The sequence below is a fragment of the Notechis scutatus genome, chromosome 3, assembly GCF_049901735.1.
Source record: "Notechis scutatus isolate UNSWTSFEM ecotype Mainland chromosome 3, rNotScu1.2, whole genome shotgun sequence".
Classification (NCBI taxonomy): domain Eukaryota; kingdom Metazoa; phylum Chordata; class Lepidosauria; order Squamata; family Elapidae; genus Notechis; species Notechis scutatus.
Genome location: NC_142011.1, coordinates 39,892,732 through 40,181,089, shown reverse-complemented (window position 1 = coordinate 40,181,089; position 288,358 = coordinate 39,892,732). Strand labels below are relative to the sequence as shown.

The window sequence follows — 288,358 nt, the reverse complement described above, 5'->3', positions numbered from 1 at the left end:
ATAACTCTGTATTGATTTGTTGATCTGTTGGTTCACAATTCTAGGTTGACCACAGATTAAAAAACCCAAATGTTATTTAAATATTGAAATGCTATAAAGTCATAACAATATATAGAACCATTTTGATCTAGTGGTTAAGGCACTGGGCTATGAGTTCTAGTTCTGCCTCAGCCACGAAAATCAGTTGGGAAACTTTAACTGTCTCTCACCAACTTACTTCACAGGGTTGTGGTGGGGAATATAGGAAGAGGAAGGTAGGTAAAAATAATAAAGGCGGGAAATAAATAAATATGATGAAATACATTTTATAAAAGATGGAAGAAAATATCTTTTCAGTCAATTTCAGTTTTACTTTTTAATTATAAAAATAACAGTATTAAGGATCTGTGCTGATACTTAAACATAGCTTAATATTGATAATATATTTTTCTAATATAATAAATTTAATTAAGATATCCCAGTCATCTTCACTAAGTAGTTTGCTACAATGGCAAAAATTAGGAAGAGTTTTTCCATTATTGTTATATTTTGCATAATGTGTCATGTTTTAAAATTTCTCACCCTATTTTCTTACCCTCAATTTAATCCTGTCAATGGCATTTCACATTTCTATATATATATTTTTATATTTTCTCATAAACACATGGCATGTCTTGTGTGATATTTTCACCGGTCAATATCTCTCTTTTCAACCTTATTATTTATATGGCATCTTTGCTTTTTCTATACTATTTATATTCTTTGGGGAATAAACGCATTGGGAATTCAAAACATAATCCAACAAGTAGGGATATTATTATCAAGTTATCATAGGCACGTCTGGTCCAATAATGAAAGAAATATGTACAGAATCAATCATTCATGCACACAATCTTATCAATAGACCGCACATTGCATTATAGATCTGAAAATCTATAAACGGTATATTACTAAGGAATAAAATGTGGAAAGTCTGTTATTCTATTTGGAAAAAAATTGTTCTTAATCTCAAATTAAAGTTATCTTCTTGCAGATTGCATTTAATGAGACATCTTTTTTTGTGTGATGTGAACATACCAGTAAAATACAATTCTAAAATTATATTGCCAAAACTATTAGTTCAATTATTTAAGACTTTTTTTTCACAGTGTATTATTAATGCACAAATGTGTTGGGGCTTAAAGTGGAATGACCATCTGCAACAGTTGCAGGTGGCAAGCGGGTGTGACCATTTTAGCTATTTTCAGAGTGATGAGATATACAACCAGATGCTCTCATCAATTCTGTTAGTGAATGCATTTTATTACAGGAACAAAACCATTTGTTTTCTTCCTTCAGAACATTTTAATCCTGTTACCTATCACAAAATAGCACAGGATTCTTTGTGTCTCCTCCACAACTGATATAAAGTTCCCAGCTGCTTTCTCACTTCCAACAACCTCACACTGAGATTGTGTTTAAAATCTGTAAACATGTCTTATAGAATGAAAACAAATGATGAGTTCTAACCAGCAGTCCCACAAAGAGTATTGGCCAGAGATAAGCATTTTCTATTGTAATTACTGACTTTAGAATGTGGCTCCCATATTGATTTCTTTTTTGTTAAATAAAAACTTTTTTTGGAGAAATCCATTTGAACTTTGCATTTTTCGAATGGCCAGGTTTTGCTATAGACTTGGAAGATGTGACAACTGGAAATCTTGCCTTGTGTAAGAGCAGAATGAATATGCATGCACACACATGGAACAACCCTGGAAAATGACCTATCAGCTTTAATGATTGGATCATAGATGTCACTGGGTGAGATAGGTTGCACAAGGGAATTAAGTCTCATAATTATAGGTCCCTGATTTAAAAAAAAAATTAATCTTTTCCCCTGGTATAGCCGACAAAGTGAGGAGAGCCTGTGGCTTACAGGTTAATACACCTATGCAAGTAGCTGAATTTTAGAAGGGTATGGGTATCTAAATAGCTTGAAATAGATCTATACTAGTTGTCCTTTTTTTCTTTGTTGGTAAAACATAAATTTAACACAAGTGAATCAAGTGATAATATTTGTGCCACAACACATGTATTTGCATATGACATCATGGGATAAGTTCAAAAGGACAGAGCTTGCATTCTGACAAACTAGATCTTTATGGTTAGTTACAGTCACTTCTGCATTCATGGCCCTTTCTTGAAGAATATGTACAGCTTAGAACATAGTAAACTTTGAGAAGCTGTATGCTCTTTCTCCAAGACAACTTAGTTTTTCTTCTTTAAAAGGTTCTTCCTTGTCTGCTTATTTTCTGTCCATTTTATCAGTAGGGGATTTATATTTCTGCTGCTGCTAGTATTAAGATTTACAGCAGTATTATGATTTACAGTCAATTAAGGGCAAGGCAATTTGATAATGGTAAAAATTATAAAGTAACAACTCTAATAAATTGCTTCCCATCTGCAGTTTAGGCTGTCTACACGACCTTAATATTCAGGAATTCAGGAATTTATGAATTGCTTGAACAATGCCATAGCTAGGAGAAGAGCAGAGAAATTTGTGGCTTTCATTAAATCCAGATATTTACAACATGAAGAATACAGCATATTTGTTCCTGATTATGTTTTGCTTATATATTATAAGTTAATGGTTAGAAATAGAGGATAGCAATTAGGAATGTTTTTTTCCTGAAGGTACTGCAAAATTAAAATGTACATTCAGTCAGTGCTGGGTGATTCTGCTAAAGTGTTTAATTCTGTTTAAAATAGCTGCAGTCCTAATAAGCTGTTTTTGAGAAGAAATTCATCAACCTTAATCAGGCTCACATATAAATTCAAAGGCAATGAATGACAATTTATCCAAACATCCTACAAGATGAAAAAAATAATAACAGAATTTATACACTATGGCGAAAAAACCTGGTGTTTTATAGGAAGGACATTTGATTCTTTATAAGGAAGTTGTGAAAAAATATTTGTCACCACTAAAGATGATAGAAGATGGGTGTCTGTATAATGTGCATCTCCAAGGGAGATAGGCAGTTAAGAAATATGAAATATAAATAAATAAAATTCCTGAGAATATATTGAACTACAAAAGCAAGAGCCATTAGAAAAGATTCTAATGCTTGGAAAAATCAAAGGCAATACAAAAAGAGGCTGATAGAAGATGCTGTCCTTGGCGACACAAGCAGAATCTTGCAAGATTTAAATAAGCACTGAGTGACTGATGGTATAAATGGTGTAAACATAATTAATTAGAAATGAAGAAATCATTTCCTGGATGTCTGGTTTAGTTGGAGTCACATGAACAGTGTCCTTTTAAGGTTCAAGAAACAGAATACATAAGGGAAGGTGAGTAAAAAAAGAAACAGAAATAACTCTGTGTTTTGCTAGAGTCATATTTAAATAATTCTGTTCCTGAATTTCGATTTTGAAATGGTGGCAGTTACGCTGATAATCATGCTGTTATACTTTTAAAACTTCTTTCATTTGTAATGTGTTGATCTGATTATTTTAATTTATGGCAAACAACTTTGGGAGTATTGTTAATGGCAAAAACTAAAAATATGCTATCTAAAATAAGATGAAATAAAAGTGAGCAAGCACAGGAGCATCATCACAATGGATAATAGCCAGGGGTGGGATTCAAATTTTTAAACAACTAGTTTGTGGGCGTGACTAGGTAGGCGTGGCTAGGTGGGCATGGCAATGTGACTACGTGAGCTTGGCTTTTTTGCAACACACCCCTCCTGTTTTTTGGGCCTTCTGGGCCTCAGGGAATCCTCCTGAGGGGGGGGGGTGTTTTTGCTCCCAGAAGGCTTCCCTGGGTCTCAGGAAGGAAAATAAGGAACCTGGGGGGCATGCAGCACCCCCACACTCCATTTTGGGGACATCTGGGCCTCAGGGAAGCCTCCTGGGGGGCATTTTTGCTCCCAGGAAGCTTCCCTGGGGCCCAGGAAAGCAAAAAAATGGAGCAGGGGTAGCTGCAACCCCCCCCCTCCATTTTTTGTCTTCCTGGGCCTCAGGGAAGCTGACTGGGGGAAGCAGTAAGACAACGAGAGGAATCTCGGCACAGCTGATCATAGGAACAGCTGATCATCAGGAGGGGGAAAAAAGAAATACCTTATGGAGTGACTGGGCAGGGAAGAACGCAGTCTGCGATGTTGAGCATGCACATGATGTTGTGCATGCGCAATAAGGACTGACTGGGAGGGGAGGGGTGGGCAGAGCGGGACGGAGCCAGCCAGGAGCATTATTTGCCAGTTCTCCAAACTGCGCAGAATCATAACAATCATTTATATAGAACTGGTCTGAACCAGTAGAATCCCACTCCTGATAATAGCTTAAAATGAGCATATATGCAATTTCTGGATGAAATGTATTAAGACATCTAGGAGAGATTCTTGTTTTAAATTACATTTAGTAGTAGATCTTTTTATGATAGTAATTGGTCAATGAATTAAGCAGTTGGCTTGTTAAAAAATAGAGTACAGGATGACATGGCATAACAAAAACATATCTCGAGAAATCCTAAAATGCCTAAAATGTAAAATTTATCCAAAGCATCAATAAAAATACATATATTAATTTATTGCAATGGATGGAGCACAGAAACACAGCCTAGGTTCTGGAAACAAAGTGACAAATTAATTAGCAAAAATGGAGCACTAAGTTCTACCTATGAAGTTCTATCTAACCAGTAAGTGGATATATAACAGATAAAACAAAACCTAGATGCAATTTAAAAAAAGTTAAAATAACAGATAATAATTATATGTTAATAAAATCAGAAAAACAGACATTGAAAGAGTAATTTTCCTGTATTGTACAACTGAGAGTCAAAAAAAGAAAGTTACTACTCTTCTCATCATATTGGTGTTCTGATCTAACAGCAAAGAACAACTAAGGTTACCCTTAGGACAAAAGGTATTGGTAAAAGTAAGAGAATGGAGGGCAAATTACTGCAAAAAGTGCATCAAAGGAATATTAACTGAGAAGGCACCTTCCTCCAGAGCACAGGAAGAAACTCATTCCGCAAAAGAAATATTATTATATCTTCTGACCAATACGGCAGAGGGCAAGACACCAAAGTACATTAAAGAACGCATCTACTATGTGACTGGCAGGTGATGTTGAGTAAATAATTTACTGTCATGAACGATCTATTAATATTGGTAATATCTACCAATTTGGGGAGGAAATAATATATCCTATTCTACCTGAAGAGCTTCTTGGATACCTGCTGCAGAATCCTAACATACATGAAAGCCAGGAATTACTGTGAAAGGAAAGCATGAGTCAAAAATATTGCTCACAGAGAAGGTCCTGAAAATCCAAAAGGATCAACTCAATTTCTGAGATGCTGCATTTGAAACAGACATTTACACATGAAATATATTCTTAAGAAGCAGAAATTACTTTATTAATTTAATTTGTTGTCTATGTTTTCCCCTAAAATATTCATTTTTAAGAAACAAGTTGAGGTTTCATATATTTAAAATTTGATAAATTGAATAATATAGGTCTACATTGGTTTCCTTTTCCGTTTCTAATAAATGTTTGTAAAATTTAGATATATTTTTTTTCCTCGGTCCTAATAGAATTTTGTCTAAAGTCTGTAATTTATTGTAGATTCCAAATTCCTTAATATCTTGTTTATATCTACTATGAATTTGAAGGTACACCCACTGATCAATTTTAAATCCTCGCTCTTGTAATTCTTGTCGGGTTTTCAATTTTCCTTGTGGGTCTAATAAATTTTCGTACTTAATCATTTTAGTTATATCCAAATTATTAGGGTGTACTATCGCTTCCATTGGAGATAGCCAAATCGGTATTTTTAGATAAAGTTTTTACGTACTTTTTTCCAATTGGTTAATAGAGAGTCCCTGATAAGATGCCTATGGAAATATGATTGCCTGGGTTTCCCAGTTTCCCACAGAAAGGCATGCCATCCTTTCTGCATATCGTGGCCTTCTAATATTAGTGTTCTTTTGTTAGTTAAATTCACCCATTCCTTTATCCATAGTAGGGTGGCTGCCTTGTAATATACTTCCCAGTTTGGCAGGCCTAACCCTCCTCTGCTTTTCAAATCTTGTAGGGCTTTTACATTAATCCTAGCTTTTTTCCCCTGCCAAATAAATTTCAGTGTTATTTTGTTTAATTCCATAAAATTTTTTTATTTAATTTGATTGGAATTGTCTGGAATAGATATAGAAATTTTGGCAGAATATTCATCTTAATCAGAGCAATCCTGCCCAATAAGGAAAGTTGTAATGTACTCCAGGAATCTAAATCTTTCTTGGATTGTTGGAGAAGTTTGTCATAGTTGTTTTCTTTTAATGATTTGCTTTGTGGAGTAAGCCAAATTCCTAAGTATTTAATTTTTTTGTCACCTGTATTCCCATTATTGTCTCTAGTTCTTTATTCTGGTCTCCTGTTAAATTTTTAGACATTAATTTCGTTTTACCCCTATTAATTTTAAATCCTGCGACTTCTCCAAATCGTTCTAGTTCTTCTAATAAGTTATGTCCTTTTCTATAGGCTCCTCCAGAAAAAAAACCAAATCATCAGCGAAGGCTTGTACTTTGTACTCTTCTGATTTAATCCTCAGTCCTCTAATTCTCGAATTTTGCCTAATATACGTCAAAAGAGATTCTAGGGCGAATATGAAAAGCAGAGGAGAGAGAGGGCAACCCTGTCTAACCCCTTTTTCTATTTTTATCGGGTCAGTTTGTTCCCCATTTATTAGAATATTTGCCTGTTGAGTATGGTAAATTGTAGTGATGACGTTTTCGAATCTAGTGCCAAGGTTCATATTGTATATTTTTGAATTAAAAAATGCCAATTTAAATTGTCGAATGCTTTTTCAGCGTCCAAAAACATAAAAGCAAATTGTTTTTCCGGATGGGCTTCGTAGTATTCTGAAATGTCTATCACTGTTCTTAGATTATTCTTAATTTGTCGAAATGGGAGAAATCCATTTTGATCTTCATGGATATGTGTGTTTAGAACCTGTTTTAGTCTATTAGCTATTATAGAAGAGAATAGTTTGTAATCTGCATTCAGGAGCGAGATTGGTCTATAATTATTAATAAGTCTATGGTCTAGGTCCTCCTTCGGGATCAGCGAAATTAAGGCTCCCCTCCACGAGTCCGGCATCTTGGCTGCTAGGAGTACCTCATTGAATACTTCCAGCATCAGTGGTCCAATTTGTTCTATGATTGTTTTGTAAAGTTCTACAGGTATCCCGTCCGGTCCTGGCGCTTTATTGTTACTTTGCTTCTCTATTGCTGACTTCAGTTCGGACCATGTTATATTTTTGTTTAATAATTCTATCTCTTCCTCTCCAATTGCTTTTTCGTTTGCTTCCTCTAGATATTTCATTATTTTGTCCTCACAAACGTCTTCCTTTTTGTATAATTTCCTGAAGTATTTAAAAGTGATCTCTTTTTTCTTCTCTATCTCCTCTTGCAAATTGCCCCTCTCGTCCATTAATTGGTGTATCAATCTTTTTCTTTCATTTTCTTAAGTTTGTGGGCTAACCATCTCCCTGGCTTGTTTGCGTGCTCAAAATAAATTTGTTTAGTCATTTTCAGACTACTCTCCAATTTTTCTTGTTCCAATAAATTTAGATTGTGTTTAGTTGTTATTAACTGATTCTGTATTCTTTGATTTTTGGGGTTCTTTTGTAGTTGGGTTTCTAAATCCTTAATTTCTTGTTGTAAGTTACTTTGTTGGGCATACTTTCTTTTATTTCTCATAGCATTGTAAGAGATAGTTGTTCCTCTTATAAATGCCTTCATTGTGTCCCATATATTTTGTTTGAGTTAGTTCATTATTATTTTCTTTTAAGAAGAAGTTCAGTTCTTCTTTCAATTTATTAGTGTATTCTTCTTCTTTTATTAAGTGAGTGTTAAGAGTCCATCTTCTTTTTGGTTTTCTTCTACCTCTCCAGGTTATTTGAATTGGGTTGTGATCAGCCCAGTCGTTTGGTAAGATTTTTAGCTATCTTTGATTTCATTAATTAATTCACCATTTATCCAAGCCATATCTATTCTTGTCCAAATTTTGTGTGGGTTAGAGTAAAAGGTAAACTGTTCTTTTTTGGGTTTAGTTTTCTCCAAATATCTACCAGATTCAGTTCGTACATCATATCCTTACATGGCTTGAAAATTCTCTTTTTCCTTTTTTATTCTTACTCATGTTACTATGATCCTTCCGGTAGTCAGCAATAGAGTTAAAATCGCCAATCAGAAAAATATTGCCATTTCCGAAATCTATTATTTTTTGGTGAAGATGTTTGAAAAATTTACCTTGATCATCATTTGGGGCATAGATTACTACCAGTAAAATTGTAATGCCATTAATCAAGTTTGTACCACCAGGGTTCTTCCTTCAGGATCCGCCCAGATTAACTCCGCTTTTAAATCATCTCTCACATATATTGCAATACCTTTCTTTTTGTGCTCATCTGCTGGTGCTGTGAATAATTTTCCCAGTTTCGGACAATCTAGAAATTTCTCCTCACTTTTCCTAATGTGTGTTTCTTGTATGCAAACTATATCAATGTTTTGTTTTATTAGTTTATTTAGAATCCTCTTCCTTTTAGCTCTTGAATTTAGGCCGTTTATGTTGATGGAAAGGATTTTACTTCCTTCCTCCATTTACTTAAGTCTGCCTCGCTTTTTGTCTCGTAATTATACGGCTCTCTTCTTGTAGGAGGTATGGGGATGTTTCTACTCTTTCTTGTTGTAAGTTGTCTTTTCCTTGAGTTTGGACGGGTCTTTCTTCCTTGTTCCTATGGCGGTTCCGATCTTCCTGCATGTTCCTTGGGTTTCCTCCTTAGTGTGTTGATCCTCCGTGGTTGTTAGCTGTTCTAGAAAGTCTTGTGCTTGTTCTATTGAATCTATTTTAATTTTCCTTCCCTTCCACCATATTAGCATCCCTTCTGGAATTTGCCATTTAAATGAAATTTCTTTTTTATTTAAGTGGTTAGCTAAAAATTTATATTCTTGCCTTAAGGCCCTCACTTTTCTTGGAATCTGCTTGAGAACTATGATCTCTTTGCCCATATATAATACTCTCTCATCTCTGGCCATTCTAAGTATTAGGTCTCTCACGCATCTTCTTGAAAAGCGGATATGGATCTCCCTTGGGCACTTGTGACGCCTTGCGTAACTGGTATTCACCCTATAGACTTCGTCGAATTCTTTGAGTAAGTCATCTTTTTCTTTTCCAACTAGATCAGCCAACAAACCTGCCATTAATTGCGCTAGTTCTTCATTTTTGGATTCCTCCACGTTTTGGAACCTTAGGTATGCCGCTGCTCTGTCCATCTCAAGTTGGACCAAGGAATCTTCCATTTCTCTATTAATACTTTTAAAGCCTTCTTCAGTCCTTTCTAGGTTCCTCTCCGCTCGTTCTGTCCTCCTCTCTATTTCTTTTATTTTTATTTCAGTTCTTTCCATAGCCAATTGCATTGTCCCCACCTTATCTTCGACTTTTTGTATATCTGCTCTCATCTCCTCTTTTAATTTCCCCATTTCTTCCTTCAGTTCGCTAATATCGGCTCTGGTCTCATTGTGATTCCTAATCATAATCTCCTGCATTCTAGACATTGACTCTTGCAGGGATAATAGTGTCGCTTGCAGATTGGTATTAGTGACGGTCGGTTGTTTTCTCCTGTCAAGGTCTCTTCTATAGTTTTCTGCGTTGTTGGGAGGCAGTTGCCAAAGTTGTCGTCAAGGTCTGGGTGTTCTTCCTTCCCGTTTTCAGGGCCGTGGTTGTTGTGGAAGTCATCTCTGATAAGATTTGTTTTTGCAATTGGATAATGTTAAGAATATTTTCCCAAATCACCATTCGATGTAATAGCCCTTTAAATGTGATTGCAAGTCTATTTACTAAGCTTACACACCAAGTTATTTTAGATCTCTTTCTTCGACCCAATTTGTCGCTTAGGCAGTTTAAATTCCAATTCAATAAAGTGTTATCACATACTATAAATAGAATATTATCAAATATTATATATTAAGTATTATATATTGTTCTCTATACTAAGTTCATATACCAAAATTCATTAATTATATTTAACCCCTAATAAATCAATATCATATCAAATCAAACTTATTTACAGCTAACAAACAACTCTAAAATTTCTCACTCTATATATACCTTTGTCCTATAATGTAATTAATATTCAAGGTTCCAGTTAATCTAAGTCAACCCAATTTAACAGACCTTCCAATTTTTGTATATTCAAAAGACTCTAATCAGTAAACCCTAATAACAATAATAAGCAGTTTGCCTTTACATCTATATTTATAATTGTTATAGAGAGAAAGGAAAGACTAAGAGAAAAGGGAGAGAGAAAGGGTGCGGGAAGAGAAGGGTCTTTTAGATTTCAGGAATCACTAGACACGTATCTGTGGGATTAGTTCCATAGAAAAACAAGTCTGAGTTGGGGCTGGTGTTATAGTCTTATAGCCTTTCTTCCTGGGCGCACCGAAGGAGCAGAGGGAGGAAGTGCTGACTAATTGCTGTCAGCACTCAGCATTCAGTCTTTACCAGTCTTTACCAGGATTCTGTCTGTCTCTTCCTTCTTTTTTTCCCTCTTCTTCCTTTCTGTCAGCAATTGTCAGTCCACAATCACTTTGAGTGTCCGCCTCAAATCGATCCCTTTTAGAAATCAGTTTTGTAGGCAGTGTAGCTATAAGGAAGAGGACCTTACATATAAAAGTCAGTGCGCCACTATCTTGCCCTCTGCAGCTCGCTCTGCCCTCCTTCGCAGCTATAGTTCTCCCCTAGTCTTCTAGTCTTCTCAGGCGCTGATCCCAGATGGCAATCCACTCCCGAGCTTCTTAAAGATCCCACCGCCTTCCTCTCTCCTCGACAATCTTCTTCCAAACGCTCCAATCCACACTTTCATTTTAAATGTTGAGCCATTCTGTCTGCATTAATCCCCCTTTCACTTTTCGAATCGCTTTTCTAGCCGCTTGTCTCCAGCTTTCCCCACTGTTACTCACAATGAAAGAGGGAGAGTCAGACCAATCTCACTCACGGCTTTTGTAGTCCTTCTGCCCTTTTCAGCTCGGATCTTTCAGGCTGTCACTTTTGCTTCGTCAGTTCAGTGACAGACGGGACTTTGGGCCGCCATTAGCTGGCGGCTGGCTCAATCGCGCTGGTCTTAGAGGCTCTTCCTTCGTTGCTGGGGAGTTGCCTTCCCCAAACAGCAACCCGGGGTCCTCTTTTCTGACACGAAGCTCTACGGGTTTCGTGTATCCACTGGGGATCCCTCCAACGTGAGAAGAGGTGATCGAAAGCCACAGCTGGGCTTCTCCACCTCTGGACGTCCCTGTCCTGCCACCGGAAGTTCTCCTCGCTCCCTTCTACATTGGTTTCCTTTTCCTATGGTCTTCTTTATAATTTAATTGCTTTTAAAGCAAATGAAAATAATTTCTCACCTTAGGATACATTCAAGTCAAAATTCATTCTGACATAAGGTAGTTTGGTTACTTTTGACTGATTTTTGCTTTCTTTAGTTTTATGATTTTTCTGGATTAATCTGAAATTTGCTGTCTGAATGAACATCTATGAATACTACACCAGGAAAACAGAATTCTGGAGGAGATGAGACCAGTAATTAATATTTTAAACCCTTTGGAAGAATAAATTCTGAATTAATTATGCAGTCCTAAAACAAGAAACTTGTGCCAGCCAAAGAAGATGTAGGGCATAACATAGGAGTATCAGAAGTAAAAAGCACAGTGGCATCATATAAAGAAGAAAAAGTTTCAGGTAAACTTAAATCTGAGTTTAAGATTTCCTGTTCTTCTATAAATCTCCATTTGATTTGGACTCCTGAATATTTCATGCATACATTTATTTAACTTTTTCAGCAATATAGTACAGTGTCTGTACTTGTTGAAGTAATATTAATGATTTTATCTACATAATCTCTTTATCTGACTCCCAATTCTATATTCATATAATTCATCTTTGACTATCAAATAAGTTTCATAGTCAAACCTATTCAAAAAAAATGTCTCTTTAATGTTACATAACTTTTAGAAAAAATTCATATACTTAAGGTATCTGAATTTATATATCACTATTGGCACATGCTGGAAGAACAACTGAAAGTTTCTTAATATAGATAAATATCCACCTTTTTATTTCTGTTATTACAAATATATTTTAGAACACCTTTATTTATATTTTTCTTAAGTATTTTATTGACCAGATTTTCTATTACCTCAGCAAAGCTATTTTATTCAAATTACAGCTTAGTTAGTATAAAACATAAGCAAATCTATTTTCCCTATGACCATACCATAATATCTTTCCTATGTATTTGATAATGGGAATTTTTCATGTTTCCAAAGGAGACTTGTCTAGATCTATGGCCAACTATACCCATCTTTACCTAATGTAATTATAACTACTAATGATAAATTTCTTAAAAACATTCATGAAAATAGCAGGGGATATGTACTTAATTTGTAGGAATTGTATAAAGTGAAACTCTGGAGACTTTTCATAAGTAGCATTGCTTGTATTTTGTTGTGGCTTTCTCCCCAGTATCAACTGACGAGAGAGCATTATGTGATGTGTGTGTGTGTGTGTGTGTGTGTGTGTGTGCACGCGCGCATGCATGTATATGCATGTGCCTGTAAGAGAAGACTGCAAAATTAGAACCAACTATTAGTGCCATCCTATTATATTGTCCCCATTCACCTCTTCTGTCTATACAGGTTCATAAAATAATTAGCTTAAAGCTTTCAGAAGATTCTTTGATGAAATCTACTTAACAGCTAGAGAATGCTGAAGTCCTATATTATCTCTTTGTGTTTCACAAGTAAAACCATTAGTAATAGTCAATGTACAATATCTAGTTTTTTACGACCCATCCACCCTTGTAAGGGTAAAGATTTTCAACATCTGATGTTCTTGAATTATCCATCTGCATATCTAAAGCTCCCTCAACACCACTGATTTAACAGCAGCAAAACAGGATTTCAGTTTTCCCACAGTGTAAAGGCGGCAGACTATTGCAGTTGAAAATGTTTATGAATTTGGCCCTGAAGCACTGGTAAAAATAAAGAGAGAACCCACAATATACAGCATCAGTGCATTTTTCAGTAAGAGCCTCTGAAGTGGTCCAGATAAATTGAATGGCAGGAGAGCCTTGGCAAGTGAAGCAAAATCAATCTTGATTTTCCTTCAAGGGTCTGATTCTCTGGGAAGTGGTCCAGCGATGTGCTCTTGAGTACTCATCAGGTGAGCAGTAGCTATTGGTTGCAGAGGCAGCACAGAAATAATAGCCTGCTGAATATTCAGTTGTTGGGTGATGCTGAAACATCAGCTTTTCATTCCCTGAGGAAGACAGCTCTGTTTCCCAAAGGACATCGATGGGGAAAAGCTTCTTTATATTTAAATTAAAATTCCATTTTTAAAGCATATCTATTCTTAGAGTTTTCTTTGTATAATTCAAAGGTTAATGTTTGCCATATAAACATTGTGTTAAAGCTTACATACGTGCAACCTAATGAAAATGAACAATGGAGCTGGAACAAGGGATGGGCACCTCAAAGCACATAAGAAAATTAGTGACATCTTTGCAGACAAAAAATGTTTAAAAAAGGCAACATCTATTTCATATACCATTTGATGGTAATCTACTTTACAGGTTTTAGCATGTCTTATATATTATTCATACAGGTAGTCGTCGACTAACAAAGTGACTTACGATCATTTTTCACACTTATGACCATTGCAGCATCCCCATGGCAAAGTAATTTATATTTGGATGCTTAAGCAAAACCAATGGGGAAACCAGATTCACTAATCACTGTCCTATTAATTTAACAACTGCAGCAATTCACTTAACAAATGTGACAAGAAAAATCATAAAATGGGGCAAAACTCACTTAACAAATTTTTCACTTAGCAACATAATTTTTGGGCTCAATTGTGGTTGTAAGTTGAGGACAACCTGTATTTTAACTATATGTATTGATCATACTGTTAATAATTGCTCTTGAGTTTTTTGGTTCTTTAAAAAAAATAGTTTTGTACTTTGCTTCACAGATTCTATGAAGTGCAGTATAAAGACAGGCTTGAAGAAGATACGGAAAACATGAAGTTTGCCTAGGAAAAAACAGGAAGGGGTGAGAAAGAAACTCAAGAGTGCCCTTTCATGAGTCTCTTTAATATAAAAGGGAGAGAAAGAGAAACAGTATTAGCTCTTCAAGATCCAGGTTAGGAGACTGACATGACCAGTAACAGAACAATAAGCTATAATAATTCTTTCCTCCTCTTCCCATTCAGTGCTTTCCCACACAAGGCACAGCTGTTTCTTTCATTATAACAATAATATTAAATTAATTCCATGCAGTACATTAAGTGGTGACAATCAGGAACATGGGATATCTCCCTCCATCCCGACATTTAAATCAGTGTTTTTCAAACTTGGCAACCTTAAGATATATGCACTTCAGTTCCCAGAATTCCATAATGTGCATGCTGGTTTGGGAATTCTGGAAATTGAAGTCCATGTATCTTAAAGTTGTTAACACTGATTTTAAGATTTAGTCGCCTACAGATTTACCCCCCCCACACACACATTTTTTTTAATTAAGTGGCTATTGAAGAATTGCAGTTTATAACTGCTAGAATGAATGGGAAGGAAGGAAGGAAGGAATTTATTGCCTACAGACACACAAAGGTTTTCCATCATTTGAGAACAAACAAAAACCCCTCTCTATCTGGATGCCAACATTTATTTACATCTTAAAATAATTCATATTTATATTATTATGCTTGGACACACAGTCCACCAGATGTTTAGAATGAATTTGGCATTTTTGTCCACCTATTGAATCCTTTCCAAGGACCTGGGGATAGGCAGATGTTGTTTAATAATATTTAAAATATTTATGTTTGTTTTTAAAAACCAATAAAATTTACAAAAAAAAATTTAAAATATTGTCGCAGGATGTAAACTGTTCCAAGTAAAGATGCCTTTTTCTATCTATCACCTTTCTCAATGGTGTTGCTCCAGATGTTCAAGTGATGCTCCGGATGTTTTGGAATTGCACTCAAAGTGCCTATTACTATTAGTACTACCTTTGATTTCTTTTGCCACAGTTCTATTTCTGTTTTCAGGCCTTTATATTTTGTGATTTTTCAGGAATTAATTATCTTCTATTCTGCTGTTTTCAGGTACTGCAACAACCACTATCTTTTTTTGGTTTCAGGTACTGCAACAACCACTATCTTTTTTTGGTCTTTCTTATCAACAATTGTTAAGTCTAGGGTGTTATGTGGTAGGAGCTTGTCTATTTGAATTCTAAAATCCTAGAGCAATTTAGCTTCTTCATTTTCTATTAATTTGCCTATTTGTGGTTCTACCACTTCTTGCTTTCAGGCAAATTGTATTTCTTGCAAATATTTGTATGCACCATTGCTGCTACTTTGTTATGCTGTTGTTTGTGATTTTCTTGCACCACCTAACCAGGCGGCCCATTGCTGCTGCTTCTTTGTAGAGATAGCATTTGCTGTATGTTCTGTCTTCACAATTCTGGTTTTATATGCATTTGTTCTTAAAGCTTGGTCATAAGGAATGGTGTAATTCCTTGTCATTACTTTCTGGTTTCCTATTCAGGGCTTTTAGTTTTGCACACCATTCCAGCTGTATATAAAGGACAGGGGTGTCAAACTTGATTTCATTGAGGGCTACATTAGGGTTATGTTTGACCTTGGGGTGGCCAGGAGGCATGGTGGGGTGGCCAGCTCTACATCACTTGTGTTGAGGGTGCCTGTGGCAACCTGAGCGATCTGACAGCAAAAACAGGCTCCCAAGCTCTGTTTTAGGCTGCAACAGTTTTCTGCAACCCTCTGCCAGCATAAAAGGAGGTTGGGAGGGCCTCCCAAAATCCTCCCAATCTTTAATTTCACTGGCAGAGGCACCGTGAGCTAGTCCTTCACTGTTTCTAGGGAGGCCCTGTGGGCCAGATATAAGTACCATGGGCCGCATCTGGTCTGCGGGCCTTGAGTTTGAACCCCTGATCTAAGAACTGGAATTGCCCACGTACTAATTGTTTTATGGCATTTTTTCCTCGGTTTGGACTTTAAAATCCTCTTCACTGCTCTGATGTATTCACTAACTTCAGTGGACTCAGGGTGTAGTAGCACAGAGAACAAAAGAATAATCATGCATCCACTCTGTCAAAGCAAAACAACACTTCATTTTACACTTGAAGAATTAACATGACAACACTTCAACTAAGTTAAACCAACAAGTTGAAGAATGATCTTGTAACAAAATGTTTTATGAAGTATAACCATACACAGAGTGAACACACATAGCTTAGCTTAGTAGGCCACCCTACACACTGTCCTTTGCATTTCTTCTTTTGAGGACACAAAGAGAGCTGCCAGCTGCTCTTTTTCTGTTTCTGGTTGAAAATCCATTCAGATACCTCAAATCAGGTGAAGTTTGGGACAACAGCAGAAGTAGGAACTGATTTATTTACATCTTCTAGGATCTGAAGGAATTTCTCAATTTATGAATGTTTGGTTGTTTTAGAGGTTAGTTGTGTGTGGGACTGACTCTGAGGTATGTCTTCAGTTTTCACATCCTACCAGGAAGAGTGCCTTAACGGCCTGTAATTTCTTCTGCTTTTCTGCCTTCCTTTTTGCTGTCTGAGTTCTTTTTTTCCTTTTGCATTTCTAATATATGCTGAAGTCTTCACAAATAAGAAGGCAAAATAGAAAGCACAGAATGCAATGATGAACACATTATGCTGATGTAAAAAAACAAACACACAAACTCCAGAAGAGCTGGCCAAACCAAAGCAATCAATCAGCCTAAAATGTTTGGGGAAAAAATAATAACATTGTTGATGATGGCTTGCTGCATTTAGGAAGGAAATGCATTCTGCCTATGCTTCTTATCTTACTGATAATGGATTCTTCAGAATGCCTTGGAAGATCACTCATTGTATTGGCATCTTGAATCTGGCCTTCTCCAGATCTAGACTATCCCATATAAATTGATGCAGTTTGTGAGCAATGTGACTCATGTTCCTGGTGGTCTGCTTTTTGCATATTGGCCACCTGCAACATATAAAAAACAATCAAAAGTCTAAATAATATGGATTTGGACTGTAGAGATTGTTTCAGAAGCCAGCAACACCTGTCTAGCAGTCCCTTGAAAGTTTTTCTTGTTAACATGCTCTTGAGTTTGTTTATCAGATTGCCATAATCTCAAAGGTATTCAGCAGATAACTACAAAAGCATCCAATAGTATGCAACATTAACATATCTAAAGTGGTAGTAATAGTAATAAGAAATAGAGTAGGAAGAAGAAGAAATCATGTCATCTTTATCATACCTCAATGTGGGTGAAGTTCGTTCTCCAAGCTTGTGGGTGGTTTCCTAACATTTCATTACCAGTCTAGGTAAGATCTTCAAAGGATTTTAGGGGATGCAGTGTAATGTTCTTCTGTTTAGAAGGGCTTCAAGTTAGGGTGTATCAAGTGAAGTCTTGTGATGAGTCAGGTGGGAGTCATCAGTGAGGGTCTTGTGATAGGGAGGTTAGGTCAGAGTCATTGGGAGATGACTAATGGATGAGGGAGTTGCACGGCTTGGTTGAGGGTTAGTGCTGTCTTTGTGATTGGTTTGGATTCTGAGGGGTCCATAGGTTGTTTGTAGGTCAATAAGGCTGTTGATGTAATAGCCTGTGTAAGGCTTCGAGGAACTCATGAGCATTGCTGATGGTAGCGTGGCTGATGATTTTTGTATTGCTCCAATTGAACTGGTGCTGCTTGGCGTTGATAAACACCTACACCTGAAGGTCTTATAAATAGATCACTGACACTAACATCCCCTAAACTCTGCTAAAAATTTTACCTAGCCAGGAATAAAACATTCAAAAACCAACCCACAAGCTTGGAGAACAAAACTTCACCCTCATCCTACACTCGAGCTACAGATATTCGTCACTATTGCATACCTCAATATTCTCTGGAAAGATTCCATTTTCATCATCTTCTGAGAACTAAAATATAATTCAAAAGATAACCTTCCAATTGCAAGAAATAAGATAGTTTCTGTTCATAACAGCTGATCTAAAACACCTCTAGCTGGATTAACTGAACTTTGTACATTCAAAAATATTTGAAACAATCGTTTCTATTTATGTATGGACATTGGAAAAGAGTTACTTCATCCAGACAATTGTTCACACACTAAACCTTTGTCCATCCCTAGTCATGAGTATAAACCAGAATATTAGGGATATGTGAGTGTGTTCTGGTTTACTATCTGACTATAAAACAAATAAATAACAAAACAAAACAATAACAATGCCACAAAAAACAGAACAAAATAAGCCTGAGTAGCAATTGTGCCAACAAATAGATTTCTAATTTATAGGATGTTTTGACTCAGATGTGATGACCAATAACTCAATTTGAAAATATTTTCTTGCTAAAGACTAAATCTGGCAGGAAGCATAGTCTCAGCTGTTTTCAAAGCAGCAATGGGAAATTCTATATTGGTAGGAGGAGAATCCAAACACTTATTCATTTTTTAATAAGACAGCCAAGAAAACTGCATGTATGGAATCACTGGTGTCAAACTCAATTTAAGGGCATCCTTACAGTAAAAAAATTATTAGCGATTTTTTTTAAATCACATTGTGCATTGTTCACATAAGTTTTTGAGGATGATATATACTACCAAATAAGACTTTAGATATTTGACCTTCTACCATTATGACAGGTTTCTTTTAGTAGACTTTTAGTTTACTAAGTAGAGCCAATATTTCTGTTCTGTTGTGGTGATGTTTTCGACATGCTAAGTTTTTATTCTGTATCTCCAGCTCTAATCCTGTGATTTCTCCTGGTAGTTTTCTGCTCATTTGGGTCTTTACTAAGAGTAGCTAATATAACCACAACCAATAAACACATCTCTAATGTAAATTATTAACTCAGTTCTTTAAAATATAAATAAATAAATGCGGATGTCTGCTGAATATACATTATCTTGCCATCAGGATGTCTTGGGAGACATCCAAAACATTAATCATTAGAATACTGAGAGTGCCATTGTTATTTCTTTGTCAGAAGACTTTATAGAGAGTATATAATAAAGTGTGATCATTAGGGCTTCAACATAAGCAAGATCTACAGTAGCTTTATGAGAAATTCAAGGCACATGCATAATAGCTCTAGCATAATTTTAGCAAAACATCCTATTCTCTACTTTTGAGGTTTTCAGAAGAAGGCAATGAGTTGCTAGATGCCATTGCTATGGTTGCTTCTCGGATCCCGTATCAAATGAAGCCAAGCTTCCTTACTGGGAGGTTAATACACTTGATTTGCCACCTACAGAGATATCATCTTTCTTATTAGCGTTCACCATTTTACAGTTTAATTAAGGTCACCCAATGGGCCTATAAATGACATCTTAATTAATTGCCTAAGATATCTGCTGGTGGCAGCCAGTTTTGCAACAGAGTCCCATTGAGAAGGGAGAGATGCATTAGCAGAAAGCACATGTGCACCTGCTGTGATTAATAGAGGCTCCTGACAAGAACAATTGATGAATCTCTCTACCGTGGGTGTGCAGATGAGAGGAGGGCACGTATACTTGACCACCAGTGACACACTAGGGAGTTGAGGAGGTGAAAAGGTTAGACTCATTGTACTCCGTTGCTTGAGAGCAAGGCCCTAAGGCATCATTACTACATGTTTGTAATTCAGCCTGTAAAAACAGAGATAGCTATAGAACAAACTGTGTGTTTTTCCATAAATTATCGTTGTTTGTTATTTTTTTAAAGGTTTTTAAATTTTAGGGTTTTTTTCTCACAATGAATGAGGATAAATTTAAAGAGGAAGTAATGCTAAAACTAGTGTTTTGATTGCTCTATAATCCAAGGATATGCTGCTTGTCAGTGAAAGTTGATCTAGCCTGGAGAAATTGATTTGAATAGTATAGACTTACCTAATTCATATTTCTTGAACTGAGGTCCAAACCACATTTCTAGATTATTCAACGATTTTTTAATTGGATTCTTTTTTAAAGCATCTTGACAAATCAAATCTGGATAGTAGGGAACTGTTGGAAATATTCTTTGGAGCAGAGAAGCCTGATACCCACTTCTCAGAGTTATAAGGAAGTAGGATTTTGCAAATTGATGACGAAGTCTAAGGCTGTAGCTGCAAGTTGGAAGGAACTAGAAAGCAGGATATTTCCTTTTTTAGTGCTGCTCCTATTTACAAATTTGGTCTCTGAACTTTTGTTCTTGAAGCTGCAATATGTACATGAAATAACACATGCAGACTGTGCCCTACTACCCTCCAAGACTTTATGCAAAGACTTAATATTTGAAGCAATCACATTTACATCTGTAAATGAAGATATTTCAGAGTGTTCCACCACCACAGTGGGGAGTTCTTGTTTACATATATAACGTCTTGTAGTCATCAATAATATACCTGTTTTAACCAAACCTGTTTACACCACAACAATTTTGTGTGCTCTTTTGCACTGCATAGTGTGAAATATAGATAAAAGACAAAAAAATAAAAAAATAAACACGGACTACTAGCTAGCTAGCTCCTTTGTCAGCAAAGTACATGTAAATGACATTGTTTCTTTGTTTTATTGGAATTAAAATAAAATAGTTTGAGATTTCTCTGTAATGTTCTGAAAATACCTTCTCAGACACCTCTTCAGAGCAGTCCAAAGGTACTGAATATAGTAATAGTTAATGCTAATGATTTTGGAAAGAAAGAGATCTGAGGCAGAAAAACACTGGCAAAAAAATTGAATTATACAATGAGCTATAATGTCTGTCTATGCAGCTGCATTTCCCTGGAGATTTGTCTGAAGCTTCTGAAGCATTCTACTGTTTTTTCTTTCTTTCATATTTTCTTGTATATTTGAAAATAAATTCAATAAGTGATATTTCATTCTAAAAACAAAACAAAACAAAAAAACAAATAGAACTTGTGCCACTCTTGAAAAACTTTTCCCCAGTCTTGAGAGTGGGAAAATACCTAACGGTACAGTTAAATGAAAGATCAAATAGAATACCAAGTGAATACCAGCTGAGAGCACAAGTTGCATAGGTCAGATACTTTAGAAAGGGTCAGATACAAACCTTCAGCGGAGCCTTTTTCACTTTTCTCAGTATTTCTCAAAGGTCTTAGGCATATATCAACCTCAGTCTAGTATCTGATATCATATGACAAGTTTTCAGAAGCCCTATAACCACCATCTCTCTCTCTAAGGTTTGAGTCACACATCCTCTTTCTGAACTCTCTAAAGATTGCAGAGGCCAGCTGAAAACCTTGAGATGTCACCGTAGGGCAGGGGTTTTGGATCTGTTTAAAAAAACCTGCTTTCCTTCATAAAGCCTCAGCCAAGGGGAGGAATTGTGTCCTTTATTGTTTTTGCATGTTTTAAATGGTGTGAATGGTGTGACTGAAGGCTTCTTCAGTCTCCATTTTGCTATAAAGCCCAACCCCACCCCATCCCTAGGAAAAATTTCAGTTCTACTCACTAGGGGTTTTGGTGGCACAAACAGGGTGCTATGAATGCATGTAATACCTGCCTTAACATATAGATGACATTTGGGAATACTATTAAGCAAAAAAAAAAAGTGTATTTTAAGATTTGAGTATTTAGCCGACCTTCATAATAGGCTTAATATATTTAAAATATCTAAGTGGCTGAATGTTTCTAGATACTATTTAGAGTGCTAAAACTGGCTTATAGATGCTATGCAAGTATTCCTACCCATTATTGGCATATTGACAATAGTCAACCCTGTAGCCAACCCTTTGCAGTTTTGCCTATTAATTCCTCAAGTCTTACTGCATCATATTTAACTCTGTCACTTGAATTCTGATGCCAGTGCTCTGCCATCAGTAGCACAAATTAACCATCACTCCATGATTTCATTTCTATCATGTTTTTCTCTTTTGGATTTATTGGGGACCTGGCCCCTTTCCTAAATTTAAATTCTGTTATCCATGTAAAAAAATTCAACTAACATAACATTTGTGTTTCTTTTACAATTTCCTATTTCCCTTTCCCTTTCTCTTTACCTGATTTCTTTCCAGGGTAATGGGTGACCAAGCTTAACACATTTTCAGAATTCTGAAATTTTCCTTGGATGGTGTCAGTAAAAGGAAAAGAATACTACTTTAGTTTCCTAAGCACAAATCAGGTTGGGACCAGATCATGGCAACATCAAAGAGATATGATTTTTTTTTGTCAGGTTAGAGATATGATTAGATGCAAGACATAAAAAGTAATTGATGCCATATTTTTCATATAATGAAAATATTTGGACTTGGGGGTTGACATGAGACAAAGGTGGATTTTTTAATATCTGTTTTCTTCCTCCATCAATAAATTTTCCAATCCAGTCTCATGTTATCAATGACCAGGGATGTTTTGTAGAATCTCTAAATTACAAAGACCATTAACGCATAATGTGATCTGTGTATAGAAGCATTTGTTCCATTCAGAAGATTGTGGTTAGGGCTGCACCATTAAATAGATGGAAAGAAAATAAGCAATAAGAAAGAAAATAAGAAATTCCTTCCTTCTTTCTCCACCTTCAGAGTTTCCCTGAATATGAAATGCATGTTTGAATAGTATAGAATGTTCAGCTGGTGACAGAAAGATAGTGATTAGAATGATTAAAATAGGGCCAGTGCAGTGCCAGATAAGATATACAGGTAGAAATAAATAAAATTGTAAAAGGAAAATATTAAGTGAGTTTAGGAGATAATATTTTGTCCTCTAAATGCATTATCAGAGCTATCAGACATCAGAGCTAGAGCACTCTGCTTGATTGGACAAAGCAACAGTTTGATTTTTCAGATTCACTTATAATTAACTTCCAGAGTCTGTAAAACTGAGGACAATGCTCAAGTGAAACAACAAATAAGACAGACTGGCCAAACAATATCCAAGTAGGAAGACAAATGGCCTCCCTCTACTATATTTTCTGTGCTAAGCTTTGAACATGTGATAAAACCAGAGAGCTTGCTCAAATAAGTAACTCATTTAGCTAGGCTATTGATTTTATTTGGAATTCTCTGTGTGTGAATATTGTTTATCCTCATTTTTCTATATTTCCCTTTCTCCTAAATAAGTTTTCTATTCAGATATTAGGCTTCATTGGTTTAGTGAGAGAATTTCTCATTAAAACCTTTCCCATGTGTAAAACTGCATAGCATAGCTGCTACTCCTTGTATTTCAATATTTGTTATGTTCTATACTTCTGGAATTTGGGGAGAAAAATGCCTTTTTTTCCTAGTGCTGAGCAAAAAGAAAAGTTATTGGTAGAAAGGCTAAAAAGTCATAGGTAGATGGACAAGCATGCATTAGAAGGTTAAGTTCAACTGATGGCAGTTTATTGTAATCATCATTTATTGTGAAATCTATGAAATAATGTATAGAAGAGTAAATTACATTTTTAAATTACAGTGTGTCCAAAGTTGTAATACCATCTTAAAAATTCCACACATTCATAACTAAAATTGCTTCTCTTAGTGCAGATTCTTTTGATATAGGTCAGGAGTGGCAAACTTGAGTCCTGTGAGCCAGATCCAGCCCACAGGGTGCTTAGATCTGGCCCGTGGGACTGCCCTGGAAACAGCTAAGGACCGGCTTGTGGTGCCTTTGCTAGCAACAATGGAGCTGGGAGGGCACGTGCTCCGGGCTCCATTTTGCTGCAGATGACTAGCAAAACAAACTAAATACAAAACAAAAGGAGAAATGATTCCCTATTTGCATTTGAGCATCCAAGAAGGGACAGGAAAGGAGAAAAGGAAAGAAAAAGAAAAAGAAGGAAAGAGAGAAAGGAAGAAGAAAAAAGAATGAACAGGGAGGGAGGGAAGGAAGAAAAGAAGGAGACTATAATGAGAGTGAGGGAGGGTCTGAGGGAAGTCCTGCCATAGCACTTGGCCACCACAGGTGCCCCCACATGAGTGATGTTGAGCTGTTCGTGCCCCCTCACCCCCCAAAGTCAAGCACAACCCTGATTTAGCCGTTAATGAAATTGAGTGTGACATCCATGTTTTAGGTAATATGCATACCTTCTTTCAAATTCAAAACAATTCAAATTAAACCAGGTCCCTACACTTTGTCACCATCCTTCACTTGATGTTGAGTTTTCAAGGAATACTTTCAGTTAATCCAAGCTAACCATTAGCTGAGCTCTGATAATGCCAGACAATCAACTCCCATTAGCTTTCCAGTCACTGACTACCTTCCCCTAGTCCAATCCTTCTAGTCTTTAAGTAAAAGAGGATTCAGTTCACCATGGTTTTATTATAGCAAGCCATAACCCAACAAATCTGTGTGTATCTAGTCAGTCACCAAACTGGGTTTGGGGGCTCTTTTCTGAGCTGGATTGAGTGAAACACCTGGGAGGCAGATGACACACAACAGTAATTATACAATGTGGAAACAGGAATAAAGTATGCCAACATAACAATATCTTCCCCATTGTTTACCTTCACACATTTCAGCAACGAGTCACAATTTATAGAATTGATTACTTTATTAGGGCAAAAAAAGGTGGAAGATCTGGAAAATGGGCTATTTCTCAAGATAATAGTGGAATGTTTTAATACAAGATATTGACCTTTTGAGAAACTGGTATTTCTATGGCTTAAACTTTTAAAGAAACTTTTTATGGTTTATGTATTCCAACTCCAGTGCTGAAGATATACTGCTCCTCTCCATGCAGTCCCTGATTTGAGCCACCAACAAAGAGGGGTGGGGGAAGCTGTGAAAAGTTCTGTCTTCGGTTTACCATTAGGAATATTGATCTTTTTTAAAAATAGCAATAGCACTTAGACTTATATTACACTTCACAGTGCTTTCTAAGCGATTTAAAGAGTCATACATAGTGCCTTCAACAATCTGAGTCCTCATTTTACCTTCCTCATTGGAAAGATGGAAGGCTGAGTCAACCTTGAGCCTTGTCAGAATCAAACTCCAGACTGTGGGCAGAGTTAGCCTGTAGTACTGTATTCTAACCAATGTACCACCAGGGCTCCTTCAAACTAACAAATATAATTATAAATGGTAAAAAAATAATATGAACTAAAAATAGAATAAAAAGAAAGAATAGTAGTTGTAGAAAGAAAGAAACAATAGAAAAAGAACTAGAAAAGAAAGAAAAAATAACAATATAGTTAAAAAAGGAGGGACTACCTATGTTAATCACAAACATAAATAATTTTAGCAACTTATCACCTTCTCTTAAAATGCAACAAATATCACTCTTTTCATTTGTCACTTGAATATCTTTTTTAATTATTAAGCCATCAACTGGCTTCTTTTGTAACAACTTTTTCAACGTCAGTCTAAATCTTGTCAAGCAGAACTTGTTCCTTTTTCATAGCATAGCATTGAGACACATTCTATCTATAGAGGTTGAAACAATTAAAATTAACTTTTGGGTACATTGTTCAAAAATATTCTTCAAACTGTCCAATTTTAAAGTATTTTTGCTTCATTTTGTAATTGTAAGTAAAATTTAACTAAAATCTTTAGTTCCTTCTAGTTCCCTTTGGAATTAATTTTTTTAATCTTATTTTTTTAAAAAAAATAAAAACAAAAGCAGTTTACCATGAGAAAGACTCTTTTATAACGAATTCCAAAATCATATTTCAAATTTATCTGGACCCTTAGTCCATTTATAGCTAATATAAAAGTTTTAATCATACTTTTGCTGTTTATTCCATCCCCCCACCCATTTTTTTAAAGTAGTTAAATCTTTGCTTACTAAAGATTGAAAGGAGTTCAAAGTGCTATCAAATGTGGCTATCCAAAGTTTCCTCATAGCTGAAAAGCAATCAAGAAGCAATTTCTAAAAATTTTTAGAAAAGGAAGCATGCAAATTTAATGTTCTTTCAAAGGCATCAACTGCAGCTTGAGTAAGATGGCTAGTCTCACATCTCCCAGATCTCTAAACTCACCAACATTTACTTTCTTACAGTTTCCTCATGAGGCGCAATCCCAAGTCCTCTCCTTTTCTGGAAATGATTTATTGAAGAAGGGGTTGCTCTGCTACAGTAATCCACTTTTCAGTTCACCATTTATTCCAATGGTGGGATTCATTTTTTTTTACTACCGGTTCTGTGGGTGTGGCTTGATGGGCATGGCAGGGGAAGGTTACTACAAAATCTCCATTCCCACCTCACTCCAGGAGAAGGATACTGTAAAATCCCCATTCCCTTCCCACTCCACTAACCTGCTTTCCAGCTCTGTTTTCCTGTGCAGGGCAACAAAAGAATACCCAGCCGATCAGCTGGGACTTGGGAGGCAGAGAATAAATGGGGACAGGGCCAGTGAGAGGTGGTATTTGCCAGTTCTCTGAACTACTCAACATTTCTGCTACTGGTTCTCCAGAACTGGTCAGAACCTGCTGAATACCACCTCTGATTTATTTCCTGGAGGCTTGGGAATATTGATCATTATATGATCTTACATGAGGTTGATATTCTTATCTCTGAATAAGCATATCTCACATATTTTCATATTCTTACCTCACCATTAAGCAACATGTGAGAGAAACATATTGGGGAAATGATTATATATCCAGTATGAGTACTGCTTTCAACTTATTCTACAGTTATTGGCATTTCCCCCCAATCCAATATTCTCAAAATATATTTGGAATTCTAGGAGCTACAACCTAATTAGCATTTCCACTTTTTTTAATTGCCTGGAAGTTGTAGTTTAGATGCATATTAAATGCATTAGGGTAAGGAAGGTTGTCATAAGGCACACGTGTGGACTCACCAAGACTTCAGGCAGTAAAGCAGAATCATGGTCCATTTACCCTGGAGTTTTGTAGAATCAAGATACTCAAGACTTAGAATGAAAGCAGTATTGAAATGAAATAATGTCAGAAATAAATTTCTAACATCATGAAACTCCTGATATTTAAAGGACCGTATTGTCTTTGCACTGTCTGCAGGGACTGATTCTAGAAGAACTGGAGAGGCTCCCATTACACTACAGAGATGCTTTGGTGAATGATTAGGGCAGTTTTTGGAGTCAGAGAAAGTGATAAATTCAAATGTGTAAATGAAAGTGTTATTGGTTTCCAGAGCATTCCTCCAGAGAGAAACAGTGCCATGTGGATATTCTCCTGCAATGGCAAAGGATATATTTTCAGATTAGTAAATAATAGTGCTGAACTTGCAGGATAAGTTTGTTTACTAAGCCAAAAGGAATGGTAAATGATCTTAATACCACCTCCAGGTTTTTGGTTCAAAAAAATGTTCTTTTTCAGCTCTGGTAAATTTGATAAACATAAATTAAACACCATGTTATCATAAATGGGCAATTAGCAGGAGCAAATAATTGTTTAAAATTGTTGTCTTCCTTTCAAATCAGCAATTCTCACTTTGTAAAATGTATACTGTGGTTCAAAATTTCAGTGAACACTACTGCTAACAACAACCAATTTGTATGTTAATGTCCTGTTTATATACACAAAATGCATTTTCTATTTGCAGGGCAGGTGCTCTGAGTTTCATCTCGAGATGAGAGGGCTGACTGTGTTTGAGATAATTGTATATCAAGATGATGACATGCCTATGATTTATGCATGTTAAAACCAGGAGTGCAAAGGAATGGCAGGAGGTTATGAAATGCTGCCTCCAGCTGAATGCAAGGAGGGGCACCAAGAACTGGTGTTCCTCCCTGAACGCCACGTTCCCATTCACAGGCTAACACTTTGACTTTGGCCTGTCTTGGTCCGAGCACTATTCTCCTTTCAGTGGCCTTGTCTCTGTCGCTCAGTTCCTGCCCTGCCTGCCCCAGCATCATCACCACTTTCCTGCTTCTTGACAGAGCTGCAAGGAATGCCTTTGACGATTAATATGATTTGGAAATGTTTACAAGCAGCTGTAGATTATACAGTGATCATGGTTTCCTAAAGGATGTGTTGTCTCCTGAACAAGCATGGAATTTGCTGAGTCAGGAACAGAGTTGATGGTGGTTTGCAAAGCAAGGCTATGTCTAAAACATCCAGCCCAGACATTTTAATAGCTAGAGAAGTAAGAAGGTGACTACCCAAGAGATTTTAAGGCATTTTTCGCTGCTGGTCTTGATACATTTGTTTATCAGGATACATGTCTCAGCTGAAGGCAGATCAGGTGGGCTCTTTTAGAATGCCATACTGTTCTTGAAAGTCAGAATATTATTCCAAGGCATGGGATTTTCTACATCTGAGATGGGCAATAATTTGAGTAGATACACTAAAACAAATTATTGCTTTTGAGGTTTACACAGGTCAGAGTGCATCAAAATAGGTGCAGCCAAATTTTTAGCCCATTAAAAAACCTAGTATACCTAGATATTTATTTAGTTAACAAAAAATAAAACAAATTATAAATTATAAAAATTATAAAAAATAAAAATTATAAAAAATTATAAAAAATAAAACAGAAAAAACAAATTACCCAAAACAATAAGGAAGCTTCAATCCAAAAAGAAATAACTTTGGCGGAAAAACAAATCTGGTCACGTTGCCAACTTCAAAAGCTGATACAAAAATTTATGCCACCAGATAAAAACTGAATGCACCAATTATCACATTAAACAAGAAGAAAACCTTCTATGTACCAATTCCACCCGCGCTTTCTACAATTTTATAAACAACAAACTAAAAGACTCAAGGTCCATCTCACCCCTGAAAGGACCTAATGGTAAAGACTGCAACAATGACCCTATTAAAGCCAACCTCTTTAACATATTCTTTGGCTCAGTATTTGTAAACAGCAATGGATCATGCCCAGTATTTCCTAGTCGAACCACAGACAACTACAATGATCTAATACATATCGATTTTACAGAAGAAATTGTTGAAAAAGCACTGCGCAATCTAAAACCATCTCTATCTATTGGACCGGACAGAATATGTGCCTACTTCTTAAAAAAGCTATCCACTGCCATAGCCGAACCTCTAAGCATAATCTTTGAAAAATCTTTCAGGACCAGCTCCTTGCCAAAACTATGGTCACAAGCCACGGTCATCCCCATCTTCAAAAAGGGAGACCCCAGCCTAGTTGAAAATTACAGACCAATCTCCTTATGCTGCGTCACCTGTAAAGTTGTGGAATCAATTATTAACCAATCCATCATCCTCCACTTAGAAACAAACAACCTACTCTCTAATAAACAATTTGGTTTCAGGAAAAAACTATCCTGTAATCTGCAACTCTTACTCTGCAAAAACATATGGACTACACAACTCGATCAGAACAAAGCAATAGACGCAATCTACATAGACTTCTGTAAAGCCTTTAATTCAGTGGTACATGACAAACTACTCCTAAAACTAAAATCTTACGGTATCTCTGGACACCTGCATTACTGGATAGAAGCATTCCTGTCACTCAGACAACAAATGGTCAAAATTGGGAGCGTCCTATCAAATTCTGTACCTGTCAACAGTGGTGTCCCCCAAGGCCTAGGACCAACTCTTTTCATACTCTACATAAATGACCTCTGTAATCATATCAAGAGCAACTGCATTCTCTTCGCTGATGATGTAAAGCTTTTCAACACCACAGACAATACTGCTACCCTTCAAAAAGACCTTGAATGGTCAAACAAATGGCAACTTCAAATTTCAACAAATAAATGCTCTGTCCTACATATTGGCAAAAAAAATCAGAAAATAAAATACAGGCTGAATAGTCAAGACCTTGTTGATGATCCAAACTCTGTCAAAGAGAGAGCACTCACCTCAAATGACCTAAGTGCTAGAGCCCACTGTAACTACATAGCCAAAAAGGCATTAAGAGTTGTTAACCTAATCTTACGTAGCTTTTTCTCTGGTAACATTACACTAATAACTAGAGCATACAAAACATTTGCTAGACCAATACTCGAATACAGCTCATCAGTCTGGAACTCACATTACGTATTTGATATTAACACAGTTGAGAAAGTCCAGAAATATTTCACAAGAAGAGTTCTCCACTCCTCTACTCATTGTAGAATACCGTATGCCACCAGACTTGAAATTCTAGACTTAGAAAACCTAGAACTACGCCACGTTCAGTCCAATCTAAGTATAGTATATAAACTCATACATTGCAATGTTCTACCGGTCAATGAATACTTCAGCTTCAACCATAACAACACTAGAGCAAACAAAAGATACAAACTCAAGGTTAATCGCACCAAACTTGATTGCAGGAAATACGACTTCAGCAACAGAGTGGTCAATGTCTGGAATACTCTACCTGTCTCTGTGGTTTTTTCCCCCAAACCCCAAAAACTTTAACCTTAGACTTTCTACTATTGACCCCACCCCTTTCCTAAGAGGTCTGTAGGGGGCGTGCATAAGCGCATCAATGTGCCTACCGTCCCTGTCCTATTGTTTCTTTTATATTTTTTAAATTTTTCTTATATGTATCCATTATTTCATAACGATGTTTTTACTTATACCTATTATCTTGTAAGCAATTGACAAATAAAAATAAATAAAAATAGCTGCCTTGCCTTCTTTTCTTTTCTTTTTTAAATTGTTACATCCCCCCATTTAAAATCTTTCAAAGCTATATCAGAGTTCTTCACTTTTTAGGGAGGTTACAAGAACAAGTGAGCTTAAAATCAGCACATTATAATCCAGGTTATCCACATTCTGAAAGATATGTATGTATGTATGTATGGATGGATGCATGTATGTATGGATAGATGCATGTATGTATATATGGATGGGTGTAGGGATGTATTTCAGGACTGTGAAAACCAATCAGGAAGTGAGCAAAGCATTATTCTTTTTATCCCACTGCTAAATTTATTTATTTATTTATTTAATAAATTTATATACTCATCCAACTCACATCTAGGTGACTCTGGGTGGCTTACAACATTTACAATATACCACACAATAAAATCCATTAAAATGTCCCCATGACAGCAGCAGCACAACAAATCAGCCACTTGATTGGCTCCATCTCCATTTGTGATCCCCAGGCTCACTGATAAAAACTATCTTTAGGAAAGCAACAAGGTAGAAAGCAACCATACCTCAAGGGATGATTTTCCATAGAGAAAGGGAATCTTCTCCACTGAGAAGATCTTTTTGTGGTTCCATCAGATGTACATGTGTAGCTGATGAAACCAACCTGTTGGGCTAGGTGGATGTAGTGGGGAGAGATATGCTTTAAATAGCCGAAAAATAATATAGTATTAGATTAGATTGATTTGTATCCTGCCTTTATTATTTTTATAACAACACAAGGCAGTGAAGATATCCAACACACTATCCTTCTCCTATTTTCTTCACAACAAAACCTTGTGAGGTGATGTGAACTTGCTTTTATGGCTAAGGAAGGACTTGAACTCATAATTTTCCACTTTATATCCTGATGCCTTAACTACTAAACCAAACTAATGAAAGGCCATTGTGGTCACCTGTAAACCAATTGTATACATACATACCTGCCCAGAAGACACTTCCTTGCCAGGTAATTGCCAAGAAAATGACGAGTCATTACAATGTTGCCACTGTACGTGGTGCTGGAATTAGTCCTTAAAGGTTGGATTCTAGGTCCATCTAGCATCTTCTTCTAATGGTCTACCCCAGGGCTGTTAAAGTTGCAGTCCGTACATCAGATGCATCATGTGCTGGCCATGCTCAGTTTAGCGAAGGGAAAAAAGTCATGATATGTCATGTGATGATGCCGTGATGATGCAAGTTTGACACCCTGGTCAACCCCAACTTATTCTTTTTCATGATGCAGTCCAGCCCTGCCTACTCCATTCTTCCCATTTGCTTGCACAACACTGACTTGATCACATCTTCATCTCCCAAATGAAGTATAGTGCCACAATATCAAGATATTTAAAATCTATTACATTTGGTCAGCCTTTATCTTGAAGGTGAGGTCAAGTGATCTGGTGTGTGCATGCTCAGAGTATTTTGAAAGTATACAAATGTATAGAATCTCTAGTTACTAATTGGCCTTCACAATAGTCCTTTGCTTCCCAGCATTTACACTCCAAATGTTCTTCCTGAATTTCATTCATACCCAACATCTCCTCCATCTTTTTCCAGGCTTCCAACAAGATAAAGGATAACAGAATCAACTTCTAATATTTTATTTCAGGAAGAAGAAAGGGATAATTTGCACAATTCTGTACAATAAAATCTTAGTTTAGTGGTTTAGTGACCCTCTTTTTAACAGATTTGGGATGCATTGGGAAAAATTTATTTAATGGTATGTCCATTATTTTGAAGATCTTTTCCCAGAAAGAAAATTTGTGTACTAAATTGAGGTTTTATGGTAAATGATACCTTTTATGTCAATTATGTAATTTCACAAATGACATAAATTCACATTTATCAGACTAAACATTGATTTTTCATTGTAGTCTTTAATGACTAGGCTACTATTTATTTTGGCAAGTAAAAAGAACATATTCTTGCAGTTCTATATCAACAGTGTTAACATTACACTGAAATGGAATAACTGAGCATTTTACTTCTAAATGTAGCAGATGTGCTTGTTCCTCATTGCAATGTCCAGAAAATAATAAAAACTCTTTTACTGGACTTTATTTCCTAGTTTCTATTTTTTTTGTCAGTTTCAAATATTTTCTCTCCCCTCTTTGAAGTAACAGAAAAGTTGTTTAGAAGACAGCTTCAGTTCTCTGTCTCTACAAACAAGACCTAAGTAGCTATACAGTTGTACAATCATAGCAGTTTAATCTATTTCTCTGCTTTTTTGTGTTATTTCTTATGTAGTATCACACTACATTTTTAAAAATTTATTTCATATTATTTTAATTTAGGAGATGCCCAAATGAGATGCAAAAAGAGGGACAACTAATCAGTCGAGAGAAGCTATTCTTCTTCTTGTTGTTGTTTTAAATGTATTAGTTGCTCAATGCCAATGGACTCTGGACAGGGAATTCTAAAATCAGATCTACCTCATTGCTGTTGCAGTGCCCAAACTGATGAATGTTTTCCCCATGGAGTAGTCATCTGATGAAAAGGATGATTGCTGAGCCAGGGGGGAAAGCCAATAATCTTGTCTCTAGCAGCTGGCATGCTAAAGGAATATGACAACATCATTCATTGTCAAGAGAAAGACAGAATCGGGTGAACAATGGGCAGTGCATATCCTAGGATGCTGTTTACTGTGTTTACTCAACAATAGTACTTTGAGTGACAAAAGGGCCTCCAAACCCTGCAAACAATAACCTGGTCCTATTGGATATCTCCAGAATTTGATTCTCAGATGGAAACTATAGTTTAAAAAATGAGATTTTTCCCCAGGCTGGTTTAAAGATTCTAATTTAGGAAGACACTTTTGGTAAAGCACATTTGCACCTGGCTGCCTACTTTCCTGTATGGGATGTTTATATTAAAGACATTGCTGGACACAGAAGGCAGGACATTCCATAAAACTGTCAAAGCACACTTCATCAAATTGATTCTCTATCTGTTGTTGCATAAGCTGTTCAAGCCTTCGTTATAAATGAAATTATATAGGTGGATTAATGATTTTCCCTGACATCCTTATTTGCAGTTGCAAATTCCAGGAAAGTTCTGTAATTAACTAAAGCTCCAGACTACCAGGTATTCTTAACAAGTATAACTATATGATGGCTAGCCTCCTTTAGGAAGGTATACATACTAGACACCAGGGAATAATGTAGACAAGCCATACCAGCAAGTCATACCAACTAGATTATATGAGGTCAGAAAGATACTGGAAGATGTGGTCAGTGGAACTTGTAGCAAATTGCAGTTATGGCAGAGTGACACATACTTCATGATGACATCATTAAAAAATGACTAATATTTGCATTAGTATTTTTAATGACTTTGAAGACCTGTTTTTTTTTTGCCCAGGCTTTTGGCAAGTGTGACTAAAGCTCACATTTATGTTGTGTGGGTTTGTTTATTGATGCTACCCAATTTGCCACCATTCATTCTTCTGTTCTTGTTTATTATTGCATCGTTTCATTAGTTTTTAGTGTTCTTATTCGTGAATAGTCTGGAGCCATTAGAGTCAGGCAGTACACAAATTAATAACATAAAAAATACATCATCATGCAAAAATATAAGTTGCAGCATTGGTGGGATGACATCACACATCCTTCATTCTCTGTAAATGGCACAGATGTGGTTGGTTGCAACATGGTCAAAGGTAGCGACCATGTATATGTGGCTGCTATGCTGTCTGAATTAAATTATTTCCTCACACACATTCCTTAACACTATACTCATTACTCCTGAAACTTTTTGGCAATAGCTGGCTACATTAGTTAGCAAGAGCAAACATTTCTTGACTTATTTTCTGTAAGGATTTTCAGTCCTGATTTTTAACCTATAGCCGGGTGTACAAAACATGTCATCAATCCATGTTTCTCATGTCATACCTGACAAGAGATTTACGAGACAAGCCTTTCATGTATTCAGGCCCAGCTGCCACGCTGGCAACAAATGTAAACTAGGTACTTTTGTGTTAAGTCAAGAGTGGATTGATCAACATGGCCAGGGTAAACACAGTTTTTAAAATCAGCTTGGATTACCAAGTGGAGTGGTGATTTGTGTGTCTACCTGTTAAATCAATCTGCACGTTTCCAAACAAATGCACAAAATGTACAGTGAAGGTTTGGCCAAACTGCTCAGCATGTATGATACAGTTGCATGACTCACTGTTCAGTGCTGTAATCAAATCCATCCATCTCGTGATTTATTACCCAGCTGCCTGATTTATAGTTCAGCATTAACTTATAAGTCAGTCTCATTGCTTATCCATCAGCACCTTCCAACTTGGAGAACTAAGGAATAACTTTGGAATTAATTGTGTTACCTATAAAGTTACTGACATGACTTATAAATTGCCATATGGTCAATAAATCAACAAGACACCTTAATAATCCATCATATTTTTTTAATCTGAATCTTGATATATCTTATAAATCAGGGTTCTATTTGAACATCTAATCTGTTCTTTGGGAAAATAAAACCAGTATGAGTGTTTGTGTAACATTTTCACTGTGACTGGCCATTCTAACATGCTTACAAAAACTAATTAATCTCTGTTCTACAGTACCACAACTGAATAGTAGTACAGTAGACAACTATGCCCTTGTTATTAACAATCTTAAGGAAACATTTATAGATGTCAATTTCTCATTCACGCATCCATCCATTGATACATTTGGGTATGAAAAAATAAAAATAAAAGAGGCTGCCAACATAAACTTCAGTCAGATGGATACTGTGCTAAATTGTAATGTACTTTATTTGCTTCTGTCATGCTATGACACTATGAACTATGGTTTATTGTAGAGCTGTATAGCCTGAATTTCCAGACCTAAATACAGCCTCTAAATCCTATAGGTAAATTGCCTGCTCTCTGGGGACATCAACAAGTTTTTTATGAAATTATAATTTTTAATTTGGTAGAAGGAAAAAGATATTAAAGACATGCCTGGAGAATCTAAATTAATTATATTTCATTTTAATGACCTTTGAATGGAAATGAAACAAAATTTTGGTTTTTTTTTCTTTACTTCATATATTACAACTCCCCATGCCTTCTGTTAGACATCACTCAGCCAGTTTTCATTTTTAAATAAGTGCTGTATGTGTGCAATCAATAGCTAAAAGTATGTGAGCTCAGCTCTACATTCACTTTTTATTCCCATTATTCATAATTTGTTGTATATAATATGGTCTCACCACTATCTGAGTTTCCTTATCCTTATTCTTGATTTGTGCTCTGGAGCATCTTTCAAAGTCTGACATCTCTATGACTATGTACTTCTGATAATCTTGAATATTTTGATAGCTTGTACATTCTTTGGGAAAATGTGTGGAAATATCCCACTAATAAAGTTTGTTCTTGGAGTACTGAATCAATAATGCCAAAAATTATATTTAATGACAATATGCTAATTTTTAAAAGTAACATTCTAACTTAAACTGGTCTTTACACTACATACAGCAGAATAAGAAAATATTGAAGATTTTTGTAATGGAAAAATACATACATATATTAAACCTTCCTTTTCCCAGTGCATTCCTTAACTTTCGCTATTAGAAGTGCTCACTAGGACAAGTCTTATTTACCATGAATTTTCAGCTTGCCTTGTTTGCATAAATAAAATTAATTTTAGATTACCTTACACTTTCTAACATATTTTTGACTAGGTTTGACCCATTCTATTTTTGTTACTCTCGACATTTATGTTACATTTGTTATTTGAAAAAAAATGTGTAAGAGTGTGAAAAGTGATTAAGACTGTTTTACAGATAAGAAGTGTTAAAAATCAGACAAAGCAGTAAACAGTTTCATAAATGAACTTTCTCATCCTTATTCCATTATGTATTAGGTTGGCCAAAAAGAGTGTCATCAGTACCAGCAGAAATATGAACTTCATTTGATTTCAGTACAATATCTACACTCAGGAGATGTGTAGAGATGCCACATTGTAAATTTAATATATGCTAGTTTGAGCTTTTAGAGGAAAAAAAAGAATGGAATAAAGAGGTAACAAACAACAATGAGGGAGATAAATGAAAGTAATTAATATGCCTGTGTGTTTATATGATAGCACACAAATATCCTGAGAAAACTCCAAGCTTACTTAAAGTCACAACCCACAAACAAGCAAAACTATCCTACAGAACATCTCAAAGGAATAGGGTATTATTAAGTAGACTCCACAAATGTGATTTACAATGAATGTGTGTGTATACATTTGAGTGTGTGTTTTTGTTTATCTGTTGTCTATCTAGACAGGTACTCCTTGTTTTAGTGACTGCTTTGTTTAGTGACTATTCATTGTTAGAATGGTGATGAAAAAGTAACTTTGTGACCTAACCTTACATTTACAACTTTTGCACATCTGTAAAGCAAAGGAAAGCTGAAGTAAGGTTATAAACTTTTTGTTTAACAACCAAGTTGCCAGTCTCAATTATAGTCCCTAAAGTGTTTCTCTGCTTCTAGTCTGCTTATGTAGAAGAGGTGGCAAATTTCTGTGTCTACCTGCTCTTTCCCAACTGCTTAAATGACCAAAAGAATCTGTTGTGAACTTCCAATTCCTATTATTGCAAGACTGTTAGTTCCTTTTCCTAAAGATTTTGCTTCTCTTGGATCCTGGTGAGTATATGTCTCTATTTATATGTCCATCTTGAGAATAACACTTCTGTGAACATGTATTACATATTTTGAGGAAAAGGGTTACTCTGTTTTGGCCATCTGTTCATTCTGCATCTCAGTGTTACTGAAGGACCAGCACTTGCCAGAACCTTGCCAATGAAAAGTGAGTCAGATGTATATCATTTTCCTAGATTAAATCACCAGGTATGCTGCAATCAAGGTAACGATGCAATACAGAAAATTAAACCCTTCAACCTGAACTATTCCATTCCACATTGCTGATGGTACAAAGAGGTTGATTAAGGCATGCATAACAAGTTTTACTCTGGAAAGCTAAGGGCATTGTTCAAGCTGTTGAAATTGCATACTGACTATCTCAATGAGGCTAACAATAATATTCTTTTGTTTCAAAGCAATTCAAGTAAATGCAGAATCACATATTTATGTACTAAGTAGCAAAATAGATGATTTTGTTTCAGTAAATCTTTGGTAATGTATTTTATTTCACTGTTTTATTATTTGCATTCATGTTCTAGACACATTTATGTAACATTTCACTGAATTACCTGGATGGACTATAACATCTTTGTTCGTATGTCTCAGGAGTAGCACCAGAGCATGCTCCCTACAGTTCATAAGGTTCTATGTGCCAATTGTGTGCAGAGTTTGAGCATTGGCAGCTTTTGAATGGAATTAGACAACCTCAGACCTATTGGGTCATTCTTCAAGAGAAAATTAATGCAGTCTTATGTGACCAAAATAAACATTAAACACATTTATTTTACTTCTTTTAAAACGAATGAAGAGGTGAGACATATGCTGCCTTGAAATGCTAAAGAACACAGAACATAGAATAATAGGGCTGGGAGGAACTTGAGGACTTCCAGTTGAACCCGATGTCTATGGCAGGAAACCCTATACCATTTCAGACAAATAGCTGTGCTGTCACTTCTTGAAAACCCCTAGTGATGGAGCACCCACAAATTCTGGAGGTAAACTGTTCCACTGATTAGTTGTTCTTGCTGTCAGAAAATTTCCAAGTTTTAGGTTAGGTCTCTCTTTATTGATCTTTTTACCCTTTACTTCTTGTCTGGTCTTCAGGTGCTTTGGAGAATAGGTCAATCCCCAGTTCTCTATGCCAGACCTTCAAGTAGTGGAAGACTGCTATCAAATCCTTCTGTTTCTTAGACTAGACCTATCTAGTTCCCTCAATCATTTTTCATATGTTTTAGCCTCAGTCCCCTATTCATCTTTGTTAGTCTTCTCTGTACTTTCTTTCTAGGGTCTCAATATCTTTTTTTGTACCATGTGGCCTCATCAGAGTAGGTGTAAAGCAGTACTATCACTTCATGTCATCTTGAAACTATTCCTCATGGTGCAGTCTAAGAAAGGAGGGAGAATTTAATTTGAGCCTTACAAAATATATCACATTATTATTCATATACAAAGGTGTTTAATTTTAAGAATGCGACTGTTTTCTCCTACCTGGTGCCTTCCAAGTTTGTTTGGACTTTAATTCTTAGAGTTTCTAGTCAATCTAGTTAAAATATTAAAGAGCATTAGAATGTGAATAACTGACATAAAATATATTTTCTGGTATAACCAAAATCCCATTTGGCAGTTTTCAAATGCCTATTTGATTACCACAAACTCAACATGGAAGCACCATATTGTTCTATGGTTAATACAGCCATTTTCCATGAATTGATTAACAGGCTACTAGGCTCCAAAATTACCAGCACTTTGTTAGCAGCCTGAAATTCCTATGTTTAACAAACTATGCATAAAAGACCTTTCTTCAGACCGGCTCTGAATCTATGACCAATCAATATTCAGTTTAATATAGCAGGAGATTGAATAAGTATCCTCGAAGGTATACATACTAGACACCAGGGAATAATGTGAGACAAGCCATACCAGCAAGTCATACCAACTAGATTATATGAGGTCAGAAAGATACTGGAAGATGTGGTCAGTGGAACTTGTAGCAAATTGCAGTTATGGCAGAGTGACACATACTTCATGATGACATCATTAAAAATGACTAATATTTGCATTAGTATTTGAGAGTAATGACTTTGAAGACCTGTTTTTTTTTGCCCAGGCTTTTGGCAAGTGTGACTAAAGCTCACATTTATGTTGTGTGGGTTTGTTTATTGATGCTACCCAATTTGCCACCATTCATTCTTCTGTTCTTCTTTATTATTGCATCGTTTCATTAGTTTTTAGTGTTCTTATTCGTGAATAGTCTGGAGCCATTAGAGTCAGGCAGTACACAAATTAATAACATAAAAATACATCATCATGCAAAAATATAAGTTGCAGCATTGGTGGGATGACATCACACATCCTTCATTCTCTGTAAATGGCACAGATGTGGTTGGTTGCAACATGGTCAAAGGTAGCGACCATGTATATGTGGCTGCTATGCTGTCTGAATTAAATTATTTCCTCACACACATTCCTTAACACTATACTCATTACTCCTGAAACTTTTGGCAATAGCTGGCTACATTAGTTAGCAAGAGCAAACATTTCTTGACTTATTTTCTGTAAGGATTTTCAGTCCTGATTTTTAACCTATAGCCGGGTGTACAAAACATGTCATCAATCCATGTTTCTCATGTCATACCTGACAAGAGATTTACGAGACAAGCCTTTCATGTATTCAGGCCCAGCTGCCACGCTGGCAACAAATGTAAACTAGGTACTTTTGTGTTAAGTCAAGAGTGGATTGATCAACATGGCCAGGGTAAACACAGTTTTTAAAATCAGCTTGGATTACCAAGTGGAGTGGTGATTTGTGTGTCTACCTGTTAAATCAATCTGCACGTTTCCAAACAAATGCACAAAATGTACAGTGAAGGTTTGGCCAAACTGCTCAGCATGTATGATACAGTTGCATGACTCACTGTTCAGTGCTGTAATCAAATCCATCCATCTCGTGATTTATTACCCAGCTGCCTGATTTATAGTTCAGCATTAACTTATAAGTCAGTCTCATTGCTTATCCATCAGCACCTTCCAACTTGGAGAACTAAGGAATAACTTTGGAATTAATTGTGTTACCTATAAAGTTACTGACATGACTTATAAATTGCCATATGGTCAATAAATCAACAAGACACCTTAATAATCCATCATATTTTTTAAATCTGAATCTTGATATATCTTATAAATCAGGGTTCTATTTGAACATCTAATCTGTTCTTTGGGAAAATAAAACCAGTATGAGTGTTTGTGTAACATTTTCACTGTGACTGGCCATTCTAACATGCTTACAAAAACTAATTAATCTCTGCTCTACAGTACCACAACTGAATAGTAGTACAGTAGACAACTATGCCCTTGTTATTAACAATCTTAAGGAAACATTTATAGATGTCAGTTTCTCATTCACGCATCCATCCATTGATACATTTGGGTATGAAAAAATAAAAATAAAAGAGGCTGCCAACATAAACTTCAGTCAGATGGATACTGTGCTAAATTGTAATGTAGTTTATTTGCTTCTGTCATGCTATGACAATATGAACTAGGCTGCAAACTATGGTTTATTGTACAGCTGTATAGCCTGAATTTCCAGACCTAAATACAGCCTCTAAATCTTGTAGGTAAATTGCCTGCTCTCTGGGGACATCAACACATTTTTTATGAAATTATAATTTTTAATTTGGTAGAAGGAAAAAGATATTAAAGACATGCCTGGAGAATCTAAATTAATTATATTTCATTTTAATGACCTTTGAATGGAAATGAAACAAAATTTTGGGTTTTTTTTTCTTCACTTCATATATTACAACTCCCCATGCCCCATAGACATCACTCAGCCAGTTTTCATTTTTAAATAAGTGCTGTATGTGTGCAATCAATAGCTAAAAGTATGTGAGCTCAGCTCTACATTCACTTTTTATTCCCATTATTCATAATTTGTTGTATATAATATGGTCTTACCACTATCTGAGTTTTCTTATCCTTATTCTTGATTTGTGCTCTGGAGCATCTTTCAAAGTCTGACATCTCTATGACTATGTACTTCTGATAATCTTGAATATTTTGATAGCTTGTACATTCTTTGGGAAAATGTGTGGAAATATCCCACTAATAAAGTTTGTTCTTGGAGTACTGAATCAATAATGCCAAAAATTATATTTAATGACAATATGCTAATTTTTAAAAGTAACATTCTAACTTAAACTGGTCTTTACACTACATACAGCAGAATAAGAAAATATTGAAGATTTTTGTAATGGAAAAATACATACATATATTAAACCTTCCTTTTCCCAGTGCATTCCTTAACTTTCGCTATTAGAAGTGCTCACTAGGACAAGTCTTATTTACCATGAATTTTCAGCTTGCCTTGTTTGCATAAATAAAATTAATTTTAGATTACCTTACACTTTCTAACATATTTTTGACTAGGCTTGACCCATTCTATTTTTGTTACTCTCGACATTTATGTTACATTTGTTATTTTAAAAAAAATGTGTAAGAGTGTGAAAAGTGATTAAGACTGTTTTACAGATAAGAAGTGTTAAAAATCAGACAAAGCAGTAAACAGTTTCATAAATGAACTTTCTCATCCTTATTCCATTATGTATTAGGTTGGCCAAAAAGAGTGTCATCAGTACCAGCAGAAATATGAACTTCATTTGATTTCAGTACAATATCTACACTCAGGAGATGTGTAGAGATGCCACATTGTAAATTTAATATATGCTAGTTTGAGCTTTTAGAGGAAAAAAAAGAATGGAATAAAGAGGTAACAAACAACAATGAGGGAGATAAATGAAAGTAATTAATATGCCTGTGTGTTTATATGATAGAACACAAATATCCTGAGAAAACTCCAAGCTTACTTAAAGTCACAACCCACAAACAAGCAAAACTATCCTACAGAACATCTCAAAGGAATAGGGTATTATTAAGTAGACTCCACAAATGTGATTTACAATGAATGTGTGTGTATACATTTGAGTGTGTGTTTTTGTTTATCTGTTGTCTATCTAGACAGGTACTCCTTGTTTAGTGACTGCTTTGTTTAGTGACTATTCATTGTTAGAATGGTGATGAAAAAGTAACTTTGTGACCCAACCTTACATTTACAACTTTTGCACATCTGTAAAGCAAAGGAAAGCTGAAGTAAGGTTATAAACTTTTGTTTAACAACCAAGTTGCCAGTCTCAATTATAGTCCCTAAAGTGTTTCTCTGCTTCTAGTCTGCTTATGTAGAAGAGGTGGCAAATGTCTGTGTCTACCTGCTCTTTCCCAACTGCTTAAATGACCAAAAGAATCTGTTGTGAACTTCCAATTCCTATTATTGCAAGACTGTTAGTTCCTTTTCCTAAAGATTTTGCTTTTCTTGGATCCTGGTGAGTATATGTCTCTATTTATATGTCCATCTTGAGAATAACACTTCTGTGAACATGTATTACATATTTTGAGGAAAAGGGTTACTCTGTTTTGGCCATCTGTTCATTCTGCATCTCAGTGTTACTGAAGGACCAGCACTTGCCAGAACCTTGCCAATGAAAAGTGAGTCAGATGTATATCATTTTCCTAGATTAAATCACCAGGTATGCTGCAATCAAGGTAACGATGCAATACAGAAAATTAAACCCCTTCAACCTGAACTATTCCATTCCACATTGCTGATGGTACAAAGAGGTTGATTAAGGCATGCATAACAAGTTTTACTCTGGAAAGCTAAGGGCATTGTTCAAGCTGTTGAAATTGCATACTGACTATCTCAATGAGGCTAACAATAATATTCTTTGTTTCAAAGCAATTCAAGTAAATGCAGAATCACATATTTATGTACTAAGTAGCAAAATAGATGATTTTGTTTCAGTAAATCTTTGGGAATGTATTTTATTTCACTGTTTTATTATTTGCATTCATGTTCTAGACACATTTATGTAACATTTCACTGAATTACCTGGATGGACTATAACATCTTTTGTTCGTATGTCTCAGGAGAAGCACCAGAGCATGCTCCCCTACAGTTCATAAGGTTCTATGTGCCAATTGTGTGCAGAGTTTGAGCATTGGCAGCTTTGAATGGAATTAGACAACCCTGTGACCTATTGGGTCATTCTTCAAGAGAAAATTAATGCAGTCTTATGTGACCAAAATAAACATTAAACACATTTATTTTACTTCTTTTAAAACGAATGAAGAGGTGAGACATATGCTGCCTTGAAATGCTAAAGAACACAGAACATAGAATAATAGGGCTGGGAGGGAACTTGGAGGACTTCCAGTTGAACCCCGTGCCCATGGCAGGAAACCCTATACCATTCCAGACAAATAGCTGTGCTGTCACTTCTTGAAAACCCCTAGTGATGGAGCACCCACAAATTCTGGAGGTAAACTGTTCCACTGATTAGTTGTTCTTGCTGTCAGAAAATTTCCTAGTTTTAGGTTAGGTCTCTCTTTATTGATCTTTTACCCTTTACTTCTTGTCTGGTCTTCAGGTGCTTTGGAGAATAGGTCAATCCCCAGTTCTCTATGCCAGACCTTCAAGTAGTGGAAGACTGCTATCAAATCCTTCTGTTTCTTAGACTAGACCTATCTAGTTCCCTCAATCATTTTTCATATGTTTTAGCCTCCAGTCCCCTATTCATCTTTGTTAGTCTTCTCTGTACTCTTTCTAGGGTCTCAATATCTTTTTTGTACCATGTGGCCTCATCAGAGTAGTGTAAAGCGGTACTATCACTTCATGTCATCTTGAAACTATTCCTCATGGTGCAGTCTAAGAAAGGAGGGAGAATTTAATTTGAGCCTTACAAAATATATCACATTATTATTCATATACAAAGGTGTTTAATTTTAAGAATGCGACTGTTTTCTCCTACCTGGTGCCTTCCAAGTTTGTTTGGACTTTAATTCTTAGAGTTTCTAGTCAATCTAGTTAAAGAGCATTAGAATGTGGATAACTGACATAAAATATATTTTTCTGGTATAACCAAAATCCCATTTGGCAGTTTTTCAAATGCCTATTTGACTACCACAAACTCAACATGGAAGCACCATATTGTTCTATGGTTAATACAGCCATTTTCCATGAATTGATTAACCAGGCTACTAGGCTCCAAAATTACCAGCACTTTGTGTAGCCTGAAATTCCTATGTTTAGCAAACTATGCATAAAAGACCTTTTCTTCAGACCGGCTCTGAATCTATGACCAATCAATATTCAGTTTAATATAGCAGGAGATTGAATAAGTATCCTCTAAGAATAATGACCTGGGCCTTGGTATAGGGTTTCAGACAGGCAACAGCTGTTACTATTGGGAATTATAAAGTAGACTGTTTATCCAGAAAGTAGCTGCTTTCCCCTGGGTGAATTATAATGAGAGGAAAAAAAGAAATTATTTTTCAAAGATTGGATAAAATTATAAATCTTGGTAATATTTGATAGTCTCATTTTCAGCCCCTTTCATCAGTCTTCATTTAAAGCAGGGTTTCTCAAACTTGGCAACTTTAAGTTGCATGGACTTCAACTCCCAGAACTGAAAGTGGCTGAGGAATTCTGAGAGTTGAAATTCACACGTTTTAAAATTGCCAAGTACAAGAAACACTGATTTTGAGTCCACCTTTGTTGCTGCAATTGCACTTCTTGTTAATCACTTCACTTGTTATCAATACCACAAAATGAAAAGCCTTTTCAAAGGAAAGGCTGGCATCTAAACTTTGACTGACACTTGCATGCCAGGGGCACACTCCAAAAAGGAAATTGGGCTAAATCAAAAAGTAGGGCAGAAACAGGAGCATCAGCAAGCAGAGTAAAAAAAAAAAAATCAAGGGAGGTTTGTGATTGCACAACTGAAACCTCAACTTTTTTACATAAACAAATATTAAAAAGGGCTTTGAGCTCCTGGCTACAACCTCTATCTTCACTTTTGGGGTGGGCCTCCCCACCTCTGTGGATATCCCTTGGCAGAGACAAAAAAAGGGGGGGCGGAGATAGAAATTGCTTCAATTTATGTATCTTTTAAAATTAATTAAAATTAAATTAAGAGAATTCGATGCAGTTGATACAATCATTGCTCATATATTTAATAGTTAATATAGTTTCCATTTTCTGTCACATTAAAAATTATAATGAGATACTATCAGCAGTTAAATCTGTATATTTTATAATAGCACAAAATTCATCTATTTCCTACCTTTCATTACAATCTCTCTCTCTCTCTCCTCTCCCTTCTCCCCTCTCTTCTCTCTTCTCTCTCTTGCTGAAAACTTCAGGTCTTCTGAAGAAAAAACAACTATGGGATAAGAAAATGAATCTGTATGGCAGAGAAAAAAAAACAGCCTGGAAGGTAACCCAAGAATTAGCCTGTATACTACTTGGATGCACTGACATTCTTGTGGTATTAAATCTTTGGACACAAGCTGATAGGAAAAATGATGGTAATGAATACCTATTAACAAAAATGCCTGGCTCTTCCTTTTTGCTCTTGTGGAGTGTGGTGGGCTTTTCCCTCAATTTCATTTTCCTTTTTTCTATTCACTCATCATAATCCAACAATATTTTTATTTTGCATTTTTAAAGACCCATTTTCATCTCAACCTGTTTACTGCTGTCAACTCATCTGTTTGTATCCACCAATTCCACCTCTTTCGTTCCCCTGTCACATTTCATCTGCCTTCTCAGCTGTCTTCACCTCCTCCTCAACTAGACACCTGCCTGCCTTCTTAAAATATCACCCTTTTCTCTTCCAAATATGAATTCTTAAGACTCAATGCAGAATCTACAGTGGTCAAGAATATTTTTCTTCATGGCTTTAATCATTAATTCAGAAGCCTCTGACTACATGCAGGAATATATCCAACATTTTTGTAGGACTTCTGGTGACTTACAATTACCTTTCTTCCTTCCCTGCAAGAATTCAGCAGCACATTCAAAAATAATAATAGACTCTATCCATATTAGACAAAGAAACATTATGTTAAATCCTTAAAATTACAGGAGGAACTGAGAAAAGAAAGTATATAAGTAACTTTCCTAGAGGCAGCATGGATACCGCACCTTAAAAATTAAGCAAAATTAAGCTTGTAAAGTTCAGAGTCTTTTAAAGAGACTGCTTTTATTTCGTGCTTTTATTTTCATTTTAATCTGACAGTTATGGAATCAAAAAAACCCAAAAAAAAAAAAAAAAAAAAACCCCCAAAAAAAAAAAAAAATAACCCCCCCCCCCCAACCCCCACCCCCCCCCCAAAACCAACCAAACCCAAAAAAAAAAAAAAAAAACCAAAAAAAAAAAAATAGTATTGGAAAGTATCTCAAACATACCTAGGCCAATCCCTGCTCAGTGGAGGATCTGTTAAAATATGACCATCTTGTTTGAAGATCTCTAATACAGGGAAAGTTACCAATATATAAGGCAGCCTATTCTTTATGTTGATAGCTCTTAGTGATAGTAGGTACCTCCTAATATCTAACTATAGTTGGCTTCTCTTCTAACTTCCAAGACAACAGAGAACAATTCCACTCCTTCCTTTGGGAAACTTTTGGTGCCTGGAAATTGCTATCATATTTTGAAATAATAGAAAATACTTGTAGCTTGAGTTTTAGATTTTGGCAGTGGTTTGCTCTCCAAGTTTGTTTCAATTTCATTTCTGAACATTTCATTACCAGACTAGGTAACTTCATCAGTAGGATTTTCTTATTCTCCTAAATTTATAAATGTCTTGTGTGCCAGTGTGGTCAGTTGGTTGTGTGATTGGTTGTTCATTTGGAGCTATATTTAAATTCTGAGCAGCTGATTGGTTCTCTTGTTGATTGGTCATTCAGATGGTCTGGTTTCTCACATATTCATACGCTGGATCTAGGTCAATATACTTGTTAATTGCTCCCATGGTAGAATACCAGGCTTCAATAAATTCACGTGTGTGGTGGGTGTTTCTCTCCTCAGGTCCTTTAAGATTCTTCAGAAAACTGAGTTCTACTCCCTTTGCTATATGGATAGCTGTCCTCTGATCTTGCTCTGGTTAATCAATGTTCTTTTTAGACTGAGGTGCCCAAAACTGGGCATAGCACTCCCAGGGAGATCTGACCACAACAAAGTACAGTGTGACAATTACTTGCTATCATTTGAACTCTATGTTCCTGTCAATATGTGTCAAAAATAGCATTTGCCTTTTTAGCTAGCATTTGTTCAACTTATATTAGCAACAACATGGGAAATCGCACTGAATGCCTCACATTATGAGTAACATGGGAAGTCAATAAATTTTACAAATAAATAAATAAATACAATTTCTATGAATAATGCAATGTACATTGAGAAGTTAATGACAGAGCTCACCTAAACCTCAATTGTGTGTCATAATGATGGCATATTCTTTGAATTTGCATTCAGTCACGACATATTCTGAAATTATTTTAGATAGGACTGCTAGTGCCATTGCATAGGAATACTGGCACAAGCAGTCTTAGCATTGCTTAATGGAGATGGCCTGAAGGCACAGGATGACTGACAGAAAACCTTCTATTTGCTATATGGACAATGGTGCCAGTGCCAGGGATGTGGTAGTAACAGGAACTTATGTCACCAGCTTTGACTCATAAACATGCTAGCATTTGGTCAGTGGACAGAAGTGGAAATTTATCTGACCAACTTTGCAGAGTATGCAATGTAAAAGGAAACAGCATTGTTCAAAACAGCCTCCTCATCAACTTCAACCAAGAAAAAAAAGAATAGAAAATCTAAATGTTCTTACCCAAGCCCTTTTCCAATAAAACAAACACGAACCAAAGGGAATAGAAACTTTTTAATGGTTCTTACGAATCCCTGGTTAAAAGGCTGCTGCAAACTAATTAACTTTGATAAGCACGAGCCTCACCAAAACTGTGCGAGGCTGCCAAGAATAACAGATAAGTTTATCTTGAAATATATTACAACACAAGAGTCTTCAAATACCAACTAAGATACTGCAATGTCCACTAGGCTTGAGTTTCAAAACATCTTTGCTTCCTGCAAAGAATGTCCGATACATAGCTGGCTTTTATCTTCTTGAAGGAGGGGCCATTACCTTGTAGCCTTACTCCCAAGTTGCCCATGTTGCTGCAGCTGTTCTTTCCTGCAAGCAGCCCTGTGCTCACGTGCACTTGGCACAGGCTTCTTGGGAACCTCCTCATCGCAGCTGCCAGCCCCCACAATCTCTGAAGACAGCAGTCCACTCCCTAATGGTCCTGGCTCCACCTGAGTCCTCACTCTCCTCAGCCACCCGCACCTGCTGCTGGGTAACCATAACAATATATTTACGGATTTGAATATTGTATAAAGCCATAAATAACAATAACACATTTAAAAACATGTTATATGTGTAAGTAGATATGGCAGCATTATGTTATCAGCTTTCCCAGGTAGACAGGAAAGACTACTAGATTTATTTTACTGTAAGCTACAATAACAGAATCTTGCAGGTCTCAAAGTACAAATCTTCCACAGTGTCCTTTGAAATCCAAGAAATGGTGTGTGTGTGTGTGTGTGTATACGTGTGTGTGTGTTTGTTCCACACACTATGTAGATGTGGTCTATTCCCTCTCTTATCTGGCCATTCCATAGGTGGAATCTATTCCTGCTTCTACCAAGGTCTTTCTCATATACCATTCCATATTCTTATATACCTAGAGAGATTGTATCTCAAGGAAAAATACAAATACTGCAAATACCTATTTTAAATATGTCTTTCCATAATGTCATTTATATAGATGAAGATAATCAATTTGGCAAAGGATTGTTAAGTTATTAATAAACAATGACCAAAACTGAATAAAATCTCATTATAGAGATCTCCAGTGTCTCCCAATTTTGTCAAAATTCTCCCCATTTTTAATACCCCTGATGTAATGAAATATATATTTCATTTTTCCATCTGCCCCCTCATCTAACATAGAACAAACTTTTTTGAGGATGGTATTATTTGAGAAGCCAGCCGGGAGACTGAAAGACTGGTTTGTAACCCTCTTTCTTACTGCTCCTCAACCAAATTCATGAGTTTTCCATAACATTGTAGACAGAAAGCAGATGGCAGCCTATTGCCTTAAGTAGATCTTTTTTTCTAACTATGGTGTTGTGCAGTTAGAGCCTACATTTCATTTTCTGCACAGAAGTATTAAACATAAAATGTTCAAGGGAGCATATATAGGTAATTCTTTAAATGTCTCCATGGTATCAATCAATTTGTCATAAATTACATATGGAAATGTAAAAACTAATCAGGCAAGAATGCATGCAAAAGCCAAATGTGAGGCAATAAAAATTGAATATGTACAAATTCAATGAATACATTGAAGAGAGTTTGCATACATCAAGGAGGTTTTTGAAGTTGTTCCTCTAGTAACACAAACAGCATAAAGCTGTGTTGCTAATAGACTGGGAATAGTTGCTAGCAAATATTTACATGCAGAGCATTTGATGGAGAAACACAACTCAAGGCAAAACAGTTTCAGATTTTTCATCGGAATCAGCACTTAGCTTTTCTTTCTTCTATCACTTTCTTCCCCGTGGAGAAGAAGATCGCAGAATTAATGTTATCCACTGAACATTTTGCCTGAAAGGAAACTTCCTGATTCAATTAGTCAGATAACTGTTGTGCTTTTAAAAATGAAAATACTCTGCATACATTACGCCCTTGGAAGAAATTAACAAAGCAATACCAGTTTTAGTCTTGGGCTAGGCAAAGCAAATTGTATCAATACCTTTAATCTAATAATTATGTCACTTTCTTCCTCTCTTTCAACTTTAACCATGCAATATTTGCATGGATAGACTGGAAAGACTCTACTTATTCCCTGCCACAGTATCACCAGCAAGAAACAATTATGCGAGGTCGGCCAATCCTGTCTTTGTACTGCACACTGACTGGGTATCTCAAGACAGATTTAAGTCTGATTTAGACAGGGAGGTAGAACACAGTGATCCTTTAAAAATCTTTTTACTCTTCTATGATAGGTTCTTTACTATTTCTATGTTGAACTGTGGCTAAATGCAGGAACTGAGTAGGCTTCTTGATATAGTTGAATTGCACCTCCCATCATGCTTGTCCAGTACTGATGATGGTGAAAAATGGCAAGAATTGTAATGCTATGACACTGCCTACTCCAGCTATTAGCTAGATGCTGTAAGATGTGTTTTGAGTCTAAGACTAATGGCTGCGATTGGACGAAAGATTTTATCTTTCTTCACAGGTATGACATTGTCCTGAGATGGGAGAAAAGTTTAAATAGTTACATAATTTTTCCCCATTAATGCTTGGCCTTTGTTTTACTCATCCTGATAATCTGTCATAATCAAACCATTTATTTTTACAAGTAGTTGTCTAAGATATAGTACTTATGAAAGTTTTGGTTATGTGTCCTCTTTACTTCAGTTATTAATGCTTATTTTTATTATTAGTCTTATTAGTCTTTGTAGGAAATGTTCTTATCCAGTTATGCTAACCATGTTTCCTTGCAATTGTTGTGATTGTTGTTTGCTATACTATACTAGTATAGCAATACTTTATACTATACTATACTGTACCGTACCATACCGTTCCATACCATACCATACCATACCATACCATACTATTTTTAAATTGTTTTGAAAAAAAATTAAATATGAATTTTAGCCTATCTAAGGCCTGGCTATAGAGCAGGGTGTGGAAACAAATGAAAAAAAATGAAGCTGCTTTACTCTGAAATACTTTGGTGGTACAACATGGGTCAGATATATTGATGATTTTATGTGTGAATGATAATATTTGCTACTCTCTGGGTGCCTTTCTGAAATTTTAGAAAGATCCATTGAGCCTGTAATTGTTTGTATAATGGAATCAGATAGCTTTATGCTGATTTGTGATGCTGTTTGGTGAACAACAGCAAATATCGGTGTTGCCATATTATTGATCAACCTATAGTTATTCTGCTCTTAACTTTCACTTTCCTGAATGAAACAGTAGCATATTTAATGGCCCTGTGTTAAGTTTGTCTTCTTGTCAATTTGATCTGGTAAATGTGGAACCTGGGAAACTGAATGATGGAATTGTTTTATAGAGCCTTAAGCATTGTGATGTGATGTTCAAAATATTGGGTAGACTCAATTTAAATTCACTCTTAGGCAGGTATATTGGATTGGGTTCTGGTACATACATGCATACTGATATGATAGGTTGGATTCACTGGTTCCCTCAAATAGGGATCCCTCCTACAAGCAGGGACTTTTGCATACATCCACATCCACACTACCCACTCCTGAGGACAGCAGGTTTATTTCTTGCCACCAACTATTCTTTTACAGAGAATCTTCCACTCTGTACAATTAGACAGGAATAATGGTCTGGAAAACCCTCAGATTTTTTTGTTTCCTTGCCTTTTTTGTAACTAGTGGAACACATGTGGTATGCATGTAATATGTGGTAGGCAAAATTCCCCATTGGAATGAATCTACTGGAAGATATCAATTTTTTATTATGTTAAGATTAAGATTAGATTAAGCAGGTGATTAACAACTGGACACAAGGGATAATACTATGAATTTGCAGGCTTTAATTCAGACAGGAAAATGGCCTACAATGCAGGTAGAACAAAATTGGACCTAAGTTAAAAGAAGGAAGGAAGGAAGGAAGGAAGGAAGGAAGGAAGGAAGGAAGGAAGGAAGGAAGGTCTTATAAACCCATAATATAAATCAAGAAAAACCTTCTAGTCAACAATTAGTTCCACAATGATATGTGAGAATGAGCTTGGAAGAAAGGAGGGAGAGCTACAGTGGTGGGTAAAAAATACAATGGTGGGTAAAAAATATCTCAGAAAGAAAGAAGACATAGGAAACATTTCAAAAGGAACCTTATTTTTCTGGAGACGGGGAGTGTAGAAATGCTTGATTCTACCAATGTAACCAAACAATAAAAATAGAACTAGCATTTCTACTTGTGCTTCTTGTCTGGATTATCTCTCACAGCTAACATTTCCCTGTATTACTATTTTCTTCAAACCTCCTTTGGTTTGGAGTGTTTTTCTAAACGAGGGAGGCAGTATGAATACTTTTTCCTACTAATGGAGGACAAAGGGACAAAGACAAATTGAGTTCTGCTCTCCTTTTTTTTAAAACCTAGCCAGAACTTTCTGTCCTGATGAGTTGTTCAGAATTTATCTGTTCTAGGTTGTGCTGGGGTCTGCTGTTATTTGGATTAACAGGCTTAGGTGTAATTACACCAGTTCATAGAGGAACTGGTGAATTAGCATAATGTTTTAAAGATATACCCTGCTTCTGCTCCAGTCATTCCCCCCCTCCCCAAATACATGAAGTTCTAGATTTTATTGAATCCTTCAGATAAAAATTATTATAGAAATACAGCATGTTCTGTCACTGCTATCAGCAAAGTGTCTGGTACTTTCTGAAGATCTCTTCTATAGCAAAATATCTATACTGTAGATAAATTACTAAGTGATCTGTCTTGCACTGGAGAAAGAGTCCCTCAACTAGAACTTTGTTTACATGTTTTTTGACTGATTGTACTGACAATAAACCTTACCTTTATCTACAGTGCTCTCTCAACCACACACACAAAAAACCCTCTCTCAGTCTTGCTGGGAAATATTGTATTATTACAGCCATATCTGAATCTTGTTAAGGATGTGAGTCTGCATTTTTCAAGGCATCAGTAGCCTCAATCAACAGCAGAGCCATTCAGTAGGTTAGGTCACATTTTTCCTATTTGACTACTCAATGCCAGTGCTGCTTAAATTGGACAAATAATCACTCTATAAAACACATTTTCTCTTACTCTGGATCTTGGGCTGCATCAGTTTGGGCTATAAAACACCCCCAACATGTGGGTGTCTAGGAAAGAAATTGCAAATTTTACAAGAAGGGTATGTTTTCAATTCCTTTAAAAACTATTGCAAATATTAATGATACATATTTTACATAAAACAAAAAGGCACAGTTCTTTGTAGCCCTGAGGAGTTTTAAATCTATGTTTCAATCTTAGGAGAGGCCACTGAGCTATTAAGTAATAAAATGGATTTTCTGGAAGGCTCAGTTGATTTAAAAAAAAAAGTTTTTACAACCAACCTATGCCCAGAGATATATCAGTCAAAAACCTTAATACCACATTCATTTACTCCTCATTGGTTACAAAACCCAAATTAAAGGGCTACTTCTAAATTGGAAAACTTAAATAGATCAGGAGTTGAATCTGGCTGCCTTTTCTCAGATATTCAGATAATCAGAGTTGGAAGGGACCTCGTAGGTCACCTAGTCCAACCCCCCACCTAATCAGGACACCCTACACCATTTCTGACAAATGGCAGACCAATCTCTTTTTGAAACTCAAATGAAACTACCCCCACACTGAGATCATTAGAGGAAAGCTGGCTTTGTATTTCTTCATTCTAATGGGGAAGGGGGGGGGGAGGCAAAGGACATTTCACAAAAACATTTTTTGTTGGTAGCACTCAGACTATGGAAATTAAATTAGCAATATTCATTTTGCACAGCTGGGCTTTGTTCTATTGGGAAGAAGATTTAGATCCAGGAAATTGCATCACAGATATAAATTTAGGGCTAAACCTTAAAGGGGTCCATGGTGTTTGGTCTTTTCTGACTTCTGGCCCTTTTATGTAGAGCAGGGGTCCCCAAACTTGGCAACTTTAAGACTTGTGGACTTCAACTCCTAGAATTCCTCAGCCAGCTCAGTCTTCCTCAAGTCTTAAAGACCTCTGATGTAGAGGTTACATTCTGCTCAGTTGTTCCTGAGGAGTAATGAGTTATTCTCATTTCCTAATATTTGGTCAATAAGTTCTGACAGTATAAAAGGCCCTTAAAATTATTTACAAATGTAGAATTTATAGTTATAATTAATTTTATAATTAATTATTTATAATTTATAAAGAAAATTACTTGGTTTTATATTCTACCTGGATTTACATTATTATTCAATCACAACAGTTTGGGGTATGTTATGAAGTCTAATCCAGATCCAGGGAATTCTCAGGGGACACAGGAGGTCTCCAAAATTCTCCTGTCCTTGAAAGCTTCTCCCCATTTTGTAGATGGATCTGTTCTCATTAATCAGTTATGGGAAGTCTGTCACCTTCCAGATATTGTTGAACTACAGCTTCCAGCAGTTTACCACTGTTGCCAATAGTGAAGAAAGCGTACAACTGTAGGATCACAGTGAACCTGTAACTTATGGGCTTGTCTGAAAGGCTTTGCTGAGTCTATTGCCCAAATATTCTATGCTTGAACCCATATCTAAGATCAAATAGATCTCTGAAAGATTATTTGAAAGATTAGTAATATTATTAACTAAATTATCAAATTCTCCACAGAATGAAGTGAATATATTAAAATGCTACATGTTTGCTCCTAGGAACACTTTGAGCATCTAACTAAATGTAAAGATTTAGAAAGATTGTTAAACCTTCTTGTAGTTCTAGGAAAAAGAACAGTTGATAATCACCCTTTGTCAGATGAATGTCATGACACTAAAGTAATAGTAATTGGTTTCTATGGGAACACATTAAATTTTCTTGGTTAAAACAACTGAGTGGCAGAAGAATGTTGGAAAATGTTCCTGATAAAAAGATTAATTGGTATGAATTGGATTGAGTAGATGGACACTATTATTATTTGTGCAGCCACCTGTCTTGATACTTCCATGATGTAGACATAATTGGCAGGAGATGTCTATAATGGAACAATCTAATCTCTTAGGATTAGAGGCAGCACAGTGTCAGTATGAGCCAATATCCAATTTGCCCATTATTAATTATGATATAAATGATAAGACATGCCTATTAAATACATAACCCATTATTTGAAAAAATAGAGAGACTACTTGACATATGTTCAATCGACAGTGCTCATGAACTGGCTGTTTTTTTTTTTAGTTCACTTTGGGTTTTAAAGGGAAACTTTGATAAGGTGGAGGCTGCAGTAGTAATAACTAGCCTCAACTCAATTCAATCGTATTTGCTCAACATGGGCAGCACTGTGTTCAAATATCACATTCAGAGACATCAGAACTAGATCTGATGGGGGCAATTTATTGTGGTCCTGCAAAGTTGGCTGCAATCCAGGGGTAAGTGTTTTATTATATACTTCCCTGTCCCATTGTCTTAGAAACTATATCTGGCACTTTTTGGAAGAAAAAAAAATACCATATTTTATTTGGCTTTAGTTGCCACCATGTAGCCTTTACCTATACAATATCATAATATAATTATTAAGTAAAAAGATTGACCTCAACTACAGCAATGAGTACAGCAATCATTTCAAGATCATGCATGTATACTGAGATCATATATAGGCAATGGTTAAAAAAAGAAGTAAGCTTGCCATTTCACCTTGGTGGCCATTTCCATCTAACTAAATACATTTTCTCAAAAACTGAAGTAGCTAAAACATAAATAGGCAAATCTTGTTAACTTGGTTAGCAAATGTCCATTATCACAAGAATTAATGGATGTAACTTTTTAAAAGATGAAAATTGTGCTTAACAAGTTTGATTTCCTTCCTTCCTTCCTTCCTTCCTTCCTTCCTTCCTTCCTTCCTTCCTTCCTTCCTTCCTTCCTTCCTTCCTCCCTCCCTCCCTCCCTCCCTCCCTCCCTTCCTTCCTACCTTTGGACCAAATAATATAAAGTAGTTAGTATTATATATAACTCACACCTATTTTAAGCAGCCATTTAGATTCAAGCCATGTTTTCTCATGTAAAGGTCAGATACTGCACCTGCTGGATATCAAAAATTTGGCCTTTTTCATAGTTCAACAATCCATTTCACTCAGCAGCTGCCTTTATTCTCAGCATTCTTCATGGCGTTTCCTATATTGGGCTAATGAAAAATATAGCCCTCCAGCACAGATAGAGGAAAAGAAGGGGAAAAAAGGAAGAAGGAAAAAAGTAGGAAAAAAAATATTCAATCAAACTTTGGGCATGAGTTTTGTTGAAAAAGAATAAAAGCTACAAAATAAGTCAATTTTATCCTTAGATCTTTTGCTAAGTGCCCAGAATATGACAAAGTGCCCCTTATTTCCCCCCAGATAAGCTAGGACATTTTAATGTAAAAAATGCTTGTGGTTTTGAGAAAACAATCCTTATGATATTTTGGAAACCAAGTTCTTTTCAATAATCGACAGTATAATTATCAGAATGTAGTTTCAAGCATGCCTATGACTTATATTACTAGTTAATTTTTTTATGAAACAACATATTTCTATTGTGCTGCATTGTATTTTTAATTTAAAAGCTACCTATCATAACATCTTTATTTTTGACCCACATCTGACTGCCTTGCCATGTTCCTCCTAAAAGTTACTCTATGATTCATCTTGTGATAATTTCCAAACTTTTTTTCAAGTGAACTAGAATATACTGGAAATAAAGTACTATGGAGGCTTTAAAAAACATAGAAATTAATCATAACTAATTTGGAAAAAAAACTTTTAGTTGCAAAGTTATTAAAATTTGCTATATAAGTTCTGCCTGTATTTCCCACTAGGGAAAATATTTAAAATAAAATATTTAAAATATACTGTTTTACTTAAAAAAAATTAAAATAGCCCCATGTTATTCTCATTCATATCAGTTTCTCATAATGTCATATTATTAGAATTAATGAGAATTATGCAACCTTAATTACCTTCATTTCTCTCCAGAGAACTGACCATACACTACAAGAAACAACTATCTCATGACTTTACAAGCTTCTGTCCTATAACAACAACAAGTACAACAATAAAACAGAAGGAAGTCTGGCCACAATCATTTAGTGTCAAGCCCTGTCACTAAAATAAAAGAAATAAAAAGACCCGCAACCATTGTTATCCTTGATCCCACTCCTTCTTCAATATAAGCATCTGAAATACAATTTTTCTATCAATAAGTTGACCACACAAAATTCCCATCACCTCCAGTATGAATAAACATAAAGAGAGCCTGGATATCCATAGATTGTTTCAATCACTATAAAGGTATGGTATTTTTTATTTATTTGTTTTTGGTGGATTTTCACACATTTATTTATTAAGTCTATAGAACAGGGTAGCAAAACCTTCAAGCTCAGAATTTCCACATCTGGACTGCAAAAATTTGAACAATGACTAAATGACAGAGCGGAACTTCTGAAAACTCTTTCTTTCTTACCTTCTATCTGTTATTTGGATGTTTGCAGCTCCCATGTGGTAAGAAAAGTCATCTTCATTATTCCCACATGGTGATAGCTTATAGACAATTTATACTATATTTTATCCAGCTAAGCATATTCAATCTACTTTAAAATTTTCCACAGTAATATAAAGCATAGGGAATATTAAGTAGAGCTTCCATTTGTACTCATGCCTTCCCACTTCAGTTGTATCTGGATTGTAGACAAATGCCTAAATAAATCTTTTATCATTCTTTAACTTCTCTTGTTTTAAACTAACCATAAAACTAAACTAGTTTTAAAATCCTATTGTAGTTTCTACATTACATTAAGGATATTACAAATAGTATGAAGCTCTCCAAATCAATCACATGATGACTTAATACAATGTATGAATCTAACTTTTGTATAATAGTTCCCTCTTTAAGAGCTTAGATATTAAGTATGGAGGTTTTCATATGCTATACATTCCACTTCAACAGAGTAGGTAGATTGATACAGTTGTACCTTTTTATTAAGAGTGATACATGGAAACAGTAATCCTTACAATCTTAAACGCAGTCCAGTATATCAAAAAAGAGAACAACTATGTAGAACAGATACTTACCATGCATGTATAAATATGGAAAGCATGCTGTTGAAATACTGAAAAATTTGTTCAATAATCACTATCATAAAGAAGCTCCATTTTGAAGACTCAGTTCATCGGATATAGCAAAAATGATCTAGAAAGAGTTCACTGCATCTTTCCTTGTCTTGGGTTTAATAGCCTCTTTCTAGATTGTTTTTCTGGTGCAAGTTGATCCTGTGGTGGTTCTTCTTATTAACATTTATTCTCTCATTTAGAGAAATAATGATCTACTATCTCTGTCAAATAGTAGTAACCATAGTGATGACAGAAGGTAAGACCACAATAGATTCCAGCTATCCATCTTATTTATCTATTCCTGCTGCGGGTTAATTATTTTGGTCTTCCTCCATGATCACTATATGGATAATGGTGAGCCAAGTCTTGATAGAATTTGGACTGACATAAATAGATAATATGAAGTTTTAGATCATGCATGGGAAATTGCAGCCCTCCAGATGTATAATAATTACACTACAACTACCTGTACCTAAGAAGCAGTTAATGATGATCAACAATAAGAGCTGCAATTCAGTCAGGTCTGGAAGTGCACTAGTACCAGCCCTTCAAGGTAGGCAACCCCAAGGAACAAGAATGGTAGAAATTCCAGAATTCTTTTTATTGTAGTATGAAAGAATGATAGAATCCTGAAAGCTTTTCAGTTCATTTATTTATGTCTAATAAGCAAAATCAAGGAGTGGTTATTTTGATTTTCTTTCTGATGCTTTCCACTTTCTCAGGACTGAGCATGGGACTCTTCATAGAGTTCCTTCTTAATAGCTCACTCATTTTTCCTTATTCCCAAGGTTATTCTTTCATATTGTATTAAGCTTCAGCCTTGATTTGGTGAGAATAAACTACCATTCCAGGCCTACAAAATTATTTTTGGAAATCTGACAGGCATCTCAAAAAATAATTAGATAGGCCAGGATTATTATGATGAACAGGTCATCCAGAACTCATAAAGCACAATTTCTAGAAGTCCAAGAAACATGATAAAATTAAATGCTCAGTGATATAGTTCAAGAACATCTGTAAACCAGAATGCATGTTGTACCACCTTGTTCTGAGTCTTACTGTAATCAGTTGATTCCTATTCTATTCCTGTTGACCCCATGTATAGAAGTAGGTATTTCTGCACAAATGATTTCTTTTGCTGAAGTTTTGAACAAGCCATTAATGAGTGAGGAACAAACCAAATGGCAGAAAACCCTCTTTTGAAATATTAACTAAAGTTGGTCACCTGCTGATTTACTAAATAAGTTGGTTAGAGAGCTGGCTCCTTACTGTGCCACATTCTAATCCTTGACATTGGTGTTCTTAGGGAGCACGGAACAGTGGGCAAACTTATACATATGGAAATTACCTGGGAAAAAGTAATTAATTTTGTCCTATTTCAGTTGCACACACTGGGCATAGAATGACATTTTGCATAATACATCAGCTGGCTGATCAAAAGGGCTTGCATGCCTTATAATTCATTGTTCCTCCCTGGTTTGCTTGAATTGTCCACAGCGTGGTGATTTTTGTTTATTATTTCAAATTTATGGACTAGAAAACTCTAATGATTTTTTTTTTTGCTTTTCTTTCTAACCTACTAGGATATTGGGGTTCTGGTTTTTAACAGATAAATCTTTATAAGAGATCACTGAAGTGATTATAAGTCATAGTTTTCTCTGAAGAGATTTTTTTTTTTTTTACTGGAAAGGCCATTGCATGTCCTGAACATTTAAACCATGGATAGATATCACTTTGGCCGGGATCTGACCTGTCGTCCCTGCTGACTTTATTTTTAGAAAATACATATATTTATTGATGCACTTTAGTAACTACATATATGCAAAAAGTATTGGGTGGACTGCATAGCCTTTAAAATCTGTGGGCTACAGAAGTAAGGCAGCACACATATATTTTGAATAAGAATGTATTTTGTATTCTGAAGAATAATATTCATACTGAGCATTGTTCTTTGAACAAAGATAAAAAAGATTATTTTGTGCAAACAAGGTTTGATAGTTTTCCTGAAGTGGTTTTGTAGAGGGCAACAAGCTCCCAAATGGGAGCTGTGAAGTTCCAAAAATACAGAGACGCTCCACAGACTCAGCTCAATATCCTTTGTTACCTGCACATATTTATTATCATTTACTGTTTACTGAAAGCTTCTTTTCTTTTTTTCTTTTTTGGCATTTTTCTGAAGAAAAAATACGACTTCCCCTTTCATTGTGAAGTTGATTGGATTTCCCATTATTTAGTTCTTGGTTACTTCAAAAGCTTCCTCTTTTAGTTGTTCATTTAGATGAAGGATCTACTGAAGTCAGTGAAGCATATGCCTAGAAACTGTGCCTAGGACTGATGCTTAAAAAGGACAATGAAATTCTTCTTTCCAATATTTATTTCACATATAGCATTTATAATGGAGTCATTTTATGAAGTATAATAAATGTGAATGTGTTCTTCAAGTTTAGTTCAGCTTTTGGTGGATTCATGAATACAAGCATACATTTTATTTGGCAACAGTAGTTGCCACTACAATCTTCTACATTTCCAATAAGATTTTTTTAGTCTACAGCCCAGCTGTAACTTTGAAGGACTCTCATCCAAATACTAATCAGATATGACTCTGTTGAGCTTCCAAGCCAATCCAATCCAAGGTCAGCTAGCTTGCTGAGTAGTCAATGCATTGTGATCTGACTGTTGTTGGTCATATATTAACTAGAGCCCACATTCATAAGTGAGAGAAGAGAAGAGAAGAGAAGAGAAGAGAAAAGAAAAGAAAAGAAAAGAAAAGAAAAGAAGATAAGTATTATAATGTTTTAAGGGAAAAATCAAATAATATATTTTCCTGGATAAAATCACTGTTTTATGAATAAGACACATCTTTAAAATATCTTGAACTCTGACAGATAAAACTAGAAAAGGATTGTCTACATTTTTACAAAGAAACAATATGAATACTCTAAAACAATTTCCATTCCATAATAATGTAAAAAATACCTGTGAATGTATGTGCTCTGCCCTAAAGGATTTGTCTGGTAATTTACCAGTGAGCAATCAATGTTAAAATATTCATTTATTCTTACACTGTTTTAGTAGTGGTAATTTCCTGCATCTGTTTGAGTGAGGCATGCAGGAAAAAAGGCATGGGAACAAGTGGCACATTTCAGAGTGTGTGCTACCTTTACTTTTTGCATTTAATTAGGTTGCTTGAGCAACTATATACTTACTGAGCTTTCATTTAGCAGAAGGCACTAGCACCTCAAAATGTCTTGCAGGATACAGGATATTCTACCATCCTATGGTTCCATATATATATAATATGCTTTGGATATTGCATTTTAACTGTTTCATAGCTACTATTGCATAATGATTTTCAGTTTGAACTTCAAATTGGGACTTTCCCAGTTCAAGTTATACTTTAGCAATGAGTCTGCAATGACAGGGTCTTCCCTGGAGCCACTTGAATATATGAGGTACCACATTGATGGATTTTCCAAAATACAAATGGTTCTTCTGAAGTATGTAACAGACAATATCCGGTGCATGCAGAATGTAAACATGAGGCACTTTAAACTGTTGAGAGTAATAGAAAACACTAGAAATATAGCATATTTTTGGCAATCAATAGCAATGCAACTTCAAGGTCTGATTGAAGCTATGTTTGTTTGTTTCAGGCCAATCTGATGTCTGCAAAGATGCATAGGTTGAAATAATTGCTCCTGGCATTTAACAAAGTATTTAATAACATTAACTCAGCAGTTTCATGTTTCCCATTTCCCTGGTATTAAACAGAACCTAAAGTTGCCAATCTCTCCTCTAGTCTTGTTAACATTTTGCCCCTTCTTTAGTCAATTTCACAATCTGATTTTATCAAAGCTTTAATCTAGTTAATCTAATTATGTCTCAATAGCACCCTTCCAATTCTACTTCTATTAGTAATGATAACTTTCCTTTACTGACCTGCAAGTAAAACATATTGTATTGTAACTTTGAAGCCTATTATATTTAATAATGCGCAAAAGCCACAAATGTCCAAAAGAATTGTCATAAAGGCAGTCGGGGGGGAAAAACAGAATAGAATTTTCATAGAGAGAAAGTGAGAAAGACAATTAATATACTGACAGGACATAATGCCCATGTAAATTGCCATAGGCTCTCTTATTATTATCACTAAGTCAAAGGGTTATCATACCAATTACTGAAAATCAAATCAGAGTTGACAACAACTCTTTTCAGAACTTATTCAAGCAGAAAATATACGTACAAAAGGGAAAGTGTATTTATGTTCATAGCCTTACCCCAAATATCTTGCTGTTGCCAATATATCTACTTTTTTTTCAAAGATCTGCAAAAAAGGACCAAGGTATGAGTATTTACTCATGCATAAACTTTCTTGCAACCATTTGGCATAGATTTGCAACAACTGGTTATACTTCTGAGGGGCATGCAGTGAGAAGAATGAGACAGGTTGCTGAAAATAGGGCCACCCTAGATATAAATTCAGATTTTTGTTTGTGTGTGAAAAAGGCTATTATATGCATATGTAACCATCTGTATAATTTTTCCCAGAGCACAATACAAAGTTAAGAGCTTCAGCATAAGGAAAAATTCACATAGTTAAAATGCCCAACTGAAGTGATTTAATTCCCATCTTTTCAATTCTACAGTCAATGCTTAGTGTTTTTAAAAAAGAATTTAATCACCTGCCATCTTGACTATATGAATTTTATTCAGACTGTACTAAACTGTTTTTAAACATGAGAACACTTATATGGTTATTTCAAAATTGGACAAAATGGGCCATTCTTACTCACATGGAAATAGTGGGAATGTTAATAACATCTGTTTGTAAAATGAGGAAGGAAGGAAGCCATAGTGCCATGCATGGCAGCAAATCAAACTGACTTCCATACTACTAATATACTAACATTTTTCCTTCCTATTTAATATTCATGTGCTCTACTCCAACACTTAGCACATATCTAACTGACGACAACCAGATAATAAAGAAACCAAGTAGCAAATTCTCAACTCTTTGCTAGTCATCCAGATTTTGGCAATCCGGCTATGGCTACAGTAGCTTTGATATAAGCACCCAATGAAATATAGGTATACTTTACAAAACATATTAAGCAACGTGAAAATTTGATTGTGACTGTTGCTCTGGCAACTACCTCTCCCTCCATCTCCCTTAACATTCTTGTTTCTGATTTCATGCTGTGCTTAGGCAGTATATGATTTTAATTTTCTGAGTTTGTTATTCCTCGCTTTGAAAATCATTCAGATATAACTGAAATGTAATATTCTGCACAGTTAACAATTCTATGTAAAATCACATTCTGACCTAGTTCCTATATAAATCATGGCCCATTTGACAATTCTCATTTAGAATTGCTAGATGAGGCTGCATACAAATATGAAGGAAGGAAGGATTACATGGACTCAGTTTTCATAACATACCCTGGCATACAAACCACAGTGGCTGAGTTACATACACCCCTAAGCCAAACTCAATCAGATACACTGTGATGTAGTTTGATGTTTGAATAAAACACTGTTTCTCTACTGAACTTTCAACACAGATTATAAATAGGGTCAGTTTCTGGCTTTTCCTTGAAGATCAGCCAAAAGAGAAGAGGCCAAGACTTAGTTATCAGAGTCAGCCAAAACTGGTGGAGTGGTGACATGTTCATCAAATACTGTGCTATTGTTGCTGGAATAGAGCTTGTGTCATTACTAAGCTAAAAATAAAATGCAGAATTTTTTTAATGGTGTGATTTCCACAACAATGCCATCCATTTTATATGGAGTTTTAGGGGAATCCATAATGTCCCCACTCAATATAAGGAAGCATTAGTGTGTTCTGAAATTGGGAGATTGGCTTTTTCAGATTAATTTGGTTTTCATGTCACATAGAAGGGCCGACATCTTCCAGTAAGCAAAGCCTAAAGTCATGTCTTTGTTGTTGAGTTTTGCTTATAAGACAGAAGATAGCAAAATATTAGATCAGGTAGGGAAGTAATTTCTTTTTTGAGATATGGGCAAAAACTGTTTGCTAAAAACAACAATCTATTAAAGTGGTAATATAAACCAATTTTAAGAAATGGCTGGCTGAGGAATTCTGGAAGTTGAAGTCCATCTATCTTAAAGTCATCAAGTAATCTGATAATATTAGTTGCTTCCAATTCTATGTGATCCAATGGATATTATTTTTCCAGGCTGCCATGTCTTCTTTTAGTTCTTATAAACTTCTGCTTGTGTTATCAGTGTGTGTATAAAGCAAGGCTTTGCCTTTGGTTATTCCAATGACTTTTGACTTAACATTATGCGCTAAAGATATGTCACCTCTCATATCTCCCCAACTTCATGTAGAATCACCATTTTGATCATGCAAAATGGTGGTTGACAATCCAAAGTGGACCCTGCTCCTGCAGGAAAAAAAACACACTAGGAAGATGCTGATAATGATATCCAGTAGCCAGTTCATGGTTTGTGACATGAAATAAAGTAATGCAAGAGCTTTGTTTCATTCTTTGGAAGGAGAGATTGTATGGGTCTTCAAAGCAGCTTCAAAGGAATGGTTTGTCTGAAGTAAAGAGCTAATTAAAAAATCTAGATCATTCTAGTTGTTTCTTGGTCCTTCTGATCTTCTTGTTTGCTAAAGCACTTCATATGAGGCAAAATTCCTATATACTTCTGCATAAGAAAAATATGTATAGTAATCTCATTTAATTTACTATGCATATACTATACATGTAGCCAGAGCACTATGCAAATATGACTATATAATTCTTACTAGATTAAGGATATTCTGATCTTGATTAGTTTGGAAGTTACTAATTTCCTTAAGGGATTTTCTTAGTTTCCATTTGTCCTATTATATGCTAACTCCATAGTGTTCATTGCTGTTTTTGTTTTGCTGTTTTGGATCAATGAATTTTCTTTCTGGGTAAATAATAACCTATAAGGAAGAAAACATTAGTGTATGTTTAATGTAAATTTTTTCAACTTCATTGCACTTTGGAACAATTTAAAAAAACTCTTTCTCCAGTAACTTCCACAATCTTTGCAAATAATTTCTTAGACATCAGCTAATTGAAGTGGAATGGAATGGGCACTTTCATGGGCACTTTCAGTCAGAAGATTGTACTATGTATTTACTGTCACAGACAGGAAGGAAATTACTACAATGCAGGCAATGCTGAATATTATCAATTAGACTTTGTGGACCTTCATATGAAGGTTATCCAAACTTATGCTGCAATGACAGATGCAGAAGAGAAAAGAGGTCAACAGGTGTGATGGTCAAGTTAAATCTGAGATGGACAGAACATGAAAGATATTGTATGCTGTTTATGGTTGGAGACTGGAATGCTGAACTGGAAATAGCATGGAGGAAAATGTAGTTGAATGTATGATCTAGGAATCAGAAATGAAATAATATATTGTAGTAACTTACAGTTTCTACCAAACCAAATTCATTGCTAAAACTTTCTACAAACTACTAAAAGCAGCTTCCATATAATTTGATTTCATTTTATTGCATGCATAGAAATCAAATTTATTACATTATTGATACAGCCAGTAATGTCTACAGTCATGATCATGTGTGAATTCCAAATCAAACTAAAGACAAGGACAAATTCAACCTGTTTTCACTATATAATCTTCTGTGTACATCCACAATTTTCAAGGAAACTTCAAGTCATTTCAAAGTTCTGCATTTCATTGATAGGGCCTAGAAGAGCTTAGAATTAAATTAAAGAAAGTAGTTAAGGAACTCCACCCCCACCCCACCCCCCAAAAAACCTAGAAGAAAACATATAGTAGAAATTGCCAAGAAGATAAAAGAAGCCAAAGTTAAGAAAGACAATAACACAGGAAAGAATTTAATTAAGAATTTTGGAAAACTATTAGAAGAGGCGAAAGCTGTGACAAACATCCATAAAGAAATGGAAAATATAAACAAACATGGGGAAAACCTCCCAAAAAAGCTGTGAACTAAGAAAATTCCAAGCTTAAATTGGTATGCTAAAAAATACCAAAAACACATAGCAAATGATTTAAAGAAAGTGGAAAGAGTAAACTGAAATTCTATCCAGTGGAGATGTCTTTATTTAGTTAATTTATATTAAAAATTCATATGGCTATTTATATTATGGCTGAAAATCCTAGGTGGGTTACAGCAACATTTTATAAGTATATGTATAATTCAACAAAACAAAACAAAAAAATAAAAAAGCACAGGACCATAACATCCCATTGATTCTACATTTATTCACAGCTCTGAAGAAGTTCACTGTGTAGGGATCCTCCAGAAGTTGTTGAAGATCACATTGGTTTAGGGAAAAGGGCAAAGAACAAGAGACATTTTTGCTTATGAGTGCTGAATCATTGAGAAAACCAAAGAATATTAGAAATAGTCAATATGTATTTCATTGTTTATATAAAGATCTTTGTGTCAGTCATGTAAAGCTATGGAATGTCTTTAGAAAATAGACATCCTAGAACATATCATTGTCAGCATGTGACATCTATATATAGATAAAGAAGTCATGGTCCATAAGCAAGATGGCAAAACAGATTGGCTCCAGGTTGCCAAACTAGGAAGGCAAGTCTATATTCTCTTCTTATTTATTCAACTTGCAATGTTTATTAAAAGAAACTGAATTGAAAGATGAGTGTAGCTTTACATTTTGAGAAAGAAACATCAATTACTTGTACTATGCGGAGGGCACTTCTCTGATAAGGAATGTAAATGATTTGTAAGCTCTATTAATGAAAATTAAGGAGCACAGTGAAAAATGTGGTTATGTTTAAATATACAGAGACCAAACTAATGGTTATAAGTATGCAATCATCCCTAGAATTACCAATAGAGCTATTGATGGGGGACAGTTTTGACTTTTAGAATCAACTATCAACAATAAAGGAATAAAGTCAAGAAACATGATGCAAACCATTTACAGGGTAGCAATGGAGGCCTTGCAAAAGATATTCAGATGGAGTGGTGTATCTATATCTACAGATAGAATCACGCAGTCAGTGGTTTTGCTTTATATCTGAAAGCAAAACTTGGACTTTGAAGAAGCAGGATTAAAAGCATTTTGAAGCTTTTGAACTTTTGGTATTGGAGAAGTCTACTGAGAATCCCATGGATAGCCAAGTAAAAAAACAAATAGATCAGAGAACAAATCAATTCAGAGTTCTCATTCAAGGCACAAATAATCCAGGCTCAAATTATAATATTTTAAAGACTATATTATGCCTAACATTATATATTATATACAATAATGAGAAAGGTAGAAGGAAAAAAGAGAACTGAATGAGCAGCAGCAAGGTAAATAGACTATAGCAGCAATGAGTGCGCTGTTGGAAGACTTTAAGGGACTTCCATGTTGGGAACAGAGTATTGCACAGAAGCTCCATCTCCATATAATCAATTGAAGTCTCCTTCCTGAAGCAAAAGGAGAGATGCAAATAAAAAGAATAAGCACCCTTTGATGGTATTTATGTCTGTGATACAATTGTAAATACAGAAGAAAGTTCATTTAATGGAAGGAATCTGTGTAAAAACTCCTTTAAAAAAATAAAATAATAATAATTTTGAGGGCAGAGCTGGCGTCCTGGTGGTTGGACCGGAGATCTTGATTCTCCAAGACCACCGTCGATATCTCAACTGCTGGTCGGTCCCCATGGACCTAAACCATCTCATAGAGACGGTGATTGACAAGGTCACGTCCTGTTGATCCCAGGGACATTGCAAAGTCCCTGGTTGATCCAGGGAAAGCCCTTTTTGCTGGTGGCAGAGAGGCAGCCTTCTAAGCTGCTGAAGCTGGGACAAATCCGGAATGGAAGAGATTGGAAGAAAGTGTGTCAGCTTGGTGAGATGAACTTTTACTTATTATTTCTTGGAAAGAACACCCTGAAAAAATGAAAGTGAAGAGGAAAGAGTTTGAGCGGTGTGATTAACTGTCAAAGTAAAAGTTTTGTCCTTTTTTCCCCTTTTTATTGGAATTTTGAACTTGGCAAAGCTGTTTAACTTTAAGCTGGACTGGTACTTTTTAATCTTTTTATTTCTGTTTGTATTTATCTCTCTTTTTAAAACAATCCTTTTGAAAAATATTTTTTGATTAAGACTCTTCTGCTTGACTTAAGAGTTATTTTTATCCCTTTAAAAAAAAAGGGGGGGGGGAGATTTTACTTTTTTTTTTCTTTTAGTTCCTGATTGTAGATTGAGGAGGGGGAAGTGAAAGTGAAGTAAGTAGCACTGCCACCCAGAGGTGGCTTGGATACATTGTTTCTTTTTCCTTTCACTAGTTTGTATTATAATCAAGGACTCTGAGCTGTGTATTGCAAAAGATAGAGATGAGCATGGCAGTCTGTTTATTCAGGTGCTCATTTCTGAAGAGATAGCTGGAGTTTGGAGTTGAAGTTGAAAGAAAGAAGATTGAAGTGACCTTGAAAAACTCTGAGCTGACTTATCAAAGAGCCTTTGGCGGCAGAGGCTTGTTTTATATTAGAATTGCTTTTTACCTTTTGCCTCCCTTTCTATCCCCCCTCCACTAGTGGGGCTCTTTTTTTTGTTAATTGGATTTTAACTTTTTAAACCAGGAACTACAATGTAAACCTATAGGGGACTTCCGGTTTGGGTTTCTTCAGCAACAGAACGAAATCCGCAATTGTGCATGGTTTTAATTTGTGCTCGCCGCTGGAGCGTCCCGATCCTTTGGATTCAGGGCTGTAGAGGTGGTGAAGAGAGGGGAGATTGATAGCTGAGTGTAGGGGAGCTGTATCTCTCCCCCTTGGCTGGTCTAAACTCCCTTCCCCGAAGGCGGTTGCAGCGGTGGTCAGAAATGGCCACCTCCAAGAAGAACCCGACTAGATAAGATTGTGCAGGAGGAAGACAAAGAGGAAAGCAGGACAGACTGGGCTAAACAACAGAGAACATCTAAGCAAGGTACACTGAATCTAAAAGTATCTCGAGGGATACTTCTGAAAGAAGATCTTTAAGCGGCCAAGGAGAGAGAAAAGGAGGTTAAAACCCCTTTTTAAACCTGTATATTGACAATTATTAATGGTATGGAAAGAAATTTATATTAATCTATTTTGACACTAATAGGCAACCTTAAGCTGAAATCTAAGTGTCAAAAGGAGAATAAAGATTTTTTCTTGGTCATTTTAAAGCCCTAAAAAGGAGAAGAGTGGAGGCAAAAGGGTGGGACTTGGAATAATGGAAAAATGGAGTGTCATCTGGAAAAATAAAAACGATTAACAGTGAAACTTTGAAAAGACTCCCGAGGATACATTGTAACTGAAATCTTATTAAAAGATACAATAACCCACAAAAAGTAAAAGTAAAAGAAAGAAACAAGAAGGAACAGTCTGGGATCATTTGGTGATTTTTAAAAAAAAGTTTTTGGCATTGGTTTTTTTTCCCTTTCTTTTTCTGTTTTTACTTAAAGTCAATCAGGTGGTTGTTCCAAAGTGTTTAAAATGCCATCACTCCTGGAGGAATTGAAGATGAGTCTTAAAGTTAAAAGTCTGAGATCAAAGGGAACAGCCAAAAAGAAAAATAGTCTGAAAAAGAAGTATAACAGCAAGGAGAAGCAGAAAAGAAAATTACAGAAGGGAAAATTAGAGAGAGAAGGGTATAAAAAAAGGATGAGAAAAAGGGGGGAAAGATAGAAAGGGAAAGAACTCATGAGGGACAAAAGCAGGAAATAAAGAAAAAGGGGAAACGTACTTGGATTAAAGGTATTTGCTCAGCTAGAAAACACAGAGACAATGGTTAATAAGTTAAAAGTGAGGATTCTGCAAAGGTACAAATATAGTGTTGTGGCAGTAGAATACTGTAATGAGTTAGAAATGAAATAAGTAAATAATCTATGAGATAAAACTATTGTTATATAATGGTATCTTTATTTATAATTAATGCAATAATAAAGAAGAGAGGGAAATATTGCAATTGTTTCTAAAGATTGATAAAATATTGAAAAGAAATGTGAAAGTTTTATAAGGAAATTTATACCAGTTATTAGAATGAATTTGAATAATTACTTTGCTTATTAATAGTAAATAACTTATAAGATAAAACTGTATGACTATCCAATGGTATGCTTATTAACAGTTAAGTAATAATGAAGAAGGGAGGGAAACATTTCAACTGTTCTCAAAGATTGATAAATATTGAAAAGAAACGTGAAAGATTTACAAGGCTCATACCAGTACTAGAATGAATTTGAATCACTATTTTGTTTACTAATGTGTGTGTGTGTGTGTGTGTGTGTGTGTGTGTGTGTTTCTTAAGTTTTCAGGGTACTTACATGTATGGCATTCAGCTTTGTTGGGTATTTTCCACGTCATTGTAGTTGTGCTTTTAAAGTTGTAGCAATGTTTTGGCAGAATCTCATCTGCCATCATCTATACAGAAGCCTGATGATGGCAGATGAGATTCTGCCGAAACGTTGCTACAACTTTAAAAGCACAAATACAATGACGTGGGAAAATACCGAACAAAGCTGAATGCCATACATGTAAGTACCGTGAAAACTTAAGAAAATATATATATTTAGAATATGTATGTATGTATGTATGTATGTATGTATGTATGTATGTATGTATGTATGTTGTTTTTGCTAAGTTTTTAGAATTTTTCTTTTTACATTTTCAAGGGGAAGTACCAAGCAGAGTCTGACTGATGAGATTTACCTGATATAAAATAGATATTAGAAATTTGAATGTTATAATTCTAGAATGCACAAATTCAATGTTTAATGAGATTTCATATGATAATAACAATAAGATTTGAAGGTGTTGCACTTCGATTGGCAATCATAGGGGGAATTTTGCTTCTTAAGAATGTTGGAAGAGGACATATGAAATTGTAAACAAGACAGACATAAGTATAATGAATAAAAAGATATAGAAATTTAGGTAAAAGAAATACAATTGAATAAGAAGAAAATGAGATAACCATAAAAGAAAATTAAGAGAAGTAAAGAGAGAAATAGTGAGAAGTTGGAAAAAGAGTAATCAGGTATGAAGTTGAATACATAAGATGAATATGCATATGAAATTGTGTCTGTATGGAAATGTGATAACCCGGAATCATGCTGTATTCAAATAAGATGTTTTATTTGTTTTGTTAAAACTCAATAAAACTTTATTTTTTTAAAAAAATAATTCTATAGGAAATTACATACAAAAATAATTGATTTGGACTATGTTAATATCTTTATGATGGGTGATTTTAATGGAACAATTAATGGCCGGTTGGACTTTTAAACACACAACAAAGAAAGTTAGAAAGATACTACCAAAATCCTTCCTTCGAATAACAGAAGAATTTAATTTAAAAGATGCATGGAGAGAGAGAAATGCGGAAAGTAAGCAATATACTTTCTATTCAAATAGACACACATCCTGGTCTAGAATAGATATGATATGGATGTCAGCAGAATTATTGACTAATGTATGAAAGATTGAAATAGAAACAAGCACATGGGCAGATCATAATCCAGTATCAGTTGTTTGGAAAGGATACAAGAGGAGATCTAGATGGTCTCTAAATAATATGATTCTGAAAGAAAAAGACTTTAAACAGAAAATAGAGAAAGAACTTGTTTTCTTCTTCAAAGAAAATAGAAAGAGGACACATCTTTACAGAATCTCTGGGACACGATGAAGGCCTACATAAGAGGCTTGATAATAGATTATACTAGGAGAAAAACATGAAACAGAAAAAGACATTTAAGACATTAGAGGATGGCTATAAAAGACTGGAAAAAGACTTACAGAAGTCCCCACAAAAAGACATTAAAAATAAAATGGATATAATTAAACATAAAATGGGACTAATGGAAAAAGAGGAATTAGGACAAAAAATTAAAAGTGTGAAACAGAATTACTTTGAAGATGCAAATAAACCAGGTAGATGGCTAGCTTATAAATTGAGAAAGGAAAGAGAAGCAAGAAGAATAATTGATAAATAAAGAAGGACAGGTTTGTTATGGAAATGAGGAGAACAAAAAAATTATACAAGATTACTATGGAAAACTATACTTTCAAGAGAATATTCAAGATGAAAAAAATCAAGCAATATTTTCAGAAAGCGAACTTGCCTCAGATACCCCAAAATATTGAAACAATGTTAGAAGGAAGTATAACTAACAGAAGCCTTAAAGAAAAACAGAATGCTGGGAAAGCTCCAGGTCCAGATGGGTTGCCAGTGGAATTCTATAAGACTTTTCAGTAAATATTGAATTTTCATCTTCTAGAAGTTATGAATGAAGTTATGTTAAAGAAAAGAATACCAAAAACATGGTCAGAAGCGTACATTACACTTATACCAAAGGAAGGTACAGACCTGCAGCAAGTTAAAAATTATAGACCTATATCTTTATTGAACTCAGACTATAAAATCTTTGCTTCAATTTTGGCAGAAAGACTAAAAAGATACTTAAATAATTTTATTCATACTGATCAAAATGGATTTCTGCCAAAGAGGCAAATCAAAGACAATGTGTGAATTATTTTGGATACTCTGGAATATTATGAAGCACACCCTGAGAAGCAAATGGCCTTGATGTTTCTAGGTGCTCAAAAAGCCTTTGACAACGTGAGTTGGCGATTTATTTTACTGCAACTGATACAAATGGGCTTTGGTAAGAAATTTATCCAAGCCATTGAAACAATATATCATGAACAAACTGCAAAGGTGATGGTGAATGGAGAATTAACAGAATCCATAGATATAAGAAAAGGGACAAGGCAAGGCTATCCATTATCACCTCTGCTGTTTGTGTTAAACATTGGAAGTGTTGAACAGGAATATCAGAGAAGAAAAAGAAATAAAAGGAATGAAAATTAAAAAGGAGGAGTATAAATTGCAAGCTTTTGCAGATGACCTGGTATTTATATTAGAAGACCCAATGGAAACAACACCCAAATTAATACAAAAAATAGAACAATATGGAAAAGTAGCAGGTTTGAGAATAAATAAAGACAAAACAAAGATATTAACAAAGAATATGTTAACAAGACAAAAGAAAGAGTTGGAAGAAACTTTTAAAATACAGGTCACAAACAAGGTTAAATACTTCGGGATTTATATTACACCAAGATGCAGCACCCTGAAGGAAGATAACTATGTTAAACTCAAACAGCAGATTACGACAGACTTGATGAAATGGGAAAAATTGCAACTATCATTGACTGGGAGAATATCCACAGTTAAGATGAATATATTGCCTAGAGTTTTATATTTATTCCAGACAATTCCTATTTGATTAGGGAAAGAGTTTTTTGAAGATTTAAATAGAATTGTGTTGAAATATATTTGGCAGGGTAAAAAAGCAAGAATAAAATTACAAGATGCAAGAATAAGAGGAGGGTTTGTCTTGCCCAATTGGGAGCTGACTTCTGGAAAAAGGCACTACCGGGCTCGGCATTGTGGCTGTGCGAGCTGTTCAACAACATCGTCTCCACGGGAATAGTGCCACACGACTGGTACCGCAGCACCACTGTTCCGATCTGGAAGGGAAAGGGCAGCCCAGCGGACTGCTACAACTACAGACCGGTCAGGTTACTGTCACACACTATGAAGATCTTCGAACGCGTCCTCGATAAGCGCATTCGGGACATCGTCGACATCAGCGTCAACCAGGCCGGATTCATCAAGAACTGCGGCACCACCGATGCCATCTTCGGTGTGCGGATGCTGATGGAGGCTCACAGAGAAGAAAATCCCGCTCCACACCGCCTTCTTGGACTTGGAAAAGGCCTTCGACCGAGTCCCGCATGATCTCATCTGGTACGCACTGCGAGATCACGGCGTGCCGAGCTACTCGTACAATGGGTCCAACTCCTATACAGATGTCACAAAAGCCGTGTAAAAGCGGCAGCTGGGATATCAGAGGAGTTCAATATCACCGTCGGCGTACACCAGGGCTCTGCTCTCTCACCACTGCTGTTCATTCTGGTGATGGACACAATTACACCACGACCTGCACACGCCCGCCCCATGGACGCTGCTCTACGCCGATGATGTGTTCCTGGCCAACCTGCGCAAGGCTGAACTTGAGCACCTAGTCCAACAGTGGCACGACCACCTCGAGCAGTTCGGGCTCCGGTTGAACCTAAAGAAGTCCGAATACCTGACCACTGACAACGAAGCGACAGGTTCCATCCACGTGAGCGGGCAGGAGCTACCGCGCGCCTCCACCTTCAAGTACCTGGGAACTACTCTTGGGAAGAAGGCCTACTACAAACTGAGGTGGCAGCCAGGATCAACGCAGCGTGGGGCAAATGGAAGTCCGTCACGGGCATCCTCTGTGACAAGAAGATGCCGATGCGCCTGAAGGCGAAAATCTATAACTCTGTGGTGCGCCCGTGGCCATATACGGCGCAGAGTGCTGGCCGGCGACCAAAGAAGTCGAAAGCAGACTCCAGACAATGGAGATGCGAATGCTCCGATGGTCGGTAGGCCTCACCCTACTTGATCGCGTCAGGAATGAAGAAGTGCGCAGACGGTTCAACGTCGTGCCCATCCCCACGGTCATGAGGCAGTCCCGGCTACGATGGTTCGGCCATGTGAGTCGCGCCAAGGAAGAATCCATCATCAAATCTGTGATGAAGGTGATTGTCGGAGGAGCGAGACCGCGTGGTAGACCTAAGCAACGCTGGATGGACACGATCAAGGCCGATCTAGAGATCGCAAGGCAGACCCGACATACGTGGCAGACAGAGAGGTGTGGAAGCAGTACTCAAGGACATTAGCGGACTCGCCAGAGCGCGAGACAAACGCTGAAGAAAAAAAGAAGAATTGGGAGCTATATTACCAGGCGTCAAGTTTGATGTGGGTAAAGGAATGGATAACACTAAGGAACAGTAGATTACTGACTTTAGAAGGTCATGACTTGCTGCTGGGATGGCATGCCTTTCTCTGGTATAAAGGAACTAAGACACAGGGGTATTTTAGAAGACATTATATTTGTGAGGCACTGTTTTTGAGTTGGGAGAAGATTAAAAGACAATATTACTTAAAAATTCCAACATGGATATCAACTATTGAAGCTTTTTCTTATCCAATAATATATAAAAAGGAACAAACAGTTAGATATGGTGAGATATTGAATGAAAAGGGTGAACTTAAATCTATGCAAGCGTTGGAAGAACAAGATGTAAAAATGAATTGGTTTTCTTATTTGCAAATACAATCTAGGTTTGATAAAGACTCCAAGGCAGAAGGTATTTATGATAAGTTGACTGACCTAGATAAAATTTTGATGGGTACTGATGAAAAGGTAATTAAAAAACTTTATGGACATCTATTAGAATTTAAATTGGAGGAGGAGCAAGTTAAAGAAACAATGATTGCTTGGGGGAAAAATTTTGGATATGGGATTGATTTGGAAAAAAGGCAAAAATTGTGGTCTCAAAATTATAAAATGACAATGTCAACTGCATATAAAGAAAATTTGTATAAGATGTTTTATAGGTGGCACCTATCCCCGACGAGACTTACGAGAATGTTTAAAAATAAATCGGATAAATGCTGGAAATGTCATCAGATACCTGGTTCATATTACCATATGTGGTGGACATGTTCAGACACAAAGAAATATTGGACTAAAATCCACACATGCTTGGAAAAAATGATAAAACAACTTATAGACTTTAAACCAGAGATCTTTTTATTGGGAGTCATACTGGACATATACAATAAAGAACTGAAATATTTGATTGTAAATGTTTTAACAGAGGCTAGAATTGTATTTGCAAAGAACTGGAAAAATGACAAAATACCTATGCAGGAGGAAGTTATCAAAAAAATTATGGACTATGCAGAAATGAGTAAGCTGACATTTGAAATTAGAGAACAAGAAGATAAGCAATTTTATATGATATGGGATTTGTTTTATCAATGGTTGGATAAGAAGGCTTGGTAATATAATAGACTAGATAATTTTGTGATAGAAATCTAATGGATTGATATAAAACATAATATAGATATATATAACCACTGGTTGAAAGTATAACATAAATTTTAAGATAAAAGAAGAAGAAGAAGAAGAAGAAGAAGAAGAAGAAGAAGAAGAAGAAGAAGAAGAAGAAGAAGAAGAAGAAGAAGAAGAAGAAGAAGAAGAAGAAGAAGAAGAAGAAGAAGAAGAAGAAAGAACAACAACAACAACAACAACAACAACAACAGTTTTATTGTCATTGTACAAGTACAACGAAACTGTAGATGAACCCCAGCAACTGTTCGCAATACAATAAAGCCAGAGTACTTTAAAAAAAAATAAGAAAAATAGAGTACCCACATCTCCATTTGCAATTAGAGAGTACAATATCTACAAATATACACAAAATATACATCCAACACTGACTGTGTCACTTTGCCGAATATAATATGCAGGAGATGGATTGTACTGTAATATATTATTAGACATCTGAATGAGGTATTGAGATTTCACATCTTTTCACATCTTAATAAGGTAGTGACTTTGTGTTTATTTGCGGTTCAGATGGCCCAGGGAAAGAAACTGTTTGTTAGTCTAGTGGTGTGGGATTTTATTGACCTAAAGCGCTGTCCAGACAGCAGCAAGTCAAAAAGATAATTGCCAGGGTGTGAGGGGTCTTCTTTGATGGCCTTGATTCTGCTTTAGCAGCAGGACCTGGCTAAGTCTTCCAGGGAGGGCAGAGGGCAACCAATGATCTTTTGAGCTGTGTTTATTACCTTCTGTACAGTTTTCCTGTCCACAGCTGTGGAGCCTGCATACCACACACCCAGACAGTATGTCAGAGTGCTCTCCACAGAGAAAGCCAGCAACAGCTTCTTATCCTGATTATTTTTCCTGAGAACCCGCAGGAAGTGCAGCCGCTGCTGAGCCTTCTTCACTATGGTCTTGATGTTAGAGGACCAGGAGACATCAGCTGAAATATGGATGCCAAGGAATCTGATCGTAGGGACAGTTTCCACTTGTTCTCCATTGATGATGAGTGGGGCATGGTCCTGTCTATGTTTCCTGAAGTTCATAATCAGTTCTTTGGTTTTATGGACATTCAGTGACAGATTGTTCTGTGAACACCAAACAGACAGGTTCTCTACTTCTGCCCTATATGCTGTCTCATCCTCTCCGGAGATGAGACCAATCACGGTCATGTCATCCACAAACTTTATGATGGTGTTTGTTGTGTGGCTTGGTGAGCAGTCAAAGGTGTACAAGGCATATAGCAGGGGGCTCAAGACACAACCATGGGGGGAACCAGTACTGAGTGTAATGGTGGAAGAAAGGTGGGGGCCAAGTCTAACAGACTGTGGTCTGTCTGTCAAAAAGTTCTTAATCCAGGAGCACGTGGGGGTGGGGACCTGCAGATTATGCAATTTGGTTACTAGTATATCTGGGATGATAATGTTAAACCCAAAGCTGCAGTCCACAAAAAGCATCCTCATATAGCTCTGTTGGAACTTGGAACATCTTGCATAAAATGATGGAATAAATAGTTTAGTCATGGATGATTAATAACTGATAAATATATAAACATATATTAGTTTGACAATGTGAAGACTGATATAAATTGTGAGTAAATGACTACAAAAGTATAGCACAAAAGATACGTAACCAACTGACACACTGTATGTATATAAAATGGAAGAGGATTTTATGTTTTTATGTTTCTGTATGTGTATGTTTGTGTTTAAAAATAAAAAAACTTTATTTAAAAAAAATAATAGTTATACTTAGTCTAAAGTCATCATTATCACTAGTGCATTCACTTGAATGGAGGAGGCTTACTCAAAACAGGAGAGTCATGTTGAACATTGCTAAGAATATGGTAATAGAAGCAGACATGTCTACTTCCATCAATCTTTCCTTTGCAAAACTTGTCTAAAATTCAGGGCAAATATTCTTTTTTAAAAAAATATAATCAATATTTATGCCAGCCTTTCTCAACTTGTTTTTGAGATATGTTAAACGATACCAAACTGGGTGAATCTGATGTTTCCTTATTTTAAACTTGTTTGACTTTCAATTTCTAGAGTTTGTCAGATATCTAATATTTGCCCACAATAAACAGAGGTCATAAAACAGGATAATTTGAAGATATCATGATGTAGTCATGATATGGAGCTATTTTATAAAAGAAACACCTTTAAAAACAAGAAATAAAATGCTGTTTCCTTAATAACTGTGTTTTAATACTGCTACTAAATTACAGTTTCCTGAGGAGAAAAGAAATGGATTAGGAGGGGTTTGCCATCATATATTTCCATAGAGAACTTTGCCCAGTTAATCTCATCAGAACAAGATGGGATCCATTGGTTTAAAGGACAAAATGGATGGTATGAGAATAACAGAACTGATTTTTAAGCAATGGGCCTTCTTTTTCACTTCTGTCCTCTTCCAATCTTAGAGTATATTTACTCTAACTCAGTCTATCTTAAAGTAAGTGTGAATGGTGTATTGCCAGTTGCCTCTGGTGAACAAATTGTGTTAGACAAGTGCACAATGTTTCAAGCTTGTAAAACCTTTTACTGTCAGAGAGCAGCAATGCAGAACTGGTCATGCTGCCCTATTTGAAACAAAGGAAAATGCCCCAGCTGCTTCCCAGCCACACATTTTCTCTTTGTTCCATCGTTAATGGCCAGAACAGAATAATCCTCTAGCAGAGAAGGTCACAGTGGCAGTTACACAGGTGAAGGTTGAGTTGGAAATGGAAGAGACTTATCTGGACAGTGACACTAATTAATCCCAGTTGCACTTTGGTCTTTATTTTACATATAGAATCATATGGCCGTTGAGAAGCTCCAAAACATTTCAGCAGTTTGTAAATCAGACCTCTTGTCTAAGATTCTCAGTTCTGCTGAGTAATTGCTGGCCTCCTCCTCCTCCTCCTCTTCTGCATATTCAGTGAAAATTCAGTACCATTTTTTAATGTCTTACTTAACTACTGCAGTGATTTGCTTATGATCATGGCAAAAGTGTAAGATTGGTTTCAGTCATGGGATGTCCCACTTAACAGCACAACTTAACAACAAAATTTCTGATTCCAGTTGTGGTGCTAAGTTGAAGACTACCTATAAAACATTTATTTATATAATGAGACAGTCCTGTTTATGGCTTAAGCCATAAATAAACAAGAATAAAAAATGGCAAAGATGGAAGGACAGAAATAAATAAGAAAGAAATCAGACAATTCAAGGAGGTTTTATTTACCCTTGCTAAAAACCTTCAAAATATCAGTGGGTGGAAGCTGTCCAGATCTGGGGAGGGCACCTCATTTCAGGATCTTTTGATCAAAGGAACCTGGAACTTGCCATCCTGCTTGGTAGAATTGGCTGCCACATACTACGGGAGATATGTGGTTCCTCAAGTAACCAAGCCCTATATTATGAAGGGCTTTATAGGTAACTTTGAATTAAACTTGGAAGCCAACTGGTAATTATTGCAGTACATGAAGCAGAGATGTTACAAGGCCATAGTAAGGTATGCCTGCCACTGCCTATGCTGCTGCATTCTGGTCCAATTGAAGGGACCTGTGAAGCTGCTGGATGTTCTTCAAGGACAGGCCTATGATAAGCATGTTGCAGTAATCAAGCCATGAGATGACCGTGGCATGAGTGACTGCCTGAAGGGCCTCCCAATTGAGGAAAGAATGCAACTGCACAACAGATAAAGGTAAAGGCAGAGTTTGTGTCTGACTCTGGGATGTGTGGTGCTCATGTCCTCTTCTTAGTAAAGGGAACCACTACTGTCCAAAGCACTTCCATTGTCATGTGGTCAGCATGGCTATACGCTGAAGCAAATGGAACACTGTTACTTTCCCACAAAAGTGGTATTTATTTATCTATTTGCATTAGCATGTTTTCAAACTGCTAGGCTGGGGCAAGTAATAGGAGCTCACCCTATCACACAAAACTTGGGTCTTGAAACCGGACTGTCACATTTCCAGCTGACAAGCTCACCAGTTTTAACTACTGAGCCATCATGCTCCCAGGCACAGCAGATAAAGCTGTGTTATGATCTTCCTGTCCACAACTCATTTTATTAGCATGAAATAAAATTAATATTTGTTTGTAAAACAGGGATAATGGAGATCAATACATCCACATGTTAATCTTAACAAAATAAATCATTTTCCACTGCTCAAAATACACACTGGATTTGGTTCCCCCCCCCCCATTATTCTGTATTATACATTAAAAGAAAACATCAAGTGTGGTTAAATTGCACAAAATATTCAAGGTATTTCTGGCTTGTATATTTCCCACTTTTGGCAGCTTGCTTAATTAAAATATATAAAGAACTTTCCAAATGTTAACATTTAATTTACTCAGCACTTTAATTGTGCTTTGTACCATGCTTTCCCTTAATCGCTTGGAAGCATTGCTCCAGAACTGCCCATTTGATCTCTTCTTTGTATTGTGATTAAATGCTTTTTCCCTCCAAGTAATCATAAACAATACAGCAAACTTCAACAATGTACAAAGAAGAGGTGAGAATTAATGCCCTATTGAACTAAGCAGCATTTTCAGAGGATTAATTTTGTTAACCTATTGGTATAACAATGAGATTAATAAATGCATTATTTTACCCATGGAAGGGGTTTCTAGTCATTGTCATTTAAAATTTCTAATTTTAAAATGAATTTCCCCATCTTCACTATTTGTAAAGCATCATCAACACTGCACATCTTCCATATCTTTCTTCTCCAAGGAACTGAAGCATCTAGAAGGTATTAATTGGCCTACTATTAACCAATAGACAAGCTCAATTCCTAATGAATAACTCTTTGATGAAAATAAGAAACCATTATTTATGTAGAAGGACAGAATAAATTATTCATTGAAGCAGAGGTAAAAACACTAGGGAGAAGGCAACAGAAAGTACAATAAGCAATTAAGTGCTTTCATCAGTGCTGCTTGCACCTCATTAGTCTGCATTCATTTAATCAATGTTTCTCCTTAAGAATATACTTGATGAAGAAGCTACAACAGGGCGCAAGTTTTACAAAGTCCAAACTAATGCATGAAAATGCATTAAGTCAAAGGAAGAGCAATTATGAAAGGGATACATATATATGAATTGTAATTTGATTTTTAGAAATATTGAGTTCTCCCACTGAGATTCTCAGCTGAAATGGTTTTAATCTTTAAAGCCCTTCATGGCATGGGACTGGGAAATCTGGGGGATTGTTTGTTTCCAGCTATATCAGCCTATCCCATTAGGTCTGACAGAGAGGCTATACTGTGGTTACTATCAGTCAGAAACCTACATTTGATAAGTCTCAGGAGACATGACCATACTGCTTGTCTTATGGTACATTTTTCCTCCCAAAATTAGATTAGTTCCATCCCTTTCATATTGAAGGTCCTCTAGACCTAATTATGTCATCAGGTCTGGGGCTCCCAAAGAGGTATGCTTAGATGGTCCATTGCTGAGGTAGCCATTCTTATTCTTCTTTCACTTAGTGTTTGTATATTTGGTTTTTACAATATTTATTTCTTAATATGGATTTTAAAGATATGTTTATAACTGTTGTTTTTATTTCTGTTGCTATTTTTGTAATTTTGTGCCCAGAGTTACTTGAGGTGTGATGGCTAATTATATACATGTGATTAAAAAGTAAATTAATAAAAACTAATTAGTAGTTGAATGTACTATTATTTATTATATATTTACTGAATTTATACTTGTAGCACAGTAATAGTTCAAAGTCCTTTCAATTGAATGAGATACTGTACACCTATTAAAACCAACAATACAAGTTAATTGTGCTTAAGTCAAATCCACTGATTTTAATAGTTTTAAACATGAGTAAGTCTTGATCCAACTAAGTGAGAGAAATAGAGCTCTTGGTGTAAATTAAAATGACTACAGCAATAAACTGCTCACTGAGACTATTGAAATGGAGCTATTAGATCAGTGGAGCTACCTATTATATAATCATTGCACAATGAAGCAAATACAATTTAACTGAGCAATGCATCAGAATGGCCAGAAACAGAATGCCATATCATCAAAAATTAATAATAATTTGAGGATCTATTCAAAAATTAATGAAAAATAAACAAGATATATATTAAAATCTACTAAAGGAAAGAATCAGGCACAAAAAAAGTTTATTGTAATTCAAAAGGAAAGAATACATGGTTTACACAGGTTGTCTTTGATGTCATATGCCTTATACCATCAAAAAGATCTTCTCGCAGTATTGTATAGCCAATAAGGAACATTGGTTCAACCAATTTCCCACTGGTTTTCATGCTTAAGGTGGGTCTAGAACTCACAATCTCCTGGTTTCTACCGTAGTACCTTAAACACTAGACCAGAATAGATGTATTGGAAGGATCAAAAACTTGGAGACCAAATTTTAAATAAATGAACACCTTCTAAGTTATCTCACATTTAACAAAATTTATGTACAGTTCCCTGAAAATAAAAAAATGTGAATGAAATTAATATTTACTGAATGCTTACCTACTTTACTTGTCATTTCTATACAAGCTTAACACATGATCCCAAATTATGGTTTTATCATGCAAAGATTACTCAGTAAGCTATTAATAAATTTTGTGCATTGTAATTGCTTATTTTTTTTATAAAAAGAGAAAGAATAATACTTTTAATGAGCTGATTAAACATTGACAATCAGCCAAAACCAGTTTTTAATTAGGTTTACATAGAAACAGTTGGTTTTAATTATGACAATTAGTGTAGTAAGGGAATTGAGAATTCCAGAAGGCAAACAGACTCATAGAAAACAGAGATCCTGTAGCTGAGAAACAGTTTACAACATGTCGCAAGCAGAGATACACAAAATCTGTCACACAGTGCATCAAGTTCATCAGTATGTCTTTGTTCCTGGAAGTGCAGGGTAGATCACATTGTTTCTTCTAAATAGAATTTTTTCTGATATTAAAACAGACATCAAAGTAAGAAAAAAATGTCTTAGTAAGAATGAAGTTATATATGGAGTTTAGCTAACAATGTTACAATGCCGTCTTCCTGTCCTGTCCTGTCCTGTTTTGTTAAAGATTATGGTTATACAAAAACAAACTAATACAGAGTACAAGGAATAAAGAATAAAAGGAATACAAAATAAATAAAATATAAAAGAAAAAATTAAAATGTAGCATTTTTCATTTGATTTGTCATTTGACATCCCTTTTAATTATGAAGATATCAGCTATCTTGTGTATCTAGTACAGGAGTGTCAAACCCATGGGGTGCCAGCCTGGAAATAGCAAAGGACCGGCCTGTGGTGCCTCTGGCAGCTAAAAAGGGGCATGGGAAAGGTGCTGCTGGGGGCATCCATCTCTCCCCCATTGGCCGACCCACAGAAAAGAATGGGGCCCTTGAAGAAATCTAGTTTGCTGATCCGGCCCTTCAAGAAATCCAGTTTGACATCCCTGATCTAGTATAACCTCTTTTTCATATCATTCTTATAGCTTATCATTTTTTAAACACAGTTTTAGATAACCTCTATCTTGTCCAGTAAAACCTGTTCCTTTTCCAAAACATTATTTTTTATTTTTTATTAAATTTATTTGCAGCCCATCTTGCCACAAGAAAAAAACATCTTTTAAAGTTAGTGTCTGAATCCATTGCTCAAAAATATTCTTCAATATGCTTCATGTTAAAATATTTTGCTCCAATGTGTTAGAAAGTCAAAATTAAATGTTCTTCCCCATTAATTGTAATCTTTAGTTCCTTCTGGTTCCTTGTAGTGTCCAACATTTGATCATCTTTTACTTTAAGAATTCAAAACAATCATATTTTCTCATGGGAAGAATTCTTATATGTAATTTTAAAAAATTCTTTCAGATCTTTCTGGACCCTTAGCCCATTTATAACTTTTCAAAATCACTATTCTAATCATCCTTTTACTGTTTATTTTTTTAAAAAAGGTTTTGTCCTTAAACTTATTTTTAAAAGTTCTTTCACTAAGGATTAAAGGAAACTCACCAGGCATGTTAAAATTTGTCAATTGGAAAACTCTTAATATTGAAGAGCTGTTAAAGAGCAAATTCTAAAAGTGATTAAGAAATAGGGTTTGGCAGAACTTTATGTCCATATAGGTTAGATCAGTAATGGAAACCTTAGACTCCCAGGCAGTGGTAGGATTCAAATTTTGTTACTATCGGTTCTGTGGGCATGGCTTATTTGATGGGTGTGGCTTGATGGTCATGTGACTGGGGTGGGCATGGTGGTCATGTGACTGGGTGGGTATGGCCAACTCAATGTCGCTCATGACGAGGGGTGCCTCTCCTGGTCCCTCCCCTCCCAGCCATTCCTTGTATAATATATAGCACAGTGTAATAATAGTATAGTATAGTATAATAGTATAGTATAATAATAGCACAGTGTTTTTACTCTCTACCCCCTTCCTTTCTATTTCTTTTTCTTTCTTTCTTCCTATTTCTTTTTCTTTCTTTCTCTTTTTTCTTTCTTTCTTTCTCTTTCTTTCTCTCCCTTCCTCTTCCTCTCTCTCTCTCTCTCTCTCTCTCTCTCTCTCTCTCTCTCACACACACACACACACACACACACACACACCTGGTCAGGAGGGTGGCAGAGGCACTGCTGCAGTGGGTGCTGCTATTGGGAGGCAGCCAGGATCCCGCCGTCCCGGTCAGAGCACTCCGCTGCCAGTAGCTTCTCCCGGGGGACAAAATGTTTCATGTTTCCTCTCTTCACAAAAAGTCCAATGCCACTTTCTCCTTTGGCTGCAGTGGGACCCCACAGCCCAGTTTCCTTTTCCATTCAAGAGGGGAGCCTTCCGTTGTCTGCAGCCCCACTGACTCCCAGAAAACCGAGCATTCAGATCTGGCACAGGAAGCCGGGAAAGCCAGTAACTCCTAAGGAGCTAAAACCTCATGCATGTCATCACAGCAGATGCCACAAGGGCCGCAGAAATGCCCCCAGACAATGTCCAGCAATCCGGACTCAGGGGCCAAGGCTATGCACGTTTTGCATCAGGTCCGGCCCTTGGTGGCAAGATAGAAACAGGCTGGGGGGACGGGAAGGAGAGTTTCTGGTGACTTACTTGGTGCCCCGGGACAAGCACCGAAGATGCAGGATGAGGAAAGGAGGAAAAGAGGAAAAGAGGTGCGAGAAAGCCCAGGAAAGCAAGCAGGAGGACACACTACCATTTGCTCAAGGATGATTGCTTTGAACTGCTATGGAGACACAAGTCACATCTCTGCACTTAGTGGCCAGTCTCCCCCCGCCCTACCCAAGTCTCTCTCTCTCTCTCTCTCTCTCTCTCTCTCTCTCTCACACACACACACACACACACACACCTGGTCTGACTGGGACAAAATGATCCGGTGAGCTCCAGAGCAGTGGGAAGAATGAGAAGGCAGAAAGCAGGCAGTGAGGGTGGCAGGGGGGGCGGCAGAAGCCAGAGCATGCTGTGCCCATGCCTTTCTTCCTTTCCCCCAGGAAGAAGGAGGACATGGGCAATGGATGCCCAAGCATGCTGTGGCCCTGCCTTTCTTCCTTTCTTCCTTTCCTCCCAGGAGGAGGACGCGGGGACAGTGGGGGAGGGGGAAGCAAGCTCTGGGGACGCTAGGGGATGCTAGAGCGACTTGCAGGCTTACTTTTGGGCAGGAAGATCAGAGCTGCTCAGTTGGGGAACAGGGCCAGGCATCATATGGGAAGGCAGGTTAAACTACAAGGACCCAGTGTGGAGGGAGGAGTGACTAGGCAGCATGAGCGTTGGGTGGGGTGAGCTAGAGTGGAGGGTGTAGATGTGCATTTTGGATTGCTTTTAGAAGAATAAAGTAACTTTCTTTTCAAACACTGCTTCTTTTTCAGACAAAAACTTTTCTGATATGAAAAAGGGATTTTACTTTTTAAAAAAGACTTATCACTCCCCTCCAAGGCATTTTTGTTATAAAAAAAAACTATTTTCCAAAAACGTACACATTGCTGAAGCCCAAGAAAACCATTTTTGAAATTGTATTCATTTATACTTTAGGCTGCCAAAAAGATTATATCATATCAAAATCATTATTCATTTAGGTTGCTTTTTAAAAAATTAGTAAGAATTAAAAAGAGAAACAACAATACAAGTATTGTTAATCTTCCTTTCCTTATTCAATGTCTTTTTTAAAAAACTTTTTAAACTTTATTTACTGTGCTTCTTTATTATCTTTATTTTCTTTTCTGGTTTTTATTTTGCTAAGAATTCCTTCAATAAAATTATTTTAAACCCCCGCCCAAGAAAACCCCACCAAAATTATCATTTTAAAGAAAATTATGTTCCTGGTTACACTGTCTTGAGCTCTGAGAAATCATAGGTCATCAAAGACACCCTACAATCTATACGTTGCACAGGTTTATATACCTTGGATGCTATTACTGTATTTCCCCCAAAATAAGACTTGAACTTATTTTCTTTTTGCCCCAAAAATAAGCACTAGGGCTTACTTTCAGGGGGTGTCTTATTTTTTTCTATTTATGGGAGGCCCACTAGTTCTGCTTGCTTGTGGTGGGGGCAGAGGCCATGCAGTGTGCCAGTGCCACCACACAAGGTGGAAGGTGGAGCTGTCCCATGCACCCCACACCAGCATACCTCAGGGCACAGCCAGGCCACCCACGCAGCCAGGCCAGCCATGCCTTGACACCTGCCTTACCTCATGGCAGCAGCTCCAACAGCTCCTGCCAATCTGACCCCGCATGGCTGCTGGCCCACTTCTGCGTGCTCATGGCCACAAAGGAGCAGGAGGCTGACCAATGTGCCACAGTCATGAAGCAAGGTGAATGGCCCATTCACCCCACACTGGCTTACCTCAGGGTCCCCACACCCAAGCAATCAATGCCCTGACACCTGCCTCACTTTGCGACCACAGCACTAGCATGCCACTTGCTATTACGTAGTATTCTTTAACCATAATAGCAATGCAAAGAGCATCCAGACACTGTTCTGATGGTATCCAATATATTGGAGGATTCAGACATTTTTAAGGCACTTGGAAATACTACGATGCTGGCATTGCAAAATTCTTGATACCAAAAAAGAATGACAGTTTTAAAGATATACTTCCCAATTGCTTCTGTCACAATTTTGGGTGAAGAATGGCTGACAAGATGCATAGGAATAGGGTTTGTGTGTAAACTAGATAGGCTTACAGAGGGAAATATTTAGGGATTTATCTTGACTCCTACTGTATCATTGGGAGAACAATTAAGAAAAAAATCTTTATTTTGAAATGAGTTTAGAACAACCTATTTATTCAATATTAGTTCTCTCAGAAATTAGCAAGAGAAGTTGCTCTCTAGCCTGAAAATTCAAAGGGATATGTTATATCTAGAAGACCTGTACAAATGTAAGATATCAAGATGGAATGGAATTCATGAGTTCCTCATTTGCAGGCATCTTCTAACTTTTGTGTTTGATTGGATTTTTCCAGAGGGAACTGACTGAGCTCTTGCCTCAACAAAGAGTGGGTGCCATTATAAGGACAACCTTTGCACATATTTATCTTATGTGCCACATATGCTTGGGCAGGGGGTTGGACTAGATGACCTACAAGGTACCTTCCAACTCTGTTAATCTGTAAATCATTTGCTACTCATTGATTCTTAGTCATCTTATGTTGAACTATAGTAACATGCTGTCAGTGTGGGGTTACAAAAGGATCAATCTGCTCATCTTTCTAGATCTGAAAAAGCAGGCATGCTCCAGGACCCATCATTAAAATTATATCATTTTTACAGAGATTTGATTTTCTCATGGTTGCCTGCCTTGTGAGATATAATTCCTTTCCTCCCCCACCTGAAATTTTGACAAATTCCATTTCTGATATTGTTTAGGAAATCTCTCTTTCAGCAAATCAAATCAAATTAAATCAATCTAGTCAAAGTCTTTATTACAGACCAGCATTTTCAGTAAACCTTAGAGCAGTGTTATTTGTAATTCCACATTGATATTAAGATTTTATACCTTGATTCTAGACAGATTCATTATTTGTTACTATTTTCTCCTTGTTTTATTGCTTTAAATATGTTGTACATTACCCAGAATTGCTTGGAAAATTGAGGGAGCATAAAAATTGAATAAATGTTTGTTCAACTTTTTATTACCCAGAGTCACAACTACAAGATGGATGATTATATAAGTAGATATCATCATCATCATCATCATCATCATCATCATCATCATCATCATCATCATCATCATCATCATCATCATGTCATTGAAGCTTTTTTTCTCTTGAGATTAATACCAAGTTTTATTCAAGATCTGGCTTGAATTCGCAATTTGCTGTATTGCAATTTGGTTGCTTTGTTCATTTAAAAATATGTAAGTAGGTAAGCATAATAGAATTTTCATGCAAACTGAATAGGTTAACCACTGAGAGCAAGAAAACTATCATTGTACTACAGGGTTCTTACTGTTATCCAAACATTTACCAGAGCAAGAGAAGTCTACTCTTGACCACATTTCTATCTAGGCGAGTTCAGTGAGATTTTCAATTATAAAAAGGTCTCCCAACTTTGTCTTTCCTTGTTTTATTTTTTCTGTTCCCTTTTTTTTTTCTTTTTCATGTGCCCTTTAAATTATTTAAGCTAAACTCTTCTTTAAGTTACAAAACAAATTCTCCCCAAAGTCAGGGACAAATGCAAACAATATTAGGGAGAAGCAGGACAAATGGCCAGTCACAAATAGTTTGCTTTAGCTTCCAGTCCTTGGATCTTTTTCTAGTTCCATTTAATCATGGTACAAACATGTACCAGCAACTTCTTCTTAATACCATGTCTTCATCTAATTCCAAAACAGTACCTGAGGCAGTTTAAAGATATTCTTAACTGCTCTGGTGTCAACATAATTTTTCACCTTTAGGACAGGCAAACAACAACAACAACAACAACAACAACAACAACAACAAAAGTAGCACTCTTGCTGTGGAAACTGAAATACAGTATTTCACTCACCATTTTGTTGGAGTCATAAGTAGGTGACCCAAGAGGGTGGGATCGGTAGGCAACTACTGAGCACTTGAAGCTGAGTTGAGAACACCCCTCCCCCACTCTCAGAGCATTGTTTTCCAGGGCTTTTCTGCTTTGAGTAGGGTTTCAAAGCAAGGTGTGCCCATATGGTCTATAAGACTTGAGGAACCTGATCTGAAGCTGATCAGTGAAGATTGCACAGGGAAATGTGCGGAGCGGCAGAGAAAGCCTTCTGCTGCTTTATAATGCAAATTTGCTTGCCCCTATCACCTGCTTTTTAGGCTACTTTTCAACACAAGCTTAAGTAACTATTTTAAAATATTCAAAAGAGTCCAGATAATAGATGGACTGGTAAAATTTCTTTTGGACATGGGGTATTTTGGACTATTCTAGCATAGTGTGATTTAGTATGAGCATTCAGAAACCGAAGGTGGGCTCCTTTTGACCCTAGGAAGGCAAATCATTTGTGTAAAATCAAAAGACATTTGGAAGAAGGCTAAAATCACCAATCCAGTCATCTATCAAACTCACATCTACCTCAGTACCAGTTGATTCCCATGATAATGAGAATGGTTGGTGAATATTTTCTTGTTGGCTGATAACATTTGGTCCAAAGAGATGGAAATAAAGTTTGGGTAATCAACATAGAAAATCAACACAATCTGCTCTCTTTGATGTATTGTATCTTCATCATACATGTGGCTGTATAGATCATCAGTAGGAACAACAATTCTATACCAATATAGTTTGCTGCCATTTTGAGGACTAGTAGAAAATGCTTTAACTCAGTCATGAGTAAAAGCTGCTTCACAGAAAACAGAAAGCCTAGAGTTTGGTAGAATGAAGCCAAAGAAATGAAATGCCTCTTCTTTCTCTTTATTTTCCCATTATTTTATATTGGTTTTCTATAAACAAGATAAGAAACATGAAAAAAATAAATAAAAGAAAAATTATTTGTAAAGTAGTAAAGTTAGACAGTATCTGATAATTATATAATGTGAACATGTAACTTTCCTGCTTGTACTTAGCCATGGCTCAAAATATTTCAGTTGTGGATAGCACCATGATGTTATTCTTCATCTTGTCACCAGCCTTGACCCACTTAAGTCACTCTTAGCTACACAAGGGAGCATTTACCCTCTCCTTGGAATACCACTGAGAGGCAGTTTCAAGGTTCCTAAAATCTGTTGTTTTTTCACCCCTTTATCTTGAAGGGAAGTCAGGAGATCAGGAAGTCTGGAAACAAAGGCAATAGAAGCTGGGTGTGAATTGGCAATGAGGTGGATGAAGACTTCATACAATTGTTTATGCTGATAAACATAGTGACTCAAGGATGGCCAAGAACATAATGAATGTTCTTGAATGTAATGAATAAAGAAAAAACAGACAATGCATAGCTCCTCTCAAAGAGACCTTCTTCTTGTACCCCCCCAAGGCATTACAATATGGAATGGAAAACTCTGCAAGTATTCTTATTTATGGCAAAGAGCATCATGCATTTTATTTTAGAAATTTAGAAATGACCCTATTCCTCATATCCACTTCTATTTTCAGTATATACCTCTATTCCAGTTCTAGACTCATTTCCATGAAAATGAATGGAACTTTCTTCCACTTGAATTTTAGTGGCAGATGATGGGCTGTATATCTAAAAGAAATAGCAAAACCCAAATGTATTTCTCCTTGTTTTATAGACATTGTACAATAGAGATTGTTTTGATTTGGTTTCAAGACAAACAAAATCTAAGGCTTAAAGAGATATGGAAGTTAGATATATCTAAGTGCACATAGACATACAAGATAGGTGGTTAAACTCATTGATGTTTGGTAAACTTCTATATTCATTATTATATGTATTTTAGCATAATATATCACCTGAAATTGTTATCTCTGACCATATTAATATAAAAACTGTCATATCCATCTGGTTTTCACTATCTAAAAATGTATGTTTCTTTGAGTCAAAGCGCAAATATAAGGAACACATTTTCTAAAATTTGACTCCAAAACATGATAAGCTGAACTCTGACTTTTGTTTTTGCTTTCCTTGTCTTTAATCCTCCCCATTTTCAATTTTTTAATTGGATGAAATAGCATTTATTAAACCAACAAAAACTTGAATCATGAGGAAGAGAGAATTATATAGTCCCTAGCTTAGATTAATGGAACTAGATGTTGAGTTATGAGGCTGAATTAATCACTAACTGGCAAGTACTGTGGAGATTTGAGAGTGACATAAAACAGGGTTGCCATTTATGATCATATGAGACCCATAAGATTCTCAATGAATCTAGTTATTATTTCTACTAAAAAGGTACTATATAAATTTTCAAATGAAAATCTTCTGCAGAACAATTTATTTCAGTATCTCTAGACTATGGAGAGAACTGTCACATGTGTCACTTTTGTGAAAGTTGATTTTTATTTTGTTTTCTGAAATATCAGCAAGAATATGCCATAATCATTCCCCCATGGAAAAAGTTTGAAGGAGCTTCATGGGCTACCAATTGATGGGGGGAAATGTGCTTCTTGTGTGCTTGAATCCTCTATTTTCTTATATATTCAAAGTTAACAATCCTCTGATTATCCCTTCAAGTATTATATGGCTACCTAAGTAGGAAATCAGCAAAGATATTTGTAAATCTATTTTTAATGCTGCACTAACCACTTAAATCATAAATTACTATTTAACAGGGTTACCAAGTAGGAAATATTTTTCTTGCTTTACCTCAATAATATTGCATGTTATATAGTATGAAATATAAATGCTTCCCTTATTCAAAGAGAGAAGGTAGTAGCTTGGGCTGAGACATGAACTAGGAACTTCAGGCTTGTCATTACCATTCAAAAAATAAATTCCCCCCCACAATAACCATCCATCATGGCATAATGGGATGCTATTATATTGTCAGAGAAAATAGAATCTTTGATAGAAGTTAGAGTGGTGTATATATCCAAACCATGTTGAAACATTATAAGGTAAAGTGGAAATTATTTCAAAACATGGAAATATAATCTCCAGGTAAAGATTATGAATTCTTCAATATCAATTATCCTCAGTGTATTATTTTACATTCTCCATTTCCTAGAGGGATAGAATAAAGCTTTTATTATTTCACTATGAGAAGAATATAGAGGAAGTTAATGGTATTTATGTAAGCTAATGGTGTTTATGTAATATCTATAGACATCGTAGATAGTGTTGGATACATTATATGATATGACTGAAAAACACTATCCATCTGAATGTTTCTCAGTAGTAAATGGTCTTTGATAGCTGGATATTTCTAATAAGAGAAGAAAACACTTTCCAGTTAAAATTACTTGAATTTATCATTGCTTTGAATATTGATTGATTACTTTGGGTAAATTGAGAGCAGGAAAGTTGTCCAATTATTTTGAACTACAACTCCCATCAGCTCCTCAGACTCTACAATTCATAATTCTCTTAAAACCTATGATCGTGATTTGAATAATGAAAAAATGCATTTTCTTTATGCTATTTAATCATGAGGATCATATGACAAAACAATTTTGTTAGGATGCGATTGGTCAGAATTAAGTAACCATGAGTATATCCCCTTAAAAGTAAAGGAAATCCTGATTTGAAAAATCAAACTCTCATTTGCTTTGCTGACTTTTATACACAAAAGTTTTAGTCCACAATCATCAATTAATGTAAAAAACTTATTCAACTCATTTACCTTTTAGCTATATACTAAATAAATTAGTGTTGGGAAATAGTTCTCTTTCCTATCTTCTGATTGAACATGCAGAAATGAACTCTATCGGTAGATCAGAAGGTATGAGTGGCTCTAAATTCTAATGATAATATGAAATCAGAAGCTGTTTGAATAGTCCTGTTTTGTGAGGCCATGGTTTAACAATTAAAAATCTGGTGAAAGAGGTGTTTTTATAGAATTCCTAAATATAAAGAAGCTGAAAACAAAATGAAGTGTGTTTTGTAACCTGAAAGCAACTCAGGAGAGAGCCTGCTCCGCAGACCAGAAAGCTAAGCCGACAATAGGATTAACTTCAGAAGGCTTAACAACTGGGTATAAAAGGAGAGTAATACTTAGGTACATCAATACCTTTAAATTCAGTTTGAGCTTCTTCAGCGACAGACCGAGACCTCATCTCTGCGAGGCTTCAATCCGTGCTTGCCGCTGGAGCGCCCTGAGCCAGCTGGTTTCAGGGCTAAGCCACCCCGTAGAGGTGGTGAAGAGGGGGGGGAGACTGCCAGCAGGGTTGAGGAGAGCCACATCTCCCCTCCCCAACTGGCCATTACTCCCTTTCCCGAAGGCGGTTGCAGCGGTGGGCAGAAATGGCCACCACAAAGAAGAACTCGACCGGAAAATAATGTGCAGGAGGAAGATAAGAAGAGAAAGTTTTGGTTGACCGGGTCAAACAGCAAAAGCAACAAATAAGGTACCCTGGAATTGAAACTGTTAAAAAACAATAGCATTGTTCCCTAAGAAGATTTTTAAGCTGTGAAGGAGAGAGAAAAGGGAAAAGATTTGGTTTTCTCCTTTTCCTATACTGACAGCTAAGACATTTAAGCAAGAAAAAAATCAACTTTGACATCAATAGGCATTTAATGCTGAAAATAAAAAGTCAAAGGGATAATAAAGATTTCTGGATAATTAAAAGCTTTTGAAAACAAGAAAGGAGAGAAAAAGAATAAAAGGGTAGGATCTGGAAGGGAGGAGACTGCCTGGAATTAAAAAAGAACTTACAGCAAAATCTCAACAAGACTTCCAAAAGATACATTTTAACTGAAATATCGCAACAAAAACCCCAGGAAGAGAAAGTCGAAAAAGAAATAAGAAGATATAACTCGGGACTATCTGGATTACTTGATGATTTCTGGATTCTTGGTTATTGTTTTGAATGACTAAAATCAATTGGGTGGTTGTTTAAAACTGTTTAAAATGGCTCCACTTTTAGAAGAAATGAAAATGGAACTTAAAAAGTACAAAGAAGATGCACAAGAAGGGAGAGGTTCTTTTGGCTTCGTATTTCAGTTTTTAGAAATGGAGATTTGGAATTATGAGAAACAAGAAGAAATCCCTGCAGAACAAGAAGATTGCGACAAAGAAGAAGCCATCTTTAATGAACAAGTAATCTTAGATGGGGGGAAAAAAGGAAAGGGGGGAAAGAGAATGGAAAGTTTAAGATTGGGAAAAACAACTCCCCCCCCCAAAAAAATAGAGTGAAAAATAAGTATAAAATCAGAAAGCAACAGAAGAGGGAAATGCAGAAGAGAGAATTAGAATTAGAGAAACAAGGGGGTAAAAGGGGGAGGGAGAAGATGAGAGGGAAGAAAGAAAGGAAAAGAAATTATAAAGGACAGAAGCAAAATATAGAGAAACAGGGCCTATTTAGAAATAATGGGTGAAAACTTAATGGAAAAAGGGATTCTGCAAAGGTACATAAGATAGTATGGTTATATTAGAAGCAGAAATAATTTTAGAAAATATGAAACAATGTATGATTAAAATGTCTGATAAAATAGCTATCATAATTCAGTGGAATGCTTGTCAATAAATAAATGTAACAAAAGGTATATTTAATGATTTATAAAACATATGTGAAGAGAAATAAGGGAAAAATTAATTATGGAGATTATATGTGTTTTTAAGGGAGTATGATATTTAATTGAAAAGAAGTGTTAAAGATGTTAAGATTTTAATGATTATTAATGATAGAACTGAACTGGAATGGAATGAGGGTTTATAATTACATATTTTTACAATCTTACTTTTTTTTTTAAGAATATAGTGTGTATTATAAGAATGTACCAAGCAGAATTCGATTGGAAGTTATGTATTATGTATTATATTGAAGGTCATAAACTTAAGGTATATATTGAAGTTTAAATAAGAGTTGAATGGATGTAATTAAAAGATATAAAGGTGTCATACTCCAATTAGTAACTACAGGAGAAAATTTGTTTAATGAGAAAAGATAATATGAAATTGAAACAGAACAGACAAAAGTATAAATATAATGATTTGAATTGAGATGAGATAATCAAAATAAAATTGAGAAAATTAAAAGAGAGGAAAAACTATATAGAAAATGTAAAATAGTATAAGATATGGAATAGAATACAAAAAGGAGCATGAAATTGAGTTTTGTGTCTGTATAAAGAAGTTCAACCCAGGACCATACTATTTTCAAAAAAGATGTTTTACTTGTATTTTGTGTGTGAAAACCCAAGTAAAACTTTATTAAAAAATACCTTTAAATTATACCTGATAATTAATTGACAAACAATTCTTATCTTTTATTTCAGGTGTCATAGGATACCTTGGGTCTTTGACTGGTAAGCAACTCATTGCTGCCATCTGCATCCCCCATAATTTCCTGTTTGTAATCAGTTTTTGGAATATTTAATTGCAAGGCTTGTGTTTTTTAGAAAGTAATTCTGTATAATGTTTTTTAATCAACAAAAGGACAAAGTTACAGTTTTTCAGTGTTTTCACAAAAGTTGTTTTCCTTTTTATTTAATTGAATGTATGATGGGAAAAGAGTGAAAGAATGCACCTGCCAGAAAAAAATATCAATGAATTCAGTTCAAGAAATATGTGGTTTGTGACAGGAAAAAATGGCTTCAAAGTCAGAAACATCTGGAGTATAACCTTCCAATGTTTTGGAAGAAAGATTATCCCTTGCTATAACAAAACTGCTTTCCGCTGTGATTATTAGCAAACTCAGGTAAAACTTTAACTGTGGATATAACATATTTGTTTCTTTTTTTAAAAAAAATCTCTAAGTGTTTACATCCATTATTTCTGCCACATAACAAATATAGTTGTTCCAAAAGTGCTCTTGGCAATCCATATAAGAGGTGGGTGGGATTCTCCTAGTTCAGATTGGTTCCGGGAAACCCCTAGTTTCAAAGATCAGCTGGCTCTGAACTGGTTCACTCCAACGATCATGTGGGCCCACCGCTCACCCCTGCGCTGTACTCACCTATATCTGCTCAGCTGATTCGTGCGGCACAGCAGATTGCCGCTCCTCAGCTGTGTTACTTCCCCGAAGTAACATTGAAGGTAAGTAATTTCAAAAGCTGTCCACGCATGAGAAGAGAGCAATTAGTGAACCATTTGTTACACCAGCAGCATCCCACCACTGCATATAAGTTAATGTTTTCTTCCAAAGTAACATATTTAAGATTGTAAGACATTATTTCCTTCTTCGTGCAAACGTTCTCTATAAATTACACTGCAGTTCTCACCGACAAACACAGTACGGTTCTCAAACAAAACCTTACTTCTAGGGAGTTTGTTGCAATTGTTTTGTCTGTCCCGTTCAACATAAACCTCAATGCTGATTGCAAAATCACTATTCTTCCAATAGAAATACTGAATGACGATTACTGGAAGTAGTTTCCCTGAACCGTTATTGCTTCCATCTGAGGCAAATCCACTATAACCTATGTCATTTTCTTCAAATGCTTTTCGAGCAATATCAAGAGAATGTGATGTAAGTGCAGCGTTAACAATAATAACTGTCTTCTTCAAGCACTTGAAAATTTTCAGTTTACTTCAGGATAGGAATATCATTTTTCAGAAGATAGATATCTAATCAAATGACTTGAAATCATTGGGATGCTTAACAGTGTGATGAACAAAAATATCCTCTAGTGCAGTAATGGCATTGTTTGATTTTTTTCTCTAGTTCTACAAAATGATCTGCCCATTTTCCTCTTGTCAATCTGTTTTCTAGTGCTTTTCTGAATCCACATAAGATTTAAATCAGTCACTTTTATTATTTTAAGCCAATTTAAAAACTGACTTGGGTCTTTAGCTTTACATAAAATTACAGCTTAGTTTTGGCATCATTTAGCAGTAATGGTACATTTAAAAAAAATTAACAAATTCTCTCAGTTACTGTATCTGTCACATACAGTACAGAGTGTTATATGACTTCAACGTCTCTGTCTCTAAACTAGTGTTTGGGGTAGAGAATCAAACATCAAAAGATGAACCATCTTGCCAGCCAAGGAAAATATGTGGCTTCTTTATGGAATTGCTAACAGTTGCAGCAATTGGACCTATATACTGAAACTTTTTTTCCATTATTTTTATTAAGGACATTTTTAACAAAGTAAAAGCCATAACAAAAATTAAAGATAATAAAGAAGAAGAAGAAGTAGAAAAATAAGAAAAAAGGGGAAAAAGAAAATAGAAAAATAAATACAAAAGAAAAAGAAAGGAGAAAAAAAGATTAAAGAAGTGGCTTTCAATCTTCTTGTCTGTGGTTTTAAGTACATTTGTACTTTACCCTCTCTAAGATTACATCACAGTTTACTTCTTTCCATAAGCTACCCTTTCTAATCATCAAATCCATAAAACATGTGTTGATTTCCCCCTACTTTTTAAGCAAAAGGTCCATAAGGTTCATATGCTGACCAATGGTGGGATTCAAATTTTTTTACTACCGGTTCTGTGTGCGTGGCTTGGTGGGCATGGCAGGGGAAGGAGACTATAAAATCTTCAGTCAGAGGTGGTATTTGTTGGTTCTCCAAACTACTCAAAATTTCCACTACTGGTTCTCCAGAACTGGTCAGAACCTGCTGAATACCACCTCTGATGCTGACTCTGTAAACCAGTTAGAAAGTGCTGAAAAGCACAAATGAAATTATATATATGTCTAAGTGCTGTTGGTATAAGGATTTTCCAATCACTAACAAATACAGTTGTTGATATTTATCTAACAATACAAGCTAATTTTACGATCTGTCACCAACTGCTACCTACATGAAGTCTGAAATATTTCCAGACCTCAGATCCAATAGTTGCTAACTCCTCATTATACAGCAGAAACTTTATCATATAAAGCATTTATTTAAGTTTAATTTTTATTAGAAAAGCTTTTACAAGAAAAAAACAATATGGATTTAAAGAGAAAAGTAAAATAAAAGTGATAGTTAAATAAGAAAAACATGAAAAAAGACAAAAAAAAGACAAATTATATAGATCAGAAGTAGTTTCTCTGCTATGAACAGAAGTAGCTTCTGATCTTAGCAGCAATTATAGTTTATATTTTATCCTCTTTTAAGATTTCAAAATGGCTCCCCTTTTTCAATATTCTACAATTCTAATTATGAAACTCATAAATCACAAGCTCATTTCCATTTGCAGCAAAGCTTTTCCAGTAACAGACAAATGCAGTTATTGTCTTTTCCTTAATCAAGCAAGTGAATTTTGCCATCTCTTCAAATTTTGTCATCTTCACCAACGATTCCTCCATTACAGATATTTCAGACTCTTTCCATCTTCTTACATATCTGGCTGCTGTTACCATGTATGTATACATTGGTAAACATATATACATACACATATGGTAAATTCCATATATAGGAAAAATTCAGTTTTTTTATTCACTGAAGCAGACAGATAAGGATGATAAGACTGGGATTTTGTCAGTTAATCATCTCTGCTCTTTCAATACAACGTTTACCTGAAGATTAGAACATCATCATACCACTGCTTGCACTATTTTGATACTGAATCTAGATTTGTTTTATCTCATGAACTATATTTGTCAGTTTCTTTCTCTGGTTTATCTATCAGCAAAACTATATTTTCCTTTGAATCAGCAAGGTTCTATCAATATTGTGGAAGATCTGTTTTCCCATTGGCTTGACCTGGTGCTACCATCTAAAATCAGCAATTAAGTTCTATTCTTATTGTCCCAATATTGAAGTTCACATTGGATGCCTGACTCTCAGTAAATCTGAGAGGTGTTTAATAATCAATAAAAAATTAAAAACAAGGAACAATGTAAAAACACAAAACACAAAACAAAAGAATAGAAGTGACAGAGAAAAAAAATCCAAATGTGAATAAGGAAAAGGAAGAAAATGGGCACCAATCAGTGGTGGGATTCAAATTGTTTTACTACCGGTTCTGTGGGTGTGGCTTGGTGGGCATGGCAGGAGAAGCATACTGTAAAATCTCCAGTCAGAGGTGGTATTTGCTGGTTCTCTGAACTACTCAAAATTTCTGCTACCATTTCTCCAGAACTGGTCAGAACCTGCTGAATACAACCTCTGGCACCAATCACCCAAAGGCCTGGACAAAGTCATATCTTTCAGGACCCTTTCAAATACCAGTAAGGTAAAGGCCTTTTTAATTTAGGTAAACTTATTTCCAGAGAGCAGACACTGCTACAAAGAGAGAAAAAAATCTAGTAGCTCAAAGTTCCTGAAATGCTAAATGCCCTTTGTCTAATCTTTGGCTATGTGTAGAAGTTGGACATGATGACATCAAAGAACAGGTGCAATCCTATTCCCCTGGGATAGTCTGATAGAGAAGATATAAGTCTTATGATACAAGATACAAGAGAGCCAGAGCCAGTATGGAGTAAGTGGTTAAGATGATGGCCTGGAAACCAGAAGACTCCCTTGGCATTCAAAAGACTTTGGGCAAGTAGGTCTCTCTTAGCCAAACTCACTTCCCAGGGTTGCTGTTGTGGGGGAAAATAGTAAGATGGAATATTAGGTATGTTTACCACCTAATAAGTTATATATAAAAAGTGTAGGATAAAAATCTAATAATGATAATGATAAATCACTAACCTATCAGTGGAATTTGAACCGAATAATGAAAGTTCAATAGGTAACAGACTCCACAGAGTAATTTGGGAGACAACTCTATTAGCTATTCAGTATTTGGATTAGCAGTGAAATTAGCAGAGTGGCACTTAAACTTGACATCAAGCTAATATATTGCCTTGGTTTAGAAGCGTATTTGCAAGAATTTAAATGTGGGAAAGTTTGAGTTTCAAGTGTCAACTTTTGTTCCTGATAGCCTTGTGGGGAGGAGGGATAATATCAAAACCAATGACAATCATCACAACTGCATCTTATTGTGAATTCACTGAAAGTGATGTCTCCATGAGTGTAAATTGTAACCGCTTGCTATTCTCATCAGTCATTGACTTTAAAAAGAGCTTTTTTTAGAGTTCTTTTGAAGGCACTGTAATTCTGAAACAGAGTCACCAGCTTCAGTGCATTTAATATAAACTTCATCAAACTAGGATTTTCCAGTTTGTTGGCAAAACAACCTCCATAATTCCAAGAAGTATGGCTTTTGTTGGATGGGCATTTGTGGTTATTCAGACAGTTTTGGAAGGATCCAGGCTGAGGAAAGCTGCTCTAACAACAGGGTCAGTCAGAAGTGGGCTTTAAAGCAACTCTAATTAGCCATTAAACATTATTATGACTGATTAATTATTAATGAAAACACATAGAGCAGAACTAAATGACAAGTTCCTGTAAACAATTATATCCTCTCCTCCCAAAGAAAGCAAGAAAGAGGGGAGAGAAAGAGAGAAAGAACAAAATAAGCCATATAAAGAATGAAAGAATTAAATAATAATAATTTTGGGAGGCTTGTCATGACTTATAGAGCATTCATCAAAGCTCAATAAGAAATTGATAGGAAATGCTCACTACATTCATCTTAAAAGAAATCCAAATCTGATTCTGCAAAGACCCTTATTCAGCATTCAGAAAAATATGCTTATTTTAATAATTTACCTGAGATACATAATTTAATTCAACTCAAGACTCATGGCTGAAAGTTTGCTTGATTATTTTGTTGCAATATGTAAAAAGTAAATCCTTATCACTTTTTCCAACTTCCCATCAATCAGTCCCTCTAAATCTTGCCTGCCTTTCAGATTTGTTGCTTAAGCTCTGCTGTGTCCTCCTTGTATGTAGAGCTGATATACAATCTTTCTCCTCACTTCAAGCAGACTTACTGACCTTACATGACTGATAACTGAGAGCCAATTCAGTCTTTCGGGGATTCATGTAACCTTGTAGATTTGTTGTATCACTGCAAAATGCACATGAGGAAAAACTTTAAAAAAATTATTTTAGCATGACTGGACATTTGGGGATTGTATATATGTGAGAATAACCATTGAGGACCTTGGATTGATTAATGGTGCAGCCAAGACTCAGTGTACATGCAAAGCAGCAATATCATCATCATCATCATCATCATCATCATCATCATCATCATCATCATCATCATCATCATCATCTTCTGTTTAAGTAAGTGCCACCTGTGCAAAGAAGATGAAGAAACAGTGGACCATCTAGTAAGCTATTGCAAAAAGATCACACAGACCAACTACAAGCAGCGGCATAACAAAGTAGCAAAAATAGTGCATTGGAAAATCTGCAAGAAATACCATTTGCTTGCAAGCAAGAACTGGTGGGACCATAAAATAGAAAATGTCATAGAAAATGAAGAAGTTAAATTGCCCTGGGAGTTCAGAATTCAGACAGACAGGTACCTGCCACATAGCACCCCAGCCTGAACAGTTGTCAATAAGAAAGACAAAAAAGTCTAGCTAGTGGATGTGGCAGTGCCTGGAGACAGCAGAATAGAAGAGAAAGAACTGGAGAAGATAACAAAATATAAAGATCTACAAATAGAAATAGAACGACTATGACAAAGGCAAGCAAGGATAGTACCAATAGTAATAGGTGCCTTGGGTGCTATCCCAAAACAACTGGAGCACTATTTGAACACCATAGGCATTGACAAATTTGCCATCAATCAATTGCAGAAGGCAGTTTTACTTGGAACAGTTTCCATCCTGCAATGATATCTGTAACAGTCAAGCATCCAGATTCGACTACCCCAGATCCTTGGTAAGGACTCGATAGGTAGACAAAAATGCCAAACCCAGTCTGAACACCTGGATGACTGTGTGAATAATAATAATAATAATAATAATAATAATAATAATAATAATAATAATAATGATAATGATCTGCAACACCCCCAAACCCTTCTCCGGATCCCCCCTACCTTCAGCTGCCCCTGCAGGGCAGCCTAGCTCCGTACCCGTCTGGGTCGGAGCCCCAAAAACGGCTAGCGCGGCAGGGATCGCGCAGCTTCGCAAATCCCTGCCGCTCACGAAGCCGACAAACCGGAAAACCCCAGCCGGCAGAACCCCCTTTTCCCAGGACGGTGCAGCGGCGGTCCGTAATGGCCGCCACAAAGAAGCTGGCAGCCGGGTAAGAATGCGCAGGAGGAAGTGGAGAAAGTGCTTGAGAGGAGAAAGTTTTTCTTGGTTTCTAGGACTCTAAGACATATTTAATAAAATTCCTGAAAAGTATGACTTTCTGAATGATACCTTCGAGAAGAGGAAAAAAGCGGCAGTTTAATGGTGCTGAAAGGATAGCTTACCCTCTTTTTTTACGGAATAAAAAGTGAATATTAAGAAACCTATTTTTTTTAGGTGAAAACTGGCTTTAAGCGATGAGTGGGAAAAGAGAGGACTAAAAAAAAAATATTTGTATGCTAAGACCTTGTTGGAGGAGATGCCTTAAGGATTGAAAGACTAAAATATATTGCAATAAGATTTTAAGAAACAGATTTGGACTTTCTTTTTCTCTAATTGATATTACCCCAGGAGGAGAGAGTGGGAACTCTGTCTTGGTTTGGACTGACTGAGAACTTTGGGATTGTCTTATTTTTCCTTTGGAATATTCTGGCTGTTGTAAGAGAAAAGAAAAGAAAAGATTTATAATGGCTCCTTCTATCGAGGAACTGAGAAAAGATTATGAGCAAGCAAAACAAAATGGTAAAGCTGGTTTGAAAGAAGCCTTCCTTTTTTTAGAAATGGCGCTTATTAACTATCAACAAACATTGCAACAGATGAAGACAGCAGAAGAAGAACAAAGAGAGGAAGCCATCTTCAATAAATCTCAGATCTCGACCAAGAGGGAAGGAAGAGGAAAAAGAAGAGAAATAAAGGACTTAAGATTTAAAAAAACATTTAAGAAAGGGAAAAACAAGGTGCAAAATCAATATAAGGATGGTAAACAAAAGGGAAGAGGAATACGACAGAGAAGGGAAGCCAGTAAGGCAGAGGCTAGAAGAAGGGGGGCTAGAAAGGTTTGTTGGGGGAAGAAAGAAAGGGAAAAGGTGGAGAAAAGCTACAAAGTTTTGAAATTAAATGAGAAAAAAGAAATTTTTTTTAGGGATAAAGGATAAGTATAATTTCTTCAAAGAGATTTTGCAAGGTACATAAGATGATATTGTAGTATTGTATCAGAAATAGAAAATTTAAATGGCTTGAGAGTTGATAAGAGATTAAAATGTTGGAATGTTAATAATGATTGGTTTGAAAATATAATATGAGGGGAGATTTAGAATATTAAACTTTAATTAAAGAGTTTATTAAGATTATGGTATTGATGTTATTATAAAACTTTCATTATAGTATTTTGTTTTTAATATTTTTAATATTTAAATCTATTGTTTAACTATGTATTTAATTGTTATAGATGTATTATTCAGTTAGAATGTACCAAGCAAAATCGGATTGGGTATTTTAAAGATTAATTTGATTAATTTAGTGGGGAGATAGAAAGGCATCATACTCTGATTAGTGATTTCAGGAGAAATTTCTTTCTCTTTAAAAAGAATGAGACAAAGGTACAATAGAGAATGGACAAAAGATATAAATATAATGACTCAAATTAAGAGGATTAATTAAGATAGAATTAAGAAGAGTGAAATATGTGGAGAAGTTAATATAGAAGACTTAGAATGGTAAATAAAATAAGTAATGATATGTAAGATGAGCATGAATATAATTGAAGTCCATGAAAAGAGAGATACCTGGGTCCAAGTTACTTTCCAAAAAGATCTTGTTTATGTTTTGTGTGTTGTGTGTATATGTTGTTGTTTTTTGGGGGAGAATTAATAAAACCTTGTAGAAATTTAGAATGAGAATAATGGTAACTAAGTCAGAAAGAAATAGATGAAATAATAATAATAAAATTGAATAAGAGTAAAGAGAAATAAAGGGAAATTGGATAAGAGGTTTTTGTATGTTTATATGGAAATGGTTTAAAACAGAATTATAGTTTATCTGACTTGTTAAATTTATAATGGAAAAAGGTTTAAACATGTAATGGATAATGATGACTTGTGTGTTTTGAAAATTAATAAAACTTTTTTTAAAAAATAATAATAATAATGATAATGATACCCATTGCCATTGGGCCACTTGGTACCATGCCCAAGAATTTTACAAAACATATCAAGACATTGCAGCTTCTTGCAATAACACCAGCGGAACTGCAAAAAAATGCACTACTCGGAACATTGTATATTTTAAGAAGGTACTTGGTTTATACCTAGGATGCTGGCACAACCCATATTAACCATTAGCACCAGTCACTGGTATTTGTGATATATTTTTAAATTTTCAGTTGACTGAGTATCATGTTTAATGAATAAAAGAGATAATAATAATACCAATAAAAGGGGGAGTAAAGAAGTTAAGAATCCCTAGCACCACGTAATGGAGTGAGCTCCTATTACTTGAACCAGCTTCTGCCAACCTAGCAGTTCAAAAGCATGTAAAAATGCAAGTAGAAAAACATGGACCACTTTGGTGGGAGGGTAACAGCATTCCATGCGTCTTCAGCGTTTAGTTATGCCAGCCACATGGTCATGGAGACATCTTCAGACAGTGCTGGCTCTTTGGCTTTGTAACGGAGATGAGCACTGCCCCCTAGAGCCGGAAACGACTAATATGTGTGAGGGGACCTTTACCTTTAACTTAAAGAAGTTAAGAAGAATAAATAGCAATACTATAGCCACGTTGCATGGTCTAATAGACATTAGGCAGCACTGAGAGAATTAAATGTTCAGCAGAGTGGTAGCATCAAGGAGAAAAAAACTGTCCTTGTGTCTAGTTGTTTTGGCATACAACGCCCTATAGTGCCCTCCGAAGGGAAGTAGTTGAAACATTTTATGTCCAGGATGTGAAGGGACTGCAAGTATCTTCTCAGCCCTCCTTCTGATTCATGCCATAGGTGGTATTCAGCAGATTCTGACCAGTTCTGGAGAACTGGTAGCAGAAATTTTGAGTAGTTTAGAGAACTGCCAAATACCACCTCTGACTGGCCCCACCCTCATCTATTCTCTGCCTCCAGAGTCCCAGCTATTGGCTGGGTCTTCTTTTGCTGCCCTGCACAAGAGAATGGAACTGGAAAGTAGGTTAGTGGGGTGGGTAGGGTATGGGGATTTTGCAGTATCCTTCCCCTGGAGTGGGGTGAAAATGGAGATTTTACAGTATCCTTCCCCTGCCACGGCCACCAAGCCATGCCCACAGAACCGGTAGTAAAAAAAATTGAATCTCACCACTGACTCATGCAATGTACTCCAGAGTGCTTCAGAGTAGACCAAGAGTGCTTCCAAGACTAGGCACGCACGCCCCCAACTACCTCAATTCCTACTACTGCCGGCCTTAAATGCAAACTACTCAATGCAAGAAGCCTCGTGAATAAAATACCTGAATTTCTCTTCCTCCTAAATATGGCTAACTTCGACATTATATTTGTCTGTGAAACATGGCTCAATGCATCTCTCCCGACTCCATTACCACAGTAAGAGACTATCATGTTTACAGATCAGATCGTGAAAATCATCGAGGAGGTGGAGTTGCTATATTCTATAAAAATCCTTACATCTAAAAATATCCAAGTTACCCAGGAGTTTGCCCTTCCTGAAACCATCATCTGTGAACTATCCTCAAATATCACAATTCGATTCTTACTATGTTACAGAGCACCTGATTATGACATCGAACATGTAAACAAGCTAAATACATTACTAACATGGGCTGCATCCTGCCCATACCCTTTTATCCTTCTTGGTGATTTCAATCTACCTCATATTAACTGGACCCTAAATGATTGTACAACTGAAATCATACACACAACCTTCTACAATGCTATTACAAATCTGGGACTGGAACAACTAGTAACCAACAACACTAGACTAAACAACTGCCTCGATCTCATCTTCTGCAACAGTTTGAACCTAATCTACGGAATACAATCTAAAGAACCCTTTTCCAGTAGTGACCACAATATGATCGACTTTTGTCTCAACATACATCCACACAAAAATCACCACAATGATGTAATCCCCTATTGTAACTTCAAAAAGGCAACTATGATCTTATAGACAACGATCTCTCATCCCTTGATTGGCAATCTCTATTCACTGGATGCAATACTGTTGAAGACCATTATAACATATTTTTACTTGAAGTCAAAAGAGTCATCAAACTATATGTACCAACAACAACTCCCAAAACAAAACAAAAAAGCAGATTACCCATATCAATAAGGAAACTTCAATCCAAAAAGAGATCACTCTGGCGGAAAAACAAATCTGGTCACGTTGCCAATTTCAAAAACCGATACAAAAATCTATGCCACCAGATAAAGACCGAATGCACCAATTATCACATTAAACAAGAGGAAAACCTTCTAAGCACCAATTCCACCCGCGCTTTTTACAATTTTGTAAACAACAAACTAAAAGACTCAAGGTCCATCCCTCCCTTGATAGGACCTGATGGTAAAGACTGCAACGACGACACCATTAAAGCCAACATCTTTAACACATTCTTCGGCTCAGTATTTGTAAACAGCAATGGATCATGCCCAATATTTCCTAGCCGTACCACAGATAACAACAATGATCTAATACATATCGATTTCACAGAAGACAATGTTGAAAAAGCAATACACAACCTAAAACCATCTCTATCTATTGGACCGGATGGAATATGTGCCTACTTCTTAAGAAAGCTATCCACTGCCATAGCCAAACCTCTAAGCATAATCTTTGAAAAATCTTTCAGAACCAGCTCCTTGCCTAACCTATGGTCACAAGCCACAGTCATCCCCATCTTCAAAAAGGGAGACCCAAGCCTAGTTGAAAACTACAGGCCAATCTCCTTATGCTGCGTCACCTGTAAAGTCATGGAATCAATTATTAACCAATCCATCATCCTTCACTTAGAGACAAATAACCTACTCTCCAATAAACAATTTGGTTTCAGGAAAAACTATCCTGTAATCTGCAACTCTTACACTGCAAAAACATATGGACGACACAACTCGACCAGGGCAAAACAATAGACGCAATCTACATAGACTTCTGTAAAGCCTTTGATTCAGTGGTACACGACAAACTACTCCTAAAAATAAAATCCTATGGTATCTCTGGACAACTGAATAACTGGATAGAAGCATTCCTGTCAAACAGACAACAAATGGTCAAAATCGGGAGCGTCCTATCAAATCCAGTACCTGTCAATAGCGGTGTTCCCCAAGGCAGTGTTCTAGGACCAACTCTCTTCATACTCTACATAAACGACCTCTGTGATCATATTAAGAGCAATTGCGTTCTCTTCGCTGGTGATGTAAAGCTGTTCAACACCACAGACAATACTGCTACCCTACAAAAAGATCTTGACTATGTATCCGAATGGTCAAACAAATGGCAACTTCAAATCTCAACAAATAAATGCTCTGTCTTACATATTGGCAAAAAAATCAGAAAATAAAATACAAGCTGAATAGTCAAGATCTTGTTGATGACCCAAGCTCTGTAAAGGACCTTGGAATACTCACCTCTAATGATCTAAGTGCTAGAGCACACTGCAATTACATAGCCAAAAAGGCATTAAGAGTTGTTAACCTAATCCTACGTAGCTTTTTCTCTGGTAATATCACACTACTAACCAGAGCATACAAAACATTTGCTAGACCAATACTCGAATACAGTTCATCAGTCTGGAATCCACACTACGTATCTGATATTAGCACAATTGAGAAAGTCCAGAAATATTTCACAAGAAGAGTTCTCCACTCCTCTACTCGCTGTAGAATACCTTATGCCACCAGACTTGAAATTCTAGAACTAGAAAACCTTGAATTACGCCGTCTTCGGTCTGACTTAAGCATGGTATACAAAATCATACATTGCAATGTCCTACCTGTCAATGAATACTTCAGCTTCAACCATAACAACACAAGAGCACACAATAGATACAAACTCAAAGTAAACCGCACCAAACTTGATTGCAGGAAATACGACTTCAGCAATAGAGTGGTCAATGTCTGGAATACTCTACCCGACTCTGTAGTTTCCTCCCAAACCCCAAAAACTTTAACCTTAGACTGTCTACTATTGACCTCACCCCTTTCCTAAGAGGTCTGTAGGGGCGTGCATAAGCGCACCAACGTGCCTACCGTCCCTGTCCTATTGTTTCTCCTATTCTTTTATTTTTCTTATATGTAACCATTTCATGTATTCACAACTATGTATACATTTATACTTATTATCTTGTAAACAATTGGCAAATCAAATAAATAAATAAATAAAATAAAATAAATAGAGTCTCAGCAAAGTTATGAAGCTGCCTGATCATTCATATATGTGAAGACTCATTTTATGACCAAGTGAGATAATCTCTTAGTGTAAGGTGAAGATCTAAATTATTTGTTCAAGCTTTTTTAATCTTTAATTTAATTTAGTCTTCAGTTTTTAATGCTCTGTCCTTCTGTTTTGATCAGAGTTTTGCTGAACGCAATTTATGTTTTAGTGCAACTCCCATAAGCCACTCTGGAAGCTTTTTAACTTGATCATGGAATGGTAGCCAGAAAAAATCAACAAATAAACTTGCATTCTAGTGATATTCTGGGGTTTGGGAAGTTGCAAAATTTTCTAGCTCCACAGAATATCAACAGCCCTAAATTTGAGAACTAGCATTTATTTTTCTGTTATATAGTTGCATACTTTACCCCATGGTGTTATGATTTCAATACAGGAAATACTGTTGCTGTATTGCAAAGGTAGATAGAAAAGAAGGACAAGAAGAAGAAAGGAAACATTTGGGACTAGTAAGAAAAAAAGAATACTGCTATATAATCAGTGAGCATGTAAGTACATATTAAATCATTCTCTTGTTTGATTAGCAATGTTACAGTTTCTATCAAAAATCAAAATGTTTGGTTCACTGTAACTGAAGGAGAAATTATTTTACATTATGCTTTAAGAATAAAAATTCCAGAAAAAAATAGCCATATTTTTTTTTAAATGAAATCCTAGCTGAGCGTGAAAGGAAAGTACCTTTGTTCCTTCACAATAGTCTCCATTGTGCTTAGTTTAAATAGATTGTAGCAGCTAAGGTTAGAATAATGAAGTTGTTTATTTCAATAGACTGTGTTGTCATTATACACCTGACAATATTGTTGTAGTGACATTCTGATGTCAATGTATGTCCCTCTAGACAATACTGGGATGTCTTGTTTATGCTAAAGGAAGATAGTGTTATGAGCAAAAGCAGAGCAAAGTGAGTCTACAAAGACAGGTTGATAGATATTCTGAAAATTGGATCATTTAAAAATAAAATCTGAGGCACTATATACAATGGAATAGAGAGAACATTATAACCACGTGCCGGTATCAGTGTAATGTCTTTTTACAGGTTTTAGTATAATCCTTGACTTACGTCTGTTCATTTAACAATGGTTCAAAGTTACAACAGCTTCAGAAAAATCTAACTTACAATGATTGTGTGATCACAAATCAGATGCTTCGCAGCTGGCTCATATTTATGATGGTTGCAGCATCTTGTGGTTATGTGATTGTGATCTGAGACCTTTCCAGCCAGAACCAATAAGTAAAGTCAAGGAAGGGGGAATGGATTAACAGAAAGACCATATGATTTACTTAATAACCATGGTCATAAAATCAGATTTGTTTGCATGATGACTTAGGCAAGGCAACTTCATTGTTTAGCAACCAAATTCTGGATCCCAATTGTGGTTGTAAGTCAAGACAACTTAAAGACAATTTAAAAGTACATTACTGTCCATAGATATCAGAGATTTATAATTAGGTCTTGATAAATAATGAAAATAGATGTGCATTGTCAAAATTATTACAGTACCAAAACAATTACTGTTTTTATTGGCACTTCAGGCAGTACATTTACATGTACACATTTGTGCAAATACTGCATACCTTAATGTATGATCTTTTGACTATGGCTCCATGTGACCTATGGGAAAGGGATTGCCAATTCTTGCAGTAGAACAGAAAAAGTTGGTGAATTCTGAATAATTAGTAAAGTGATACTTTTCTTTGTACCTATCAAATATTCCTCAAATACTGCAGGGATACTAATCAGTTTTGAATTTACCATCACACATGGAAAAATTGTGTGGTTTGTTTATAGTTTTGTTAATTAACAGTAAGATCTGACAGTAGAGCAGAAGACGGAAGTGCATTCTTTATAACCCTGTAAAGAAAGGATGGATAATTGGACAACGCTTTACATTTTTGGAGGGTCCTACACCTGTAGTAAGTAAGGTAGTGAGGCAAAATGGACAACATTGTGTTACATATCTAGAAGTCATTGGGATTTTTTATTTATTTCTAAAGTGTTAGAGCTGCTTTGGGGATCTTTCTTTGCTTTTTAAATAATGTTAAGCTTCAAAATGTTGGAAATTTACATAATCACTTTTTCACAATAGTTAATGAAGGAATTTCCTATTTCTACTCAAATATCACAATATTTCTTACGATAGCCTAAATCTCTAAAGTATTAATTCATTCAAGGACTGGAAGGTAATATGCTCATGTTTTACATGGCAACTTTTCTGTCATACTCAATATTATCATTCTGACTGCATGACCTCTGAATCTTCAGTAGGGCACTGAGAAGTTCCAGGGTCTCCACAAAGTTTTCAATTTCAGCTGAATCTTACCTCAGTAAATTTCAATTAGATTTTTTTATTACATACATAAAGAGGGTCCTATTAATTATTAAATTTAATTTTAAAATTACATTAAGCAAAATTACATTTTTGTCCTAGCACTGCCCACATTTTGGAATGTAATCTGTAGCATGCGCAATGGGCTGAAAATGCCACCAATGATAAGAGATGCTTTGTGAAGGTTACAAAAAATCTGAAGTTGCCTCCAGCCCAGAGGTCAGAATTGTGCTATATGAATTACATTGTGCTGCAGATATCTACTAATGTGGATAGATTTGATGCGCAAAACAGGCAATACTGAATGTGGTTTATTATTTCAATCATCACAACAATTTCCTATATTGTTTTAGCCATACATTAACAGCAATTAAAAAGTTTATTATGTGTAATTGACCTGGATTGTGTCAGCCAATGTATATACAATTTTATCTACTTTCCTATCTCATATGGAGAGGGAGGGGGAGATGATGGTGTAGGAAGCATCTGGCAGTGAGCCAAACTCAGCTTGAGCCAGCGATAAGCTGGTATGGAATTCAACACCAATTGCCTGAGTGATGTACGGGTGAATGTAGCATTTGATTAAATGGCACCTCACTCATGTCTCTCTCCTTGTCTGATAGAAAAAAAAATCTCCTTGAACAGCATATTTTTTGTCAGTAAGAAGCGAATGAAGGAAAGATAAGGAGCTCAAGTAGCCTGCAATACAGTAATGATCCTTCACACTGTCACTGAAAAAATAACAGGATAACTATATCCTGATCTTGTAACTCCAGAGGTTATCATCTTCTTTCCGTACTCAAAGAGTTTGTATTGTTATTGAAATTCTACATGGACTAAACTTAGAGCTCTTTTTAGGGACAATCCATGGTTTTTTTGTTACCTTAAACTGAATAGGAACTCTATATCATGCTAACTAGTCCACCAACATAACCATCTCTATATGCACTGCATCATCTTATAGCTGATCACTATGCGATCTGTAGAAGAGATGGAGAGATTGGAAAGTATGAATAGATCTGTCCACCTCCTTCAACAGTTTGATTTTAGGAGAGTCAGTGGGGACCTGACTCTCATCTCTGTGTTGTCATCTCTGCAATAATATGAAAATTCCCTTATCTTCACTTAGAAAAATACCTTCACTATCATCACTTCTCTACCATCTCTGGGCAAGTTTAACTTCTTTTTTGTGAAACTGTTAAATGTTCAACCATATTCAAGCTAACTAGACATGTCAACCAATATTTATTGCAGTGAACTTTTACATTATGGATTTATGCAAACGTTTGGATTTATTTTCAATTCAGTAGCTCATCAACCCCATCACTGCCTGTAACAGGCATTTTGATAAGAAAAGCCTGAGATTGTCTGAGAATGATGACATGAAGAAATAGATTTGATGTAATGAGTACATTCAATATGATTACTTACTTCCTCATAAGCAGAACCTTCCTATGACAAAGTTATCAGCCCTTTAAAGAAGAAATCATGTTACAGTATAAAAGTACACTCTAGCAGACCCTTCTCCTCTAGTTCACTTTTTATAGTAACTGTCATGAGTTAAAAAATACAAGGATAAAAATAAGAAAAACTAAGAAAAATGTAAAAAGGAAAAAAGGGAAAGGGGGAAAGGAAAGAGAAAAAATAAGAAAGATATACTGTATAAAGAAATGACTTTCTCTTTCATCATGAAATGTACAATCTCAGTAACTTATCACCTTTGCTAACATTTCAGCAATGTGTGTGTGTGTGTGCGTGCGCGTGTGTGTGCGTGTGTTTCATATTCCTTTACTTTCACTATTAAAATTTTACAGTCTTCTGATTCAAACCTAGTCAAGAAAAGCCTATTCAAAGCTATCAAAACAACAACAAATTAAAATTTTTGTTCTTTAATCTCTTCAAATAATGTCCCACAGGCTAATTTTGTCATTTCCTCCATGTCCTCTCAGTGTCTTCTCTGTGTCTTCACAAGTTTAACATATACCAGCTATAACACCTCTATTTTAATGTTAATAAAATAAGCCAACTTTATAATATATATATGGTGTTCGGCTTGGTTCGGGTATTTTCCCACGTCATTGTAGTTCTTTTAAAGTTGTAGCAACGTTTCAGCAGAATCTCATCTGCCATCATCAGGCTTCTGTATTGTGTCCGTCTGTGAGTCAGACTTTTACAGTGGTTTCAGATTTGAATTTGGGGCAGCCTATTGCTGTGCCAGAATGGTTTTTCTTCATCCTGATTGGTTGGGAGTCTTGGTCTGTGTTTATTGGTCTCGGAGTTTGCTGTGTTCTGCTTGATTGGTGTCTCTAATATCTTCTGTCTGTTTTTGGCTCTTTTTGTATCTTGATTGGCTGGCAGCATTGTGTTGCTTTAATGGAGGTCTTTAGTGCAGCTTGGCTTCGGGTAAATGGACGGCTATCATTAGTTAGGAAGCTGGGTTTCATCTGGGTGCCTGGTTGGGATGTGTTTGAGCTGGAGGTATCAGGGGATCTGTTTGTGCCCAGGTGTTTGCCTGGCTTGTGGTGTGGAGATTTTTTGTTTGTGAGTGCAGGCTTCCAAATGATTGACAGCCTGGTGGAATCATCTCTTCTATTCATGCTTTCTGGTCTTTTTCAATCTCTATGGCTTCTCTGATGATTCTGTGATTAGGGTTTTCTATAGTGGCCAGGGTTTTGGTGCCATTGAAGTTGATGCTATGACCTGTGGCTTCCATGTGTTGGACTAGTGAGGAAGTGTGTTCCAGCTTTTTGACTGCATTTTTGTGTTCATCCAGGCGGGTGCTTATTCTTCTATTGGTCTGTCCAATGTATGTGGCCGGGCATGATGCACAGGGGACTTCGTATATGCCTTGGTTTTCCAGGTCAATTTTATCTTTGGGGTTGCTAAGGATGGCTGCTATTTTTCTGTCTGTTTTGAAGGCAGTCCTGATGTGATGTCTGTGTAGTACCTTACTAATTTTGTCTGTAGTACCTCTTATGTAGGGCAGGACAGCTGTTCCATAGGTCTGTTCATCTTCTGGGTCTCTATTATGTTTCAGTGTGTTTTTGTGGATCAAGCTGGTGATTTTGCTTTTGTGGAAGCCGTTGGCTGTCAGTACTTTAGTCAGGGTGCATAGTTCAGTCTTAATGTGTGTCTTGTCTGCCAGGTGTTTGGTTCTGGTAATTAGTGTTTTAGCCACGGAGTTTATCTGTGCTGGGTGGTGGTGGGATTGGGCGTTGAGGTAGCGGTTGGTGTGGGTTTTCTTCTGGTATATGGTGTGTCCTAGTGTGCCATCTGTTTTTTGTAGATTAGTACATCTAGGAATGGTAGTTGTTTGTTTGTTTCTGTTTCCATGGTGAACTTGATTTTGGGGTGTGCGCTGTTTAGGTGTGTTAGGAAATTGTTTAGGTTTTCTTGTCCATGGGGCCAAATCACGAATGTGTCATCGATGTATCTTAACCATAGTTTGGGTTTGAGGATGGCATTGGCCAGGGCTCTGGATTCGAATTCTTCCATGAACAGGTTTGCAATGACAGGTGACAGTGGTGATCCCATGGGAGCTCCTTCTATTTGTTTGTATCTTTGTCCTTTGTATATGAAATATGTGTTGGTTAAGCAGTGTTCTGTTAGTTCCATGAGGTGTTTAGCTGGTTGGTATTTATTTTTGATGATTTCAAGGGTCTCTTTTATTGGGACTTGAGTGAATAGTGAAACCACGTCAAAACTTACAAGCAGATCTTCTTGCTCCACGTGTAGATCTTTGATCATTTCCAAGAAGTGGTATGAGTTTTTACATGAGAAGCTGCTGTTTCAGCATGGGGCTGTAGCTCTTTTGCTAGGTGTTTAGCTAGGTTTTGTAGTGGTGCTCCTCTGGAGCTGACTATGGGTCTGAGAGGTATGCCTTCTTTGTGTATTTTTGGGAGGCCGTATAGTTTGGGGCATCTGGAAGATTTCTCTCTGGGTATGATCGCGTGTTGGATCTCTTTGCTTATGTGGCTGGTTATGATTTTCTTCTTGGTTAATTTTTCCAGATATGTGGTTGGGTCTGTGTTTATGGGTTTGTATGTGGAGTCTTGGAGTAGGTCTGTCAATTTTGTTTCGTAGTCTTTTCTGTCCATTACTACAGTGGCATTCCCTTTGTCTGCTGGGAGGATGATTATGCTGCTATCTCTTTTCAGGGTTTGTAGTGCTTTGATTTCATTTTTCTGTAAGTTGCTTTTTGGTGGTTTGCAGCAGACAAAGGGAATGCCACTGTAGTAATGGACAGAAAAGACTACGAAACAAAATTGACAGACCTACTCAACTCCAAGACTCCACATACAAACCCATAAACACAGACCCAACCACATATCTGGAAAAATTAACCAAGAAGAAAATTATAACCAGCCACATAAGCAAAGAGATCCAACACGCGATCATACCCAGAGAGAAATCTTCCAGATGCCCCAAACTATACGGCCTCCCAAAAATACACAAAGAAGGCATACCTCTCAGACCCATAGTCAGCTCCAGAGGAGCACCACTACAAAACCTAGCTAAACACCTAGCAAAAGAGCTACAGCCCCATGCTGAAACAGCAGCTTCTCATGTAAAAACTCATACCACTTCTTGGAAATGATCAAAGATCTACACGTGGAGCAAGAAGATCTGCTTGTAAGTTTTGACGTGGTTTCACTATTCACTCAAGTCCCAATAAAAGAGACCCTTGAAATCATCAAAAATAAATACCAACCAGCTAAACACCTCATGGAACTAACAGAACACTGCTTAACCAACACATATTTCATATACAAAGGACAAAGATACAAACAAATAGAAGGAGCTCCCATGGGATCACCACTGTCACCTGTCATTGCAAACCTGTTCATGGAAGAATTCGAATCCAGAGCCCTGGCCAATGCCATCCTCAAACCCAAACTATGGTTAAGATACATCGATGACACATTCGTGATTTGGCCCCATGGACAAGAAAACCTAAACAATTTCCTAACACACCTAAACAGCGCACACCCCAAAATCAAGTTCACCATGGAAACAGAAACAAACAAACAACTACCATTCCTAGATGTACTAATCTACAAAAAACAGATGGCACACTAGGACACACCATATACCAGAAGAAAACCCACACCAACCGCTACCTCAACGCCCAATCCCACCACCACCCAGCACAGATAAACTCCGTGGCTAAAACACTAATTACCAGAACCAAACGCCTGGCAGACAAGACACACATTAAGACTGAACTATGCACCCTGACTAAAGTACTGACAGCCAACGGCTTCCACAAAAGCAAAATCACCAGCTTGATCCACAAAAACACACTGAAACATAATAGAGACCCAGAAGATGAACAGACCTATGGAACAGCTGTCCTGCCCTACATAAGAGGTACTACAGACAAAATTAGTAAGGTACTACACAGACATCACATCAGGACTGCCTTCAAAACAGACAGAAAAATAGCAGCCATCCTTAGCAACCCCAAAGATAAAATTGACCTGGAAAACCAAGGCATATATCGAAGTCCCCTGTGCATCATGCCCGGCCACATACATTGGACAGACCAATAGAAGAATAAGCACCCGCCTGGATGAACACAAAAATGCAGTCAAAAAGCTGGAACACACTTCCTCACTAGTCCAACACATGGAAGCCACAGGTCATAGCATCAACTTCAATGGCACCAAAACCCTGGCCACTATAGAAAACCCTAATCACAGAATCATCAGAGAAGCCATAGAGATTGAAAAAGACCAGAAAGCATGAATAGAAGAGATGATTCCACCAGGCTGTCAATCATTTGGAAGCCTGCACTCACAAACAAAAAAATCTCCACACCACAAGCCAGGCAAACACCTGGGCACAAACAGATCCCCTGATACCTCCAGCTCAAACACATCCCAACCAGGCACCCAGATGAAACCCAGCTTCCTAACTAATGATAGCCGTCCATTTACCCGAAGCCAAGCTGCACTAAAGACCTCCATTAAAGCAACACAATGCTGCCAGCCAATCAAGATACAAAAGAGCCAAAAACAGACAGAAGATATTAGAGACACCAATCAAGCAGAACACAGCAAACTCCGAGACCAATAAACACAGACCAAGACTCCCAACCAATCAGGATGAAGAAAAAACCATTCTGGCACAGCAATAGGCTGCCCCAAATTCAAATCTGAAACCACTGTAAAAGTCTGACTCACAGACGGACACAATACAGAAGCCTGATGATGGCAGATGAGATTCTGCTGAAACGTTGCTACAACTTTAAAAGAACTACAATGACGTGGGAAAATACCGAACCAAGCCGAACACCATACATGTAAGTACCACGAAAACTTAAGAAAACAAATATCAAACCTCTACGGGAGGAAATAAACAGCCAGATCAAAACCTACGAGAAACTGGAAATTAAAAGAGCAGGAATACTATGTGACCTCCAATTCCTACGCAGCTGCAGAGACAACAATACTACACCAACCTGCTTCAAATTAACATTTCATCAAAGCACAGCAGCCACTAAACGTATCCTGAAAAGAACTGAAATGGCTTTACTAAGGAACGAGCTCCACAATAAGAGATTCCGATTAGATCAGTTAAACAAAGATTTGCTAGCACTACACCTGGAACTGAGCAGCAAAATCCACCCTCTACTTTGGGACAAGATAAAACAACTTACAACTTGGAGAGCTGATTCTGAAGGCATTTACAAACAAGAAAAATTATTGAAAAAACTAAAGAAATTAGAACATGACAAGAAAACCCCAACAACTCACAACAACACCTGAAACAATTAGTGCACAACGTTTCCAACAGAGAACTCACCAAAACAGAAACAGATGTCCTAACCAAAGGATTCAATTATGCTATAGCACCCCAAAAATCCCCACAGAATCCATCATATGTGCAGTAGAATCCAGCCTAACTAAATTAAATACAGATGAAGCTGATAAAATAAGACACCAAGTTACCAACATCTTATGCACAAGCAAACCACCAAAAAGCAACTTACAGAAAAATGAAATCAAAGCACTACAAACCCTGAAAAGAGATAGCAGCATAATCATCCTCCCAGCAGACAAAGGGAATGCCACTGTAGTAATGGACAGAAAAGACTACGAAACAAAATTGACAGACCTACTCCAAGACTCCACATACAAACCCATAAACACAGACCCAACCACATATCTGGAAAAATTAACCAAGAAGAAAATTATAACCAGCCACATAAGCAAAGAGATCCAACACGCGATCATACCCAGAGAGAAATCTTCCAGATGCCCCAAACTATACGGCCTCCCAAAAATACACAAAGAAGGCATACCTCTCAGACCCATAGTCAGCTCCAGAGGAGCACCACTACAAAACCTAGCTAAACACCTAGCAAAAGAGCTACAGCCCCATGCTGAAACAGCAGCTTCTCATGTAAAAAACTCATACCACTTCTTGGAAATGATCAAAGATCTACACGTGGAGCAAGAAGATCTGCTTGTAAGTTTTGACGTGGTTTCACTATTCACTCAAGTCCCAATAAAAGAGACCCTTGAAATCATCAAAAATAAATACCAACCAGCTAAACACCTCATGGAACTAACAGAACACTGCTTAACCAACACATATTTCATATACAAAGGACAAAGACACAAACAAATAGAAGGAGCTCCCATGGGATCACCACTGTCACCTGTCATTGCAAACCTGTTCATGGAAGAATTCGAATCCAGAGCCCTGGCCAATGCCATCCTCAAACCCAAACTATGGTTAAGATACATCGATGACACATTCGTGATTTGGCCCCATGGACAAGAAAACCTAAACAATTTCCTAACACACCTAAACAGCGCACACCCCAAAATCAAGTTCACCATGGAAACAGAAACAAACAAACAACTACCATTCCTAGATGTACTAATCTACAAAAAAACAGATGGCACACTAGGACACACCATATACCAGAAGAAAACCCACACCAACCGCTACCTCAACGCCCAATCCCACCACCACCCAGCACAGATAAACTCCGTGGCTAAAACACTAATTACCAGAACCAAACGCCTGGCAGACAAGACACACATTAAGACTGAACTATGCACCCTGACTAAAGTACTGACAGCCAACGGCTTCCACAAAAGCAAAATCACCAGCTTGATCCACAAAAACACACTGAAACATAATAGAGACCCAGAAGATGAACAGACCTATGGAACAGCTGTCCTGCCCTACATAAGAGGTACTACAGACAAAATTAGTAAGGTACTACACAGACATCACATCAGGACTGCCTTCAAAACAGACAGAAAAATAGCAGCCATCCTTAGCAACCCCAAAGATAAAATTGACCTGGAAAACCAAGGCATATACGAAGTCCCCTGTGCATCATGCCCGGCCACATACATTGGACAGACCAATAGAAGAATAAGCACCCGCCTGGATGAACACAAAAATGCAGTCAAAAAGCTGGAACACACTTCCTCACTAGTCCAACACATGGAAGCCACAGGTCATAGCATCAACTTCAATGGCACCAAAACCCTGGCCACTATAGAAAACCCTAATCACAGAATCATCAGAGAAGCCATAGAGATTGAAAAAGACCAGAAAGCATGAATAGAAGAGATGATTCCACCAGGCTGTCAATCATTTGGAAGCCTGCACTCACAAACAAAAAAATCTCCACACCACAAGCCAGGCAAACACCTGGGCACAAACAGATCCCCTGATACCTCCAGCTCAAACACATCCCAACCAGGCACCCAGATGAAACCCAGCTTCCTAACTAATGATAGCCGTCCATTTACCCGAAGCCAAGCTGCACTAAAGACCTCCATTAAAGCAACACAATGCTGCCAGCCAATCAAGATACAAAAAGAGCCAAAAAACAGACAGAAGATATTAGAGACACCAATCAAGCAGAACACAGCAAACTCCGAGACCAATAAACACAGACCAAGACTCCCAACCAATCAGGATGAAGAAAAACCATTCTGGCACAGCAATAGGCTGCCCCAAATTCAAATCTGAAACCACTGTAAAAGTCTGACTCACAGACGGACACAATACAGAAGCCTGATGATGGCAGATGAGATTCTGCTGAAACGTTGCTACAACTTTAAAAGAACTACAATGACGTGGGAAAATACCCGAACCAAGCCGAACACCATACATGTAAGTACCCTGCGAAAACTTAAGAAAACATATATATATATATATATATATATATATATATATATATATATATATATATATATATATATATATATATATATATATATGTTATGATTGCAGTCTTAAGAGAAATATCTGAGTGCATTCTTGAATTCTTCTAAGGTTAAAATAATCCTTTCTATTCTACACGTTCTATACACATATTCAAAATCATCATATATTTTATTCAAAAGTTATGTACAATACAGCTGCTCTCACATAAATAGATTATTTGTATTATATCAGACTGAACTTTTAAATTTTTAACTTTTAAAATTTCTAATATTTTTACATTGTAGATCATATTGCATTATAAGTGGGGGGGAAACCCTATATTTGGGGTGGGATTCTACTGGTTCGGTCTGGTTCTATAGAACCTCTTGTTAACTTTCTAAGCAGTTCAGAGAACTGGCAGTTAGAAGCAATCTCCTTTTGTTTTTTTCCACCCTTACTACATTCTTGCCAGAATGCCTAGACTTCCTGTCTCCAGAGCTTCTGAGGCTTGGCTTTGTTAAAGGGGAAGGGTTGTTTTAAGATTTTTACACTGCTGTTGGGAGGAAATACTTCCCTGGACAATCAGCACTTTGAAGAAATAATTGAATAATGAAGCAAAGCTTTTAGTGACAGGGAACCAAGATGAGTGACATTCAGCAAGGCTTCTTGGCTAGCTAGAAAAATTGACATTCAAACATAAGTTTACATACCCTTTCTGAGTTTTGATCTAAAACAGGTTTTTGATGAAGGTTAATTCTGTGCTTGGTGACGTTTAATCCTGTGTTTATTGATGGGATAATTTTCCCAATTCAGCTTCAATAAGCAACAGCTACTGTTGTGATTTAATTATTTGTATTGTGTTTGAATTTTTTTCCTGCCTCATGGTTTCTTTTTCTATCTGAGGAGGGGGTGTTCCTTCACTGCTTTAGTGGTATCTGGCACTGTCCTTTTGGGGTATACTTCCAAGAGGCAGGATGCAAGCTTGGCACTGATTTTTTTACTGCCTTTCTGGGGGGCATGTGACCATTTGTTAAATCTGGATGATTTCCTTAGGATATCTTGTGAGGTGAGTGAGACCAGCTGGTATCTTTAAGTGGTGCAAATGGATCTATTGATTGCTTTTCCTGGGTGTGCTTTTTTGGGAGAGCTTAAATGACCTCTCTGCTAAAGGGTTTCACTTTACGAGCAAGAGATGGCTGCTTGATAGTTATCAATGCATTTTAACTATTTTCATTCCTCAAGGTGCTCTGGCACCCTGCCTGATTTGTAACTCTGGTTTGCAGGTATTTTTAATCTAATGATTGGTATTTAGGGCAGCAAACAAGCTTTTTGTACTTTTGTACAGGTAATCCTTGTGTTGAGGTAATTCCCCGTTAGGAGAATGAGTGCACACAGGGACACATAGTGAGAGTGGTGAAGAATAATACACAACCAGCACACAGATACACTGTATAGTAAAATGTAGGTTTTTTACTTCCAGTAAACGGTTAAGCAAAGTGCAACAAGCAGTCCAAGTCATACACAGTTATAGCAGTCAGTTTTCAGTCCAGGGATAATCCAAATATCAAAGTCCAGTATCAAAAACAATTCAGTAATAGACTCACATCAATTCAAGAATAACGATGATCAGCAACAGTCAATAGGGAAATGCAGGAACCAAAAACAGCGAACATCAGAACATCGACCAACTAGCAAGTAGCAACACTCTGGGAAACCAGGTTTCTGGCTCCATCTTATGGCCATTTGAGGAACCACACCCAATTATAATTTTAGCATTCCCTTAAAGAGACAGTTTTAAAATGTCTATCCTGGTTTATATATTTCCAACCCAAATGTTAGGTAACTTACATTCCTCACACCTTGACTTACAACAGCTGATTTAGTGACCATTCAAAGTTACAATGGCACTGAAAAAAGTGACTTATGACCACTTTTCACACTTATGACTGTTGCAGCATCCCCACTGTCATGAGAGGACAGGCAAGGAGAAGCACCTCTTGACATGTGTGATATTGAGTTGGCCACGCCGACCCAGTTACATAACCACCAACTAAGCCACACCCACCAACTAAGCCACACCCACAGAACTGGTTGTTAAAAAAATTGAATCCCACCCCTGCCTATATTTATCTTAATACCAAACATAATAAGATGAGGGCTAAGTCTGTGATATTCCCAGGATCCAAGTACCAAAGAAATTCTTACATAGGACTAATGTAGTGAGTCACAAGATAGCTGACACTGACAAATTCTGGCTTGTGCATTGAGTACCAAACAAATAATGAGTACTGGGGCAAAATTTTCACATCAAAATGGGTTGAATATCAAATTTGATGAGTTTCAAAGCAGTTGAGTACTAAGTTACCATTGTAGTATGTTTACCCAGCATGCTACACATTTCACAATCTACAAACTGGGTGATTGTGGTTTATTTTGTTTGAGTCTAGTCAATGTTTGATTCCTTAGCAAATCAAGACTAAAGAAGTGATGTTTGAATGCAGTGCAAGCAGTTGTTTACAATCCAAACTTGTTTGCAGTTTCAGCTTCTTTCGCCAATAATTGCAGGATGATCTTACTTTTTTTTTCCTGGGAAGGTGAACTTTCCTCAATCTCCTTGTACTTCTTAAACCAGGAAGCCTTCCGTTAGTCAATGTCTTTGCATATGCATTAGAATAGATTATTACATGGTTCACCTAAACAGGGTTTGGATTAGACTTCATTACACCCCCACCCTTTTTCTAAAATGTGTTATATATTCCATCTGAGTCTATTTCAAATGGTTCAGGCATATGCATTTTTAAAAACATTAAGCAACCATGCTGAAAAAAAATCTGTGTTTGGCCAGATTGGCTTAGTGTGTGTATTTCAGAGATGTGAATACTTTGAAAACATTACACAAAAGATGTGGTTCACCCATAATGGAAATGAGGACACCTCTCCTTTTGCTACAGCTTGTGAAATGACCCTCACAAATTGACTTTTATTACACAAAATGTTCTCCCCTTTTGAAAGGGCATGCAATAACGCTTCCTTCTAGGTGGATTCTACCTCACAGAAGGCTGTAATTTAGGTTTTATGCCACAGATGTCTGTTTGTAAAATTGCTTGTTTATATGAAAATGTCCCCCTCATCCTTCTCTGAGGTACCTTGAATGCAAAAGAGGGCCAGGGCCACAATAGGGAGGATGACAAAGCTTCTCCATTTTATCCTTGTTGTAGTTCCAGTGAAACCCTCCACCCCACCCCATTCCTCCCTCTATGTGCTCTGAGAGCTAAGTTCCTTGAGTGTTAAAAGTATTAACAAGAAATTGATTTTCTGTAGAAGGAGCAGCATAATGGAGTGCTTTAACTGGGATTGCAGAGAAGTCTATGGGATTGTACATCTCCACTGGCAATGATTACTAATTCTTATTTCTCACTCATAATAGCCTCAGTCTAATCACAAACCTGGGGCTAACTGAATGTTAAAACCTGCACGTCTCTGAGACAAAAGGCACATGAATATGCTTATAAATATATTGTATACATTTCCCTTCCACCAAATTGCATTAAAATACTTTCAAAAATGCATTTTCACATGTTCACACTCACATGTAAATCCCTTAAGAAATGCTACATCAAGGTATAATTTGAATAAACTGGTTAATAAACATTAAATTCCAGATTTAATGTTCTGGACAGAACGTTCATATTACTACAAACAGGATTCTTTTTCATGAAGATAATCTAGAACAGCCTGGATTACAAATACTGGATTATGATCGCCCCCATCCCCTGCTACCACTTATTTATTCAATTCTATTTATGCACAGACAGGGTCCAACTGACTCTGAAGAACTCAGAATACAATATCATAAAGTCAATGCAAACCAAAGCAAGTTGAGATGTGAAAACAAGATAGAAAAAAATGAAATTAACAAGTATGCCCAACATGTGACCTCATCCATCTGTCCTCATACCATGTAAGGTTTTATAATTAGACATGCCCATCACTGTCTGAAGCACTGCATTCTGGACTATTTGAAACCTCCAAGTGATTTTCCAGGGTAGTCCCATGTATAGCACATTGCAGACTTGAGACTGCAATGGCTGAGACTTGAAGTGGCTGGAGCATGAATGACATTCGGAAGGGCCTCCCACTACAAGAAAGAGATTTATTTCTTTATTTTGTCAAGCGATTATAAGATAGGTATAAGTATAAACATAGTTATGAATACATGGATACATATAAGAAAAATTTAAAAAATAAAAAGAAACAATAGGACAGGGATGGTAGGCACATTGGTGCGCTTATGCACGCCCCCTACAGACCTCTTAGGAAAGAGGTGAGGTCAATAGTAGACAATCTAAGGTTAAAGTTTTTGGGGTTTGGGGAAGAAACCACAGAGTCAGGTAGAGTATTCCAGACATTGACCACTCTGTTGCTGAAGTCGTATTTCCTGCAATCAAGTTTGGTGCGGTTTACCTCGAGTTTGTATCTATTGTGTGCTCTTGTATTGTTATGGTTGTAGCTGAAGTATTCATTGACAGGTAGGACATTGCAATGTATAATTTTATGTACTATACTTAGATCGGACTGAAGGTGGCCTAGTTCTAAGTTTTCTAGGTCTAGAATTTCAAGTCTGGTGGCAAGAGGAGTGCAATGAGTAGAGGAGTGGAGAACTCTTCTTGTGAAATATTTCTGGACTTTCTCAACTGTGCTAATATCAGATATGTAATGTGGGTTCCAGACTGATGAGCTGTATTCAAGTATTGGTCTAGCAAATGTTTTGTATGCTCTAGTTAGTAGTATGATATTACCAAAGAAAAAGCTACACAGGATTAGGTTAACAATTCTTAATGCCTTTTTGGCTATATAGCTACAGTGGGCTCCAGCACTTAGATCATTAGAGATGAGTACTCCAAGATCATTGACAGAGTTTGGATCATCAACAAGGTCTTGACTATTCAGCCTGTATTTTATTTTCGGATTTTTTTTGCCAATATGTAGGGCAGAGCATTTATTTGTTGAGATTTGAAGTTGCTATTTGTTTGACCATTCTGATACATAGTCGAGGTCTTTTTGAAGGGTAGCAGTATTGGCTGTGGTGTTGAATAGCTTTACATCATCAGCGAAGAGAACGCAGTTGCTCTTAATATGATCACAGAGGTCATTTATGTAGAGTATGAAGAGAGTTGGTCCTAGAACACTGCCTTGGGGGACACCACTGTTGACAGGTACAGAATTTGATAGGATGCTCCCAATTTTGACCATTTGTTATCTGTTTGACAGGAATGCTTCTATTCAGTTATGCAGTTGTCCAGAGATACCATAAGATTTTAGTTTTAGGAGTAGTTTGTTGTGTACCACTGAATCAAAGGCTTTACAGAAGTCTATGTAAATTATGTCTATTGCTTTGCCCTGATCGAGTTGTGTAGTCCATATGTTTTTGCAGTTTAAGAGTTGCAGATTACAGGATAGTTTTTTTCTGAAATCAAATTGTTTGTTAGAAAGTAGGTTGTTTGTCTCTAAGTGGAAGATAATGGATTGGTTAATAATTGATTCCTTAACTTTACAGGTGATGCAGCATAAAGAGATTGGTCTGTAATTTTCAATTAGGCCTGGGTCTCCCTTTGTGAAGATGGGGATGAGTGACCATAGTTTTGGCAAGGAGCTGGTCCTGATCATTGTAGATCATTGTAGTTGTCTGTGGTTCGACTAGGAAATACTTGGCATGATCCATTGCTGTTTACAAATACTGAGCCAAAGAATGTGTTAAAGAGGTTGGCTTTAATGGTGTTATCATTGCAGTCTTTACCATTAGGTCCTTTCCAGGATGGGATGGACCTTGAGTCTTTTAGTTTTTTGTTTACAAATTGTGGAAAGTGCAGGTGGAATTGGTGCGTAGAATGTTTTCCTCTTGTTTAATGTGATAATTGGTGCATTCAGTCTTTATCTGGTGGCATAAATTTTTGTATCGGCTTTTGAAGTTAGCAACGTGAACAAATTTGTTTTTCCGCCAAAGTGATTTCTTTTTGGATTGAAGCTTCCTTATTGTTATAGGTAATTTGTTTTTTATGGTTTTGGGAGTTGTTATTGGTACATATAGTTTGATGACTCTTTTGACTTCAAGTAAAAATATGTTGTAATGGTCTTCTACAGTATTGCATCCAGTGAATAGACATTGCCAATCAAGAGATGAGAGATTGTTGTCTATAAGATCATAGTTGCCTTTTTTGAAGTTATAATTGGGGATCCCATCATTATGATGATTTTTGGGTAGACATATGTTGAAACAAAAGTCAATCATGTTGTGGTCACTGTTGGGAAAGGGTTCTTTAATTTGTATTCCGTAAATTGAATTCTAACTATTGCAGAAGATGAGATTGAGTCAGTTGTTAAGTCTAGTATTGTTGGTTACTAGTTGTTCCAGTCCCAGATTTGTTACAGCATTGTAGAAGGCTGCATGTATGAGTTCAGTTTTACATTCGTTTAGGGTCCAGTAAATATGAGGTAGATTGAAGTCACCAAGAGAGATAAAAGCATGTGGGCAGGATGTTGCCCATGTTAGTAGTGAATTTAAGTTGTTTACATGTTCGATGTCATAATCAGGGGCTCTGTAACATAATAAGAATCAAAATGTGATATTTAAGGACAGTTCACAGACGATGGTCTCAGGAATAGCAAGCTCCTGGGTAACTTGGATGTTTTTTTAGATGTAGGGACTTTTTATAGAAGATAGCAACACCACTTCCTCTATGGATTTCACGATTTGATCGGTAAACATGATAGTCTCTTACTGTGGTAATGGAGTCAGGGAGAGATGTGTTGAGCCATGTTTCACAGACAAATATGATGTCGAATTTAGCAGTATTTAGTAAGAGGAGAAATTCACGTATTTTATTTACAAGGCTTCTTGCATTGAGTAGTTTGCATTTAAGGCCAGTTGTAGTTGGAATGTAGTTGGAATGAGATAATTGGTACACTTAATGAATCTGTGCAAAGGCCTTCTTGGCCATATCTGCCACTTGCTCTTTGAGGAGGAACTGTGAGTTCAAGAAAACCCACAAATTCTTTACCACTCTTAAATGAGGAAGTGCTGCCCCATCCAAAGATATGGATGAAGAGTCATCACATTCAGGGAGCCATACTATTTATATAATATCTGACTCTTAGTAGGATTTGTTTGGAATGGGTTCCTCCCCATGCAGCAGATCCTCACAACATCCAGACACTGTGGCAGGACCTCAATAGCCTCACTTGGTTAGCCTAGGGTTGAAAGATATAATTGGGTACTATCAGCTTACTAATGATATCGAACTCCAAATTAATGAATAACTTGAGACAACAAATTTGTGTTGATATTAAGCAGGATGGAGAGAATGTTGAGACCAATGAGTTCACTTAACAACCATTACAAAACAATGTTGTAAAATTGGGTTGGTCACTTGATGACCTGCTTAATGACAGACACAACTTAAAAGGGTAATTACAGCCATAATTGAATTGAGCTTCCACAGCTAAATGAAGACCTGAAACTATTATCAAATCTTTGGAAATTTGTCATGCTGCAGCAGTTATTATATATTATTTATTTAATTATTATTTATTAATTTCTTCAATTTCTATGGCCACACATCCAGACAATGATTCTGAGTGGCTTATAATTCATAAAATATATCATAGTTATTTTTTTATTTTTTTAAAAAAAATATAAAAACAATAAATATATGTTTATGTTAAATATATATGTGTGTGTGTTTACTCACATGCATACGGGTATGACATAAAACCTTCATATATCTTGATAATCTTAATGACATTTCCTGAATGTCAGCCAAAAAGTGTGGCGGAGAAGTCAACAGAGGGCATGAAAAAAGAAATCATCCTGATACAATTTCATCACACATGCTGTCTAGCTTTGCTTGAACTTTTGTGAGATTCAGAATTGTCTTTTAAAGGACAGCAGTGTAATAGTGCTAATACCTTAGAGGCTCCGGTAAGTAGAGTAGGTGGTTACAGTACACTCTGTTAAATAGATATCCTATTGAGGGCAACAGAAGTTTAATCTCATCCACAGACAGATTTAATTGACTATCATGAAACATCTATAGTTCTCTTGACCTTGATCCAAGGTATAGCAAGGGCTATAAGTTTGGCACTTTATAAAGGTAGGATGGATTAGTTTGTTACTGGTCCCACATGTTATCTCTTCATCTGTTGCTACAAAGACTTAGTTTGGTACATCCTCTGTTCTTTGCACAACCTTTGTCATGGGAATGAAATAGACTGACAATCAGCAAGACTGACAATCAGACTGGGGAATGTGATACAAAGCAATCTCCAGACAAAAACGTTATTTATCTAAAGAAGAAAAACTAACCTGAATCTAAGCTGTTATCACTTCTTGACAACATTTTATTTTACTGGGGCAGGGCAAGAAAAGCAAAAACTTAAATTCCATTGCATGTTTGCAACAGATAAAGAATCTATTTAAGTTGAACTATTGATGGGGTGGGGGGAAGCCGCCTTCATTTATGAGTCTAAATTGCAACAAAGTTTATCATTCTTTGAATCTGTGAGCCTTAGAAAATGAAAAATACTTATAGTGCAGAAACAACCTTAGCAGTAAAACAATTAGGTCTAATGGTTTCAGGCAAAAAGAAAAAAAATTGTTTCAAAGTTATGTGTAAGAAAGTTTTCCTCTCCCCTCTTTAAGAAAACATTAAATTGTTGTCTAAAATCTTGTTATTACTAGTATCTTATGTATTCTAAGAATAAGCTGTCAGCAAGTGACATTTTCAGACCTATCTTGTAATTCTTTGTACATTTTTGGTTGACATGCAGGACATCTCAAATTTCCTCTTGTCAAGAGATGTAGTTTCAAAAGTCCACAATTCATTACAGATTTAGGAAGGGGGGGGAAATCTGATAACACTCTTACTTTAACATGCAGAACATGTATGGCAATAACAATTGGTAGGAAACTGACTAATGATGTAATGATCTTGAACTTTGCCTTATAGTTGCCTTCAGAAATTACATTAAATCTTTTTCAAAGTGACCACTGGAATCAATAAATTTAAACATAATCTAAGATCTAAAATGGGTTTATGGATCTTGTCTCACATTATTTATTGGGTTATTTAAAAGATTTATATGATCACACTCTTACACAATAGAACCCTAGCAGTTGATTGACTGATTATGTGCCATCCAGTTGTTGTCAAATCTCAGTGACCACTTTCCCATGCCTACTAAAAAGATCTACCAAATTAAAAACCATATTTAAACTGAGTATTCGAAGGATGACCTTAGGAAGCACAGGACCTAAGCAATGAAGCTGATTCATGTCTAGTGTTTTCTTGTATCTTCTCATCTTCTCATATTCTCTCTAAATTTGATCTATTTCCTCTTCTAATTTGGAATCTGCCCAGCTTTCAATAAGTCTGCATTGGAAGAAAACATTTAGACAGATCATAGACCCTCCTTGTTAACAGTCACTGTTTCAACAGATTCATTCACACAACTTCATTTGAAAAGCATCTCTATTCCCTTCTCACTTGCATTTTTCTTTATAAACTCTCTCTGATGGCGAACTTATGGCATGCGTGCCAGAGGTGGCATGCAGAGCCCTCTCAGTGGGCATGCAAACCGTCGCCTCAGCTCAGCTCCACTGCACATGCGCGCACACCTCCCACCAGCCAGTTGGTTTACAGGTCTCTGCCATGCATGCACAGGGGGAAGGGCACATGCAGGGGATGCACATGCATTGCATTTTGGGAATGTGTGCGCATGCACTTTGGGTACTTGGTGCCGAAAAGGTTAGCCATCACTGACCTAGCCTTCTCATTTCCTGATTACTACTTAGTGTTAAATCTGTTCTGCTTGTTTATTAATCCTAGGGTGGTGAAAAAGACATAATAGCCAGGTGGAGGCAGAAGATTTTGAACAAGATGAGAAACAGAGAGCTGGTCTTCACCAATAGAATTTGGAATTCAGGATGTCAGAAAGTCTGATTTATCAAATGTGAGTCTTCCAAAGGTTTTAGATTTTCCTTAGAATTATTTTTTTATATTTCTCCCACCACTGACATTGATAAGAAACAGTGATACTGTAAGGTGAAGGTTCTATAGTTTTGGATTTTGCGGGGGAAAAGTTAGACTGACTTCTTTATTATTAAATGAACGTATTAAAATTTTATGATCAATTTGGCTTTTCAGTGATTTTAAATATCTTCATTTTCTTCTCTGTTTTTAGGATAGTTCTAATCTTGTTATTAGTTAAAAGAAATGGTTGTAACTCAATTTTGATGTTTTTTCCAGGGCCAAATAACTCAGAGATAATTTTACAAATAATAAGTAAATAAAGTATTTTACTTCTGTTGCTTTATGAGAAGGAAGAAAACAGGGTGTTTATTAGCTACCTACAGTTGCTTTATCTTAGCAGCCCTCACCTCTTTTTTATAAGTAGAATGGGAAAAGAAAAAGCATCCAAGAATATGAAAATCAAGAAAGCCAGTGAAAAGCCCTTGGGATTTTCTGGCAGTAAAAATATGACTTACTTCACCAGCATTTTAGGCACTTTTGTTGAGCATATCCTAATTTGACAGCCTGCTACAGGACAGCTTGGCTTCAACTTGGTATCTTCAAGATGCATTGTATCTGAATTGTCACAATCCATAGCTAGTAGAGTCAATGGCTGTATTTTAATGGCTGGAGATGATTGTCCAAGTAATCTGGAAGGCATTAGTTGAAGAGAGGTTGCTTTATGACATTATAGGACAGCTATACTCTGAGATTCTGCTCAGTGCTTATTCTATAGTGAACCCTGATTCCAGGCACATAAATACAGAAAGGCAGTAGCAGGGTGTGAGTACAATGTTAAATCTTAATGCGTTTTTTACTTTAAATGGTTAGTTTCCCTCTTTCTCTCCTTTCGTTCCTCTTTTCCCCCCCTGTTCTTTCACTTTTTAAAGATTCTTTTTAAAAATATATTCCTTATTTTTCTTTCTTGAAACACTTGAATGATCAATTATTCAACACATTGGTCCCAGGTTGGTGCTCTTAAACATAAGTTGTCTCCAAAATTAAATTAAATACATTTCTCTTTGAATCAACTCGAGTCCCTTGGAGTTTTATTTATTTATTTAATTTCCCTGCAAGGAGCTTCTCTGAAATGTTTGCAATTTCATACTTATAGTACTTGCATGTGAGGGGGTGAGTTCTCATTTTGCTTTATTTATTTCAAGGCTTACTTCTGCTTTTTCACCCCCTTCCTTTATTTAGGAGTTCTGCTTTCCTTCCTGCAGAGTAGCAGTGTCCTCTGAAACAACTGATCTGAATAATTACAAAAATAATGTATTATACAGACCAACCTAATGTTACCTAAGAGGATTGATAAAGGTTAACTGCCTGTGCCATATCACAGTGGCTTGTTTGGAAGCTTTTTGACAACCTTATATTATACTTATAAGAGTGAATGATAGCCTCACTTACAGGGAAACTAAAACGAATAGTTTATATGAAAGGCTGAGCTGAGGATTTAATGCACAGTTGGCTGTGAATTGTGAAACCAGCTAGGGCTGGGGGAAAACACTTTTTTCTCCTTTTAACAGTTTTTATGTGATCCCATGCTGATCGCAACATAATTCCTGAAGGTATTTTTAGACATTAAAAATCATACGTGTGTCACAGCATTTTAAGGTTATACTCATGCTTCTGAATCCAGAGATTGGTGGACAAAAGTAGGGTTTTAAAATATATTCTGGGGCAAAAAACAAACAAACAGGTTTTTCCACTGGTATTGCTTAGCTTCTTAATGACGTTCTATGCTATCTTAATCATTCTTGGAAATTTTAGATCTAAATGCTATTGAATGGAACATCAGGTGTTTTGAGTGGATCATTCTTGTAACAATGAGTACAATAAGATTGGTGACAAACTGTGAGTGTGTATTGAACTATTTGTGTACCAGCAACTAGGACAGAAGTGCAAGGACTCAGTAGGATGATCAGGAGGGTTAGGACATACACATTACTGCCTGAATATGGCAGATCTTTTCATTTAAAAGGTATAAAGTTCAAAACTTTCTAAATGCATAATGAATAGAGATCCAAAAATTTCCCTTTCCTTAATACATCCATTAGGTGGTGGTGATGGTGATAATAGTTTTGATAATGACCTGGATGTTTTGAGGGCTTGGTATCTGTTGTTTTTTAAAAATTTATATCAGCCTTTCCTAAGTGGATGCCTTTTAGTGCTCCTTAAATGGATGCATTTGTATTTTAAAGGTTATAATTTTGGTTCACTGAAAACCTGGTAGTGGGAATTTTGGATTTGGATGACATAGTAAGACTAGTTAAAGAAATGCAGGCCACGGAGTATAATATGGTTGTGCATTCATTAACTGAATTGTTTACCTTAGGGATGCATATAAACATAATAAGTATTTCACATAGGCAGAAAATGTTTACAAAACATCACTAGTAAAATGGGATGGTAGATTGCCAGTATCAGTTTAGGGAAGGCTGGTGTAAATATTTTAAAAATTAGAAAGCAAACCCTGGAAAGCCAAATCAATTTTCATGTGGACTGGGCTGATGGGACTATGCATGGAGATATGAAGGACAGCTGTAACTACATTTGCCTGAATGCAAGTACAATCCATCTGCATGATATGGGATGGGACCCTGATGTCTTAGATTTCAAAGGGAGGAGGAACATATACTTAAGTGGTCAATAGAGGGGCCATGCATAAGTGCACTAATGTGCCCAGAGGGGGTATTCAGCAGGTTCTGACCAGTTCTGGAGAACCATTAGTAGAAATTTTGAGTAGTTCAGAGAACCGGCAAATACCACCTCTGACTGGAGATTTTACATTATCCTTCCCTGGCCACGCTCACAGAACCAGTAATAAAAAAAATTGAATCCCACCACTGAACGTGCCTATCATCCAGTGGTGGGATTCAAATTTTTTTACAAATGGTTCTATGGATGTGGCTTGGTTGGTGTGGCAGGGGAAGAATACTGGAAAATCTCAATTCCCATCCCACTCCAGGGGAAGGATACTGGAAAATCTCAATTCCCATCCCACTCCAGGGGAAGGATACTGGAAAATCTCAATTCCCTCTCCATTCCTGGGGAAGTTTACTGCAAAATTCCATTCCTGCCCCACCCCATACTAACCTGCTTTCCAGCTCTGTTCTCCTATGCAAGACAACAAAAGAAGACCCAGCCAATCAGCTGGGATTTGGGAGGCAGAGAATAGATGGGGGCAGGGCAATTCAGAGGTGATATTTGCTGGTTCTCCGAACTACCCAAAATTTCCGCTATCTGTTGTCCAGAACTGGTCAGTACCTGCTGAATATTACTTCTGCTATCGTCCTGGTCATTGTATTTTTATTCTCTTATTCTCGTTTTGTTTGACAAAGTCCAATAAATAAAATAAATATATTTCCATACATAAATATATAGAAATTGGTGGGATTCAGGGATGGGGCAACCCTTTTGTTATCCAGTACAAAGCCCTTGATATGATAATCTGTAGCTACTGCTATATTATCTTCCTGCTATTTTAATGTCGCAGCAATTATACAATGTAAAATGGTGATTGTTTCGAGGAGTCTCAATGGGGTTTGGACCTAGATATCTCCCATCCTAGTTCAACACTTTAACCATTACATCATACTGAGTCTCTGGGTTGTCAAAAGGCCTTTTTTATGCTGTACAAAATCAGTTGAAATATGTTCTAAATGGCAGTGATTTCCTGTCTTGGAAAGAAGAATCTGAACTGGATTGGTCAGACTGAACAGGTCTTTTCAGGATGTTTTACTACCATTTACTTGCAGGCAGATCATTCTCAGTTGCTGTACTTCATCTTAATGTTATAGTATATTATATTAATGTTATATTATACAATGCACTGAGCAATTTTGAGGATCCAGTTGTTTTCCATTTTTTATAGAACCTGGATGAGGTCATTTTCAATCTTGTTAATTCCCTGTTTTTGTGCAGCTTACCAGGTGGAATGGAGTTATCATACAGAAAGGAAGTCTAGGATTTTATTAGCTAGTTCATAGCTACTAATAGAAACTGTAAAGTATAATGGACATAAATAAGTTCAATAAAAGTAGCACAATGGATAAATTACTATGCAATCTCATTAAAAGTAAGTTTTACTGAGTTTTTACCATGCAAGCAATGATTTTTTTTCTTAGTCTGACAGCAATTTTTTTTTATCCAACAGATAAGGAGAAATATGCATCAGTATAAAGAGAATTAACACATCCAATCAGTTCAAATTATTGGGGATAGGCATGCAAGTTTCATACTATGAAGTTATGATCACCAACATTCCCATTTTACTTCTATACAGACAGAAAAAAGGATCATAGTGGCCACAGACTTAGATAATTTCAAAAACAGATTAAATATATTCAAAGAAGATAGTGCTATAAGCATGAAACTGCCATGTTTAAAACTGTTTCCTGTACCTGTGATTTTATAAAGAAAATTCTATAAGCGAGGAACAAACTAAATATATAAATAGCCAATAATTGAACCACAAGTTCCAAATCTGACATAAAAAGAACTTAACAGCATTGTGAATAATGTGTGCTTGATAAAATCATTCTCCATGCTGACACACCCAAATTTACAATCCTAATTTAGAATCCTGAATTGGTTTAATATCCTGAGATTCTCTTTGTGTAGGTGTATATGGTTATATGAGGTTTTATGATTCCTTGGCATAGAATATTTTATTTTGTTTAGGTATGGTGTGACTATAAACTGCTTAGAAACATTTGATGATTGGAGTAGTATATTAATCTATTAAGATAATTTTTTTCCAGTTTGGATGAAATGGGAAACCATACTTAAGTGAACATTTTTCATTCTGCTGTGTGACAGATGGAATAAAGTAGTGGCATTCACAGCTCATCTTACAAAGCTAAGATATAATTGTCCAGATGTGGTTGATGGCACAGTTTCTTGCCCTCAGACCTTGCTGTGTAGTTTTCCTGAAAAATCTGGCTTGCAATTGTTGAAAACAAGATTGCTAATTTATACGAATCTTCATCAAATGACCTTTTTTTAAATGTGCTTAAAATGAAGCCATGGTACAATTTTAATCTGCAAGGTATTTTGGTGTAGAGCAGAGTTGAGAGGAATTTTTATTTCACTGTAATTAAAATACGGCAAATCATAATTTTACACTACTAAAACTGTAAAAAGATTGCAATTTTAAGCCTGTAAAGTTTAAATTAAAACATGTACAGTGCCACCTTAGTATTGCTTAAAAATGAAAAACAAATTAGATGCAAGAGCGGGACAACATCAGAAGTGGGCTCATATCAGTTATAGCCATTGCATTCTATTATTAGAAGGTTGCCCTGCTCCTGTTCTAGATGATAATTTATTTACATCTAGAATTTATTTATTTATTTACTTATTTGTTACATGTCTATATTACCCAACTCACCTAAACAATTCTGGGTGTCTTATAATAAAAATATATCATAATATAAAAGCATAAATAAAAACAAAGTTAAAAACAAAAATTAAAAGGTAAAGTTACAAAATAAAGAATTAAAAAGTGAGAAAGGTAAAAAAGAATGTCCACTGTAACCCATGCCAATTGGCAGAGGCAGGTCTTAACACTCTTTCTGAAAGACCAGAGTTTTTCACCCATGTGATTGATGAAAATAATCCAATTTTCCATTTAAGAAAACACATAAAATTATAAGCTAACACATGAGTGAATTTAACTATTTAAATGAATTGGGGAGGGTGGTTAGTTTGTAATTCTGTATGTCATTAGGGCACAGTATTCTCGGTGTTGGCAGAAGGTAAACTGAACTTTTGTTACAGTGATACATCAGAATACATTTTTAAAAAAATTCTTTCATCAAAGCAACATTACTTTATTGGAAGACATAGGTTTAATTGTATGATCCCTTTGGCTTAATATAGATAGATTTTCCTGACCATGTGTCTTTTGATGTGTTAGATACTCAGCTTCAATCAAAACAGATCGTTGAAGAAGGCTAATTTAATTTTACTCCTATTCTTTTAAAAATCCATTGGAATAATTCTTCTTTCTATAGTTTATAGATACCTGTCACTCAGGATTCAGACAAGGTTCCAAATCCAATAAAAGCAATCAAAATTTAGAGAGTTAACAAATGAATGTATTGTATGGTGGAGTAAAATTTAGCCCCATGTCCTAATTTCATATACTTGTTTCTCTTGTTCAAACATCTGTTCAGACTTTTGTCAAGATTTAATTAGCCATTCCTTACAGCTTGCTACTTAGAAGAGATAGGAAGTATGTCAGACAATGAGTACTCCTAATTTGTTTTGGCTCTCCTTTCATCTAGTGCTTCCTCTCCTCTCCTCTCCTCTCCTCTCCTCTCCTTTACTCCACTCCACTCCACTCCACTAGTATTGATCCCTGGTGACTGCCTGCCCAAGTCCTCAGTTTTGAAGATAAGGTGATTTGCCATTTCCTCCTTCCTAAGGCTGAGAACAAGAAACTGGTCCAAGGTCACCCAGCTACTTTTGGACTAAGACTAGATCTCACAGTCTCCTAATGTAGCTTGATGCCTTAACTACTACAAAAAAACTGGTCTTACTTTCTAAAGCTTTCTTTTATTCAAGTAAGTTGTCCTTGAAGGAATGTGTCAGACTTTAAACATTTTGCAGTTATTACTCTCATATCCCTAGACACGTTCAGTTCCAGTTAAAGAACTATAGAAGAGATGAAACTTAACAAATTTATGTGGTTTATTTGAAGAGGATAGAAGGTATACCTGCCTAGAAAATTTTCCAGGGGAAGAATCAAACCAGGATTTAAAACTGAAGCCTTTTTCTTTGGCCTTGGTCATTTCCAAACCCCCTCCCTTTCTTAGACTAGAATGCATTTGTTGCGTGTTTATACAGCTGTACTTTCTGAACAAGACTATTTCCCATTTCACCAACTTCCATCCTTATAGATGCCAGACTTCTTTGGTAACATGGCATTATTTGGTTGAATTGGATGGCTATAGAAATTGAATGAATGAATGAATGAATGAATGAATGAATGAATGAATGAATGAATGAATGAATGGTCCAGTAGTAGCATTGTGGCAGATTTGGATTACATAACATTTCTTAAATACCCCATGAAAAAAAATGCATTCAAAAGTTAATTGTCTGCAATTGTAGGGTACCACTATGTCTCCTGTGGTCACTACACCTCTTCAAAATGCAATACAACATTTTAAAAAAATATTTCTTTAAAAAGCATAATTAAAAAGGGAAAATTACATTTATTAAAGATAGCACTGAAACAAGGGTATTATCATTTGTATAAAGAATTTGCTGCTTTATAAAACAAATATTCAGTGCCTCAAAACCTTGCAAACCCTTTTTAAAAACTTTCTTTTTCAAATGTGAATGGGTAATGATCTCACCCATGATTTGCTGCACGGCTAGAAAGCTAACTTTTATGAAATGGTGTGCATCTCTGTGAAGTGAATGAGCAATGTATTGTTTTCTTTCTTTTCCATGACCCAATGGCTCACTGTTGCTCTGCCTTGGCTTAGATATGTTGTTTATATATAATTCACTCTTTCAGACATGTTTATTTCTATTTCTTAGTTGGGTGCTTTTAAAAATTTTCTGGCATTTCTGTTAAACATGCATTATACCTGTACAATTAAATGTTCAAGGCATTAATGACAACAATTCTTCAGTTCTTTCAACAAGAAAACAGAAGGTAGACACTTATTGAACAGAAAGGGGAAAGACCAAATCGGTCAAGAGGGAACTTAACTGTAAAGGTTGCTAAAGCAACATCTGTGACACAAAAGAAAACTAATTCATACATGCATGCATTATCAGTAAATTACATTTTATTCCATGGCTCCAGTTTGAATTCATTCAAGCTCTTTTAATAATAGTTACATCTGCTAGTATTTAGCTCTTGCTAAGTTCACATATTCAAATCATCACTTAATGCTGCACTCTTGAGTGTTTGTTGAACATATGTAAGTTTGCCTTGTTTTTTTTCTGTTTGTTTAAAACAAAATGAACACTGGCAACATATATTATTGAATGTACTTGGATCAAAAGGAAAAGGGAAAAATCTACCCTGGGAAATGAGATTCTGAAAGCTTTATTTCTTTTCTGTATAACATTTTATTTAAGTTTCTGTGCATGTATATGCACGCCAATGTGCAAATATACATACATACTATATGTATGTGTATATGGCAGTCTACCCTATATATAAAATCTGGACAGCTAACAACAATGATGAACAAAACAACCTTTGCATGAAGCAGGTTTTTCTGTACTTGCACTCATAAATATGGAATTCCAAAACAGATTGCAATGAAAGGATTTTTTCTAATGCACAGCGATGGTTGGAAAAGCTGTCAAAGGTTGGATACTTTGTTCATGACATAGTTGAATGTGCTGACAACACAATCACACAAAAAATATCAATGGAAATCAAATTTAGCAACCCATGGAGGTCTGGATTTGGAGTTACACTCAAAATTAAAATGGGAAAAAACACTACAGGCTGATCCAACTTTGATGTCATGTCCTTAAAACAAGTCAAAATGAGGCTCAGTAGTGTGTGTGGCCTCCACGTGCCTGTATGACCTTCCCACAATGCCTGGGCATGCTCCTGATGAGGTGGCAGATAGTTTCCTGAGGGATCTCCTCCCACACCTGGAAGGAGTCTGTGTTGCAATGTGGCATTGGTGGATGGAGCAAGACATGATGTCCCAGATGTGCTCAATTGGATTCAGATCTAGGGAACGGGCGGGCCAGTCGATAGCATCAATGCCTTCGTCTTGCAGGAACTGCTGACACACTCCAACCACCTGAGGTCTAGCATTGTAGTGCATTAGGAGGAACCCAGGGCCAACCGCACCAGCATATGGTCTCACAAGGGGTCTGAGGATCTCATCTCGGTACCTAATGGCAGTCAGGCTACCTCTGGCGAGCACACGGAGGGCTGTGCGCCCCCCTAAAGAAATGCCACCCCACACTATTACTGACCCACTGCCAAACCGGTCATGCTGGAGGATGTTGCAGGCAGCAGAATGTTCTCCACGGCATCTCCAGACCCTGTCACGTCTGTCACATGTGCTCAGTGTGAACCTGCTTTCATCTGTGAAGAGCACAGGGTGCCAGTGGTGAATTTGTCAATCTTGGTATTCTCTGGCAAATGCCAAACATCCTGCACGGTGTTGGGCTGTAAGCACAACTCCCACCTGTGGACATCGGGCCCTCATACCACCCTCATGGAGTCTGTTTCTGACCATTTGAGCAGCCACATGCACATTTGTAGCCCACTGGAGGTCATTTTGCAGGGCTCTGGCAGTGCTCCTCCTGTCCCTCCTTGCACAAAGGTGGAGGTAGCGGTCCTGATGCTGGGTTGTTGCCCTCCACATCTCCTGACATACTGGCCTGTCTCCTGGTCATGCCTCCATGCTCTGGACACTATGCTGACAGACACAGCAAACCTTCTTGCCACAGCTTGCATTGATGTGCCATCCTGGATGCGCTGCACTACCTGAGCCACTTGTGTGGGTTGTAGACTCCGTCTCATGCTACCACTAGAGTGAAAGCACCACCAGCATTCAAAAGTAACCAAACCATCAGCCAGAAAGCATAGGAACTGAGAAGGTCTGTGGTCACCACCTGCAGAACCACTCCTTTATTGGGAATGTCTTGCTAACTGCCTATGCTTTCCACCTTGTTGTCTATTCCATTTGCACAACAGCATGTGAAATTGATTGTCAATCAGTGTTCCTACCTAAGTGGACCGTTTGATTTCACAGAAGTGTGATTGACTTGGAGTTACATTGTGTTGTTTAAGTGTTCCCTTTATTTTTTTGAGCAGTGTATAATAATAGTTAGATTTTTCTACTTCCTTAGATGGATTCCTTACTGGGGGAGAAAAAGTTGAAAGAAGTCGATTATCTCTGACTTCAGCAAGACAGATTTTAGTGAAAGGTATACTTCCTAAAACAGGGGTGTCAAACTGGATTTCTTCGAGGGTCAACATTGTATTTCTCCTCCATGGGCCAGCTGTGGGGGGAGAAATAGGATGGATGCCTCCTGCAGTACTCTACCGGCCAAAATGGGCCATGCCCTGTAGTGCTGCAGGAGGCTGTCCAGGCTGAAAACAGGACCGCCCCCCACCCTGTTTTGGCTGCCAGAGGCCAGTCCTTTGCTATTTCCAAGCTGACCCATGGGCTAGATTGGATTTGGCCTTGAGACCCTATCCTAAAGCTTGAAATTCTAAAGATAAGCTAGGGCAATACGGAAAAATCAAACACAGATAGTTCTCCATTTATGATCACAATTGAAACCAAAATTTATATTGCTAAGTAAAACATTTGTTAGGTGAGTTTTGCCCCATTTTACAACCTTTCTTGCCACAGTTGTTAAGTGAATCACTGCAGTTGTTAAGTTACTAACAAGGTTGTTAAGGGAATCCGGCTTGCCCATTGACTTGGCTTTTTCAGAAGGTCACAAATTTGATCACATGACTCCAGGACATTGTAACCGTCATAAATATGAATCAATTGCCAAGCATATGAATTTTGATCATGTGACCATAGGGATGCCGCTGTGGTCGCAAGTGTGAAAAACAGTCATAAGTTACTTTTTTTCAGGGCCGTTGTAACTTTGAATGGTCACTAAATGAACTGTCATAAGTCGAAGACTACCTGTACTGAAAACTAAGTTACAAATTATTGTCCTAGCACAGCCACAGTCACTGTGTTCAAAATACTGGACACAGCTGAGCAATCAAAGCTCTGTGCTTTTTAAATGATATACATTGCAGAAATGTAAAAAGGGATGTGATTTCATTTGTCCAGTTGTGGTTGTCATTTTTAGGCCAGGAACCCTTGGATTTTCCAATATATTGTATGAAGAAATGCCTCTTCCCACATATTCCTATCCATACTTTAAATCTTTGTTCCCAATGCCTTCCTATCCTGAAGTGCAGTGAATGAGTGTATTATTGGGTGTTTACCTTTTCAATGGAAGCCCTTTTTGGACTGCTTTCTCCAGTGTGAGGAGAATTGGCAGATTCTTTATGGCAGGGATGTCAAACTCAAGGCCCCTGGGGTGCTTAAATCCAGCCTGTGGGGCCACCCTGGAAAAAGCAAAGGACCGCAGTGCTTCTGCCAACAAAAATGGAGCTTGGGAGGGCCACAGGCAGCCCTACCGAGTTCCATTTTTGCTGGCAGAGGGTTGCAGGAAGCCGCCACAGCCTAAAATGGAGCTCAGGCACCTGTTTTCTTAGGCAGAGTGCTCAGGCTCCTGACACAAATGACGTTGAGCTTGGCACACCCACCCTGACTACGCCCACCCTGGTTCCCTGAGGTCAAACACAATCCTGAAGCAGCCCTCAATGAAATCGACTTTGACACCCCTGCTTTATGGATTTTTAGGTACTACACCTATAGCTTTTTTTTATCCCAAATCTTTTAATAATGTGTTAATGTTTTTATGATAGTTTACATTTGTTTTTTTGTTTTTTAATTCCTTTTTATATAATGTTCATATAATGTTTTAATGTAGTTCACCATTACATTATTTACCCATTTTTAACCCAAAGTTTAAATTATTTGAATGTTGCTGGAAAGTGTTTATGCAGTAAACTGATATTTTAAATGCATAAATAAATAATCCCCATGAGAGAGAAAAAAATAGCAAAGCTTCAAGATGCCTGTATGGATGAGTAGTGAGCTCCCTAACAAGCTGAGAAGCAAACAAAACAAAAGCTAAAAAGAGAGAGATTATAAGGATGGGAAACAGACTAATAAGTAAGGAGAAGTGCAGTCTTACAGTTTGAGCCTGTCAGGATGAAGTCAGGAAGGCTGAAGTTCAAAATGAGATGAGGCTAGCAAGGAATACAAAATATAATGAGAATGTTTTGAGTATTGTCTGAAAAGAGAAGAAAATAGCTGGTCTGTTACATGGCAAAATAATAGGGAATAAGGAGAGCGCAAAACTGCTTAGTACTTTCTCTGCATTGGGGAAAGAGGGAACAAGCCTTTCCTGACCTGATTTAGGAATGTCCAGCACTAAATAAAGGTATCACAAGACCAGAGGTGGTATTCAGCAGGTTCTGACCAGTTCTGGAGAACCGGTAATGGAAATTTGGAGTAGTTCAGAGAACTGGCAAATCCCACCTCTGACTGGAGATTTTACAGTATCCTTCCCCTGCTATACCCACCAAGCCACGCCCACCGAACCAGTAGTAAAAAAAAAATTGAATCCCACCACTGCACAAGACCCACCCTAAATGAATTCAAGTCTCAGAGACAGGTGAATTGAATTCCAGAGTGTGGAAGGAACTGGCAAAAGTGATCTTGGAGGCAAATCTGAGATTAATGCAAAGAAACCAGCAAATTTCTGGAGAACTGGTGAGGAGATACCAAAAGAGTAGTAAACAGCAAACACAGCTTTTTTATTTTAACAGAATATGAATGATCCTACAAACTACAGTGCAAGTAAATATTTATTTATCAAGTTTATATAGCCTCTTATCTCACAAAAAATGATTCTGGACAGTGTACAACAATGAAGAAAATGGTAAATATATTTTTTAAAAATCTATTGTAATAGTGTGTCAGCCCTACGAGATACATAAACAGGAACCAGCTAATTCTACTTTACTGTAAAGCTACATTAACAGAACCTTGCATGTCTGAAAGTACAATACTACTGCCAATACATTTATGGTCCAATAACTTAGACAGGGCTCCTCCTAAGCTTCTTGTTCTACCCACTGTACTAGGCTAGTCTCCTTCTTATCTGACCATTCCCTAGGTCAGTGATGGCTAACCTATGACACGCGTGTCACTCGTGACACGCCGAGGCACTTTGACTGACACGCCTGTTGGTGTGGGGGAAACCTGCACATTTAGAGGCTGCCTGTGCTCTGCTCCAATCCTTGCTCCCTGCTTGTTGCGTGGAGGCGTGGTGTCACCGCTGCCGCAAGATCTTTGCAGCAGAGAACCAGTTTTAACCGCCATAAACTGAGGTTTGTCAGTTTCATTAGCTCAGGAATGCTATAGGAGGAAAGGAAATCCATGAGGTTCACATCCCTGTAAGGTGGCCTTCCGATCCCCACATCCTGCACCTGCAGCCCTGAGACCAGGGAGACGAGTTTCACAGCCCTGTGTGATCACCCCAGCCCAGTCCGTCATAAACCAAATTATTGATATTTCTTGAAGTGACACACGACCCGAGGAAGGCTACACTTTTTCCCGATTTTCGACACACCAAGCTGAAAAGGTTAGCCATCACTGCCCTAGGTAGCATCTCTTCACCTGATTTCCCAATATCCTTCCCATATACCATTACACAATGGAAGGAATGTGATTTTAATGGGAACGTGCAGGATCCCTTACTTTGGCAAAAAAAACCCACTGAAACTTCTTTTTTAATTTAGAACAAAATAACATTTGGAAATGGTTCAGGTAGATGCCTCTATGATTCACTAAATTAACAATACAACACAGTTAAACTTACAAGTTTCTATTATTACAGCCAATCTCAATAAAGCTACTTTTAATCTTTCTGTGTAGTTGATTTCATTGTCTGATCTACTTAGTGGGGCTAATGCCTGCACCAGATATTGTAAAATGGGGGATGGATTGTTATTTGTTAGGTATGTAGTGTTATGGATTCCTGTTTTGATTAGGAGTGGACTGGATTATGTAAAAATAGTCCTGGCAAGTCAAACATTCTCTGAACCTCATTTTGAAATCCAAACCATGCCTATTGCAGCTCTGAAAGGACCAAACATGGCCTCAAGCCAATATAAAACACATCATTGAGATGAATAATATTGCGAAATATTATTATTATATTATTATAACTTTGAGAAAAGTTATATTGCTTCCATGGTGAAAAGTCCAGTATATAAAAAGCAGATTTTAAAAATACAACTTTTTGAATTTCCAACTAAATTTATCAATGAGAATATTATAGTGATGGCTCAGCAGTTAAAGATGCTGAGCTTGTCAGCAGGACAGCCCAGGTTTGAGACCTGAGTGCCACCTAGCTGAGCTCCCATTTTTACTCCAGCTCCTGCCCACCTAGCAGTCTGAAGGCATGCAAACGAGACTAGATTAATAGTTTCCACTTTTGTGAGAAGTTAACAGTATTCCATGACCCTTTGGCATATAACCATGCTGGCCACTTGACCATGAAAATGTCTTTGGATAACTCTGCAGTCTAGAATCAGACACAACTGAACAGGGAAACCTTTATTATAATGATAGGTGCATAATTTCAGACAAAAGCACAGAACATGAAGTAGGGTTTTTTTAAGTGCTTTTGCACAGGGCAAGCAAGACGTTCCCCCACACTCCAGGACTTTGATGACTCAGATCATGACTTTTGTTCCTTTATCAGCATCTCGAGGAGAAGACCAACTGCTTTTGGCTTTGATTTCATTGACTGTTTCTCATTCTGTGTTCACCTGTATTACCAAGAGAGACAACAGCAGTTCATGCTATATTGCTAATGAGATGGAATGTTTTAATACAATTCATTATATCTTATACTTCATTACTGGACTTATAAACCAGAAATGGTTGAAAAAAATGTATCAAATGAACTCCAGAGAGTTCACATAGTGGGTTATTCTTTTTCTAATGAAATAATAATGGTTGTTCAGCAATTATCAAGAAAAGGGAATATTTTTATATAGTTTATAAAATTATAATTATCTTTTTTATTGTTCATGATAGTTTTCAGCACTAAATACGTCAGCTGACATTTACAGAAAATGTTACATGCCTTAGTTTTGAGATAAATCCACACAATCAATGGTTTTATTTGAATCCATTACATCAGACTATTCCCTCTTCATCTTTCCATTCTCTTTTTATTTTGTTCTATTTTCTTTATGAATAATACCCTGATTTTATTTTTATGAGGAACAAACTTACTTCATTCTGAATGAAATAACAGAACAGCTAACCAACCAGCTTTAGCTATATAAACATCACAAAGCTCATTTAGAATGAGAGAACTATTATTTTTTGAATGGATTCCCATGTTCACCAATCCTTCCTTCTAATGAATTGCAAAAGGAAGCTTTTTTTTCTGTGTGCAGTCAAAAGCAGAGGTGAACATCAATCCCTCTTTCAATTCAGCACTACCTAAACTGCCTTTAGGATACTCCTTATAGAACTCATTGTCAGGGCTGCTCTTTCATACTTCTCTAAAACTTCATATCAACAATTTCTTCACCACAGTTTCATATACTCATTTTTACATTGCTAAGATACCACATTGCCTTCCTTTCCTATTAACCATTTCCCTTCAATTTTTTAGTGTTATGAAATCTCCTTTATATGATGTTTTCATGGAAGTAAATATCTGGTGGCCTATTTACAGGTTATTGCCTCCTGCCCTGATATGTGATGGATGATAAAAAAAAGTGCTTCCAGTCCAAAGATTTCAATGTGAACTCTTCCAAGCCAGCCAGTTCAATGTGACCACATGTCACTGTTTACTGAGAATAATGAAACGAGATGTTCAGTTTTATTACTTTAATATGTGAATTTTCTGCTGTCCACTGTGGAGTTACCTCCAGGGTTCTTAAATGACATAGCAGTAACTGATAGCTTATGTGAACTTAATTTTTTTCCCATTGTGGTGAAGTAGTATATTTCTTCAATGAAATAATAATAATAATAAATAGCCATCCATAATTGCAAACGTTATCTTCAGATTATTTGTAGCCCTTAATCTGCTTTTCCCAGTCTCATGGTAGTAATTTCTAAGCTACTAATCTCTTTCTTTTAGGACAATATTCCTCAATCTAGTGATCATCTTCATGCCTGTTAGATTTAAATTCCCACAGTGACTAACTATGAATACAGGGCTAAATATGAGAACTGAAGACCTATACATCTCGTAGGCAGCAAGCTAAGGAAGCTGTTTTAAATTAAAGAACAATGCTTTCAATCATTATTTTTAAGAAAAGTTGCAAAACCTATGAATTATGTTATTTTCTTGGAATCAGTCTACTAGGCATTACATCTGCAAAACTATCTGCTGTAATATAACTGGGGCTTAATATATTGTAAAATAATATTTCTCTTGAAATAAGATTTTGGAATTAAATTTTAAGATTCCTTCCTGTGGCAAAATCCTTTGTTCTGAATTCTCTTTAAAAATATTATAGAATGAGATTTTGAATTTGGACACTAGAGGGAACCAGTGTCCACTAGAGGGAACTAAAGATTACAATTAAAGGAGAAGAACATGTAAAATTGATTTACTAATATAGAATGAAGAGAAATGTTTTAACTTTGCACATATTGAAGGATATTTTTAACAATGGACTCAGAGGTTAATTTTAACAGTATCTACCTTTGAAAATAGAATGTGTTTAAAAGATGTTATGGAAGAGAAACATGTTTACCATACAAGACTGAGACTAACATGAATATAGATAAAAATGAGAGGTTACAAGAATGATATGGAACTACTGGATATACTATACATACAAATGAAACTGGCTGATGTCTTAATAATTAAAAGTGCTATATATTGCTTCAAAGCACTCTCTGAGTGGTTTACAATATCAGACCTTTTCCCCCAACAATTTGGATCCAAATTTAACAAACATCAAAAGGATGCAAGGCTGAGTCAAGCTTGAGCTGGTCAGGATCGAACTCTAGTCTATAGACTTTTGCTGATCAAGGCTGAATGATAAAGCTTTCAGATTTCTTTATAGATAAGAGATGGGATATAGGAAGAAGATATAATTTAAGAAAAGGTGATAAGATCGTAAAATTGTTTTTATTTGTGATAAAGAGGGAAGTCATTTCTTTATATATTCCTTATCTTTACTATATTTTTCTTTTTTCCTTTTCTTTCCCGTTTTGTTCTTCTATTTTTATTCTTTTTTTAGTTTGTATTAATTGTTATCTAATTATAATTTTTAATAATACTATTACTGTTAATTGTATAGTAATACTATTTTATAGTATAGTATTACTATAAAATATTTCCCAGGGAGTTAAGTTAAATTTTGCATTAGCTCAGAATGATAACTACTGTATGTATAAATACTGAATATATTCTTATTGTCAATATTTTCAAATTTCTCTATATAGGATTCAAAGTTAATGTGTATAGGAGAAGTGTTTAAATAAAATCACATATCTTCAAGCTGCACTCAATAGTAAATTATCTGCCTGGATAGAATTGGAAAATGACAAATCCTTGACTTTAATTGGTTATGCATTAAGATGGCAGCTGAAGTAGTTGTAAAAGATATTGTCAAAAGAAATGCCACCAAGATGAGACTGATGAGGAATATGTTCCACTTACTTATTTTTTTGCATGGATGGCACTTTATTGCTTCTCCTTAATGCTAGTCTCCTAGCCTGCCTGGGCTCTTTCTTCTTTCTTTATTTAATTACCAGTCAATCATGAATATTGGAAATGTCTTTGATTCTCCTTTATTTATCTCTTTGGCTGATGAAGGAATAGCACATGTATCTTTATATTCTATTCCATTTGATCCTGTTGCAATGATGCTGATTCTTCCTGCCAAGCTACTTGCTCAGGTCTCCATCTTTGATGTGGGTTAACAATAGTTTCCTAAGATCTGCTTTGATGCTTCCCATAATATTTCTCTCTTTTTCTCTCCCTCTCTCTGTCATGGAAAAGTAAACTGTCTGATACTGAATGTGGGCTGGCTGATCTGCTGCAAGTAATATCTTTCCATCACCTTTTTCATTGATGTTCAATTACTGACCCCAGTTAGGGATCCCATTAGTGCAAACTGAAGCAGTTAATGTTATAATGTTATAATCAGATTACTTATTTTTACGTGTATCAAAATGACATTGATAAAAGGAGAAAGCTCAAAAGGAATTGCATTATTAGTGGATGGTTAATATTTTGGAAGAAAACTCAGTATTGATACCAAGGCATTTGACCAAGCTTGTTATATTAGATATTGGTTATAGGACACTCCTTCCCCAAACACTCTCCTGGAAAGAGCAAAGATCTCTTTTTTTACAATTGCAAGTCAGATTGCTCCTTCCTGTATTTGAAGGTAGCAGTTATTCAAATCTCTACTCTTCAGAGTTTGATCCCCTCTAAAATAGTCTAGGAGGTGCTTAGGAATTAAAAATTAGGGTATGATATTGCTGTGAAAAGCAACTTAGAAAACACATCAAAAATTCTCTCAATGAATACTAGATTGTCACATAAAGGAAACTTCTTATCTTATCCTGGTTAGCTTCCCTAAATTCTGATAGACTAATGACTGGAGAATGTAATCTGCTTTTCATATTTATTTCTTCCTTATATTTGCTGAAGCTAAGGAGCTTTCATGCCTACTCTGGAAAAACTTGTTCTGATGAAATTGCTCTTTCTTATTTTAGAAACACAGGCAGGCGGCTCAGGAGACATAAACCCAGCCTTGAACCACCATGAGACAGAGAGCCCTCTGTTGGAAGAGAGGCCAAAGCTCCATCAGATCCAAAGAGACACAGAGATGAATGGGTTTGCTCAGAAGTATGAATTTACTTTAAGAGAATCCTGCTGGAATTCATCTTTTGCATGCATCAGTTTTATGCACCTATAAATCTGTTAACTACTGTGGGCAATAAAAGTAGAAATCGTTAGCAGGGGAACTCTGCATTTTTACCTTCCTTCCTTATCGAAAAAATACATTTTTATGAAACAAATTTCCTACTGGTTAAGCTGTCATTCTTGGGGATTTCATCATTTCCTTCATCTCTTGGTTCAGCTCTCTGCCTATTTTGTTTCTGACCTGTGCTGGTCAAAACTTACTTGATTCATTCTCTCTCCATAATGACCTAGAATACACTATAGGTTGGTGGTTGTAGTTAGACTCAAATAATGCAGGCTTTCTTACCAACATGTTATTCCCAAAATAAAGTCTTAATTATAAAAATTATAGCCCTAACCATTATTTCTATTTCCATGTGTTCTTTCCACCTGCCATCTAAAATACCCCAACCCCACTCGTAAGAAGAATCTTTTTTTTGAATGGCCCAACCTGTAGTTAAAAAAAGCCTCTGATCATATGGGAGTGTTGTGGTTAGCCGGCATCAGGTGCAGACGGCTGAGGAGAGCAAGGACTCAAATGAGGGGCCAAGACCATTAGGGAGTGGACTGCTGCCTTCAGAGATTGTGGGGGCTGGCAGCAGTGATGAGGAGGTTCTCGAGGAGCATGTGCCAAGTGCGCATGAACGAAGGATTGCTCGTAGGAAAGAGCAATTACAACAGCACAGGTGACTTGGGAGTAAGGCTGCAAGGTAATGGCCCCTCTTCAAGAAGATAAAAGCCAGCTGTGAAACTAACCTTCTTTGCAGAAGGCAAAGACGTTTTGAACTCAGCCTCGTGGACATTACAGTTGGTATTTGAAGACTCTTGTAAACTATTTCTTATCTGTTGTGTTTTAGCAGACTTGCAAAAACTTGGCAAGGTTCTTCCTTGTCGGAGCTAATTAGTTGGAAGCAGCCTTTTATCTGTGAAGAAACAGAATTCTTAGCTGAAACATAAAAAGATTGTACTGCTGCCTTTGTCTTGTGTTTGCTGTCTTGGAACCAGGTTTGGGTCAGAACATGGAGGGTGGAGGGTCGCTCCTAGTTTTTCATTTCTTCATCCTCTCAGCTGATTGGCTTGTTAGGCATGCATGTGTCAGGTGCACATGTGTGCACGCATGCGCAATCACCCACCAAACCGGTAGCGACTAAGGTAGGATCCTTCTACTAGCTATGGTTGATATTTTAGGTGCTCTAGCTTTACAGTTCCTCACTTCTGGCTAGCTTATACAGGAACTAATGTTTTGTTATTAGTTTTTGGTAGAGTTCTGATTTCATTGAGGAAAATCTGCCTTTTTAAAAAATCAAATGAAGCCGGCACTCTGTCTATGAAGTGTTTGATTCCTCACTTTATGTAAAAAGGGACATCATGCCTGGGCTACAAAAATCAGAGAACCACTAGAAATCCAGAAAAAAAGTAGAGGCTACTTTACTATGTAGCCAAGTACTATGGCTACTTTTTCCTAGTAGTTTTCAAATTTATTCTAGGTCTCATTAGGTCTGTGCATGCCTGGATCTTGTGCATGTCCTAATTTTTGATGCAATTGTGACTTCCTGATTTTGAGACATTATTACGATAATTAGGCATATATTAACATCTTGAAAGGATCATATTCATGCATGTTCATGAATCAATAAACATATGTGAAAACTGGCTCTAGATTAAATTATAACATTTTCAGAACCAGATAATCAACTAATTTTTCTGCATCCAAGAAGTATTAATTTTATTCCAAAATAATATAACTTTTTTTTAAGGAAAGAAGTAGATTTCTCAAGTGGTTAAAGCACTAGGCTAGTATCCTAGGGACCCTCAGTTTTAGAATTGTCTTAAATATGAAGGCCAGTTGGGTGACTTTGAACTAGTCCCTCTATTTAGCCCAACTCATCTCACATGGTTGTTGTGGGTATAATAAGAGGAGGAAAGACTATTAGTTATTTTTGTTTCCTTGAGTTATTTATACAAATAATAAAGATAGAACTTTAAAATATCTTTAAAAAATATCCAACGTAATATTCATTTATTTAGTCAATTTATATAGCCTACCTTGCATTTGCAATTCTTTGCAGTGAACATGGGGTTAAAAAAAGAAGCAACAACAATTAATAATAATGATGCCCAAGCACAAACCCAATTCAATTTACCAACCTTTAGACACATATAGAGAGCATTAGATGGCTAGCATTAGTTTGATAACATTGTCTCTCTTTTGTAATTGTTTTTAATTGTTTAATGATAATTTTGAATTGATTTACTTTTGTTTTAATTGTGTTTGCCACCCAGAGTCACATGCAAGTGAGATGGCTAACTATATAAATTCAATAAATAAATAAACATCTTAAACAGATGGAACAAAAAATTATATATTGATGGCAAGTACTAGGACCAGTCCCCAGTCACTTGGAAACTATAATTTGCTTGTTTAGATTAGTTAGAAATAGGCCATCAAGCAGATAGAGAAGTTACAATCAAAACAAAACCATAGATCAAACAAATGGTTTGACTAAGAATGTGTGGCTGCTAAAAGAGCTCTAGTTGCCTCCTGTGAATGATATCAATGAGCCTCTGAGTGAATATCGGTAGCTGAGTTACTATATTAAAAAAAGCATACAAACAAAAACAACAGGTACAGTAAAATGGAAAGTGTAATGAAACAGTGGCAATAGCTAACTATCAGGATAAAAATCCCTTCTTTTTTGGCATATGCTATCAGGTTCAGTTAATGATAATTTGTACTATATATTCAGTCAGTTTTCTTTAAGGGGTCCAGGAAGCTTAGAATCTTATTCAAATGAATTTGTGACTTCACTGAAACAAGAATATGTTCCCAGATCAGTCCCCATTTTGTGCACTTGATGTGGGGGGAAAAACACCTTATCAATATTCCTAAATTAAACTTGGGTTAAAATGATCACATTCCATTGAAATTGTTGAAACTTCATGCTGATTGGTGGATCCTTATTCTGGCCTCACTTTTCATATCCAATGAGCAATCTGGAAATCACCAATAGGCGGGGTGGTTATAATTGTCCAACTTTCAGTAAAGGTGAATAGAAGTGAACTTGTCAAGTGCAGTCCTATAAGTCTGTTGAATATTATCAGTGAGTTGTACATGTACTACCTGGACTAGAAACTCCAAGAAAAACTGGCAGGTGAAGTTATTTGGAGCCAAGAAGGGATGGAATTTAGATTTGGCCAGGAAATGCTTTAGATCAACATTCTGTTTTTTGACAACTAACATTCTCCCCCCCCCCCCCCCCTTACCCAACAGCCTACCACTTATTAGCTGACGTAGCATATTAAGGTTCCAGTCTTCAGGGATCGCCACCACCTATCACCTCCTCCACACACCCCATTTTCTGTCTCTGCATGCCCCATTTTTGGCCTCCGCGCATCTCAGAGTAATCCAGGGTGGATTTTAGCTCCTTCTGTGCTTAACTTAAATATCAATTCACTAACCAAAGTCTCAGACACAAATTTCCATGCTCCTAGAATAGCAGTTAAAGAAGTTCCACTTCTGCTTTAGGTAGAAGATTAAATAATTTTTTTCAAGCAACTCAACTGGCTGTAATCATATGTTCAAAAGTGTGGTGTGTTATTGCCATGAAAATGATCTTGCATTATATTTCCAGAAAGTCAAAGTAATGGTCTTTGTTAAATGTTAGAAATTCTGAGAGAGAGAGAGAGAGAGAGAGAGAGAGAGAGAGAGAGAGAGAGAGAGGAGAGGGAGGGAGGGAGGGAGGGAGGGGAGGGAGGGAGAGAGAGAGAGAGAGAGAGAGAGAGAGAGAGAGAGAGAGCAAACAAAAAGTACAGTCACCATGTGCTTTACTGCTGAAGTATATAACACTATATCACTGAAACAGGAAACAGAGCATAGTATATACTATCATCTATCTAAACTTGTAAATACTCCCATCTACTGACTGAATATTACTGTAGTTATTGCATAGAAATACATTCCAATAATGAATTCCAACACTAAATCATTCAGGAAGGTTTGTTGTGCAGAGAAGGGCAAGGAATTGAGCAAGTAAGGGTTTTCAAATATTTAGGTGTTGCTTTTCAAGATTCCAGGTCATGAAACACAAATATCAGTGAAGTGGTCTTGTAAGCCCAAAATAACTCTTTAGTTATGTTAAGATTGTTCCATACAAAAGGCAGAGAAGGTATTTCTGCATCTTTTAAATTATTTACAGCCAAATTCTTGGTTCAGCTGCTTTATGGTTCCCAGTGAGGTCCCTACCTAAATTATAGGCTGATGGAAATTGTATAAACCAAGTTAATAAGAGCAATGCTCCAAGCCCCAAAGGACATATTTAATGCAGCTTTGAGGCTAGAAACTGACCAAATGTAAGTTGAGGTAGAGCATGGATATTAATCTTTAATTATTGGCTTAAATGACATTATTTTCCAGTTGGACTGATTCCATCTCTCCTCATTTCAGTCATCAGGGAAGACACAAAAATGTTTATCATGTGGCCTTGCTCTTGACTTCATATACTTTCCTAAATTCATTCAGACTAGAAGTTTTCAGAGAAAAGCTTGTATACATTGAATTCCAGAAAAAAGACCCATCCCAACCTCTATCAAAATGCCAGATGGAACTCAGCCAACTACACTAATTCAATCATCTCTACAGTCCAAAAAACATTTTTCTTTAGTACCAAATAATAATAGTCTATTCCTGGCACATTTATATGGGAGATTTAACAAATTTCTATGAGTGTCCTTGTGGTGATGGCTCAATTGAATCTATTCTTCACCCTTTGCTGCAGTTTCTCTTAAAAAGAAATATATTCAAAAAGATTTTTGCTTTTTTGCTGCCTGTGCAAAGTTATTCTGAGGAACTTCATGCCCATTTCTTCCTATCAAATAAAAAAAAATTAGCACTTGTAAGGCAGCAAAGTTCTGTATAGCTGCTCTGAATGTATGCCAATAACTATTACTTCACACGATTGGCATCCCATACCCAATCTATGTACTTTCTAATATAGGAATGAAATATCAACTGATCATTCTAATATCTTGTTATAATAATTACTTCAATATCTTAGGCTATTAGAAGCTGTAATATATTTATGTTATGTAAGTGTATAATGTTATAAAACAACCATAAATAGTATGGTATAAACATATAAGAATAATATAGTATGCCATTCTTTTTGTAGTTTTTTTAATTTGGAATTATGGAAAGCTGCTCAAAAATAATTAAGCACCCACAGTGGCACGTTACTATTTTTAAAAAGTCTTGTTGACTGGTAAGAAGAAAAACAAGTGCATCAGGTTAAAATATAAGCAGACTATTAAAAGCCAATGAAGGTGACCAGAAAAAAAAATGCTAAGTAAAGTAAAAAGTACAAATTGTTCTAAAAGAGCACATAATCAAGGCATTTTGGCTTTTTAATTTTTAATCATTTGGTTTGTGCCTGGATTTGGACTTGGTTGTGCTCAGGTTAGTCTTAGTTGCTGGGGGATTTGAGCTGGTGAGCTGTGATCCTGCTGTTTGGCTTCACGTTCGTGGTCGTGCCGCATCTTCATGGTGGGAGTCATGTATGGGTCAGAGGGGTTTGAAGCAGGTAGTGATGCAGCTGCAGTACGGCTCACCAGCTCAAATCCCCCAGCAACTAAGACTAAGCCCCCACCTGAACATAACACACACCCAGCCAAGCAGAAAACAGCCAACCCCCCAAACAATCAGAACACAGCCAAACCCCCAACCAATGAGAACACACCCCCACTCAATCAGAACACAGCCAATCAAGGCACACCCAATCAAGGCACACCCCCACTAGCAGTTAAAAGGAAGAAGCAGCTGCAAGCTCACATTACTCCGAGAAGCACAAAGCCGAAGACACAAGCCTGAAGATGATGAATGAGACTTCATCGAAACGTCGCCTAGATACTTCCAATTTTACGCGGGAGAAAACCCGAATAACCAAAGATACACACAGACAGACAGACAGACAGACAGACAGACAGACAGACAGACAGACAGATATATATATACAAGCCCCTTCTCTACTACAGACTTTAACAAGCAAGAAATTTCTTCATCGGGTAGAAAAATCTCTTGGGTTTACCTTACTATCCTTTTCTTGAAAGTTTTTTTTAAAGTATTGGAAACTCTCCCAGGAATATTTTATCACATCTTTCTTATGGAAGAAGGTTGAATTTAAAAAACCCATTTTTCCAACTCCCAGATTCTATAAAATCTAAGTGCATATGCCAATTTGATAGCCATTGAAAACTATTAAACATGCTGTCTTAGGTTTATGAGACCCATTCCTATATGATGAGCTTTTGATTCAGTTAACAGAAAGCGCATCTGCTTGTTTTCAAAAGTACTTGTATGCGATTCATCAGCATAGCATCTAAAGAGCTACAAAAGACAGAACAGATTGTATTATCTACCAGCTGTATTTCCAAGAGGTGAATCAAGCTGCTATGTGATATTTTAAATGCAGTTATTATCTATGGTTCTTTCAATGTCCTTTTCCTGCTGCTTCTTTTCTGTCTTTTTTAATCGAATCACCTTTCTATAGGGGCAATAAACCATTATCTTGCACAAATGAGCCAAATGCCTTCTGTAAGCTATTAGTGATGGTACTTCCTTTTCTCCTTAGAATCTGCTGTTTGTAAATTGCCACCTGCTTCAGTGGCATAAATCTGTGAACAAGAATATCTGAGGATTCAAGTTATAATTTGCAAAGGCCATTAACTGTTGGCTTAAATCTTATAGGTGGATAGAAGCTTTTCAGCTACACCAAGTAATCTACCACATTTAAGAACATCAAGAAAAACAAAAATAAGAAACAAAGGCATATTTAAGAGGTGTGAAATTTTTTGCAGAGTGGAAGATTATGAGGACAGCATGATACTGAAGGAAACAAATATTTTATTTATACATATTTTTATTGTAAACTTAAGTGAGATGGGAGTGTTGAAAATGGGATATAAATAGGAATTAGTCAACTGGCCAGTTTTATCTAATATGTTATTAGTTTGTCCTAAATGAGTGTAGAATGGAAATTCTTAGTCATTTTCTCAGTCTTTCTAAGTAGAAAATTATTTTAGCTTCCTATTTGATGATATGAATACAGTATATATGATATTTACTGAACTTTGACTGTATGTAGTTTGGTGAAATGCTCTGCATAATTCTTTCAGAGTAAGTCCTCTGAAATCACTGGTACTTACTTCTGACCAGCAAGGCATATTATTACACAGACACTGCTTACTACGGCTGTAAATGAATTGAAATTATTCAGAAGTGATTTGGACCTTCTGTGAGCAGAATGTCTTCTCAATCTTTTATTTAAGAAGGTGCTGGGTATTTTGGGAACTATGAATCTGGCATCTCTGAATTACAAAAAAGATTAATCTGGTGGCATCCCAGGGCCAGTTAGGAACTTCTGTGTAACTATGTTCCTTAAGATTCAAAGGCAAAAAGCTCTAACCAACACGAAATGCCACAATTTCATTTAATAAACAGCAAGAGAGTTAAAGGGAAAGTTATGCCCAGTCACATCCTCAGAACATACACTGAACACTCACTGAAATGGCACAATTGTGCAGCATCTTTGTAGGATTTGGGGTTTAGGCTGAGGTTCAAAATATCTGGAGCTTTTGCCATCTTTTCATACTTAAGAAACATGAAGTATAAACAATAATATTTGGAGATGGTTTGGTAGCACCACTTGGCAGGATTTGATAACATAGACATGAAATACACAAATTTTAAACTGCCTAAATTATCCTGTTGGCACAAATATATTTTTATGTATAAAGAGAAGTAGTTCACACTACTAATTCTTCAACAATCTTCTGTGATGTCACATTTTAATAATCTAAAACTGTATAGCCAAATATATTTATTTTTAAATAAAAGGCACACATGGGTACACACATGTATGATTAACATTTTGCTTTCATAAAAACAGTGTCATCTGCATGCCAGAGATATTTACATTTATGAAATATCTATTTTAAAAGTTGAAGAGCAAGAGATATGCAAAACTTTGCTGAGATGGGCAACTGGTTTACAATACCCACCACCAAAAAGCATTTTTTTATTCTCTCTCACAGAGAAAGACTTTACTAGGTTGGATCTCTACAGGAATCACCAGAGTGCACTTGTACACAAATCACCGCAGTGGCTAGAGATTTCCAAAAAGCAATTTTGCTTTGTAGGCACATGACAAAGAACATGATAGAGAATTTGCTGCTTTTATAATGGAAACACAAAGCACATACCGTACAACTGTGTGAGAAGTGAATGCTATAAAAATCATTTGCCTTACTTCTGTGTTTGTTTGAGCATATTTCTGTTTATGAATAGGCACAGGTTTAAACTATCCATTCCTTTTTGTATCTTATTTTGTATATAAGAATTTATCTAACTCTATCATCTCTCTCTCTCAATCTCTTATCTGGCTCATCCTTAGGCTTTCTTTTGCACTTTATCTGACCTGCAGTCAGTATGACAATCCACTCTCATCAGCCTTTCTACTTAATGCCATAATCCTTCATAGTTAGCTTCATACAGAAAGCTTGAGTTTCCCTCACAACATTCCTTTAATAACAATTGTGGGACATACTGCAGATGGGTTTTTGTAGTTACTGTCATAAGAACAGGTTAGAACCTGTGTCTTGTATTTTTTGAGATTGTTCATATGTAGGTAAGATATAAACCTGTTTATATATGTCCCTCATACAATGGTCCTTGCTACAACGCCCGTTTCACTTCTTTGTTAAAACTGCCTTTATATTTGTATATCAGCTATAGCTTTTATCAACATCAAACGTATTAGCCCTTTAGCTAACAAAGCTAAACAACCTATTGGCTGTTGGTATGTAGCAATTTGTAGCAGAAAGAGTCCCTATTTTTACCTTCTTTTCTTACATAGGAATTTCCTTTTGTTTTCTCTATATAGAATGTCTCCTGCTGATCACACTGATGTTCAGAGGATTATCATCCTATCTGATTCCTACTTCTGTTTTACTGTTGATTCTTTTCTCTCTGGCAATGGACAAAAACTTTGTGCTGGTTGTGGGGTGGAGAAAAACAAAGCAACTTGGATTTCCTGTTGCAGTGTTTCTCTCTACCTTTTTCTTTCATCCAAGCACTGCATTGCAGAGTTCTTGCTACAAACAGAATCTCTAATGCTATGTTTTCTGTCTATGCAAAATTAACAGTTTCACAGTGTAAAACTATTGCCAACACCATGGGTGCTGAATGATGGCAGCTTTGTTTCATAGTCAATTTAGAGCACCATAAGTATGGTTTTCCATCACACATTGCTATGGGTGAAAGAGTGAGATGAGCATGCTGATAATACTTCACAGGTTACGGGAATAAGATCTTAAACCTGAATTGCCATGAAATATACCTACTTATTTTATAGGCAACTATACTGCTTAAAAATTCCTTCTGCTGAAGTTTTGAAATGAACCCATCATTTTAACTGACCCAAAGCATGGTTCTAAATACTTAATTTTTATGGGATGGTTTATACTTGCATATTGGAAGATTTCTACTAATTTAGCTGATGGGACCCCAAGGAGGAGCCTTGTTAAAAGGGGAAAAATGTGTAGGGGGGAAGTACGTGCTGTGTTTTATTTGTACCATTATGTTAATAGCCTGTGGTCTTATTTTGTTGCTCTGTAAATTACTTATTCATAAGTAAAACACTTAATCCTGTAAGAATGTGCTGTGCTTAATTAGTACTGACAAATCAGGCTGCAGCTGGGTAGCATTAGAGGTTGAGAAAAGAATGAAGGCTTTATGGCAAAGAGCCAAAATACACTTGAAAAGGTTTTCTTTAGAAATTACTGAAAAATCTCCTGAAAAAGATAAGCCTAGAACAATAAACAGTGCTATGATACAGAATCTTCAAATGTCACACCTAATCTACCAGTGCTAATGACCAGAACAGTATTAAAACAATTGCTGGATTTTACAATATACTAAATATGTAGAACATATGTTTATGCATAGTTTTTTCATCCAATATTGGATTTTAATGTGATATATAAAAACTTGAAATCAATACACCATTTTAATAGGTTAGCTTTGCAGTTCTTATGTACCTGAATGGACAGAAGGATAATTAGGAGTATTTCTTTCCCACATGGATATAAGTGAAAACTTTTAATAGGGCTTGAAGAAGAAGCCAGATGATTAGCCTTGGATCAACTAATGAAAAGAATGAGGTTTTATCTGGTCAAGAGAAACAGTTCAACAGGAGCTGAAAAACAAAAGAACTCTTCATAAGAAAGGGAATCAAATTAAATTGCAAGCTTAATGGATGAAATTAACAATAAAAAGCAGGACATTTGCCCTGATGACAGGAGAAACAACTTTTAAGCTCTTGTAGGAGTAACAGGCTTGGAACTTGCAGAGCAGAAGATGGGTTGAAGGACTCAAAAGGAAAAAGGAAATATGCATCTATCCTGCAGGAAAACCAATATAACTCATATGTTGCTACTCATAAGTATTGAAATTAGTGTATATCAACTACAACCATTAACTTATGAGGTGTGTTGTCTGTGAAGAGACTTGATTATGGATGTGACAGAACAATTTACAAGATTAATTTCACAAAAATGCCTTCCTACTAATCTGTGCATGGTATCTGGACAGAAGGAATGTCAAGCAGCTATTATCATGGTGATTGAAGATCTAGGAAGGAAAGGCAAGACCCTTGATAGTGCTTATTCTGCTTATTCTTTTTTTATGCATTTATCAAATTTGTGTAGCCATATATTTCACAAAAAATGAGTTTGGACTATGTAAAGAAGAACATTGAAATGGAATGACTGGTTATGCAATTGATGTGGAATTTTGTTTGTAATTATAGAACTATGATCTGAATTATCTAAATAAAGGAGTGCTATCCGAGGATGGATTATACCTAGTATTATACATTATACCATGCTATACTAGACAAGATATAGCATGTTTGATCAGGAGATTTTAAATTGAATTGTGTGGAATTTGGAAATGAAAACACTATAGTTAAGGATCTAAATGTGTGCGATACAAGAAAAGCAAGAGTATTTGTGCAACTACATCCCATTAAACTAGTCAATAAAAAGGAAGAAGAATATTGGCTCATAAAATTTATGGCCTTTGTTATCAATACTAATGCTCAATACAGGAAATAAACAAAATGAGGGTAAACTCTTAGTTCAGGATAGCAAATATGATTTCACAAATATAAGAGGCTTATATGAAGAATGCAGTTGTTGCAAAAACAAAACAAAACAGAAAATTGAAAGAAAATTGAAATGGCACAAGGTAGTAAAAATATCCCCATTTTAAAAAAAACAGCTGAAAGAATTTAAGAATATCATAAAAATGATGCCTGTGATCCTAAGTCTGAGGCACTGAATTTGTTAAGGATCCCATTTCCTGGCTTTACTGTAAACTGGTCAAGTATCATGGCTGCTGAATACATTTATTTTAGATGGCTTTTATTATTGTTTTAAAAGGATTTTATTGTTTTAACTGTTGTATTGTTTTGAATTTAAGTTGCCCAGAGTCATCGAGATGGGTAGCTATAGAAATGGAATAAATGAATCATAAAAGGCATCTGGGTTAAAATGAGAAGAATAGAAAATGGAGGAAAACATGAAAGAATCCACTAATATTGATGTTAACAAAGAAGACTTAGTTGAGGAACTAAGTGGAACACCAGGGGGAGAGTGTTTGTGGTTCTTAATTTTAAAAGAAACCATAATGACTTTAACCAAATACATACCTTGGAGCTTAACAGTAGATTTTAATAGCCCCAGATTCCATGCCAAGAGAAGCTAATTGGGAAAGTGCCTCAAGATAAGTGGGAGTTCCTTAAAACAAGTTACTACAACACTTGCAACAAAAGAAAAAGGGGGCAGCAAAAGCAGCCAATATAACTGCACAAAAAGCTCAGATAAGATATACAAACATAGAAAGAAAGAAGATCTAGATATGGAAAGAAAATATGGAAAGAAGAGGAAAAGATAGCAAAAAAAAAAAAAAGGAATTGTTGACAAGAAAGCTAATATTCAGAATGAGTTGAATTTGGTGAAAGATTCCAAAAACCAGTAGTTTTTTTCCCCAGACAGAAAGCAAAGGTCCTCTAAATTCCAAAACAGAAAAGGATTCAGGTAAATATCAATGTTCTACAGCAAATCTTAGAATTTATGTAAAAGTAATATTTCCTAGAATTTAGCATAGATTAATAAAAAATATATCTTATGAAAATACATTCATCTTTGTTTTTCAGGTAACTGAGGCTTTCTGCAGATTAAATAGCATGACAATTGTTGAGAGATTTGAGTTGAATATTCCAAATGTGAATGGAGGAGGAGGAGCAAGAGAAAACTTTCACTGGCCTAGTACTGAACTGATGCCCTTACTCAAGTGGGGAGGAAAATCTCCATTTTATTTTTGCTATGGAAAATGCCAGTCTGAAAAGATGTGGATCAAAGAAATCATTCAGGAAATGATTTTGAAGAAAAGGAAACCTGAGAACAAAAACAACTACAATGTTCTATTCTGTAACCCTAATTTGGAAGGTTGTCTGACTATGCAATATTGTGTGATCTACTTGAATTGAAAGTTATAGGAATAAAACAATATTGAAGCACAAAGTATAACTAAAGAAAAGAAACAATATCTCAGTGACACTACACTCTTAAAAATGTGATTATCATGTCCTTCATTCACACTGATTTTCCTGCTTCTTCTGCTCCCGTTTGCTCCCATTATCTTCATTTTAAATGAAATTTTTAAAAAACTGTAAAAAGTAGTATTTACAAATACTTATTTCAGTACATACTACAACCTTGCCAATATTCTTCAGCTAAAAAGATGACATTTCAAGTCACAAGATTTATAAGCTTGCAAAAAAGACTTAAATATGGCTCCCAGAGATCTTCAAAAGTTGTTACCAAAGAGTAATTCTGAATGTGTCTGAAGGGGAAAATTACATTCATGACCATAATTATGTTTCATTTAGATTAAGTTTAAACAGAAATTTTAAAAAATCAAGTAATTTAATCCTGGCTGCATTTCTTCTTTGAAAGGAGAAGCATGGCCCATAGTCAACAAGAAGTTTGTTCTTGTTTTATTCTTATGGAAATATTCCTTAACAAGACACAACAGCAATGATTCTTCGCTGAAACAGAACATATTTCATTTCTTCTAGCTTCTCCTTCCTGTCCTTTTGCATAGTTTTCAAATATCTACCAAATTTCAATTCTTGCTACCACTTTACATGAAGTAACTGAACTTACATATCTAGTGATTTATAATGCTTTATAAGGTTGTATCTTGTTTGTTTTTTGTAATTCTGAATAGCTTGTTGATATCATTGCAGCTTGTTTATAAGATCGATTTACTTAAAAGTAGTTAATTACTTCTGAAGCATTTTAAATGTCTGATTTGTTTACAAGATGAAGTTGTTAATCAATGACAAATTAATTGGAAACATGTTATCTTAGGTTCTTTGTTTTGCCATTATTTCATAACAAGATAGAAACAGGTATCAAATATTATGGAATAGTGTGTGAATATATATGGAAATATTCATTGGTTTCTGTAAATTTGTCAGATATTTCATCTGAATAGGAACTCTTTCACTGCCTTGTGTAGAAAATGGGAAATGCACTTGTCATCTCTAACGTTTTATTTTCTGCACTTAAAAACTAGAAATTCTGTTTCTGCCTCACATATCCAAATCTTGGCTTATGGATTCACAATTTCCAGCAACTGTCAGCCTGAATTTTGGCTTCCTCATCATCAGGCTGTCTGCTCCAGAAAGGTATTAACAGAAACTTGCTGACCCAGGTAGGTAAGGAGCAAAAACTTATGACTGTTCTGAGTAAGTTTTCCAGTTTGCTTTTCACCGCTATGCTGTTATCTGTAGAAATTGACAGCAGAGGCTCTATTATTCCCACACAACTTGCTTCAGTCAGCAGATTCTCCTTGTTTCAAGTATTTTCACATCTTCTCTTATGTGAGTAGCTGCTACCCAAGTAGCAATATGCTGTGGTTTTACTTGAATTTTTCAGTGCTTATAAAAGTAGTTCAATGCAGTTGGTTTTTAACTGTGTTTTGGGGAAATTATCCTTGCTACCATTTTTATTTCTTCAGTGAAGCTTTCTTTATGTCATGTCAGACACTGCTTTTTTTTACTGCCACCTACTCTATACAATATGTTGTGTGTATCTCCCTTTCTCTTTTCCCTCCCCAGTCAGACTCCAGCCAGTCTTATTATCTATCATGTTAATATTTCTTCTAGGAGTAAATGAAGTATACCTGTTGTATCCTTTTACTCCCACAACATCTCTGTGAAGTAGGTTGGGGTAAGAGAGAGAGAGAGAGAGAGAGAAACTAACCCAGAATAATTGATTGAGCACTGTGATTCAAAAAAAAAAATTCAAAAAAGCCAACTATGATCTCATAGATGCCGACCTATCATCTATTGGTACACTCTGTCTCAAACTGTAATACTACAGAAGACCATTATAATGCATTCTTACTTGAACTTGAAAGTGTCATTAAACTATATGTGCTATTACTAACCCCTAAAAAAAAAAAAAACTTAATCACCCATAACAATAAGAAAACTCCAATAAAAAAAATCAGTATGGTTTAAAACAAAACAAGCTACATAGCAAACTTTAAAAACCGATACAACACCTTATGCCAACAGATAAAGGTAGAATGCACAAATTATTACTTCAAACAGGAAGAAAACCTTCTACATACAAAATCTACATGCGACTTCTACAATTTTGTAAACAAACTTAAAGACTCAAGAACCATCTCACCTCTAAAGGGACCAAATGGGACAGACTGCAGCAATGAAGCTGTTAAGGCTAACCTCTTCAACACATTCTTCAGTTCAGCCTTTGTAAACAGCAATGGCTCATGCCCCACATTTCCTAGTCGTACCACAACTAACTGCAATGATCTACTACATATTGACTTTACAGAAGATAATGTAGAAAGGCATTACGTAATCTACAATCATCCCTATCTATTGGCCCCCGATGGATTATATCCATAATTCTTAAAAAAGCTTTCCTCTGCCATAGCATAACCCCTAAGCATTATACATGATATATCATTCAGAACCAGCTCCTTACCGAACCTATGGCCCTTAGCTACAGTCATCCCTATCTTCAAAAAAGGTGAGCCCAGCCTTGTTGAAAACTACAATCTCATTGTGTTGTGTCACGTGCCAAGTCATGGAATCAATTATTAACCAATTCATCACCCTCCACTTAGAGTCAAACAACCTACTCTACAAAAAACAATTTGGTTTCAGGAAAAAGTTGTCCTGCAACCTACAACTCCTACACTGCAAAAACTTATGGACTACTCTGCTCAACCAGGGTAAAGCAATAGATGAAATTTACATAGACTTCTGCAAAGCCTTTGATTCAGTAGTACATGACAAACTACTGTTAAAACTAAACTCTTATGGCATTTCCGGATCCCTTCATAAGTTGATTACTGTGTTCCTGTCAAACAGGCAACAAATAGTAAAACTAGGGAGCGCTATATCAAACCCTGCTCCAGTTAACAGCAATGTCCCCCAAGGCCCACACTCTTTATATTCTATATAAATGATCTTTGTGATCACCTTATAAGCAACTGCATCCTCTTTGCAGATGATGTAAAACTATTCAACACCACTGACAATGCTACTGTCCTTCAAAGCTTGATTATGTGTCTGATTGGTCAAACAATTGACAACTCCAAATCTCGACCAACAAATGCTTTGTCCTTCACATTGGTAAAAAAAAGATCAGTACACCAAATACAGACTTGGCAGATATGACCTCGTTGATGAGCCTCACTCTGTCAAGGACCTAGGAGTACTCATATCTAATGACCTAAGTGCTAGAACTCACTGTAACATCATTGACAAAAAGGCATTAAGAGTTGTAAGTCTAATCTTATGAAGCTTCTCCTCCAGAAATATCGAATTGCTGACTAGAGCATACAAAACTTTTGCCAGACTAATATTAGAATACAGCTAATCAGTCTGGAATCTGCACTGTATATCGGACATTAATACAATTGAGCGAGTCCAGAAGTATTTCACGAGAAGAGTACTACAATCCTCTGCTCGCAACAGAATACCAGACTTGAAATTTTACTACTTTAGAGAATGATTTATATGTGATACATGATGACCAGTTGAAGATGGCTAACTCGGTTTATAACAATGTTAAGCCACATGATGAATGTATACATTTACTGCATAGAGGTCTAGGGAACATTAATTTCAAAACACTCAAACAAACTGTTGAATTGTCAGAGGGAGTAAAATTGAAACTCTGTAGCAAGTATTTAAACTGTAATGCTTGTAGCCAAGAAAAAAGTAAAGTTACTCCTGCAAACAGACTAAATGGGTTTAAGACCAAAGGATTTTTAGAGGTTGTGTTTGCTGACATAATTGGTCCTAAAAAACCAAGTTTAGGGGGTGCCTGCTATATTTTGAGTATTATGGACCATTACTCACAATATGGTTTCTGCTATCTTATGAAAAACAAAACAGAAACATTGCAACATTTCTTTAACTGGCTAAGGTTTGCAGAGAGAAAAATGAAAAGTAAAGTAATTACATTAGTTACTGATAATGGGACTGAATTTGTTAACAAAAGATTCCAAACTATGTTGAAATTGGCTGGTGTTGAGCATAAACGTTCTGCACCTTACAGACCACAACATAACTCGTTTGTAGAATGAAGAGGGCAAACATTACAAGCCATTGCTCGCACTATGTTATCTGACTCAGGTTTACCTGAAACACTGTGGGGTGAAGCCATAATGTGTAGTAACCATGTTTTGAACAATGTAGTAAATACAACAACTGGTGAATTGCCATTCACTCGTTGGCATGGCAGAAAGCCAAATTTAAGTTACCTACACACATTTGGAGCTCCAGCATGGGTGCATATTCCCTCACAAGTAAGACTGAAAGGGCAACATAGAGCTAAGAAGTTATTTTTTGTGGGTTATGAGGCCAACCATAGATCGTTTAGATTCTGGGATCAAGGCACAGCTCATGTTTACTGTAGCACTAGTGCAAAATTTCTTGAGCACTTTGGGTGGGATGAACTGGAACAGGAATTCAGCAATGATGTTATTATTGACACCCAAATAGTCCCTAAAGATGAAATAAGTAAACCATGAATAGCTATTAAAGAGGAAGATCAGGAGGAAGTAGAAGAACAGGCACAGGAGGAGGTAGAAGAAAAGGAGCAGGTGGAACAGGTGAGTCCACCAGTAAGTGCTATATTACCGAGATGTTCAACCCGTGTAACACGACCACCTGATAGATATCAGGCTAGTGTTGTATGCCAAGTGAATACAGTTCCTGGTAACTATAGTGAACTGAAACTGTATCCTGCTAAGGATCAGACTGGCAGGAAGCAATGGATAAGGAACTGGAATCATTAAAAAAGTTGGAGGTATACGAAAATGTCAGGTTACCACCAGGTGAACATGCCATAGGGTGTAAATAGATTTATAAACTTAAGACAGGTGTGGCTATCCATAAAGCCAGGTTAGTTACCCATAAAGCCAGGTTAGTAGCACAAGGGTTCAATCAGACAGCAAATGACTATGATGAGGTGTATGCATCTAGTCTGAAGGCTACTACATTAAGAGCAGCATTAGTGTGGGCAGCTAAGGAGAAATACATTATAAATCATTTAGATGTAGAGATGGCATATCTGCATGCACCATTGCAACAAACTATATATTTAAAGAAACCTTTAGGTATCAAAACTGATAATACAACTGATTGCTGGAGATTGAAAAAGAGTCTTTATGGCTTGAAGCAATCAGGATATGAGTGGAACCAATGTATAGTTAAGGAATTAACTAAGATAGGTTTTGTAGCTGGCATGGCTGATCCATGTTTGTATAAAAAGGAGAGTGATGGTATAGTGTCATTGTTGCTATTCTTCACTGATGACATAGCATTAATCATCAAAACTGAACAAGAAGCTACTAAAATAATTTCACTGTTAGAGAAGAAATTTAAGATAAAACAGTTAGGAGGAATTAAACAATATCTTGGATTAAAGATAGATAAAACTAGGGGAGGATACAAAATCTCACAGGCAGATAAAATTAACCAATTACTAAAAAGTTTTAAAATGGAACTTTGTAAACCAGCTAAAACACTGATGAGCCAGGAGTTTAGCCACAGTGATGTTCAAAGTCCTATTTTTGATAAGAACATTTATCAGTCCTTGATTGGTAGTTTATCTTATTTCAGTAATTGGTCAAGGCCAGATATAGCATACAATGTTAACCAATTAGCTAGATTTAACACTGAGCCAACTGAAAGGCACTTGCAAGCTGCTAAGCGTGTGTTAAGATATCTGAAACAAACAATGCATTATGCATTGTATTTGGAGCCTAAAGATGAACTGAGTTTAACTGCATATGCCGATGCAAGTTTTGCTACTGACATAAATGCACGTAAATCTACATTGGGTACTGTAGTATTATTGGGAAAGGTGTTGATTGGATGGAGGTCTATTCAACAGAAACATCTAAGTTTGTCAACAATGGAGGCTGAATTCTCATGTTTGTCTTTATTATGTACAGATTTAGTTTATTATAAGCAACTATTAATTGATATGGGAATTGATGTAACAGATTCTATTGTTTATGAAGATAACCAATCAGCAATACAGATGGCTTCAAATATTGCTGTTAAGACTCGATCAAAACACACAGATTTAAAATATTTAAATGTGAGACAATGTGTGCAAAGTAAGATGATTAAGCTGGAATACTGTATGTCAGAAAACAATATAGCAGATCATTTTACAAAGGCCCAAGGCTCTATAAAGCATAAGGCTTGTTGTGAGGATTATGGACTTAGAATGTAAGGCTTTATATATTGTCCTACCCAAAGGGGAGAATGTTAGGAATGTAAGTCACATAACAGTTAGTTGGGTTGGAAATATATAAACCAGGATAGACATTTTAATACTGTCTCTTTAAGGGAATGCTAAAATTGTAATTGGGTGTGGTTCCTCAAACGGCCATAAGATGGAGCCAGAAGCCTGGATTGTTTAGTCCTGTTCCTGTTCTGTTGTTTATGAAGAGTGTTGCCCCTGAATTGACTGTTATTGATCATCGTTATTCTTGGATTTGATGTAAGTCTGTTACTGAACTGTTTTTGATACTGGACTTTGTTATTGGATTATTCCTGGACTGAAAACTGACTGCTTTAACTGTGAATGACTTGGATTGTTTTGTTGAACTTTGCTTAACCATTTTACTGGAAGTAACAACCTACATTTTATTATACAGTGTATCTGTGTGTTAGTTGTGTGTTATTCTTCACTACTTTCACTACATCTCCCTGTGTGCGCTCATTCTCCTAATGGGGAATTACCTCAACACAAAGGCAAAAAGATGCAGATTCCCTTACTTTCACTATTCCCCCAGAAATTATTTTCTTCACATAAAAGTACTATTTTTTTCCTCCCATTTGTACCCAGACATGGGACAAACATAATCTGGCAACAGCTTTTTTTTCTGTTTTGTTACATTCCCATCTTGTCATCATGAGTGAGAAAGGCTTAAACTGTCTTTAGTGTTTTTGGACCTCTATTTCTGCTGGAGTCTAAGAACACTGATTCTTAGCACCTTAGGACCTATTAACTGGAAGCAGGCAGTAAGAGAAAGTCAGAAAGTTAAGAAGTAATTTGTGCCAGAGTAATTTTACTCTGCCTGTTGTTTATCTTTGAGAGTTGAGATGACCATCTGTCCTTTATTATGAAGGACAATCCTTTACTTCACAAAGCTATCCTTTACATTTGTTTATTTTTCAAAAACTCACTTTTGTCCTTAATTTTGGTTATTTAACTTTAAAATGGTGCCACTTAATACACAATCTATCACAGGGGTGTCAAACTGGATTTTGTGGGGGGCTGGATCAGCATTGTAGTCATCCTCTGAGGGCCAGCTTGGTGGCAGGAGACCGGATAGATGGCTTCCTGCAGCACCCTGCTGGCCAAAGCAGGGCACCCACATGCCCAATTTTGGCTGGCAGAGTGCTTCAGGGTGCCCATTCCCCCCTTGTCCCATTTTCACTAGCTGAGACACCGCAAGCCAGTCCTTTGCTATTTCCAGGTGAGCCCCGTGGGCCAAATCTAAGCACCCTGTGGGCTGGATCCAACCCATGGGCCTTGAGTTTGACACCCCTGGTCTATCACATTCACAGAAACTGAATTGTTTTGTTAAAAAATAAATGAACATAAACTGTTTGATTTTAGATATTTTTAGTAAAATATGTATTTTTGTGATTTTTTTTCTTTGTCTGGCTTTTCCTTTGTAAAGCAAAGTTATAAGCTAAGCAATTAATTTGTTTTTATCCTTAGAACCTCTTTCAGATTTACTCTTTTTTCATGTTTGTCCTTTATTTTTTCCCAAGAAAATATGACTGCTATAATGAAAATATGATTGCAAACTTTTGCCAGTTTTTTTTCCCTTGGATTGTCCCTCTGGTAGGATGCAGCAAGTTGGATGACTATTTCCTATTAATAATTCTCCCCTTTGGTATTTTTATAAATCTGCATCACTAATCATTACTCAGGTTAGCTTTCCACTTTCAAGAACAGTCACATACATACAGAGAACCTGCTTAAACAGAGAGCAACCACAATATACGTAAAATTGATAAGACTCTGGCTGTTTCCCCATGGGATTTATAACACCTAATAACATGATCAGACCATTGCTGTGTCAATATGACAATTATAGATATAGGTTGCATAACTACACAAATATAGTTGGTGGTATTTTGCAGATACAAATCAAGAGTGAAGAAATGGCCTTTGTCACTTACCTTGAAGAGTAAGGTCAGTGACAGAGAACAGGAGCAATTTATCAGGATAGAAATCAGCATGGATGTCAAGCCTTTGATTCAGTGGTACATGACAAACTACTGTTAAAAACTAAAACTAAACTCTTACGGCATTTCGGTATCCCTTCATAAGTGGATTACTTGCCTGTCAAACAGGCAACAAATAGTAAAAATAGGGAGTGCTATATCAAACCCTGCTCCAGTTAACAGCAGTGTCCCCCAAGGCAGCATTCTAGGACTCACACTCTTTATACTCTATATAAATGATCTTTGTGATCTCCTTATAAGCAACTGCGTCCTCTTTGCGGATGATGTAAAACTATTCAACACCACTGACAATGCTACTGTCCTTCAAAGCTTGATTATGTGTCTGAATGGTCAAACAATTGGCAAGTCCAAATCTCAACCAACAAATGTTCTGTCCTACACATTGGTTAAAAAAAAATCAGTACACCAAATACAAACTAGGCAGATATGACCTCGTTGATGATCCTGTCAAGGACCTTGGAGTTCTCATATCAAATGACCTAAGCACCAGAGCTCACTGTAACAGCATTGCCAAAAAGGCATTAAGAGTTGTAAATCTAATCTTATGAAGCTTCTCCTCCGGAAATATCGAATTGCTGACTAGAGCGTACAAAACTTTTGCCAGACTAATATTAGAATACAGCTAATCAGTCTGGAATCTGCACTGTATATCAGACATTAATACAATTGAGCTAGTCCAGAAGTATTTCACGAGAAGAGTACTACAATCCTCTGTTCGAAACAGAATACCCTATATCACCAGACTTGAAATTTTGGGCTTGGACAATCTTGAACTACCCTGCCTACGGCTGGACTTCAGCGTACAACACAAAATTATCTGCTACAATGTCATACAAGTCAATGACTACTTCAGCTTCAACCACAACAATACAAGAGCACGCAACAGATATAAACTCAATGTAAACCGCTTCAAACTTGATTGCAGAAAGTACTTCAGCAACAGAGTGGTCAATGCCTGGAATGCACTACCTGACTCTGTTGTTACATCCTCAAGCCCCCACTCCTTTACCCTCAAACTAACCACTATTGACCTCACCCCATTCCTAAGAGGTCTGTAAGGGGCATGCATAAATGCACCATCATGCCTCCCATCCCTGTCCTATTGTCCCCATTTATTCGTACCTATTTCCTGTATTCTTACTCATGTTTATACTTTTATCTATTATCTTGTAAGCAATTGACAAATCAAATAAATAAAAATAAATAAAAAATTTAACACTGATATAGTTTTCTGCCAAGTCAAAAATGCACAGAGAACACCATAACTCAGTAATGGAGAAATGTCCAAAATTTGAGTTCCTCTGCCCCTCACTAAGAAAAAAAATTTTCTTCTACAGATTGCATTTGTTGTATTGAAGTAAGCAAGATAACAATGCATGAAGTCTATTAAAAAAAAAAATCCTTTGCCCCCTTTTTCTCTTTCACTGAAGGAAGCTTCAGTGGCACTTCTACCCCATTCCTACCCCCATTCCTTCTTCCATCCTCCTATTTTGACTCATATTCTCTCTCTGCTGTTATCAAAGCTACTAAACCCTTTGCCCCCCTTTTCCCTTTCACTGAAGGAAGCTTTAGTGGCACTTCTTAATTTCCTACCCCATTTTTTCTTCCATCCTCCTTTTTTGACTCATATTCTCTCTCTGCTGTTATCAAAGCTACTACGTTTGACGACATTCTTAAACTTTGCTCCAACTGAGCTTTTCTTAGTCATTAGTAGAAAAGTAGCATATAACTGTAGAATACTATGACAATACCTGCCAGAGAAGCTTCATGAAGATTATTTGTCTTCTTTATTGAAAGATATCATAAGAAGACAGTACCCATCTTGCTGGTCTCTGCACAACTGGAGTGGTACAGAGTAACATTAGAAATGTTATTTTCAAATGGCAGAGGTATTATTGCAGTAAAATAATAAATTGTTTTAAAATGACAATATAATTAAAAAGTAATCATAAATCAGGAAAAAAAATATTGTATATTTCCACATGAAAATGCCTGGGAAAAAATGATTTAAATGACTTCCCAAAAACAGGTGCTCCGCAGATTTGATGACATGATAGAGAAGAATCTCTTCTGCATCCACCTAAGCTGCTTTCCAGCAGGTGGTCAATTTCATTTATTAAATTGATGTAGGAGGAAATATTTGAACAGGTTGCTTGGTTAAATATCCAGACACATTTACTGCTTTAAATTTACCTACTTGCACACTGAGCTGTGCTGGGAAGCAGAATGAAAACCTATGAGATTCCTACAATATTGTTAAGCAGCAGCTGTGAGCTACCAAAAGGTATCTGAAAATATCATTAGGGACATCTAGCCCACGTCTAGCTTAAAGATAAAAGAAAATGCAAGAGATGGACAGGGATCATAAGGTTTCCAATAAATGTTTAGTACCTGAAAAAGAAACTGAGCTGGTGGTCATGCTATTACTTTCATCGTAGTTTTCCTCAGATGTATTGTAGCACTATTTTACACCATTGAAATTACTATTACATTTGCATACAGAAAAATTGATTTGTATGATACACATGACCACTGGGTGATACCTTTGCTTATTGTACTAAATACTTAAACTACACCCTTCTTCCAGGTACACTATGATGTCATGACAAAGCAACCTACATAAGTTTAGTGTGACTACCTGACATAGATCCTATACACCACTGTGTATACAGAGGGCTGTTTGCTGCAGTTATTCACCACTTCTCACAGAAACCAGCTTTTTAATGACAATATGACTTGAAGAGGGAAGGAGATGTTTACAATACAGTACTTAATCCATTTTATGCTATAAGCTATAGTCTTATGTTCAGCAACTTCAGTTGTATTGATTCTTCAGCACTTCACCACCTACGGACTACAAGGGGTGGTGAGATGTCTTACACAGAGTTAGGAATTTCCTCTATGTTCCCTTTTAATCTGTCATTCTGCATTTTGCCAGGGAGATTGCTACTGTAGATGCATTTTCTCACTGTCATTTGCTTCTCTGATTATCTGCCAGATAACATGGACCTAACTCCTCCTGTTAAGACCTGCTGTTCTTTCCTCTTCCATGAATTCCTTGTAAAAAAAAAAAATCTGCTGAAGTTACAAGAGTTGCTTCACTTCTCCTTGCACCGATTAGATTCCCATATTCTACACATACAAAATTGCTTCCTTCAACACTCCTTTATCTTTTTTTCGTGATGTATTGCACTTCCCCTTTTAGCTAAGCATAAGCGTCTACTTTGTAGTAGTGAGCCATCAGAAGTCAATATTCTTCACTGTTCATCATTATGCTAGGGAAATATTTTCTTTTCTTAGAATTATTCTATCCTCCAACATTTAATGTTTTAAAGACAAATTTGTGGGCTTCTTTATTAATTTGTTTGCCATGATTATAATATTTTATCTCAACATACTATATAGGCTGTTGCACAACTCAGCTTGGCAGTTTAAAGCAAAATAGATAACTGTATATTAAATAAGAGATTTAGCATAGGCAAATATAATTAACAGAACCAATTTAGCCTTCAGTGCAACAAAAGTGGAACTAGAGATTCTGTAAGAAAAAGAGAGTTACAGCCAGAGCCTTTTATATAGTTATTTATCACACTATTAGCTTTGGCTGATTAAAGACAGATATAAAATTCAGCATGGCCTAAAATGCAAACAAGTTTTAGGTACCTGTACAGAAATAGTGTTTTACCAGTGCTTTACAAAGAATTTGGACAGAATGAAATAATTATTTTGGAATAGACTAAATTTAGTTATACAAATGGGCTTTTAGAGTTTTCCACTGTTGCTTAATTAATGTCAATATTGGTATAATCTATCAGGAAAATAAAGCTCAACACTTCCATGGAGTTTTCTGGTGACATACAAGTGATCTTCTTCCTTTTCTCTCTTTCTCTGTTTTATTTCTCAATTTATTTATTTTTCTGGATCACTCCAATCTGATTCTGCTTAGCTTTTTTTAGTACAATTTGGAATTTTTAAATTTTCTGTAATCTCCAAGAGGCCTGAGGCTATGTGAAAGAAATTCCTAGAGCTCTGTTCCAATACTTTTAACATATCAACTTTTGTTCTGTCCTGTCATTAATTTTAAATACATAAGCTTAGTTGTTAAAATTATATACAAGACAATTTTTTTCAGAATTTAACTTTGTCCTTTAGATTCCTCTAATATATTCACATAGTGATTATGATTATGAAATTCTCCTACAAACTTCCTTCAATAGCGAGCTTAATGTATCTGAAAAACATTTATAGAATTCTGCAGGTAGCCCATCTGGTCTTGGAGTTTTACCATTTTTATGCCTTTTTATCACTTCTGTCAGTTCCCTTATTGTTATTTTTTCAACTAGTATATTTTTGAAATTTTATGAAATTTTGGGTTTCATATATTGTGTTATTTTTTCCATGGATTTTTTCCCCATATCATATAATTTTTCATAATATTCTTTAACTATTTTTTTATTATCTCATTTTGGAATTGTATGCATCCCTGCTCATCTTGTAGCTTATCACCTATTTCTCTTTTTTTTTCAGTTTATACACCAACCATCTTCCCGGTTTATTTGCATTTTCAAAAAAAATGTATTGCCCTTTTATTTTGGGGGCCATTTCTTCTAAGATTATTATATTCAGTTTGTGTTTAACTATATCCATTTTTCTTTTAAGCATTTTCTTTTATGGGTGGTCTCTTTGAAGTTCTGACTCCAATCTCTTAAACTCTTCTCTTAACATCATATCCTGTTGTTTTTTTCTCTTTATTCTTTTTAGCCATATAAGTTATAGCTAATCCTCTAAAATATGCTTTGCTGTATCCCATTCATTCTTTTGTTTTCTTTAAAGAAAAATTCTATTTCCTTTGCTGCAGATTCTATAAATTCTTTCTCTTTTAATATGGATTGGTTCAATTCTCCTGGAAATATCATAGGAATTGGGTTGTATATGGAAAATATATGCTATCATGATTTCCTATGAAATTACTGATATATTTTCAGAAGCAATTGGTTACCAAATAAAAGAAAGGAATGATAGAGATATAACACAAAAGAGGGGAATGGAAAGTTTTATCTGCATATCTTCAAATCCTGATAACTGTTAACACAATACTGCATCACTTATGAGGTAAAATTTTAATTACATATAATGATTTAATGCTTTAGATCTCGGGTGTCAAACTCAACATGTCACATTACCGTCATGTGACATATAGCAATGTTTTTTCCCTTTGCTGAGCTGGGATGACACATCTGACCTGCGGGCCACCAGTTTGACACCCCTGCTTTAGATATTGGCAAATTTATTTATTTAGAAGATTTATATGGCTGCCCTCTTGCTCTCAGTGACTCAGGGTGGCTTATAAACAAATGGGAGAAGAGTTAGGAGGTAATACCATGCTTACATTATCGCTAGGACATACATAAAAATATATGTCATGACAAAATTCAACAACACATGATATCATTATTATATATTGTTTGGAGTCATGGAAATAACTGGCACTAAGATATGAAATGGAGAATTAATTGTAAATCACATATGGGGTGCAAGACGTCCTAGGTTTTTCTAGATGGGGAGAGGTCCAATTATTAAGATATATGGAGAAGACAATGAATATATTTGAGCTACCACATCCCTTCTCTTTGGATACTGAGATGGAAAGGAAATTAACAGGTAGTCTTCATTCCTTTGTTTAACAACTGTTCAAAGTTACAATAGCATTGAAAAAAGTGTGTTATGATGCATCCCGGCCCTTACAATCAGAGTAGCATGCCGATAGTTACATGATCAAAATTCAGGCACTTGACAACCACCATATATTTACAATGGTTGCATCATCCCAGGATTATGTGATTGCCATTTGCAACCTTCTCAGCTGGCTTCTGACAAGCAAAATCAGTGGGAAAAACTGGATTTGCTTAATGACCATGTTATTCATTGAACAACTGCAGTGATTTGCCAACTGTAGCAAAAAATATATAAAATTAGGTGTGACTCCCTTTACAATTGGCTTGCTTAGCAATGGAAATTCTGGTCCCAATTGTGGTCATAAGTCGAGGACAGCCTGTATTCTTTTTGGTGATCTTATAGAAAAAAAAGTTTTAGCCAACTCAGCCACTGTTGAAATGATTAAAATTAGAGCTGGGCATAAATACGTTTTTGAAATTTCCCATTAGAAAAGTCAGGTCGATGATTATTACAAGGAAAATATTCCTCACTATTCTTTCAAGGCTAATTTTCTCTGTTAGTAGTGATGCTAACATTGCTACTGAAGAAGTCCAGTGAGAAGAATTCCCTCTTTAATGTCTTCTCCTGGGAACGAATTGAAGTGTAGGAAGGCAAGGAAGTGCAGATTGCTGCAGAGATGACTGTAGAATGAAAGCAGGAATAGAACAATGCACTTCCTTTGGCCACTTTGCAATTAATATTCTATGTGTGATAAATTCTTTGAAAGTCTATTTTTCCTTTGAGAAAATTTCTAAAGCAAGTCCTTCATTAAACTGAATAAAAACTTAGAAAATATGCAAGAGAATCTCTGTTCAACAATAATTGAATTTCCTTTTCCTCCTCATCTACTTGGTTCAAGTGCAGGCACAACAAAGAAAGGACACCTTTTCAAAGCAAGTGTTGTTTCCTCTTCCTCCTCCTCCTCCTCCTCCAAGACTCTTTAAGAATGATTTCAGTTCAAAGACACATGCGCTAATGGAGAGATAAAGGCTATCCCTCCAGACACATTGCAATACTGGTATCTTTGGGCATGTGTCATTAATGACAATCTATGAAGTACTTTGGCACTACGTGTCATAAGTATAACACATTATTTGTGCAATTTTCTCCCTATTTGGTTCAAATAAAAGAAAATACCATTCATATCTATTCATCTACATATAAAAATTCATTTCCCTTCCATTAACAGCTGCATAAGGTCATAATAGTTCATTATTTTCATGTCCTGTTTCTTTCAAAGAGAGATCGAGCTACTTTACTATTGCCTGTAGTATTCGTGTTTACCATACAATTGCCATGAAAATTTCAGGACTTTAACTAGTCCCTTAGGGGATCAACCTGCCAAATTTCAAGCTTGAGGCATGTAGCAATTCTATGCCAATGAAAACAGACAGAAAAGTAGCTGTGAATAAAGCCGAAAGTCAAGGATTTCAAATTTTTCTAAATGCCCAATCTCTTTAAATTTTCAGGATGGTGTAGAAATTTGTAGGTTAATCTTTCAGACTAGAGTTTTTAACAACTAGCTGTGTTTGTTACAATTCATCTCTTCCTCTTACATTATATATTATTATTAATTTTATTTTTATGTCACTCTTCTTTCATTTGTATCCTCTTGGACATTTTAAGGAAGAGCAGCTTCCCTCAAGCCAAAGATAAATAATTTAGATGCAAAATGAGCATGCATTTATCTCTCTTTTCTTCCACTTCTCTAGCCCTGTGACAATCCAATTATAAGGTTATATGTAGAAAAAAGACTAATCTGGCAGTTGTAATCTGTCTCATTGCATGTAACCTGCATCTACTTCACCAACCTGTCTTCCTTACTTCCCTTGGATTCAAATACTCCACCAGTGTTGCCATGTTATGCAACTTAGGAAATGAGCTGCAGCTCACAAAAGCTTATGCCTTAGAAAAAAATGTGTTGGAAAATGTGTTGGAAAAGGGACTGCCAGAGTCCTGGTTTTTTACTGCCATAGATTAACATGGCTTTCCTTCTACAACATCTGACAGTTTGATATTCATGGTCAAAGTCTGAGCAGTTGACAAAGATACTATATTTTCCCCTTCTCTCCTTCTGCCCCAGTTGAACCACACTAGTTTGAGGGAAAATGAGATTAAAAAGAATAACAAATTAAAAGATGATAGTCATTTGAATTAATTTGTGATGGTAATATTCATTTATTAAGTCATGGCAAATGGAGGGATTTCACTTTTTGTTTGAAATGTTTGATATGACATTTACATTAGACACTGACAGAGGATTGTTCTCAGCTTCTTTATAAAAGCAAAATCTATACTGAAGACTTCTAGGGTTCTGATGCATAATTGGAATGTTCTGTAAAATTGGTGTTTCTATTCTGATCCACTTTTCATCTAGTTCATTAGTTTCATGGCTGAATTATTTTCCTTAATCTCACCAATAAGAGTTATAAAAATATAAAGTCATACTTAAAAACAGCAGATTTTTTTTGCTGATGCTCTTTCAAAAAAGAAAAGAAAAAAATCCACTTCCACTGGAATGACAGTGAGCAGAACAGGGAAGCAAAAAGGGGATAAATCATCTGAAAGACCTGCTTTGAAAAAGCTTGTGAATTTACCCTCCAGAGTTTGGGCACTGTATTACATTAGAACCTGATTAAAACCAGGTCCCCTGTGAATGTATATTACTGTGGCTGTGAACTTTTTCACAGGGCATGATGAGCATGCATTGATGAACAATACAGGGGGCATAACAATTTACTACCCTTTTCCCAAATGGTTTGCAGGGTACTAGAGGACAGAATGACAGCAGGTCTGTGAGCAGCAGAGTTCTTAACAATGAATTGAGTTGGGGGTTTATACAGGCAGCTGTATGAAAAACGTTTTGAAGTGCTAATAGTTCAGAGATGCCAAACTATAAATTATGTAGAAAGAAGAACTAGGAACCCAAATGAAGCAGGAGTCTAATGTTATTAGACTGAGTCAATCAGTCTGTCATTAGGTGGTCTCAGACAAATACAAGAAATATATATACATAAGTTGTCTATAACCATTTCTACCATTATAGTTTAAGAAACTACCATAGTAAATAAAAATTCCTTACCAAAGCTGAAGTACCTGTATGAAACTGCCTGACTATAACTCATAAATAAAATCAAAGAAGGGAATTTAAGTCTAGGCTATAAATGTAATATAAAATATGATAATACATAAACTACACATTGTGATCTTACATGCTGCAGTGCACCGGCAGTATGTGTTGTAATGAATGGCAGTTCATCTGTAAGTAGCATCCAGGCATAAACTGAGTGATCAAGAGATATGCTGATTACAGGATATATAGATAATTCCAGGATTTTTTCTATAAAAAGAGCAGCATATTCTATTGTCAACTCTCCAGAATCATAGGGATGGAATCTTTTAATCAATACTACTTTTTTTTACCATCCAAAATCACAGTACAATAGTGATTTTTCTCAATAGAGAAAAAAGCTTTCTTAGGGATAGATGTTTCCAATTGTGCAAAACAGCAAATCAGAATAACTATGTACCTAAGATGACAGGAAAGCTGATCTGTTCCTTACAACTTCCTGACACTCATAGTAGATTAAGAAATTATAAACCAGGAAACAGAATCTAGAATATCACAACTCCATTTACATGAAGTGTGGGTCTCAACATAGCATCCAAAATCTGCTGCACTAATGGAAATTATGCACCTCTGCTTTATTATACATTTTCAAACCACTCACACCTTCCTATTATGTTGAATTGACAATCCATCATTAATAAAACTCTGCAAAATCATACATATCCATGGATTGTAGTCCAGGAATTAGCTGGTAACAGTTATTGATTAGAAGTTACATTTTACTCTTCCACAACCAAATTTATTTAAAAACTATCTCAAATCCCAGAATCATTTATCATGGGAAAATATATGATTAACTTAGGGGAAACATCAGTCCAAAACATCACTTGTTAAGTGAAAGCAAACTTTCATGTTCACCTCAGCACTGATCACTCTGTAGAACTTATTCACCTTTAGCAACATTTTCTCATGTAAATGTTTACATTGGAGGTCAAAATAATCATGAAAGGCTGTGCAGATTCACTTCTGAACATTGGTCTGATCTCTTCATATTTTGATATGTGTCACAACCCCCTATCTTCAGAAGAGGAAATGAGTGATGAGTATATTGATCAGGAGCCTCTGTTTTGCCTGAGAGTGTGGGTTAGGTTTAGTTGGTGAATATTGTCTTATTTTTATATTCACAGTTCCTGCAGCTATAATCCGTGATCTGATCTCACATCATCTGGGTCAGTGAGTCTGTGCTACTGTCAGTGGGTTAAGGAGCAATGGCATAGCATTGTCAAACTGTAGGGTCAGGTTCCTTGGGAGATATTGCTTTGCCAGTAGTTGGAATCATGCACAAGCACTTATAAGCACTGACTGAGTTTGGGGCAGTCTGCCTTGTACATCATGCCCAGGACCTTTATCTCTGACTCTTCCAAAGGTGCTCCCCCTGCCCCCACAAAGGCAACTGGATTTTCTTGGTTTTCTCCTTTGTAAATGTTTCATTTTTCATCAAAGGAAAAAAAAATAAGGAAGTCCAGTTGCCTTTTGTAAAAAAAAAAAAAAAGCACCTTAGGGACAACAACTGTGACCTAGATCAGGGGTCCCCAACCACCGGGCCGCGGACCGGTACCGGTCCGTGGAACATTTCCTACCGGGCCGCCGGTTTGCTGGGCGCCACCATCTTGTTTGACGAGAAAGTGCTTCCGGGTGAGCTTTTCTGGTTGGAAAGCGGCGTTTGGGTCCTGAAGGAATCCTCGCGCTTTAGTTTTATTGAAGGGGGTGGTGGCTTCGAACGAAACTAAGGCGCGAGGATTCTTTCAGCACCCAAGGCAAGGCAAGCCGAGCGACCGTCCCGAAGCCGTCCCGAAGCGAAGCCCATCGACAAAGGTACAAAGGAGGAGTTGAAGGTGGCAGGGAGAAGCGGGGGATGGCTGGCTGGCCGGTCGCTCAGCTCGCCTCGCCTTGCCTTGTCATGCGTGCTGATGCCGGTACCGGGCCGCGGATCATTTTCTGATGCCAGTACCAGGCCGTGGCACAAAAAAGGTTGGGGGCCACTGACCTAGATGATTACCTCTATAGGCATTTTACCTCTGATTCATTTGCTTGAATTTCTTGGTACCAGTCTGTATCTTTCCCATACTTCAGCCCACTCACCTTCAGATGTGCTACTGTAGCTTTAGTTCCTGATTCCTGATCTCTTCTTCACCTAGTGAAATTTGAATTGACTTGTGTGTCTGGCACTGAATCTCTTGACTCTTCTGTGACTCTCTTGCTCAAGGAGACTCTCTGGGTCAGAACAGCAAGCACAAATTTGTCTAGTTGTCTGCTTCTTAGCAATTTTGTCTGCTTCTTAGAAACATTGAGGTCATGTTTCCAATTTGATTTGGCTGCATAATGGCATTTCTGAGAACAGATAAAGCATGCAGACTAGGATATTTGTACTCATAATGTCATTATATGAACAAAACTAATAATAATCTTCTTGTTTCAGAAAGAAGTCTATTTCCCAATATTTTTTCATTTTAGAAAGAAATCTGTTTCTCAATATTTTTTAAATTATAAAATGCCAAGAAAATTGCTGCATATGACTACAAATATATTAAATATGGAACTGAAGGAGGAGTGGAGAAGAGTAATATTACTATGGAGAACTAATCCCAATTTAGTACTCTCCAGGGTGTTATAGCCAGGTTGCCAGAGGATATTCCTAGAGGAAAAATAACTGCAGCTGAGAAATGTTACACAGCTAGGAGGTGTACCATCCTCTTTTAAATCTTGGCATTATTGGCATAAGATAATTTGGCATAAGAATTTGTAGATCCAGGAAGTGGAATGATTTTGGGCACTGGTGGATCCTCCTCCATTTGTCCTTAGGGTAGGGTGTCATCACATGTATTGAATCTCTTGAGGCCTCTTATCCTGGATATTAGATCCCTCCTCCCATTTTCATGGAAAGGAAAGAAAAACTGTTTTTATGTTTTCTTGTTAAACCCATAAACACAAACCTTTAAAAAAGGATTTCTAATCCTTGGGAAAACAATAGATAGTTGTGTCACCATGTAGACTTGTGTGAAAAGAAGGGTTTTTTTTAAATGAAGTTTTCTTTTAAAAACAGTGCAGCCAAGTGGCCAGATATATAAATTGAGTTTATCTGGGGAAAAGGGGAAAAGGGAAAAGCAAAGAAAGGGAACAAGTTGGTGTAACTTACATAATTGCATATTGCCTGTTTGATTAAGATCTTGGGTTTCAGATCACAGGCATAGTATATTGCACAATGGATACTCTGAAGCAGCAGTTCCTAGCCTTTCTGGCACCAGGGACCAGTTTTGGAAGAAAAATTGTCTTCCATGGACTCAGGAGTTAGGTGGTTTTGTGCACAACCTAGATTCTATACATGCATAGATGAATATTCGCTCACCTACCTGTCATTTACACAGCCCAATTCCTAACAGGCCATGGATTGGTACTGGTCTGCAGCCCAGGTGTTGCGAATCCCTATTGTAAACCACCATATTGTGGTTTGCTATTTTAATGTTGTTAAGAAAACTCTGACAGGAAAGAAGTCTAGTTATCCTTTATATGAATCCTTGATTGATAAAAGTTAACAGACAGACTTGTTTGTCCAATAACTCCATTTTTAAGTAAGAAATAGAGCCAGTAAATCAGAAATTATTTAGTGGCTCAATCAGCCTTCTTAATGATCCAACACATGAATTATAGAAGAGCTGGTTGGATCTAATAGACTGAGCATTGTGTCAAATAGCTTACTTTTTGGAAGCATATGAGAAGGAAACAAGGGCAAGATTGTCAGTTAAGCAATTATTCTAGAGACCATTGTTAAGTTACATTAAACTACAAAGGTTTGTCTCAAGGCAGCTTTACTGTGGCTATAGAAAATGTTATTGAACCTTCTCTTGCCTTCTGGAGAAATATTATTCAAGATCATTTATTTATTTGTTCTGATTTGGAAACCATCATTCTAGCCAAGAAGTATATTCAGGTATTTTATCAGTGTTGCATGATAATATTTACTTAACTCAGTGAAGTACTTTTCTATTTACAGACTTAAATCCTCTAAATCCAGGATTTTGCCCCATTAAGCAAATAATGGGATTTTCCATTAAACTGTGCATACATAACTCAGCAGTTCCCAGAATAGGAATATCTATAGTAATATACTTTCTTTTTAGCAGCCAGTGGACAGTGGACATTCTGTCAACTTTGGAAAAATGAAAATCTTAATTCTAATATGGTCAGCAGAGAAGTATAAAATAACTAATTTGACACATGCTCAGGATGGAAGTCTGTTCTGGAACATCTTGGAAGAAAAAGATTACAACTATGTCTCTTTCTATTATCCCACAGTTCAAGCCAACACTGTGGCAGTGGTTTTCTTTTCAAAATCATACATGTTAATTACAGTCATGTGGTGAAAATCTTGTCCAATTTGGCTAGGGTTGGATGGATGGGGGGAGCATGGGGAATACAAAATTAATATGTAGTCATTTAACTAAATTAACATTTAACTTGTTTCGATTATGGAACAAGGTAGGTGTTAATCTTAAAAACAGTAACAGCAACTGTTCTGCTGTTACGAATTAGATTATTCTACTGTATTAGAATAATCCCCCTAAAGTTAATTACTAGCATGCAAAGATCATAGCTGTCTTTACAAAAGACCCAGCAAATTGCTAGACTTCTACTGACATGTCTATTACGATTATTTCCAATGGCTTTCCCTGGCAAAGCCTTGAATCAATATCAGCCGCAAAAGCTGACATTTGAGGCTTGACAAGGTACCTTTAATTGGCTCAAAAGTGGCAGTTTGGTCTCTCCGCTTCATTTATAATCATAGGGGTGGTCAAGAGAAAAAAAGAAAAGGACACTATGGAATTGGCATGTCAGTAGAAGATGTGCACTTTGCTCATGCTCTGCACAATCAACCAAACATCCTTCCTATTGTCTGAAACAATTGGTTGATCTTAAGGGAAGAATGGTGCTGCTAGGAAAGAAATCTGGGAAATGAGTTTGGGTGCACCCAAATACAACTGGTTGGCCTGCTGCTTTTCAAAGCAGAGTTGATTTTTAATTCTCACATTTTTGAATTCCCCATTTCCATGAGAGAGGGACTCTCTCTAAATCCAAGGTATAACTAACTTGCATTAACAGAAAAAAAATAAGCAACTCTGAAATAATTTAGATTTTGATAAATTTATGATTGGTGCATTTATGGCAGGGGAATCCTAGGGAATTTACTGACTGTGCCAACTTTCTTCTTGAAGAGAAAAATGTTGCTTATCATTTCAATTATTTATACTTTTTTTAAACTATCTCTCTGAAAGTATACTTATATGTTGTGAGAGTAGAGTGAAGATCCCAAAGTCATGAAAGGGAAGCATCTTAAAAATCAGTAGCAAACAAGCAGGAAGGAAGGAAGGAAGGAAGGAAGGAAGGAAGGAAGGAAGGAAGGAAGGAAGGAAGGAAGGAAGGAAGGAAATGTAGTGCAATGTTATCTATATTAAAGATTAATAATTAGTTTCTTCTTGAAAGGTAGCCTGCTTTGCCTGCTTGGATTATTGCTATGACAGTTGCATTTTCTGAGGTGTCAGAGGAGTTGCACAGCTGGTTGGCAAAATTTGACCTCTTATGGAAAGGACCTCTCATGAATGGCTGGTTTTCTTAAGTCAGCCTTTGACTTGATGGGCTTGCTGTTTATTAGTTTGCAGAGACAGGATGGCACAATCAGATTTGATGCCACAAAAATGATTTGTAGTGACTTCATAGCATCATCCAGCCATTGCTGAAATATTGCATTGCTTGTCTGCATTATTGCTATTTTGGCACAATGGATGGGCAACTCTAGAAGAAATGATCAATCACTAGTGCAAAACAATCAAATATAGGCAGGCCACAGACAAAATAGCTAACATGGAGAGAAGAGCTTTCATAGAGTTTCCCCCTCATTCTAATAAACATTTAGGCCAGTCTCTGAAAAAAAAAAAAAGGTTAAGCCCTTCTCGTCGACGGACCAGGGACTGCGACTGTCTGCAGCTTCGGTCCATGCTTTCTGGTTGGAGAGCCCCAATCACTGTGATTAGGGGCTGAAGCTTCCTCGGAGGGGCAGCGGAGTAAGGTGAAGCCATCAGCCAGGTTGAGGGGATCCGCATCCCCCCTCCTTTGGCTAGGCAATTTTTCCCCCTGAAGACGACCGAGCAGTGGTCTACAATGGCCACCCTGAAGAGGAGGACTTAGCTGGACTAAGATTTGTGCAGGAGAGAAAAAAGAGGTGGACGACATAAGAACCGGGCAACTTGGTGCAACAATTAATTAAAAGGTATCCCAGGGCGGTATTTTAAGAATTTTTATGAAAGAATAAGAAAGCAGCGGATTTTTAAAGGGAAAGGGGGGAAAAAGTGAAAATATCTTTGACAGCTGAGCAAGGCTTCAAACCAGGATTGGAAGAAGCCGGAACAAGATATCCAAACAAATTGACTTAAAATACATTGCTAAGAAAAAGGCACAATTTAATGCTGGACTTAAGAGTTTTCAAAAAGAAGGGGGAAATATTTAAATTGAAGATTTTATTGGTTTGGAATACCGAGGTTTGGAAAGCCCCAAAGAAATAAAATGGGGGGAAAAGGTGAGGACATTGTATAACGGAGAGAGCCATCTGGTGGACAAAAATTTAAGCTGAAAAAGGAAAAGTTCCTGTTTCTCTATGAATCGGATCTGATACAACGAAAAGGAAATATTGAAACAATATAACAAGTACCCTAAAAAGTGAAAATTGAATTAGAACAAAAGAAAAAATATGGATTGTTGGACTGATTGGTGATTTTGCTATAAACCCAGTTCGGGAATAATTGTTAATCCAGAAAGTTTAAAGAAAAAAAGAAAAAGATTGGTGATTGGTGGATTTTAATGACTATAAGATATAAGAGTGTGTAATGATGATATCTCTGTGGGATCTAAAAATGGAACTTAAAAATTTGAAAGAACTACTACTTGCAAGAGGTGAATCACTTGCCTCTGAGTTAAAAGCTATGGAAATGGCATTTGAAGAATATGAAGAAGACAACTCAGAGAAGGAGGAGTTAGTTCAAGAAGAAGCCATCTTAAATAGACAATCAACACAAAGAATACCACAAAGAAGAGGAAAAAGAAAGGGGGTTAAAATGGGAGATTTAAAAAAGTAACTAAAATGGGGAATATTTATAAAAATCGGAAAGACAGAAAGAAACAGCAGAAAAGTAAAAGAGGGAAGGAAAATATATATAGAGAGAGGCATATAAATCAGAGGGAGAAAAGATTTGGAAAAACAAAAGGGAAGAGAGTTAATGAGGAACAGGAACAGGAAAGAAAGAAATATGGGAATTGTAAAATAAAGGAAAAATTTTCTTTACCTAGAATAAATCAGGACAATGGTTAATGAATTAAGACGGGATTCCGCATTGATATGAGGGGTAATAATAATGTACTTTGCAATTACAAATTATAGAATATAGTTTATTGAGGGAGAGGCACTTATATCTATTTAGAAGATGAATGCATTTTCTTATTTTTATTGTTACAAGAAAGGTTAATGTTTATTATATATATATATTGAAATGATTGAAATGAATTGTGAGGAGGTTTAAAAATGAGATTAATATCAGTGACCAAGCAAAATGGATTAATTGTTTCTTTCTTTTTTATTTATTTTATTTTATTTTTTTGATACCATAAATAAAATTTTATGGAAGTAAAAGGAAAAAATACATTGCAGAATCTGACTGAAAAATACAATGTAAAGTAGTTTATTTTTCTAGGGATAGATTATTACTATAACTAAGTAAAATAGATGTTTAAATGGGAATTACAGATGAGGAAATTAAGGCATACTTAAACCACTGAGGTGACACCCCAAACTAGTAAAGGGGGTGGGGAAATTTATGTTTTGTTTTATGTGAAAAACTTGTATTAATCTAGACTTTATGAAAAGAATATGCGATGGAATTGCAAATTTGACATGATAAAAAAGAATTCAAAGTATGAAGATATGGAAACTATGAGTGATTTAAATGAGAAAAGAGTACTTTGGAAAAGGCAACGTTTAAAAGAAACGTTAAGGCTTAAGAAATACATTTGAAATAAATTGAAATGAATTGAGAAGATGTTTAGAATGAGAGTAATATTAATGAATAGCATTAACTTGTCTGTTCCTTTTCTTATATAAAAATTGAGAGGTAAAATGAGAAAAGAGTACTTTGGAAAAGGCCACGCTTAAAAGAAATGTTAATGTTTAAGAAATATATTTGAAATGAGTTGAAATGAATTGAGAAGATGCTTAGAATGAAAGTAATATCACTTAACAGAAGATTAATGTGTTTGTTTCTTTTCTTATGTAAAAGTTGAAATGGAGAAGTAATAATAGAATTAAGTTAAAAATGGACAAGACAGAATGTTGAATGTAAAAATGAATATATAATTACTGTCATATTTGCCTGTAAAAGTGGTGACTCAGAATTATGTTATATGCTGAAAAGAGCTTTTTTTATGTTGTTTTGGAAAAATTGAATAAAACTTGTTTTTAAAAAAAACATTTAGGTCAGTCTCTGTAAGGCATTCATTGTCAAGAGTCTCAGACCTGCTCCAAATGTGCAGCATTTAAAAATAAAGTCAGCCTTGAGCCAAAATTAGATTGCTGAGAGCACAGTTGAACTTCGAATTGTGTTGGCAGGAATAGAACAGATATGTAACATTCCATTAGGGCAAGAGACAGCCAAGTTAGGCCTGGTGGGTTGCCGCATTAAGGAAACTGAGAGCTGAGAAACTGAATGAAGCCCAAAGCAATGTTAAACTTGCCAAACTAAAAGAGCTCTGATAAGGGACTGATTTTAACAAAATATTAAATTGTTTGGCTGGTAATGCATGTCAATGTCCAAGTGTGCATTTCATCATTCATCAAAACATATTTGGAAAGGATTACTTAGGCTATCAAAAACACCTCTTCACCAGTGCAGAAACCAGAATTTAAAACATTTGAAACACATGCTTGAATGCATTCAGTGAATGGGAACCTCCCTCCAAACCTGGATAACTGACTATTTTTAGTGTTAAAAGATTCAGCTCCCACAATCTCACTTTATAATTATTAGAGTAACCTGACCATCCCCATTCTTCTTTTCTTAATGGTTTCAAATTTCCCCAAATCCTTCTTAAAGAATGGTCAAATTTGCCCACAATTAAGGACATTTTTTAAGGTAGATCTGACTAAATCAAGATACAGTGGAATGATTAGTCATGAGATTTAAAAATGATACCTCTACTGATGCATAACAAAATTGCATTGGTTTTGCAACTAGTCATATTTATGTTTCTTACTTATTTTGTATTAAAGAACTATTACAAGATTCCTTTCATTAAATATTATTATCAAGCCAGGTATCTTGATATTTAGACTTATTATTTTTGTTGTTTGGATTTATTTCTGTCAAATTTTACCTGTTGTCCAATGCTTTATTAAAAATAAATGCATTCCCATAATCTACTGAGTAACTTACAGTATCTGAGCAAAACATAAAAATAGTTAAACTGCAAGATTTGTTTTTGAGAAATCAATGCTAATCTATTGTAATTGCTGGAAGTTTTCAAAGTGTTTTTTATATCAATTTCTGTCAGATTGCTCTGGAATACTTCTAGCTATTAAAGTCAGACTGAATGGCTGGTAATTTGCAGGATGTCCCTTTTGCCATTTTCTGAGGGTTTGTTTTTCTCCAGTCATCTGGCATTTCACCAGTTCTGCATGATTACTTAGTACTTAAGATTTACATACATTTAGAGTTAAAATATATACTCTGCCATATTTCTGTTAATCTCGGGATTCAATCCTGTCTTTCATTTTGTTTTTCTTAATGCATACTTCTCTGCTGGAAAATACTGAACCAAAATGGAAATTGAGTAGGTCTATATTTTTCACAGTTCTCTGGTAGCAGTTTAATGTTTTCCTTGAGCAACTGCTGCACCATTTCAATTTCCTCTTATTTTGAACATCTCTAAAAATGTTCTTATTAGCATTTCTCATTAACCTCATGTCCTTCTGAACTTTTGTTTTTTTGGAACCCGTTCTATAGTTCAGGAGTTCATGTCTATATACTTCCTTTGTGACTTTGTTTGGTTTGCATTTACTATACATGTTTTTTTGTTTTTTGTTTTCAGATTTCAACTTTTCCTGTGCACTTGTTGCCTGAATTGTTCATATATATTTTTAAAGTTACAACATTGTCTATTGTCAGAAACAGTGAAGAAGTCAATGAATTCTAAATACCTTTAAAGTCAATAGTTCACAGGTCTTTTCTAATGGGGTGATAAAATTTATTTATTTATATTCCATCTTTATTTTTTGAATAAATAACTCAATGTAGTGAACATACACAATATTTATTCATCATCGTATTCCCTCCACAACAACAACCCTGTGAAGTAAGTTGGGCTGAGAGAGTGACTGATCCAAAGTCACCCAGCTGACTTTCATGCCTAAGGTGTTAGACTAGACCTCACATTCTCCTAGCTTCTAGCCTGGTGCCTTAACCATTACAAATTAAATTATGTGGAACTGGACTTAAAAATTTTACACAATCCTGTGCAATATGGTCTCAACAGATTTTGTGTGATTGAGACCCTCAATTGCTTTTGCTAATGAATGTTCAGGCTGGAGCTAAGATTCAAAAGATTTAGAACAGGAGTGTCAAACTCACGGCCCACTGACTGGATACATCACACATGGGCAATGCCCACTCCAGTTTTATTGAAGGGGGGAAATGTCGGTATGTCATGTGATGACATGACGCTGCGAGTTTGACACCCCTGTCTCAGAAGGACTAGATTATCTCCAAGAGTTAATAGCTTGAGGCTTAATATAACTTTTATTGACTTGCACATGATCAGAAGAACAATGACTAATTGTTTCCCCTTGACATTGCCTTCAGTTTGTCCCCAGCCCATAAATGAGACAGGCTTAAAGTGTCCTAGCTGGATCAGTCTTAAAGTCATGGTTTCCTTCTTAAACCAACAACCTCTTATGTAAGATGCAACCTGTGTAAAACTTGTCATAAGGAACTCAGGTGATCAGCAGCCAGTAGGATCAGATAAAAGCTTATGAACATTGCAGGTTGATGTGGGCATACCCAGGGGTGGGATACGACAGGGTTAACTACCGGTTCGGGATTTACGAGCTTCCCTGCCCGCTGTGAGCCGTGTACCTGTTAATCATCATTAGCACGCTGCATGCTGAGAAGCAGCCTTTGAAACAGCCCTCTTTTCTTGTTTTTTTAACTGCAGCTGTGCCTCGTTCGGCAGCTGAAGTTGAAAAATCAGGAAATAAAGATCAGAAAAGAGCCTGGGTGGGCGGGCAAAAACATCAGCAGACATAGAACCGGTTCTATGTCTGCTGCTCTTCAGAGCTACCGGTTCTATAGATGTGGACAGAACCGGTAGAAACCCACCCCTGGGCATACCCCCTCTCTTCCAAACTCTGATCATCATCCTTTGCAGCTCCTGAAAATGTGTCTCTGTGAAATGATAGCAATAATGAAATCACATAAGAGGCTGAAATAATATACCTCTTCCACCCTTTTGCCTCCTCTACTGGAAATTGACATTGGTTGCATAATTAAGGAAGGGAAAGGAAGAAAAATCTTAAGTAAAAGGTTTTTTTTTTTTTGTGACTCAGCTTCTTGTGGCTCTAATTTATTTTCATTTTGCTATGTTTTTATTAACGTGGGTTACCACAGAATGTAATGAATTCCTATCTGAGTCAATTTTCAATTCATAACATGCACATCTGTATGCTGTTATTGGTTCACAGTAAATTGCTTCAACTGATTCCACATATCTGTTTTGTGAGGAAGCCATTACATTGTTCTCCTCTGCCTGGTTCCCGTGATTCCATCAGAAATGAAAAGTGTCCTCAGGACAATAAATCATATAAAATTAGCAGCACAAGCCTCTATCAAGCTTGGACAGATGCAGTTAATCTCACAGAAAGGACAGATTGTTGCTTAACAAGTCAAATGGTAACAGTAAATCTCTACCAGAGCGCTAACTCTCGGTGTGAAGCACTGAAGCGTACAGAGAGGCCTCATAAAAAGGCCACTCTGGCTGAAAGTATTAAGCTACCTCTAAAAATCAGTTTTGAAAGACAACATTTATCTGCTGCAAATCTCTTCATTGGCAAAGATGACCATTCAAGCTATCCTACACACACACACACACACACACACACACACACTTTTTCGTTGATATTCTTTGGAAGTTATGAAACTCATAAGATCCTTCTGGCAGCAGTGATAATAACTGACTTATTTGATACACCCCATTAGTTAGTGTTGTTTTATCACTTGAATTTATCTGTTAACATCTCTACTTCTGTCTACAGCTTGTCCAATTGCAAACCCCATTACAATAAATATGTGGCAGATCAACATGAAAGATGTTTTGAAAATCTTCCTTTTTCCCCCTTTTCTTGTTTTCATATTCTTCAACTTTGGAAATTATTTATTAAAATCTTTGAAGCCATCAGTGATCACAATTTCTGACAATTAGTGGCATGGATTTTTGCTAAATGTATTATGGAATTGGAAAAGAAAAGTGTACTCTAAGGTTGCTTTGAACAAAAGTAGGGGATTAATAGAGAGAAATGCCCATACCTGCCCTCTAAAAACAGATATTTGCCAATTCTGAAGACAAGTCAACTGGACAGATAGATAATTGCTTCAAAGTAGGATACATAAAAATAACAGAGGTGAATTCAACTACATCACCTGAATCATCTAGATAGAATATATGAAAACTATAGACTGGATTTTCCATAAATGCTTTTTATCAGTTTGTAATCTCTGAGAGTGAGGTTTCTCTAGATCAAAGAAGTAGTTCTGATCTACAGATCTCTAATTTGTAAAAGACTGGCAATGATTTATGACTTGAAACTTTGTAACCATAATAGCTCTAAAGTGATTATGACATTCTGTCTATAATTATGTAGAGGAAATAGACAACATTGGGGATAATCAAGCTACTGACCCTTTTGAGGTGGAAGGGTCAGTAGCTCATTTCAGTTACATACTCAAATGTCCTATATTCAGACCAAGCTAGTCTTAGGGAAATGAGAGTTCTGTGTGTAAATCTTGTTGAATATGTCTAAACTTAACATCTGCTGATATGATTATCAATAGTGGCAATTTTTCTAGCACTGTTGGTAATTAAAGACATATCTAGAACATCTTGACTAGGACAGTGAGTAGATGTTCAGAGAAATGTATTATGGAAGTCTAACTGCAATTGTAATTTCTTCTTTCAGGCTGAACCTAAATTCTTGCTCTAAAATCTTTCCCAATATAATGAAATGGAACAAATACTGGATATTTTAAAACTGTCAACATAGATAACTGAAGTTAAAATTTATCTAACTACTATTTTTAAGTTAGATTTCATGAAATTGTGTGTGTGCATTGAATTATTATGGTAACTATATTTAACACTAAAAAGAGAGGCTAAGTTTTGGCCAAAGTAACACTCAGAGCCATTATCTGGTTTGCTAGATAGGTGATCTGGGGTTTTTATAGTGAGTCAAATCAATTTCTTTGATAGCCTTTGTGACATTTTCATATTACTGACTCAATTTTTTTTTTTTGTCAAGCATGCATTTGCTAATATATATAAGTATAAACATGAATATTAATATATGAAATAGATATGAATAAAAGGAAACATTAAGACAGGGATGGTACACACATTGGTGCACTTATGCATGCCCCTTACAGACTTCTTAGGAATGGGGTGAGGTCAACAGTAAACAGTCTGAGATTAAAGTGTTTGGGGTTAGTAGAAGCAACCACAGTCAGGTAGCGCCATGGTGGCCCAGTGGTCAGAATGCAGTATTGCAGGCTATTCTGCTGACTGCTGACTGCCAAGGCGGCTCAAGGTTGACTCTGCCTTCCATCCTTCCAAGATCGGTAAAATTGAGAACCGAGATTGTTGGAGACAATATGCTGATTCTGTAAAGCACTTAGAGAGGCTGTAAAGCACTGTGAAGAGGTACATAAGTCTAAGTGCTATTGATATTGCTATAACTTACCCTAATCCATAGAAAAAGATTCAAAATTGAAAAAGCCCATTGCTTGCTTAATCAAGACAATGGGATAGCATAAATAGGGTACAGGTGTCTGTTAAAGTAGATGTAGATTGAGCAGCAGAAGTAATATTTATGATTCAGTGAAGGATTTTTTAAAATGTTAATGTCCCTTTAAGCAGGATTTTAATGAGGAAATGCATTCAGTACTTTATTTCTAGACAACAAAAAGATCATAATCTACTTGGATGTCATTTTGAGAGAATTTTTCAAGTTTCTATTGACAATTCTGAATAAAGTTTGGGATCCTCATTCTGTCTTGCTTTTTGATACTCATCATGCACAACTATGAAAAATCAGCCTGAAGATTAAGCAGCCCCAAGGTAACAAGGGGTTTCCATTTGTAATTTTCATCATTAAAGCAGTATGGGATTCCCCCCCATAAACATGGCCTGATGTTATTCATTTTAATTTGCTACCTCTTGAAGGTGAATTTAATACTATTCATACATTTTCATTTACAAAATTGTCAGTAATAAGAGAGCTGGCACATGGGAGACAGTAGCTGCATAATTGCAACTTACACGCTTGTCTTACTGAAAAACTGCTAGCTCAGGAATCGCCAGTTCCTGGGCTCCATGCATGAAATTGCAAATAGAATTTAATTTGCCCTTGTATCCTGTAGGATCAGCTTGAAATGATTAATGCAGGAAAGAATGTGGCAAGATTTTATTCATTACAATCTCAGAGGATTGCATTGTAAAAGCATCATGTATAACATCATAATGTACTATAAACTACTCTTTCTGAACTGCTTTCTTACCACAATCATATTTCTACTATTTAATTCCACACTTGGAAATGTGCAAAAAGAGCACATTTTGGTGTGTGTTATTCCAATCTCCCAAACAGTTAGAAATGTAATTTGTTAGAATTTACAACATTTAAACAGACTGTTTCTGCTACATACTGAGTAAGCAGTATGTTAAAAACTTTCAGTATACAACATTTCAACCACAGCTAAGACTTTATACACAAACAAAAGTAGATAATTTTATACATATACAAAAAGAAAACCTGTATTTGGAAGTAATTTTTGCTTATTTAGTAGCTTTAATTTCATTTTGGTAAGAAATAGGTATATCTAGGGAACTGCATTTAATTGTATATACTTCTTGTTAACTTTGATTCTTCCAAACTTTCTTCTTTTTGTTTCTTGGATTATAAATTAGAATGTCCATAAGGCAAAATTGGAAGGGAAAAAATGAGGATGATCTTAGAAAGGTGGATGAACTTAATTTCAGCAACAATGAGACAACACTGGAAAACTGAATGGCCAGATTGTGGATCGATCATCCTGGAAAAAATGTATGTAGTTACTAAGAGTTAATCCTGACCTAATGGTAAATAATCAAGGCTATACTGCATAAAATATTTTGTTTTCCATTTTGTTAGTAAATGTGTGCTCTATGAAGCAAGAAATTTTGCATAAATTCTTGGTAAATAATTATGTAGAAATCAGCTGAGGATTGTAAATGAAATATTTACTGCATTTGAATAAGTGAAGAGGGAAATGTTGCAACATAGATATTGGAAATCAGCCCCACTGAATTCAATTGCAGTTCCATGTAAAGTTGCATCTACTTAAAGCTGGAGTATCAGAACGTACATAAAAGTGGGGCGGGACAAGATTATTATAAAAAAGAATAAAGATTTTCTCCCTTATTCTGATGGGATTTTCTCATCCCACAAAAACTGATATTGAAAATACTTATCACTATTTAATAATATTGTCACTTGGGTAAGTTGGCTATACAAGTAAAATAAATTTAAAAAAAATTAAAAGAAGACAATCACACAGTAGGAAATGACCAAATTATTTCATCTTATGCTATGTTCTGTCTCAGGAAAGAATACTATATATAATTGATACATTAAGACTATATCCTATACACACATGGGATAAGTCCTGTATAGCAAATTACACAATATCTCTGAACAACTATTATGACATTATATGGTGAGATCAATAAGATACTTTAATAGACATACATCAGAGTATAGTATGTAATATAATAAAAGTTAATTATTTCCATGCAAATAATATATTAAAATAATAGAGAAACAGAAATAGTAGAGAAACAATATAGGAATATGGAATATGCAATTTTATCAAAGTAAGTTATTAAACTGAAAATGGTCAAGAAAAAAAATACAACACTTTGTGAAGTTCTGGAAATAAAATAAATGTTTCCTGCACCCTCTCCCCCACTTTTAACATGTGAAGATCTAGAATTTCTTTCCCAATGCACTAATTACATGACAAAATGGTATTGAACTGTTTCTAATGGGCCTATTAATATTAAGACCAAATCACATGTTTGAGTTTGATGCACAGCTGTTTATCTAAACATTCTAGATCATAATAAATATTACTTTAGCAGAGGGTATATGTGTATCAGCCAGAAACTCGGTTCTCTATCTTAGTATTTAAAATATATTTCAAATAAAAATTATTCATGTACATGATGGATTACAGTAGATCATCTCTATTTATGACATCTCACAAGTTTCATATATCTATCACTTGTGCAAAATAAAAAATGCTTTACAAGTACATTTTGGGAAGAAATGGGGCAACACTGGCTGTTTTATCAATATCTGAATAGCATAGCAGAATATGAAATATTGTGGTTTTATTAGAATGTCATTACAGAACTTTAAACACATGGTCAAAGAGAAAAAGACAAACACACACAAAAAAGATAGGATGTTCTTTGGAATCTTTGGGTGTTGAATATTCAGCTTTATGCCTAATTTTTGTTCTGTATTTTCTGTACTTGGAGATTAATTTTTTTTTTCATACTTGGCCATTTTTTGTATAAAATAAATTATAAAACCAAGTTAATATTCCAAAGTCTTAATGGTTTTCTCTGATCAATCCCCAAGAACCAGGCTATCTTTGGCTTAACATAGAGAGTAATTATTGAATTGTCCTCTTTTCAAAAATCATGTGAGCAACAGGTTCTATGGAGAGATGATGATTTAAAAATAATGCTAATAAAGGCAGTAACTGACAAATGAAATATGTGTTCATGATTACAGTTGTTGAGATTGATTGCCCCATAATTATATAAATAGAATGGAATCAATATGAATTTGACATAAAGTGCAGTTAAGAGTAATCAAAGTCAAAGGAATACTGCTTCCTCTTGAAAAGTATTATTTGATTATTCAAATATTTCTGGAGATTCATTCAAAAGTCAACAAAGTACGCTTTGTGCAGATTTGCATTGTCCCAAGTGGTAATTTTTTTGCAACAAAATGCAAGACAATATGAATGACCGTGTATGATATACAGTATGTTTGCTGTAGGTAAGTTTCAATTAGCTTGCTATAGAATGAGCTTTTTGAGAAGAGATCACAATCCAGTGACTGAACACTTGCTTTGCTTGAAGAAAATCTCAGTTCTCTTTTGGTTTCTTCACCTTGCAATGTGCCAGAGTTCAGAATAAAGCAAGTTCACATTTTCCATCCTATTCAAGTGAAACAGGAAAATAATATCACCCTGCAATCTGGATATACTCAAATTGATTTACAATCCTATTAGGACAAGGTATGCATACTGAGGAATGTTATGAATCTCATGGATGTGCCAAATCTTCTCTGCTGCAGTAAATACTGCTTGTAATTGCAAACATTTTTATAGATCTTTCTTCCCAACTACCTACTAATCCTGTTCTCTGAAACACAGAGAATGCCAAGGAGTAGATTTATTATCCTAAAATATAAACTTGGTAAAATAAGACAGCTGTTACTATACTATTAGCACCTCTGCAAGATTTTTCTAGCAAGAAAATTTGAAGACTCTGTAATATCTGACTTCTGGTCAATTTATTTGTGATAACTAATAGCTATGGTTCCTTTGAGAGCCAATTCGATGTAGTGGCTAAGCATTAGGCTAGGAACCAGGAAGTCTTGAGTTCTAGTCCTGCCTTAGGCACAAAGCCAGCTGGGAGGGAATGGGAAGCCATTTCTGAAAAGCCTTATCGTGAAAACAGTAGGGACAGGCAGTCTCAAAGAATCAGACACAATTAAATAAATTAAATAAAAAATAAATTAAATAAAAATGATGTCTTTAAATGGCATAGGTGTCTCCTCTCTTCCCAATTTCTGGGTCAAATATATGAATTATTTTTATAAATTTTATTTCAGTATAGACATTTTTATATCTGTTTTTTTTTTTCTATAGCTGTAGGATATGCTTTGATGGGTTCCCTGTACAAAACTGATTTTTTTTCTTACAGGTTCCAAAGTTGTTTGAATCATGTTTGAGGGAAAACTTATAGCAGAGGTTGTGATGGGGAGCTGCTTGGAGAAAGCACAAGTGAGAAATAACTTAAGCCCTTCAATTGCTCTTCTTGGGTAGATGGGCTTATTAATTTTGTTAAAACAGAATGAGAGCCTGTTAACATATTTTTTGAAAAGGAAATTCCTCTAGGGATGTGAATATTCAGTTGTTACACCTGACAGCTAAAAACTGTATCTGAGCAATAGTGGGTTTTGTGTTATAATCCTGAAAATGCAGCTTTAATTAGCACAATATTTGCTTGGTGAGAAAAAAAGCCAAGTGTGATTTATTTTCTGACAGCCTCCTTGCATGGTAGTTTCTCATTATTCACATTATCCGGAGGCTCCACAAGAGTTTGTGACACAGTGTAACTGTTGACTTTAACAATATGCTCTGTTAAAATAATGTATGTAGTAGGGGAAAAAAGAATTGCACCCAAAATTTCACCAGAAGTTAATTTAAATGTTTCTTTCCCACCAGATCTTAATGTAAGTCAAAGACTGGCATAAAAATTAACTTAACATTTGTCATTTGCAGGAGAAAAATCCCAAAATAAAAACAAAAACATGGGAAGAAAGCATGTCATGCAAATGGCAGTTCTATTTAATAAGTGCCTACATTTGTTTTCATTTTTAAAACCTGAATTGAGAAAATGTACTTACTGAAAAGGAAAAGCAGGAAGAGTTACACTTTTAAAAAGTTATTGGGAAACTTTTGCTAACAATAACATAAATAACGAAAAGTGGTGTGAAAATTTCAGTGAATGGTTATTAGGTTGCCTATGAAATCATTTCAAACATGTAAGAGAAAGAAGTTTTGCCGAATCGAGTCAGTAAAATTTTTTTTAATACATTGTGCATCTCTAGAGATTCCTGTCATTTCTATCTCCCCAATCCAGTTCCAAAGTTGCTTTTTAATTCACAGTAGTTCTTACTACACAATTTGATGACCCATAGTGTCTCAAAAATAACACAAAAACTAAAACATGAATCAAGGTCTTGCAATGCTTTCAACTTAGCTTCACTGTTTTATTAGTCACAGTTTCAATTCAAAAAATAGATAATGAAGCAAAAGGAAACCAGAAACAAACTGTATTGATGAGAGTTCCAAGGCAAACCAAGATAATTAATCACACATTCCAGGAAGATAACGGGGAGAGTCCATGGGAAGAACGCCAACAAAGATAAAGCTCATCCAAGGAAAACACTAATTTGACTTCAACATCTGTGACCGCACAGTTTCAAAGTCTTATACAGAGCTCACAGCTGCAACCCATGAGGAGGATCATGGCCCTCTCCTCCTGAGTAGACCACGCTTTTCCCTGATCCTCTCCTCCCTGCGTGCCCTAGGATGGATAGGGGATGGGCCTGGATCCTCCTCTGATTGCTCAGCTGGCCATTGCCCTTCCCCAGCCTCTTCCACCACCTCTGGAGCCACACATACACTCCCTGTTGGCTGTTCCTCCTCTTCCTCAGAGTCAGTCTCCACCAGGGGCATGAGAACAATGTTCTTGCCTAATTTGGCACAAAGAGAGAGGGGAGCATACCCTGCTCTTCCTATACACCCAGATCAGGGTGTCAAACTCAAGGTCCGTGGGCTGGATCCGGGCTGCGGGGTGCTTAAATCTGGCCCATGGGGCTGGCCTGGAAATAGCAAAGGACTAGCCCGCAGTGCCTCTGACAGCCAAAATGGGGTGCAAGGGAGCTACATGCAGCTCCCACGCAACCCAGTTTCAGCCTGGACAGCCTCCTGCAGCACTTTGCCAGCCAAAATGGCAAAAACCCCATGCCCTGTTTTGGCCGGCAAAGTGCTACACGAGAGCATCCAGGCGGAAAACGGGCTCCACGGGAGCTGTGCATGGCCCCCTGTGCCCCATTTTGGCCATCAGGGTGCTGCAAGAGGCGTCCGTCCCATCTTCTCCCCCTGGTTGGCGCGTGGAGAACTACATTGCTGACCCAGCCCTCAAAGAAATCCAGTTCGACACTCCTGATCTAGATACATATTGAGAGTGTAATTTGGTGGTGGGACACTTGCTTTGCCTGAAGAAACTCTCAGTTGCTTTTGCTTTTTATTTTGTAAAAAGCCAGAGTTCTGGAGAAGGGATAAATCTTAGGATTTCATGATTGTTCAAAATCAGCTGTGCCAGCTTTCTCATATTCTCTGGTCCCCAAGCTCATTAGCAAAAGCATATTTTCAGGGTCTTTCAAAAGGCCAGCAGGATCATTTCATGGAAGTCTGTGACTCTCCAGCCCAGACAGCCAGCAAACAACATCACTATTTTCAATTTCAAAATCAAACAAAGTGCCTTTCTTGAAGGAGACCTCCAACTTTTTCTAGTTTTTCCTGAGCAGAGGCAATCTGGAAAAATCAAGCTGCCTGACATTGGTGCCTGAGAAGAGTAGACAGGAGATTTAGCAGTGGGGCAGGTTGGATTGAAAGAACAAAAAGAGCTGAGATAGGACATCCAAAATGTTTTGTGAGGAGTCCCAGGAAGCCTCTGTAACCTTGGCAATGCTACTGCATCTCCTCTGTGCTGTCATTCTATTGACCTGGCTGCTTTGATCAAAAAAGCAGAGGTGAGTAAAAGGAAGCAAAAGCTGTCTATCTTTGCAAGCATTCTCTAAGTAATTAAGGGAAAAGGTCAATGAATAAGCACTGAGGGGCAAATCCACCCGTCTAAAGTGTGTGGGAGTTTCATGAACTACATGGAGCCTTGTGTTCATCCACAAATCTCACCTGTGACATTGTGTGGCAACTTTTCAATTTTCAAAAACTTTTTTCTTTTTTCCTGAAAATGTTATAAAATAGGCACATCAAGTTTCCACTAGGCATTAGAGTGTTTGTCTTGTACTTTAATCTCCCCTGCCCTCAAATCCTCAAGAAAGAAAAAATAATGTTTTTAAAAGCTTAATTCTACCCCGGGTCTCAAAATTTCCTCCTGATTCACATCCTGCCATCCTTACAGAAGAACAGAAGAGGTACAGCTGTCTCTCTCTCTCTCTCTTTCTCTCTCTCTCTCTCTCTCTCTCTCACACACACACACACACACACAGAGAGACAGAGACAGAGACAGAGTCACAGAGAGAGAGGGGGGGGGAGAGAGGGAGAGATACAGAAACAAAGACAGAGAAATACAGAGACAGAGATACAAAGACAGAGACAGAAACAGAGAGACAGAGAGATAAAAAGACTAATTTGTCCTCTGCAGTTTAAACTATCTTTTTAGGCTGGGAAAGGATTATTCTGGAGGAAGACAGATGGCTTTTCAAAAAAATTGAGATGGATAAAAGAAAGTCAGGAATACTAATTTCAGGGAGATGCTTAACGATATGAGACCAGGAGCATTGACTCCAGAATAGGATGTTACTTTAATTAAGTGTATATCGTTTGCATTAGCATTCTGTTGGAAATAAACATACATTAGAGACATAGAAACACAGAAAATTAATGGCAGAAAAAGACTTAGTAGTCCATTGATTCTGTCCTTTGAATTTTTTTGTTTTTGCTTTCTTTTTAATTTATTTATTCTTTCTAATTATTTTTATATTTTAGTAATTTTTATTTTATTATTTATTTATTTTTGTCAGATGGTAGACATGTTTTTATCCTAAGCAAGTTTAAACTCCATTACTGATGATTAATTCACTACCGCCTCTGGACGTTGGTTCCAAGTTTCTGCTACTTTCCTTTTAGTAGACAATACCTGCAAATTCATATATATACTTGCAAATATACAGAACAATTATATTGAATCTTATACTGTATAGAGATTGTGTTCCCTTCTGCTCCCCATAGATTCTGGGAAATGCATACTTCGACCAGATTTGTGAAGGTAGCTGTATTCCGTTGGGTGTCATACACTAAGAAAGTCTGGATATTTAGGATTTTGTTATAAATAGTCTAAGCCACACAAAATAAGTTGTAGCTGTTATTTCTTGTTTTTTTCCTGCAAGGAGAAACTCTGTAATTGAAACAGGGGATGTCCACCTATGAAAATCAACATTGCTGCTGGAGAGAGTCACCCCTGAATACTCTGGGTGAATCCCTGACTGAAAAATTGCAGCAAGAACCAGTGGTGGGATTCAAAAATTTTTACTACTAGTTCTGTGGGTGTGGCTTGGTGGGCATGGCAGGGGAATGATACTGTAAAATCTCCAGTCAGGGGTGGTATTTGCCGGTTCTCCAAACTGTTCAAATTTCTGCTACTGGTTCTCCAGAACTGGTCAGAATCTGCTGAATACCACCTCTGGCAAGAACCAAAAAGCCAAGGAGACCACACACTCTACGAGAGAGAAATTCCCTGAGCATGGGCTCCAGCATGAATCTGAAAGCTCAGAAGACTAAATCATTGGTCCCAATGACCGACTCAGATTGGATCCTACAACATTATCCTGGAACACATATATACCTTCTTTCATAAGCCAAAGAGGTATAAGCTAGAGTTACAGAGGGCACACAATTACTTGGTAAAATTTGTCTACTGTCTGATTACTGGGGGGGGGAAGTCTCTTCGTAAGAACTTTATTCTAACAGGTTTCAGTACTACAGCATATACTGCTTGGATTCAGAGAGTTGAAATATTATTGTAAAAATGCAGGATCATCAAAATCAACTCAGTCATGGTCAGTGAATGCATTCAACACCCTTCATATCTATCTTATCTATCTGCCAGCATTCACAATATAAAGGAAGAAAAGATTGAAAGATAAGATGGAAGCATAGAAGAAATTAATTTTTCTTTAGAATGAAAACAAACAACTTGACTTTACATTCATTTTTCTGTCACATACATAAACCAAGGTTTAGTTATAATTCAAGTCACAATTTTATACTTTTGCAATGTACTTTTTAAATGATTTTTTAAAAAAACATGCTAGATAAAACTCTGTATAAAATACATATATTAATGAAAATAAGATGATTCATAGCAGAGAAATTTTTCACAAAATTGTGTACAGAGCAGTAGGCAACATGACAAGCAAAATAGATCTATTGGAGAAACATGCACCAAAATATATACAAGTTTTATTACTTAAGAAAACCCTTCAGTTTGATAACACAAACTTACTGTATTTGGAAAAATTTGAAATAGTGAGAAACTGAAATTGATTTGCTCAACCCTAACCCAAATAATGTTCAATGATCAGGGTATATAAACTGATGATACAGTCTCTAAATCTGTCTTAAACCCATATTTTGTCCAGTAAATTAAATAGCAAGCCTGTGATTCATAAAAAAGAATGTACTGTAACACTAGAATATTAAATGATTTTGTGCTGTATCTGCCAGAAAATAGATGCATGTTAGCCACACATATCCGTGGACAATAGATTCCCCTATTTTAATTTTTATCTCATTCCTCTCTTGAAAAGAAGGTGCCTTTAAAGAATGCTTAGAAATTACAGTTGGTCCAGAATGCAGGCGCCTTTTTTGCTCATAGGAAGCCAACTCTGGAAGCCAAATCTGACGACCCTACACTGGTTGCTAATTGATTTCCCAAATTCAAGTACAGATCTTTTTTGATCTATAATGCCTTTTAGGGAATGATCCCTACTTCAATTGGAATCAACCTGATCTACTAGATCTCTGCTCAATTCATCTCTGAGGTAAAGCCTTTTATTTGTCCCATATTTCCAAAATGTAAAAAAAGCAAAAACCAGAAGGAACTTTTTCTTCATGATTACATTAATATAGAATAATCTGTTAGTGAAGATGGTGTGTTGGTTGATTTTCAGAACAACAGAATGATAAGAGTTGGAAGGGAGCCTGGAGTTCTTCAAATATTCAGGAAGATGTTAAAGCAGTACTATTTTGGAGAGCATTTTTAACTGAGTTCATGCTGGCATTATCTTTTCTTTCTGTTTATTTTCTTTTACTTTTCTGCTATTGTATTTTAGCTATATTTGTCATTTTATTTTGGATTTTATAATTATTACTCATTTTTTATAATTATTATGTATTTTTAATCATACCATGAATTTCAACTGTTTTTTTCTGTTCAGTAAATTATAAAAACCACTGAGAATTCTTGGATTGCACTGCAATATAAATGTAATAAATGAGTTGAGGTCCAAGCTCGTCAGGCCAAGAACCTCTACTTTTGTGCTTTGGAAAGTAGAATATGCATTGACACTGCTGCATAAATAACCAAAGTACAACCCAGTTATCAGTAGACAATAGTTCTTAAACAGTGCTCATGAGCCTTAACATTCCTTTAAATTCTAGTTGACCTAATGTTTTCCACTACCTGCCACCAAGATTCACATTGACATCTTCAAAATATCTGATGGCAATAGTTCAATCACATTTAGTCACTTTAGCTTTAATGATTGGGTATTTTAATTGGTTAATTGTGCTGTCACCTACCGAGGAGAATTTCTGCATTTTCTTTTTAAATAGTTGATTATAGCAGCATGGCGCTCTCTACCTGTCAATTCTCAGTACCTCAGAAGATAGGTGAGAGCCAAAGCCAATTAGAATGCTAGAAAAAAGATCTGGCAAAATATTTGGATATTTTCCTTTACTGATATGGCAGCAGATAAGTCCCTTGTGTATTGCTAACAGTGACTCTCTTGGCAGCAGATAAGTCCCTTGTGTATAAGTTGAGAAAGGGAATCAATTTAGAGCACATAACAAAAACAGTTGAAATAAAAAGGAAAGATATAGATCATTTGCTTGTTACCAATAGCTCTCAATCATCTGAGATCAAAGACAGAACTTAAATCAGTAACCAGAACAAAGAATCATCATACTCAACATATGAGCCACGTTATGGTCCTAGGAACAGAACAACACCTCAAGACTGGATGTTTGAAAATAATATGTTTGTTTCTATCAACAAAGAACATAATACCTTAGAATAATTCCATCTACCTTCATTTAAAAATATTAGAAATATTATGTGGATATGTTTGTTTGTTGGAATTACATAGCTATCCATCTTGCATACATGATTCTGGATAGCTTACAATAAAATGGATAAAACCAATCTCTCTCTATAAAAGTGAAATACCACTCATGCCTCATCACAAAATCTCCAGAACCGTAAAGCCTACAAACTTGCAATTTGGCACATATGTTCCTCTTGGCTTCTTCCTCTTGCTCACTAAGAAAGGATTTTTTGAAATGACCATCAGAGCATTAGTATTTCATATATTATTATTAACATGCTCTGATGCTAAGGAGTTCTACTCCCCCTCCCCACCTGAAAAGAAATCTGTACCAAATGCAAAACACAAGCAGAGGAGAGGAGTTTCAGTTTCAGTTTTAGTTTCACAGCAGCAACCAGCTTTAGTACAGAACAGTTGAGCTTAGCCACACCCAGCTCCTTGCTGTCTCCTTCTTGCTCACACAGCAAATACTGTTTCACTTTCCAAACAGTCCTCAACTCTCTCACATACTAACAGGATGCTAGCCAGATGAATACCGATGGATGCTGGTAGGCAGAGGCAGAATTATTCCCACTCATTTTCCTCCCAATTTTCCTAAGCCCGACCACATAGTTTCATGGGTATTGAGCTAGTAAAATATATAATATAAAATAAAAACACATAATGGTTGAGTATCATAAAATAACCCCCAAGAAACAAGCCAGTTTTTTAGGGCGTTGTAAAAGACCAACAGAGTTGGGGCTAACCTAATCTCACAGAGAATGCTGTTCCAGAGAGAGGGCTTCATGGCAGAAAAGGCCCTCTTCCTCAGCCCCACCGACTGACATCCCTTAACTGATGGCTCCTGGACCACACTCCTCTTGTCAGATTGGATATGATTAGTTAATGCTGTGACCAGCAGAAGAGAATGTTCCAAGGCGTAATGATTCCCATTGAAAGGCATAAATATAGTTTCTATCAATGTACAGTATAGCCAGAATGTTCTCTATACCAATCCATGGAGAAAGGTTTCTGGATGTTTATTCCTGATCTTTTGGGGGGGAGGGGGGGGGAATAAAAAAGCAAACCATTTTTTAAAAAAAATAAAACTATCTTCCTAAATCACCTTTAACAGTTTGAACTTGTCCATGATGGGTAATTTATTATAGTTACCTTTCTTCTTCACCCATTCAATTATTAATAAGTACAGGAGCAAAAGTTCAAAACAGGCTTAAATCCAGGAATCTCATTTTACGAATAAGATCCAGAACATATGCTTATTAGGAATATAAAGATCATAAGAAATAATATAGTTCCTAGGCATTACTCCCCTTGGGCAGTATTCAAGAAAATAAACTTATTTCCAGAAAAAAATAGCACCTTTTCTAGCTAACCATATATTAACATGGTTCTCCTGCCACATTATCTTGCATATTAACATGTTCCAAACTACTCAATATGTGACATGGTAGTTTTATTAAAGCCTGGGCTATTGGAGGTGGTGGGAAATTATATGTCATAGGCCATACAATCAGGAAAGGAAGAGTAAGTGAGGATCATGAACAAAATCACTTAGTGACTGGCTTGCTTCCCATCCTTCTTAAGGTCCTTATGGTTGCCCAAAACAAGTACCTTTATTTTTCTTGGATGGAATGGATTGATTCCTCAGCAAAGACAGAGACATCGGTATGAAACTTTGATGTCATAAAAATATGTAATCAAATACATTAGATTTACATCTTCCTTCTCATGAAAGTTGTCCATGTTTATTGTTTTAATTTTATTGTATGCTGTCCATAGTTATTTTGTGTGAGATAGGTGATCATATAAATTTGACAATAAAATAAACATTGCATCAAAATGCTTGACACAGCTAGTGAAATTATGGTGTTTATATAATTACATTATCACACATATTTTGTCATTGACTCATTTTACCTCCAACATTCATGCAAAAAGATATGATAGGGAGGGATAGGGCTAGAGATGGAGAGGAGATATCTCACCACCAAACTCTATTTTCTTTCCCTCATCTAGGGAAAGGTTGTAACATTGCTACACAGCTGGTAGGGATTATCTATTCTCCTTCCAATGCTGGTCAATGCTGTCTGCAGGTTGGATTGACTGGCTCCTGACATGCCGATCTGTTTTCCTTTTTCTGTGGCTAACTTCTTCTCTTTCAATATCTAATGATTCTCTAAGGGAATAGACAGCGCCTAAAAAACTATTCTGTCCAATTTTCAAGTGTGATCCTGATCTGGAAAAAATGCATTTAAAATGCTTTTATTTGTGGGCTACCAATGTGCTCCCCCACACATTCTGCTTTCCCTTGCATTTTTAAAGTTATTAGTCTTTTGACATTGCTGTGTCAATTATGTCCCCTGGCTTCACTTAGTCATGCTTCCAGTGGTCACTAAGTACTATAACAAACTATCTCTACCAAAAACATCCCTTTTTCCTTTGTAACAATTATATTTACTAAAAGTATGAAAACCTGCAACAAAGCAGTTATTGAAATGATACTGGTGAAAGAACAGAGACAATATTAAAACCATTTGAACAGTACAAGAAAAATGTAGCCATGAAAACAACTGACACACATACCACTAAGCTAATTAAGCCATGAAAACAATACACACAAATATAGCTATGCTGGTTCTCCTGAATAATAGAGTTTAACCATCCTCTTTAATCCTTCCCTTGTGAATATTTCCTGCAGGGGTTTGGTGGGGTGTATTGCTTTATTCAGCCAGCTCACATCCAGAAAGGATATGTAAGGAAAGAATATGTTGAACATGCCATCCTAACCAGGGGTGGGATTCAAATTTTTAACAACTGGTTCTGTGAGCATGGCTTAGGTGGTGGGTGTGGCTTGGTGGTCATGTGACTGGGTGGACATGGCTTGGTGGTCATGTTATTGGCTGGGTGTGGCCAACTCAATATCACTCACATCGAGGCACGCATCTCCTCGCCTGGCCTCTCATGACTGTGGGGATGCTGCAACAGTCATAAGTGTGAAAAATGGTCATAAGTCACTTTTTTCAGTGCCATTGTAACTTTGAATGGTCACTCCACACAAGCAAAGTACCAGCAAAGGAGGGGAAAAAAATACATAGATGTTCCTGAGACAGGAAGTCTAGTCCTGCCAAGAATGTAATAAGGGTTAATGGAGAGGCAGTTTTTGTAAGCAATACCAGAATGTTTCCTTCCTGCCTTCCTTACAGGATTAGGCCAGTAATTTCTTCTAACAACTGGTTCTCCGAACTGCTTAGAACATTAACAACTGGTTCTAGTGAATAGGTGCGAACTGGTAGAATCCCACCCCTGATCCTAACCCAATAATGAATTTTAATTTGATGGTTAAGATCTTCTCTTCTCTTATCTCATCTCCTCTCCCCTCCTTTTTCTTTTCTTTATTTTTGGTACCTGATATTTTGTCTTAGTATCTTCTGCAAAGCTCATGCCAGATATTGCATTTAATGAGAGACAGAGGGGGAGGGGAAGAAAGAGAGAGGGGAGGGGAGGGGGAGAGAGGGAGAGGGAGAGTTCAGCAGGTTTGGGAAGACCAGTTGGGCCACTTTCTATGAGCACGTTGACTAATACCTTATTGGTTTAGCTGCCAGTTCCAATGAAATAAATCAATGCTAATTTCATTGTATTACAACAAAATTGATTTCCTATTAAACAGCAGACAAAACAGATTATGGTTATGGGAAATTAAAATAGAAGGGTATTTCTCTGGAAATAAAAATACTGATGAGAAGCAAACATACTAATATGAAGAGATCAAAGAATTCCATAGAACATGAGAATATACATAAATGTACATACGTAAAGGACCAGCTGCTGTCCTTGCACATATATAAATTATATGTTAAAAGTCACTAGTGGCAATCATATAAAGAAAGCAAACAGATAGTCTTACAGCTTTTCCTATTTTCCTTTACATGTTTATATTTTCAGAAATAAAGAAAATGATGCATGCTTAAATGGTAACTAAATATACAGATGAAGACAGTGCTTAAGATGCTTGTGCCAAACATCACTTGATAATCTGATACTGCAAGAAAATATATATACATTACATAATAAATATAACTTCATGTTACAAATACACATACAGAAACACACAAAATGTATCTGAAGGTTGTAATTTGAGATATAGCCTCCAATTAATTGCACTAAACTGAGGTGATTACTGCAGAGATGTACACATTCTTTAAAGGATTAAGGCTCTCTTTGTCTTCTTATTCTTTCTTAATCTTCAGAATGCTTTTGGGTTTCTTAGCTATTCTCTAACTAATATAGGTCATAACTTTCCATCCTGTCTATCCAAATGTTTCCAAGTGAAAGTAATTTTATTAGAGATTACAGATTAACAGAGTTGGAAGGGACCTTTTAGGTCATCTAGTCCAACCCCTCACCCAAGCAGGAGACTCTACACCATTTCTGACAAATGGGAGTCCAATCTCTTCTTGAAAGCTTCCAGTAATGAAGCTACCGCAACTTCTGAAGGCAAGCTGTTCCAATGGTTGATTGTTCTCACTGTCTGCAAAATTATCCTTACTTCTATGTTGAATCTCTACTTGATCAGCTTTCATCCATTCTTTCTTGTCTGGCCTTCAGGTGCTTTGGAAAATAGCTTAACCCCTTCCTCTCTGTGGCAGCCCCTCAAATATCGGAACACTGCTACCATGTCTCCCCTGGTCCTTCTCTTCACTAGACTAACCATGCCCAGTTCCTGTAACCATTCTTCATATGTTTTAGTTTCCAGTTCCCTAGTCATCCTGCACTTTTTCTAGAGTCTCAACATCTTTTTTATAGTGTGGTGACCAAAACTGAATGCAGTATTCTAGGTGTGTCTTACTAAGGCTTTATAGAGGGATTGTATCCCTCTGTTAATGCAGTTTAGGATTGCATTGGCTTTTTTTGGCTGCTGCTGCATACTGCTGGCTCATATTTAACTTGCTGTCCACTAAGACTCCAAGATCCCTCTCACAGTTACTGGCTGGTTTCACCCAGTCTATATGTTATTTTTCTTAAATTGAATAAGAATGATTTTAAAATGTAGAAGGACTTTAATACAGTATTTTTAAAGTTTATGATAAACTTTTCTAGGGCTTCTAGTAGTAATCTAGGATTACTTCATGATTGTCCATCATGTAAAAAATATTCTTAACTGTTAAAATAAAGAATAGTATATCAAATCAAATGCACATTGTGACATAGCCATTGAAATGACACAAGTTATGTACTGTACATTGTGTCATTATGCAACTAGTGCCAATTACAATATTTGTGTCATTTGTCTGCTGGCATCATGAAATGTATTATTATTGCTTTTACCAGAAGCAATATGAAAAGGGCCTAATTTTGCCTTCTTTCTGATGTATTAGTTTTCTATCAAAAGTCTAATATATTGCTAATTCATGTCTGACCATTTAAATAAATGATTCTATAGTTCTTTAGCATGCATAGAAAGCTCATTTTGTATGAATTTATGTGCTCTGAGAATCCCCAAGCTGAATTCAACAGGATACAACTGAGAACTAGAGATGATGCACTGCCAGCTTACTAATACTTCTGCATTAAAATAATAGTATAACTCCAGGGAAATACAGCACTACTTTGATATATAAGACTTTGATGGCTGGCTATACAAACACAAATGAATAAAGTAAAAGAAATCTATTCCTCTTTTCCCACCTTACCATCAATGTCAAGGCAATACAACAGCAAGGTTGGCTCTCTTTTTCTACTTGAAGCTCCTCAGTAAAACCCTGCAGGTTAACATTTCAAATCACAGTGGGGTTTATTAGCTTTCATTCAGTTCATCTGATGTTCTATTGGTTTGCACTGTATTCTGCACTCAGGCAAGTGGACCTGCTATTGAGCAGTGCTTAGCACCATTTCAATACATCTTTGGCTGAAAATTCCAGAAATATTTAGACCTTTTTTGTAGATATTTTGACACCAAATCATGCTAATAACTATAAGAAGTTTATTCTAATTATTTCACTTGATGTGGGCTTCAAACACCCAAGCAACTACCTGATGACAAGAGCTATTGAAAGGTGTTGCTCCTTGATGGCACTTAGTGATATTTAGATATTTGCGGTCCAATTCTGAAAGCTCTATTGAAGATTTAGAAGCTTTAGAAGAATTGAACAAATTAAATACAACTCTTTAATTTAATATTTAATATTATAAAGCATTTACTATAATACATACAATAAAATATTTAATGCAGTAAATATGTAATATTTACCACAATTCTGCCACCAAGAGATCTTTGGATTTTTGGACTGTGGTTTACATTACCTACAGGAAGGATTTCTGGTAAGAGATGGACTGCACCTTACAAGAACTGGAAAACAACTAGCTAAGCTCATCCCAAGGACTCACCTTCCATAGTTCCATAGGCAAGTAAGGAGCTCCCAAGCAACTGTGCACAGCCACATGACTGTTTGCTACCTGGTCAGTAACAATCTTGGCCTGCATATAAATTGCTAAATAGACTGCATTCCTGGATAAGAAGATCAAAGGAGCATCTCATACATATTACTGTGCAAGCAATGTCCTTTAACATGTATGGAGGAAGACCTCATGCTGGCAAGAGAAAATGCTATTGACATAGCCAATACTGGGCAAATGTCATGTAGTTTTAATCCTATTTATTTTACTGACTTTGACACATATTGTATTTCAGTGATCTATTTTATATCTATTTTATTCGCTCAGTGTTGAATGTTATATGTGTATAATTTGTAGGTGCTTCTGCCATGATTAAAGAATCCCAAGGGCTTTAAACTAAAATTAGAAGGAGTGACAGAAAAATCAAGAGACGAAACTCCAAGCATAATCCCCAAGACAACTAAGCAGAAAAATGAGAAAGAGAGAGGTGAGAAGGAAGGGGAACTTAGATATAAAATATGAGACATAGGAAGCAAAAGCAAGGTAAAGGACTAAGGTGGCCTATACATTAATGCCCAAAGTTTGGGTAACCAACAGGGAAAACCTGAAGTCCTAGTACATGAAGGCAGATACAATATTGTTACTACTATTGAAACTTGGTGGGATAGAACCCATGATGGAACATACTACTAGAAGGAAATAAATTGTTCAAAAGAAACAGAAGCAATTAAAAAAAAAGAGGAAGGAATTGCACTGTACGTAAAGAATTTGCTATTCTGCTATAGAAATATACAAAACTAGATGTAAACTCCCTTCTTGAAAGTATTTAGGTGAACATTAGAGGGAAAAGAAATGACATTGCCATAGGTGTATACTACAGATCACCCAAGCAAGTGGAGAAAGTATGGAAACTGAACAAGGAGAGATTTAACCTGGAAATAAGGAGAAACTTTCTGACAGTGAGAACAATCAACCAATGGAACAGCTTTCCCTTGGAAGTTGTGGGAGCATCATCACTTGAGACTTTCAAGAAGAGATTGGACTGCCATTTGTCAGAAATGGTGTAGGGTCTCCCGCTTGGGCAGGGGGTGGTGGACTAGATGACCTACAAGGTCCCTTCCAATTCTGATTATCTGTTAATCTGGACTTTTTACTAGTACATTCCTGTACACCTTGGCTAACTGACTGGTAAAAAATAGTATTGGAGGACTTTAACTGTCTTGACATCAACTGGGAAACAAATTCTGCAGCTACTGGGAGATTGATCAGGTCCCCGACATGTCTACCTGACAACTTTGTCACCCAAAAGGGGGAGGTGGAAGATGAATCACTTAATATAGCTATGATTTCTTTTACTGTTTGTAAAATACACCACCTTTTGACCATTCCGGTATTATAATTATTAGATTGACTGTGGTTTGTTTTTGTTTTGTTTTTTTCTGACTCACAATTTACTTTCTTTTTGCCATAAAGTGTTATTACTGAGCAGAGAAACTCCTGCGTTTTCCCCCAATTCTTACTCAGTCTGGTGAACAAGATCTTGCTTTTAAAATGCTTTAAAAGATCTCCCATGTGAATATAGCATGCTTATGTTTTCTCTTGTTTCAGGGGCTCGTGAATATGACCTGCCTCTCAATTTCATCTCTCTAGCCATCTACAGTCTCCTTGATTTTTAAAACTGTTCTCAAATCCCAAGGGAGTTTATTCTCCTAGCTTTTTCAGCAGCAATGCTACCCCCCCCCCCAAAAAAAAAGTTGGAGAATTCCTTTCTCCTGGAAAAAAAAAAAAGATCTGAGAAATCTTTTACCCAATTTTTCTTGCCACATAGTCAGTATTTTGACTGGAAAAGGTCCAGATAATCCATTTCATCCAGGATCCTCTGAAGCTGCCACATAATCACCTTCAATCTTCCCCAGAAAGATAAGATTGAAGACAGGATGAAAATTATCCAATAGGATGGAGTCTAGTGATGGTCTTTTAACAAGAGAATGGACCACAGTCTCTTTAAAAGGCTGGAGCACCACCCTCTCCCATAGGGAACCATTAATCACCACATGAACTCATCCACATGTCACCTGCCAAGCCAGAAAGGGGATGAATTTAAAACAGGTGCTCGTGTTCCTACTCCCTATTGTGCTGTCCACTTCTTCAGGAGTATCAGGGTCAAATAATTTAATGGGCAACCATCTGCTCCAGGTGCCTCCATCAGATCAGCAACCATGCTGATAACTAACTGGGAATGAATTGAAATGATTTTGTCTTCCAGAAAATTAATAAATTCCTCAGCATATCCTTTAGGTAGACATCTGTACCCTCCTTCTCCAACAGGGGACAGCTCACCTTAAAGAGGGTTGCTGACTGACTATCTGCAGATGTGATTAGTATAGAAAAGTACTTAGGCTCCACTGTCCGAAACACCACATGGTATGGTTTAATAGCAACTCTTACTCATGTTCGTTTAAATTTGCTTTTTGTCCTCCACAAGTGGCATTTTAAGCATCTCTTCACCTGTTTCACCCCTCTCAATTTCTCCTTATAGCACAGGGAATGACAAGGTCTCCAGTTTAGGAGAGGTTTCATGGATACATTCCTAATCAGAGCCCCAGTCACCTTATTATTCAAAGCAGAAAGTAGAAACTTGGAAGGGCTGCACAGTTCTGCAGTTATAACCCCCAGTTCTTTCTGAAAGCCTTCTGAGGCCATTAGTCATTGGGATTAGACCAACCTAATAATTCCTGCTTCCCTGCAGTACAGCTCTCAAGAAAATCATAGCCACTAGACTGTGATCTGACCATTATAGGGGGACCAAAGATAGACCTATCAATTCCAGATCACATAGGGGCCAAATTGGGCATATGACTACTATTCCTATTTGTGCCTTGGATGACCTGGGACAGGCCCATGGAAGTCAAGGTTCCCATGAAATTCTGAGCTGTCTCCGAACCTGCTTCCATACTTGCTGCCAGCCTGTTTCCATGGCTGATTGTTGTCCCCTGTGGTAATATAATCTATTGATCATTTTATCATTTTCTGTAAGGCCTTTGTATACTAGCAGTAAGTCTAGGGAGATGTGGGCATTCTTGGTGGGGGTAGGTGTATCTTTGCTCAGGGTGCCTCATCCTGTTTTGATTCTGCCAGTTTAGAAGGAATAGGAAAATGGGTGAAAGTTCAAGGTACACAGTTGTGCTTTCTCATGGGACTTTCCAAACTTTCCCATGAGACTTTCTGTGGCTGTATGATCTCATCCTAGCAAGGTAACATCTGGGACTTTCCAAGATTGTGTGTTCTCATGCTGGTGAAGTAATCTCCTGTTGAGGTCATTGTTTTCTGAATATGCATACTGTATATTTTGCTTGTGTTTTTTCTCAATAAATACTGCTACCTGAGTTCTCTCAGGGTTGGCATTTTTCAGAGACAGTTGTTCCTGAGTCTCATTTCAAGTGTCAATCCACCATAAATGGTGACCCCGACGTGATAGCTTGGAAGGCTATACGTTTCCCGCATCCTATACTCATCGTCGCGGACGTCGACTGGGCCCTCATCTTCTTCGCTGGACGAAGATAGATTCTTTCGTGAGTATGGGGGAGATCTCTCGAAGGCTCAGAAAGAGCACATCAGGGAATTGAGAGGGATCATTGGGAATAGTTTTGGGTTTGGAATTGGCAGTAGGGGTTGTGCTGTAGGAAAGAAAGAAATTGAGGACTTACTACAGTATGTTTGGAAAAATATTAAGTCATATCCAGAGGGAGGTAGTATTAAAGTAGAGTCCTGGAAAAAGATAGGGAAATTTTTGCACGAGGAACCTCGTGCCCCTTCTTCAATTTTGTTAACCTGGAGGGTGATTATGGATGCGTTAGCTACTTATGAACAACCGCTCCTAGCACCCCCGAAGAAGGTTTGCCGCTTTACCATGCGGTGCGTTTGTTGCCGCCGACGGCACCTCCAGATAAATCTGGGGGACTGTCCGGCGCTAGAAATACTTTGTCAGAGGATAAGAGTTTACCTTTAAGGGTTCAGGTGGATGCAGTTACTGCAGCTATTCAAGAAGCAAAGAATAGAGGGAATTATCAGGAGATGATTTGGTGGAGTTTGGAGTAGAAGTTCAACTTAATCCAGTGGAAATTGTCATGGATGCTGCATTAAATCCGCAGGGGGTGGAAGCCTTTACAGCTCAGAATTTTGAGGGAAGTTAAGCAAGCAGCAAAAGAATATGGTGTTAGAACGCCATATACTCAGGCATTGTTAGAAGCAGTTGGTTATGGAAATAAAATGATTCCGGCTGACTGGAAAGCTCTGTTGAATATGATTTTAACTCCAGCTCAATATTTGGTGTTAGATCAGAAATGGAGACAGCTGGCAGTCCAGAGGGAACAGCAAATGTTACCCCAGATCAGCTTTACGGAGCTGGTAATTTTACAACAGTGGAACAACAGAGAGATGGTATGCCTGAGGAAGGGTTCATTCTTCTCCCACAAATAATTTTTCAAGCCATAGGGTCTCTCCCTGACGGCGAAGGTGGTGAGAAGACTTTACTAACATCAAACAAGGGAACAATGAACCCTATGAAAATTTCATTAGCAGACTGAAATTGGCTATAGAAAGACAAATTGATAATCAATTCGCCCAGAAAGAGTTGCTTTTAAGTTAGCAGTAGAACAAGCTAACACAGATTGCAAAAAGATTTTAAATCCACTTATAGCAAGTGGAGAGCGAGAAATCGCGGATTTGATTAATGCATGTAGAAAGGTAGGGAGTCAGTCTTTTAACATGGAGACTTTAGCTCTGGCTTTACAAACAGGACATGCTCAAAAGGGGAATTGTTTCAATTGTGGGAAGCCTGGACATTTTAAAGTGCAATGTCGGGCTCCTGGAGGAGGTCAAAGTCAGCAGAATAAGAGATCAATGGGACAGGGTGTTCGTCCTAAATCAGTGTGCCCAAAATGTAAGAAAGGATACCATTGGGCAAATCAGTGCAGACTTCATTCGGAGGGAAAAAACTAGGAAGCAGGGATCAGGGCATTCTCCCTACTCTAAAGAGTGAAGTAATGTCCGAAGGGTTGGAACCACCAGAGAGAGGTACAGCTACTAAAGGTTCAGCAGGAATTGATCTTCCATTAGCCGAGGATTTGGAATTGGGGTTTCCGCATGTAGTTTGTTTGGGCTCAACGGATTTCTATGGTCCGTTGCCTCCGGCTTCTGTGGGTCTTCTTCTTCCTAGATCATCGGCTCATAGGCGTCAATTGTTTGTGGTTCCTGGGGTTATTGATTCGAATTATGAGGGTCAGATCAAAATTCAGGTTCACTCACCTGTCCCTCAATTTTTGAAAAAAGGGGATTGTTTTGCACAGCTTATAGTTTTGCCAAATATGTCTTTGGGAGAGTCAGATGGAATTCGTCAGGGTGGATTTGGATTTACGGATAGGTTTAAGGAGTCTAGTGTGTTTTCTATTATGCAAGGTATTAGGCAAAATGACAAACCAAAATTAACTCTTTTGGTTGAAGGCAGAAAGTTTACTGGAGTGCTGGACACTGGAGCAGATGTCTCTGTGATCAGTGAAAGTGAGTGGCCTAGGGAGTGGCTGACAGATCCTACACCGTCTGTTCGAGGAGTCGGAGGACTTCAAGACGCACGGGTTAGTAGGAAGATTCTTAGAGTTAAAACACAGCAGGGAGGGGCTGTTGCATTTGTCCAGCCGATTGTTCTGCGCCTTCACGTTAACTTGTGGGGCAGAGATTTGATGCAACAGTTTGATACAAGGGTTGTCATTCATGATGACTGAACACCCACCTGTGGAGTTATTAAAATTACAATTACTCCAACAGGAGCCAGTGTGGATAGACCAATGGCCTTTGACTAGTGAGAAATTAGTTCATTTACATGAATTGGTTCAACAACAATTAGAAAAAGGACATATAGTGCCTACCACTAGTCCTTATAATTCTCCAGTTTTTGTTATCAAAAAGAAATCTGGAAAATACAGATTTTTACATGATCTGAGGAGCATAAATTCTATATTAAAGCCAATGGGTCCACTTCAGTGTGGAACGCCTAATCCTAATTTAATACCTGATGGATGGAATATAAGAGTGTTAGATTTGCAAGATGCTTTCTTCTCCATTCCTTTGCACCCTGAAGATGTAGATTTGTTTGCTTTTACTATTTTGAGTATAAATCAGGGGCAGCCCGCTAAGCGATATGCATGGACTGTCCTTCCGCAGGGAATGTTAAATAGTCCTACAATGTGTCAAATGTTTGTGGATTGGGCTTTACAACCTTTTCGGAGTAAATTCCCGGATTGGAAGGTTTATCATTATATGGATGATATTTTGATAGCTGCTAATATTTCTGATGATGCCATGAATTCTGCTGTCATTCTTTTAACTGCTATACTAAAGGAGAAAGGCCTAATAGTTAGTCCTGAAAAATTGCAAAAAGAATATCCTTTTGCCTATTTAGGTCATAAATTATTCCTGAGTCACATTACACCCTGAAATTGGAATTTGTTCTTCCTAATCCTTTAACCTTAGTGGGTTTACAACAATTTTTGGGTCATATAAATTGGATCAGGCCGTATTTGGGTTTAACTACTCTTCAATTAAGTCCTTTGTTTCAAGCTTTGGCTAGTGCTAAACAAGCATCTGACATAATAACCTTAAATGAAGAACAAAAAGGGATTTTGTCATTGATTGAACAAGTTTTAAGCCATAGATGGACAGATAGATGTTTGCTAGATTGTCCATTATCAGTAATTTTAATCTCAGAACGAAGGGCTACTGCATTGATAGTTCAGGTAAAAGAAAAAACTGCTTTAAGGATTTTGGAATGGATTCATTTGTCTCATACACCATCGAAATCCATAAATTGTATCACAGAACAGCTTGCTGATATTTTTAATCGTGCTGTCAGCGCTGCAAGGCTATTGCTGGTATGGAACCAGTAACATGTTATGTTCCTTTTGCTTTAGCTACCTGGGAACAGATGATTTGTAATAGTGAGTTTTTGCAGGTTTTGGTACATTCCTGGCCAGGGAAGTTTTCTTGTCATCCTCCAGCCGATCCTAGGCTATCTTTGTATAAATCAGTCAGAATTAATTTAGCAAGTCTTTTTGTAACTCAGCCTATATCAAATGCTCCTACAGTTTTTACTGATGGAGGGAAAGTTTTTGGTGCTTGTGTTTGGAAAGATAAATCTGGAATTTGGCATACAAAAGTGACTTCAGAGCAGAAGTCTGCCCAGCAGGCAGAACTTGCTGCTGTAGTTTTGGCTTTTCAAAATTTTCACAATCAGGATTTTAATTTAATAGTGGATTCATTGTATGTGTATAATTTGTTACCCTTTGTAGCAGGTTCTTATTTGTCTCCTGGAATATCACCTGATATTTTAAGATTGCTTTTGTTGTTACAAGGATGTTTGGAGCAGCGTGTGAATGTGTGTTTTGTTGCTCAAATGCCACGCTCAAGACCATGTTGACTAAATTAAATAAAAAAGGAGGGAAGCTCCTGGGGCTTCCGGCGATTCAAGATCAATTAAATCTAGCTTTGTATACTTTAAATTTTTTAAATTTGTCTGGTAACCCCCCTGCGAGCGCGGCCAGCAGGCATTTTTCTTCTCCTTCTACAGATGCGGTGAGGCCTCGGGTGTTGGTGCGGTTCCTTCCGGATCCAGCATGGGTTCCTGCTGAGCTGATAACGTGGGGACGTGGTTATGCAGCAGTTGAACATCTTGGTCAAATTCGTTGGGTTCCTGGTCGGTGTGTTCGGCCTGATCATTCGCAGGCACCTGTGAAGGAAGTTTCGGAGGAGCAGGATGGTGCATCTGTGGTTCCTGATCCTGCTGATTCTGCCTAATCTGTCCTGGGCTGCTCGGGTGCGGAGAGAGCAGCGACAGCATGTTCAGCGTGCCGGAGATTTGGGGCGATGATTTGTGGACAGATAATAATTACATTAAAGACTTGCGTACAACTGCCAAAAACTTGAACATCACCAATTGTTGGTTGTGTATGCACCTTCCTGGGAGAGTGGGAGAAGGACTAACATTGCATGGAGTGCCTTTTGAGGAAAAAGATTTAATAAAGAATGCAACCTGGAGAAAACAGTTGTCTTGTGCTACAACAGAGCAATTCCAGATCCTAACCATGGGAGGTAATCTATGGACACAAATTTCTCGAGGTCTCATCCCGCCTTTGGGAATTGCTATGAACTATAGGGATATTCATATTTTAAATAATTTTACTGTTGCTATGTTTAATGATACTATAAAGAATATTAAGATGATTAATGTAGAAATGTCTGAAATTCGTAAAGTTACTTTGCAAAATCGATATGTTTTAGATATTATGTTAGCTGCCCAAGGAGGAGTTTGTGCTTTAATTCATTCGCATTGTTGTGTTTTTATACATAATTATGAGCCAAACATTACAAAGACTGTTCAGGACATGGAAGATCGTATTGCTCAGCATCAATCTGGAGCCGATGGGTTTAATGCATCATTCTGGGACAGTCTGTGGTCCTGGCTTCCTGATGGATCATGGTTTCGCTCCTTATTGCAAGGGGTTGTTATTATTATTGCTATATGTATCTTATTATGTTGTTTTATTCAATGTATTCCTAATCTATTACAAATGTGTACTTCAGTCTTCCGGCGTGTGGGATCAGGTCATGAGGGAACTGTGTACTATGCCACTAAAACACCCCCTATCTTTGAATAAATAAAAAGGAGGGAATGTGGTAATATATTTTATTGATCATTTTATCATTTTCTGTAAGGCCTTTGTATAACTAGCAGTAAGTCTAGGGAGATGTGGGCATTCTTGGTGGGGGTAGGTGTATCTTTGCTCAGGGTGCCTCATCCTGTTTTGATTCTGCCAGTTTAGAAGGAATAGGAAAATGGGTGAAAGTTCAAGGTACACAGTTGTGCTTTCTCATGGGACTTTCCAAACTTTCCCATGAGACTTTCCGTGGCTGTATGATCTCATCCTAGCAAGGTAACATCTGGGACTTTCCAAGATTGTGTGTTCTCATGCTGGTGAAGTAATCTCCTGTTGAGGTCATTGTTTTCTGAATATGCAGACTGTATTTTTGCTTGTGTTTTTTCTCAATAAATACTGCTACCTGAGTTCTCTCAGGGTTGGCATTTTTTCAGAGACAGTTGTTCCCTGAGTCTCATTTCAAGTGTCAATCCACCATAGTCCCCCAGACTTATAAGCCTGGGCAATTCCACTACCAGTCCTGCAGTCAGGTCCAGGAGGTAAAGAAGCTGCCATTCAGCAGGGAGGATGCAACAGAAATCCCATCTGATCCTTGAGCCCAACCTAAGAAAAAGTCTCACAATGATGCACATGTAGTTATTGGAGAGGGATACACCAACATTGTCTCTTTTGTCAATTTCTCTAGTCAGTTGCTTTGGTTAGCTTTCATAACACAGCTACATGCCTGTCCCAAAATAGTTCAGTATTTTAAAGATGACTGGGAATGGCCTCAGCTGTGCGATGGGAATGAGATAAAGTCAATGTCCTGAGGACATATTAAAAAGAAGAGACCATGGTTGTGCCATGGTTAAAGGAATGTGGAATGTCTACTTTTGGAAGTGATTCTGCCTTTTCAATTCCTGAACTCATGTACCATCATGGATCCTAAGTCCCTTCTTTCTCAGTTAATGAGTACTGGGTCTCTCCAGGTCTTGCTGCACTATACTTATCAACGATGTTACAGAGTTTTGCAGCGTTAATTCAGCACCAGGAAAATAAACACAGATGGCTGATGCTTTATTTAACGTCTTTATAAACATATTAAGTAAATTTTACAAACTAGTTGTAGATTTCTCCAACATGGGGCAAACTCAAACGGCAGTAAACATGTTGCAAGTAACTCAACTTCAGTAGCCACCAGCAAAACAGAGAGAGCTTCTAGTTTCACTTTCCAGGTCAATTCCCATTGGCTGGTCTGTTACCATGCCTACTCACTGACTCTGTTAACTATGTCTCTGCCAGTAAATGAATACTCTGACAAACTACCTTGCCAGTCTACCAATTGTCACTAACTAATAAGCTAAAATTGTATCACTCTTGTATCCCTATCTCTGTTCCTTAAGTTCTATGCCTCTCCCCACTGCCAATCTGCTGCACTACTTAATTGCTTTTAAATGTATTTGTCCTAGGAATTAAAAAAAAATATTTCTGAATTAAATCTAGACAATTGCCTATCAGTTAACATTCTTGTTTACAAGCATTAATTTGATCTTTTGAATGCATGCTTTTAATTATTTTCAACAAAGTAATTGCATGATTGATCTAACATCTCCAAATCCTCTCAACACTTCCGGTGCCAATTTTTAAGGGCACTCAGCTTTGATCATTTAAAAATATTCACAATCCTCAAGAGTCTATTACTGAAAATTAAGTAAACCAACCAAAATTTGAAAAAGCAATAATTACATTATCACACACCCCCACCCATTTAAGGGAAAGAAAACAACCAAAGTCCATACTTGGATGATTCTTTTATTCGGAACAAAATACAATGACACAAAGGTTATTTGTTCTACCATTTATCTTCTATTCCTATTGCTATTGTAAGTAAAACCTTCCAAACAGCTTCATTATGATAAATAAACAGCTTCTAGCATTACAGGAATCAAGAAGAACAGGTATTTATTCAAAGGGTTAAATCTAGCAACTTCAGCAAGTCCAGAATTAAAATAAATAATTATGATCTGAATCAATACTGATAAAGCAGCCAAAGTAGACTTATTGGTTTATTGATTCTTTAACTGTCACTTTTAATAGATTTTTACCAAGTGAATATCAAACATTCATTGAGCCACCATAAAAGGCAGAAGAATTGAAAATATGTTTAAATACCAGAATCAGATTTTGCATTGGGGGAAATTTTAAAAAAGATAATCCTTTCCCCCCCCCTTTCTTTTAATTGCTGCAGAACAAGAGTAACTGGCTGCTATGAACAATGATCCATATAAAAGACACATTTTGCAGTTTTTTGCAAATGAAGTCTGATAATCCTAGTTAATGGCTCATTCAGCTATAGAATCTATTTGTTTGAAGATCCATCATATAATCTATATTAAAATCACATGCACTTTGAAAAAAAGTTATCAAATATAAAGTTTGTCTAATTGTGTTTTACCTGATTTAGTCTGCGAAAAATCTGGGAAACCAGTGATAGATTGATTATGTGCCATTAAATTGGTGTTGACTCTTAATCACCACTTAGGTATATTTTCTCCATGAAAATTTCCCACTAACTTAACCTTTTAGGCATACCAATGGTGTACCCATTACCACAGTTATGGAACCCATTCACTTTGCTGCTGGACCTCATTTTTTCATCCTCCCTTGCACCTTTCCCAGTATTAGAACTTTATAATTAAAGAGCTAGGTGTTCCCTTAATGTGTCTGAAGTAGAATAATTTGAACCTGTCCATTTATGCTTTAAGGAAGAACTCTGGTATGATTTTTTTTCAATGATTCATTGGTTATTTTCTTGGTTGTCCACAGTATTTTCAGGAGCTTTCTCCAGCATCAAATTTCAAAAATATCAATATTCTCACTTTTTCATAATCCAACATCCACTTCCATAGAGTATCACAGAAATACCTGGATTGCACTATTCTGATCTTTATATGCATAGAGACATTGTGGCATTTCTATATCTTTTCAAAGGTTTTTGTGGCTGCTGTATCTCCTTCTAGTCTGAGGTGTATTTCTTGACTGTTCCTTTACTGTTGATAGTTGATTTTTTTAATATATAAATTTTATTTGGGTTTTCACAAAACATAATACAAGTAAAATTTCTTTTTTTGAGAATAGCATGGTACTGGGTTATCATTTCTCCCTACAGACACAAATTCAATTTCATATTCATCATTGTGTTCTATTCCATATCTTATAACTATTTTAACATTTTCTCAATAATTTTCCCTTCCCTTAGTTTTCTCAATCTTACTTTTAATTATCTCATTCCTTTCTAAATTCAATTATATATATCTTTTTCTAAGTTTCAATGCCTTTCTAGTCATCATATTTATACTTTTGTCTGTCCTGTTTCAATTTTGTATTTTCTTTTCCCATTAAACAAAATTTTCCCCTATAGTTACTAATTGGAGTATGACACCTTTGTATCTTTTAATTTTTATCCATTCAACTCATCAATTTTATCCATTCAATTTATGCCTTTACAATTATAACATTCAATATAACACATAACTTCCAGTCGAATTCTGCTTGGTACATTCTTAAAATATGTACTAAGTTCTTAAAGAGAACTTATATATATAAAACAATAATAAATAAAATACTTATTCTATTCCAATTCAGCTCTATCATTAATGTTAGTTATAAAATTTAACATCTTTAACATTCCTTTTCAATAGGATATCATACTTCTAGGAACATTTATAATATTTCCATAATTTTTTCATGTTTCTTTCATATTCCTCTTTACTTAAATTTTTATAACACATATATAATAATTAAAATGTTCCCCTCCATTCCTAATTTCATTCTCTCATTCTCTTTATTTCATTTATTTATTAAACATTCCATTACATTACAATGAGTATTTTATCTATCATTTTAATCACACTTGTTTCATATTTTCAGAGTTCATTTCTATTTCTAATATAACAATACTATCTTATGTACCCTTGCAGAATCCCCCTTTCAATTAAGTTTTCACCCATTATCTCTGTGTCTTGTACATTTTCCCTATTTCTCTATGTTCTTTTTCTGTCCTTTATAATTTCTTTTCCTTTCCCTCTTCTCCCTTTTCCCTTCCCTTTTTGACCCCTTCTCTCTCTAATTCTGATTGTCTCTTCTGTAATCCTCTCTTCTGTTTCTTCCTAATGTTATAATTACTTTTCAAACTATTCTTTTTTGGGGTTGTTTTTTCGGATCTTAAATTTTTCACTCTCTTTCCCCTCTTTCCTTTTTTTTCCCCACATAGAAATACTTGGTTGTTGAAGATGGCTTCTTCTTTGTCCTGCCCTTCTTGTTCTACAGGCATTTCTTGTTGTTTCTCATAGTTCAGGATCTTCATTTCTAAAAATTGAAATACGAAGCCAAAAGAACCTCTTCCTTCTTGTGCATCTTCTTTCTGTTTTTTAAGTTCCATTCTCAATTCTTCCAAGAGTGATACCATTTTAAAAACTTTTAAACAACCACCCGATTAATTTTAGTCCTTAGATCCAATAGCCAAAAATCCAAAAATCACCAAGTAATCCAAATAATTCAAAGCTGTTTTTCTTGCTTCTTTTTTCCATTTTCTCTTCCTGGGGGGTTCTCTTATCTTGTTACAAAGTTTCAGTTAAAATGTATCTTTTAGGAATCTTGTTAAAGTTTCACTGTTAATTCCTTTCACTTCCAGGTGGTCTCCTCCCTTTTTCCAGATCCCACCCTTTTGTTTTTATCCTTCTTTTAAAACTTTTTGAGAATCCAGAAATCTTTATTATCCCTTTGACATTTTCTTTTCAGCTTAAATACCTGTTAATGTCAAAGTGGATTTTTGCTGATTTCTTGCTTAAATCTCTTAGTTGTCAATATAGGGAAGAAAAGAAAAAAAACCAAATCCTTTCCCTTCCCTCTCTCATTTGCAGCTTCAAAGTCTTCTTTGGGAACAATGTTGTTCTTTATAATTCAAATTCCAGGGTACCTTGTATTGTTTCGACCCGGTCAGCTAAAAACTTTCTCTTCTTATCTTCCTCCTGCACATTCTTTTCTGGTCGAGTTCTTCTTTGAGGTGGCCATTTCTGACCACTGCTGCAACCACCTTCAGGAAAGGGAGTAATGGCCAGCTGGGGAGGAGAGATGCAGCTCTCCTCGACCCTGCTAGCAGTCTCCCCCCTCTTTACCATCTCTACAGGGTGGCTTAGCCCTGAAACCAGTCGGCTCGGGGCGCTCCAGTGGCGAGCACAGATTGAAACTGCACACAATCTCAGATTTCAGTCTGTCGCCGAAGAAGCTCAAACTGGATCTTTACTGTTGCTGGCTGATTTTAAAAGGCAGGCATTTTTAGCATTGATGTTTTCATTATCAATTCTAAGGTTAATTGTTCTATTTGTTGTTATTTGTTTTGTTTTCTGTATATTTATTTTCAGTCCAATTTTTTCACATGCTCCTTGTCTAACATTACTAGAGCTTGCACATCCTTTGAGCTTTTGGCTATCAGTGTAATACCACTGGCATAGCACAGGTTATTGATATTTCTTTTTCTAATTTTGAAACCACTCCCATCTTCTTCCAGTTAAGTTCCTCTTAAAATATATTTGTTGTATTGCTTAAATAAATAAGGGCAGGTTAATGTCTAGACAGCAGGAAAGAGATATTATTTTCTATGTCTTTGTCCCTTCCACTAATTTGCCTAGATCTGTATCACTAGCTTATCCTACTTGATATGAATTCCCATAGCATCAAACTGCTCTATTTTTGCTTTGTCATTTTAAATAATACAGTAAAATATCCTCAAGTGATTGGACAATGACTTAACTAAACAGAATAGATTTTCCACAATATAGTTCAATTGGTAATGTTAAGGTTTACATATAACATAAACCTATGGTTTCTTCAACCAGCCACAATTGGCTGGCTACAAGTAATATTAAGTATTGAATCATGGATTTCAAACTACAATGGCTGGGTTTAGATGTCACCCTAAGCAAAACCAAAACAACCAATTTTAGTTTAACATGATGCATGAACTCCTGAGAATGGTACTTTCAATATCAAACAACCATTTGGTTTTATTATAGATTTTAATGTTTATATCTTATTTAAAGCTGCAATTAAAAGATGATCACATATTTCTTCTTTATAACTAAACGTTATTAGCATCAACTGTAATAAATCACTTAAAATAATTTAATATTTTAATATCAATTAAAATACTATAATAAAAAACAAAGCAGCTTATTATATTTTAAATTACGCTTAATTTTAAAACAAATTTCTCTACAGGAATGTGTGAAGGCAAATTAGCCAACTTTCTCCAGCTTTAAGGCAGATGCCCCCCTATAGCGCTAATGGATGCTGAAACCTTTTTAATTTTGCAATGGAGTTTGATCACCATCTGCATTAGGGTTACAATATACAGCCCACAAGAATCTAGATGATCACCAAGAAAGAAATATACCACTGCTTCCATTTAATAGCTATTCAGCTTTTTGCAAACCAGATATGGTAGACTACACTGTATAGATAAGGACATGGTTTTAGTTCTAACTGTAACCCACATTGGGACTGTAATGTAATATAAAGATGAGTTAGTTTATTCTGTTGCATCTTGTTTAGTGCCAGATGATTTCCAGATAAAATGAGTTTTCAATGGACCACTTTCTTAGGAAGTGGAGCAATTATGCTCATTTAGCTACCAGTCAAATTATTTGTTTGTTTCTACATTGCAGAATTTAACAGCTCACTATAAAATATACGTGTGTGTTATGCCTTCTCATAAACAAAGGGATCTTTGCAGTTTAGTTATGAACTTTTAAAAAACTTCAGCAAACCATTCCTGCAAATTAAATTCAAAAGTATCTTGAGAATAGTGAAGCTCAAAGTTATAGGAAATTATAACCAATTTTGATAGAGTGGGAAAAGTACAGTTTTAGTAATTGAAAACAAAGAGAGTTGACTGAAATAAAGAGAGGCTGGAGCCAAAAAGTTAACTTGTATATATTACATTTTGAAAATGTCAGTTCAGTTCTTTTACGTATTCCCAATACAAGGAATACAGCACCACACCTGATTGGCTAGAAAGCCTCATTATGCTTACATGTGACTTGTCTTTCCAACATTACTGTGTTTCCAATATGATGAATGATCACGTCCAATATTCTCAATCAGTATGGCCTATTATAGTGTTTGCTAATAATTCTAGCCATTACAATTCAATATATTTGAAAGAACTGGGTTGGGAAGGCTAGAACCTTATTTCTTGCCCCAGCAATGATTACTACCTTGGAATGAATCAAATTATAACCATTAAACATTATAAGAAAGTATGCAGCAGTGCTGGGTAAAGCCAATATTTTACATTAGTGTTTAAGAGGGAATATAACCTTTGATGACCTCATTGCCCAGCCTCCTAGCAACCAAATGTATAAATGAGTATTGGAATATTCTCCCCCTATATTGGACTATTGAAATAAGTACCAACATAAGCTGATATTTGCCAGGGTATAATATAAATGTTTTCAGCAGGGCTGCTGAATACTTATCTCTAGATGGGGGTTTTCTGCAGGCTAGAAACTAGAAGAAACATACACATATACACACCCTCCTCCTGACTGATGCTCAGTCACAAAGGTCTCTGCTAATGAGCACAGCGGTTATATCTATATGCAAGAATGCATTTTCTTCAGTATCTGCCTCCCAAGTTACTTCAGTTTTTATATACTATTACAACTCTTTTAACAATTATAATGCATCACAGAGGCAATGTGCATGGCTGAGTAGCCAGAGCCATGGCATTTTGTATTCGGAATGGGACAATCACAGCACAACTTGCCTTGGACAACTCACTGTGGGATAACTCAACAAATACTTATTGTTGAGTTTATTGTAACTTATTAATTGTGATTAATTTTGATTAATATTATTAATTAATATGCATTAATGTTATGAGAAAATACTATTATTATGATTGTGATGAATATTACTCCAGAGAAATGTAACCAGGCAACACTCTGTATATATGGATTTTGAACATGTTGCTCTTTTTTAATCTATTTTTTAATAGATTAAAAGTTCAACAAATACAAAGGTTTAAATTAATTTTGACAGAACTATGGCCAATAATAATAAAACAAAGAAAGTCAATCCAGAAATACAAGAGTTACAATAATATTAACAAAAATGTGGTCACCAATAATAAAAATACCTGAATGAAATGATGAAATGCAGTGTTGAATTGTCCTGTGGCGAGTAGTCCTACAGTGAATTGGCCATGGTGAGTTGGTCTAGACTCTTTTGTATTAGCTGATGCCTCTGAGCAATACGCAAACAAACCTTAAATGGAACCTTTATAATGCTTGTACTATGAGATTACTAGTTTAAGGATGTATAATATCTTAATGTTTTATTTTTATCTCAAGTGTTGATTGTATTCCTTATTGCTTGATGAATTTTAGAAATCAGAACTTTATTTATTAATCAATCGCATGATTTTACAATTAAATTTAAAACATCTCTGATTGCTTTCAGAAAAGGATTGAGATAAAACTAAAGTATTATCGTACTAATATCCTGTGTATAGAGTTGCACAGAAAAAAAGAAAAAAGCCTGTCTATGTATGTGTGTATTGTGTCTGTGTTTACACAATCACACTTTTTTTTTGAAAGTTTTATTTGGGTTTTCACAAAAAAATAATAATACAAATAAAACATCTTTTTTTGAAAATAGCATGGTCCCGGGTTACACTTCATACAGACACAAACTCAATTTCATGCTCATTTTTGTGTTCTATTCCATATCTTATTACTGTTTTACATTTTCTACATAGTTTTTCCCCTCTTTTAATTTTCTCAATTTTATTTTGATTATCTCATCTCAATTCAAATCATTATATTTATACTTTTGTCTGTCCTGTTTCAATTTCATATTATCTTTTCTCATTAAACAAATTTTCTCCTGTAGTTACTAATTGGAGTATGACACCTTTATATCTTTTAATTTTATCCATTCAACTCTTGTTTAAGCTTCAAAGTATGCCTTAAGATTATAATATTCAATATAATACATAACTTCCAATTGAATTCTGCTTGGTACATTCTTAAAAAACACAGTATATTCTTTAAAAAGATTATAAATATATATAATTAAAACACTCATTCCATTCCAATTCAGTTCTATCATTAATATTCATTAAAATCTTAACATCTTTAACATTTCTTTTCAATTAAATATCATACTTCCTTGGGAACACTTATAAGCTTTCCATAATTAATCTTTCCCCCTACTTCTCTTCACTTATACTTTATAAATCATTAAATAATTAAAATGTTCCCATCCTTTCCTAATTCAATTCTCTCGTTTGTTTTATTTCATTTATTTATTAACATTCCACTAGATTACGATAACTATTTTATCCATCATTTTAATCATACATTGTTTTATATTTTCTGAAATTATTTCTATTTCTAATATAACAATACTATCTTATATACCTTTGCAGAGTCCCTTTTTCAATTAATTTTTCACCCATTATCTCTAAATAGGCCCTGTTTCTCTATATCTTGTTTCTGTCCTTTATAACTTCTTTTCCTTTCTTTCTTCCCTCTCTTCTCCCTCCCCTTTTTACCCCCTTGTCTCTCTACTTCTAATTCTCTCTTCTATAATCCCCTCTTCTGTTGCTTTCTAATACTATACTTATTTTTCAAACTATTCTTCTTTTTTTTGGTTGTTTTTTCAAATCTTAAACTTTTTATTCTCTTTCCCCCCTTTCCTTTTTTCCCCCACATAAAATTACTTGTTCATTAAAGATGGCTTCTTCTTTGTCCCAATCTTCTTGTTCTGCAAGCGTTTCTTGTTGTTTTTCATAGTTCCAGATCTCCATTTCTAAAAGTTGAAATACAAAGCCAAAAGAACCTCTCCCTTTTTGTGCATCTTCTTTGTACTTTTAAAGTTCCATTTTCAGTTCTTCTAAAAGTGGTGCCATTTTAAACACTTTTAAACAACCACCCAATTGATTTTAGTCATTCAAATGCAATAACCAAAAATCCAGAGATCACCAAGTAATCCAAATACTCCCAAGCTGTTTCTTCTTGCTTCTTTTTTCCACTTTCTCTTCCTGGGGTTCTAGTATTTTGTTGCCAAGTTTCAGTTAAAATGTATCTTTTAGAAGTCTTGTTGAGGTTTTACTGTAAATTCCTTTTAATTCCAGGCAGTCTCCTTCCTTTTTTCCATATCCTGCCCTTTTATTCTTTTTCTCTCCTTTCCTGCTTTCAAAAGCTTTTAAATATCCAGAAATCTTTATTATCCCTTTGACATTTTATTTTCAGCTTAAATGCCTATTGATGTCAAAGTGGATTTTTTTTTCAATTTCTTGCTTAAGTCTCTTAGCTGTCAGTATAGGGAAAGAAAGAGAAGAAAAAAACCAAATCCTTTCCCTTTTCTCTCTCCTTTGCTGCTTCAAAGTCTTCTTTGGGAACAATGCTTTTTTTTATAGTTTAAATTCCAGGGTACCTTAGTTGTTGCTTTTGGAGTTTAACCCGGTCAACCAAAACTTTCTCTTCGTATCTTCCTCCTGCACATTCTTTTCCGGTCGAGTTCTTCTTTGAGGTGGCCATTTCTGACCACTGCTGCAACCGCCTTCGGGAAAGGGAGTAATGGCCAGCTGAGGAGGAGAGATGCGGCTCTCTTCAACCCTGCTGGCAGTCTCCACCCTCTTCACCACCTCTGCGGGGTGGCTTAGCCCCAAAACCAGCTGGCTTGGGGTGCTCCAGCGGCAAGCACAGATCGAAACCGCGCATGATCACAGTTTCGGTCTGTCTGTGAAGAGACTCAAACCGGAACTCCTCTCACAATCACACTTTTGACTCATCATGGAATAGAATCAAAGGATCTGCTTTAGCTGAATTTCAGTGTGAATTAAATGAAACACTACTTATGGAAACAAATACTGAATATTTGGTATAGGCTTTCTTATTTTTGTATTATCTGTGTATTAATTTTTTTTCAGTTGAAATAGAAGGAAACTGCAAACAAGGAGTATCAGGAAAAGAATATGTGTCTTTTCTCCTTACCATTACTTATATGAGACCATTTAAGACTATCTTTAGGGCTCTGCAGGTTCTAGCCAAAATTTTCTAACTAGCGACTCATAAGATTTATATGAGGTTATATTCTTATGGATACTTACTCAGAGTAGATTTCATTTGCTTATTGGGATTTATTTCCATGGAAATGGGCAAAACTTCACAGCTCAGGTTTAAGTTTACTTAGAAGTAAATCCTGCTGATTTCAGAAGGACTTGCTTCTGCAGACATGTGTGGTAGGAGATAAAATATTTTATGCTGATTTTTTGAAATAATTACTAGAACTGTTCTAGGACTTATTAAACTATATTTTTATAAAACTATTAACTTTTTATGTTCTATTGGGTTTTTAAAAATGTTAATATATAAACATGTGATTTTAAAAATGTTTTCAGAAGAAATGGGGATAATCAGTAATCAAGCTTCATTTTAGTTGTCAGCTATGCCATAATAATGTACCTCTAATGTTTTACCTTATGATTTCCATCACGATAGATTTTTTTTCCACATGACTTGATTAAGATGACCTCCAGGACTTTTGCTAATGAAAAGGAAAAGTGGAAAAAGTATTGTATAAGCAAATATTCAAACTTTCTTGCAATTTTGTAAAGCAAATGTAGTTTGTGGAACCAAAATCTCACCGCCAATAAAAAATGTGAATGCAAGATTGAAATCTTAGCCAGCTTCTAACAAGAGCAGATTTACTTTTGTTTTAAATCTCTTTATGAGCTTTGTTTCCTTTTAAGAAAGTAAAATAGTAATATCAAATTAAATTATAACTCACTCTGAGAAGTTACTAATTATACAATATGACAAAACAAAACTTGTATAGTTGTCTTTATTTATTTCATTTAAAGATATGAGCTTATTTGAGACAAATTCTGAATCCATGCAAGGTATTTCTAAAATATTTGAGATTTGTCCTAAACAAGGTGACTCACCTCCAAAATAGTTTGCACAGATTGATCTAATTCTCCGCTAACAGGATGAGATACATTTAATTATCAGTCCATACAATAAGTATTATTGTGCAATTATTTTTTGCTTTTATTTTGTGTTTATATCTTACCATTCTTACCACAACAAACTCTCAGACATTTATAGCAATTACAAAAGAACAATAAAGTCAATATGTGAAACAATAAATAAAAACCACTACCAAACAGCACTCTATGAATTTACACTTTCAGGCTTGTAATGTGGCTGATGAAGAGCCAAATAATCTACTTCCTTTATAGCAGGGCTGTCAAACCCCTGGCCCACAGGCCAGATGCATCATGCGCTGGCCACGCCCTCACCCAGTTTAGCGAAGGGGGGGAAAGTCCCAATGCTTCATGTGACGACGCCATGAGGCTGTGAGTTTGACAACCCTGCTTTCCAGTATTCTGCAGTTGCAACTTTCTTAATAATTTTTCCTTAAAGGGGAGTATGAGACAAAGACTTAACAACCTTCTGTCTAAAATGACCATGTACAGGAAGAGGTTTGTTATCATTTGTTTCCATAGTGACTGGTAACATTACTAAAGAGGTATGAATTGCCTCCTGGGTGGATCCAGCCAATCATGCTCAACTCCCAGCTTCCTAAAGCAAACAGGTAGGGCAGAGATCCAGCAGTGATACAGCTCATTCTGCAAAGTCCCCTATATGCTTCTTTGGAATCAACAAGCTGAAATAAATCATTGGAAGATTATCTTCTGTACCACAAAAGTACCCTGAGTCTAAGTGTACTTTGAACAGCCTGGATTGTTTTCTTTTTGGATGGTATTGCTTCAATATATATAAACAAAATGGGGAGCTGCAAGTAAAAAATATAGGAATTCCATCCTTCATAACTTGAAGACTTTTCTATAAGTTGTTGTCATTCAGGTAAGTGTGGTAGCATTGATATTAAGCATGATTTAATAGAGATAAAGGTAAATGTTTCCCCTGTCTAGGAGGTGGTACTCATCTCTGTTTCTTAGTTAAGAGAACCAGCATTGTCCAAAGACATTTCCATAGTCATGTAGCCACCATGACTATATGCTGAGGCACAGAGAATGCTGTTTTACCTTCCCACCAAATGGTACCTATTTATCTACTTGCATTTGCATGCTTTAAAATTGTTAGGGCAGGAGCTCAGGCAAGTAACAGAGCTCATCCAGTTGTGCGGTGTTTGGGTCTCGAACCTGAGCTGTCAGCTTTTCAACTGACAAGCTCAGCATCTTTAACCACTGAGCCCTTGTGCCTCCTATTCTTGATTTAATGTGACTTTCTAATATTATTCAACAAAATCAAATGACTTAAATCTTGTCTGGGTTGAGCTTCTTGATGCTGCCTAGTCCAGACCAAAACAATTGATTCAGTTGTGGTAATATATTTTATTAATCATTTTATCATTTTCTGTAAGGCCTTTGTATAACTAGCAGTAAGTCTAGGAGATGTGGGCATTCTTGGTGGGGGTAGGAGTACCTTTGCTCATGAGTGTCTCATCCTGTTTGATTCTGCAAGTTTAGAAGGAATAGGAAAATGGGTGAAAGTTCAAGGTACACAGTTGTGCTTTCTCATGGGACTTTCCAAACTTTCCCATGAGACTTTCCGTGGCTGTATGATCTCATCCTAGCAAGGTAACATCTGGGACTTTCCAAGATTGTGTGTTCTCATGCTGGTGAAGTAATCTCCTGTTGAGGTCATTGTTTTCTGAATATGCAGACTGTATTTTTGCTTGTGTTTTTCTCAATAAATACTGCTACCTGAGTTCACTCAGGGCTGGCATTTTCTCAAGACATTTCCCTGTGTCTCATTTTCGAATGTCAGTCCACCATAAATGGTGACCCCACGTGATAGCTTGGAAGGCTATACGTTTCCCGCATCCTATACTCATCGTCGCGGACGTCGACTTGGCCCTCATCTTCTTCGCTGGACGAAGATAGATTCTTTTCGTGAGTATGGGGGAGATCTCTCGAAGGCTCAGAAAGAGCACATCAGGGAATTGAGAGGGATCATTGGGAATAGTTTTGGGTTTGGAATTGGCAGTAGGGGTTGTGCTGTAGGAAAGAAAGAAATTGAGGACTTACTACAGTATGTTTGGAAAAATATTAAGTCATATCCGGAGGGAGGTAGTATTAAAGTAGAGTCCTGGAAAAAGATAGGGAAATTTTTACATGAGGAACCTCGTGCCCTTCTTCAATTTTGTTAACCTGGAGGGTGATTATGGATGCGTTAGCTACTTATGAACAACCGCTCCTAGCACCCCCGAAGAAGGTTTGCCGCTTTACCATGCGGTGCGTTTGTTGCCGCCGACGGCACCTCCAGATAAATCTGGGGACTGTCCGGCGCTAGAAATACTTTGTCAGAGGATAAGAGTTTACCTTTAAGGGTTCAGGTGGATGCAGTTACTGCAGCTATTCAAGAAGCAAAGAATAGAGGGGAATTATCAGGAGATGATTTGGTGGAGTTTGGAGTAGAAGTTCAACTTAATCCAGTAGAAATTGTCATGGATGCTGCGTTGAATCCGCAGCGGGAGTGGAAGCCTTTACCTCTCAGGATTTTGAGGGAAGTTAAGCAAGCAGCAAAAGAATATGGTGTTAGATCGCCATATACTCAGGCATTGTTAGAAGCAGTTGGTTATGGAAATAAAATGATTCCGGCTGACTGGAAAGCTCTGTTGAATATGATTTTAACTCCAGCTCAATATTTGGTGTTAGATCAGAAATGGAGACAGCTGGCAGTCCAGGGGGAACAGCAAATGTTACCCCAGATCAGCTTTACGGAGCTGGTAATTTTACAACAGTGGAACAACAGAGAGATGGTATGCCTGAGGAAGGGTTCGTTCTTCTCCCACAAATAATTTTTCAAGCCGTAGGGGCTCTCCCTGGCGGCGAAGGTGGTGAGAAGACCTTTACTAACATCAAACAAGGGAACAATGAACCCTATGAAAATTTCATTAGCAGACTGAAATTGGCTATTGAAAGACAAATTAATAATCAATTCGCCCAGAAAGAGTTGCTTTTGAAGTTAGCAGTAGAACAAGCTAACACAGATTGCAGAAAGATCTTAAATCCACTTGTAGCAAGTGGAGGCAATCGCGGATTTGATTAATGCATGTAGGAAGGTTGGGAGTCAGTCTTTTAACATGGAGACTTTAGCTCTGGCTTTACAAACAGGACATGCTCAAAAGGGGAATTGTTTCAATTGTGGGAAGCCTGGACATTTTAAAGCGCAATGTCGGGCTCCTGGAGGAGGTCAAAGTCAGCAGAATAAGAGATCAATGGGACAGGGTGTTCGTCCTAAATCAGTGTGCCCAAAATGTAAGAAAGGATACCATTGGGCATATCAGATGCTCCTACAATTTTTACTGATGGAGGGAAAGTTTTTGGTGCTTGTGTTTGGAAAGATAAATCTGAAATTTGGCATACAAAAGTGACTTCAGAGCAGAAGTCTGCCCAGCAGGCAGAACTTGCTGCTGTAGTTTTGGCTTTTCAAAATTTCCACAATCAGGATTTTAATTTAATAGTGGATTCATTGTATGTGTATAATTTGTTACCCTTTGTAGCAGGTTCTTATTTGTCTCCTGGAATATCACCTGATATTTTAAGATTGCTTTTGCTGTTACAAGGATGTTTGGAGCAGCGTGTGAATGTGTGTTTTGTTGCTCACATTCGTAGTCATAGTAATTTGCCTGGAATTTTATCACAAGGTAATGCCAAAGCTGACAGTGCTGTAACTTCAGTTCTCACTGTCCAGCCATGGGACAGTCATAGTTATTTTCATCAAAACGCTAAAGCATTGGCACAGCAATTCAAACTTACTACTGCAGAAGCTGCTGCCATAATTCAACAATGTCCAACTTGTTCAAAGCAGGGCACACTATCCCTATGGGAGTTAACCCCAGAGGGTTGAAACCCTCAATGATTTGGCAAATGGATGTTACTCAATATCAGTCATTTGCGCCCTGGAAGTATATACATGTGACTGTGGATACTTACTCAGGATTTTTAATGGCTACCCCTCAAAGAGGTGAGATGGCTAAACATGTCATCAATCATTGCATTAAGACTTTTTCAGTTGCTGGTACACCTAAAACTTTAAAAACTGATAATGGTGCGGCTTATCGGAGCACCGTTTTGATCAGTTTTGCAAACAATGGTCCGTGGAACATAAATTTGGGATTCCATACAATTCTACTGGGCAAGCTATTGTAGAACGTCATAATGCCACGCTCAAGACCATGTTGACTAAATTAAATAAAAGGAGGGAAGCTCCTGGGGCTTCCGCCGATTCAAGATCAATTAAATCTAGCTTTATATACTTTAAATTTTTTAAATTTGTCTGGTAACCCCCTGCGGCGCGGCCAGCAGGCATTTTTCTTCTCCTTCTACAGATGCGGTGAGACCTCGGGTGTTGGTGCGGTTCCTTCCGGATCCAGCATGGGTTCCTGCTGAGCTGATAACGTGGGGACGTGGTTATGCAGCAGTTGAACATCTTGGTCAAATTCGTTGGGTTCCTGGTCGGTGTGTTCGACCTGATCATTCGCAGAGCACCTGTGAAGGAAGTTTCGGAGGAGCAGGATGGCGCATCTGTGGTTCCTGATCCTGCTGATTCTGCCTAATCTGTCCTGGGCTGCTCGGGTGCGGAGAGAGCAGCGACAGCATGTTCAGCGTGCCGGAGATTTGGGCGATGATTTGTGGACAGATAATAATTACATTAAAGACTTGCGTACAACTGCCAAAAACTTGAACATCACCAATTGTTGGTTGTGTATGCACCTTCCTGGGAGAGTGGGAGAAGGACTAACATTGCATGGAGTGCCTTTTGAGGAAAAGATTTAATAAAGAATGCAACCTGGAGAAAACAGTTGTCTTGTGCTACAACAGAGCAATTCCAGATCCTAACCATGGGAGGTAATCTATGGACACAAATTTCTCGAGGTCTCATCCCGCCTTTGGGAATTGCTATGAACTATAGGGATATTCATATTTTAAATAATTTTACTGTTGCTATGTTTAATGATACTATAAAGAATATTAAGATGATTAATGTAGAAATGTCTGAAATTCGTAAAGTTACTTTGCAAAATCGATATGCTTTAGATATTATGTTAGCTGCCCAAGGAGGAGTTTGTGCTTTAATTCATTCGCATTGTTGTGTTTTTATACATAATTATGAGCCAAACATTACAAAAACTGTTCAGGACATGGAAGATCGTATTGCTCAGCATCAATCTGGAGCCGATGGGTTTAATGCATCATTCTGGGACAGTCTGTGGTCCTGGCTTCCTGATGGATCATGGTTTCGCTCCTTATTGCAAGGGTTGTTATTATTATTGCTATATGTATCTTATTATGTTGTTTTATTCAATGTATTCCTAATCTATTACAAATGTGTTCCTCAGTTTTCCGTGTGGGATCAGGTCGTGAGGAACTGTGTACTATGCCACTAAAACACCCCTATCTTTGAATAAATAAAAAAGGAGGGAATGTGGTAATATATTTTATTAATCATTTTATCATTTTCTGTAAGGCCTTTGTATAACTAGCAGTAAGTCTAGGGAGATGTGGGCATTCTTGGTGGGGGTAGGAGTACCTTTGCTCATGAGTGTCTCATCCTGTTTGATTCTGCAAGTTTAGAAGGAATAGGAAAATGGGTGAAAGTTCAAGGTACACAGTTGTGCTTTCTCATGGGACTTTCCAAACTTTCCCATGAGACTTTCCGTGGCTGTATGATCTCATCCTAGCAAGGTAACATCTGGGACTTTCCAAGATTGTGTGTTCTCATGCTGGTGAAGTAATCTCCTGTTGAGGTCATTGTTTTCTGAATATGCAGACTGTATTTTTGCTTGTGTTTTTCTCAATAAATACTGCTACCTGAGTTCACTCAGGGCTGGCATTTTCTCAAGACATTTCCCTGTGTCTCATTTTCGAATGTCAGTCCACCATATTCAGTGACTGAACTTCCACATAAACATGACAGACAACACTGCACAGGATAAGATTACAATATTATGAATCTGCATTTACTAAATATAAAACCTATGTTCTCTAGGCTCTTGTTTATTTAGTTAAAACAGAAAACAACAACAACAATAACAACAACAACAACAACAAACAGGGAAGGTAAAGTCACAACAAAGAGATATCATGCCAGAAGGAATTTTTTTTTTTTGTAAACTGTTTAAATACTAAAATCCACAAAAATCCACTGAGAACTTCTCTGCTAATTTTCCACTATTGAGAGAGGTGTTTTTTTGTGCTGGGTTGTGCTTTTGAAGTACTTGAAGTTGTTACCCATGCAGGGCGAAAGAGATTTCTTCCCTGCAAGAGAACATAAAACTTGAATAGTTATTGCAAGGGAATAGTTATTGCAGTTTCTTTATTCAGAATTTTTCACTCCAACGCAATGTGGTGGGAAGAGTATTAAACAGGATTTTTCTAAAAAGGCAAACATTTCAGAGAAAATTGAAAAGATAGATACAGAAACATTTTGTCCCAAAGAGTTATGGCTTACTGTAGTACATTCGAGAATAAATTCTGTAGGAAAAATGTAGCCACTCACTCTCAAGACTTAGGAAAGCAAAGGGTCATTATTTCCTCTGAGCTGGGACACCAACATTTTGTCTCAGTTGTCAGTGAAACTGTATTTATACAAATACAGTGAAGTATTTTATATTTATATTTTAAGGAATGAAACGAGGGGGAAAGGTTCACTTTAAAACATATCAGTAGGAAAGTCCTATCTTCTTTGCAGGCAAACTTTATTTTAGCAACACACACATTTACAGATTAACGGGCTATATTTCTCTCTCTCTCTCTCTCTCTCTCTCTCTCTCTCTCTCTCTCTCTCTCTCTCTCTCTCTCTCTCTCTCTCTCTCTCTAATGTGGAAAAATACCCGAACAAAGCTGAATACCATATACGAAACCGAAAGCACCAGCCTGAACATGGCGAGTGGGACCCATAGTCAGCTCCAGTGGAGCACCACTACAAAACCTAGCCAAATACCTAGCAAAGCAGCTACAGCCCCATGCTGAAGCAGCAGCTCCACATGTACAAAACTCATACCACCTATTGGAAATGATCAAAGATCTACACGTGGAACAAGAAGATTTGCTTGTAAGTTTTGATGTGGTTTCACTATTCACTCAAGTCCCGATAAAAAAAAATCTCAAAATCATCAAAAATAAATGCCAACCACCCAAACACCTCATAGAACTAACAGAACACTGCTTAACCAACACATATTTCATATACAAAGGACAAAGATACAAGCAAATTGAAGGAGCCCCTGTGGGATCACCACTGTCACCCATCATTGCAAACCTGTTCATGGAAAAGTCGAATCCAGAGCCCTAGCCAATGCCACCCACAAACCCAAACTATGGTTAAGATACATTGATGACACATTTGTTATTTGGCCCCATGGAAAAGAAAACCTAAACAATTTCCTAACACACCTAAACAGCACACACCCCAAAATCATATTCACCATGGAAACAGAAAAAACAAACAACTACCATTCCTAGATGTACTAATCTACAAAAAAACAGATGGCACACTAGGACACACCATATACCAGTAGAAAACACACACCGTGGCCAAAACACTAATTGCCAGAACCAAACGCCTGGCAGACAAGACACACATAAAGACTGAATTATGCATCCTGACTAAAGTACCCAAGCTACAGAATTATCAGAGAAGCCATAGAGATTCAAAAAAAAAAAGACCTGAAAGCATGAATAGAAGAGATGACTCCACCAGACTGTCAATTATCTGGAAGCCTGCACTCTCAAACAAAAAAATCTCCACACCACAAGCCAGGCAAACACCTGGGCACAAACAGACTCCCCCTGATACTCAAACACACCCCAACCAGGCACCCAGATGAAACCTAGCTTCCTAATAAATGATAGCCGTCCGTTTACTCGGAGCCAAGCCTCACTAAAAGCCTCCAATACAGGAAACACAATGTTGCCAGCCAATCAAGACAAAAAAAAGCTACAAAACAGACAGAAGATATTAGAAACACCAATCAAGAGAACACAGCAAACTCCAAGACCAATAAACACAGACCAAGACTCCCAACCAATCAGGATGAAAAAAAAAAACATTCTGGCACAGCAGTAGGCTAGCACCAAATTTAAAACAGAAATGGCTGTGAAAGTCTGACTCACAGACGAATACTATACAGAAGCCTGATGATGGCAGATGAGATTCTGCCAAAACGTTGCTACAACTTTAAAAGCACAACTACAATGACGTGGGAAAATACCCAAACAAAGCTGAATACCATACATGTAAGTACCCGCTTTTTATATCAACAATATATACAAATAAATATAATGCATTTATATATAATAAATATAATATGCTTTACTATCATTTATTAAATAATTTTATTCTTCTGTCATGCTACAATTGTGACATCTTGCTGAAATTTCAGGCAAGGCACTTGTAGCCCTGAGGCCTCTGCTTCATTTGAAGGGATCCTGTTTTTAAAAAGCCAGTTTTAGAATAAAGACTCCTAAGAAGAAAGCACATCTGCAACAAACCACAATGATGCTAAAATAGTGACACAAGCATTGTGATATCATTACATCAATGCTGTTATCATTTATTTGTGCCCTGATGTTGACATCACTAGATAATTTGTGGCGTTTGCACAATTTCCACCCCACCCCATGAGCCCATTCTAAGAAGGAAGACCCAGAATTCCTGAAGTCAACAACTGGCATTTACATAGCAGATCTAACAGGTGCATCAGCCACACAGTCATATTTCCCATTACGATGGAATATATAATGTTTCTATTTAAAATTAAGTAACTATGTTTCACTTTGTGTTTATGTAAAGCATTTACACATTTGTGTTATATTTTTTGTTCATTTTACATAGTGGAATATTTATCAATGCAGGTAGTCCTTGACTTACAACCACAGTTGAGCCCACAATTTCTGGTGCTAAGTGAGACATTTGTTAACTGGGTTTTGTCCTATTTTACAATGCTTCTAGCCACAATTGTTAAGTAAATCACTGCAGTTGTTAAGTAAAATTGTTGTAAATTAAACCTGGCTTCCCCATTGACTTTGCTTGTCAAAAGGTCCCAAAAAGTGATCACATGACCCCCTGCAACTGTCATAAATATGAGTCAGTTGGCAAGCATCTGGGCTTTGATCACACGGCCATGGGGATGTTGCAATGGTCATAAGTGTGAAAAACGGTCATAAGTCACTTTTGTAACTTTGGACAGTCATTAATGAACTACAAGGACTTCCTGTAATTCTCAGATATATCTTCTAGAGTTGGAGTACATACAATAATTCAAAGTCTTCTATATTCTGATATTTATAAGTGAATCTTTGTTCCATGAGTTTTTGTATCTTACTTTTTAGATTTTTTTTTTTTGGAAAAATACTGTATTAGTTTTACCTTTAAAAGAACAACACAACTACAAGTTATGTACAACAAAAAGACAAACAGGCCTTAGCATAGGCCAAGAGGGAGAGAGAGGAAAGCCTAAGAGAGGGGAAAGGGAAGAGTAAGGGAGGGGAAGGGTAGAGTAGGGAAAACAGTTAAAATAAAACCATATTTTGTGACTGTCTGTAAGATCCTTTCTTCTTCAAAAGTATCATCGGCGGTGCTTTTCTTTATCTCTGCTTCGGAGGCCCTCGGCCATAATTTTCCTAGAGGTGATCTATCTTTGGTTTAGCCAATTATACAAAGGATTCCAATTGTTGTAATAGGATGAGGATTCTTTATTTTTTAGTGCTTGGGTTAGTTTGTCCATTTCGGCGCATTGTAAAATTTTCTGAATAACCATATGTTCAGTGGGAATGGAAGGTAATTTCCAGCACTGGGCGAATGCCAGTCTGGCTGCGGTTAAGATATGAATTACAATATACTTCGATTTTTTGGGTATTTGTTTATCGAAAATTCCTAGAAGGAAGGACTCTGGTTTGTACTCTATTTGTTCCTTGGTTATTTCCTCTAGCCAGCGCCTAATTTTTTGCCAGTACTTCTGGGTTTCCTTGCACGACCACCACAAATGGAAGAAGGTACCTTCTATGCTTTGGCATTTCCAACAATTGGGGCTCGTGTTGGGGTGCATCTTCGCCAATCTCAAAGGGGGCAGGTGCCATCTATAAAACATTTTATATGCGTTTTCTTTATAAGCTGCTGATTTCGTGATCTTAATGTTCCTGTTCCAGATCCTTTCCCATTCTGCTAGAGTAATGCTCCGTCCCACGTTTCTGCTCCACGCAATCATATTTCCTTTGACAATTTCTTGTTCTAGTTCAGTTTCTAATAAATGTTTGTAAAATTTAGATATATTTTTTTTGCTCGGTCCTAATAGAATTTTGTCTAAAGTCTGTAATTTATTGTAGATTCCAAATTCCTTAATATCTTGTTTATATCTACTATGAATTTGAAGGTACACCCACTGATCAATTTTAAATCCTCGCTCTTGTAATTCTTGTCGGGTTTTCAGTTTTCCTTGTGGGTCTAATAATTTTTCATACTTAATCATTTTAGTTATATCCAAATTATTAGGGTGTACTATAGCTTCCATTGGAGATAGCCAAATCGGTATTTTTAGATAAAGTTTTTTACGTACTTTTTTCCAATTGGTTAATAGAGAGTCCCTGATAAGATGCCTATGGAAATATGATTGCCTGGGTTTCCCAGTTTCCCACAGAAAGGCATGCCATCCTTTCTGCATATCGTGGCCTTCTAATATTAGTGTTCTTTTGTTGGTTAAATTCACCCATTCCTTTATCCATAGTAGGGTGGCTGCCTTATAATATACTTCCCAGTTTGGCAGGCCTAACCCTCCTCTGCTTTTCAAATCTTGTAGGGCTTTTACATTAATCCTAGCTTTTTTCCCCTGCCAAATAAATTTCAGTGTTATCTTGTTTAATTCCATAAAAATTTTTTTATTTAATTTGATTGGAATTGTCTGCAATAGATATAGAAATTTTGGCAGAATATTCATCTTAATCAGAGCAATCCTGCCCAATAAGGAAAGTTGTAATGTACTCCAGGAGTCTAAATCTTTCTTGGATTGTTGGAGAAGTTTGTCATAGTTGTTTTCTTTTAATGATTTGCTTTGTGGAGTAAGCCAAATTCCTAAGTATTTAATTTTTTTTTGTCACCTGTATTCCCATTATTGTCTCTAGTTCTTTATTCTGGTCTCCTGTTAAATTTTTAGACATTAATTTCGTTTTTCCCCTATTAATTTTAATCCTGCGACTTCTCCAAATCATTCTAGTTCTTCTAATAAGTTATGTCCTTTTTCTATAGGCTCCTCCAGAAAAAAAACCAAATCATCAGCGAAGGCTTGTACTTTGTACTCTTCTGATTTAATCCTCAGTCCTCTAATTCTCGAATTTTGCCTAATATACGTCAAAAGAGATTCTAGGGCGAATATGAAAAGCAGAGGAGAGAGAGGGCAACCCTGTCTAACCCCTTTTTCTATTTTTATCGGGTCAGTTTGTTCCCCATTTATTAGAATATTTGCCTGTTGAGTGTGGTAAATTGTAGTGACGACGTTTTCGAATCTAGTGCCGAGGTTCATATTGTATATTTTTTGAATTAAAAAATGCCAATTTAAATTGTCAAATGCTTTTTCAGCGTCCAAAAACATAAATGCAAATTGTTTTTCCGGATGGGCTTCATAGTATTCTGAAATGTCTATCACTGTTCTTAGATTATTCTTAATTTGTCGAAATGGGAGAAATCCATTTTGATCTTCATGGATATGTGTGTTTAGAACCTGTTTTAGTCTATTAGCTATTATAGAAGAGAATAGTTTGTAATCTGCATTCAGAAGCGAGATTGGTCTATAATTATTAATAAGTCTATGGTCTAGGTCCTCCTTCGGGATCAGCGAAATTAAGGCTCCCCTCCACGAGTCCGGCATCTTGGCTGCTAAGAGTACCTCATTGAATACTTCCAGCATCAGTGGTCCAATTTGTTCTATGATTGTTTTGTAAAGTTCTACAGGTATCCCGTCCAGTCCTGGTGCTTTATTGTTACTTTGCTTCTCTATTGCTGACTTCAGTTCGGACCATGTTATATTTTTGTTTAATAATTCTATCTCTTCCTCTCCAATTGCTTTTTCGTTCGCTTCCTCTAGGTATTTCATTATTTTGTCCACACAAACTTCTTCCTTTTTGTATAATTTCCTGAAGTATTTAAAAGTGATCTCTTTTTTCTTCTGTATCTCCTCTTGCAAATTGCCCCTCTCGTCCATTAATTGGTGTATCAATCTTTTTTCTTTCATTTTCTTAAGTTTGTGGGCTAACCATCTCCCTGGCTTGTTTGCGTGCTCAAAATAAATTTGTTTAGTCATTTTCAGACTAATCTCCAATTTTTCTTGTTCCAATAAATTTAGTTTGTGTTTAGTTGTTATTAACTGATTCTGTATTCTTTGATTTTTGGGGTTCTTTTGTAGTTGGGTTTCTAAATCCTTAATTTCTTGTTGTAAGTTACTTTGTTGGGCATACTTTCTTTTATTTCTCATAGCATTGTAAGAGATTGTTGTTCCTCTTATAAATGCCTTCATTGTGTCCCATATATTTTGTTTCGAAGTTAGTTCATTATTATTTTCTTTTAAGAAGAAGTTCAGTTCTTCTTTCAATTTATTAGTGTATTCTTCTTCTTTTATTAAGTGAGTGTTAAGAGTCCATCTTCTTTTTGGTTTTCTTCTACCTCTCCAGGTTATTTGAATTGGGTTGTGGTCAGCCCAGTCGTTTGGTAAGATTTCGCTATCTTTGATTTCATTAATTAATTCACCATTTATCCAAGCCATATCTATTCTTGTCCAAATTTTGTGTGGGTTAGAGTAATAGGTAAACTGTTCTTTTTTTGGGTTTAGTTTTCTCCAAATATCTACCAAATTCAGTTCGTACATCATATCCTTACATGGCTTCAAAAATTCTCTTTTTCCTTTTTTATTCTTACTCACGTTACTATGATCCTTCCGGTAGTCAGCAATAGAGTTAAAATCGCCAATCAGTAAAATATTGCCTTTTTCGAAATCTATTATTTTTTGGTGAAGATGTTTGAAAAATTTACCTTGATCATCATTTGGGGCATAGATTACTACCAGTAAAAATGTAATGCCATTAATCGAAGTTTGTACCACCAGGGTTCTTCCTTCAGGATCCGCCCAGATTAACTCCGCTTTTAAATCATCTCTCACATATATTGCAATACCTTTCTTTTTGTGCTCATCTGCTGGTGCTGTGAATAATTTTCCCAGTTTCGGACAATCTAGAAATTTCTCCTCACTTTTCCTAATGTGTGTTTCTTGTATGCAAATTATATCAACGTTTTGTTTTATTAGTTTAGTTAGAATCCTCTTCCTTTTAGCTCTTGAATTTAGGCCATTTATGTTGATGGAAAGGATTTTACTTCCTTCCTCCATTTACTTAAGTCTGCCTCGCTTTTTGTTTCGTAATTATACGACTCTCTTCTTGTAGGAGGTATGGGATGTTTCTACTCTTTCTTGTTGTAAGTTGTCTTTTCCTTGAGTTTGGACGGGTCTTTCTTCCTTGTTCCTATGGCGGTTCCAATCTTCCTGCATGTTCCTTTGGGTTTCCTCCTTAGTGTGTTGATCCTCCGTGGTTGTTAGCTGTTCTAGAAAGTCTTGTGCTTGTTCTATTGAATCTATTTTAATTTTTCTTCCCTTCCACCATATTAGCATCCCTTCTGGAATTTGCCATTTAAATGAAATTTCTTTTTTATTTAAGTGGTTAGCTAAAAATTTATATTCTTGCCTTAAGGCCCTCACTTTTCTTGGAATCTGCTTGAGAACTATGATCTCTTTGCCCTTATATAATACTCTCTCATCTCTGGCCATTCTAAGTATTAGGTCTCTCACGCATCTTCTTGAAAAGCGGATATGGATCTCCCTTGGGCACTTGTGACGCCTTGCGTAACTGGTATTCACCCTATAGACTTCGTCGAATTCTTTGAGTAAGTCATCTTTCTCTTTTCCAACTAGATCAGCCAACAAACCTGCCATTAATTGCTCTAGTTCTTCATTTTTGGATTCCTCCACATTTTGGAACCTTAGGTATGCCGCTGCTCTGTCCATCTCAAGTTGGACCAAGGAATCTTCCATTTCTCTATTAACATTTTTAAAGCCTTCTTCAGTCCTTTCTAGGTTCCTCTCCGCTCGTTCTGTCCTCCTCTCTATTTCTTTTATTTTTATTTCAGTTCTTTCCATCGCCAATTGCATTGTCCCAACCTTATCTTCGACTTTCTGTATATCTGCTCTCATCTAGATTTTAAGTAAGCATTATACATTATATTTTTTGTCTGCAGAATGCATGATGGGGAATCTGAATTCTTTAATACAGTCAACTATCATGAAAACAATTTTGCCTGTAGATTCTAGTGAAATTAAATAGATGCCATTCTGGCTTACAATAGTGGTTCGATATACCACAGGCCTAACTTTTTAATGTATTTGGAATCAGCAGCACAACAATGTTACAGACACAACTGCCTTACCAATTTATCCTGTTACATTGATCATTCTATGGATCTATATATAATTTAAAACATTGACATACCATATATATACACATAATACACATTTTGCCCCTCTCATATACTGGCCAAATTTCAAAGTCTATTCTGCCATTCGATCAGAGGTTTTATATTCCAAGTTTAAAGGTCTCTGTTGAATAGATACCCAGCAATCATAAATAATGTTTTTGGAATCCTCTCAGGTAATTATATAATCTTGTATTATTTTTAAACTGGAGTGGCAATTTGTGATTTGGAAACCGGAAATGTTTACCACAGAACAGGGACAACTGATCCTGTCAGAAATGGCACATTTTTACAGTTAATTTATTCATGATTCCCAAAGAACACTCCTTAAAACCTTCTTGTGGGTGGATTAATTTATAAATAGTAAATACTTGGAAAACTATCAGAATGTGATTAGCAATTTGCCATGCTGATATTTATCCAACAGTAAGTATTTACTCCCTAGTTATAGTAGCTTCTGGCCACATTTCTATCATTAAAACCCAACTGGTAAACTGGCTTCCTTCTGTTGTTTAATCATCCTGACCTCTGTTCCATTTTTGTCTAGTTTCCCTTTTTCTAGCACTTTCAATTGCACCTGCTTCTTGGTGTTGACAGTAATAAACGGCTGGAAAAACAATTATGCACATTAAGATAAGGAGGATGGAACTGAGGTCAAAACTATTTTCTTTCGATAATTACATGACATATAAATTCATTTTGCCATGAATAAAAGCAACATGAAAGGTCACACAGTGTAGAAAGGAATCAAATGGCCAGCCTAGCAATTTAATCAAGGACTAAATCCAAGGCCATTCACTTCTCTGTTTTGCTTTTACATATGGACATTTAATTTGTAAATATTGCCTTAACTTTTAATAGCCCAAGTGAATTGAAGTAGAAGAGTGCTTAAACCTATTTTCCCCTTTCATGACTTCAGGCAATTCAGCCCTTTCATCAGCATTCTTTTTGTACAGGAGGGAAAGTGTAGGTTGAAGATAATCGTCAGTATGTGCTCCCAGTGCTTGACCAGAGTCTTCTAAATCAAAGAAATTATAGGCACAATGTTCAGTGGGGTTAATTTTTTTCTCCTAAGTTAGTATCAATTTCTAATTTTAACAAACATTATCATCAAAATTGATACAAATATGATTGGTGTCACATATTTATTTATTAAATTTACACGCTGTCTACCTCACTACCAAGCAACCCTGGCCCCTCAAGGGGTCTGATGTTCCAGAAGGCAGAAATGATAGCAGAAAAAGCTCTTTTAGATTCTGCAAGCTTCAATTTCTTTTCTTTTTTTAAATAAAGTTTTATTGAGTTTTAACAAAACAAATAAAACTTATTTGAGTACAGCATGGTTCCAGGTTATCACATTTCCATACAGACACAATTTCATATGCATATTCATCTTATGTATTCAACTTCATACCTGATTACTCTTTTTCCAACTTCTCACTATTTCTCCCTTTACTTCTCTTAATTTTCTTTTATGGTTATCTCATTTTCCTCTTATTCAATTGTATTTCTTTTACCTAAATTTCTATATCTTTTTATTCATTGTAGTTATACTTTCGTCTGTCTTGTTTACAATTTCATATGTTCTCTTCCAACATTCTTAAGAAGCAAAATTCCCCCTATGATTGCCAATCGAAGTGCAACACCTTTAAATCTTATTGTTATTATCATATGAAATCTCATTAAACATTGAATTTGTGCATTCTAATATTATAACATTCAAATTTCTAATATCTATTTTATATCATGTAAATCTCATCAGTCAGACTCTGTTTGGTACTTCCCCTTGAATATATATATATATGGGTCTGGTGTCATTCTGGTGTCACACTCACGAGGGCCACACAAGATTCCACCACCACACTTCCACGTAAAAAGCAGACTCACACCCACACAGAAGATGAGACACGACCACGGACCAGAAGCCGCACTGCAGCTGCATCACTACCCACTTCAACCCCTCTGAGCCATACATGAAGCGAACTGACCCCCACCAAGAAGATGCGGCACGACCACGAACTCGAAGCCAAACAGCAAGATCACAGCTCACCAGCTCAAATCCCCCAGCAACTAAGACTAACCTGAGCACAACCAAGCCCCCACCTGAACAGAACACACCTCCAGCCAATCAGAACACGGCCAGCCCCCCAACCAATCAGAACACGGCCAAACCCCCAACCAATGAGAACACACCCCCACCCAATCAGAACACAGCCAAGCCCCCACCCAATCAAGTCACACCCCCACTAGCAGTTAAAAGGAAGAAGCAGCTGCAAGCTCACATCACTCTGAGAAGCACAGAGCTGAAGACACATGCCTGAAGATGATGAATGAGACTTCATCGAAACGTTGCCTAGATACTTCCAATCTTACGTGGGAGAAAACCCGAATAACCAAAGATCCACATACAAATACCCAAGAACCTCAGAATATATATATATATATATATATATATATATATATATATATATATATATATATATATATATATATATATATATATATATTTTTTTCTTAAGTTTTCGGGTACTTACATGTATGGTGTTCGGCTTGGTTGGGTATTTTCCCACGTCATTGTAGTTCTTTTAAAGTTGTAGCAGCGTTTCAGCAGAATCTCATCTGCCATCATCAGGCTTCTGTATTGTGTCCGTCTGTGGGTCAGACTTTTACAGTGGTTTCAGATTTAAATTTGGGGCAGCCTATTGCTGTGCCAGAATGGTTTTTTCTTCATCCTGATTGGTTGGGAGTCTTGGTCTGTGTTTATTGGTCTCGGAGTTTTCTGTGTTCTGCTTGATGGGTGTCTCTGATATCTTCTGTCTGTTTTTGGCTCTTTTTGTATCTTGATTGGCTGGCAGCATTGTGTTACTTTAATGGAGGCCTTTAGTGCAGCTTGGCTTCGGGTAAATGGACGGCTATCATTAGTTAGGAAGCTGGGTTTCATCTGGGTGCCTGGTTGGGGTGTGTTTGAGCTGGAGGTATCAGGGGGGATCTGTTTGTGCCCAGGTGTTTGCCTGGCTTGTGGTGTGGAGATTTTTTTGTTTGTGAGTGCAGGCTTCCAAATGATTGACAGCCTGGTGGAATCATCTCTTCTGTTCATGCTTTCTGGTCTTTTTTCAATCTCTATGGCTTCTCTGATGACTCTGTGGCTAGGGTTTTCCATAGTGGCCAGGGTGTTGGTGCCATTGAAGTTGATGCTATGACCTGTAGCTTCCATGTGTTGGACTAGTGAGGAAGTGTGTTCCAGCTTTTTGACTGCATTTTTGTGTTCATCCAGGCGGGTACTTATTCTTCTATTGGTCTGTCCAATGTATGTGGCCGGGCATGATGCTATGGACCTATGGAACAGCTGTCCTGCCCTACATAAGAGGTACTACAGACAAAATTAGTAAGGTACTACACAGACATCACATCAGGACTGCCTTCAAAACAGACAGAAAAATAGCAGCCATCCTTAGCAACCCCAAAGATAAAATTGACCTGGAAAACCAAGGCATATACGAAGTCCCCTGTGCATCAATCCAGAGCCCTGGCCAATGCCATCCTCAAACCCAAACTATGGTTAAGATACATCGATGACACATTCGTGATTTGGCCCCATGGACAAGAAAACCTAAACAATTTCCTAACACACCTAAACAGCGCACACCCCAAAATCAAGTTCACCATGGAAACAGAAACAAACAAACAACTACCATTCCTAGATGTACTAATCTACAAAAAAACAGATGGCACACTAGGACACACCATATACCAGAAGAAAACACACACCAACCGCTACCTCAACGCCCAATCCCACCACCACCCAGCACAGATAAACTCCGTGGCTAAAACACTAATTACCAGAACCAAACGCCTGGCAGACAAGGCACACATTAAGACTGAACTATGCACCCTGACTAAAGTACTGACAGCCAACGGCTTCCACAAAAGCAAAATCACCAGCTTGATCCACAAAAACACACTGAAACATAATAGAGACCCAGAAGATGAACAGACCTATGGAACAGCTGTCCTGCCCTACATAAGAGGTACTACAGACAAAATTAGTAAGGTACTACACAGACATCACATCAGGACTGCCTTCAAAACAGACAGAAAAATAGCAGCCATTCTTAGCAACCCCGAAGATAAAATTGACCTAGAAAACCAAGGCATATACGAAGTCCCCTGTGCATCATGCCCGGCCACATACATTGGACAGACCAATAGAAGAATAAGTACCCGCCTGGATGAACACAAAAATGCAGTCAAAAAGCTGGAACACACTTCCTCACTAGTCCAACACATGGAAGCTACAGGTCATAGCATCAACTTCAATGGCACCAACACCCTGGCCACTATGGAAAACCCTAGCCACAGAGTCATCAGAGAAGCCATAGAGATTGAAAAAAAGACCAGAAAGCATGAACAGAAGAGATGATTCCACCAGGCTGTCAATCATTTGGAAGCCTGCACTCACAAACAAAAAAATCTCCACACCACAAGCCAGGCAAACACCTGGGCACAAACAGATCCCCCCTGATACCTCCAGCTCAAACACACCCCAACCAGGCACCCAGATGAAACCCAGCTTCCTAACTAATGATAGCCGTCCATTTACCCGAAGCCAAGCTACACTAAAGGCCTCCATTAAAGTAACACAATGCTGCCAGCCAATCAAGATACAAAAAGAGCCAAAAAACAGACAGAAGATATCAGAGACACCCATCAAGCAGAACACAGAAAACTCGAGACAATAAACACAGACAAGACTCCCAACCAATCAGGATGAAGAAAAACCATTCTGGCACAGCGGTTCGGGTATTTGTGTCCGTCTGTGGGTCAACTTTTACAGTGGTTTATATATAAACATTAGTAAATAAAATAGTTATTCAAAATCATTCTAGTACTGGTATGAACCTTGTAAATCTTTCACACTTCTTTTCAATATTTATCAATCTTTGGAACAATTGAAATGTTTCCCATTATTACTTAGTTGTTAATAAGCATACCATTGGATAGTCATACAGTTTTATCTTATAAATTATTTACTATTAATAAGCAAAATAATTATTCAAATTCATTCTAATAACTGGTATAAATTTCCTTATAAATCTTTCACATTTCTTTTCAATATTTTATCAATCTTTAGAAACAATTGCAATGTTTCCCTCTCTTCTTTATTATTGCATTAACTATAAATAAACATACAATTACATAACAATATAGTTTTATCTCATAGATTATTTACTTATTTCATTTCTAAATCATTACAGTATTCTACTGTCACAACACTATCTTTTGTACCTTTGCAGAATCCTCACTTTTAACTTAATTTAACCATTGTCTCTGTGTTTTCTAGCTGAGCAAATACCTTTAATCCTAGTACATTTTCCCTTTTTCTTTATTTAAGTTCTTTCCCTTTCTATCTTTCCCCCCTTTTTCTCATCCCTTTTTTATACCCTTCTCTCTCTAATTTTCCCTTCTGTAGTTTTCTTTTCTGCTTCTCCTTGCTGTTATACTTCTTTTTCAGACTATTTCTCTTTTTGGCTGTTCCTTTGATCTCAAACTTTTAACTCCTTTCCCCCTTTTTCCCCTTATTACCACACTTTGCATTATTTGACCATTGAAAATGGTTTCTTCTTTGTCCTGCCCTTCTTCTTGCTCTTGAAGCTTTTCCTTTTCCTTTTCATAGTTCAGGATCTCCATTTCAAAAAATTCAAATATGAAGCCAAAGGCTCTTCCTCCCCTTTCTGCATCTTCTTTCTGTTTTTTAAGACTCATCTTCAATTCCTCCAGGAGTGATGGCATTTTAAATACTTTTGAACAACCACCCGATTGATTTTAAGTAAAAACAGAAAAAGAAAGAAAAAAACAATGCCAAAAACTTTTTTTTTAAATCATCAGATGATCCCAGACTGTTCCTTCTTGTTTCTTTCCTTTATTTTTCCTTTCCATGGGTTACTGTATCTTTTAATAAGATTTCAGATACAATGTATCCTCGGGAGTCTTTTCAGTTTCACTGTTAGTCCTCTTTATTTTTCCAGGTGGCACTCCATTTTTCCATTATTCCAAGTCCCACCCTTTTGCCTCCACTCTTCTCCTTTTTAGGGCTTTAAAATGACCAAGAAAAAATCTTTATTCTCCTTTTGACACTTAGATTTCAGCTTAAGGTTGCCTATTAGTGTCAAAAATAGATTAATATAAATTTCTTTCCATACCATTTGTAATTGTCAATCTAAAGGTTAAAAAAGGGTTTTTAACCTCCTTTTCTCTCTCCTTTGCCGCTTAAAGATCTTCTTTCAGAAGTATCCCTCTAGGTACTTTTAGATTCAGGGTACCTTGCTTAGATGTTCTCTGTTGTTGAGCCTGGTCTGTCCTGCTTTCGTCTTTGTCTTCCTCCTGCACAATCTTATCCAGTCAGGTTCTTCTTTGAGGTGGCCATTTTTGACCACAGCTGCAACCGCCTTCGGGGAAGGGAGTTTAGACCAGCCAAGGAGGAGAGATGCAGCTCCCCTCCACTTGGCTAGCAATCTCCCCCCTCTTCACCACCTATATGGGGAGGCTTCAGCCCCGAATCCAAAGGATCGGGGCATTCCAGCAGCAAGCACAGATCAAAAACATGCATGATCGCGGATTTCAGTCTATCGCTGAAGAGACCCAAACCGGAAGTCCCAGATTCAATTTGTTAGACAATAGGATCAGTCAGCACCATGTCTTTTCTGTTAGAGTGAGTAAGGGAGGCCAATCCAATTGGGATGAAACAGCTCTTCAGGGAGCCTGGGCCAATTCCATAAAGGGCTTTAAAGGTAATCAACACTTTGAATTGAATTTAGAAGCAGGACTTGATTTTGACTTTTGAGATCTAGTCCTACTTTTGTGCCTAAAGCAGGAATAGAACTCATAGTTCTCCCAGTTTCAAGCCTAGTGCTCCAACATTACATCAGACTGGCTTTCTTCTGCAAGTGTTTATATAATCTTAAATTTTCATTTCCCCAATTTCAATAACATCCTATGAAGGAATACAAATCCATCTACATGTCACATTTTGGGCCATCTTAACTTGCAACCATTCACTCCATTTTCCCTCTTAAACATAAGAGCTTTGGTCTTCAATAATTTTCTCATCTAAACTCCATGTTGAATTACACATTTGCCACAATATGTGTTCTTCTTCTTGTGCTATCTCCGTCACCGGACATTAGCACTTCTTGTGCTATCTCCGTCACCAGACATGTTGGCAATCCACAATATATATGCATTTAGAAAATTTGAAAAGAGTGAATACTTTCTTACAAAACCGTAAACATTTTGATTTAAAAATGTCTTAGTTGGAGTGACGGACGTCTCTCTTCATTGTTCCTAAAGTCAAAAGTCCATTGTTTGATATCAGCATCCCAACCTTCAACCCCCAATCAGCACCCTGCCCCGCCCAAAAAAAAATCCTTTGGCAACTTTTTCAATTGCTTATTGTTGGCAATTCTACTAAGTATAATGTGGGCAACTTAACACTTAACATTTTCATACATCTGATAGCATCACACTAAGACTTTTAATGGGGATTGCTTTGCCCCCCATTTTTTTTGCTAGCAAGGCATTTTTTTACTGTTATCAAGTAATCTGTTCAGTTTCTTAGGCATCAGCCGATACTGAAATAAGTCTATTGAAGCTGAAAAATGGTTTATTAAACTGTAACACAGTTTGTTACTCTGTTAATATAACATAGTAAAATCAACTTCTGTCTGTAGTGGTTAGCTCTATCCCTTCCTTAAATAATCTTGGCAATTTTGCTGCAGACTTTTATTCTCAATGGAGACTCACATTACTAAAGACATTTCTTTCCATAAACCTGAGCTCTTCCATTACTTTGCTAAATGTGCACAGCGAGGTGCAAAATTCTGGAGAGGAAGGACTGTTCTGTTGCTTCATGTTCAAAGATTCAATTGAAAATGTTCACATATGTACATGACCCCTCTTCTGTTTTTAAATCTACATGAGGGATAAGACCTTTCTGCAATGACAGGCATGTCAGGTTCCTATGGGATTGATTTCAAAGAAATATATCCATTAAGCACTATAAAGCAAGAAAAATATGATGCTTAGAAATCTGATCGTTATACCTTTCAGCAGAATGTAAAATTGGTAATTGATGGCCACCTGGACTAGACAAGACTCATTACATTTTGCAGTCAATGACCGAGATTGGTTGACTGAAACCAGGCAACTCACATCCATCAAACTCTGCATATTCCATCCCAACTTCCTGAATCAGCTGCCTTAGATTAATATTTCTAACCCTTTGCAACTTTAAGATGTGAGGACTTCAGCTCCCAGAAGTCAACCACGAGTACAAATCAGGAGTTGAAATCCACACATCTTAAACCAAAGATGCTTTCCCCCCCTCTAAAAGGCAACTGGATTTTTTCCTTTTGTTTTGCTTCTTATCCAAAAGAAGCTTCAGATCTAAGCTTCTTGGATGAGAAGGGAAATGTGATGACCCAGGGCATGGCACAAAGGCAACACAATAAGGGTCCCTTTATTATCTCCAACTTTGCCCCCAATGTCCAGGTTACCTTCGAGCTGGAGAAAAACTCTCCCAGGAACAGCTTTTGACTGTAGAAAATTTAGTTCAAAACAAGATACATACAAACTAACTTAAAATCCAAACAAACCAAACTGAAGTAATTAATTTGGTGGGGCAGGAGCAGGAATTTCAGACTTGAAAGCACAGCAAAACTCACACAGTTGGCAAGACACCAGGAACACAGATAAGCCACAATGATACAAGATAAAGTCACATTTGTTCCCAACAGTTTGTTGCACACAGCTTACCGTTTTTATATTTTTGCTCCCAACTGTTTGCTGCATCCAGCTTACAGTGTGTTCCCAGCTGCAGCTAATGAAGGGAATCAAGGCCCTTTCCTCACCTGTAAGCCACACAACCCATTTTGCTCTCTCCTTCATTCCTCCCTATGTTCCCTAGGATAAAGAGGGGGAGGGCCTGGGTCTTCCTCTGAGTTCTCTCTCCCTTGTTCTACCTCTCCCCTGCTCTGGCCAGCTGGACTGTGCCCTTCCCCAGTTTCTTCCACAGCCAATGGAGCCACACTCCCACTCCCTGTCAGCTCCTCCAAGTCAGACTCCGATAGGGGCATGACAGGAAACTTCAAAGAACCCCCCAAGAAAGTCCAGTTGCCTTTTGGAGGAAAAAAAAGCACCTTTGAATCAACCATGCCCAGGATGATTGACTGAAATCTCCAGTTTCCTGCTACTTTTCTCCTTTGCTCAATCCTTAAGTCTCCTAGCATGTCACATCCTTTATTTCATCTTTTTACTTCACAACTAATATTTATGATATAAAAGAGGAGGCATGCTTGATATGGACATGGCTTCCTAACCTGGGTCCCAAATCCTCCAAAGATATCTTTGCTTCTATGCAAAAATAGTGCTGAATTCCACTTTCCTCAACTCAGTGATTCATTGCCCCATTGCACATGGTAAAACAAACCCAGTGGTGGACTAGGCCAACAGCTCAATCCCAAAATTAAAGTTTCACTGTCATGGTACTTCATATTGTAATTATTGTTCTTATTTCTAAAATATTCATGCTACATGTTTCCTTAATGGGTGCAATTCAAGGTTCTGGTTATTCTTTTTAAATCCCAGTATGGCACAGGGTTGGGTTATCTATGGGCTTTCCTTTCCTTGAGAGTCTCTGCCCAACTGGCTAGATCCAGCAGGATAGACATGCTTTGGGTCACTGGTCATATAAAGTTGGCCATTCCAGGTCCCTACTCTCAAATATTGCTACCTAGGAAGCATGTCTTTTCCATAGCAGTCTTTGCCCTATGAAAAATTCTCCCACTTGAGATCTAGCAGGCTCCTAACCTCTTAGCTTTCAAAAAGCCATTAAGAGCTAGCCATTTCCCCAGGAATGGCTGGAATAGCAAGATTGGAGTCTGAGGGACTGCATCATTGGATAGATGTTGTTGATTGGGTCCCCAAGGGAGGTAATATAGTATAACTATAGGTAACTATATGATGATATAGCTTGCTGCATAACACAAGTGAGAAGATTACAATGAGTTATACATGGGAAAAACCTGGATGAAATGCTGATTAAGCAAGTTTACCTAATAATCACAGAGTTCTATTGACCTACCTTCTAGACTGGTTTCTGAGATAAAGTTGTAAAGAATACAGAAAAAGAATGGTAGATATGCCTGTTCTGTTTCTAAAGGTCTCTCTTGAGTGCAAATCCCCATGGGTTGAATGTGACTCTGGATCCTGTTATGCAAGTTGTTTATGAGTTTTTTATTTGGTTGGTTGGTTTTCGGACAGCTTATGCATAGTATATCATGTTAAGGGGATATAGTTTGCAGTGGGAGGTTGTAGTAATGTATAACCTTTCCCAACCTAGCAGGCAGGTTGGAGGGTTGTGAGCATTGAAGTCAAGCAGTTTTGGAGAGAGGGAATAACTGGAGAAGATTGATAATAACAAAAAGAAAATAATCATTGATCCTATTAAATAGAACTGGTTGCTGTTTCCTTTCTATGTCTGTGCTATTGGTGGTTCATATTAAACATCTTAAAAGGAGGTGGTATAGAAAATGTCAACGAAGCAATATAATTGACAGTTAGAATTCAGTTCTGAAGAATAGGAAGAAATAGCATGCTGAGCCACTGCTTTGCAGACATTATTGAAACCAACTTTTTGGCTTTTTTTTTTTTTTTTTTACTATTTTACTACATTCAGGCATCATTTATTCTTGCTGTGGTTTTAGCTGATGGATGTATTTTGATGTGATCCAGTGCCACTTGTTGTTATGTGAAAGAAAAGGGTCAGCATATTATTTTTCCCACTTGAATATGTTTTGTGAGTGCTAATCTGATGAGCCATGGTGTGAAAAACAAACTTTACACCTTACTAAGTCCCAAGTTGCTTCCTGTATTATACTACATTCACATATGCACAAACCTTCCTAAGTTCTTGCTATATAGCCACATGGATACATGTTTGCTAGTACTTACACATTTCAGAATGGTAATTTTCGTAACTGAAAGACAAATCCATTCCTTTTTATATGACTTTAGGATCAAGACAATTAAATGTCTCAAATGGGAACCCTAGAGGAACTGTTCAACTTAATATAATGAGAAGGAAATGTTATTAGAAGGGCTGATACTCTCAGTTCAGATAGATTGTTCTTTACTTGCCCATTTTCAAAAATCAACTTACTGATGATTACTACAGTTTAACATTGGTTGTTACAGATGAAGCCTTCTCCCAGTAGATGACCAAGGAGAACACACTGATTTTCAATATATTGTATGGTTGAAATTGTATTATTACTGTATTATCTATATCCACACATTTTTTTTGGTTTGTTGAGAAGTGATTTTAAAATTCTGCCTGGTCCTCAATCATGGTTTCCTCCAGTGGTGGGATTCAAATATTTTTACCACCGGTTCATTGGGCATGGCTTGGTGGGTGCGCTTTGCACTTTGTATCTGTATGTGCACCAAACACGCACTTTGCGCAGGCGCAGAGGCATTCTAACTCACCTCCTGAAAGCCTGCACGATCCCAGTCGCTCCAGCAGCTGCTGCACGGCACTCTTCTGTGCCGTGCAAAGCAGCTGCGCTTCAAATTCAGAGGATAAAGGTTAGTGTGGGAGCACAGGTGGGTGGATGGGCCCAACAGCAGAGCGGCAAAGATAACCGGTTTGGTCTCTGCTGCTCGTCGCTGCTACTGGCTCAGCAGAAGTGGGCCGAACTGGTAGAATACCACCACTGGTTTCCTCCCATTCTACAATTTAGACATTTCCAGAGTTAACATTTAGCACACAGCTTACTAATTACATTTATTGAGGCTAATGGTAACTTGCTGGATTCATTCAATCCCTTTTTTAATATATGGAGATTTAAAATAAATCCCAGTTCTTAAACCATTAATATGAATGAAACAGCTCAAGCCCTGAAGTTTATATTGCTTCTTTGTTAGTTTTCATATCACTTCCTGAAGCCTTTCAATAATGAGTCCCAAGGTATCTTACAGTTTATCTAATAATCTAGACTGGATCTCATCTAATTGGACCAGAACAGAATGCTTGTTGTTAAAGGAGGTAATCGCTGTATCCTTATAGGAGTGTTGTGTTTAATCCTGCCTAAAGGAGGCCATCATAAGCTATTTACTGAAGAAACCTTTGTCTGGTCAGTTTCATTTTGAGACAAGTAATTTCTTGCAGGTCCAGCTGCATATGAATACTAACAAACTAATAAGGCTTTGGTCACCTTCGTGGGTGAGTTGTGCCAGAACAGAGATAGGTAGAAGGTAGTCCAACTAGTTCTCCTGAGCCTCTATGTCACTTTTGAGACCATCTAATAGGCTTTATACTACCTGGAAAGATTTGAGTCTTTTGAAATAATTTATTTTGTTTCTTCCCATTCTTCTTTGAATGGCCAGAAGTTTCCTTGACATAATCCAGGAAGCCAAACTCTTCTCTCAGTCGAAGTTGTATGTGAGTATATCAGATGGTGACTATTGGGCAGCTATAATGTTCTTCCTTATCTATCCCATTTTTTCAGTAATATCATAGATACATAGAGTTCAGTTTTCAACTCAGATTGAGCTTCACACTTTTTTTAGGTCTTTTTTATTCTTCCTTCAATGTATGGCTTTTAACTCTCAATATATCAACTTATTTGTACCCTCCATGAAAATTACCTTAAGGAGGCCATGGTCACCTCAGAAGATTTCATATTATCTTTGTCCTGAATCACATGTAAACCTATTTGGTTCTGTTTTTCCATTTTTCTGCCTCGGTCACTTCTTTCACCTCAATACAAATTGGGTCATACCCTTGACTTCTCTTTATGTTCTTCATTAAAATACAAAATAACAATTTCTCAGGCGGTGATGTTCAATGCCTGCAAGGAATGGGAGTCCTCTTCATTATTTATAGCAAGGCCCTCCTTTGATGGAAGAACAGTTCCTAATGTTCCGCTGACATGTTAACTTGCAGTACTTGTTTTGGGAGTCACTCTAATTTAAATAAGATATCATCTTGTTTATCCTGTGGCAGACTGTGAAAAGAGTTAATCGGTTTTTGTTCACGAACATCGGATGTATCCTTAGAAAGCAGAATTTCTAAGAGTTTATTTGAACTCTGTCTTGCCAAGGACAAATCTGTCATGGGGAGTGCAAACTGCTATCTGCTACACTGTCTGATTTGGTTGTTTCCTCATTCTTGTTAGCCTTAGGGTTCAGACATTACATTAAATTGCTATCCAGCAATGCTTGAGCTGGCAGAAAAGTATGTCAGAATGAAATTTGCAGTCCCAATTGTTTATCCTATCCTAGTCTGTCCACCAAGAGATGGAAGGTGATTTGCCATTTGACTACTATTTACAAGACTGATCCAATGTCACAGTTTCATGCCTATTTAATCTGAGGAACAATGTCCATTCACTTGATGACTTGCTTGCCTCTAAGGGATTATTTGCTTAACTACTTTGGTGGTATTCTGAGAAGACCAGGATTCATCCTAGGCTATTTTGTTTCTTTTTCTTTTGTGTTTTCAATATATGTTTCTACGATATTTTATTTTTATTTTTTGTTATATCAGTCAGTGGGATCTTCTAGTATTGTGTCTATTCTTTAAAATATGCCAGTATAAACAGAGAAAGGATTCCCTTTCTTGCTCCCAAGTTGATTGGCCTATTCCACTTAATTATTTTGAAGAACTCTCCAAAAATATATAAAATATCACAATTTTATGTTCAAGAAAAAAACAAAAATATTACAGGTTTAATTCTACCATTAGTTTAGTTTTCTTTACTTTACTTTATTGTCATTGCACCTTGTACAATGAAATCAAACACCATCTTCAGTGCACATCATGACCATGACCATGAAAATAAATACAAACACACATCCTTCACCCTTCACACATTGAACTGGAAACTCCTGACACCACACGAACACTGTGCTATACAGCAGAATTCAAAAGAGCTACTGTTCTGGGATAGAAGCTGTTTTTCAGCCTATTTGTCCTTGTTTTTATTATTCTGTACCGTCTGCCAGATGGTAATAGTCCAAAAATAGTTCAAAAAAAGGGTTCCCAGGATGAGATGAGATGAATATTACAGGTTTAATTCTACCATTAGAGAGAAGAGGGCAGGCACGTTAGGCAATAGAAGCTTACAAAGCAGTAGAATGGTTCTTCTTTACATTATTTTTTATCCCTAGATTTGGGGAAAGGGATTTATTTATTCTAATTCTCTGGATGCTGAAGTAATTGAGTTAGTTTTAGGCATCATTTGGAAGACCACAAGTGACTGCAACCACCCACCCTCCTAAATATTGTCTATCTCCCCAACTTTTAAACTTTAAAAATAAGTGAGATGTTTCTCATTTTAGGGATCCTTTCCCCTACTTCCCAATGTTTAGCCTATTTGTCTAACCTGTTATCAACATTGACTTAAGTGGGTATAAAACAGAAATTGATACTCACTCAGGTAGCAAAATGGCTTGGGCTTGCCTTGGGAAACAGGCTATCTTCTATGCCTAACTGAGTGAAAAATGACTGAAGCAGTTCCTGTCTTTCTGTCTGTTCTATATTAGCATTCTCCAAACCCCGCAATCCGATTGGTCCACACGGACCACAACCTGATTGGTTAACTGAGCAGCCGTGATTGGTGCACTGAGAACCTCCCGTGATTGGCCAAGCCGATCGCGGGAGATTCAAAGCCCTGTCATTGGCCACCGAGCCGCCGGCCGGCTCTATAAGAAAGCCGCGCGGTTTGCAGGTCCTGTACAAAACTGTATACTTCAATAAAGAGCTGAAGTTCACGATGAGTCTCTGCCGCTGACGGTAACGTGTGACGCATCACCCTTTGGCATCGGGGCAGTCCTCAGCCACACGTTACCAGACGGGAAAGAGGCACCCATCGCCTTCTTCTCAAGAACGCTGTCCAAGCCGGAGAGGAATTACAGCCAGCTGGACAAGGAAGCCCTCGCAATCATCTCCGGAGTGAAAAGGTTCCACGAGTATCTCTACGGTAGGACCTTTTCAATCATTACAGATCACAAACCCCTACTAGGGATACTGGCAGGGGACAAGGCCACCCCGAACATCCTGTCACCCAGGATGACAAGGTGGTCCAAGTTCCTTGCCGCCTACAGCTACGAGCTGACACACCGGCCCGGCAAGGACATTTCGCACGCAGATGCACTAAGCCAATCCCCCCTACCAGACCTAGAAGACGACCCAGCACCCACAACAACAACCCTGCAAATAGAGACTCTAACCAACCCACTCCTGACCGCGCCAGACATTGCCCGAGAAACAAATAAAGACAAGCGGCTGGCGCAAGTCTTGAGCTGGGTTGAGAGAGGGTGGCCAGAAAGCGATGGCAACGAATACTTCAAAGCCTTCAGAAACTGGCAAACCGAACTTTTTTCACAGAAGGGGTGCATACCAGGTGGTGATACCAGAGACCTTACAAAAAAGGGTACTGGACATGCTGCATGAAGGGCACCCAGGCATCGTCAAGATGAAAGCCCTGGCCAGAAGTTATGCTTGGTGGCCAGGGATGGACAAACAGATCGAGACATGGGTAGCCGCATGCAAAAGGTGCCAGGAAACACAATCCGCCCTCCCTGCCACACCAGTTTTAGAATGGGAAACCCCTAGAGGCCCCTGGTCGCGAATCCACATAGATTTCGCCGGGCTCACCAAGGGACACACATTCCTGGTCACCATAGATGCTTACTCCAACTGGCTGGAAGTAAGCACCATGAGAACCACAACAACAGAAGCCGTCATAGAAAAACTGAATAAACTTTTTGCCACACACGGGTTACCAGATGTGCTAGTGTCGGACAACGGACCGTAGTTCACGGCACTAGCCTTCGAAAAATACCTAGCTGAACGAGGTATAAGGCACACCTTAACCTCGCCCACTCACCCAGCGGTGAATGGGCGGGCGAAGAGAATGGCCCAGTTCACAAAAAAAACCCTCCAAAAAATAGAAACCGGCGACATACAAGAAAAAATAAATAAAATGCTACTCATACAGCACATCACACCCAACACAACTACAAATAAAAGCCCAGCAGAGCTACTCATGGGCAGAAAGCTAAGGTCCCCACTAGACCGGTTGCACCCCACGTACAACCCGGAGAAACCCCCAGGCTCGTCCAGTAGACACCGGACATTTAACGCCGGAGACACCGTCTACGCGAAAAACTTCACGGGAGACCCACTCTGGGTACCGGCACAAATAACCCAGGTAATGGGCCCACGGTCGTACTGACTACAAACCACCGACGGACGAAGCTGGAAGAGGCACATCGACCACTTATGGTCAAGAGTAGCCACTGACAGCACCAACACCCTGCAAACAAACACTAATGAAGAAACCGGGAAGGGGGTGAAAGACACAAACGCCAAACAAAAGGAAGAGGAAAGGCCTAAAATGCAGGCAGAACACCCCCCAACCAGAACAAGCCAAAACCAAACATTAAACCAGCCATACTCACCAGTAGACCTCGAGCTGTTGCAGACGGGAGCTTCACCTGGAAGGAGTAGCCGAGCCAGCTCAACCAGCCCGGAGAGACCAGGTGGGAACGGCGAAGCCGACAACTCGACCGACCCGGGTAGACCGGGTGGGAGCTGCAGCAATGGGCCCGGCTCACCATTCCAGGCGGTTCTATCGAGAAGCTCGGGAGCGACGCAGAGCCCGTCCGAACTGGTCGACGACAAGACACCTACTGAAAGGCGCAAGTCAACTAGGCAAGTACGAAGCCCTGCCTACCTGCGCGACTATGTCACACGCTACGTCGGGCGAAACCAAGAGGGGAGGGGTGTTCTATATTAGCATCCTCCAAACCCCACAATCCGATTGGTCCACACGGACCACAACCTGATTGGTTAACTGAGCAGCCGTGATTGGTGTGCTGAGAACCTCCTGCGATTGGCCGAGTCAATCGCGGGAGATTCAAAGCCCTGTCATTGGCCGCCGAGCCGCCGGCCGGCTCTATAAGAAAGCCGCGCGGTTCACAGGTCCTGTACGAAACTGTATACTTCAATAAAGAGCTGAAGTTCACGATGAGTCTCGCGTCTCAATGAACCTGATCTAACACTGTCTATGGAGATTCTCAGTCATCCAGATGATGGTTCTCTCAAATGCTTTTCCAAGGGGCAACTGGACTTTCTTTTTCTTTTTTGAAGATGTTTTACTTCTCATCCAAGAAACTTTTCAGCTCTGACTTGATGGTGAGGAATGGAAGGATTTATATTCCTTGCAGACAGCTGATCATTTGCATTTTTTTTTTAGAGTTGCTGAGGCCACTTGGAGGTCCTCAGGGTCACCTGAGTAGTGCAAGTGGGTATGGAGCCTTCTTGGAACTATTGAAAGGACTGTGTTTTAGACTGGAGGTAGATGGTGTCATATCCCTGTCTGTTGAGAAATTTAGACATAGATGGCCTCTTTGACCACTCTTTCAAATCAGCAGTCCTTTCTGTCCAAAATGGGGACTTTGCTCTCTTCAAAAGAGTGGCCTTTGTCTTTTCAATGCAGATGGACTGCAGAATTTTGCCTTATTCTCCATGTATTTATGAAGTGATTGTTTTGTTTCCCCAATGAACAAATCTGTATATATCTCACTGCATTGTGTTGCATATACATATATTACTTTCAAAGAAAAACAAGGAAGTCCAGTTGCCTCTTGAAAAGGCACCTTTGAGACTTTATATCTTTCTGCTGTTTCCTTTGTACTATGAAGGACCAAGCTGAAGTCCCTTTCTGCTTTGCCTGTTCCTTTCTTATATTGTTTGGATGGTTAATAAATAGAATAAAATGTGGCTGGCTACTTTGTGGTTTAGCATGTTGTGGGAGCCCAACATTTTATGTAAACCAGGTTGTCACATTAAGCAATAGTTTGTTTTATTTTGGGAGGATAGTGTATTTGCTGAACAACTACATTGTATTTTATTAACCTGTGTTTTAGAATGTAACATGTATGAATCCAGCCACTGTGTTCCATTCCCTGGACTTGATGTCTGCTCTCTGTTATCATTTTCATGACAGGTCATATGAGCAGCCCATTAACCTATTACCAGGAATGTGAGTGAGACCTAATATGTGGGGGTAGGAGTTCAGTTCCAATCCCAAAGTATTATTGAATGCCCGTTTCTCTTAACTCTTTTTCTTTTTTGTTCCAATTGTGCAAATTTATTTACAGAGTATGCAATTCTCAAGAAACAGCTACATAAATTGCACTTCATGTTCTATGTGTATATTGGTATCATACTGATATACAAATGTTTTCTATAAAACATGTAAAAGTCTAGCATGTATGTATTGGCCTTGAAAACTGCCATAGTCGTATATTAGGAAATCTATAGCTATCTCTGTTTGGCACCATTTAATTTAGCATCAATTAAGAAGTTCAATCTATCATGGAATGTCAATTTTGTCTACACTATGTGATTTAAGCAATAAAGATTATTGATAAGCTTAAACCAACTTTCCAAAGAGCCTGAGTTTAAATTGGCTGGTTTTCAGTCATTCTCACTATGTGCAAGATTTAATGTTTACAGATACCTAATGAAAAAATGCTAGCTTATTAATGCCTTACGTTTGGTTTTTATAAGGAAAAGACATTTCTTACAGCTGTTTATACTTTAGTAGAGGCTTAGGCAACCTTTTGTTGAGTTCCCAAGAGTCCAAATATAACTGCTTTTAATAAGGAAAATTCAAATCAATTACATATCTGCTTTTTAAAAAAAAAAAGTTCACAAAGCATGAGAGAAGCAGATGGGAGTAAAAAATGAAAATGAAAATGACAATGTTAGTTGGAAGACATTTATTTTTCCAGGTAAAAGAAATTAATTAAAATATCTGGGGATATCCCTTTAGTGTTTTCTACCAAAGCAATAAGAAAAAAAGACAAAGAAATTCAACTGGATAAATAAAGCAGGCTTATCTTCCATAATATACTATATTTGAAGCCAGAGACAGTATTTTAGTTACTGATGAAATCTTTTTTGTACACTCATCTAATTATTTAAGATTAACCCCACTCAAACTATTTCTACATGCTGCAGTAGTCAATAATCACAACATATAATTCATGATTTTGCAGTAGTGAGTGACCTTAACAGATGCCTTAAACAAAAACCAAACATGTTATGTTAGTTAAAGTAGTACATTTTCAGTGTAGCTATGATATAGTTTCACAAACATAAGCAATATTGTTTCATAATTATCTCTGATTTCATTTATAATTCATGTGTGTGTGTGTGTGTGTGTTTTGTGTAGAGAGGCAGGCAGGTTGGAGCTAATTATACAATGTTTGTACTGTGTTTCCTGAAAGGATTCATGATCATCATCCTGAATAAGTAAATAAGTGTTGCTTATACAGATACAGATACAGATAATCAGACTTGGAAGGGACCTTGTAGGTCATCTAGTCCAACCCCCCGCCCAAGCTGGAGACCCTACATCATTTCTGACAAATGGCAGTCCAATCTCTTCTTGAAGGTCTCAACTGATGGCGCTCCCACAACTTCCGAGGGCAAGCTGTTCCATTGGTTGATTGTTCTCACTGTCAGAAAGTTTCTCCTATTTCCAAGTTAAATCTCTCCTTGTTCAGTTTTCATCCATTATTTCTTGTCTGGCCTACAGAAGCTTTAGAAAATAGTTTGACCCCTTCCTCCCTGTAGCAGCCCTTCAAATATTGGAAGACTGCTATCATGTCTTCCCTGGTCCTTCTCTTTACTAGACTACCCAAGCCCAGTTCCTGCAACCGTTTGTTGTATGTTTTAGCCACCAGTCCCCTAATCATCCTGGTTGCTCTTCTCTGCACTTTTTCTAGAGTCTCAACATCTTTTTTATAATGTGGTGAACAAAACTGGATGCAGTACTCTAGGTGTGGTCTTACTAAGGCTTTATAGAGTGGTATTAGTACTTCCCTTGATCTTGACTGTATCCTTCTGTTAACACAATTTAGGATTGCATTAGCTTTTTTGGCTGCTGTTGCACACTGCTGGCTCATATTTAGCTGGTTGTCCACTAAGACTCCAAGATCCCTCTCACAGTTACTGCAATTGAGCCTGGTTTCACCCAGTCTATATGTGTACTTTTGGTTTTTCTTGCCTAAGTGTAGGACTTTACTTTTCTCTACATTGAATTTCATTTTATTAGATATGGCCCAGTGTTCTAGTCTGTCAAGATCCATCTGGATCTTGAGCCTATCTTCTTGGGTGTTAGCTATTCCTGCCAGCTTAGTAACATCTGCAAATTTGGTAAGTTCCCCTTCTATTCCCTCATCTAAGTCGATATTGAAGAGTACTGGGCCTAACACGGAACCTTGTGGCACCCCACTGCTTACTTCTCTCCATGTAGACTTAGACCCATTAAGGACTACTCGTTGAGTATGCATTGCCAGCCAGTTGCAAATCCATCTAGTGGTGGTGCTATCTATTCCACTTTTTTCTAGCTTACTAAGAAGTAGGTTGTCATACACCATTTCCAGAGAGCATTCTTTTTTCTCTACAGTATTGCCTGGTTGACCTAGAGCTGGGTGGACTAAGGGAGCAGATAAGGATATTAAACTGAGAAATTACACAAATCAGTTATAGCAAATATTGCTCCAAGATCTAGAGAGTTCCATACACTGGAAATTAAATGCATCAGTCATAATTTACCTGGAGCAAATGGGTACACAACTGGTACACCAAACTAAATAATTATTTCTAAGCAAGTTAACTATCTTAGGGAGCTTTACTCTACATTCAAGTAAGCCTTTAACTCCATGTCTTCTGTGCCCTTATTCGATGGTGCTATCAGTTGTGCTTGACAAAGATGAAGGGTTTTTCTACAACTTTGTTCTTCCTCAAACCAAGACTTCAGCATCTGCTTGGTCTTTCTACCTTTGCCAATCTACCATATGTGTCTATCTTTCCTACTTCTTCAAACAGTATACATACTGATATGGTACTTTCTTATTTTCAATAGATCTCACACAGAAAAGAAAAACAGATACAGGAACTAATGAATAAAGGGCAACATCAGAACTGTACATATCTTCCAAAATGCCACAGTTGATATCTGATGGCAGAACTATCTGGCTGTTTTTAAAGAAGGGTTGTTAACAAGGCTGTGCAAAGTATTTGAAAATGACATTTTGCAAAATGTGTTGATGCAAATAAAGCATCTTTCTTTAAAATTTTATAGCAACAGCATATCCTGAAAAACATAGATATCTGTTTCAAAGGTAGTCCACAATCATCTGCTTTGATGGTACTTTGAGCATTTTCTTGTTGCTCATAATCTATGTTATTGTGACCATGCTTAGATTTCCCTAGCAGTTAAAACATGGACCTTGCTATGTGGAAGGAATTCATGAAATCTCTTCTCTGGGAGCTATCTTAATTGGGTTGACTAATTTACTGGAGCATTTTCCAGGAGCTGACACAGCCTAATGATAGCTATAGCTTAATTGGGAGCAAAATTAGCATTAATGTTGCTTTAAAGGAGACACATATGGTAAGATTTTTTTTTACCTAGAATACATTTGGAAATGTGAATATTATAAAGGGACATTTTATCACATCTGGTGGACAAATAAAAAAAACTCCTAATTTTTTAAACACATACACACACACACTAATTCAGAAAATTTTAAAGAATAATATACAATTGAAACAAATAATTTTCTTTCAGCTCTAATGGACAAACAGCTAGAAAAATGATGTGACCTTGTTTTTATATATGACAGCTGCAGTGGAATTATTGTACGTTTAAAAGTGGAAAGATTCAACACCACAACAGAGGAATAGTTGATGAAGATGATGGAATTTGCAGAGATGACTAAACTGAGTTCCTTGGTTAAAGAAAAGTCTATATTTATATTTATGAAAAGTCTATATCTATATTTATGGCTGCTTATAGACTTTTTGCATGAAATGGAAAAATGTGCAGTTATGACTTGTGGTTTTGATGATTAGTAAAAAGAAAAAATAGATAATAGAAAAAAGTGGGCCTTTTTTTTATAACCATAACATACATAGAGTATCATGCCATATATAAAATAAGGTATATATTATACTTAGATTTGCTATAAAGTAAATGAGAAGTTTCTTTTTATTTTGTTTTGTTTTATCTTATCTTTTTGTACCCTTGTCTCTTTCTTTTTCTCCTTTTTTCCTTTTTTTTAATTTGTAACAATTTTAGTTAGTTTTTATTACTTTTTATCTATTTATTGGATTTATGTGCCGCTCATCTATATTCTTTAAAGATATGTTATGTTATGTTACGTTTTATGTTATATTATATGTTATGTTTATGTTATGTTGTGTTATGTTATGCTAATATTTTTATATCAGGTCATATTAATTATTTTTAAAATGGAGTCAGAAATGGTAATAACAGAGTATTTGAGGAGCATCTGCTAAACCAGCAGAATAAAATCCAAGTCCTCATTTCTTTGTAAATGGTTTGCCAAAGAATACTGGCAAGAATCAAACTCATGCCATCCAGTTTTGCTCTGGGACTTTGAGTTTATTTTTATTTCATCTATAGTTTCATTTCCTGACAGATATGGATATGTTAAAAATGTTAAAACATCTGAGACATTTTGACTCAGCACTTTTGGCAGTTGTGCCTACAAGCTCATATTACATATATATATAAGTAAAATATTATGGTTTCCTAACTCCTTTTGCTATGAATTTATATATATATGAAGTCTCATTCATCATCTTCAGGCTTCTGTCTTCAGCTCTGTGCTTCTCAGCTGCCTTTCTACTTCATTTTATACCAATATCTATTTTATAAGTTGTTATGGCTCAACCCATATGCTTTTCTGTAAATCTGACGTAGTAAACAATGCAACGCTATGTATACATAGCTATCTATTAGGAAAAAGTGGCACATTATATTAATTAAGTAGGGTGTAATGGATACTTATAATTTCTTATGTACATTAATGGAAGTGCACAATATCTTCCTTCAGACTGGGAATACTCCATTCAGACTGAATTGTCTTTCACTTTCCCACTATCTAGATTGTCCTGGTTCCCAAACATCTGACATTCTGATATGGACCTTGTTAAGCCAAGTAAGCTAGAGGCTGGCATGACTCTCCTAGTCTGTATCACTCTCTCATGTTTGAGATAGGAAATGCTAATGCTTCACTTGCCTATGTGAAAAGTGGCAGTCTAACACTATGAGAGAGAGGGGGAGGGAGAGAGAGAGAGAGAGAAAAGTGTATGTATGTAGACTGGATTTGTTCAGCTGTACATCAATTTAAAGAGACTTGAAAAGGAATTGTTTGTTTCTTTGTTTATATTTCACATTTTGATTAGATCAGCTTTGCTCTCCATTTGTGCAGGATTAGAATTCTCCAACTTCTCAATAATACAGGTTGCCTAATATATCTGAAGGGTGCCATGTAAGAAAAGGATGAATTAGATTGGAGAGAAGAGAATATGTAAAGCTTAGGCTGAATCGTGAAGTCTTTGGTGGAAGATATTACCTAGTGTGGTAATAAAATGTCTGCAAGCAAACAATCAAGTTCAGAGAACACCAAGTGCTCCTTTAGAGAGAAGTTATGGTCCTCCCTATGTGTTTCCCAGAAAAAAAGACACGAAGTGTTGGTTTAGATTGAATGAACTCAACTATTTTTATTTTTAAACACTGATTTCTAATAGTTGAACATGTATGAACAGCAAATCATGGCCTATTCAATAAACCATGATTAAGAAATCACAGATAAACTTGTCATACATAGATTTGAAGTTATGATTCCACACTGGAAGCACTCCAATTTTACCTTCCCAAATACAACATGCTTCTCAACTTGTTATATTTGATACTGAAATGTATATAACATTCACTAACCAGCAGATAATTATGAACAGCTAAAGAAATGACCCTTAAAAATGATTTTAAGCAAAATAGATAGCAGTTAAATTATATAATTTAAAAGTCTGCAAGCAATTGCTATGCACTGTGAATTTACCAGGCAAATGTTTGGAAAAGAAAAGCAGTTAAATGGAGCAGAATGCCATTAACAGGTCTCAGATGTTTAGGAATAAACATCGCTTCCAGAAAAATATCCCACAGCTATGCCTACCTTGGAAAGCACTGCAGTCATCTTTGTTATTTTTTTTTATTGTGTGTTGAGACCTAAATGAGCTACTTTTCAAAGATTTGTAATTCTTAGGTGGCTGTTATGGCATTATACAGCCAAATAATGCAAAGTGTATGATTTCTGAGAGGAAGCAAGAGTTGCATTTCCAAGAAATCTCTGTGTAAACTGATGGTCAACAACCCAACAACCAACAATCTTTTAAAATTTTAAAACAATGGTGAGAGAGGAAAAACTGTAAATAACATGCTACTGAAGATGAGAAATGAAATTTGATCCTATGATAATTAGGATTTTTCTGTATCCCCTAATTTTTGGCCATCATGGTAGTCAAGGCATTTAAGAAGCTGCTCCCTAAATTTTGCAGGATCAAATATTCAGTCCCATGTATATCAAACACAGTCTTTACTCAACCAGTAAAAAAAAAATATCACCAGAATATATTCAAACTGAGTGTGATTTTTAAGAATAACAGTTGGTATTTAAGACTTACTGATTACTGATGGCTTACTGATTACTGATGGCTGATTACTGGTTCAAATGGAACAAGAAAACTAAATACATTCTGAGGAATCAATTGTACAAAGGTACACATTGTCCATGTGCCCATGACATACTGAGTTATAATCACAGTTTCTGTGAGTTAGGTAGGTAGTGTATCTTAAAAATTGAAACTACAATCAAGTTTGTGAACAGGTTTGTAGGATACAATCAATTATACAATCAAGTTCCATTTCAGTGGAACAGGTTGCCTTAAAAGTTGTAGGTGCTTCATCACTGGAGGTTTTTTAAAAAAATACTAGACAGCCATCTGTCTGAAATGATGCAGGCCTCTAGCTTGGGCAGGGGGTTGGACTAGACCTCCAAAGTCCCTTCCAGCTCTATTCTGATTGAAGTTAATCAGTGGGTAGGTTAAAAAATTCCAATTTGCATCCTACTGATTCTCATGATCTTTTTGTTTTTTTGAGTCTAGCCTTGATTTTCAAATCCTAGCTAATTTTCAAACTAAGGTTCCCTTGATCTGGGTTTCTTATTCCATCCTCTAGTTGCCTCATTTGGTATTATTCAGAAGACCATCAAACTCTGTAATCTGATGGAATCCAGAATATTGCTCCTGTAAATTTCCATAAGTTAACTTAATAGCCAGAATTTGTTTTTTGTCCTTCATTAACTACAGCATCCCTTTTTGGAAACTAATATCTTATATTTATTATTTTATCTCTATAATTACATCCATCTCATTTATTTATTTTTTACTTTCCTAAACTGCAAACTTCTTTACCTGCACATTTTGGTATACCAGCAGTGTTATCTTGCCTTCATATAGCCTAAGGTAATTGAAGCACTTTAAGAGCTAATATAGGTAAAGCAGTCATTTAAAGAATGAAATATATTCCAAGCTGGGATTGGAGGTCAGAATTCTCATCTTCAGTCTGAGACGTGAATCTGCGATGTAACCAAGCAGCCTTTTCCTGGGGCACCTCACCTAACAAAAATAAAGCCAAGCTACTTAAGTTTTGGAATATTTCTCAAAATATCTGAAAACCCAAGGTTGATCTGCACTGAGCCTCAAAACAAATAGTGATAATGTTAATTATAAATTGGCTTGATTGCTAATGCAATTGGGAAAGTGTTCAAATGCTATCCAATCTTTATTAAATAACAGTGGCAGAAAAATGTATTTTTACAGCAAGAACACATTATAAAAATAAAACTGAAGTCTGTAAATCAGGGAGAAAATAATCCTCCACAGATTGTTGAAGAGAGATCTTAGAGCATTAGCACTTCAATTAATATTTCATCCATTTCAGCAATGAGTGACAATTTGGAAACAAAACTGAAATAACCTATATTTCATACCAAAGCTATTCCAGACATGTTTTGGCAATCATTTTGGAACTTGGAATCTTTTTGGCTTGGGAGCCATCTAGTACTTCAAGAGTGCGTCATGCGTACAATAATAATATGACTGCCTTGAAAGGAAGAGCTCTCTATTGACAACATAACAGCCACATGATTGGTGAAACAAAAACCATTTGCTAAAAGAAAATTAGTGGAAATGGCTCCTAACATTCTGCATGCTCCAGAATACCATATACAATTTTAGTTAGTTTTGCATTTTTATGGCTGCAAGGACAATTTTAAACAAATCACTAGTTGAAATTATATTTTTTCCCCAATCATTTTCCAAGATTGGAGATGGGACCTGAAGGGTGATGCTTTGTAGCTTATAAATTCTTTTTTAAAGAAATAAATATAGCTATAATCATCATGTACCTGTTGTGAGCCAAGGAATTATTTTGAACCCATGATCAATATGTTTTTAGTTTGGTGTATAACAACCTTCATTCTTTCCTATTGATGAATTCTAGCAAGTTTATTTGGTGGTAAACAACAGTGCTGTTCATTCTCATGATGCCCAAGCATAGTATGGAAATATGTGACCAACTAAATGGCAGACCAAATTGTCTGAAATTGATCAGTCATGACAGATAATCCCACATCATCCTCTAATTCTGTATATTATGCCATTCTGATATAACTGATTTTGGAAGAAAATAAATAGATCCAAATATGGCACTCTAAATAACATGTAGATGACTTCCTCTTTGTATCTTTTGAGGGCTAATAATATGCTGATGTGAAGATTGAATAAAGTTGAGAATACTGACAACAAGCTGAGATTTATAAAAATCATTTAGAATTTTATTGAAAAATCAATTTCCTCTAACTTGCAAGCAAAAATGAATATAAATGAATGAACTGATGATCAGAACAACATAAATAGGGGAAATATAATCAGCATTGTCAGACATACAGCCTCCAACATTTTGAAATATTTAAGCATTACTCTTACCTTTTCCTCCAGTGATCATATAACAATAAGATTCAACTTTCTGCTCTTAATGTCACATAATTTCACTAGCAAAAAAGTGAATCCTCCATTTCTCACCACTAGGCCACCTATTTGGGCTTAGCCTGTTCAAACTAAAATGCAAAAAAAGCAAATTGCAAAATAAATGGTAACTGTACACTAAGTAATGTTTAACATTTGGTCAAACTGATTTAAGAAATAAAGCAGAAATGCAAGGTTTCTTTGGCAGTTAAGTCATTTAAATCTCTAGCTTTGTACCAACTAACCAATTAACCCCCCAAATCAGGATACCAGGAAAAAAATTAAATGGATGTCAGAATATTTATTAATGGTGACTCTGGTAAAGAGTCCTGCTATATCAGTTGTTGTCAAGAGTTCTGAAACATGCAAGAAAAGTGAAAATTGTGTGCATTACTTGTTTTGTTTTGTTTTGTAGTGATGTTGTAGGTTGGGGTCCCTGGTAACAAATTGGATGATATGAGAGATATGTTCTTTTGGGGGAGGGCTTCCATAGAAGCATGGGAGAATGGTTCCACTGCATTTCATCCATCCCTATTTATTTTTAGAGACTAAAAAGAAAACAAAAAGGACTAAATTCCTTCTCCCTAGCAATCAAAATCCAGATAAATAGGGATTAACACCAGGATCAGATGTGGTATTCAGCAAATTCTGACCAGTTCTGGAGAACTGGTAGCGGAAATTTTGAATAGTTTGGAGAACCAGCAAATACCACCTCTGACTGGTCCCACCCCCCATCTATTCTCTGCCTCCCAAGTCCCAGCTGATCATCTGGGTCTTCTTTTGTTGCCCTGCACAGGAGAATGGAGGTGGAAAACAGGTTAGTGGGGTGGGGAGGGAATGGGGATTTTGCAGTATCCTTCCCCTGCCATGCCCACCAAGCCATGTCCACCAAGCCACGCCCACAGAACCAGTAATAAAAAAAAAATTGAATCCCACCACTGACCAGGATTAATACCAGACCAAAATCAAGCAGCAAACAATTCAAGAAAACAAGATGAGAGAGCATTAAGCATTCAACAGACAATTTAGTGAGCTCTCAAGTCTCAAAGTCTTTCATCAACCTTTAAATTTTCAGCCCTCATCCATGTAAAATGTATTTTGTCAGAAAAGATATTGAGCCTGAATATTACAAGAAAGCAACTGGCATAAGAGATGTTCAGCAGTGGAACATCTGCCTAGGAATAATGGTGGAATCTGCAATACTAGCTTTTCAAATGAGAATTTGATAGTGAAATGTCAGGCATAGGTGGATTACTAGACTGAAGAGAGCTTTGAACTGGATGTCATATAAGCTTCTTCCAACTGATACTGTAGATTTTATTACTATTTGAATATTGTGTTAATAAAATTATTTCCATATATTTCTTTTTTCAAGTTGATTATTTATTAATGTTCACTTTAGTGTTGTTTTCTGAAAATAAAAAACTTTGAGAACAAGCTAACATTCCTTTTCTCAACAGCCCAACTTTATGCTTTGCGAAGTGTTTTAGGTCAAAACATAAATTAAAAATTCTTGCTACCAAAATTAGCATTCTCTAATTTTCAGTCAAAGTCAGAAATTGACATGATTTCAGTAAATCATCCAGTGGTTTGAAATAGCTTTTTTTTTAAAAAAAAAACAAAAAACAAGCTCTTCTATTTAAGATGTTTTTTAACTTCTAGTTTGGTTGATTATGGAGTTAAGCATCTGAACACTGATTGGGAAAAGTTGTAGGTCTCTTGTAATCTGTAAATAAAGGAAACTGTTTAGACTGAAAAGATTCTTTTCTAATTATTGTCTAACTGAAAATCATAGAAAATATTTTTCCACTATATGATTAATCACTCACTATTGTAATTAGAAAAAAACCAAGCAGTTAATGTTGTTTCTAATAGGTTGTTTTGCTAGGAAATAACAAATTCATATACTTGTAAACTAACAACCATACAAAATGAAGCTTTCCTGCTATATTTGGGGGAAGAGAGTCACTTTGAGACATTTCAAGAATGATTACTCTGTGACACTTCATACACATATTTGGGAAGGAATAAATTAGCACGTAACTTCTGGTGAAAAAACAGATTCTTCATTTAACTCGGTTGAGTCCCTGGCCACATTGCTATGTTAGGTTTATATTCAAATGTCATTCTGAGATTTGCAACTTGATATGCAATATGAAGGTTAACCAGAATGACTCTGGAAGGAAGTTAAAGGTTTTAAAAACTGGATAGTTGCTTAAGACAACTCCCTGTAGGCAGAGAAAACATTAATATTTTCCTGCCTTTTATTGCCTATGGAATATTAATAGCTTGTCTTCTTTCCTTGCAGCTTGATATTGGATGCCCACTTCTTTGAAATTGAGAAGGAAAAGTAAACATACAAAGAAGACAAGAAGATATATGCCCAAAGATTAAAAATGTTTGGGATTAATTTAACCTTTCAAACTGGGGTGGCATTTGGGGTGAGTTTTTTGAGGGGGGGGGGGCAAAATGAAACGAAATCTCTAAGATCTTTAACTCATGACTCATTGGGTTTAATTTGAAATTTGGAAAATAATGTAAATTCAGATATGTCAGAACTACATTTTTTTCAGGCACTGATAACTCATTTTGAGATACCTTTCCTTAGTATGTCTGCCATTGTTTCTCATACAAGTTTAATTGCTAGTACTTTTATGGTAATGTAACATCACTTTGGATCAGATTCCTGGTACAGCAAAGTCTTTGTAGAAGTGAAGCTGTTTAAACAGTGGGTTAGATAATTGTCCAGTTCTTGAAATCCTTCCTCAGTTTATTGGTGAATTCTAGGACAACATAGTTTGTCAAAGATGATTTACAGCCAAAGAAAAACATTTGGTGTGTTCAGAATGTTTTCTTTATATAGTATATCACCACAGGCTTGGATCAAAAGAAGTATATATGAAGCCTTTTGTGGATCCAAGCAAAAATATTTTTGTTTGCAATGAAAGTAATTATAGTTGTTGTATAATATAAACATCCATTTTAGGAAATAAAATGCTATGTGAACACATGGCAGTTCTTTTTCTATGTGACCCATGACAACTTTGTATTTTTTGCTCTTTGCTTTTAATTAATCTTTCCTTGGTTGTCTTGGAATCACTGAAAGGCTTTACATTCTGGAAGACTGAATGTACAATTGAAGAGTGATCAGTTCTCTGGTATTATTTATTTCAGAAAGTGACAATAATGCAGAATTATTGTCTCTTTAGGATATCCTCCTCAATTTGAAGAGGGTAAGAAAGAATCTCTGAGTTGACTATGACTGAAGATTGAGCCAAGAAATGACTTCTACCACTGGAAGTACAGTCTTCATCCCCATTAGAAATGACATTCTTCTTTGGGAGTGAATCCTATTGAGTAAATCAATATGTAGTTATGTACCCATAGGATTAGGCTGCCTGGGGCTAAGGGCAATCTGTTGCCAGCCTATAGGAAAAAAAACAAACTATCATTGGCCTCCCAAGGTGAGAGTAGGGTTCCTTTTTTCACAGCAGGGAGTTGTGGTGCTGCACTGCAGAGTAGTTATTAAAAATTGAAGCTAGATGAATCTTCTCCTCATTACTTGCTTTGCTTTTCGCATGCTGTGTGAAGGTGCCTCCTAGGAGAATACAGCAAGAGAGCTTCTTGTCTTTGAGGTTGCACTGGCAATGTCAGACATGATTAATTGCTGGAAAAGAAAATTGACATTGACATGCAGCTGGAGCTGATGGGGCTAGAGGAACAGCTGTGGCCAATCACAGTGAAATGGCAAAAAAACACCCCACCAATAATAAACCATTATAGAATAGAAATTGTATTCCACACTAAGAGTGGAAGTTCATTCTCACAAATGGGCAAGTAAACAATAGCACAAAAGCTATAAGTCAGCCAGTGATATGCATATTCAAACTTTGATTATTATTTTAGAGTCTTTGGTCCCAGAAATTCCACAAATATATGTTTTTAGCTGTTTTTACACAAAAAAGTCCCTGACTCAGTTCTAGTTTTCATCTGGTGGATGAGAAAGGAGAAACAGTGAAAGGATCAATACTTTGAAGGGGAAAAATTTCAAAATGTAGAGTACAATACTTTTGTTTGCTTGTTCCTCCAAACTTGAATCTTCATCCAGAAATGGAATGTTTGAATAAATCAGGCCCTGTCCATTCTATGAGACCCAAAACAAAAGTACAAAAGGAAAAAAATATTGAGAGGGAAGAAAAAGAAGCCACACAAGCATTACTATTATAAGAATTATTTCCTAATTATTTACAAGCTTTTAAAGGGGAAAATAAGCTAAAAGTTGCGTATCTTTCAGCTAAACTAAACTCTATTAAAAATTACAAAATGACAAACTGGTTTTGAAAATTCTATCTAAAACTAAATGTTATACTAAACAGACTGAAGAGATGGAAAGGGACAAAAATGTTCCTAGTAGAGCACATGCTAGTGTCATAGGACAATATGATAGCATTGAAACCATAATTTAAATCAGGGATGGGTGCTATGGCAACTTTAGGATCTGTGAACCTCAACCCTCAGAATTCCTGAGCCAGCATTCAGTTCAGGGAGTTGAAGCCCAGAGATTGTAAAGTTGTTATAGTTTTCCATCCCTGATTTAAATAATCACATTTCTCAAATTACAAGGTTCAGAAAATAGTTATCTCCCTTAATGTACCTTCAGCATTTCCCCAGGCTTAGTGGGGAATGGGATTGGTTTGACTAAAATATCAGAGAAGAAGGAATTAAGCTGGTGGAATCTGGCACACTCTTTCTCACTACGCTCCCTTCTCTATTAAAGTAAAGGTCATTATAGAGTAATTAAATTAGTTTGTGTCAAATGCAAAATCACTGAAGTTCCATGAAATCATATCGGAAGAAGAAAAATCTCCATTTTTCCTTTGCAATAAATAAATGTAATCAGTTATTTAGTGCTATGGCTGACATCAGAAGAAAAATATTACTGACTTTATTATGATGGCATGGCTTCTTTGTATGGTATAATTCATAGCATACAACACATGATGCACATTAGTTTCATAACAGAACACATGATGCACATTAGTTTACAAGATATGGTGCCATGATAACCAGAAAATGACAATGAAATTGTTACTCAATATTCTTAGTGTTCAGAAATCTTTATTGTCCCCTTGGCATTTAATTTTCCAGTTTAATTACCTGTTGATGCCAAAGCGGATTTTTCCGATTTCTCATTCATCTCTGTTCGCTGTCAACGTAAGGAAGGAGAGTGAAAAAAAAAACTTTCCCTTTTCACTTTCATTCGCTGCTTCCGAATCCTCTTTGGGAGCAATGTATCTTTTTTGAAATTTAAATTCCAGGATACCTTAGTCGTTGCTTCTTATCCTGGTCAGCCAAAACTTTCACTTCTTAACTTCCTCCTGCACTTTCTTTTCCGGATGAGTGCTTCTTTGAGGCGGCCATTTCTGACCGCCGCTCTTACCGCCTTTGGGAAAGGGAGTTTAGCCAGCTGGGGAGGAAAGATGCGGCTTTCCTCGACCCTGCTGGAATCTCCCCCCTCTTGACCACCTCTAGGGGGTGGCTTAGCCCTGAAGCCAGATGGCTTGGGGCGCTCCAGCGGCGAGCCCAGGCAGAAACCGTGCATGATCACGGATTCCTGCCTGTCGCCGAAGCCCTGCAAACCGGAAGTCTCCCTTAAATTGTTACTCAATATTCTTAGTCAGTTTATATATGTTGTAATTCTCCAGACTTACTGGAATTAGTAGTAAGTGAAATCATAGCCTTATTTTACTTGGACAGAATGATAAAATACAATAGCAGTTATTTGGTACAATAACACAACATCACAAAATAGTTGTTCTAAAAGTTTCAGTAAAGCTATAACATAAAACAAACTCCTAATGCCTTGTATTTTATCAGTAGAAAAGATACAAAAAGTACTTAATCAGATAGAGATTAAATCATAAGTTTACAACACCTAAATCTAAATAAATTTATCTAAAGTTTACCACTTGCAAAAACTTTCCTATTCTTTTAAGAAGATGCCCTGATATCAAGACCTTTTCTGATGGCCATTCTCTGGGTAGCCTTATTTTTGGAGATTAGATGGATGGCAGCTGCTTCAGATAGGACCTTCCATCTAGGGATACCCCATTCCTTTTCTGATAACTTTAACTAAGAGCCAACTATGTTCTATTTTCCTGTCAAGCCAGACAATGATATTTGCCCACTTATTCATTTTACTGTACAAAGCTTTATTTTTACCACTGCATTTACATTTTATTGCTACTCTTCATCTTTTACCAGGACTTCTGAAATTCTATTATTTATATTTATTTTATATTCCTAGGGTTGCTTAATTTTATTTCAATTTCTAAAATGAGGATGTTATCAAATTTAAAGATATTAAAAAATATAGCAATTGACAAAACAAAATGATTCTTTTACAAATAATTCCAGTGTAACATAAGGTAAAAGGCAATTTAATTCTGGGCTCAGCAAACATGTCTTAGCATATATAATTTGGTCCAATTGCAGATACTCCAAACTGAAAAACAGAAAAGAACCAATTCTGTAATATATTCCACAAGCATGGAAGATTATAATACTGTAGATCTGAGCCATCATAATACAGAGCTGCAAAGTCTATGATTATAGCTAAAATTTGATCCCACCAGATGGATTGTTGACTTTCATATGGTGCTGCTGTTAGATTGCCATGTCAGCATAAATTCTCTACTAGATTAGGAGAATATATGGGATTGTACTGTATTAGGAGTGTGTGCAAGATTAAGAATGGGTAGAAACTGTAGGTGTGATATTGACACAAAGCATAAGATTGAGGTTGGCATTTTTTCCTATTTTTTGTAAGACTATGGCCTTATACCTAATTTAGATGTTGCATTATACATTTTGTGTGTTTCTTATCTAAATATGATAAGAAACCATTATAAAGGGGGTATACAAAAGATAAAAAGATGGGGAAATGTATGCATTAATTAAAATTAATAAAATTAAAATACTACCATTTATAGTATTCTCAGATGATTTTACAATAGCTTTCATACAGTGTTTTATCTGCTTGACTTTTAAGAAATAACAACATAAATTATTTGTCCAATTTCTATCCATCATATGTATCACAAAGTAGTAGTAGTAGTAGTTTTATTATGACTCAAGACCAATATGTTATAAGTTAAAACAATCTAAATACTATCCAAAAATTTAATTTTCCAATTATTGGAATAATTTTCCAAGTTGTACTTCTTGTACTTCTATTAACAAATCTGATTATGGTGCAGTCTTCTGGCTAAAGCGCAAAACTTAGCAATTAAAAAAGTGATTTTAGGACACCTGTCATTTAAGCAAACTTTTAGATAATGCTAATTGGGGCAGCCAGAAAATGTTTCCATTAGAGGGCAAACTGAGAGCTTAGTTCTGCTTTGAATTTACATTTTGGAAAAACATGTTTAGGGTTTCCATCTCACTAGTGGCACAAGGGCACTGCCAGGCCTGAGGAGAGTGGGGAGGAGAGGCGGAGGAGAGGGGGAGGAGAGGGAGTTCATCTGGTAGATTGTTCTGGGGCCCATGGAGCTCAAAGGGGGCCCATGAAGGGGAATTTTTTTTAAAAAAATTACAAAACCAAATTTTTAAAAAGAAAACCAGCGGGATGGTGTATCAATGATGTGCCTGGGTGGGGTGAAGTGGAGTGGGGGATAGTGAGGAGTGCCATTTCAAACCTGGATCAAATCAACTCATCAGAGGACAAATGGCAAGGAAGGAAGGTATGTCCTTCCCACGCAGCAGCGGCAGCAATAATTCCCCCCTCCTCCTCTCTCCACCTCCTCCTCTCTCTTTCTCTCCTTCTCCCCAGTTCTTGAAGAATGAACTTCCACTTCTCACCCTGTCAAAATCCTTCATGCCCAAAGGAAGGAGGCACCCCTGTTAGCTTAGTTGGAGGATTGTGCGTGCCAACTGTGCCAAAGGGTAATTGGCAAGAGGTGGCTTTAAAACGCAGGAAGATAAACTGGAGGAAGGGGTGGGCAAGGGAAGTGTCACTTTTCTTTCATAGTATAGACTACAGTGAATCATTCTTCTCCCAGTTGGAAAAATAATCTATTTGTGGTCTGCACGGATTCCAACACTGCTTCTCCTTATTTCATACTCACACACTTCCCAATCTGCTTTGCTGCCTGGCAGCCCTCCCCCCCTTTTATAACAAGTCTCTCACAGCGTGATGGGGAGGGGGAAGGAAGACCCTCATGGTCGTGTTAACTTAATGTGTAGGTGAGGGGGCCCATATTAGTCTTGTTCCAGCACTTATTAATCCTCTCGGCAGCCCTGGGCACTGCGTATGCACCACAGGGATTCCTTTACATTTGCCAGCCATAAATGGAGAAGGGAGAGAATTAAACATGCTTTAGATAAAGCCCATAAGTAGTTTAGGATGATGTAAATAAATAACATGTAGGTTGTGATATAGTGGTTAAGGCACGAGGCTAGAAAATGAGAGTTCTTGTCCCATTTTAGGCACAAAGCCAGTTGAGTGACCTTGAGCCAGTCACTCTCTCTTGGCCCTTGGAAGCAGGGTTCTGGCAAATCACTTCAGAAAAACCTCACCAAGAAAACTGCAGGGACTAGTCGAAGCAGTCACAAGAACTCAAAACTGACTCAAAGACACACATGTACACACCACCCATGCCTTGATTTTTGGATAAAAATTGAATCGATGTGGTACTGATGCTCAATAAGATATATGTTTATTACTTCTACATCCTTATAGCCACCTTCTTGTATAGCTTGCCTTCAAGTGCAGTGATGCTTTGTATTTTTTGTTCTTTCATTATAACCTGTTGTTTCCAACAGACAAGGAATAAAGGAAGAGACAAAGTTCCCTATGCACAAACAGGCCAGATAGATAATTGAGCCAATGCTCCTACTTTTGCATGTTGGCGATCCCCACAAATGGTTTTTCAGGATACTAGCTATGATATATGAAACCTCTTTAGAATTTTAATTAAAAATATCTTAGTGATCCAACAAGATATAATAATTAATTGTTGATTTTACTTTTGGTTAAACATGCACAAAATTGTAATCTGCAGTTCAAAATAAATTTTGCCAGATTCTGATTCTCAGAATTAAAGGTTGTGAAATGAAAGCAGATCAAATTATTGTTAAATATTTATGTATTTTTGCTGCTTAAGTTACATAAGAAGTGAGTTAACAGATTTGAGAATTTAAAAGCATATTACTGATTAAACATTAATGGAGTGCTCATTAAAGCATTAGTGTTTCATAACATCCCAGGAAAGAGATTTGGATGAAATATATTGAGACTAAATTTTAAGAAGTGATAGAGAAGAGGTCACTGAAGAAATGTTTTCTGCCTAGATGGCATGAAAATTAAGGATAGTTTTTTAAATTAACGATTTAGGTGTTTTTAAAAGTCATTTAAGATCAAAATGGATTTGATTCTAGAATCAATCATTTATATGGATTAATGTTGACAAGTTTCTCCCAGTTCAATGGTTTCTAAAGCAACCTCAAACAACCAGTTTTTCTTCCAGAGAAACCCAGTCGGTTCTGTCAATAATGTCTTTTTTTGCAGATTTCCACCTGGCATTCCAATGTCACTTTTCTTTTCCCATTCCTCTTTAGACAGTTTAATAGACAGTTACTCATTACTATTGTACTCTTTTGTAATGCTCAGTTCGGAGGAGGCAGATCTCTAACATACAGTCATTAACATACAATCATTATTCCTTTAGTAAAAGGAAACATTTAAACAGTCACTGAGGAAATAGTGCAAGCATATACAGTACAATCCTGGATAGAGAGGCTAAAAAAGATTAGAGAAAGGGACACACCACTACCTCCTTCAAGGCAAGTGATACCATCCCCTCTTGCAAAGAGATGTTACCCACAGCTTGGACCCAACCACATGCCACCACCCAGGAGATTTGGATCAACTAGGAGACCTTGGTCAATAAGATCACAGGTGGCTGATCTCACAACTGGGAGAATCCTATCCAATTCCTCAGGATCAGTTGGTTCAAATTCAAGTTCACCTCCCAATGACCCTGACCTCATGTAATCTCCCTATCACAAGACCCTCACTTTAACATTCCCATACCTGAAGTCCGTATAAACAGAAGAACACTGACATCCCTAAACTCCACTGAAGATGTTACCTAGCTTGGTAATGAAACATTTGGAAATCAACCCACAAGCTCAGAGAATGAACCTTCACCCTCATCCTACCCCAGAGCTACAAATATTCACCACTATTGCAAACTGAATTTTTATTAATGAGTTGTCAGTGTTTTTTCAACAGAAGTGACCGTTTGGCCTAGTGGTTAAGGTACTAGGCTAGAAAGAAGGAGACTGTGAGTTCGAATTCCAACCAGAAGCCAGTTGACCGCTTTGGGCCCTAGCTAGTTAATAGGTACTAGGGTAGAAAAAAGGAGACTGTGAATTTATAATAAAATGCCACATTAACAAAGAAATCAATGTTGGAACGTGACTTTGGGCTAGGCACTATGACTAGGAATTTTCCATACTATTCTACCCCATAGGGTTGGTGGGGGGAGAAATAACAAGACCTTGAATTATTTATAAAAATAATAAAAGTGAGACACAACAAACAAACAAATAAATGATAGAACATGACATTCGTGCTCAGCTGGGCACTGTATGACTGAGGATATTTTCTTTTATACTGTTTTAATATATGTTTGTGTGTGTGTGTGTGTTATATATATATATATATATATATATATATATATATATATATATATATATATATATATGTGTTATTGTTCCAGTTGTGTTCTGTGTGGTAGCAGTTCAGCAATCTCATCTGCATCATCAGGCTTGATGATGGCAGATGAGTCTGCTGACGTAGCACAACAAAAGACTACAATGCGTGAAAATACCAACAACACACACATGTAAGTACCAAAACTTAAGAAACACACACACACACATATATATATATATATATATATATATATATATATATATATATATATATATATATATATAATTCTTTATTTATATGAACGTTATTTAAATAACGATTACAGGGAAAGTACATTTTTCATTTAACTATTTTTCTTAGAATAGTTTCCCTTACAGAATCCATCCAAGCAATTTATTTGAACTATTCTACTTACGCTCAGTTATAAGAATGAACTCTGGGATTTCAGAGTATATGATTTTTAAAAATTCTCCCTTTGAAAGTGGGGAGAGAAGTTGAATGAAATAGGAAACATACCTCCCATTTCAGCTATATAATATATATTATATTTTGAAATATAATAACTATTTGGAGAATCTGGAGACAGCTGCTTGGGGGGAAAATCAAATCTGAAGTGGTACCTGAATAAAATGGCACTTGAAAATCAGTTAATCTGTTGAAGATACATGACAAAATGTAATACCTGAGCAAATGAATAGTGCATCTAAGTTGGATACTTCCATCATTTCATATAGATATCAAAAGGAACTGCAATTTGGATTTTTCATTTGTAAATTAAATCTATATGATTTAATGTAAGTTTTCTTCATTCAGAATAATTGTTACAGCTGTTAAACTAGTGATGGCCAAACTACATTGAGTTTTGTGCCTGTGAAATTATTCCATTCCTGTTCTGCTGTTTTGTTGAGACTTAAAAATGATCTTTCTCTACAACCATGTACACCCACACTTATCTAATTAGCCAAATTTGTTGTTATATTTGGCTTACTCTTGGAACTTCATAAAAACCATTTTTCCCAATATGTTTAAACTGAACAAGTCTGGACAGCCATTATCTAGAGCATTAATTCCCAAACTCTTCAGCTCATCAATCCCTTTATGAAGTTTCAGATTGTTCTTTAGCCCCACTGATTATTTCTTATTTGAAAATAATGTAATAAATATTACTTTTCCTAATAGTAACACAAATAATACTATTAGGTAAAATAATATTTATTTAAAACACTACAAATAATAATAATAATAGTAACAGTAACCCTGATGGATAGTTCCATCAATCTTTGGTGGTTGATACTGACAACTTTGATCAACACTGATCTGGAGCATGTTGATCTTCAGCATCTTTGGTTGATAAAAACTCCTCTGATTTCAGGACCTTGGACAGAGTACAAAGTTCAACTTAATTATATTGTCTATATGTGTTTTGATAATTTATCCTGTGTCATCTATGAAGTGACTTTGTGCAGTGACCATGCATTTTGTTGATATGCAACTCATATTCTTGCCCTGACACAATGATGCATTTGGGCAAAAGTTGCTTTGGCATCCTTGCATAATATTAAATTAATAATATTAATATTAAAATATTAAATGATATTAAAGGTGCAAAAATAAAATATCAAAATGTATGCTGCATTTCCCTTCTATCCTTCCTCCTCCTGTTTCTGAATCAATATGGAATCTAGGTGGTACAGATGTTTTTGAAGGCAAATGGGCAAATGCCTGCAAATAAAAACACATCATTTCCCACCAAATTTCTGTCAAATTCCTTACGTTCTGTTACCTCTGGTATTAGTTGCCGATGGGGGAGAAATAAAAGAAGTGCATCATGATTTCTGTAAAGAGATATAATTTAGAAATAGACTTCCTATTTTGACTTTATTGGTCAGTTTTACTTGAATAGCTGTTCATTCTTTGTGATGATATAAAACCATTTTTATACCACTATTTCTGTACAAGAGGTAGGGAAAGAGAAATAATAATTTATCTATGCATGCAGCTGTGGAGTTCAACGTTAGTGATCACTTATTGCTTCTGAGTTCAGTATACTCAGGGAAAAAATCTATATTCTTCTCATATGTTTGCTGGGCATGAAAACAATCTCTAAATACTCGGAAAATAAAATGAGGTCAAACATGCAATTCTGCCAGACTGCTGTCTGTTTGAACCAATCCTCAAACCCCACTGCTTTGTTTCTCTCAATGCAGTTTAGAAAACATAGCACTGGGAAATTATTTCATGATAAAGAGAAGCTGAAAGGCATGCTTGAACTGTTCCCCAAAGAAGCATTTAATAATTATCTGTCTGTCTGTCTGTCTGTCTGTCTGTCTGTCTGTCCGTCTGTCCGTCTATCCATCTATACATCTATCCCTCTATCAACCAATCTATCATCTATCTATCATCATCTATTATCCATCCATCTATCATCTATTATCTATCTATCATCTATTATCCATCCATCCATCCATCTAAAGCTTTGTGCACAAATATATTTTGAAGGAAATATCTGAAATTTTTGTGTGTTATCTGAAATTTGTGTGTGTGTATTCCATAGGGCATATTGCAACATATTTTAAATACTTTGCAAATGCTAATCAACACTAAGTCCATACATAAATATGCAAACCTATGCATGTGTCTTCCTCCTAATATAATTGTTCACATGAAAACCTGTTAAATGTACTATATGTAGGATGTACTTCAATATAATCTAAGGAATTACTTCAATGTGTCACAAAACCTAACACTGAGTCAGCACAATAGTCTTTGGCTAAGACTACTTATTTTCACAAAGTAACACAATAATAGAAGTTGGAAAGAGCAGTATTGTTCTTATATTCACCAAACCTCACAAAGTAACACAATAATAGAAGTTGGAAAGAGCAGTGTTGTTCTTATATTCACCAAGCCTTGTTTTCTTTGATCTATCCTGCTTAAAGCATTAGTTAGACAAAGAAAAGAACATACATTTTGGCATACCATAGGGAAAAAAATATTGTTTACTGGGTGTATGTGATTGATAACTGTTGCATAATATTATGAGAAAATTGGAAATGGAGAAAATAAAATTACATTGTCATGAAGTCACTTATCTCTTCCTCTATAGTGACAATATTTGCCTGGGCTTTTACGTTACTATGTTATACTATGTAGTATATAAAATGAAAAAATAGAAATATTTTAATGGATTCAATTTTCTATTTAAATATATATGAGCTTTGTAGTCTTTCCTTCAATTGTTAATCAATATTTTGTGCACATTCCCACACAGAGTGAATGAGTAAAAAAAAAAAAAAGATGTTTATGTACCACTCCAAAGTTTCAAATCCTTAAGGGCAATTGAACAGCCAACTGATGTCTTTTCTTCATTCCCATAGTGCCTTCTTTCATTCCCAGTGCCTCACGTTCCCTTCCAACAATGCAAGTAAAAGCAGATGCACCAGTGTAGTTATAACACCTTGATGAAGCTCACTTTTCCAACCTAGATGTGTACTCAATACATTTTCTAGTGGGGAAAAATATTACTACTTGCATACATTACTGAAGCTCCCCTGAAAAAAATTAACATGGATGACATTACTTTACCTTTGCATTATATAGTCCCAGAACAGTCATTGTTCATCCTATTGTCACTAAACACCTGGATCTTGCCTAAGGTAGGCTGGGCAGGAACATGGTTGTAGGGTGGAGCAGACAGTGAGGTAAGGAATGGACTAGTGAGTAACAAAAAGCTCTTTTTGGGGACTGTAAAGCTATAGAGAAGGTGAAATTGATTCTCTTCAGTCCCCTGAGCATTTAGAGACAGTTTTGAAACAAAAAAAAGACTGATTGGAGTCTAAACAGTCCACACTGAGAACTCAAATAAAACGCCTATCCAAAAAGTCTGTACCAGTGGTTTAAGCTTTATTATCCTGCTATCTCACCAATACTCTCCATAAGCCTTTCAGCCTCTGCTCTGGATTCTAAGCAGCTTCTACCTGGTCCCTTTTTTCCATCCTTACTTTCCAGCTTGAGAAACCAGTTCTAATCTCTTCCTGGGTAGTACATTGCTTCAAGACAGATAGTATAGAAGATTGAGGGAGCTTGTTTGTGCAAGTCCAATAAAGATAGTCCAGCAGTTTCCTAGTCTTTAGTTTTCTACTTGTCAATCTCCATTGTCTGCCATCTCTCTCATCTTCTTCTCCAACCTTACACACACCCCCACCGACCCCCCACAAAATAATTCATTGTTTCTAACAGTTCCTCTGAACCAGTGTAGACCTGCTCCTTGTAACAAGTTATTCCTTGTAACACATTCTTCTTCACGCATTCCTCTCACCATAATCAGGACAAAAGGCACAGAATAGATTCTGTACAAAATCAAAAGGCAACAGGAAACACCAACTCCAGCGGCCTAGACAATCAGGATCGCCTCACAATCAGGAGGCCATGAGTTCAATCTTAGGTAGAGGCTAATATTTGGAATAGACTCTCCTTCTCAAGCAGGGGTTTGGACTAGATGTCCTCTAAGGCAGGGATCCCCAACCTTTTTGACGCTGCGGCCCGGTACCGGCATCAGCTAGGCGCCGCGCCCGGTACCGGCATCAACTGGGCGCCGCCATCTTTTTGACAAAAAAGTGCTTCCGGTGACCTCACGGAAGCACTTTTTCATCAAAAAGATGGCGGCGCCAGCGCTTCCGGTGAGCTTTTCGGGTAGAAATGGCTTTCTACCGGAAAAGCTCACTGAAGCGCTGGCGCTACCATCTTTTTGATGAAAAGTGCTTCCGGTGAGCTTTCTACCGGAAAAGCTCACCGGAAGCACTTTTTACCAAAAAGATGGCGGCGCCCAGCAACCAGTGTTGGGTAAGAGTTGTTCCGCAGACCGGTATCGGTCCGCGGACCGGCGGTTAGGGACCCCTGCTCTAAGGTCCTTCCAACTCTGTTATTCTATGGTCAGTATCAAAGTAATCAGGTAAACATTCCTCCTGTCTGATCTTAACCTATGATTTCTTTGATCAAATAAGAAAAAAAATCTTTCCCCAAAGAGATTACTATTAAAGAAAGGGGAAATCACAATTCAGCAGAATGCTGGACTGCAAAGTGTTGCTTCTTAGAATGTTGGCTAAGTGCACATTCTTGGAATGAATGTGTGTGTCCCATCTTTATTCTTTTTATAAACAACTCAAGGCAGAGAACTTATCTAATACTCCTTCTCCTACTTTTTTCACAATAACAAGCCCTGAAAGATGAGTTGGGCTGAGAGAGAGTGATTGACCAAAGGTCATTCAACTGGCTTTCGTGGCAAAGCAGGGACTAGAACCTCCAGTCTCCTGGTTTCTAGCCCAGTGCCTTAACCATTAGATCAAACCTAGAGAATGCACTTTCATGTGCTTTCAAGGAAGAAAAGCAAAGGTTTTTTTTCTACATAAAGGACTTTTGGAGGAGACCTAATGTGGTAGCTCCAATAGCTCATTGTGCTCTCAGAATAAACTTCACCTGTAATTCAAAGAACTCCCTGTGTTCTTTATTCCCAGCTTGGAAACAAACCTGGT

General features: G+C 36.6%; 1 pseudogene; it reads left to right on the top strand.

Moving 5' to 3' along the window:
- The first annotated feature begins 99,983 nt into the window (after nucleotides 1–99,983).
- On the top strand, nucleotides 99,984–229,591 carry LOC148131154 (uncharacterized; annotated as a pseudogene).
- The last annotated feature ends 58,767 nt before the right edge of the window (nucleotides 229,592–288,358 follow it).